This window comes from Amblyomma americanum, chromosome 4 (genome assembly GCF_052857255.1).
Source record: "Amblyomma americanum isolate KBUSLIRL-KWMA chromosome 4, ASM5285725v1, whole genome shotgun sequence".
Classification (NCBI taxonomy): Eukaryota; Metazoa; Arthropoda; class Arachnida; order Ixodida; family Ixodidae; genus Amblyomma; species Amblyomma americanum.
Genome location: NC_135500.1, coordinates 55,361,260 through 55,649,617, shown reverse-complemented (window position 1 = coordinate 55,649,617; position 288,358 = coordinate 55,361,260). Strand labels below are relative to the sequence as shown.

Sequence of the window (288,358 nt, the reverse complement as noted above, 5' to 3'; positions counted from 1 at the left end):
CCAGGTGTTTACGCAAACTTCGAATGTAAACGCTCACAACCGTGAAACAATAATGCGAGTTGCATCCGAATTGTGTATTAAATTAAATAAAATCAAGTAGTTCGTAGAACGAAAAGGGCAGAGTGGTTAAACAAGGTTTTCCAGGTCTGCTTGTTTACGGACACGAACAAGAGACGCTGTTTCGTTCTTTTTCACGAAGATTTTCTCTCCCTTTGGGAGAGCGGACGCACTTCACATGCGCTCTGCAGTTTTCGGGACTTTTGACCCGGTTAACTCGACTGGACTGCCAAAATTTTGGTGGGAGGCGACGCCGAAAGCGAAGTGGCCCATGAGGACACCTCTTTCAAACCGGTGGGTCCAATATTATTGGATTTATACGGTTTTGAAGATTTCCCACGTGGCCGACCGAAGCTAGGCCTATTAGGCCTAACACAGTAGCGGGGCTCTGCGGCCCTCCCGGCCTCGGCCAGCGGTAGAGGCGATGGAGCGATGACCCATGCACTAAATCTCAGCGTAGAACGCGCACCGCTAAAAGACCAGACGAATTTTATGGCGAAAACCCCGAAAAATATGGACGAAGACTATCAAGACGCTACCGGGGAGACCCTCGCCCACGGACCAGCGACAGCCTTTCAAGCCCTAAAAAGCAGCACCCCAGCGACAACAACGCTACAGGCAAGTCAGAACAAGGTGTTGGACGCGGACTGGGAGATAGCCATGTCCAAGCGGCAAAAGAAACGCCAACGTGGAAGCCAAGCAGGAGATTTGGCGGGAAAAGCGCTAGGGAATGATAATTCCCTAGGCGTGGCGAAGAGCACAGGTGGCACGCCAGCTGCACCTAAACAAGGAGAGGGGGAAGGAGCGCCGAGGAGAAGGCTGCCTCCGCTTCCCAGGGATGATTTAAAAGTAGTCCTTCGGCCGAAAGGACTGACAGTGAAGAACCTGCAGACGCACCAAATGGCGCGGGCGGTGGTCGCGGCTACCGGACACGGATGCAAGGCAGAATATCTCATCATCCGACTGCGCACCGGTTCGAATATCATAATAATCAGTACCGATAACGAAAGCGCTGCTCAACAAATCAGGCGCATCACGCAACTAAGTTTGGAGAGCATAGCTACGGAATCAACGCACACGTGGCGGCGCCGGAGGGAACGCTGCGCGGGATCATCCACGGAGTGGACCCGGGGACCCCGGCCGAGGAACTCAAGGAGAATTTACGAACCCGCACACAAGGGGTGAAGATCTTGGCGGCAAGGATGCTAGGCCGATCGAGCACAGCCGTCATCTCCTTTGATGGCCCCATCCTCCCCAAGCAAGTCATGTACTACGGGGGAGAGATGTGGTGCTACCCCTATAGGCCGACGTGGCAAATATGCTACGTTTGTTGCCAACACGGACATCGATCGGACGTCTGTCCGAACCTGGGAATCAAGGCATGCAGACAATGCGGCCAGAAAGATCCGGAAGAACGACATCAATGTACACCCAAGTGCCTGCTATGCGGGGGCTCCCACGCGGCGGGCACGAAGGACTGTGCACAACGACTGAAGCCAATCAACGAACTGCGATGGGGACCCCAGAGCCAGCAGCGACGCGGCCGCAGCCGAAGCAGAGGCGGGGCACGGAGACCGCGCTGGTTCCGGAACGAGGACCAGGAGCGGCAAGGTTACTAACGGAGCGAATCCAGGAGTCGCAGCCGGGGGCGCAGCAGCAGCCAGGGCCAGGGCCGGAGCCGGGAGCGGGACGAGTCCTACCCACCCCTGGGCGGCCAGCGGTCCTGGGTGAAGCCGAAGCAGCAACAGAAGAAGAGCGGCGGAGTCAAGGTGAGCTGGGGAGCCGGCCCTCCCAAGACGTTTTTTGCTCCGCACAACAACAACACAAACACAGAAACAGAAAATGAAAAAAAGGCTTACTGCCGAAATTAATAAAATTAGGAAGGAACAAGAGCAGACCCGAGAGGAAAACAGACAGCTTAAGAAACAAATAAGCGAATTAATAGCGGAAATGCAAGAGATGCGAAAGGCAGGCTGCTCGCCTGTCAGGGCACCCTCACCCCCACAACAGAGTGTAGAAAGTTTACAAACTAATGAAGGAGGAAACTCAACAATAGACGATCTAAAGACATTCATGCAGCAGCAAATGCAGCAGATGCAGCAGCAGATACAGCAACTAAATCAAAAGATAGCCCTGCAAGATCAGAGCTTCCGCAACTATGTAGAGTCAAAACACACAGAAGACAGTAAATGACGCTAGGGACCGCCTGTACAATGAACGCAGGTTTGGATCAGAATCCCAGGGAACAAACAACAGTACGAATACGATAACATGGCAGGACAACAACAACTAAAGATATGGCAGTGGAATTCCCGGAGCTACAGGCGTAAGCAAGGGCTCTTACAGCAATTCATTAACACTAGAGGAAAGCCACCAGATCTGATACTTCTACAAGAGACAAATTGCACCCCAACCCTAAAAGGATACTCATGTCAGGAGAACAGAAGAACAGCAACTCTCATTAGCAACAAAATCACAACCATAGCTCATAAGGAGTTTCAAGACACACAGCTAGAACTCATAATAACTGAAGTGATTCCCAAGAGAAAAAGAAAAGCTAAAAGCACTTTAATACTAAATTTGTACAGCCCACCTAAAAATAAAGAAGACTTCATTTTGCTTTTTGCGGAAGCAAAGAAGCTTGCAAGGCAGAATACCCTAATAATAGCAGGGGATTTTAATGCGAAAAGCCCACAATGGGGCAGCAGGATCGAAGATAAAAAGGGGCGCGGCATCTGCACAGCAGCGGAAAACAGGCTGCGAGTTACTCACAGATGAAAGTCAGCCTACTAGAGAGGGTAATAGCGTAAGCGTGGACACATGTCCCGACCTAACCTTTGTCAGGGGCGCTAAGCAAGTCGAATGGGAGAACCTGCAAGAAAATCTCGGCAGCGACCACTACATCATTAGGGTCAGCACAGAGGCAGAAAGCATCAAAAGTAAGATCGGCAAGGCAAACCTAACTGACTGGGATGCCTTCCGCACCCACTGCAAACAACTTAAGGACGACATAACTTCGGCAGAAGATTGGAGCCAACAGCTTAGACAAATCAGGGATCTCTACACTAAAGAAGTGGATCGAACAGAACAAGCACCAGAAGTGGACAAGCGACTCCTCAGGCTCTGGGAGGCAAGACGAGGCTTGACCAAGCGGTGGAAGCGCCAAAAGCTAAACAGAAAGCTAAAGAAGAAGATTCCCGAAATCACCAGGCAAGCAAAGGCAGTTGCTGCTGCTAGACTTTCGCAACCATAGCGTCGTTGCGAGTTTTGCAGTGGAACTGTCGCTCTATTCTTTCCGCTTCCACAGATTTACACTGCCTTTCTACTCAGCTTAATCCGGATGTCATAATTCTGCAAGAAACATGGCTTTCAACCGACAAACATTTTCATATAAAAAATTACCGGTCATTTCGCCTAGACCGCCAGTCAAGAGGCGGGGGTTTACTAACTTTAGTCTCTTCAAAATCTTGCCACAGGGCTATGGTATCTTTTCAACAGATGTCTCCTGACTGTGAGATTTTGGCATTAGACTTTGTACTTCCTGGGTGCTCTCCATTTTCAATAGCAAATTGTTATTTCCCCAATGGAGTCCAGGATGTTAGACCTCTGGATTTTTTACTCGTAAACTGTAAAAACCCCAGTTCTCGTGGCTGGGGACTTAATTCTCACCATGTGTCTTGGGGTTTTAGGACTAATACATGCGGCAAGCGCCTTTGGAACTAGGTTTCTGATCACAACCTGATGTGCTTAAATTCAGGATCGGTCACTTATCTTCGCTCACACACTCAATCTGTTTTAGATCTCACGTTCATTAGTCCTGGAATTGGCGTAACGAATTGGTCGACAGTTGATAGAGGCACCTCAAGTGATCATATACCTATTCATTTTGATATCATATGTCGTGTTACTCCGGCGTCTTCTCAGTTGCGGTCACATGTAAATTATGACAGATTTCAGACGGCGTTGCGCTCTGCCCTTGCTCCAGTGTCTAACATCGCCGAGGTCCACCAGTCAGCAAGCATATGTCTGGCTATTGAGGAAAGCCGTAAAAAGTCGGAGTTCCTGGTGAGGCCAACAAAAGGGAATTCTTCTAACTGGTGGAATGCGGACTGTACAAGAGATTACAGGCGGAGGAAGGCAGCATGAAAAAAGCTTCTTCATAACCAATGTCCGAATAACTGGAGTGATTATAAATTTATTGCAGCCACCTTTAAACGCACAGTTTCTCGCGAAAAGGAAAAATATGACTCAGAACACTTCGATTATCTTTCAAAGGCGGGCAACCGACGTGCACTATTCGGTTTTCTACGGTCTAGGAAACAGCTCATGTCCTCTCATAATTATCAGTCATTAGTTATGTCGCCTGTAGAAGCTATCCAGGCGGTTGAAGTATTAACCACAGGCCTGCAAAAGCGGTTCTCGTCTTTACTACCTTTGCGACCATTGTTGTTTGCACCAGTCGTGCCAAATGATAATGCCTCACAAGTAAATCTATCAGAGCTTTCACAAGTTGTCCAGAGATTGCCAGCTGCTGCTCCTGGCCCTGATGGTGTTACCACAAAGATGCTCAAGATTCTATTTGAAGAGTCTCCCAACTCCTTATTGCACCTAATAAACTACTCTCTCAAACACGCTTGGATACCTTCTGAGTGGAAGCAGTCCAAGGTGATCCCTTTACTTAAAAATCAGGGTGGAGGCTATGAATTGGATAATATTAGGCCAATTTCTTTAACATCAAACGTGGTAAAGTTGGTAGAAAGGTTGCTACTAATTCGGGTGTCAGCCATTGTGGACCGCAAAAGTATACTCAGCCCGTGCCAACTCGGTTTCCGGCCACGGTGTTCGATATGGAATGTACATGCTGATCTTGAGAGCAGAATTCTCCTTGCTCGTCGTCAACGCCTGGTCGCGGCTTTGGTTACGTTAGATGTCGCCAAAGCTTACGACAGTGTAGAACACTCCATCCTGATACATAGGCTACAGTCTCTTCAATTTCCAGATTATATAGTTGCATGGATATCTGCATTTCTTCATAACAGGGAATTCTTTTGCGTCCATAATGGTGTTCATTCAGAGAGGTATAGACAAACGCGAGGTGTACCGCAAGGAGCTGTTCTTTTTCCTGTGCTCTTTAATATTCTGTTAAGCTCAATTCCTCTCCACCACCATGTACGCACTTACCTCTATGCGGACGACATTGCGTTTTTTGCTGCTGCGCCGGATATACATTCTCTGTATGGTCTGTTGCAGTCATATTTGAATACACTTGAGCACTGGTTGAGCGCATTACACTTGAAGTTAAATGTTGGCAAGTGCGCTACTCTTGTTTTCCCTCTATTCACTCCTGTAGTGGTCTCTCTCACTTGCCAGTTAAAAATAATACCGCAGGTTCAATCCCTAAAATACCTAGGGGTCATTTATGACAACAAACTCACCTGGCGACCTCACATTGACCATGTCGCGGCGAAAGGGGCTCGTGCCGTGGGCATGTTACGGAGATTGTCATCACCGGTACGGCATGCGCAGAGATGCGCTATTAATGATCTACATAATGTATGTCAGGCCAATTTTAGAATTTGGGTCAGTGTTGTTTTCAGGCTCGGCTACATATAAACTTCGCCCTCTCGTCCTTTTAGAGAGGGAAGCACTTCGCATGTGCCTCGGCCTTCCAAAATTTGTGGCTATCAATGTGCTGTACCTTCAAGCCCGCATTCCGTCTCTCTTATCACGACTTCAATTTTTAACTGTGCAAACTCACCTCAGGATCTATGAATCCCATTTCCACCGTTCCCAAAGCATTTTCTATTCTCAGCCGACCTCCTTTTTTGGTGTCCCCTGGTCTCGTTTCCATTCCCCTCAGGTAGTGTTTGTGCAAAGATTACTTCAGCCTTTAGATGTAAACATTTATGATATCCTTCCTGCACTTCAGAATGGGCCCACTATCCACATTGTTTTCGACGACATATTCCCAAAAAATGCAAAACTTTTGCCACCGAGTATTCTAAATGGTCTTCTAGAAGATCATCTGAGGACCCTACCTACAGATATAGCAATAGCCACTGATGCATCGCAATGCAATGAAAAAGCAGGTGTGGGAATATTTTGCTCGCATTTAGACTGGTCCTTTTCTCTGCGCCTTCCAGATTTCACCCCTATTTTTCAAGCAGAGTTTCTAGCAGTTGTACTTGCTCTACGCAAGCTAGACCCCTCTATTACAGCAGTTGCAGTAATTACTGATTCTTTATCTTTGTGTTCGTCCCTCGCTGCACAGGTTGACGGTCCCATTTTATCAACTTTCTTATCCCTACTTCCTCCGCATTTGAGCCTTGTTCATTTAGTATGGTTTCCCGGCCACAGCATGTGACAGTAAATGAGATTGCTGATAATCTCGCAAAGGCTTCCCTCAGCGGCCCCGTGTTGCCAACCATCCCGGCTACAGCCTACATTACAGCATCTAGATTTCGGCGACGTGCGTTTTTTAGCACGCAAGACACATCACTTTTAACGTCGGCGGATTATGAGCACCTTAAATATTATTGGAACAGGAAAATTTGTTGCTCTCGGCAGCTTGAAGTATCACTGACGAGGCTGCGCTGCCCCTCCCCCGGCAGGCAGCAGAGTACGCGGCCCAACTCGCTGACTCCAACTGGGTGGAACGCTGCAACACGGCGGCTAGGCAAATGTCGAGCCGCAACACATGGCGGCTCTTCCGAGCCCTCATCAACCCAACGCAGACCCGCACAGAAACGCACAAGCAACTACACAAAGCCATGCACTCATTCCAAGGAAACACAACGCAGTTGGCACAGGCACTCCGGGATCGCTACCTGTGCACAACTCAGGACGGCCGCACATCGGCCTTTTCCTACGCGGGCAGGGAAAACTCGGAGTTGGACAAGCCTTTCCAGCTTCACGATCTGCGGGCCAGTCTGGCCATAATGAAGAGGGGCACCGCGCCGGGCCGGGACAAGGTTACCGTCAAACTTTTGGCGAACCTTCCTGATTCCGCGTACCAGTGCCTTCTAGAATACATTAATGCGATCTGGACGGGGGAAACCTCCCTCCCCATTGACTGGAAGACGGCCCTTGTCACCTTCATCCCGAAGGCCGGGAAACCAATCGACACGGACAACCTCCGCCCCATCTCTCTCACCTCGTGTGGGGGCAAATTGATGGAGACGATGGTACGGGATCGGCTGTCCGAATACCTCGAACAACACAACACTTTCGCGGACACCATGTTTGGATTTCGCCCACACAGATCCGCACAGGATGTCCTGCTCCAACTCGACCGCGAAATCTTGAACCCCATCACATATCCCCAAAACGACAAAATTGTCCTCGCGCTCGACCTGAAAGGAGCGTTCGACAATGTAACTCACGAGGTCATACTCACACACTTGAGTCAAACTCACTGCGGCATCAATACCTTCAATTACGTGAAGCAATTTCTCACGGACAGACTATCATACATCAAAATACAGGACCAAGAGCATGGACCTTTCCTGCTCGGCACGAGGGGGACTCCACAAGGCGCGGTGCTGTCCCCTCTTCTATTCAACATAGCCATGATGCGCCTACCTGCCCTGCTGGGTGCCGTCGAAGGGGTCCAGCACGCGCTGTACGCCGACGACATCACCCTCTGGGCTACGCAAAGATGCCTAGGGGACATGGAGACCAGCCTGCAAACGGCCGCCAGCATAGTGGACCGCTATGCCCGGGACTGTGGTCTGCAATGCTCCCCGCAGAAATCGGAATTCGTGCATCTGCGCCCCTCGCGCACATGCTCGACACAAATCAATCTCTCCCTGCAAAGCGGCCCCATTAACGAATCCAAGGAAATCAGAGTCCTCGGACTCTTCATACACAACCAGCGACGTTGCGACACAACACTCGCCAAGCTCCGGCAGGTGGGGGACCAGGTGGGCCGCATGGTCCACCGGGTTTCCAACAAGCGCGGTGGGTTACGATGCAAAGACGCCTTACGGCTGGCGAACGCATTCGTGACCAGTCGAATCTTGTATTCGACTCCCTACCTCCACCTGCGGAAACAGGAAGAGGATGCTCTCGAGGTCATCCTCCGCAAAATCATGAAACGCGCGCTGGACCTCCCGGTCTCTACCTCTACCAGCCACCTCATGGGACTGGGGATGGTGAACACTTTCAGGGAGCTTCGGGAGGCCCAGCTCACCAACCAATACACTCGTCTCACAAAGACAGGGTCGGGTCGCCGCCTTCTAGCCCGACTTCACATCCAGCACACCCAATTCACAGAGGAGAGATGCCGCCTTCCCGTACACTGGAGACGCGCCCTCCAAGTGCGGCCTCTCCCCACCAACATGTCCAAAGAGGACCATAATGGCAGGCGCCAGGCGCGGGCGGAAGCCTTGGACCGCCATTTTGGGAATAAACCAGGAGTCTTCTACGTGGACGCCTCCGGCCCGGACCCCAAGGGATGGTACACGGCCGCGGTCGTCCACGAGGGCAAAACAGTAGACGCCCTTACTTTCAAGGCCCAGTCAGCAATTCACGCAGAAGAGGTCGCCATCGCCCTGGCAGCCTCCGACTCCTCCTCCAAATACATAATCACCGACTCGCGAGGGGCTTGTCGAAACGTCGAGCAAGGGTGGGCTACTCCCCTGGCTTATCGCATCTATCAAAATTGTAGCAGAGACTCCGATCCTGCGCACCGATCTATTATTTGGGCTCCAGGTCACCAAGGCCTCCACGGAAACGAAGTAGCCGACGCCGCCGCCCGCGCGCTCTCTCTCCGGGCGTTTCCCTCGGGACCCGACGATGACCAGGACTCCGATTTCAATCCGGTTTACACTTTTAAGGAAATATGCGATTACTACAAATCCACCCACCAAATTCTTCCCACTCCTTGCAAAGGGCTGGGGAAGGCCAACGAGCCGGTACTCCTGCGCCTGCTCACTAACACGATGCTGTGCCCGGCAACTCTAAAGCATTTCAATCCTCAATTCGACGGGCGGTGCTCACACTGTGGGGAGGTGTCGGACACCTACCACATGGTGTGGGCCTGCCAGCAGACCCCATCCCTACCCCCTATCCCAAACCCCACCCGAGAGGACTGGGAGGCGACCCTGTCCGGCTGCTGCACCCTCCAGGCCCAAAGGGCCTTAACGCAGCGTGCCCGGGCTGCGGCAACCGCCAATGGGGTGCCTGACTAGGCATCCCCACCTAGTGTTTGTAAGGGCGTGACCCTTCAGGTGACGGACCCCAACACCTCTCTCTATAATTAATAAATGTTTTTACCACCACCACCACCACCATCCCCCCTCTAAATTTCTATTTACACAAGTTGGGTTTGGCGATCTCTCCCCTTTGTGCATTTTGCCGTGAGCCAGAATATATTAAACATTTTTGGCTGTATTGTCGTCGATTCAACTCTCTGAGAAAAAGGTTGCTGGAGGAGCCCTTGCAGCATCTTGGCCGTAGTTTGAGCAGCCCGCTCTTGCTATCATTTGGCGCCACCACATTTGGGTTCAGCCACAGATCTGTTTGCACCGCTGTTCAAAATTTCCTGATAGAATCTCACCGACTGCCTTGCTAAGTGTTCCAACCTTTTCTTTCCTATCAATTATTACATTTTGACTAAATCATTAATATTTATTCTCTCTCTTTATTATTATTCTTAAAATTTTAAAATCAAAACACTCATCCCTTTCCTGTTCATGACGAAACTTTCACCGGTGTTGCGTCCCCACGTGCTTTTCCTTTTTGTTAACTGCGTTCAGGTGAATAGCCACCCGATTCTTGACCGATCCCCCAGTGTGGGTATGTGACATCTTTGGATAGGCTAACAGCAACAACAACAACAACAAAGGAATATGCAACGCAGCTGGCAAGACAAGGGTGGCAGCAGTTTAGTACCTCGCTGAATGGCACCCTCAGCACGGCTAGAATGTGGCAGATCCTCAGAACACTCATGGATCCGAGCAAAAGCAAGGCGGAAAGCAGCAAATCCATCCAAAGGCTAATTCATCAGTACGAAGGTACAGAAGAACAGCTGCTCCAGGCAGTACGAGAGAAATGTTACGGGAAGGACCAGGTAGACGGCTACCAAGGCGACTACCAGGGCGAAGAAAACCCAACCACGGACAGACCCATCACTTTAGAAGAGGTCGTCGAGGCCATAAGGGCAACAACGAAAAATACGGCAGCAGGGGCTGACAAAATTCATAACTCGTTAATCCGAAATTTAATCGACGAAGCAATCAGCCAACTCACCCTATGCCTAAACAAACAATGGGAAGAAGGGACGGTCCCAACGGAGTGGAAACACGCCGTAGTCGTCATGATCCCCAAGCCCGGCAAGAAACTCCAAATTGAAAACCTCAGACCAATCTCGCTAACATCATGCCTAGGCAAGCTGTACGAGAGAATAGTTACCCGACGAATACAAACGCATCTAGAAGACGGAGAATGGTACCCCAACACCATGTTCGGATTCAGGGCAAATTTATCAACCCAAGACATCTTGTTACAACTAAAAGAAGAGGTACTCGAAACAATGCCAAAGAACGGGGAGAACGTTGTCATGGCCATCGATATTAAAGGGGCCTTTGACAACGTATCTTATGCCGCCATTATGGAAGGACTTAACACAACCAACTGCGGGAAGAAGGTCCATGACTACGTTAGAAGCTTCCTCAAGGACAGAACAGCGACGGTAGGCCTAGGAGACACCTTTCAAACGCTATGCAAGGGCACTCCGCAAGGCTCAGTAATCTCGCGAATACTCTTTAACATAGCGATGGTCAACCTCGCCAAGAAACTCAGCCAAGTCCAGGGGATTAGTCATGCAATTTACGCAGACGATATCACCATCTGGACCACCCAAGGCTCACTGGGGGATAAGCAGGAGGCGCTACAAGAGGCTGCCACCTGCATTGAAGAATACACAAAACAAAGAGGACTTAAATGCTCCACGGAAAAATCTGAGCTCCTCAGAGTGGGTAGGCACACTACGGATGCTCCACTCGAAACAAAACTAGAGGGCCAGAACATCCCGGAACAAAAGATGATCAGAATCCTCGGCATGTGGCTGCAAGGAAGCCGGAAGTGCAGTCATGCACTCAGCCTGCTAAGCAAAGTGGCAGGACAAGTAGGATGGATGATCAGCAGAGTAGCGCACAAGAGGTATGGCATGAAAGAGGAGGACACACTCAGGCAAGTCCACAGCCTAGTGGTCATCCGGGTAACATATTCAATACCGTACCATGCGACTATCAAAGCAGAGAAGGAGCAAGCGGAGACAATACTCCGGAAGGCATACAAAACAGCTCTTCATCTCCCAAGAAATACATCCAACGACAAGCTCATGCAACTCGGAATCAGCCACACCTTCGAAGAATTAAGAGAATGCCAGCTCAAGGCACAAATACGAAGTCTTAGCAACACAACGACTGGAAGGGCGCTCCTGACAAAGCTAGGTCGGGAAATAGAAAAGCCACAAAATAGCAGGGCCGCAATACCAGACCCGCTAAGAAAGAAGCTATGCATACAACCTATCCCCCGAAACATGGATCCAAACCTCCATGCTAACAGGTGACAGGTTAGGGCAGAATTTTATGAGAGGAACATGGGGCATCGGGACAACAGAGTCTACACTGATGCCTCCCTATACCCCCCACACACAAAAATAGCGCGGTAGCAGTAGTTGTAAATTACCACGGAGAACACATCACAAGCCTCACAGCTGAAGTATCTAACATAACGGAGGCAGAGGATATTGCTGTCGCCCTGGCAGCGAATGAAGGATATAGGACAGGGAGATCCCTTAACATCTTAACGGATTTACAAGAGGCGTGCCGGAACTATACTAGAGGCAGAATTAGCAGCACGGCACTCAAGATCCTCAGTATAGCTCTGCTTCCTGAGGGACGACCAATACACAACATAATCTGGATACCGAGTCACGCAGGGATCAGGGGCAACGAAGGGGCAGACAACCTAGCTCGAGGAATGACCAGCCGAGCAGGAACTTCATTAACCCCGGAGGGGCCCCAGATTAATTGCGGGGACAGCTATTCGGAATTATTAAACCTATATAAGGGGCTAAGATTCCAATACTCCCACCACATAAAGCATTATCCAAGGAGGAAGCCACAGGATGGCGAAGACTGCAAACAGGCTCCTTCCCAAACTTATACATATTAAACAAGATGTTCCCCACACAGTATAGCGCCAACTGTCCGTGGTGCGCAGCAAAACCAACACTATATCATGTCACATGGGAGTGCGGTAGAAATCAAGCATTCCACAAACACAAAACACCAAGTGCGGAGCAATGGGAGAGCCGGCTCACCAGCTGCGAGCTAGGGGTCCAAAGGGCCCTCATAGCACACGCAAGCGAGGTGGCCCGACTCAGTGGAGCCCTGGACTAGGGGCACACCCACGGCCAAGGAGGACCCAAGCTTCAAGACGAAGACTTCGTCCTCTACGGCTACGACTTCCTAAAGGAACCAATAAAGTTTTTCATTCATTCATTCTCTCCCTTCACCCAACAAAACTGATGACCCTCCACCTTTGTCTTGGTCCTTGCTTTCCAAAAAAGGTCGCGGTTAGCTGCTTCAGTTTACCACGAGCGCCAAACAATTTTTTCTTCCAGGCTGCTGAAGTGAAGTGCACAAGGACCACTGGTGTACCAACAATTTTGGCTTTCAAGCGATGGGCAGCTGCGATGTCATCAGATACGAAAGCGCAGCCAATTCAAGTTTATACGCCTGTTGCATAAGTGTTTGTGTCAAGTATTCACTGTTGTTCTCAGGCAAACCATGAATCTCAAGATTAATTTATCTGGTGTATTGTTCGATTTCATTTTGACTTTGTAGCGAGAGCTACACTACGTTATCCAGTCGAGCATTTCGCCGTGAGCCTGGGAGGCCGATAGTACGCATGCGCGAAACCAGAGGGGAGCAATAGGCGCGGCGCATGACATCAGAGTTCGACGCCGCCGCAGCGCGAGGAGCCGCGCCAGCCCGACTACGCCCGCCGGTGCCGCGCGGGAATGTGCATGCGCGGCAACAGGAGAACGCAGCTGGTGCGCGGCGCATGACGTCAGATTTCGGCCGCCGCCGCGTGTGGGGTCGTTTAGATAAACTGCGTATGTGCGGCTGTGTATATAAAACCTGAGGTGATACGCCTCAGTGTGGTGATTTCAGTAGGGAACAAGACTCTCTTAGTCGATACATGAAAGAGAAGTTTGATCTCAATTTAGCTAGCGACCCTCGCATTCAGACTACACAGCGGGGAACTACCACTGACCTTGTGTATCTGAGAGAAACCGACCAGTCTAAATACTGTGCACGCAGCATTCAGACATCTGCGTGTTACTTTACCGATCATCGGGCAGTGCTTATCTCCGTCAAAACAATTGAATAAATACTGTGTTTCATCGAATACTTTCTCAATGCTTAACATTATAGTCACAACAACAAGCTCTACAATATGCGTAACCACGCGGGAACTGCAGCTGTCGCTACGCATATTCTGGCACAGCTGAGCTAAGCCACTGCCAATTTTTCCAAGATTTTGTATTAAAGCTGTCTGTAGCAGCACAGTTGCTTTCAAAGCTTCCAGTTCAGCATCTTGAGACAGTTTAAGTTCTTCACTATCCTGCTGCTGTTTCAAAATGGAAAAGTATTTCTAGGATAGAAACGACGCAGATCCTCCGAGCTTCCGAACTGATTTATAGACCGCCGTGTATTCTTCCTGCATTAGTAGGAGAGAATCAACTTTCTTATAAAGAACCGACAGTGATTAGAGACTTTTCCTGATGTCTCCAAGCTCATCCAAGAGTGAGGACTCTCACCCAGAGTTTTCATCAGTAGTCTCAATACCGCTATTGAGTCTCTTTTTGTTAGTTCGGCATGTTTTGCATACCCAAACTTCTCCCTTGGCTTGACCCACGTGTTAGCGGATATTGCACAGCATGACTGTCCGAGATGATACGAAAATTGGCAGCCCACACATGACATGACTCTGCCATCAGCAGGAAGAGGCTTTTGACAAGCAGCGAAAAATTATCGTGATACACATGAAATGACTCTGCCATCAGCAGGAAGAGGCTTTTGACAAGCAGCGAAAAATTATCGTGATACACATGACATGACTCTGCCATCAGCAGGAAGAGGCTTTTCACAAGCAGTGAAAAATTATCGTGATACACATGACATGACTCTGCCATCAGCAGGAAGAGGCTTTTGACAAGCAGCGAAAAATTATCGGGATACACATGACATGACTCTGCCATCAGCAGGTAGAGGCTTTTGACAATCAGCGAAAAATTATCGTGATACACATGACATGACTGCCATCAGCAGGAAGAGGCTTTTGACAAGCAGCGAAAAATTATCGTGATACACATGACATGACTCTGCCATCAGCAGGAAGAGGGTTTTGACAAGCAGCGAAAAATTATCGTGATACACATGACATGACTCTGCCATCAGCAGGAAGAGGCTTTTGACAAGCAGTGAAAAATTATCGTGATACACATGACATGACTCTGCCATCAGCAGGAAGAGGCTTTTCACAAGCAGTGAAAAATTATCGTGATACACATGACATGACTCTGCCATCAGCAGGAAGAGGCTTTTGACAAGCAGCGAAAAATTATCGTGATACACATGAAATGACTCTGCCATCAGCAGGAAGAGGCTTTTGACAAGCAGCGAAAAATTATCGTGATACACATGACATGACTCTGCCATCAGCAGGAAGAGGCTTTTCACAAGCAGTGAAAAATTATCGTGATACACATGACATGACTCTGCCATCAGCAGGAAGAGGCTTTTGACAAGCAGCGAAAAATTATCGGGATACACATGACATGACTCTGCCATCAGCAGGAAGAGGCTTTTGACAATCAGCGAAAAATTATCGTGATACACATGACATGACTGCCATCAGCAGGAAGAGGCTTTTGACAAGCAGCGAAAAATTATCGTGATACACATGACATGACTCTGCCATCAGCAGGAAGAGGGTTTTGACAAGCAGCGAAAAATTATCGTGATACACATGACATGACTCTGCCATCAGCAGGAAGAGGCTTTTGACAAGCAGTGAAAAATTATCGTGATACACATGACATGACTCTGCCATCAGCAGGAAGAGGCTTTTGACAATCAGCGAAAAATTATCGTGATACACATGACATGACTGCCATCAGCAGGAAGAGGCTTTTGACAAGCAGCGAAAAATTATCGTGATACACATGACATGACTCTGCCATCAGCAGGAAGAGGCTTTTGACAAGCAGTGAAAAATTATCGTGATACACATGACATGACTCTGCCATCAGCAGGAAGAGGCTTTTGACAAGCAGCGAAAAATTATTGTGATACACATGAAATGACTCTGCCATCAGCAGGAAGAGGCTTTTGACAAGCAGCGAAAAATTATCGTGATACACATGACATGACTCTGCCATCAGCAGGAAGAGGCTTTTGACAAGCAGTGAAAAATTATCGTGATAAACATGACTCTGCAATCAGCAGGAAGAGGCTTTTGACGAGCAGTGAAAAATTATCGTGATACACATGAAATGACTCTGCCATCAGCAGGAAGAGGCTTTTGACAAGCAGCGAAAAATTATCGTGATACACATGACATGACTCTGCCATCAGCAGGAAGAGGCTTTTGACAAGCAGCGAAAAATTATCGTGATACACATGACATGACTCTGCCATCAGGAGGAAGAGGCTTTTGACAAGCAGTGAAAAATTATCGTGATACACATGACATGACTCTGTCATCAGCAGGAAGAGGCTTTTGACAAGCAGTGAAAAATTATCGTGATACACATGAAATGACTCTGCCATCAGCAGGAAGAGGCTTTTGACAAGCAGCGAAAAATTATCGTGATACTCATGACATGACTCTGCCATCAGCAGGAAGAGGCTTTTGACAAGCAGCGAAAAATTATCGTGATACACATGACATGACTCTGCCATCAGCAGGAAGAGGCTTTTGACAAGCAGTGAAAAATTATCGTGATACACATGACATGACTCTGCCATCAGCAGGAAGAGGCTTTTGACAAGCAGCGAAAAATTATCGTGATACACATTACATGACTCTGCCATCAGCAGGAAGAGGCTTTTGACAAGCAGCGAAAAATTATCGTGATACACATGACATGACTCTGCCATCAGCAGGAAGAGGCTTTTGACAAGAAGTGAAAAATTATCGTGATACACATTACATGACTCTGCCATCAGCAGGAAGAGGCTTTTGACAAGCAGCGAAAAATTATCGTGATACACATGACATGACTCTGCCATCAGCAGGAAGAGGCTTTTGACAAGCAGCGAAAAATTATCGTGATACACATGACATGACTCTGCCATCAGCAGGAAGAGGCTTTTGACAAGGAGTGAAAAATTATCGTGATACACATTACATGACTCTGCCATCAGCAGGAAGAGGCTTTTGACAAGCAGTGAAAAATTATCGTGATACACATTACATGACTCTGCCATCAGCAGGAAGAGGCTTTTGACAAGCAGCGAAAAATTATCGTGATACACATTACATGACTCTGCCATCAGCAGGAAGAGGCTTTTGACAAGCAGTGAAAAATTATCGTGATACACATGACATGACTCTGCCATCAGCAGGAAGAGGCTTTTGACAAGCAGCGAAAAATTATCGTGATACACATGAAATGACTCTGCCATCAGCAGGAAGAGGCTTTTGACAAGCAGCGAAAAATTATCGTGATACACATTACATGACTCTGCCATCAGCAGGAAGAGGCTTTTGACAAGCAGTGAAAAATTATCGTGATGCACATGACATGACTCTGCCATCAGCAGGAAGAGGCTTTTGACAAGCAGTGAAAAATTATCGTGATACACATGACATGACTCTGCCATCAGCAGGAAGAGGCTGTTGGCAAGCAGTGAAATATTATCGTGATGCACATGACATGACTCTGCCATCAGCAGGAAGAGGCTTTTGACAAGCAGCGAAAAAGTATTGTGATTTGCCATTTTGGACAGGAGAAACGAGAACAACCTCTAAAAAAAATTAGAAAACTAGCGCAGAAACATGCCAACAAAACTAACAGCAGTCCGGGAAACTGTTCTTCATCAAATGTAGCCTTGCTAAAACAAACACATACCAGCGTCGCTCGCCGGAAGAATAGCAGGGATGTTCTGGACACCCGCCTCAACCGTCGTTGAAGCCGCAAACATGTGTTCACGCCTCGCAGAAAGCAGCCAGTAGAGACTACTATGACGAGCAGACAGGCGAGGCAGGCACTTTTCCGTTGAGCGGCAATAATAACACTATTTCCATCAGAGGTGGGGGACCTGTACGTAAAAGCTGCCCGAAGGAACGGCAGCTCGTCCAAAGCCCCTCTTGCTAGGCGACAGTAAAGGGCGGTTCACATGCAAGCGATTGAGCGAACTGAGCGACCAGTGGCGCGGCGCAGCGATGCTCTTCGCAAGGTTCCGTTTCACATGCGTCGCTCCAGAGCGTTTACTGATGATGATGATGATGATGATGATGATGATGATGCTGGCTATCCCTTTGTGTCAAGAGATCAACGGTACTAAAAACCGGATCAAGCCAACTGCCGCGGCGAATCCCAGTGTTGATGTCAAAGAATACGAGCTCGCGGTTGGTTTCGGTCGTTTGGAAACATCAACATGGATAACGTTCACGCATTATTTTGCCAAGATTACTCAAATTTTGTTAAAAAATAAAAAACTATTGTTTTTAAATATCAACTACTTCCAAGTTTGATGCCAATAATATCACTTCTTTAAGTTCGTACGTGCGGTGTAACCGGCGGCGTTGCGAAATTCTGAAGGCATTTGTAAACATGGACGCTCGTGCAATCGGAGGGGCAGAATAACGGCCTGAGGAGCGAGTTGGTGCATGATGAAATGAGCGGCTGCGCAAATCAGGACACAGACAAGAAAGAGACACCACATGCGCACCTTGAGCATAGGAAGGACTTGAACACATAACAGGGCCCTATGTACAGTACTCACGGATTGAAATAGGACATTCGGAGCGCTAGCCTTGCAGTGCCACGCAGGCATGTGGTAAACCACAGGCCGGCTGATTGGCTACTGGAAGGAACAATTCTGCTTTGTAGATGTTCTCCCTCTCACGCCATACCACAATGCACCACCTTGGTTCCATGAGCGTCTACGGGCGGCGCTCCATGAAGCGACGGCCACGCGCTCCGAATGTCCTATTTCAATCCGTGAGTACTGTACAAGAAAGGTACTTCAGAATAACGGCCTGAGGGGCGAGTTGGTGCATGATGAAATGAACGGCTGTGCAAATCAGGACACAGACAAGAAAGAGACACCACATGCGCACCTTGAGCATAGGAAGGACTTGAACCCATAACAGGGCCCTATGTACAAGAAAGGTACTTCAGAATAACGGCCTGAGGGGCGAGTTTGTGCATGATGAAATGAACGGCTGTGCAAATCAGGACACAGACAAGAAAGAGACACCACATGCGCACCTTGAGCATAGGGAGGACTTGAACACATAACAAGGCCCTATGTACAAGAAAGGTACTTCAGAATAACGGCCTGAGGGGCGAGTTGGTGCATGATGAAATGAGCGGCTGCGCAAATCAGGACACAGACAAGAAAGAGACACCACATGCGCACCTTGAGCATAGGAAGGACTTGAAAACATAACAGGGCCCTATGTACAAGAAAGGTACTTCAGAATAACGGCCTGAGGGGCGAGTTGGTGCATGATGAAATGAACGGCTGTGCAAATCAGGACACAGACAAGAAAGAGACACCACATGCGCACCTTGAGCATAGGGAGGACTTGAACACATAACAGGGCCTTATGTACAAGAAAGGTACTTCAGAATAACGGCCTGAGGGGCGAGATGGTGCATGATGAAATGAACGGCTGTGCAAATCAGGACACAGACAAGAAAGAGACACCACATGCGCACCTTGACCATGGGGAGGACTTGAACACATAACAGGGCCCTATGTACAAGAAAGGTACTTCAGAATAACGGCCTGAGGGGCGAGTTGGTGCATGATGAAATGAACGGCTGTGCAAATAAGGACACAGACAAGAAAGAGACACCACATGCGCACTGTGTAGCAGACGTGGAGTCGTTCGAAATGGATGTATGCGAGACATTTTACTTGTTGTACGCCCATCTCCTCTTGCTATAGGAATACAGTCTGCTAAAAAAAAGGCGTTGCTGGGGCTCCCAATGCCGCGGCGCTGGTGGGTCTTTGCCGCACGAATCCTCTTCTTGTCACTTGGCTTTTCTGCTGTGCAGTCATTGGTCAGAGGGCTGAGCTATCGCGCTGTCGCTGCGAAAAATTTCCAACTAGTTGGAAGCCCTTCGCTCTGGCCGGCCGATCCGCCGCGACGGGTCGAAACGGGTTTTTACGACGCGGCGACAGGAATCGCAAGCATTTTCGCTGGTATATGAATCAGCTTAAGCGCACAAGGAAACCCACAAAATACAATATTTGTAGCTTCTGATTTACGCACACAAATTTTCGATATTTCCAACATCTGGACTGAAAATATAACCTAGGAGTATAACGATAATAAATATGAAAACCTTCTTAAGAAATGTACACATGCCATGAAAGCAAAAAGTTATTGGCATCGTTGTGGCACGAGTGCGTAGTACTGGCGTACTTCTTGTCTAGTTTTTTGAACAGGTCAATACTGGTTTTACTGTTATGACTAAGGAGTGTTGGCAAGGTGAATGACAATACTTGCTTAATGTATTTAGTGCGAGGTGTTACAATATTTCATTCTTCCTTTTGGCTTGTACTGTACACTGCAAGGCTCTCTTCTAACAACAATAATTTTCGTAAGATTCACCATCGTTTCTGATGAGTGCTAACAACATTTTGATGTTAGAAAGCTGACGAATGATTTCCAGGCTGCGGTTTCTGTATCTGCTCAACAATCACCAACTTGGGATATCAATCCACAATTGATCATTCATCCACGTGTGAGTCGTCAAACTCGGCCCTCCCACCATCACAACCTGGAACCAGTCTTTGCACGTACGAACAGATTTAAGAATTTTTTTCCCACGCATGACTTTCCCTTCGGCAACAAGGGCACCCCGCAGGGATCGGTCCTATCACCATTTCTCTTCAACGTTGCAATGTTGAAACTTCCACACCTATTAGCGCAGGTTCCGCAACTCCACCACAGCCTCTATGCTGACGATATCACCTTGTGGACCGCCGAGGGCAATGATGCCGAAATCGAGGAGAGACTACAGCATGCAATAGATATCGTGGGGAACTATGTAGACCCTAGGGGGCTGCGGTGCTCTCCAGCCAAATCTGAATTTCTCATATTCCGCAACATCAGATCCCTTGCGCAAACCCCACCGGCCATCGAACTCAGTATTCGCGGAGTCCCCATTCCTCGAGTGCCCAAAATTAAAATCTTGGGCCTAATTCTACAAGAACACGGCTTCAATGGTGACGTAATTCGGAAGCTTCAGGGAACCTCGCAGCAAATTATGCGACTCATTCGCCGCATTAGTAACCGCCACTCGGGCTTGAAGGAAAGCAATACTCTCCGTTTAGTACAAGCCTTTGTGATAAGCCGCATAGCTTACGTATGCCCTTACCTACATCTCAAATCAGCTGAAAAAGAAAAAGTGGAGGCCATAATCAGAAAATGCGTCAAACAGGCAGTTGGGCTACCCATGCACACAGCGACTGAGAAAGTGTTAGGTCTCGGTCTTCATAACACCCTAAGCGAGATTATTGAAGCGGTAACCGTCTCGCAGTACGAACGACTATCGGCCACACCAACTGGCAGACACATTCTGTCCACACTCGGCATAACATACGAACGACAAGGCGGACCCACAACTGACCTTCCCAAACATATACGCCAGCTTCTGGTCATTCCTCCACTACCTCGAAACATGCACCCAGATTTCCACGCTGAACGTCGTACAGAGAGAGCGAAATCATTAGGCAAACGCTTTCTTAATGATACCTCTGTGGTATATGTAGATGCGGCAGATTCTTCGCCTGACAAGATGGTAGCTGTGGTCACCACGGAACGTGGTACACTCATAACTGGGGGCACTATACGCACTCAGCACACACATGTTGGAGAAGAAACAGCCATTGCTCTAGCCATTGTGGGATCCTCGGCAGAAACCATTGTCAGCGACTCAAAATTGGCTATACGTAACTACACGTTTGGAAGAATCTCCCCACAAGCAGCACGGATTCTGCTAAATTATCAGCCCACGCGGCGCATTCGCCTAATCTGGACGCCTGCTCATGCTTCCCTTGCTGGTAATGAGGCGGCTCATAACCTAGCTCGAGAACTGTCCCGCCGAGCTGGGTCGTGCAGCCCACCCGCCCTATACTCTGGCAAGGACAGGTTGTTTTCTTACAGAGAAATCCTGCAGCACTACAGGCTTGCAAGACTCAGATTCCCCCCAGCAGATAAAACGCTCTCCAAGCAACAGGCCAAAGCCTGGCGTAAACTTCAAACTAACACCTATCCAAATCCCCAATTGTGTAGCTTCTATTCGGAAGGACTCTACTCGAACAAATGCAAAAACTGTGATGCGAAAGCCGATCTAAATCATATGATCTGGAACTGCCCGCAGTCCCTACCCGCGAGTCACTTCATTACCGACTCTGCTCATTGGGAGGCTCTATTGCTCAGCCCCGACCCGGGGATACAGATCAAGCTCCTCCAGCTGGCTGAAGACGCCGCCGCTGCCCAAGGGATAGCGGCCGCCGTTTAAGCGGGGGGCGACTTCGTGTCGCTCCTCTATATCCGCTGGAAATAAAGTTTCACAACCAACCAACCCACGCACTGCCACCCAGTGGAATTCACTTTGAAGAGATGTTTTTTGCGATGATAATGTAACAGTTTTTGAAGCAAGTGTACGAAAAACCCTGGGTTGATTTTTTGCTTCACTGATTGCTGATTCATTTTTTCCCCTTTCTACTGCATACCAAGTGTTTGCACTGCACCCTGTTCGTTTTATATTTTGTGGATGCTTGCCAATGGTGGCGCTGAAATGCATTTTTCTTGTGACCTGTATTGCCCTCTCTGCTTGGTCTTCAATGACTGCAGTATGTTTTCAATAAAATAAATAATCGAAACATTCGATTTTGCGTTATTTCTCGTTTGAGTGCAGCAGCTAACTTATAATTATAAATATTTTGCACTGGTGTTATTCTGCGTTCTTAATAATAATTGGTTTTTTGGGGAAAGGAAATGGCGCAGTATCTGTCTCATATATCGTTGGACACCTGAACCGCGCCGTATGGAAAGGGATAAGAGAGGGAGTGAAAGAAGAAAGGAAGAATTAGGTGTCGTAGTGGAGGGCTCCGGAATAATTTCGACCACCTGGGGATCTTTAACGTGCACTGACATCGCACAGCACACGGGCGCCTTAACGTTTTTCCTCCATAAAAACGCAGCCGCCGCCGGGTTGGTTCGAAGTTCTGCGTTCTTGGAAAAAGCTTTTTTTGTGTGGCTGTTATATAGCAAGTCATAAAGGGTCCTGAGAAACTTTTTTTGAGGAATAAATATTTTTTTTACAAATTCGTATGCGTAGTTGTCTCCCGAACCAGAGAACAAGAACTCAGATAGGAGGAAAAATGACAATTATAAAGCAGAATTTTTACCTGAAAAGGCAAATATGTTTCAAGCCGTGATACAATTCCAACTAAACGAGACTACCGTTTTAAAGCAGAGTGAACATGGTTATTCCCCAAACATATTTTGAAAAAAAAAGTTACTCAAACGATTTTAATCTTATCGACTATATATAGTTATTCTCCGTGCTTTAAACTTACAGAAGTGCTTATTTGTTTTGATTTTGGCTTAAATAGAATAGTTGTTGTTTTATTGACGATAATTCTTATCTGGTTTGCTACTGTCCACTTTCGAAGGTTTGTAAGGAAAGAGTTTGCTTTATTTACTAGTGCATTACAATCAGGAGCGTCTAAAACGATACTAGTGTCATCCGCATATAGAACATATTTGGCATGATAGAAATGTTCGTACGGTCAATAATATAACTATTCAGCAGTAGTGGACCCAGTATTGCCCAGGGGATTGGTCTTAATTCAGATTGACAGGATTCAATTTTAACAAATTGCTGTCTGTAATTAAGATATGATTGAGGTAAGTTCCAAAATGTGTTCCTGGATTCCATAGATTCCAAGCTTTTTCATTGTGTACCATGATGAATGCAGTCAAAAGCTTTAGTAAAATCTAGATATATTCCAAGAATGCACATTCTTTTCAAACTGGGGTAAAATAAATTCTTTTTGCTTAAGCAAGTCCAATTGCGTAAGTTTATTGTCCTAGCTTTCCTAAACCAAAATGTGCAGGCTAGATTACATTATATTTGTCGAAGAAACTGAAGACATATATGAAGGAGTTTTTCTAACCATTTGGAAAATATAGGCAGTACAGAGATAGGTCGATAATGATTGATATTTTCACGAAGTGGTGACTGTAGTCCGGAGAACAGACAGAATGCGAAAATGGTGTCTAAACAAAACTATTTATTTCGGCTGACTTGCTCCCACTACGAACTGAATCACTCGGCGGTGGCGTATCAGCAAGCGTGCTCGGCGATCGTCGAACAGAATGCCCTGCCGCATTGTGCTGTGCTCAATTTAAAGCTGATAGCGAACGTTCGCGATAAAGCGTGCAAATTTACCGCAACATTCTGGAACAACGTAGAATCCGCTCGGCCTGGATGCGATCAATCGAAATCAATCTGGTTGCGTCTTGCATCGCAAACAAAGCCATAAAGCGGCGTGGCGGCAGATTTGAAGAATGAACAAACGATGCAAAGATTCGTGGCAATATTATTCAAGTCAGCCTTTGTGAACAGGACAGCTACTTTGGCAATTTGCATTCGTTTCGAAAATGAGGCGCTCGATAAACACAAGTTAAAAATGAAGTGACATAAAGACACAGGATAGCCAGAAAATATTCAGAGGGTCGTATTAGGATACATTAAGCGTCATAACTGGCACTGTTTTTAAGGGAAGAAAAAACTGACATCAGTTCAGTCTCGTTTACGGGTATAGGAAATGCGGAAGAAGGGTTGCGGATGGGCAGAAAGTCGACGAACTCTTTACTTACACCACGATCAAAGTATTTAAGGAAATAGTTGTTAAAGGAATTTGCAAATCCATTGCCGGATATTTCCATGCAATTTACTGAGACTTTCCTTATTACTGGTTGCAAATTTATAGCAGATCAGTTTTGTATAGACAACTCTCGAACTCGGAGTAAGGTTAACAAGGCCTGCTTCTCTTAACTTGTGTACAGCTTATTCCGGTACTGTTTATATATATTTTAAGAAGATTTGGCGGATCTCTCGTTTTTACAAAATGACGATAGAGCATGATTTTATAGCTCGTTTTCCTATGTAGCTCGGGCGTTATCCCAAAGCGACCTGTCATCGAACTGCCTTGTGCCCGTTCCCGTGGTTAGGCGTGGTGGCGCCTTAACTTGTATGCTCGCTGTGGCTGCTCTCTGCTTTCTGCAATAAAGCTTCACATTAGGCGTGCATTCTTAGCTGGGTGTAGGCATTTTTGTGCTCAGCCGCAGAAGTAAATAGTATGCCGGCTGGACGTTTGAAAGGCGTTTTCAAGCTATGTAAACTACAGCCGATTTTTTGCAAGCACTAGCGCTTTGAGAGCGATGACGCGTGTTACATTTACGTCACACGCTGTGTGCTAAATGTCTTCATACTTGCGTTACTCTGCTCAAACAAACATGCAAGTCAACTCCGGTGACTTAAATCCCGGGTACTTCGGACCACTAAGTTGGGCACAATTTATAGGCTAATAAACGGCCCGCAAGGGCACATTATTTTAGAAGCCGGTGCCACACGCATGGACCGTGTTTCAATAAGCGTCGTCATCATAACGGCGATAAACCAATTGAGTGGCTTTATCAAAGGTCATGAAAACTGTTCCAGCAAGACTATTGTTTGAGCTATGGGGTGCAGAAACATAGCTAAAGGAATACAGCGTACGTGCTATGCGTGTTCTCCTGCTTGTTTTCTGGCGCGTCGTTGTATTCATTTGGCTGTGTCATGAAATTCATAATAGAGACAAGTTTCGCAGCGTGAATAAAACGCACACAAATGACAAGGAACAAACAAGACAGGACTGTGCTGCCTCGCATGCGGGAGGTGCGGGGTTCGATCCCCAGTGCCGCCGGGTACCCACCGGTGATACAATGGGTACAACCTTTCCCCTGGTCTGGTGCTCGGCTTATTTATGGTGAAATTCTTGGGAAATAGGTCTTTGACCCCACTTTATTCATGCTGCGAAACTTGTCTCCATTATGAACTGCAACCAACTAGCCCAAACCACCGTGTTATGTCATGAAAACGTTGCCCAATAAATGTAAATAGTTCACGAAAGCACATAAAATGCATTTGGCGGCTTATAACGTATACTATAAGCAAGAAAGCAACTCGAGGTTGTTTACTATTTGAAGTCCCGGATTGAGAATATGTTCGTAGTATAAAAACGAAATATTTGTTTTAAGTAAGTCGAATGATTCTTAACCTGGTCGATAGTTATTTCGAGTAGATGTTAGGTGTAGTATGTCTTTATGTCTAATGGAAAATATTTGAAAAATAAAAAAGGTATTACATGTAAACTGACTACACTATCACGCAAGAGCGCTGCTGGCGAGAGTAAGCTCATTGCAGTCGTGTACTTTGGGACCTCTTGCTGCAATACATACTATGTACCTTAGTTGTGTGTTGCATTTCTTTGAACAAAGGAAACAAAATGAAAGCTAGCACCCTTAAATTTGTATGCACAGCCCCGCGCGAACTTCAAGCACGAAGCACTTAAAGGCAATAAACGCGCCCGTGTAGCGCGGGTTCGGGCTAGTGGGTAGTCAACATGAGGATCCATAGCGCACAATATTCAAGGGACACAAAATGATGCTAAACTTCCACTAAACGATCTTTATTTGACGCTGACAGTTATAAAGATCGCGTATGGTACAGGTATACACGACTAAAAACGATTATCTTGTCAAGGTCATAATGTGTCAAGGAATGAGAACAAAAAGCACAATAAAAAATACCACCAATCAATGAGCAAATTTTATACTATCACCCACTGCCTTGACTCTAAGAAAGCTAAGTTTTTTCTTGATAGTGACACCGAAAGATCACTAACACAATTTTCCAATCCCTCTTTTTCCATCGCCGCAGCTTCAATTATCTCCTTCGTGTTTTGAACGCTATTTCTTCCTAACACTTAACACTCCTCGAACATAGACGCTCACTTGTGATCACGGCAGTGACGAGCCAAATTACCTGGCCCCTCATCTCTAACATTTCTGTGGTGCTCGCTGAGTACCGACCGGTCTGCCCGATATACATCTTGCCACATGAAAGCGGCATCCTGTATATAACGTTATCGATGTAAGTTAAAAAGGGGTTCTGATGCCTTACAGAGCAGGCCTTCCTATCCTGTTAGAGATGAGGGGCCAGGTAATTTGGCTCGTCGCTGCCGTGGTCACAAGTGCGCGCCTAAGTTCGATGAGTGTTCAGCGTTAGGAAAATATAGCGATCACAAAACGAGGGAGATAATTGAAGCCGCGGCGAAGGAAAAAGAGGGATTGGAAAATTGTGTCACTGGTCGTTCGGTGTCATTATCAAGAAAAGACTTTGCTTTCTTAGATTCCAGGTAGTGAACGGTAGTGTAAAACTTGCTCACTGATTGGTGGTTTTTTATTGTGATTTTTGTTCTCATTCCTTGAAACATCAGTATCTTAACAAGATAATCTTTGTTAGTCGTCTATACATGTACCATACGTGTTTTTTATAAGGCTATCAGCGCCAAATAAAGACCTTTTAGTGGAAGTTTAGCGCTCGTGTTTTGTCCCTTGAATATTGTTCGCTATGGATCCTCACGGGTATTAATCTTGAACTGAACGACTGTTCAAACATTGACATTGAGCTTCCTCGGGACAATCAGAGCATGCCTGGTACGCAGTGCGCGTGTGTTGTGCGTACGCTCTAGACACCGATAATCTCTTGTCAGTGTCTTAGTGCGGTATATCAGGCTGCGGCCGTTACTTCTTAAAATACTTTTTATTATTAATTCATTGATCATGCGGCGGCACGAATAGACCGGTTCCGCAGGGATCCGCTTCTAAACGGACCGCAAGAACAAATCAAAATTGGGCGGCATTTGTGCTGTGCGATGTCAGTGCACGTTAAAGATCCCCAGGTGGTCGAAATTATTCCGGAGCCCTCCACTACGGCACCTCATTCTTCCTTTCTTCTTTCACTCCCTCCATATCCCTTCCCTTACGGCGCGGTTCAGGTGTCCAACGATATATGAGACAGATATTTCCTTTCCCCCCAAAACAATAATAATAATAATAATAATAATAATAATAATAATAATAATAATAATAATAATAATAATAATAATAATAATAATAATAATAATAATAATAATAATAATAATAATAATAATAATAATAATAATTATCATTATTATTATCATTTGGCCTCACTTTTCCTCCTAAAACTGGCTGAGCTGCGGTCGCAGTCGGCCAACGTGTACGCCTCGTGTCGCCAGCCGTGGCGCGAATTCAGACGTCAGCGCAAGTGGAGGGCGGCGCATGCAGGGAGAGCCCGACGTCGCCGCTCTCCGTTTTCCTGCTGCGGCTGGACTCGTGCCGCGGCTGCACGTAGGGGAAGGAACTCGCCCGGAGCGAAGCAGTGGCAGTCGGCGGCCTTTTAGCTGGCTCCCGCGATGACGGGAGGAAATATTCCCGGTGTCGCATCTGAATAGCGGTTGCTTGGATGAAGGAAGCAGTGCATGAGACACAGGCCGAGCCTATACGCCAGAGAGGATACCGTCGGTGGGCAACCGACTCCGCCCTCCCTCTCTCAGTATTTACAAGCGAACAAGAATGGCGCACTATTAAAAGTGGCCGCGCGTGTTGAACCAAAAAATTGAGGGGTGATCAACTGTATTCATGCAGAAGAAATGCGGCAGCACGTTTCTTTCACACGCCAAGCTCCTCCAATTCTATGGCAGTCTTGATTTTATTCTGAAACTGATTGTTTAATCTATTCCAATTCTGATTGTTCCTTTTATGGATTTTTGCTGCGTCACTTACTTATTGTCATATGAGCAGAGTCATTCCTAATCTTGAGTCTTCCTCCTCTTCCGTACAAGTGGAGAGGGTGCGGTGGAGAGGAGAACGGTTTGAAGGTGGCACGTAGAAGGTGTGGCCACCTGCCAGGTGTAACGATGGCGGTCGCTGATTTTACGCTCGAACGAGGCGTCTATGCTATCCTATAATATTACCTTTAGACCTTGTGTAGACGTACAAGAGGAGGAGAAAAACATTTATTGAAACCTTAAGTGAAAATCGCTCTTGAGCAGGGCAGGTAGCTGCCTAAATCCAGGACTCCACTGGCCTTGGCCATCCGGCGAACTTGCTGAATAAGTGCTTGTTGACTTGCCAGGGTATCGCCGGTCAGCTGTACCTTCCACCGCTCAAAGGACGTACACTGCGTCTTTAAGTTTTTTCGCTTGCTCCCGCACCCCACGTAATATGAAATAGTGTGGAACGGCCCCCGAAACAGGGAAAGGTGCGCTGCTAAGTTGTTGTGTACGTCATACTATATCTGTAGAGATTTTGGGAGCGAATGTCTAAAGTAGTCTAAATGCTACCACATCTTCTGTGCTGAGCTTCCTATGAGGTGCTGGACAGGCCCTGCGGTTCAGCAGGGATGCCTCGAGGCGTTCGCTGTTGTTGGGCGACAGGGGTACGATAGCTGGAGGATCTGGTTGCCTCGCTCGGTTGGGCAGAGTACGTGCAAAGGCAACCGCCCTCTAGTTCTCCTCTTGTCCCGCGTGGCCCGGAGTCCACGTGTTATGATGGCACTTTTATCTCGTCGGCCTTAGCATCTAAGCCGCCAGACGCTGGGTTCTTCTCTTCCTGAAATTTCGATAGGCCTGCTGTGAATCCGTAATGACGTGCGTTTCCCTGCCGACTCTATACTGCTGCTTGATGACCAACGGTGCCGCTATGGTTTCTGCCGCAGCTGAGGTCTCCACCCTGACGGATGCCACAAGGGCAAACCAATGTTCGTGGTCCACGGCAGCTACCGAGAATGTGCCCCTATCTGGGTGCGCCGACACATCCACGTACATGAATTAAAGGAATAAACTTGCGCAAAGGGGTTGAAGAAGAAAGAGACGTGAGGACAGGACAGAGCGCAATGCTCCGTCCTTTCCTTACGTTTCTCTTCTTCAATCCCCTTTCGCAAGTTCATTCCTTTAATTGCTCTTATGAAACAACTCGCCCATACAAAAGTGCTTATTGAACGTACAGGAAGTACAGGTCCCTTTGAAATTGATTCCTCAGCCTTGCAACTCTCACCTGCCGTCTTCCTTCGTGAAGCTCGTGACTCATGCGATTCGGAATGGGTCTTACCTTGATGTGCCCGCTGAATTCCGCAGGAAGCGAACGTTGGCCCGCCAGGAGCCGCTGCTCCTCTACCATGCCTCCTTTGGAGAATGGCTTTGCCTGCCACTGTGTTCTGCAACCTGGCATTCTGCACTGCCAGAACCGCGTCCGACAGCTCGGCGAAAGTATTGTGAAGTCCTAGAGCTGCTAACCGCTCGTTCGAGCTGGTGACTGGGAGATCGAGCGCTGTCTTGTCATGATCGTAATCATCAGCCTGACTACACCCACTGCAGTGCAAAGGCCTCTCCCATGTATCTCCAGTTTATTCTAACCTTTGCCAGTAGCGCCAAACGTATGCCCGCAAACTTCTTAATCTCATCCTCCCACCTAACCTTCTGCCGCCCCCTGCTGCACTTGCCTTCTCTTGGAATCCACTCCGTTACCCTTAAGGACCAGCGGTTATCTTGCCTTCGCAGTACATGCCCTGCTCAAGGCCATTTCTTCCTCTTGATTTCGACTAGGATGCCATTAACCAGCGTTTTTCCCCTCACCCAGTCTGCCCGCTCCGGTCTCTTAACGTTACACCCTTCATTTTCCTTTCCAAAGATTGCTGCGTTGTCCTTAACTTAACTGAATCCTTTTCGTTAGCCTCCACGTTTTCTGTCCCATACGTGAGTACCCGTAATATACAAATTCTGTATATTTTCTCTTGAGGGTTATCGGTAAATTGCCATTCATGATCTGAGAGAACCTGTCATATGAGCTTCACCCCATTTTTATTCTTCTAGTTATTTACCTCTGATGATCTGGATCAGCAGTCACTGCCTGCCCCAAGTATACGGATTCCTTCACCCCTACAAGCACCTCGCTACCAATTGTGAACTGCTGTTCCCTTGCTAGACTGTTGAACATTACTTTGGTTTTCTGCACGTTAATTTGTAGACCAACCGTTCTGCTCTACCTAACTCGTTGATCATGCTTTGCAGTTCATCTCCTGCGTGACTCAGCAGGACAATGTCATCAGCGAATCGAAGATTATTTAGGTATTCTCCATTAACTCTTCTCCGCTATTGTTCCCAATTCAGGCCTCAGAATACCTGCTGTAAACAGGCTGTGAATAGCATTGGCGAGATCGTGTCTCCCTGCCGACGCCCTTCCTTATTAGAATTTTATTGGTGACTTTACGGAATACTATGGTAGCTGTTCCGTTGCTAAAGATATCCTCCAGTATTTTCACATAAGGCTCTTCTACATCCTGGTTCCGCAATGACTTCATGACTGCTGAAGTTTCCACTGAGTCAAAGGCTTTCTCGTAATAAATGAAGGCTATATATAGGGTTGGTTATACTCCGCGCATTTCGATATCACCTGATTGATAGTGTGAATATGATCTATTGTGGAATATCCTTTACGAAAGCCTGCCTGATCATTTGGTTGATAAAATCAAAGGTTGCCCTGACTCTATTAGCAATTTCCTTAGTAAACACCTTTTAGGCGACAGACAATTAGCTGATTGGTCTGTAATTTTTCAGGTTCTTGGCGTCTCCTTACTTATGAATCAAGATTATGCTAGCGTTCTTCCAAGCTCATGGTACGCTCGAGTTCGTAAGGCATTGCGTATACAGGGTGGCTAGTTTTTCTATCACAATATCTCCAGCACAATCAATTGGCTTGGTGGACGGATGTATAACTGGCTGTGTGATTATCTGCACGATAGATCGATTTTCATGTCAACAAGTGAAGGTGACACAGCTCTGCATCAAATATCTCGCGGAGTCCCTCAGGGGGGGGGGGGGGGGAGGGGGTGGATCTTAAGTCCCACCCTTTTCAAGATCTCACTTGTTGGCTTAGAAAAATGCTTGCCTCCTACAGTTGAAATCTCCCTTTACGCCGATGACATCAGAGGGCAATAGGCTGCATCGAATCGTTTTCAAGTAAACGCGGTCTCGTCATGTCGCCAGATAATACCTCAGCAATTGCATGTTCGACGCGCGATCTTTCACGCTACGTCCTGAAAGTTGCCGGTACCCCAATGCCATACGTGACAAGCCATAAATTCGTAGGGTGACATTCGACAGGTCACTGTCATGGTCCCCACATGTACAACAGCTTAAAATCAAACTCTGCTCTTACGCCTCTATCTATCGTATGCTCTTCACCACCACAAAAAGGCTGCTCTACATCTTCATTACTACAGCTGTATGTTGCGCTCTGTAAAGACCTCCTACGCGGCAGTCTCCCAGCTATTCAGGGTATCTCCCAAACAAATATCAAATATCAAAAAGGGAAAACAGACCTAGGGATTTAAGCTTGATCAATATGCAAACAAGACCGTCGAATTTGAACACCTTCTATTGCAGTACAATCCAGATGTCGTTGTCGTGACGGAAACTTGGCTACGCCCCGAAATAAAGGACTTTGAACTAATCCCTCCGGGATACATCATGATCCGCAAGGATCGCGACAAACGTGGCGGAGGCGTAGCAATTGTTTTTAGAGAAAACATTGAGCTGATTGCTTTGGATGACTGTCCTAACACTGAAAGTATATGGAGGAGAACAGTATTTCAAGGCATTCCTTTTGTTATTGGAGCTGTCTATCGACCTCCAGACGCTCCTCTTTCATTCTTGCAGCGTCTGCAGGATTATATGTGCAACAATGTTCCTCTTAACACCCGTTTCATTATTGCAGGAGATTTCAATTTAGCGGGAATAGATTGGGCTGATCTCTCAGTGGGCACAACTGACGTTACACATTGTGAAGCTTTGTTAAACATCGCTTTCAGTCACGATCTCACGCAACCAGTTCGCGAAAATACTAGAATCACACCGACCTCGGAATCTCTTACTTGACCTTGTACTCATATCAAACAATGTAGCATAATGGAGTGTTTCGGTCAAATACGAACTCTCCGATCATAAACTAGTGTCGCTTTGTGTAAAGGAAGTCCTACCGACGAAGATTTCTAAGAGGCCAACAATCTGCATAAGAGATTATAGTAACGCGGATGATATTAGCATTTTGGACTACCTTGATATGTCATTGTACTCGTTGGGTGGGGCGACTGACGTCAACATATTGTGGAATAAATTTAAAGATACGGTAGGGTACTGCCTGAAAAAATTCGTGCCACAGCGAATCAAGGCAGTAAAAAACCGTAATCCTTGGATTGCCCTCAAAATAATTCAGCTGGAATGGAAAATAAGACGCAGGAGTAAGAATAAAGTGAGGAACGAAACGGAGATTTCTCAGCTTTCCCAAACCCTTAAACATATGCTTGTGACTGCAAAAGAACATTTTTACTCGCAGACATTATCTAATTTCCTCAGAGATTCACCACAACGTTTTTGGCGTCATCTTGCCCCGTCGGATGAACAAATACAATATATCAGTCTTGATGGTAATAAAATTAATGACTGTGCAGGAATTGCTGAAAGATATAATGAATATTTTCATTCTGTGTTTGCCCCACCAGAGCCAACTTCGACTGCCCTTGACGAGAATCGTACCGAGGGAATTCCGCTTATGCCAGAAATCGTTTTCACTGAGGAGGGAATAGTTGCACTACTGCTTAACATAGACACAAAAAAATCGGCTGGTCCTGATGGTATCCCAAATGAATTTTTAAAACGATATGCGGAATGGGTATCTAAGTATCTCTATATCGTTTTTAAGGTGTCCCTAGAGCAGCGTAAATTGTCACCTGATTGGCTGACTGCCAGAGTTATTCCTATCCATAAATCCGCTGATAGGCACAGTACAGAAAATTATAGGCCTATTTCAATTATGTCCACATGTTGTAAGCTTATAGAACATGTAATATTAAAAAGTTTGTTTAATTACTTCGAAAATGCTGATGTCTTCTTTCCTAACCAACATGCTTTTAGACAAAAGCTGTCAACAGTTACCCAACTCACTGAAGCCATTCATGATTTTTATAGCGTACTAAATGAGAAAGGTTAGATAGATGCTGTCTGTCTTGATTTCTCTAAGGCGTTTGACCGTGTTCCACACCCAGAACTTCTTGATAAGCTCCTTAGGCTCGGCGTTAACATTGATATTACTAGATGGAATAGATCATATTTAGCAAGAACACAGTTTGTGGAAGTAAATGGCGCAAAATCCGGAGTGTTACCTGTAACGTTAGGAGTCCCCCAGGGATCGGTACTAGGCCCGGTCCTTTTTCTCAGTTATATAAATGACATCACAGCCAAGATTAACTCTAACATCAAAATAAGACTTTTTGCAGACGACTGCCTAATTTATACTACCGTAGCCAGCCGCAATGACTAGATCGCCTTAAATTTCGCGTTAAAAATATTAGTGACTGGTGTAGTAAGTGGAAGATGAAAATAAATTACAGTAAGACTATGTATATAAGGATAACGAATAAGAATAAAAATATACTCTCTTTCGATTACGAGATAGATGGTAAGGCCATAATTAAGCCAAGTGAATCACCTTAAATGCCTCGGAATTACCATATCGAATTACCTGAACTGGAAAACGCACATAAAAAACATATGCTCCTCAGCTGACAAAAAGCTCTGGTATTTGAGGTGAAAGTTAAAATTCGCTCCTGAACAAACTAAATTAGCCGCATATTTAACGCTTATTCGTCCCACATTAGAGTACGCGAGCGTCGTATGGGACCCTTTTAGGAAAAATATGATAGATAAAATTGAAAAAATTCAAAGAGCAGCAAGGTTCATCTTGTCGAAATATCATTCAACCGACTCCGTAACTGAGATGCTCAGAAAACTGAACCTTCCTCCACTTTCGCAACGTAGAAAGATAGCTAGATTAAGATTTCTCTATCTCATTCGCCGTAACTGGTTTAACCTCGATACAAAACAGCACATGAAACAGCGTATCTCTCGAACAGTCAGAAGCAGCCACCAAGAGCAAATGCAGCCCATTTCAGCACGAATAGATGTACATAAGTACCCGTTTTTCCCCAGAACAATAGAGGAATGGAACTCGTTGCCACATGAATTAGTAACAGTAGACAGCGTAAATAAATTCGAAACTAGACTAACAAAACTGTTTACTTCGGCTGGGAATACGTAGCTACTACGTTATTGATGGTAATTTGTCCAACTAAGATCCTATATTCCTGGTCGTAATTCACCTGTCTCATCTAGCGGCTGCGGCAAAATCTGATGACACCCTGATGTATTCTGTCTTTTGTTTCTTCTTGCTTTATGCCTTTTGTTGTGTATGTGTTTCTTTTGGTCTGTTCTTGACTGCACCACCATTCCTATCTTGTATATCTTGTCTTGCAACCACCCTGTAACGGCCTCCGGCAAACAGTATCGACAAATAAATAAATAAATAAATAAATAAATAAATAAATAAAACTCCTTGAAGCTATGCAAGCTAAGGCCTTGAGAATTTGCCTTGGCCTTCCCAAGAACGCCTCCACAGTGGGTACTTTAGCAGAGAGCGGATGTCAATCTGCATCAGTACAGCTAACCCAGCAGTTGCTTCGTGCCCAGATGCGGCTTGTGGCTTGTGTACCTCTCCATCCACTGGAAGCGCACTGCATGGAGGAAGTTTCTGACCTTCTCCCACCGCACTACCAGCGCCCTGTCACGACATCCTCCCCACCTTGGATGTACACAGAATGGCAAATCAAGACAACAGTTCCTGGCATCGAAAGAAAAACAAACACCCCCGGTCCTGCACTTAAATATTTTCCTCTTGAACACATTCATGGATGCTACAGTGCGCACTGTCAGATCTACACTGATGGCTCTGTCACATCCGTCTCATCAGCGATTGGCGTCTGGGTTCCGTCCACGCGCAGCCCAATTTCGGCGTTACTCAGTCACCTCACATCGACTACTGCTATCGAGCTGGCTGCTCTCCGAGTAGCATTTACTTACATTCTCCAACAACCGCCAACAGCGTGGGCTATTTTCAGTGACTCTCGGGCTGCATTACAATCCATAAAGTCATCAGGAAACCTTCAGGAGCCGATCATCGATGACTTAAACAGATTCCACTTCGAGGCTTGTGAGCTTGGCCACCGTGTTGTGTTGCAGTGGTTACCCGCTCACTATAGCCTTGCAGGCAACGATCGCGCTGACGGTGCAGCGAGGTCGGCGCATTGCGACACCACCTTGCTCCTTCCTATACCGTTTTCTCGCAGTCATGGCGCGAGGATTCTAACTACAAATGCTGGCAGACGCAACGCTCTTTGAGGTGTTATCCGCAGCATCAATATAGACCCCTTCTACTTATCGACCCCACTTGTGACTTCAGCACGCCACGCAATATGGCTAGACGTGATCAAAATTGTCTCCACCGAGTTCGCCTGGACGTGGCCTTCACTAAATCCTTTTTACATAAAATTGGTGCATCAAGTATTCCTCTGTGCCCCACATGTAATGTGCCCGATTTGATATCCCACTGCTAACTCGTCAACAATCATCGCAAGGCACATTTAAGTGCTTTAGGACTCCGACAGGATGGCCCCGTGCACCTGGATCATGTCCTTGGACCCTGGAGGCACGCGGCTTCGTAGTGCGCGGGACAAAATCAATTTTAGTGCTTTTAAGAGACACCGGTTTGGTGGACGTTCTTTGACAATTCTGTGTGTGTGTGCGTTTGTGAGCGTGCTTCATTTCACCATTAACCCTTTGTTTTTTTCCGTTTTTTTTATTTTAACCGTAGTTGAGATCCTGTGTCGACTGCGCCAGTTGCGATCCTGTGTCGACTGTGCCAGTTGAATTTCCGCCTTCAGGTAGCGATGAGAGGAAACTACTTGATGATGAAATAGGGGTTTCTTGATGACCCGGTGGTTCTACTCGCAAACATTCACATTACTCAAGGAAAGGAGAAGGTTAACTATTTATATACAACATAGGTAAAAAAAACGAGAAGAAACAAAGCAAGGAGAAAACTATTTACATGACTAAATCGTGGATCAGACGAATTCAGCCCCCGCTCAACCCAGAGCGCTTGGTTTTAAACCCTCTGTCTCCGCCATTAGCGGGGACAGCAACCAATAAGATAACCATCGACCCATCTCGCCAATCAGTGGTCAGGGAAAGGAAAATAAGGATTTCCGCCAACTAATCACAGATTGGGGAAAGAGTGCTGATTAAACATTTGGGAAAGGAGAGGTTGCAATCAAATAGACAAACAACACAAATGCGACTTCCGTTCCCCACGCCACCCACGGCACCACAGACGCTAGAAACATGTGCCGACGAGGCGATGACTCAGGTTGTTGACAGCAACAAAGAGAAGACAGTCGTTAAGGGAAGTAGACAGTCATTACAGGAATAGTGGGTTTCCGGTCACCCGGCTAATACTCAGCCGTATCTCGTGCGCCCCCGAAACCTCGTCAGCCCCTTAACAACCACATGTCGACAGCTGTACTTGTTTAGCGTTTTTCCCGGCGGGTCATCCCCGTGACGGCGCGGCGTAAACGAGGACCTCCGCTGCACGAAGGGGAGGCAGGGACAGGACGGGCCCCTTTGTTGGGGACTTCCGACCCCGCTGGAGTGGCCTTCCTTGCGAACACAAGGCCAACGAGTTCGCAGAAAGGTCAGCGAACTCCACACCTCCTAACCAAGAATGTCACGCGGACACTTGCTGTCAGTGTGACATTAAAGTCCGGTCACAAGGTTCCAAGCAGCACTGCGCACACACATACAGAGCCTCAATTCGTTCCGTGCACACAAGGTTAGCACACCAATCTGCACATTCCATAATCCACCATGTCAGATCGGTGCACCAAATTGGCAGAATGATTTCTAGCCACCTACATCCCGAAACAGAACATTATGTTTCTGTTGAGCGTTATACACAAGATTGGACCAAAATTCCGATTTATCCGGAACGGCGCCGGTCGTAAAGGCTGCCGCCGCTATCGGATCTCCCTTGTCGCTTTTCTCAAAATTAATAGAGCTTACAGACTCCCCACGGGCCACGAAGGCTGCTGTTGGTATTGCGTCTGCATTCGCCCTTACTTTGCATTTTACCGTCGGGTTAGGCCTGTCATCGGCAACTTGGCCTACAGTTTGACATCGTGTTTCAGACAGTGCTAGCTGTTCACAGCGTTGGCGGCCGGTGTTCTCCTCAGAGAAGAGCCTGCCCTCACACATTATCGTTTTCCGATCACCTTCGCCGCCGAGCTTGCACACTTCTGCTAATGGGGCAGGTTGCTCTATGTGGAAACCTACAGGAATGGAGGCATGGCCCGCATCCACCAGTTTCCTATGTGCTGCGAAACTCTTTGCAGCTGCCCCTGTCAGCTCCCAATCTGATGCAGAAACATTTGTAGCTTCCGGATTTGCCTGAAGCTCCACTGAAGCCTCGAGTCTGTCTCGAACAGATTCGTGCGAGATTCTGAAACGCTCATCGAAATCTGAGCTCTGATGTTCTTCATCTGGCTGGTCCCTCTCTGGCTGCTCTAGTAGCGAGTGTGTTTCCAATGTTACTAGCTGCCCTACACCTTCAGCTAGATCTGTCAGCGCGCACAGTGTCAGCACCGGCTGGGAAAACAACTCATCTTTGGCGGCTAGATTACTATCGACTGCAAAGAGCGTTCTCACAATCAGGTCCGCCTTCTCCCCGTCCTCGACCCTTGATGCTGCGTCAGAGTTAACGCACACTGGCTGGGGCGCGATGCTGAACTCTTGTTCGCGAGCAATACACTGAAGTGTCTCCTGGGTCTGATCTATATTGGGTTGATCTGACAGCATGTTCGTCACAGGAGTGACTAACACTCCTATGCCTATCTCTTCTGGCACGACACACAAGGTTAGGCCCTGCTGTCTAACCGCTGCAGCTGTTAAAGCTGTAGTCATCGGCACACACGTCAGAATAGCGTCCGCCACCTGGAGAACCGCACCTTCCTGTTTTGTTTCTTCAGAGCACTCACCCCTAGAAAGTGACTGAATTTGTTCTCCTGGTAACGTTATTTCAGTCCCTGAATCCACACAGGTTTCAGAACTCTGACCTTCGGTGTGCAAGCCTCCGCATGCCAGATCCTCTGTCCCATCTGGTTGACTGACCTTATTAACAGTCATCTCCGACTGGGAATGTAGCTTATCAGGCGCCAGTATCTCTACCTGAGCTACTAGTTTGCACACATCTGTCCTCACCGCGGGAACATCTTGTTTTTGCTTTGAATTCGGGCAGTCAATCATCGAGTGTCCAAATTTCATGCAGGTATAACATTGAACTGCTGCGAATAAGACCTCGATATCGACTTTCGCCCCCTGCCTTATCTTCAATTGCATCTGTGCAAGTTTTTCTTTTCTAGTTCAATTTGGAGTTTCAAATTTTCAATTTCACTCAGCTGTTCAGCCTCCTGCTGCTCAACACGTCGCATCCTGCCCTCCTGATCATACCGTACGGCAGCCATCTCCGTTTTCCGTGCTATCGTTTCTAGCACTAAACACTACACCGACATGGTGAATTCGGAGAAAGCAGAAGGGTCTCCTACCTTACTGGTTGCTCTCTGCCCCGGTGATCTAGTCGTCCTCAGTGATGACGACAGGCTCCTCGATGCGGACGACTTGAGCTCTGGATCTCTCAGCAGCTCGCTGACTTCTGCCTCGTTTGACTGGCCTGAGTTGGTCGCCTGGTTACTTTTCAGCAGCTCGCTGACTCGAACCCGTTCGATGTGGACGCCTGGTTCTTTTCAGCTGCTCGCTGACTCGAACCCTCGATGGCTTGTTGTTGCCCGGCTCCTTCAGCTGCTAGCTGACTTGAGCCTCCGACGTCCTCTCGAACTCGACCCGTGATCCTGAAGCTTTCGACGTCAGTCTTGCGACGCAGCTTCACGTTTTCTCCTTTAGGACAAACAGCTTGTCCACCGACTTGTTCTTCTCACCTTCCGTCCAATGCCTTGAGTAGAAAGAAGTTGCGATCCTGTGTCGACTGCGCCAGTTGAGATCCTGTGTCGACTGCGCCAGTTGCGATCCTGTGTCGACTGTGCCAGTTGAATTTCCGCCTTCAGGTAGCGATGAGAGGAAACTACTTGATGATGAAATAGGGGTTTCTTGATGACCCGGTGGTTCTACTCGCAAACATTCACATTACTCAAGGAAAGGAGAAGGTTAACTATTTATTTACAACATAGGTAAAAAAAACGAGAAGAAACAAAGCAAGGAGAAAACTATTTACATGACTAAATCGTGGATCAGACGAATTCAGCCCCCGCTCAACCCAGAGCGCTTGGTTTTAAACCCTCTGTCTCCGCCATTAGCGGGGACAGCAACCAATAAGATAACCATCGACCCATCTCGCCAATCAGTGGTCAGGGAAAGGAAAATAAGGATTTCCGCCAACTAATCACAGATTGGGGAAAGAGTGCTGATTAAACATTTGGGAAAGGAGAGGTTGCAATCAAATAGACAAACAACACAAATGCGACTTCCGTTCCCCACGCCACCCACGGCACCACAGACGCTAGAAACATGTGCCGACGAGGCGATGACTCAGGTTGTTGACAGCAACAAAGAGAAGACAGTCGTTAAGGGAAGTAGACAGTCGTTACAGGAATAGTGGGTTTCCGGTCACCCGGCTAATACTCAGCCGTATCTCGTGCGCCCCCGAAACCTCGTCAGCCCCTTAACAACCACATGTCGACAGCTGTACTTGTTTAGCGTTTTTCCCGGCGGGTCATCCCCGTGACGGCGCGGCGTAAACGAGGACCTCCGCTGCACGAAGGGGAGGCAGGGACAGGACGGGCCCCTTTGTTGGGGACTTCCGACCCCGCTGGAGTGGCCTTCCTTGCGAACACAAGGCCAACGAGTTCGCAGAAAGGTCAGCGAACTCCACAACCGTCCTCTTCTCTACTCTTCTCTTTCACTTCACCATCCCCTGGAATAGCATGCCAGGCCGACAACCAGGCAGACCTCTCCTGTTCCATTTAAGTTCTTCTCGTCCTCCTCTTCCTCTCCCGCGTCCTTCAACAGATCTGCTGTTACCTAATCCTCACCAGCTGCTTTCCCCCTTTACATTGTCGCTAAGGCTTTCTTTACTTCCTCTTTCGTTACAGGCTTGATGTCCCACTGCACTGCGCTACTGTCTGTCTCATTAACATACTGATTACGTTGGTTGCTGTATAGATTTGTGGAGAACTCTCCGGCTACTTTAACTATTTTATCCATATTGCTAATGACATTGTCCTCCTTGTCTCTTAACGCATACATCTGGTTTTTACCTATGCCTAGTTCCCCCTTCACCGTTTTGTAGCCATAGCTACATTACGGTAGCATTTCGAGCCTTCAGCATGGCGCCGCCATCCTGTGGCTGCGCCACCACCCTATGGCTGCACCGCCACACTGTGGCTGCACCACCACCCAGTGGCTGCGTCGCCACTCCGTGGCTACGCTGGCACGCTGTCACGTGGTTGGTCACGTGGTGCGGTGCACCTGCCGGCGGCACTTTGAAATTCAACTGAGCAAGTTCCACTCTGCCAGCTGTAGCTTTCGCGTCACTCCAGGCTTAACCAGACCTAAAACACCACCAATTTTTTAAGGCTACCTCCGTTCTTTAGAGCATGCTCGATTCTCTCCATAATAAAATTCCTTATGTCGGCTAACTTGCGCTTACCTATTAACTTCGATAGCTCTGCTAGTTCTGTTCTGTCTGTAGGGTTAGACGCCTTCATTCTTTGGAGTTTCTTAATCTGATCTTTTGTCGCCTGAAATAGGTTGCCGGTATGCTAGTGAGACATCCTGCCGCCTACTTCTACGGAGCACTCCGTAATGATAGCAGTGAGATTATCGTTTATTGTTTGAGGATTACGATCGTCTTCCTCAGTTGAAGCCGAATATCTGTTCTGTAGCGAAATGCTGAATTCCTCTACTTTACATTTTACTGCTTAGTTGTTAATGGGCTTCCGCTTCACTAGTTTCTTCCATTCCCTCTTCAAATATATGCTAATTCGAGACATACCATTCTGTGGTCGCTACAACGTACCTTTTCGACGACTTCCACATCCGTGCACAATGCCAGGGTGAGCCATATTGTGAAGTCGATTTCATTTTTAGTCTCCGCATTAGGGCTCTTCCACGCCCACTTCCTGTTCTCTCGTTTGCAGAAGAAGGTATTTATGATCCCATAAATTATTTTTATCTGCGGACTCTACTCATAACTCTCCCCTACTAGTCCTGGAGCCTATCCCATATTCGCCTACCCCCTGAACACCAGCCTGCTTCTTGCCTACGTTCATCGCATTGAAGTCGCCCACCACTATAGTGTACTATGATTTTACTTTGTTCATTGCCCATTCTACGTCTTCATAGAAGCTTTCAACGATCTGGTCATCATGGCTGGATGTAGGCGCATAGGCCTGCACCTCCTTCAGCTTGTACCTTCGCCACCTTCGGCCGTCCTGTACGCGCCTCAAATTATGGCCTCGACCTGGCTTTCTTTTTTCTCGTTGATCAAGTGATACGGCAGGCCTTATGTCACCCTTTTGGTCACCAGGGCCTGGACAAAACGCAGAGTGTACTCCTCTCTCATGTCCATGTGATGCCTCGTTATTCGAATGATCATCCTCGAGGTCTGGTTCTTAGCGGGCGGTAGTGTTTTTATCGTGTGCGGTGCCTTCGGGCTGCTTCGCATCTGGAAACCCACCACTGTGACCCTATCCGCCTCCTTGATCTTCTGCCTCTCTATGTGGAGGACGATAGACCCTGGTGACTTGTATTTTCCGCCGTGCACGCAGATCACTTCCAATTTTCCCGGTGCGCAATGCAATCCACTCCTTGCCGCGAAGCTCTCCACTGCCGTCGTCGCCTCCTCAAGGCTGGCCTCTTTCTGCGCGAGGGAGCCCTTGGTGGCCCAGAGCGTGATGTCATCCACGTACAGGGCAAACCGCACATCTGGAAGTTTCTGCAGCTCTTTAATTAGCCCTAACTTCACGACGTGGAATAGTATAGGGGCGAAGATGGCCCTCTGTGGTGTTCTCTTCATCTGCACATTGATCTACTCCGACCGTGTGTGATCTATCCCGATAGTTTCGGTACGACCCGTCAAGAATGCCGTCATGTATGTGAAAGTGCGCTCTCCGCAGCTTATGTCGTTCAGCCCCAGGAGGATAACTTCGTGAGAGATGTTACCAAAGGCCCACCTGCAAGTCGAGTGCCAGAATAAGATTGTAGCACCCTCTCTTGGGCGGCGCCGACAACCCGGCTAGCGCGCGCCATCCTGCGAAGAGAATAAAGACGGCACCTGGTCGTGGTTCGTGCAGCCACGGCTGGCAGTTCTGTTCTGGTGTCGGCTCGTAGCAGTGGTCTCGTTTCCTTCACTCCTGAGGCGTTAAGCCTACATTGGTGACCAAGGATGAGCAATGACCGATCCCGCAACATCCATGCAGCAGGATTCGCGTCCGCAGGACGTCTCGTCGCTGCAGGTTCGCCTTCCACCTTTCTGGCCCCGGAACCCGCAAGTTTTGTTCCACCAGGTTGAGGCGTAATTTTGCCTAGCCCGCATCACGTCGGAGACGACGCGCTACTACCATGTTGCCTCAAGCCTGCCTCCTGACGTTGCCGGTGAGCTCTCCGACGTTCTCTCCGCACCCATGGGTGCTACACCATATCAGCACCTGAAAACCAAGGTGCTGGAGAGATTTATGCCGTCGGACCGCACCCGCCTCCAGCAGCTCCTTACCGGGGAAGACCTTGGCGACCGGCGCCCCTCCAAGCTTCTGCGCCGCATGCAACAGCTTCTCGGGGAGCGCGACATCCCCAACCACTCAGCGTTGCTTCGAGAGCTTTTTCTCCAACGCCTTCCCCAGCCCATCCGCCTCGTCCTTGCGGCGGCGGGTGACGTCACCCTCGACCGCCTGGCTGAGCTCGCAGGTAACGTGCATGAGGTCACCTCCCCCTCCGTCACTGCTGTTTTGCCGCCTAGAGACCCAGCGGTTTCGCGCCTTGAGGCCCGTCTCGAGGAGCTTGCCGCCTCAGTCTCCGCACTCCGGAGCCGACCTCTGGAGACCCGTCCGTCTCGTCTTGATCATCGCGCTCTTTCGCGCTCACGTCAAGCTCAGAGTCCCAGTCCTACATCTCTCTGCTGGTACCTCAGGCGTTTTCGCCACCGGGCCACGAAGTGTACACCGCCCTGTTCGTGGCCGGGAAACGCCCGTCGGGATCACTAACGGCGGCGTGTGGTTCCCCCAGTCATTCGAGCCGCCTGTTCATGGTCACTGACAAGTTCTCCGGCACCCGGTTTCTTATCGACACGGGCACGGAAATCAGCGTGGTTCCACCGACTAAGGCAGATCATTCCAAGCCATCAGGACTGTCGCTCCGTGCTGCCAACGCCTCGTCTATACCCACGTATGGGCTACAATCTCTCACCCTCGACTTCGGCCTACGCCGCACTTTTCGATGGGTCTTCGTCATCGCAGACGTGGTTCGCCCGATCATCGGCTCAGACTTCCCCTCCTACTTCGACTTAGACGTCAGCGTGCGGCATCGTCGCCTTACCGACGGTCTGACTCATCTCTCCATCTCGAGAGTCTCGTCCAGATGCCTTTTGGACTACGCAATTCGGCTCAAACCTTCCAGCGGTTCATGGCTGAGGTCACGCGGGGCCTACCGAGTGTATTCGCGTATCTTGACGATGTCCTCATCGCCAGTACTACACCTCATGATCATGAGCAAGACCTACGTGTTTTGTTCAAGCGTCTACAGCACTACGGCCTGGTTGTGAATGCCTCCAAGTGTGTTTTCGGTGCTTCTGAGCTCGAGTTTTTGGGTCATCACATATCCTCAGTGGGTATCCGCCCTTTCGCGTTCCACGTCCAGACAATCGAGAATTTTCCCCTGCCCACAACCCTGCGCCTCCTGCGACAATTCCTGGGGCTGGTGAATTTCTCCCGCCGCTTTATCCCGCACTGTGCAGAGGTACTTCGCCCGCTGACCGACCTCCTCCGGTCAACCGCTGGCCCGTCCTCCGCAATCTCTTGGTCATCAGAAGCCCAGGCCGCCTTTACTGCCGCGAAGCAAGCAGTCGCTAACGCCGTGCTTCTAGTCCATCCGCGCAACGATGCCCCTACGAGATTGATGGTGGATGCCTCCAGCGTGGCCATCGGAGCCGTCTTACAGCAGTACATTAACTCCGAGTGGAGACCATTGTCTTTTTACTCTCGGAAGTTACTTCCTGCTGAGACCCGCTACAGCGTCTTCGGTCGAGAGCTCCTAGTCATCTACTCCGCTATTCAGCACTTTCGGCATTTTGTAGAAGGATGCAAGTTTCACGTGCTAACCGATCATAAACCGCTGGCATATGTGTTCCGGACCAACTCATCGAAGTACGTGTCACGTGAACTCTGTCAGCTCGCTTATATCTCGGAGTTTACTAACGACATCCGGCATGTGAAGGGTGCAGCCAACACCGCCACTGACGCCCTCTCTCGTATAGTCGCGGTAGACGCTCCATCTTCCACCGTCGACGGGGCTGCATTCCCTTCTGCCCAGCAGAATGACGATGAGCTCGCCGCTTTTCGAGTGAACCCTCGTTCTCTCCGATTACGGCTTGTGCCCCATCCTTGCTCGCCTGAGCCCTTGTGGTGCGATGTTTCAACGGACTTTCCTCGCCCTTTTGTTCCGGCTTCACTACGTCGCCCTATCTTCCATTCTCTCCATGACATCTGCAATCCAGGCATTCGGGCTACTCAGCGCCTTCTCACCTAGCGCTATGTTTGGCCCGGAATCAACGCTGATGTGCGTGCTTGGAAGCGCCGGTGCCTACCCTGTCAGTCGACCAAGATCTGTCGACATACCAAGACACCTTCCCAAGCCTTTCTACCCATGGCCGTCGTTTCGACCATGTTCATCTCGACATCGTGGGCCCTCTGCCCATCTCTCGAGGCTACCGCTATATCTTGACCATAGTCGACCACTCGCTGGCCGGAGGCAGTCCCCATTCCTGACATCACCGCAGAGACTGTTTCGCGCGCCTTCATTTCTTAGTGGGTATCTCGATTTGGTTGTCCCGGCACTGTGACAACCGACCGTGGACGCCAGTTTGAGTCCTCCCTGTTTGCTTCCCTTAATAATATTCTCGGTGCAAGGCATTGCCATACCACTGCATATCACCCGTGTGCTAACGGCATGGTGGAACGCCTTCACCGCCAATTGAAGGCCGCCCTCACTGCCCGCCTCAATTGCGCCTCCTCGGTCGACTCCTTGCCCTTTGTGCTGCTTGGTCTAAGGGCCGTCATCCCAGAAGACTTACAGTGCTCGGCTGCAGAGCTCGTGCATGGAAGTGCTTTGCGTCTTCCAGGCGACTTCTTTACATCCCAACAGCTTCCATCCCAGCCCCAAGAATTCCTCCAACGCCTGCTGGACTGCGTTAAAGACCTCCGGCCTACTGCCCCAAGTCCGTCCCGCCACCATACCATTTTCGTACACTCCGAACTGGCCACTTCGACCCACGTTTTTGTGCGCCGCGACGCTGTCCGAGCTCCACTCACACCGGCTTAAGACGGACCTTTCCGCGTTCTCCGCCGCACCCCGAAAACCGCCACCATCCTCCAAAACGGCCGCGAAGAGACCGTCAGTCTAGACCGCCTTAAACCGGCTTAAATGGAGACCGCATTGGAACGACTCTCAGCGCCGCCTGACCTATTGCTCGAGTGCCATCGCCGGCCCTCCGTCCGTTTCGACTTCCAGTCTAGGCGGGGGAACCTGTAGCACCCTCTCCCTGGCGGCGCCGACAACCCGGCTAGCGCGCGCCACCCTGCGAAGAGAATAAAGACGGCACCTGGTCGTGGCTCGTGCAGCCACGGCTGGCAGTTCTGTTCTGGTGTCGGCTCGTAGCAGTTGTCTCGTTTCCTTCGCACCTTAGGCGTTAAGCCTACAAGATGTTCTCCGCCCTTCGGGATGCCCTTCCTCTTTAAGGATCAGGAACGCGTCCTGCGCAGACAGTCCCTGCTTAACCCCAATATGGTGGGAGGTAAGAGGTCGTTGTCTTTTCTGTTATCTTAGACTCGAGCTTGAATGACCCTTTCATAAAGCTTCTGAGGCACGAAGTCAGCAAAATCAGCCGCAGAGTGCCAACCGCTGGTTTCTTTCCTGCCTTAGGAATAGTGACGATGTCCGCGTGTCTCCACTCCTTCGGAACTTGGCCCTTTTGTCATAGTTCTTCATTTAGATGCTTGATCACTCTGATATGAATCCAACTAAGATTTCTAAGCGTGGCATTCGTGATTTTGTCCGCTCCGGGGTCGTTGTAACGCTGCGAAGCTGGCGCCACCGCGTACACCTCCTCATGCGTTATCGGAGCGTCCAGTGACGGATTGGGTTCCCCTACGTACGCCAAGCAGAAAGGGGAGTGGGGCGGGATGGAGTCCTCTCCAACAAACGGTTCTTAAAGGCCTCAATTATATGCTCATCGTCTCCCGGAAATTTGTGAGCGATCTCTTTTAGCGTTGTGCTGGTCACTGACTTCGCTTTGTCAGGATGTATCAGACAGTGCAATATGGTTCATGTCTGCACCGTTCTCAAGGTACCCGTCAGCGAAGTACAGAACTGGATCCAATTTTGCTTGGCCAGCTCCGTGGTGTAAGCCCAGGCCTCTTCTGTGGTCTTGTATGTCCGAAGTTTTAGCTTCTGTCCAGACGCGTTGCCTCCTCCAGCGTCTAAGGAGCCCCTCGCGAGCCTCCCAGAGGCAAATATGCCGCTAAACCTCCGGAATGTCCACCGCATGCTGAATCGTCTCAGTTGTCTGAATATGCGCCTCACAGAGGTGCTGCATCCAGTATGCGATGTCTGTTGCATCATTTTTCGTCTCGGGGATACGCCTCCTATTTCGTGATCGTGATTCATCCGACGGTTATCTCAGGTTTTGGTGACAAAACGGACGTGCAAAGAGAGTGATGGTCGCTACCCAGCGCCTCGTCCAGATGCGTCCAGGTGGCACCCCTTATCTTTTTATAAAGAGCAGGTTCGGAAATGTGTCTATCGCGGCGCGCTGCAGCAAGCAACAACCTCGAGACCAGCCTATCGGGTGCATCAAGGAGTGACGTTCCCCTCACCGTGTCCCGCTGGTAGCCCCAAGCCGTATGAGATGCCTTAATGTTGCCCACTACTACCAACTGATTACTACCGGCAACCTTGCCGCTTTCGTGAATAATGGGACCAAAGTTTTCTTTCTGCGCTTTCGGTGCACTGTACAGATTCAACATGAAAGTGCTGCGATTCACCCTCTTCTGCGGAAGTACTTCCAAGAATACATCGAATGTCATGCTGTTGAAAATATTGGCCCACTGCCGTCATCGATTTGGAAACCAAAACCGCCACCCTGGGTGACGCTGAGTGCCGAATGACGTAATAGCCTTTCATCTTGACCGGCTCATTCCCGAACTCCTGAAGGCAGATGATGACAGGAAGATACAGCTGCAAAGAACTCGTCTTCTTGTTGAAAGAGAGAGAATTTTACTGCCAGATGCCGAGACGTTCTTGCACGTATCTGCTGGATTTAGAAATTTTTGACATATTGACTCCCTGCTTCACTGACGTGGCCTGTGTTTGTGCGCCGATATACTTTAGCACGCGTATCGCTTTCGGGGACCAAACTCCAATCTGTGCTGGTTTTTCTGCACTTCCTCCAATGCGAGCCCTTGGTTTTGGAACTGCATGTGCAGCTGCTGTATCTGAGCTTCCACTCGGCGTTGTTGCGCGATAAGTTGTTGAACCATCGCTTGGAGACACTCGAGGCTAGCGGACGCCAGGACCGGGGTAGGGGGTAGCCTGTTCTCTTAATTGAGGACATGCAGCCCGTTTTGCGAACAACCGTTGCAATGCTCGAGTAGCTCTAACCCATCGTCTCCGTTATGTTATTTGTGTGGTGTGTGCGGGGATATCGAACATTATTTTATGTACTGCCCAGAGTACAGCACGGAAAGGCATGCGATGTTCGCTTGCTTCAAGAAGACAGGAGCCCTTCACAGCACAGATCAGGACATTGTCTACCCGAGTGGAAACCAGACATGCAGAAGAAAGACTGCATGCCTTCTTTTAACATTTCTGCAGTACACTGATCTTGTTTCTAAATGGTGACCGCAGGAACGGACCATCTGTGATTTAATGTGTGCGTAGATGGTGTCTTCTGGAATGGACTATGTTACACTGTGAGTGAATGTGTTTATAGATTGTGGCACAACAATGGCCTATGTTGTACTGTGACTGAATATGTGCATAGATGGTGACTTCTGGAGTGGACTGTGGTGTGGACTGTGTGGAGTGAATGTGTGCATAGATGGTGAGTGCGGGAGTGTAATATGTGCTATTATAAGTAACGGTGCTCATAGCGGGTACATCCGACATGTTTTAGGACATTGTTAACATAGAAGTGACGCTACGGCGGAGCGATTGCCGGCAGAATAAGCAAGGCTAATCCTACCTGTAGCATTCAACACCTCAACTCAGCTCAACTCTTACCCACTTACAGACTACGCTTATCAAATGCAAGATGAGCGAAGCTAGCCTCTAGAAAACGTGTTAGTCGGCACCAAACTTGAAGCATCCGAAGTGGCTGGGTTCTGCTTTCGTTGGCCAAAGCCTGTACATTGGAACTTAAATCTGCACTTTTCGGTTCCCTGACATGCACGTACACCCATATCGGCTTCAGTTGCTTCCCCCGTGCTCAAATTCAATAGTGTGTTGGTTCAAGTCCAGAACAGACGCTAAACCTCGGGGTACACGCATGCCTCAGCCATAACTACACAGTGCCAGCTTAATCCTCATGAACTTGCCTTTATGCTTCTAGACAAGGAAATGAAAGAACAGCACGCAGACGAGAGGAAGAACCGCTAAAGCGGCACGGGCCTCAGCGCAGCCTCATGCATAATAACTGAGAGGAATTAGCGTTCAGTGGCGAAGGATCCGACATGCACCTGAGCGGCAACAGGAAAGTCGGCTGGTCGCCGTCAGAGCAAAGCGCCGCGCCCGCCTTGCAGCACGAAGGGACCCTAACGCACTGGTCAATGCAATTTAAGCGGTATATCGGAACCAGCGACGTATACTGACGAAAAAAATCAATGTGTGTGTTTTAAGCGAAGAAAAGTTTCCGATCAAACACGCCGTTAGGATACTTTGCTAACATTCGTTCAAATCAGCGTCCAAGCACTGCACAGTAAGCGTGGAGGAAAAGCAGCAGAAATGAAGACATCGGTTTGGATCCTCTTCGTGGCGTCCTATTGTTCTACGGTCACTCCTCTGGCGTCGTCGTTGGTCTACGATGGCAATCCATCTGTGGACGGAGGTGTCCCCAGCTCAACCGCGGCTGCCACGTCGACGTCTGCGAACATAGCGACAAGGCTTCGCCAGTTAGCGGGAGACCTCGCACAGCACGTGCCTCCGTGGGTCAAGCAGAGATTCCTCCAGGCGCCTGTGTCAACCGAGTGCTCCCTGGGCTTGCTCAGGATGATGCGAGGATTCTCCAATTTCGATGCGTGGGCCATGCGCAGTGAGTGCGATTTAGGAAGTCGGGAAAGTTGTTGAAGCGCGCAATCGCAGGGACACCATACACTCTAAGCACGAAGGGAGTAAAAAGGAAGCATGCGTGTGAGTACTCTCGAGTACTCTCTTTAAGGGGTAGTGTATGCTGCCCAAGCCCTGGGTAGACTTCCATAACTAAGAATACGAAACACTTGCTGATGACAAAGGGAATAAAAATTCCCTCTTGAAAAGGTGCGAAGTTCTAGCAGTGAGGACATTTTTCACCGAGGTTTCGATTTACTACTATACTGCTAGCCTCAGGACCTCCGATGACGCATTTAGAATCCTCTTCCCGATGCTAACTGCATGAAGTTATTATTCTTTGCAGTGGGAATGTACCTTTGTTGCCAAGAGTAAGCGTTCTGTATACCTAGGGAGGGAGTAAGCAATCTGTGTACGTAGTGAGCGAAATCTACTCCAAAACGTGGGAAGCATATACACTGCCCTTAAAGGGGCGTGTGCTAGAGTACAGCTCACTCCCTTTCTGCTCCCGTATGGGCTTGTCCTGTTTAGAGCGGGCCGTGTGAAATGCTGCTCTCCGTCGAGTACAAATCACGCATAGCATTAAGGACGGAATCATACACCTGAATTGCGTTGTTGGGGAATGAATAAATATCGCACTGAGTCTACTTGCAATTTAATTATATAGAATAAATATTTGGCTACGCCTAATGTGGAATATATGTATGTTATGCTAACTAGGCCCACTAAGCATGACATAATTGAAGCAGAATATTTTAGTAATAATGTTGGTTTGAAAGAAAGTTAAAAACACAGATGCAATAAATGTATGTGAAAATTAAAGCAGGCAGCAAAGCGCCGATGAAGACAGCTACTGAAAGGTTTGGTTCAAACACGTACTGAAGGTTCAAGAACGGTTTTGTGTCTCAACATGATAGCGAAAGATGCCATCGTCCAGTCCAATTATTATCTAGTTTGCAAGGAACATTGCGCCCAGTTAATGAAAAAAAATGAAGCATTGTCAGCATTCGACTCTGCGTCACCCGACTGTCCGTTTCGCTGTTAAAAGGCGAAAAACTTGAAAAGACGATGACGAGGTTTTGGTCAAAGAATAGCGAGGGTGGCGCTTGGCTTGCGAGTGTCGTGTCGCAAACTACATGTTTTTTTCTTTTAATACTCTTGAGTGGGAACGCTGCCACAAACACACCTGAATAATGTAAAGCTATCAGGGTTTTGCGTTGCGTGTAGGAAGTTTTCTAAACTTTAAAACAGCCAGTTTCAAAGACGAGAGAAATATTTTTTGAGATAGCATATTCTAGACAAGTTTCCCATTTGTACAGAAAACTTATATGGTCTTGAAAACGGCGAACGTAATTTGGCGAGCCGTAATGTGCACATATTGGTAACTGAATTGTATCATCTTTATTGTACCATCTAGTGCAGTTAATGCAGCTGTTGATCAACGTACAATTTTAGACATATGAGAATGGGCGCAAATGCAGTGTCGTGTTTTTCTGCGACTAACAGTTTTCTACTTCTTAATTGCGTAGATTTGTTCGTTAGCGAAATGTCTGTGGAGCCATTTAATTTATAGTCATGAGCCAGTTGGAGAGAAAAATTAATGTGACTTCAGAATGCGGCCTAACCTTTATTTTGTGCAGTCTTCCTAAATGTAGCGCAAGGAAAACACATCTAGCAGTCCACCTTAATATTAGCAGAGAGGAAGAACTACGACTGAAATTTATGAATATTTACAATATACACATACGCGCCCAAAAGGTGTGGGCACATAAGAGAGTGAAGTGTGAACGAAGCTTTGAACGAGACGCCAATAGAAGACGTGAAGTTCATTGCATAACAAAAAATTAGGAAGACGAAGTAAAGACGTGGCTGACGGCTGCTGCCTCTGAGCTCCGGCACACGTTCTCAATCATCTCGAGGTCCTCGTTCGACCCAGTGGCGTTCGTCCTGTTCATCGCTGCCCCGACGGCTCTGCTCTGGTGGGAACGATCGGCTAAGTTTCGGGTGGCTGATTGTGGCATTTTCTCTCTGCGTCTTTGCGCGGTAAGGCAGTAAGCCCGGGCTATGTCCACCCAGTCTCCCGGCCAGGGGAGTTCCCTCTGGTCGGCTTCTCTGTCCACTGATCTCCTACCGTTGGAAGCTTTTTTGCGCAGTGGTGTCGGCAGTATCCCTGTCGCGCTGGTGCCTAAGGATGGTGGTGCTACCAAGATGAACAACCCTGGTGCTGTTCGGGCTGCTCTCCAGTCGGCGACTTCTCATTATCAGTCAATCTCAGAGGTTCGCCAGTTTGGACGCGGCGGGATTCTGTGCAGATCGCCAGACCTCGCCTGTGTAAGAGATTTACTAAACTCCTCATCCTTTGCCTCCCTTCGGGTAAGTTCCTTCATCCCTTCACATCTGGCGTGCACGAAAGGTATTGTACGAGGCGTAGACTGTTCCCTGTCTCCGGCAGAGACTCGAGCTTCTGTCGGCTGCAGGTGTTGTTGCTGTGCACCGCTGTAGCCGGGATGTAAACAACGTGCAGATGCCCACTGAATGAGTGATTGCTACCTTTGCCGGCACTTCCTGCCCCTCTGAAATCAAGGCATGGCCTCTAATTTTTCGGGTAGACCCATTATCATCTCGGCCTCTGCAGTGTAACAACTGCTGGCGCTATGGACATAGCGCTGGTGGTTGCAAATCCAACTTGAGGTGTTGCAACTGTGGGGATGGTCATTCAACGAGCACCTACACTGTGAAGAATGAGAAGTGTTGCCTTTGCGGTGGGGCTCACTCTGCAAACTACTCAAATTGTCCCTCTCGAGCTCAAGAAATTCAAATTCTGGAAATAATTGACAGGAAACCCTGTTCGCGCCGTGACGCTATTTCAGAGGTCAAAGAACGTGCCCACGGTTATGCCGGTGTGACCGCTCGGCAAGGTGTCATGTTAGACTCAACGCTGCCCCAGGCAATTGCGGCTGCTGTGGAGGCTTCGATGTCTAAAATGGTAGAAAAGATTGTCGCAAGTGTGTCGGAGTGCCTTACAAATGTTCTAGCGACTGAGATTACACATGCCGTGCAGGCTAGTTTGGCACCTCTTTCGACAGCAATTCCCTCTCCTCTTATCCGCTCTCCAATTCCTGTAGCATCACAACCCCAGGAACAAACTTCTGTCCCTTCCGCTGTACCTACCTCGGGTACTTCGAGGGATGTTGATATAATGTATGATTCCGAGATGGTGGAGCCTGATGCGCGGCTTCTTAAGCGCAGTGGGTCCCCCCTGTCTCATTCGTTGTCTTCTCTGGGCACCCAGCCCAAATCAAAGAAGAAGCAGCTTGGCACTAAACCCAAAGATACCATTTTGGAGCAGGCAGTTGCTGCTGCTAGACTTTCGCAACCATAGCGTCGTTGCGAGTTCTGCAGTGGAACTGTCGCTCTATTCTTTCCGCTTCCACAGATTTACACTGCCTTTCTAATCAGCTTAATCCGGATGTCATAATTCTGCAAGAAACGTGGCTTTCAACCGACAAACATTTTCATATCAAAAATTACCGTTCATTTCGCCTAGACCGCCAGTCAAGAGGCGGGGGTTTACTAACTTTAGTCTCTTCAACATTTTGCCACAGGGCTGTGGTATCTTTTCAACAAATGTCTCCTGACTGTGAGATTTTGGCAATAGACTTTGTACTTCCTGGGTGCTTTCCATTTTCAATAGCAAATTGTTATTTCCCCAATGGAGTCTAGGATGTTAGACCTCTGGACTTTTTACTCGTAAACTGTAAAAACCCAGTTCTCGTGGCTGGGGACTTAATTCTCACCATGTGTCTTGGGGTTTTAGGACTAATACATGCGGCAAGCGCCTTTGGAACTAGGTTTCTGATCACAACCTGATGTGCTTAAATTCAGGATCGGTCACTTATCTTCGCTCACACACTCAATCTGTTTTAGATCTCACGTTCATTAGTCCTGGAATTGGCGTAACGAATTGGTCGACAGTTGATAGAGGCACCTCAAGTGATCATATACCTATTCATTTTGATATCATATGTCGTGTTACTCCAGCGTCTTCTTAGTTGCGGTCACATGTAAATTATGACAGATTTCAGAGGGCGTTGCGCTCTGCCCTTGCTCCAGTGTCTAACATCGCCGAGGTCCACCAGTCAGCAAGCATATGTCTGGCTATTGAGGAAAGCCGTAAAAAGTCGGAGTTCCTGGCGAGGCCAACAAAAGGGAATTCTTCTAACTGGTGGAATGCGGACTGTACAAGAGATTACAGGCGGAGGAAGGCAGCATGGAAAAAGCTTCTTCATAACCAATGTCCGAATAACTGGAGTGATTATAAATTTATTGCAGCCACCTTTAAACGCACAGTTTCTCGCGCAAAGGAAAAATATGACTCAGAACACTTCGATAATCTTTCAAAGGCGGGCAACCGACGTGCATTATTCGGTTTTCTACGGTCTAGGAAACAGCTCATGTCCTCTCATAATTTTCAGCCATTAGTTATGTCACCTGTAGAAGCTATCCAGGCGGTTGAATTAATAGCCAAAGGCCTGCAAAAGCGGTTCTCGTCTTTACTACCTTTGCGACCATTGTTGTTTGCACCAGTCGTGCCAAATGATAATGCCTCACAAGTAAATCTATCAGAGCTTTCACAAGTTGTCCAGAGATTGCCAGCTGCTGCTCCTGGTCCTGATGGTGTTACCACAAAGATGCTCAAGATTCTATTTGAAGAGTCTCCCAACTCCTTATTGCACCTAATAAACTACTCTCTCAAACATGCTTGGATACCTTCTGAGTGGAAGCTGTCCAAGGTGATCCCTTTACTTAAAAATCAGGGTGGAGGCTATGAATTGGATAATATTAGGCCAATTTCTTTAACATCAAACGTGGTAAAGTTGATAGAGAGGGTGTTACTAATTCGGGTGTCAGCCATTGTGGACCGCAAAAGTATACTCAGTCCGTGCCAACTCGGTTTCCGGCCATGGTGTTTGATATGGAATGTACATGCTGATCTTGAGAGCAGAATTCTCCTTGCTCGTCGTCAACGCCTGGTCGCGGCTTTGGTTACGTTAGATGTCGCCAAAGCTTACGACAGTGTAGAAAACTCCATCCTGATACATAGGCTACAGGCTCTTCAATTTACAGATTATATAGTTGCATGGATATCTGCATTTCTTCATAACAGAGAATTCTTTTGCGTCCATAAGGGTGTTCATTCAGAGAGGTATAGACAAACGCGAGGTGTACCGCAAGGAGCTGTTCTTTCTCCTGTGCTCTTTAATATTCTGTTAAGCTCAATTCCTCTCCACCGCCATGTACGCAATTACGTCTATGCGGACGACATTGCGTTTTTTGCTGCTGCGCCGGATATACATTCTCTGTATGGTCTGTTGCAGTCATATTTGAATACACTTGAGCACTGGTTGAGCGGATTACACCTGAAGTTAAATGTTGGCAAGTGCGCCACTCTTGTTTTCCCTCTATTCACTCCTGTAGTGGTCTCTCTCACTTGTCAGTTAAAAATAATACCGCAGGTTCAATCCCTAAAATACCTAGGGGTCATTTATGACAACAAACTCACCTGGCAACCTCACATTGACCATGTCGCGGCGAAAGGGGCTCGTGCCGTGGGCATGTTAAGGAGATTATGTTATCACCGGTACGGCATGCGCAGAGATGCGCTATTAATGATCTACATAATGTATGTCAGGCCAATTTTAGAATTTGGATCAGTGTTGTTTTTAGGCTCGGCTACATATAAACTTCGCCCTCTCGTCCTTTTAGAGAGGGAAGCACTTCGCATGTGCCTCGGCCTTCCAAAATTTGTGGCTATCAATGTGCTGTACCTTGAAGCCCGCATTCCGTCTCTCTTATCACGACTTCAATTTTGAACTGTGCAAACTTACCTCAGGATCTATGAATCCCATTTCCACCGTTCCCAAAGCATTTTCTGTTCTCAGCCGACCTCCTTTTTTGGTGTCCCCTGGTCTCGTTTCAATTCCCCTCAGGTAGTGTTTGTGCAAAGATTACTTCAGCCCTTAGATGTAAACATTTATGATATCCTTCCTGCGCTTCGCAATGGGCCCGCTATCCACATTGTTTTCGACGACATATTCCTTAAAAATGCAAAACTTTTGCCACCGAGTATTCTAAATGGTCTTCTAGAAGATCATCTGAGGACCCTACCTACAGATATAGCAATAGCCACTGATGCATCGCAATGCAATGAAAAAGCAGGTGTGGGAATATTTTGCTCGCATTTAGACTGGTCCTTTTCTCTGCGCCTTCCAGATTTCACCCCTATTTTTCAAGCAGAGTTTCTAGCAGTTGTACTTGCTCTACGCAAGCTAGACCCCTCTATTACAGCAGTTGCAGTAATTACTGATTCTTTATCTTTGTGTTCGTCCCTCGCTGCACATGTTGACGGTCCCCTTTTATCAACTTTCTTATCCCTACTTCCTCCGCATTTGAGCCTTGTTCATTTAGTATGGTTTCCCGGTCACAGCAGTGTGACAGTAAATGAGATTGCTGATATTCTCGCAAAGGCTTCCCTCAGCGGCTCCGTGTTGCCAATCATCCCGGCTACAGCCTATATTACAGCATCTAGATTTCGGCGACGTGCGTTTTTAAGCACGCAAGACACATCACTTTTAACATCGGCGGGTTATGAGCACCTTAAATATTATTGGAACAGGAAAATTTGTTGCTCTCGGCAGCATGAAGTATCACTGACGAGGCTGCGCTGCCGCATCCCCCCTCTAAATTTCTATTTACACAAGTCGGGTTTGGCGCTCTCTCCCCTTTGTGCATTTTGCCGTGAGCCTGAATCTATTGAACCTTTTTGGCTGTATTGTCGCCGATTCAACTCACTGAGAAAAAGGTTGCTGGAGGAGCCCTTGCAGCATCTTGGCCTTAGTTTGAGCAGCCTGCTCTTGCTATCATTTGGCGGCACCACATTTGGGTTCAGCCACAGATCTGTTTGTACCGCTGTTCTAAATTTCCTGATAGAATCTCACCGACTGCCTTGCTAAGTGTTCCAACCTTTTCTTTTCTATCAATTATTACATTTTGACTAAATCATTAATATTTATTCCCTCTCTTTATTATTATTCTTAAAATTTTAAAATCAAAACACTAATCCCTTTTCTGTTCATGACGAAAAATTCACCGGTGTTGCGCTCCCACCTGCTTTTCCTTTTTGTTAACTGCGTTCAGGTGAAAAGCCACCCGATTCTTGGCCGATCCCCCAGTGTCGGCATGTGCCATCTTTTGATAGGATAATAATAATAATAATAATAATAATAATAATAATAATAATAATAATAATAATAATAATAATAATAATAATAATAATAATAATAATAATAATAATAATAATAATAATAATAATAATAATAATAATAATAATAATAATAGGTGCGGTTCAATCACTCTTGAACCTGGCTAGAGAGCGAAAGCTGTGGTGTATAGGGTGAGCAGACGCGGCTAGGCCTCTAACGTTGAGTGCGTTCCGCACACTGGATAGGAAACGCCGCCCTGCCAGGTGGCGGTTAAATTAATGGTTGATCGCGAGAGGTTGGTCGCCCATTGAACGCTGCGGCTTACTGCTACACTGGCACGTGTCTGCCACAACGTTTTCAGCGCTAATGCATGCAGCCCACATCTCTCTCTCCCTACCGCCACGTACCTCAAATCGCGATTGAGGCGTCCACTGCCACAGGGAGCCAGTTATGCGCCTTTCTTTCCTCAAAATCATCGAAGTGTAGTGCATTGTCAACGCTAACGCCAATGAACACAAAGAACGCCAACGGTCTATAGCTTCAGTGCCGCGTTTCAGCTACAGAGTTGTGGATGCCAACGCATGCAGCGCGCATCTGTGACTACCGACACGTAGTTTGAAGCGCGACTGAGGTATTCACTGTACCAGGGGAGGGGGGGGGGGGGGAGTTGTGCGCCTTTTCTTTGCTTTCGCAGAAAATTGAAGAATGGCTTTTAAAATTGGTTTTTAATAAAGGAAATGGCGCAATAACTATCACACATATATCAGTGGACACCCGAACCTGTTTTGATGAAATAAATATTTCACATGTACCGGTGGACACCCGAACCGCGCCGTAAGGGGATTGACCTCTCGATCACTGGAAGGTCAAAACCGCAAGCACCGCGAAATCGTTACGAGGTAGCGTAGCGGAGCTTTCGCTTCAAAAACAACATTAATCGATATGTCGTAATGTAGGCCACAGCAAACAGAATTTGGTTCAGCCTGTGCCTTTCCTTCAGACATTGTAATGTCCATACTCCATCTCACAAGACATCTGCAGTGCTGTGAAGGCTGTGGGGACCTGAGCCAATCAGAACTGCATGCTCTGAAAAACGTGTTCCTCCTATAGCTTCTCACCCCGCGACTGGTGGATCCATCCCTGGGAACGAAAGGGCACCAGTGACGGGTTGTTTCTACGGACCATGGTCTCCTGCTCTGTGAATGACCTGCTCAAAGGTGGCTACTCTAGAGCAGGAGACTCGGAGGATTCCATGTGTACGAACTGCGGCGTACCACTATGCAATCGGTCTTCACAGTTCTGTGTCTGTTCGGTCATTCTCTGCTATTTTCTCCAGTGAATAAAACGTGCGCTGTACTTTAACACTATCCTGAAGCACCATTTCAATTGCTGCAGCAATTGTTTGAAAAATAGCCACACCACTGCTCAGATGTTTGAGGGACTATTTGTTGTCTTCGTTGGCTCTGATTGGACGAGAGAGCAAGACCATCATCATCATCATCATCACCACCAGGAGCAGCAACAGCCTGACTACGCCCGCTGCAGGAAAAAGGGTTCTCCGATATCCCTCCAATTAACACTGGCCTGTGCCAGCTGCGGCCGCCGTATTCCAGCGTTTATTTTTAGTACATCGGGCCCTTTTTCGTGTTCGAGTGTCAATCCTTACAGCGCCGTGTCTGTGCACTTGTCTCGTACCTTTGTCTCTTGCGCTGCTGAAAAACAATGTCACACCAACTTGCACAACCTTCTACAGTATCACCTTCTTAATCTCACCTGCCCACCTAGCTTTCGGCCGCACCCTGCTACGCTTTCCTTCCATTGGAATCCAGTCTGTTACCCTTAAGGACCGTCTGTAAACATTATATGCAAGTGAGGTCACTGACTATCTCCAAGGAATCAACACAGTGCGCTTCCTGACTGGACGCTACAGCCAAACCAAGTCGTCAGTGAGGTAGTCGACTTGGCGATGGTAGCCGGCGTAGAGGGATTTGGAGCGCTGCTGTGAGGTGAGAGTACAAGGCGTACTGTATACGGCAGGTTCAGTTGCACTATCCTGCGGTCGTCGCCGGTGAAGAAAGGGTGGATGGTATCGAGTGTGTGTCGAGGACAGACATGGAGGAGGTCGAAAGGACTGTAGCCTGCTGTTTCCTGTCTAGAACTGTCGTATGCGTGTGTGATGAAATGTGGAACGGAGTCTCAGTCTTTGTGGTCGGAGGCTACGTACATGGAAAGCGTATTGGTGAGTATCCGGTTGGTTCGCTCTGTCAAACCATTAATTTGGCGATGATAAGGGGTAGAATGTCTGAAATTGGATGTCCAAAAACGAAAGCGTTCTTCGGCAACATCGACCGCTGATCAAAACTCGCAGGGGCGCATGGCCGAGGGCAGATCAGCCGTCTCACAGTAACGAGTATGGCAGTCAGAGTTGACGCTGCCGCGGTCGCAGGTATGATGCTTGGGAAAAGGAACCAAGAGGTCTACTCCGACCTTCTAAAAATCAGATCTTGGAGGCGTCACAGGACGGAGGAGAACACGAGTGGTACCGGTGGGTCGTTTCTGGCTCGCACACTGGGCAGAGCTATAGGCACATTCTTTTCAGTCACACCACGCATACGCGGCCAGTAGAAATGCCCTTGAGTGAGGAAGAGCGTCCGCGCAGATTCCTGGTGTCCCGAAGTATGGTTGTCATGTATGACGCGCTAAAGAGAGGAACGTAGGCCGTCAGGTACCACCTGGATCGAACTGATACCAGTGGCAGAATAGACCAAAGACCACCTCCTACACAAAATGTACTGGAAGCTGTAGGTTCCTGCGCAGCGGTAAAGAATGGCTTGAGATGCTGGTCTTTCTGTGTTTCGGCGTGGAATGTACGGGCATCAAGAAGCTGGGGTAACACAAAAGTTATGTAGTGGTCAAAGTTCTCGGCGTCACAATCTGTCGTGGCAAGCGGCAGCCAAAGGCGACAGTCCGCATCAGCGTGCCGGCGTCCAGTTTTGCACGAAACCGTGTAATCAAACTCTTGAAAACGATGTGCCCAATGTGCAACATGGCAAGATGGATCTCGGAGGCTGATCAGCCAACACAGGGAATGGTGATCGGGAAACAGTGTGAAAGTCGCCCGTATAGGTAGCAGCGAAAGCGCCGAAGGGCAAAAACTACCACAAAGTACTCCTGTTCAGTAATGGTGAAACTGCGTGCGGCAGCGAGAGGCAGATATAAGCCGGCTGCCAGAGAATTCAATATCCAGCAGTCCGACAACAGCGTGACGATGCCGCCCGTTAGGATTGGCATTTATTTTTCTTTTATAAGCAGAACAAATTTTTCAGCCCATCGGCATAACACAAAATCATTTCTTAGCAGTTGTATTAGATTGAAGTACCATATTTCTGGGCTTAATATTCATTATCGTATGCCGGCCAGCGCATGCAGTTGCGCATTGCCTCTGTGTAGTCGCTATTTATTGATCATTTTCTTAAGTGCCTCTACCGCTGCTACAACCCTTATAAAAATGGTCTATAGATTGTCTATAGACTTTTTATAGACTCTATAAACGCCCTTTAGACTGATTTTTTTCAATAAACAGTCTATAGAGAATCTATAGCCTAAAGTCTATAACCGCCCTAATTTCCTTTTGTCTACAGATGGTCCATTGACTACCTATAGACTGAAGTCTACAACCGCATCATTTCCTTCTGTATATAGATGGTCCATAGACTATCTATAGACTAAAGTCTATAACAGACATAATTTTCCTTTGTCTAATGTTCAGTCAATAGATTATCTATAGACTAAAGTCTAAAGCAGCCTTAATTTCCTTCCGTCTATAGGTGGTCCATAGACTATCTATATACTAAAGTCTATAACCGCCTTAATTTTCTTCTGTCTATAGATGGTCCATAGAATATCTGTAGACTAGTCTGTAACAGACCAACGCTTTCTTTGTCTCTAGACAGCCCATAGATTATCTATAGACTGAAGTCTATAACTGCCTCATTTCCTTTGCGCATAAAGTCTATAGACCATCTATAGACCAAAGTCTATAGTAGACATAATTTTTCTTTGCCTATAGGCGGTCAATAGATGTCCTATAGACTAAAGTCGATACCTGCCTTATTTCCTTTTGTCCATAAACAATCTATAGACAATCTATAGACTAAAGTCTATAACCGCCATAATTTCCTTTTCTCTATAGACAATCTATAAACCATCAATAGACTAGTCTATAACCGGCTTAGCAGCCATTTGTCTATAGACGACCTATAGACAATTTATAGACAAAAATCTCTAACCGCCTTAATTTCCTATCGTCTATAGACAATCTTTAGACTGCATATAGACTATTGTCTATAGACCTATTTTCTATTGTTTATAACAATCCTAATTTTATCTAACCATGTATACACTGGCTTTCGACTAAGTCCATAAAATATCCATTTCTTTTCGCACTGCATGCTGAGTAGAACTGCATCGGGCCGCCGCGGTGGTAAGTGGTTATGGCGCTCGGCTGCTGACCCGAAACACGCGGATTCGTTGCCAGCCGCGGCGGTCGAATTTCGATGAGGGCGAAATTCTTGAGGCCCGTGCAGTGTGCGATGTCAGTGCACGTTAAAGAACCCCAGGTGGTCGAAATTTCCGGAGCCCTTCACTACGGCGTCCCTCATTTCCTGAGTTGACTTGGGACGTTAAACCCCCCCGAACCAAACTGCATCGGGTGACCGCAACTATTGTCAGAGTCCTCCGCTTCCTTTGCTATTTCAGGAATAAAAAAATATTGTGCAACGGTAATGCAATACCTTCCTGTATATTGTTTTTAGAAGCTTTGAAGAGCTAATTTTCCTTAAACCGCGACGCATATTGAGAATATAATTCAATAATCTTTAATGCTGACAGGTAGAGCGAGGAAAGGCACCCATTTCTGAAGCAAGAGTGCTGCAAACTCTACTACATCAAACGAACACGCTCTCCCTTAAAGGAATCGCTCGAGAATATACCATTCTATTGTTACTGTCCAACGCGCTTAATTAAGATGCATTTCAGCAGTGACTACATTTATTTCTCCTTAAAACCTCCTGTAAAATAAGGGGGAATAACGGGGCTGAGAATTCAAGGATGTGCCCATCTCTCAGAAACATAATTAGAAGAGTCTCAAAGATCATGGTTCTCTGCGGAATTAAGAGCCCCGCCGCGGTGGCTCAGTGGTTAGGGCGCTCGACTACTGATCCGGAGTTCCCGGGTTCGAACCCGACCGCGGCGGCTGCGTTTTTATGGAGGAAAAACGCTAAGGCACCCGTGTGCTGTGCGATGTCAGTGCACGCTAAAGATCCCCACGTGGTCGAAATTATTCCGGAGCCCTCCACTACGGCACCTATTCTTCCTTTCTTCTTTCACTCCCTCCTTTATCCCTTCCCTTACGGCGCGGTTCAGGTGTCCAAAGATATATGAGACAGATACTTCGCCATTTCCTTTCTCCAAAAAACCAATTATTATTATGCGGAGTTAAGATATGTCATCTATGCCTTTGCAGTTTGCATTCACGTGAAAAAGTGCTGCGACTCAACAATCAGAAACCCGGTATATTTTCGTTCTTCGCCGCGCACCTGCTGCATCGGAGGCGATAACACGCTGTAGGTTTTTGTTTTTTTTTGGGGGGGGGGGAAGGAAATGGCGCAGTATCTGTCTCATATATCGTTGGACACCTGAACCGCGCCGTAAGGGAAGGGATAAAGGAGGGAGTGAAAGAAGAAAGGAAGAAGAGGTGCCCGTAGTGGAGGGCTCCGGAATAATTTCGACCACCTGGGGATCTTTAACGTGCACTGACATCGCACAGCACACGGGCGCCTTAGCGTTTTTCCTCCATAAAAACGCAGCCGCCGCGGTCGGGTTCGAACCCGGGAACTCCGGATCAGTAGTCGAGCCCCCTAACCACTGAGCCACCGCGGCGGGGCTAACACGCTGTAGTCCATACCGGTTTTCCAAACACGAGCACACGCCAAAAAGACGTTATGCTATGCAGCATTATAATTATTTGAAAAGGGCGCCACATACTACTTGAAGAGGGATGCGGCGCCCATGAACAAAGTAGTAAGATTTCTGTTTTGGTTTTCGTGAAATTAATAAGGTTTTTATAACGCGTGTGTAGGATTTATGCTTTGAACTAATGGCCCTTTGTGTTCTTGGATGCTAGAGCAAGCAACACCTGGCAAGAGTGCAACCAATACAGACATGACCGTGAAATTGGTTTTTGTTTTACTTTTTACCCATTTTGCCCGGAGGCGGCGGAAAATCATCCGGGCAGCAAACAACTGTGTGTGCCGGTGTTTCGGCGTGTGCGGCGTTTTCTCTCGTGGATTACGTTTTGATTGAAATTCAAATTAATCATCCACTTACGGTAAGTCTACACGATTATTTTTATTCATTTGGTCTCCTTAGCCACTCTAAGTAGTGCTGTGTGTGCAGAGCAGATTATGTGCGCAGCGACAAACTTCCTATCCACGTTTGTAAGCACGTTTGTGTGAGCAGCGGCAGCCGCCATGTTCTCGAATAATGCGCTTATGTCTGTGCCGCTGTCTTTCCAAACGCGCGGAAAGGCTATCGGTGCGAAACCCGGGACGGTAAGCCCCCTCGCGAGCTCTCTGCTGGCTTTTCCGTGTTGACAGGTAGGTGCACAGCCAGAAATATCGCTTAGCCCGTGAGTGAAGGCCAAAATGAAACTATGCGTTGGAGCCGTGTGAGCACGATTTACTTGGCATCTGCGGAAACGCACAGCCAAGTTCTGAGGTGGATTACATTTATTTTTTATTTTTTTTATTATCGCCTGTCGGGACCATGGAGTGCTGTTCATTGAGAGGTGTGCATTAATTGCTTTTTTGTTGTAGCCGCTTACTCGGTGCGCGTCGAGGGCAGCGGCGTTTCACCAAATATGTTTTGTAACGCTATTGACTAGAGCCGGAGGCGTTTGTCAAAGTTGTAGTGAAGCGGCGGTGGAGGAATGCTAATAGAGTGACGGTGGAAAAAAAAGTTGTTGCCGGCGCAAATGGCGAGCGTGTACAAACACCAAGAAGAACCTACGAGCTGCATACCGTCTCCCCTTTCGTTGCACACGTATGGATTCGTCTATCCCTGTTATCCGAGCCGTTGGACGCCGCTGCTGGCCTGCGGGCAATTGATTTCGAAAGCTGAGTAAAGGACGCCTCGATAAGAGATGGCTTACATTTCGTTCCCAGAGGCTCGTTCATGAATCCCGCTTACGCGTGCACAAATTTCTCCACTACCAATTTTGCCGGAGGCAGAGTATGCGTTTGTGATCTCAGACTGCTACTTTACAAAAACGCCAATGTAATTTGGCGCTTATTTGCGCCGCGAATGCAATTCTGCTCGCGCTGTTTTATTATGGCTGCGCCTTTTGATGAACACGTTAATTGTTTCAATGAAATAATTCTTATTTTGAGCGTGTTCGTTGCTTTCGTTGATTTTTCTATCCGCGTTAGTTTAGGGTACCTGCATGCAAGTGTCTCCTTTTTACTGCTCTGTCCGGGCTGCACTTGAAGTAAAAACTTAACTGAATTTGAGATGGTATTTCATCCTTACAATAATGAGCTTGTTGTCTGAAGCTCACGTATGGTTCTGAAATGGCGCTACTGCAGCCACTATGTGCTGTTTGAGTTTTTCTGGATAATGAGCACAGCATGGAAGTGCTGTAACTCGCTTGTTCCAAAGAGCGCACGCTGGTGTATGAGTATGCTGTTTCGTCTTAGTGTTTCAAGTTGTGGGTGCAGAACCGTGGTGAACTGGTTCGCAGTCTGCCTGGTAGGTTTTGCATGGCTTGTGCCCGTTTGAGTACCGGCACATGTACCAGGATTCATGTAGGGTACTTTGAAGCGCTTGTTCAATAGCGGGTATAAGAATAAATGCTTGAGTATTCTCCATTTGGGATCCTTTTGCAAGGAGCACTGAATGTACTTTTTATGGGGCAGCATTCTCAACAGCTCATAGCGAGTCAATGATGATAAGTGGCACAAGTTTTCTAAGTATTCTATTCAAATTAATGTAAAGGGAATGCATACAGAGGTCAGTATTCGCAGTAGGTATTTAGTGTAGACGTAGAGTGCTGCACGGAATGTGGGTATTAGTTACAATGTTTTATGACAGCCACTTATAATTTGTCGTGCATATTTACAGAAATGATGAATCCGGCACGATGGCTCAGTGGTTATCGTGTTCTTCAGGCGCTCATGTTATGTCAAGTCATCAGTTATGTTATGTAAAGCTACGTCAAGTTATCGTCACCACTGCAAAGTAGCGACGATAACTGCGAGCATCACATAACCGTCTCTGCCTTTGTGCAGATTACCCACTGTGCAGCCGTACATCTCACTGGTCATCGCACGTGCCCTGAAGACGGACGGTAGTCTCGAGCAGCGGACCAGGAAGGCGTGGTCGTTGGTGTCACCCGGAAATCCGGCACAGCATCAACGGTTCACTGTGGGCTATAAAAGAAGATTCCTTTGACTGGGACCTCACTTGGCAGTGGTGACCGTAACGGCGAGCATCATGTAACCGTCTCTGCCTTTGTGCAGGTTTGTGCATAATTATGGTTCACTCAATGTGACTTTGTTTTCCTTTTATGTCGTCGCTGCTGCTAAGTGGATGAGTTTTTTGTAAAAGTTCTGAGCCTACTATAGCTCGTTGTTGTGCTTGCCGTCTTCCACTCACTGAGAGTATATTTGCAACAAGCTCAGAGTGCAAATTTAATTTTCATCGTGGTGCATGCGTGGGAATAACAGAAGAATCTTTCAATGCTAAGCGCGAAGCCAAAAAGAAAGCATGGAAATGTGACTCTTGTCGGGGCAACCACAAGGACACAAGCACCACAAAAAATCCGCAGCATGATTCCAACGTGATATTCAGATTACTGCAGACTGAAATGAAGCTCTCTTTTGCCTTTGTCAAAAAAGTTTGATTCATTTGAGTCGCAAATGCAGTTGCTTTCTGATAAGTTTGACGACTTTCAGAACCACCTGACTGTTCAAGAAAAAACTACGAAACAACTAACGAAGCGAGTTGAAGGGCTGAAATCTAACAATGTAGGTAGTGATATAACTCAGCTGAAGCAGGACCTAGATGATTTGGAGTGGCGTAGTCACTTTCTAACCCTAGAGCTTCATATATTGACTGAAAAACCCAGGATGAGGACTTGCTAAGCAAAGTAAATGAGATTGAAGAAAAGCTGCAAGTTAAGGCTATTACACAAGACATTACCGCTGTGCATTACCTACACAGGGCTGAACTGACGAAAACATTGCAAACCTTTTCAACATGCAATTTGTAGAAGTTGGTGCCTCAAATAATATTCATGGTACATTATCGTGTGAACAGTACATGAATATTCAATGTCCTCAAGCAGTATTTCTCACTCCAACTTGCGCCGAAGAAGTCCTCAACATAATCATGATGCTGAAGGACAACTGTGCATCAGCTTACGATGATGTGAAAGTTTCCCCTGTGAAAGCTGTAGCCGCACTAATAACTCCAGCCCTTACGCATATATGCAACTGCATACTTCAAGTAGGGATATTTCCAAACCAAATGAAGCTTGCGCGTGTTTCAGCTATTCATAAAGGTGGTGCTTTTGAAGACTTGAACAGCTATAGACCAATGTCAGTGCTTTCAGTCTTTTCAAAAGTTGCTGAACACAGAATGAACAAAAGAATTGTCAATTTCCTCACTGCATAACTTGATAGTAAACAAGCAGTTTGGATTCAGGAAGAATAAAGCAACTGAAACTGCTTTACTTTATATTAAAGAGAAAATTCTTGACAACATTTAGAAATGAAAGCTTACTTTGGGTTTATTTCTTGATTTCAGGAAAGCCTTTGATTCTGTCCATCTTGATATATTATTAATAAAGCTACCATTCTATGGAATCCAAGGTACAGCACATGCCCTGATGGAAAACTGTTTAATTTGCAGGGAGCAATACACCGCAATAAAGAGCACCGAATCTGATCAAGGCACTATTAAATACGGAGTTCCATACGGGTGCATTCTAGGCCCCATATTATTCTTGATATATATGAGTGATATTATAAACACCCCAGGCTGCTTTGAAACGGTATTATATACAGATGACACTAATGTATTTTTTTTCAGGTTACAATGAAAGCTTCGTTTACAGGGAAGCAAATGAATGGCTTCACTATTTAGATTTTTGGTTAGCCTTTAATAAACTAGACCTAAAGATAAACAAGACGGAATACCTGATTTTCAAGCTTAAAGGTAGCAAAAAAGATAGTGAGTTCAAATTTAAGTTCCGGAATAACATTATCAACCAGTCTAAGAGGATTTGCTTTCTAGGTGTTATCTTTCATGAAATGTTTCTCTGGAATTCGCACACAAAAGCTCTCCGAATTGAACTTACACGTGTTTTTGGCATATTAACCAGGTTGCCAGTGAAGCAACAAACTTACTATGCTCTCTTTCATTCACGTTTAACATATTGCTCCCTGGTATCGTGAGACACAACACAAAGAAACCTTGATTAGCTTCACCCTCTGCAAACGCGCTCAATATGTGGTATTCGAAAATTCCAAAAATAGAATATTGCTTGCCATACTTTAAGATCTATGACATACTAGAGATCAGTAAGCTATTCAAATATGTTATTTCTGGAAATGTGCACCGGTATATGTTACACCGTTCAAATTTGAGGTTCAATACAAAAAGAAACACACTCCACATCTCCTTAGGGAAGATAAAATACAGGTGCCCCGACCTCGCACCAACTATGGTGATGTGAGATTATGTATGCAAATAGCAAATTTATTTAATCAATATCCAGCCATCTTTGAATTATTACCAATCTACCCATCACTGCCTAAAGAAAACACTAAGACATATGTACCTAATGGAATACAGTAAAATCTCGTTACTACGATCATCAGATTAACGAAATTTTCAGATTTACGAATTTTTTTCAAATCCCCGCCAAAATGCCTATACTTTCAATGTAAAAAACTTTCAGTACTACGAATTTCAAATTACCGAATATTTCAGAATAACGTATGTCATTTAATCTCGCATTCGTTGCAAGACGCTTCGTTATTTCCGTCGAAGTTCCGTACAGAATCCCTGAAGCTGACGCCTGTCATCATCATCCGAAGCATCAGCTATGCGCTGGGGAACTCGTTGCAACGGATACAGCCCCAGCGGTTTCGCCATCACGCGAGTGTCGCGTTGAATGAATATAGGCTAGGCGGTGCAAGCTGCCGCCCGATACAAAGGGTAAGGCCATTATCATCCATCCAGCGTGTGGTCACATACTGCGCAGTAGTCTTAAGCCTATTCAGCGCAGTGTCACCACGTTGACAGCGAATGTTAGGATCTGCAAAGTTATCGGCGCTGTGATTGTGTTGTGCATTGGCTTTGCTGACAATGAGTTCTCCTGGCCCCCGCGTTAAAAAGAAGCGACGCCAGTTTTCGCTTAAAGAAAAAGCGGACATTCTGTCGCAGCGGCTGGAAAAAAGCAAGCGGACTTGTGCAGGGAGCTTGACATTACACCGTCAACAATGGCAACGATGCTCAAAGATCGGGACAAGATCATAAAACTACATCGAGAGTCGCAGCTGGCTCCCTCAAGAAAACGTCTGCGGCTGGGCAACTTCCGTGGACAGCGACTTATGTGGACAGCGACTTTCGAATTATGTGGATAGCGACAGCGCGGCGGCCACATCCGCGGAGCTCACCACCGAAGACATCGTGAATCAAGTGCGTGAGCAAGAGGAATGTAGTAGCGACGAAGACGATGCCGACACTGGATCAGCGCACGAAGAGGAAGAGATTGTTTCCGGCTCGGATGTCCTAGTCTTTCTAGAGAAGACCCGATCATTCCTCGGGCGCTGCAAAGATGTCCCTGATGACGTGCACAGGAAGCTCGAGGATGTGGAGGCGTTCGTCCTGCAGCGCTTGTCGTCTACTCGCCAGAAGAAAATAAGACTTCTTCAAGCAATAAATTGTAGTTAAACTGTGCCCAGTGTTATCGTTTATTATTTACTTACCAACACGTAAATCTGCTGCAAAGGTACGTAATTTTAGTTCTTGTGATGCATTACTGACATGAAAATAATGGTTTTTCAGTACTACGATTTTTCAAAATAACGATTTAAATTCGGTGGTCCCTTGAAGTTCGTTGTAACGAGGTTCTACTGTAATAAGTCGAAGAATTTCTTTTGTCATGGATGATATTTTGGTATGTTGTACATGTAAATAGTATTTGGGAATCTGTAAACCTTTTTTTTTCATATGCAGAAGCATGCACACAGTCCTTAGGGTTGTCCATTTGTTTTGTTTTGTGTGTTTGCAAACATATTGGTTGTTGTACGATGTACTGTACTGCAAATGTGTTCGAATATGCCTATAGTGGTTGCCACTGCTATCAGGGGTGGGATGGCCTCATCAGGCAAAAATGCCATAAGCCTTCTCACCCAGGACAAATTTTGTATATTTTTGTCCCAAATAAACTGTATTACTACTACAACCTGAATGATGCAGGTTCGATCCTGGTCTAGCCGGTCGCATTTCGATAGAGGCGAAATGCTAGAGGCCTGTGTTCTATGCAATGTCAGTGCACGGTAAGAAACCGCAGGTGGCCGAAATTACTACGCAACCTTTCACTACGGCACCTCTCATAGCCTGAGTCACCTTGTGTTTTTGGACCACATAAAACCAAACCAAAACATTGACTAGCTTTCTTGAATGGGATAGCCAGGGTATATATGCCTTGTGTTGTAAGCACATTTGTAGAGATGGTGTGGGAATTTTTTTTTCAGTTCCTCTTATTTTTTTCCTTCCACTGTACAGGTCAACATGCCTGGATGACTGACTGCAGACAACAGGTCGCAAGATTGCTTCTGAGGAAACTATAGTCGGACCATTACTTTCAACATTTATTTTTATGTGGTGCATTCTTATGGTGCATGTATTGCATATTCCTTGCCTGCATAGCTTGGAAATAAACTAAATTGTAAGTATATTGATCGTCATGTCATTTGTGAAGACCGTGTGGTGACCTTTTTCAACAGTTGTAGACGACTGTCTATAGGCAGTCTACAGACAATGGTCTATTAAGGCTTTTTAGACAGAGCTCTATAGACTGTCTATAGACAAATGTCTACAGCATTGCCAGGCCACATAACTGAAATATCTATGGACACTCTATAGACCTGTCTACTGGACCAGTAGACTTTTGTCTATAGACAGAACCTGGAAGTGCATGGCCTAAGTCTATAGATCATCTATAGACTGCCTATAGACCTGTGTCTATTATCAGTAGACATTCGTCTATAGACGGTCTATGGACAGAAGTCTATAGAAAGTCTATGGCCATAAATCTATAAATCTTCTATAGACTGTCTATGGACCTGTGTCTTTAGACTGTCTATGGAGCTATCTACTTTCAGTAGACTTCTGTCTGTGGACTGTTTATAGACAAGTCTACTAAATGTGTATGGCCATAAATCTATAGACTGTCTATAGACTGCTCTAAAGGATTTGTCTATAGACAGTCTATAGACTTCTTAGACTAAAGTTCATAGACAGTCTATGGACTGTCTAAAGAAATTTTTGTAAGGGAAGTCCGCCTTTCCTTGCTTATTTCTGTCGCGTGCATTTGGATTGTGAAAGAAAAAACTGCACCGATTGATACTTCCTTTATTTGGTAATAAGAGCAATGTCTGGGGTTTAAGGTGTCGAAGCGACACGGGGGCTATCAGGGACGCTGTAGTGGAGGACTCCAGATTAACGCAGGCTAACTGGGGTTGACCAACGTGCGCTGGCATCGTACAGCACACGCGTGTTTTCGCGTTTCTCCGCCATGCGGCCTTGGGATCAGCAGCTGAGTGCCATAGCCACTGAGTCATCGTGAAGGAGTTTTATTTAATACCTTTCTCTCTGAGACAACGAGTGCCTCAGAAAGGAAATGTTGTGCAAGGTGGTTGGCTCGTTGCGTCTGTGTTTCACATATTTACCGTAAATGACAAAAAAAGGAAGCCGTTCTCACTCGGTGCTTTGTTAGAGAGCACTGCCAACAATTCTATTAACTGTACGCAAATGTATGAAAGGTGGGAGGTCTAATAAACTATATTTCACATAAATATGGACTCAATGCTTGAGAATTGGGGAAAGCACATTACAGAAGCGCCAATTAGGAATCTGCTTAGACACCACGCTCCCTTCAATTTTGCTGTCACATAGACTCAATGCCATTTTCGCACTGCCTAGGGCAGGCAGCTTTCGGTGGATAAATCTAGGCGCTAGCACATTTAATTTCGTCTGGAAAAAAATAAGGAAAAATGTGTTGGGTTGCGAAAAAAGTAGTACTGAACCGAGTCCCGAACAGGTTACGTTGAATTGTATCGGTTTGGGTTCAGTTCCAAGGTGTTGAAAAAAAATACGGGTTCGGTTCGGTTACGGGAAAAATTCGGGTTTGGTTCCGGTTCAACACCCTTATTCCACGCCCCTGCAAGAAAAAAATTACTTCAGACCTATGAAAACATGTCAGTAATGTTGGCATACCACAACCACATTGTGCTATATTTTTAAACATGATTGTTGGCTCAATTACCGTCCCATCTCTCTAGCTAGCATGTTGCAAAATGTTTGAACACGCAATATTTACAAATCTTGTTAATTTTTTTGTATCAAACACTTTCTTCTCATTGGCACAACACGGTTTTCGAAAATTTTACTAATGCGAAACTCAACTAATATGTTTTACACATGCATTACACCGTATCCTTCACAAATCATCTCTAGGTGACTGTATATTCCTAGGTTTTAGTAATGCTTTCGATAAGGTATGTCACAGACTCCTCTTATTGAAACTAAATCATCTTAATAATGATCCGAATCTACCGAAATGGATTGAGTGTTTTCTCCTTAATCCCTCACAGTTTCTTACCGCTAATGGTTTTAATTCCGGTTTTACTGAAGTGCATTCAGGCGTTCCTCAAGGCTCAGTCCTTGGGCCTCTTTCGTTCTTAATCTACATCAATGATCTTTGGTCTCTTCTTAACTCTCATATCTTTTTTTTGCGCACGATTCTGTCATTTTTAGAGAAATAACCGATACCAATGACAGCTGTCTACTTCAGTCTGACCTTACCGCTGTAGCTAACTGGTGCAAGGAATGGTCAATGCAACTAAATAAGAAATTCAAAGCCATGCGTGTTTTATGAAAATCTACCGCCCGGTCTTCGTATTACATTGATAAAGTTTCTTTAGAGTCTAACATCATATAAATACCTTAGCGTTAACATCACTGATAACCTAAGCTGGTCCCTTCACATCGGACACGCAATCAACAATGCTAATCGCATGCTAGGTTGCTTACGTCGCAATTTTTCAGCGTTCCTTCTTTGAAACTTTTGCTATATAAAACACTGCTTCGCTCCAAACTGGAGTATGCAACTTCAGTCTGCGATCCTACTTATGACATTTATATTAATGGTCTTGAGATGATACAAAATAACTGTGCGTTTCATTTTCAGTAATTACAACCGCAATACAAGCATAAATACAATGAAATCTAGTAATTATCTTCCATTGCCGTCACTTCGTCGCAAAGTGTCTCGTGTCGCTCGTTGAGGAAATTGTACCATTACCCCATACTGCGCGGTCGCCTTATCCCACAGCCATTTTATGTAACCCATTGCACTGATCAACCTCATAAAGTCGCTTTTGATACTTTTAATACCAAATATTTTTCTCATTCATTTTTTCCCGCATACCTCATGCGACTGGAATCACCTTCCCGCAGATATTGCTGACCTTAATAACTACGAGATGTTCCGCAAACCCATAGCTAGCATTGTTTACTCAGCTAGGTATTTAAATTTGTCTCACTGCTGTATAGTTTAACTTTATTCTTGTTTTTTCCACTCCCGCTCTGTAATGCCTCTTGCCCTGTGGGGGTACAATAAATAAATAAATAAATAAATAAATAAATAAATAAATAAATAAATAAATAAATAAATATAGTTTAATCAACATATTGCTTGCGTTGTTAATAAAATTGGTTTTGGAATAAGGGCTGTCATCAGAACACCACCATTTTTCAGTTTAGATGCGTCGCTTTTCGTTTAATACGCATTTACACACTCCCATATTAACTACTGTATACTTAATGAGGTAGCACATACAGAACCCATCTATATAGAGTTATTTATATGCAAAAACACGCGCACAGAATCATCACTTTCTCTTTGTTTACTGAACTATCTGCACCTTTGTCCCATTCATTGTATAACCTGCCCCTTGAGCAAGTACACAAGTTTCAGGTCCTCGTTTTCCTTTTAGAGCGCTAGCAATTATAGTGGCCGGACACTAGGAAGATTGACAGATTGAGAGCTCTTTCTTGATTCGGTTCCCAGCACCCTACAACCTTCATAGAGGGACAAGCGGCTCATAGCTGCACGAAATAGCGCAATAACAGGTCTGTGATGCCCTTAGATGTCCGGGGCCGCACTCGCGCTACACTGAAGGAAGCAGCGTGTCGTTATCCCTTTCTGAAAAGACAGAGTAACCCGTGGAACATCTTTCGTGATTGGGATAGGGGCTTGCAATTGTTCCCCTTGAACGAGGAATCCCCAGTAAGCGCGAGCCATAAGCTCGCGTTGATTACGTCCCTGCCCTTTGTACACATCGCCCGTCGCTACTACCGATTGAATTATTTAGTGAGGTCTTCTGACCGATATCCGGCGCGGTCTTTCGGCTGCGCCGGTCTCTTGGAAAGATAACCAAACATGATTATTTAGAGGAAGTGAAAGTCGTAACAAGGTTTCCGTAGGTGAACCTGTGGAAGGATTATTAAAACTTCGTGCTTGGGCCAAGCAGGGGCCTGCAGTATTCTGAAATAAATAAATTACCCGCATTTGTGCAGTCTGTCTGTCTGTCCGTCCGTCCGTCCTTCCGTCCGCTTGTCTGAAGCCGGTTTTGTGTCAGGTAACCTGCCCACCGTGTCAGCCGGCAGCCCATTTAATCGTGAGACGCTGCTCGGGAAGAGCAACCCATGTCGCAACGCGACCCAAGCAACCCAAGTCCCACCGATCGCAACACCTACCATAGCACCTGCCTTTTGCCACTCCGCCAATGCTCACCTACCCACTGGGTGGCTTACTTACGAAGGAGTAGACGGTGGTAACCACGCGAGAGCCTGGGGCGCTAATTAGGCGGCACCGCCCATAAGCGCACAGACCTAAGCGGAATGAGCACGAGCGGTTAGGAGGAGAACGTGATTCGAATGTTGTCCTCAAGAGGATTATGACGCATACCCGCTGAGGGGGATTGGCTATAAGACAGAGGCGGCGACTGACAGGTGCTGAAAACGTTAAAATAAAAACAATAAAAACAAAGACAAGAATGCAGATTTGTTGTTCGAATTAAAAAAAAAATTACTGTCAGATTAATGACTGAAGAAGTGAACGGGGCTAACCGTGTCGTGTTTAGCAAGAGAGAGAGAGAGAGAGAAAATCGTTTGATGCATAGAATATTTGGGTGGGCCCTCATTCCAGGAGTCCATTGGCTTTCCGCCGGTATTTCCCATCTCACCAGCGAAAGCTGGTCCTCTGAATGTGAGGTGGACTGCGCCGCCTCCCAGTCCTCAGTTGTTGGGCTACTGATTCTTGGTATATCTAGGCTTTTCTGGCATTCCCATATTATATGGTATAAGTCAGCCACTTCACAGCAGAAGGCGCAGCGCGGATCGTACGAATTTGGGAACATATAGATTAATTTGAAATATAGATGAATATAGATGAATTGAAAAGCAGCGGTGGTGTAGCGGTAGAGCATCCGCCTCACCTGCAAGAGGACCGGAGCTCGAATCCCAGTGCCGCGAAATTCTCCACAGGATTAAAAAAAAAACCCTGCGTGTCGATCGAATTACACAACAACGCCTGGGGTGCAGCCTGAGCTCGGTGACCAGAACGGACAAACGCACTCCCTCACCAGAACAGATTTGGCCACTGTGGTGTAGTACTTGCCAGAACCTTCAATGATCTACCCAATTAATCCTCCGCCCTCAGTCCCCAGCGGCTGCGAAGCAACTGGCCAAGGTGGCGGTCAGACCTGCGACGCAGCGGAGGGTGCTAAGAATCTGTCTCCGGACAGGCCGCCACTGGAATCTTAACCTGGAAACGTTCAATGCTAAAACCCTATCTAGTAAGGCTAGCCTAGCACTGCTGTTCGAGGAACTAGCGGGAATTAAATGGGATGTCATAGGGCTCAGGGAAGTTAGGAAGACATGTGAGGCGTATACAGTACTAAAGGACGGGCACATACTGTGCTATCGCGGATTAGCGGATAGACGAGAACTTGGTGTGGGACTCTGCATTTATCAGGATATAGCTGGCAACGTTAAGGAGCTCTATAGTATTAACGAGAGACTGGCAGCTATCGTAATTAGTTTCAATAGGAGGTACAAGCTGAAGGTGGTGCAGGCCTATGCGGCTACATCCAGCCATGATGACCAGACCGTTGAAAGTTTCTATGAGCACGTGGTATCGGCAATGAACAAAGCAAAATCACAACACACTGTACTGATGGGCGACTTCAAAGCGAAGGTGGGCAAGAATCAGAATGGCGACCAGGCGGTAGGCGACTAAGGGATAGGCTCTAGGAATAGCAGGGGAGAGTTAATAGTAGAGTTTGCAGATAGAAATAATTTACGGATCTTGAATACCTTCTTCTGAAAATGAGATAATAGGAAGTGGACCTGGAAGAGCCCCAATGGTCAGACTAAAAATGAAATCGATTTCATACTATGCGCTAAACCTGACATTGTTTAGGATGTAGACGTCCACGGAAATGTGCGTTGTAGCGACCACAGACCACAGAAGTCTCGAATTAGCTTAGACTTGAGGAGGAAACGGAAGACGCTAGTGAAGAAGTCCATTAACGAGTTAGCGGTAAGAGAGAAAGCACAGGAATTCAGGATATCACTGCAAAACAGATATTCGGCCTTAACTGAGGAAGACGATCTTAATGTTCATACAATGAGCGATAAGTTGACAGCTATCATTACGGAGTGCGCAGTAGAAGTAGGCGGTAGGACGGTTCGACATGATACCGGCAAGCTATCTCAGGAGACGAAAGATCGGATCAACGGCAAAGAATGAGGGCGTTTAACCCTACAGACAGAACAGGCCTAGCAGAGCTGTCGAAGTTGATAGATAAGCCCAAGGTAGCCGACATAAGGAAGCTTAATATGGAGAGAATCAAGCGTGCTTTAATGAACGGAGGTATCAAAAAAGCGGTGAAGAAGAAACTGGGCATTGGTAAAAATCAGGTGTATGTGTAAAGAGACAAGGAGTGCAATGTTATTAGGAATATGGGTAAGATAGTTAAAGAAGCGAAAGAGTTCTACACAAATCTATACCGTAATGAATGTAATCAGGGCGTTAATGAGAGAGAAAGTAGCGTACAGCAATGCGTCATCCCGTCAGTAAAAAAAAGATCAACTAAAGAAAGCGTTAGGAGCAGATCCCCCCCCCCCCCCCCCCCCTGAGGGGCTCCGCGAGATATTTGACGCAGAGCTGTGTCACCTTCACTTGTTGACATGAAAATCGATCTATCGTGCAGATAATCACACAGCCAATTATACATCCGTCCACCAAGCCAATTGATTGTGCTGGGGATATTTGATAGAAAAACTAGCCACCCTGTATACGCAATGCCTTACGAACTCGAGCGTGCCAGAAGCTTGGAAGAACGCTAGCATAATCTTGATGCATAAGTAAGGAGACGCCAAGGACCTGAAAAAATTACAGACCAATCAGCTTACTGTCCGTTGCCTACAAGGTATTTACTAAGGTAATCGCTAATAGAGTCAGGGCAACCTTCGACTTTAATCATCCAAATGATCAGGCAGGCTTTCGTAAAGGTTACTCAACAATAGATCATATTCACAGTATCAATCAGGTGATAGAGAAATGCGCTGAATATAGCCAACCCCTATATATAGCCTTCATTCATTACGAGAAAGCATTCGACTCAGTGCAAACCTCAGCTGTCGTACAGGCAATGCGGAATCAGGATGTAGGAAAGCCTTATGTGAAAATACTGGAAGATACCTATAGGAACTGTAGTAGTATGGACTACCACAGTCCTCCATAAAGTCAGCAAATAAAATTCCAATAAGGAAGGGCTTCAGCCAAGGAGATACGATATCGCCAATGCTATTCACCGCCTGTTTACAGGAGGTATTCAGAGGCCTGAATTGGAAACAGTTGGAGATAAGAGTTAATGGAGAATACTTAAACAAATTGCAATTCGCTGATGACATTGGCTTGCTGAGTCACGCAGGAGATGAACTGCAAAGCATGATCAATGAGTTAGGTAGAGCAGAATGGTGGGTCTAAAAATTAACGTGCAGAAGATCAAAGTAATGTTCAACAGTCTGGCAAGGGAACAGCAGTTCACAATTGGTAGCGAGGTGCTGGTAGGGGTAACGGAATACGTATACTTAGGGAAGGTAGCGAAAGCTGATCCGGATCATGAGAGGGAAATAACTAGAAGGATAAGAATTGGGAGGAGCGCATATGGCTGGTTCTCTCAGATCATGAATATCAGTTTACCAATATTCCTCAAGCGAAATGTGTGCAACAGCTGTATCTTGCCGGTACTCACCTACGGGGCACAAAGGTGGAGGCTAACGAAAAGGGTTCAGCTTAAGTTAAGGACAACGCAGCGAGCCATGGAAAGAAAAATAATGGGCGTAACGTTAGGAGACCGGAAGCGGGCAGAGTGGGTGAGGGAACAAACGCGATTAATGACATCCTAGTCGAAATCTAGAGGATGAAATGGGCTTGGGCAGATCATGTGATGCGAAGGCAAGACAACCGCTGGTCCTTAAGGGTAACGGAGTGTATTCCAAGAGAAGGCAAGCGTAGCAGGGGGCGGCAGAAGGTTTGGTGGGCGGATGAGATTAAGAACACGATGGCAAGACAGGCGAGTTGGTGATATAGACTTAAGTCTAAATAGCGCAAAAGACGGAGACAACAAGGAAAGAAAACAACAGGACCATAGTTAACTCACAACTGAAGGTTTATTCACAGAAAGCATGGAATATAAAGAGGGCAAACAAACAAGACAGCAAAGCAAACAGACGTGCACCTACGTGGAATCGAGGAAACGAATCTCGCTGTCATGGAGGCAAACCGACGGGCTGCTAACGCACAATCTAGTTTTTGTCTTCATGTAAGAAGACTCCATAATCTCCCTGGTCGACTGTGTTGGGTGACTACAATACATCACTGTGATGAAAAGTAGGGAAGCAAGATTTGCAGTCTCTATCATGATCGACTAGATTAGTAGATTTCTTAGCCTCCAAGGTACTAGCATGCTCAGTTAGACGCGTGTTAATACAACGACACGTCTGGCCAATGTATACTTGTCCGCAGGAAAAAGGAATTTTATAAACTCCTTCAGAGCATGAAACATACTTAGTTTTATGTTGAATTCCACAGTTACTTTGGGATTCATTTTGTTCTTCAGCCTTTCTTTCCATCAAAGCACACATCCTTTTAAGTCATGAGCTGAAAGGACCGCTCCTATTTTATAGGCCTGTTCGCCACCTTTTTCAGGTTATGCGAAAGGCGGTGTACGTACGGGAGAAATGCAACCTTATTCCTCTCCTTCACTCTTTCTGACCCTGGCACAGCAGCCGAAGTCTTAAGTTTTTTGGCTATCTTGTTGCAGCCCAACAAGATGGCATCATCCGGGTAACCTACTTCTCTTAATCTTTTAGACTGTTCGTTGAGGCTCTTATTAATAAAATGGTCACAAGATTTAGACAAAACACAAAACAACGATGAAACAACAATCTGGTGTTCACTGTTTTAGAATGATGTGACTTGTAGTTCAACAACGGCTTGCCAGCCCTTGGCAAGTATTCCCAACAAATATGTCCCGTATGAACTTCCAGGCTCGAATCTAAAAACTGCAGCTTTTTATCGGCCGTGACCTCGGTGGTGAATTGCAGACCTTGAGCATTTTCTTTAAACACTTTCAGAACATCTGGTGATATGTCTAGAAAAGTTAGTTTTATCGACAAAGAAATAAGAACTCGTCAATGTAGCGGAAAATCCGCGACGCTATCCCGGACGAGTTTGCTTGAATGTCTCGATCTACGAAGGATAAAAAGATGTCACTTAACACCGGTGCCACCCTGGAACCAATGAAAATACCCGCTTTTTGCGTGAAAACTTTACCTTCCAATTCAATGAATGTAGCCTTTACATAAAATGGCACTAATTCAAGGAAGCTAGCTACCGAAATGCCACAAACCCTTATAAACTCTTCTTCATCGTTGTCTGCTGTGATACATTTTTCCACGGCACTCATTATTTCATCAGGAGAAAGAGAGTGAAACAAATCAACCGCGTCAATACTAAATACATTATAGCAGACAACGAGGTGACGTGTGGTGACGTGTGGTGATGGCTCGCGCGAAGCTCGGACCCACGGAGGTTGATGGCCTGCACCCGCCGTGGTGATCACAGCACCAACCCTGTGAAACCCTGTGCCAGTGCTGCTGTTCGACTACACAAGAACGACACACAAGTAGGACAAGTGCTGGGTGAAGCTACAGCGTTGTTTTTCTGTGTTTACACGTTAGAGGCATCGATTTATGTGGTCGTTCTGAAACAGCGCGGTGCCTAGCAGTATGACCGATAGAAGACAATTCGGTCGAGTAGGGCGATCCGCCATTTTGGTCATGTGTCACAAAATTTGGCGCATATGCGAAAAAAAAAAAAAACGGCGCAACGCGGAAGCAATCGCGCCCAGCGCGCGCTCCGTAAAAACAAACTGCGGAGAAGGAACCCCGGAGAGCGCGTAACTTTGCGTATGCTGCTGGCCTTTCCACTCTGCTCGCCGGAGCGGCCCCAAAGGAGTCATGGCCGCGCACGCCGTAGATTGTTGCAGAATGTCTCAGTAATTTTCATTAAATGTCGACGGAGAGGGCGTAAACTTGACCGCGCTATGTGATGCCCTCTCCCCTTTCCTCGCGTCGACGATGGCGCAACGCCAGAAGGGTCTGGAACGTTTTTGCGCTTGATCAATGGACCCGCCGCGGTGGCTCAGTGGTTAGGGCGCTCGACTACTGATCCGGAGTTCCCGGCTTGGAACCCGACAGCGGCGCCTGCGTTTTTATGGAGGAAAAACGCTAAGGTTCCCGTGTGCTGCGCGATGTCAGTGCACGTTAAAGATCCCCAGGTGGTCGAAATTATTCCGGAGCCCTCCACTACGGCACCTCTTCCTTTCTTCTTTCACTCCCTCCGTTATTCCTTCCCTTACGGCGCGGTTCAGGTGTCCAACGATATATGAGACAGATACTGCGCCATTTCCTTTCCCCAAAAACCAATTATTATTATTATTATTGACCAATGGGGTCGCGCGCCCCGGCGCGAGAAGGAGAAGGAAATTGTACAGTTGATACTGCGTGTATGTGAGCGCCTGCCTTGGCGCTAAAAACGAACAGACGCGGTCCACGCCTATAATGAGTGGCGTTGACCGCTGTCTGTCAGCCCAAGCCGCCGTTTAAGCTTCAGAAGAGCGCGCTCGCTCGGCTGACAGGACACCACTCTACCAGTCACGGACCAGCGAGGCAACTTGCGCCAAACTGCGCGACGGCTCCATCGTGTTCCTCAGGTCGTGGGACTGACGCAGTGCCCGGTGAACAAATTGTTTTGTTTATTTGTTTCTCTTGTATTAATGCACCTTAGGTGCATTGCTTGTCTTGTATTGCAATTTCTGTCAACTTTTACTTTGCACGAGTTGCATTGTGTTGTAAATCACTTTTTATGTACTCGTACCAGTGATTATGAAATCCCCTTTATCGTCTCTTCGCCCTATAAACATTGTTTTGCTTTGTAAACCTTTGGCTCCGATCCATTCTCTTGCTTGCGACCGGCGAAAGCTGGGCACCAAACGACCACCACCCTTGTCACTTTGTAGTTGGTCTCCGGCTCAGCTTGCCACACTGAGTCGAGGGCAGCTTCTTTGTGACCGAGACCGCTACCCCCCACGCTCTAAGGATGTCTGGGAGCGCACGCTAAAGTGCGCGAAGAGGTGACATCATGTTTCATGAACAGCGCAAGAGACGAGGACGTGGACAGATGAGGACAGACACAGCGCCGATTGATTATTCGCACAAATTGACATGCGTTACAAGTGGACACACGTTCAATGCGATGCACATGTCAATTTCTGCGAATAGATTACTTCAAGTTGTCAATAAGCGCGGTGTCTATACTCTTCTATTCACGTCCTCGTCTCTTGCGCTTGCTCCGTCAAAAGAAATAACTAATTCTATTATAGATGATGGATGCGCGCTTAGCGATTCCCGTGTAAAGCTCACAAGTGTAATACATTTATCCGCTCTTTGTTCGAGCTGCCGCGTGCACTGACTGCAAACTTGAATGAACTTTATATTGACGGGCTTTCGGATATGGAAGACGTTATTATATGCGAAGAGAGAATTCTTTCCCTTTTGCTGAATTTACACACAAAAATCTCGGCTGGTCCACATGGCGTTCCTAGTGAATTTTAAAGCGCTATGCTGAATGGATTGCGGAGTATCTTTTCATGATCTTTCACGTGTCTCTATAAAACCGCAACTTGCTTGCTGACTGGTTACGGGCGCGAGTGGTCCTTTTCTGCCAATCTGGGAGTGAACATAATGTTGGAAATTATTGGCTAATGTCAGTAACTTAAAAACCTGGAGCATATCTTATAAAAAAGCATGTTTTGCTACTTCGAGAATTCTGATAATTTAACTACATATCAGCATGGCTTCAGACAACGCTTATCAACGGTAACACAGCTTACTTAAGCCATTCATCATTTTTTATCCGCTATAGACAACAGGAGCCAGATTGACGCTGTATGCTTAGACTTGTCAAAAGCATTTGAGCGGGTTGCGAATTCTGAACTGCCCACAAAATTGGCTTATCTTGATGTTAAGAAGAAAATTGCAATATGGATACAGTCTTACCTGGCAGACAGAATGCAGTTTGTTGAAGTGCGTGGCTGAAATGTCAGTAACTTCAGGAGCTCCCAAAGGATCCATACTGGGTCCAGCCCTATTTTTAAGTTACATTAATGACATTGCTGAAAGTCTCAACACATAAATTGCGTTTCGTCTGTTTCAAAATGACTGTCCCATTTATTCAATAGTTTCATGTGAAGATTAGGTCTTGTTCATTGGGCCCGGCCTAAAACACTATTCAACAAAGTGTTCCAGATGAAAAATCAAATTAAATCATGCTGAAACAGTTTTTGCAAGGATTACGAGGAACACTAAAAATATTTTACCATTAGATTACAAACTAGACCACAAGCCTAAAGCATGCGTCAGACATTTAAAAAATTTAGGCGTTACCATATGAGAGGATTTGAATTGGAAACTGCATGTAAATAATACTTACGCATCAGCTGCCCACCTTTCACTGCGACGACAAAAACCAACATTGAAATTTATTTATTTAATGAACAAAGGCCAATTCATATTCGACAGAGAACGGTATCTCCAAAATCAACATCGCGTCCTATACGCGGTAGTCACTCTGGACAGTTCCTTCGTGCACGGGCAAGAGAAGACACGTTTTAAGTTTCCTTTTTTTCTACAAAACACTGAACACTAGAACTCCTTACAGCGCGACGTAACAGATATTAATTCCTTGGACTAATTTGAGCAGTCCATCCTCTACAACAACGCCCTTAAATACGCTTGACAACAATATAGCAATCTGGGAGGCATGTGTTTCTTTTTTCTTTTATTCTCTTTGTGAAGTGAGTGATAATCGGTCGTGCGGTATCGTTGGTACACTGTAGCCCATTTTTGTTGTTTTTTCCTTTCAGTTGAGTTCTTGTGTAGAAAGTGGGCTGGAAACAATTATTCTTGAAGCTAATTGTGTTAATACAATGCCTGGAGTTTGCCTGTATTCTGCAATTATGTCGTTTTCGTTGCACTGTGTCGTGCAGCTACAAAAACGCCAGTTAACTCCCACTCTGTATCGGCTCAAAAAGGGCTAACGATATGAATGAATATATAAACACGATCAACCAACTAGCCCACACCTCCACTTTGTAAGCTCTATTTTGGTCTTTGGAACCGCCTCGCTAGCATTTGTAGTTCAGAAGCTTTGCATTTTGGCGAGTTGGTATTTCATGCTTTTGGAAACAAACAAGCAAGCTCGACTGCTGAAGTGCTATATAAGTGGGTAATGCTTTGCCTGGGTTCTCCGAATCATCATACAGTATACCCTGTATTTCTTAATATCGCGGTTACGCGCGTTCGCAATTCGTGGCTCGCAACAAGTGTCAGCCTCGGACGGTTTGAGATAGTGGCTTGACAAAACCGTGTCATATTTGCTATCCGCACACGTATTGTCGCATTATCGCGCAAAGGGCAGGCATGCGGATGTTTGCAACAGTGCTCGCTGCATTAGTGAAGCCTGCTGTATCGTTTCGTGGACACGTGGTTTGAGCAAATCGCATGCGATGTTCTTGCACTCACCGGGGGCATTTACCTTGGTGGCGGACAAGGATGCTGCAAAAACCATCGTCAGTTGACACGACGGTCTCGCTGAGAGTATTCCTGCAATCACTGCAAAGTATTCCGGAAGAGGGCAAATACGGGCTGGCTGGTACATGTTTTACGAATTGGAACAACAGCGCAATCAAAGACGAGACACAAGAGAAGCACAAAACAGCAGCGCTGACTAACAACCAAATGGTTTATTGCTACAGGTGAGGCAGCATATAAATGAAATGGTACGAGTAACAACACAAAATAAGCATGAGAGAAAGATACCGCACAACCACACAACTTGACTAAAAAAAAGGGGGGGGGGACGTCACTGATTAAGATACGCAAGTTCCTTTGATAGTAGATTTATCGATGGGCTGCTGATACAGGTGTTACCGAGCTTTCTGATATGGCAAGCCTCCGAAATGAGCCTTGTGGTCTCATCTTTAAAACGGGCATTGATAGAGGTCCTATTGAGGTGCGCTTCGCAATCTTCACACTCAGCACAGTGCACAGCAAGATGGTTTCTGCGAGACTTGTTCTCTATATCTTTTGCATGTTCACGCAGTCTGTCATTGATGCATCGTCCCGTCTCACCGATGTAGAAACTGCCACAAGAGGTCGGGATCTTGTAAACGACACCAACACGACACTGAACGAACTTCCGCTTATGCTTCTTCCGGCAGCCTTTTCTGCTTCTATCCTCATTAACACGCTTGCACAATCCGCTAAGTTTATTCCTGGCTGAAAAAACCAGCCTAATGCCTCCTTTGCTCACCATCTTCTTTAGATTGTGCGAAACTTTGTGCACATACGGGATGCACACTGTTCTTTTTCTTTCTGCCAGACCCGCATCGGTGCCCTTGATCTCGAACTTCCGCTTATGCTTCTTCTGGCAGCCTTTTCTGCTTCTATCCTCATTAACACGCTTGCACAATCCGCTAAGTTTATTCCTGGCTGAAAAAAACCAGCCTAATGCCTCCTTTGCTCACCATCTTCTTTAGATTGTGCGAAACTTTGTGCACATACGGGATGCACACTGTTCTTTTTCTTTCTGCCAGACCCGCATCGGTGCCCTTGATCTTTCGCAGACTACATTCTGCAAGCAGGGACTCAGCAACATTTGACACCATCTTCGTGTGGTATCCTGCTGCAGATAGCCTGTTCACCTGTGCGTGGAAACTGCCTTTTGTCTGATGCAGACATGATCTTTGCAGTGCGGCTCTTAGGCATGCCTTAGCGATACCGCGCTTAACAATCTTCGAGTGAGCTGACCGGAAAGGGCGAAGGCTCTTCCTGGACCGCGGCGAGTATGCCCAACAAATATGGTTGTTAGAAATTGTCAGTTCCATGTCTAAAAACCTGAGCCTATTATTAGAGGGGAGCTCTGAAGTCAATTGGAGGTCATTAAGTTCATAACAAAACACGTCAAAAATCTCTGCAACCATTTGCTGTGCGTCATTAGTGCGATATAAAATTAGAAAGTCATCAACATATCGCATTATCTTAACAATGGGCGCGTCATCGAGCTTAGTTCGAAGACGCCTGTCATAACTTGCTAGAAGTAAATCGCTTAGTACAGGAGCGATGCTCGAGCCAATGCAGACTCCTTGTTTTTGGATAAAAAACTTGCTGTCTATAGTGACAAAGGTTGATCTCATGTAAAAACTTAGCAATTCTAAAAACCTGCTAACGTCCATTCCACATGCGTTTTGGAATTTTGTTACGCCAAAGCGGTCGATGCAAAGGCTGACTTCCGCGGTCACAGAGCGCTGAGGCAAGGAATAGTAAAGGTCCTTCACGTCAATCGAGAAAGCGCTTACATGTGGTGGGCACTACTCCCGAAGGAAGTCTGAAACAGTCTCGGGCTTCCTGATGAGGAATGGGTCGTTTTTTTGACGTGTTCTGTTATGATCTTAATGACCTCCAATTGACTTCAGAGCTCCCCTCTAATAATAGGCTCAGGTTTTTAGACATGGAACTGACAATTTCTAACAACCATATTTGTTGGGCATACTCGCCGCGGTCCAGGAAGAGCCTTCTCCCTTTCCGGTCAGCTCACTCGAAGATTGTTAAGCGCGGTATCGCTAAGGCATGCCTAAGAGCCGCACTGCAAAGATCATGTCTGCATCAGACAAAATGCAGTTTCCACGCACAGGTGAACAGGCTATCTGCAGCAGGATACCACACGAAGATGGTGTCAAATGTTGCTGAGTCCCTGCTTGCAGAATGTAGTCTGCGAAAGATCAAGGGCACCGATGCGGGTCTGGCAGAAAGAAAAAGAACAGTGTGCATCCCGTATGTGCACAAAGTTTCGCACAATCTAAAGAAGATGGTGAGCAAAGGAGGCATTAGGCTGGTTTTTTCAGCCAGGAATAAATTTAGCGGATTGTGCAAGCGTGTTAATGAGGATAGAAGCAGAAAAGGCTGCCAGAAGAAGCATAAGCGGAAGTTCGTTCAGTGTCGTGTTGGTGTCGTTTACAAGATCCCGACCTCTTGTGGCAGTTTATACATCGGTGAGACGGGACGATGCATCAATGACAGACTGCGTGAACATGCAAAAGATATAGAGAACAAGTCTCGCAGAAACCATCTTGCTGCGCACTGTGCTGAGTGTGAAGATTGCGAAGCGCACCTCAATAGGACCTCTATCAATGCCCGTTTTAAAGATGAGACCACAAGGCTCATTTCGGAGGCTTGCCAAATCAGAAAGCTCGGTAACACCTGTATCAGCAGCCCATCGATAAATCTACTATCAAAGGAACTTGCGTATTTTAATCAGTGACGGTTCCCCCCCCCCCCTTTTTTTTTGTCAAGTTGTGTGGTTGTGCGGTATCCTTCTCTCATGCTTATTTTGTGTTGTTAATCGTGCCATTTCATTTATATGCTGGCTCACCTGTAGCAATAAACCATTTGGTTGTTAGTCAGCGCTGGTGTTTTGTGCTTCTCTTGTGTCTCGTCTTTGATTGCGCTGTTGTTCCAATTCGTAAAACTGCAAAGCATGTCTTTAATTTCTGTGTCGCTCAGCGTTTACAAAGCCCCGTTTAGCCGCTGCTACCGTTTGCGCCCTGTGTCGTGTCGCCTCGTGTGGCAGTCCGAAAGCTGCTTTTTTCCGCGTTCAAAAGATGGAGCCACGGCGCTTTGAAAATGGTGGCAGCGAACTGTTTTTTCTAGATCTGGTTGATACCGGCTCCTCCGCTGGTAGTGGGTCAAGCGCTCATCGACGTTTTCGGCTGCTGTTCCTGCGAAATTTTAAGGCCCTCGATAGTGCCGCCGAGAATCGTTCACTGGGCCCTCAGGCCGGTTTGCAGCCTCGATCGCAGCGTCAAGTCATGCTGCGACGGCTCATCGGCCGGTGCATTGTGCCGGTCCCAGGCCAGGAAGGCCACGACTCCCGCGAGGCTCCAGTTGCTGCTGCGCCGTTTGTAGTACATTTGGACCGTCACCCAGCACCTCCACGACGACGTCACGTCCTGTTCACCAGGTCAGGGGCACACGGCCAGCCTGACGCAGGTTCTGCAAGTTGACGATGATAGTGATGTGACCTCGGGCATAATGCTTCAGTACAGGGTCCAACATGCTTCATCTTCCTCCTTCTTGCTCTACTTTTAACGTCATGATCGTAAGGGCATGTTTTCGATCTTTTGATGCAGTGCTTGACTCTACTGGCAAAGTGCATGGAAACGTCTTCATGGGTTCGACGACAGAGCTGGGCTCCTTCGACGAGTGCCTAGCTACCGTGGCCAAGGACGAATCAGGCATTGAGTTGGTCAGGGCACAGTACTGCAGTTTCTACCTCCGCACCAAGAACGATACTTCGGTCCTTGAACTGCTGACGCCGGCCCTGCTAATGACGCATCCAAAGGTGCGTCATTGTTTTCGGAGGTTTTCAAGTATTGTTTGAGATCTAAATAAGAATAGAAATGTATTGGCTTAAGGCTTCAGCTTCAAAGCTTGTGCCTGCCGCAAAGAGAACACCTTGTGGTGATCCCGACCAATACCGGACATTAAACGCCATTACTTGCTCTCGACAAGAGCAGTGAGCAGTGTTCGCATCATATCAGAATAGATATAAAGCTACAAGGCGGGTATTGTGTTGCGTGAAAAACTGCAGGCAGGCCGGACATTGCCGGTCACGCCAATGGCTGGTTGCCGTGTTTTCGTGCGTACATTTACTTAATGATAATAATAGTATTTATAAAGAAGAAGGGCATACTAGCACACCGCATGGCCATCGGGGTTTTCGGACAGCCGGACAGCCGAAGACATCTGAAAAGATTGTTTTGAAAACGGACCATGATGCAATGGCAACCTCGTGCTTCCGATACCACAGATGTGCTACACCTGACAGATAGAAAATCACATTGTTCAGTTTGGTTTCCGCATCCCATTTGTTGTCTGAGCTCACCCGCTCATAGCATGTTTGAGGTTTGAGGTTTATTGAGGTAATACATAGTTCTTGCCCTTGAGGCAGGGCAAAAGGAGGGAACACATCCTTCTGACTAGGCCTTGGCCTCAGAGGGCACCGACGGTGGTTGGTTCGAAACCCACCGCCGGACACCCACCGGTAAAAATGGGTACAAGCCACCCCCGGCCCGGCGCCCGGCTTCTTCAGGGGTGTGTGCTTGGAGGAGGCTCCGCAAACCCCGCTGTGCCCCTTCGGGGACAAACCCAGTTTCGAACAACTCAACCTGCAAAGGTGGTTCGTGTTTCACTTCCCAGTGAAGAGTTCGACTCAAGACTCGTACGCTCTAACCAGCGTCAGGTTCAAACACTATGGTCCTTCGTCAGAAGCGATTCAGAGTATCACTACGGTCATGGGCTAGTCCGGCTTTTCGGCTGTCCGACTTTGTGAGAACACTTTGTGACATTGACGCGTCAGCAGTCGCTCCCCACAGCAACAGTTATACAAGAACAAGCAACATTATCCAGAATATTGTAGTGTGTCAAAATGTACACATGAAAAACATAATGTAACAGTACTGTGCAAAAAGCAAAATGAAAAACAAAACAAAAAGTTGGTTGGTAAATTTAAAGGCAATCAGTGAAATGAATGCTCTGTTCAGGGTGGGAGTAAGAAGTAAAAAGAAACAAGAAAGAAGATCACAAGACCGCGCATTACAAAAATCATGCAGACAGTAATATGAAATTCCAGCATTCACGCTTAAATTTGCGAGCTGTTTTACATTTCTTTGCAATATCGATCAATTTAGGGTGAGAATTACAGGTTAGCATGATTTGATATACCACAGTTTCCTTTCTATAACTGGTACGAGGACGCTCTGCTACAACTGAGGTTTGTCGAAAAGGTAACTCTTATCTCTACTATGATATTGATTATAGAAGCTGTTGTAATCCTGTGTTATTTTTGTGTATACAAGAAGGCACAACCTGATAGTGTAGGAGATTGTAACAGGTGGCATAGCAAGCTGCTTCATTAGCTCACCTTCGTTGATGTAGGTTCTGGAGGGCATCAATAATCGTACCGCTTTACGTTGGAGCGCTAACAATTTTTCCATTACAGTTCGGCCACAGGTGCCCCAAGCAAATAAACAGTAGTTAAAATATGAATTAATAAGTGAAAAGTACATTTTTTGCTTGAACCAAGTGGGTAGAAGATAACAAAGTCTATATATCATGCCTATAGACCGTGCTGCTTTTACACGAACCTTGTTTATGTGATCAGACCAGCTTAAATTTCTGTGAAAAGTGACGCCAAGAAATGAATGGCTGTCCACTTGTTCTAGTGTAGTCGACGCGTAGCACAGTGTGATATCATAACCAATCGGCTTATTTTTGGCACGGAAAAGAATAAATTTTGTTTTCTTTGTATTCAGTTGAAGTTTGTTTAAGTACAGCCAGGTATTTTTAGTTCTTGTAGCCAAGCGTTTGACTTTACTTATGTAGGGGTGTGTTTATTCGGTGAACCCAGATGATTCCAGCCGCTCAGGGGAGACTCGCAGCGAAGCGTCAGGCGTGGCGAAAGAGCAAGGCAGCGAACAACTTCTTCGTCCTTGAGAGCGGCAGCACGCGACGCATGTCAGTGGTTATATCGATGAAGATTACCACACTACAGTTTCCCCCCGGGCAGAGAAGGAGCCATCCTGGCGACTCATGGTGCCGAAAGGACAGACGGATCGTAGTAGGGCTTGATTCGGTCCACATGAACTATTTCGCGTCCACGGCGACGCAAGTCCGCAGATGGCGTAACGGGCTCAACTACGTAGTTCACAGGAGATGTTTTTTGAAGCACTCGGTATGGACCGTGATACCGAGCAAGAAGCTTCTTTGACAGGCCGGCGGTTGTGGCAGGAACCCAGAGCCACACCAGGGAGTTGGGCGCATATGAAGGCGCCTCACCAGTGTCACGATGGTGTTTTTGTTGCCATTGATTTTCCTTTGTGAGCGAACGAGCGAGCTGACGGCATTCTTCTGCATACTGGGCGGCGTCCGAGAGTGGCGTCGATTCAGAAACATCAGGGCGGTAGGGAAAAAGCGCGTCCATTGTGCAGGTTGGCTCGCGCCCGTAAAGAAGAAAAAAGGGAGAGAATCCAGTGGTGGTCTGTATCGCAGTGTTGTACGCGTAGGTTACGAAGGGAAGAACGTCAGCGATGTGATCTTGAACGGCACGCCGTATGGTAGGGGCCAAAGACGGAGCCATGTCAGGAACAAGGCGGCCACTATCCTGTAACTGAGGGACCAGCGATAGCTGGCGGGCGACCTCTTCTCGAACGAAGGCTTTGATTTGCTGAAGTAAAGGGCTGTCCTCTGATGGGGTAGAACCGCCCAGCGCAAGTGTAGAGATGGCGTCGTCTCTAACACCGGACCGCCGGGTAGAAGCGCGCTTCTTACGAAGCACGTCGTAGCTCTGGCAAAGCTTGATCACGTCACTCACCGTGGCAGGATTTTTTACCCAGAGCATTTGGCACGCGTCGTCAGAGATGCCTTTCATGATGTTCTCGATCTTATCCGCTTCAGTCATTAGCGGATCGACACGCTTGCATAGGTCCACGATGTCCTCTATATAACTAGTGAACGACTCATCGACTTGCTGAGTGCGCTCACGCAAGCGTTGTTCTGCCCGGAGCTTGCGAACTGCAGGGCGGCCGAACACTTCTGCAAAATTCTTTTTAAATGCAGACCAAGATGGCAGGTCTGCCTCATGGTTGCGAAACCAGAGGTTCGCCACGTCAGTCAGATAAAAGATTACATTGCTTAGCTTGATAGCGTCGTCCCATCTGTTGTAGCTACTGACGCGCTCATATGCCGCCAACCAATCGTCGACGTCCTGGTCGGCTGTGCCACTGAAGAAGCACGGATCACGCTGCCGTAGAGCTCCAGAACACAGCACGGTGGTTGGGAGGGGCGACGATGTCGTGGCAGTGTCATCCGGCATGCTGGAAGCAGAGGGTAACGTGCGGCTTCTTAGTTCCAGGGTGGACGGGAACGTACCCAGCAGCACCTGCACCAATTGTAGGGGTGTGTTTATTCGGTGAACCCAGATGATTCCAGCCGCTCAGGGGAGACTCGCAGCGAAGCGTCAGGCGTGGCGAAAGAGCAAGGCAGCGAACAACTTCTTCGTCCTTGAGAGCGGCAGCACGCGACGCATGTCAGTGGTTATATCGATGAAGATTACCACACTACACTTATATTTCTTTATGATTAGCGCCAGAGAAAAAAAAACATTAGTGCCATCGGCATATAACACAATCTGTTGAGTCATTGGAATGTTAACAATGTAATTTATGTATAGTATAAATAACAAGGGTCCTACTATTGATCCTTGTGGCACGCCGTATTTAATAAGTTGCATGTCAGATTGAGAACCATGTAATACACAGAATTGAAATCTTGAGATGAGGTAGTTACAAATAAGGGCTAGGGCTATTCGCCTAATACCATATACATCAAGCTTCTTAACCAATATGTGATGCTTAATAGAGTCGAACGCTTTGCGGAAGTCTAAGAAAATCCCAACTGTATAAAGTTTATCTTCGATATTTTTGACAATTTTATCTTTTGTTAGTAGTAGCGCCTTTTCCGTCGATTTTGCTTTCTGAAAACCGTACTGCTGCTCTGAAATTACATGATTAAAAAGAAGGAAGTCATTTAAACGCTTGTGTATGATTCGCTCCACTACTTTATAGAAAACCGGCAGGACCGAAATGGGCATGTAGTTATTTAGGTCATTATACGTACCTCCCTTATGAATTAGAACAAAGCGAGCTATTTTCGTCTTGTCAAGAAATATACCAGATTCAAGCATGCGGTTACAGATATACGTCAGTGGCTCAGATGAGATATGCGAAGCGGCCTTCACCGGCGCGGCTTTTATTCCATCATAGCCTGCTGCTGATCTATTGTCGAGTAAGCATAGTATAGCATTTACTTCTTCGGGAGAGGTAGGGGCAAGACAAATTGAATCAGGAATATGCATGCTCATATACTCTTCTAAAGTATACTACCGAGACACGAAGGAGGTGCAGAGTTTCCTGCGCCTGCTTCCACAAAATGACTGTTGAATATATCAGCTAACGGTTTACCGCAATAGCGTGTGCCGTCTATTTCTAAATCAGGTGGTATGGCAGTAGCGTTAGTTCCCGTCAGCTCACGAAACGTTTTCCAAGCTCTCTGAGGGTTACACAGAGTTGTAAAATTTGCGTTGGTTATATTAAGATTTTGCCTTCTTTAGGTTCCGACTCAATCTATTTCAAAGTTTCTTGAATTCTTGTAATATCTGAATGTCTCTTGTTCGTAGGAACTGGTTTAACAACCAATCCTTGTATTTTATACGCTTGTAGAGCTCAGCTGTAACCATGGCTTCCTCGCCTTTTTATGCCTAGTGATAGGGATCTCTGGAAACGCGGCATTATAATTGGCTTGTACCTTGGCAATAACCTTATCATAAGAACAAGAAGGATTTGGTTCTGCATAAACATCGGTCCGCTGGACATTTTCGAGTAATGAAAGAAACAAACTTATGCCTTTTCTGTTTATGAGTTGTTTGGTATAGGCTGGTGTTTCGGCATTTCTGTGGGTTGGAAATACAGCAAATATTGGCAAATGATCACTAACATCTAAACCGAGTACGCCAGAGGCCGTATTAAACTTCGGAAAATCGGTAAAACAAAGGTCAATAATAGTCCTTCAATTTAAAGATATTCTTGTAGGCTCTTCAATAAGATTTTCGCAGCCATTTGCAAGCATGACTTCCAATAATCGAACACTTGCATTGTTATTGGAGAGACAATCGATGTTAAAATCCCCTGATATTACTATATGCTCTCTGTGGATGTTTACAAACTGTAGGACATATTAAATGCAATTAAAAAAGCTTGTAAGGGTGCCCTGGTGGGTCTGTATACAGCAACAATTACAATGTTTTTATGTATGAGTGCTAAAGACTCAAAATCATCACACATGCATGTAAGGTCAGTTTGACATTCAAAGGAAGAACCATCCGGGATGTAGACAGATACGCCTTTACCACGCTTATGTGCGCGATAAATAGATTTATGCGTGTACCCTGCTAAATAGTGAACATCTGCACAGTTGGTGAACCAGGTTTCCGTAGACGCTAGAAAATCAAAGTGATTGTTCAGCTTGGAAAGAAGGCATTCTACCTGTTCTAGTTTATTATTTAGACTTCTTGCGTTCATATGAAGTATAGAAACTCCTTTTGCTAAAAACAATTTTTTCAGTGTAAACTAAATTAGTGAAAGACTGTATGGTAAGATAAGACATTTTGCTTGGGGAACCAACCCATACTCACTCCAGGAAAGTGCACAAATTTATACAATCTTGTCCAGATCGCTTTCTGTTGCAATGCGAATGGCGCGTGCGCGAGGCTGCTTACGAGCAAAGATCTTGCCACCAGAGCTCCACACAAACGGGTAGCAGTTTTCTTTGGCCCTTTCTCCTTCTGTTCATCGGCGTCAAGTTCTCATAAAATCGAACTGACAGCTCTGCATCTTCAAGTTGCTTTCGCGCCTTGAACCATTGTGCCTGTAGGTTCTGTGTAGCAAATCTAACATTGATAACAGGTGTGTAGCCATCGTTCTCAGGCAAGCGGTGTAGTTTTTCCACCGAGTCAGCATTTAACTCAGACAGGCTCCCCTGTTTGACAATGTTATTTAGTTCGGTCATTAAGTTCTCATTTTCAGGAACAGAAAGCCCATGAATTTCAAGATTCTGCAGTCGGCTGTACTGTTCTAGTTCATTTATGTCCTTTCTAAGTTTTTGGACATTTGCCTCTTCACAGTACTGTTCGACAGCTTCTACACGACGGCGCAGGTCGCCAATTTCCTTGTCTCGTCTGGTTAAGGTGTTCTTAAGCTCATCGTGATCATCAGACAAATGCTGAACAGATTTTTCAATGCTGAGCATGGTTTCTTGCAAGTACATCAGATTCTCTAGTTTGGCATCCAAGACAAGAATGTCAGACAATTTTTTGTTTATCTGTTCCATTTCAGTCTTTAAGTTTTCAGTCATGGCCGGCGAGCCTGATGCATCTAAAGAAAGCGTAGCCAGCTTGCAGTCCACACATTTCAACAACTTTTTAGTAGTCTCTTTCGTTTTTCCGAATGATCGTGTGCTGACGCCACTGCATTTTCCAATATGAAATTTGCAGCCATACTAAGAACATGTCATGGGGGTGTCTTTGTTTGCAATATCTTCACCGTATGACGAACATTTTTCAGTAGGAGCCATTTCAAGATAGTACCAAGCAATAGGAACACAACATAAAAAATGGAAATACCAATAGCAGCAAAGTGGCGACAAAAATGTATGCATAAACTGCGAATAAATTGTAAGCACTACCCTGCAAAAGTTTGAGGGCCAATTTTAGGCGAAAGGCGACAGAAAAGTCGCCGCCACTGGTGCTGCACAAAGAATGAAGTCAGGAGCCGTCTGTCGCTTCTTTAGTAGTACGGGATACGCAGGGGGGTGGGTCACGGGACAATCTAGGTGATAGCTGCGGAGACTTGTGGAAGCGCGTGGCGATAATAACCAGTTTCGGTGACGACGGCGTTCTGCAAAAGTTTGAGGGTCAATTTTAGGCGAAAGGCGACAGAGAAGTTGCCGCCATTGCTGCACGTGCTGCACGTGAGCATTTGAGCCAGTACTCAACGTCATGGTCATCGGTGCCGCTGAAGATGGCATGGTCTTGCTGGCGGAGAGAACCGTCACCGACGACGGCCGAGCCCACTTGTATGGCTTGGTGGCTGGCGTCCGCAGGCATCGCGCGAGGGAGTAGCGTGCGGCTGCGGAGTTCCAGAGCGAAGGGATGTCACCCTGCACCTCCACCAAATGTGAGGTGTGCTTTATTTGGATGAGCTTCGGAACGGGAGCAGGGTCAACCCAGTCCAACCCAGCCAGTCCAACCCAGAGCGTGCACTAGGCGATGGTCATGCGGCTCGCGCGTATGCCCATCTTCTTTGCAGTACTGTTTATTTCCTGCGCAGAAATACAAATGCGGGCCTGCCGAAGCCTCAAAAGGTTTGAGTGGCAGCGCTCGACAGCACGCAACACAACAGACACCGCAACAAAAACGATAAAAAACCACTTCATAAAAACAAAGAAAAAGAGGAAAATATACAAGCTTTCAAACAGAATACCAAAATTAACAGCGTAGCCTAACAAGGAACGATTCCATTTTATTTCAAGTGTAAAATGAAAATATATGTTTAGGTTTTTGGTTAAGAACGAGCGGAACATAATACTTGCGAAGGAGCTTGTAATATCTAGTACGCTCTCCAGGCGTTCTAGTTGTTCCAGACCAGAACGCTCTGTCTCTGCATCTGAAGTTTTTTTAACTGTTTCGCATAATCAGGGAGGCGCCGCTCCCTCTTCGTGACGGCGATGGAAGTGGAGGACATCAGGCCTCCTCTGAAGCCCGGTTGGTCGGCGGCAGCAGCCCAGAGGAAGCGCTTCCACCAATCGAGCGAGGCACGCAGCCAGGCCACCGTGCTGTACTCAGCTACAAGCGAAGACACCTCGGCGCACGACGGGTTCATCCCAGTGATGGGACGAACCAAGAAGAGACTACGTAGCCAAGAAGAGACTACGTAAGAATGAGGACTCGTCCTCATCAAGTTCATCTACCGTCATCACGACGCGTGGTGCATAAGCACACACGGTCCTGTTTGCACCTGAAACGACCACCGACAACCTCAACCTGCTGAACAGGCGAACTAAATCGATGTTATTCGAGGCTCGCGTCCCAAGATTGATCAAGGATGTCAGGATTAATAGCCGAAGGGAGCTCCTTGCCATCGATGTAACGGAGCGGAACTCCTTGGAGAGTCTAGCCACCATCAAGAAGATCGGTCACATCCCCGTCCGCTCTCTTGTTCTTGAAATCAATGACACAACCGCTGGTATCATTTACGACGTCGACGCGACCATCTCTGACTCAGACCTGCCTATACTCATTAAACCAGCGACGAACATCATCGAAATAAGCAAAGTACAGCACCCTAGGCAAATGAGGGTGCGTCAAGTTCACTTTTAAGGGCGGCTGTGTTCCATCGCATGTGAAGGTCGGCCACTTTCGACATGCAGTTCGCCCATTCATCCCGAAACCGCTTCAGTGTCGAAAGTGTATCAAAATTTCGTATGTCAGTGGTCTTGTTAATCACACCATAGCGCGCCCGCGCTGCACTGAGCCACATAGCAGTGACATATTCTGCGCTACTGTTTTGAAGTGCGCCAACTGCCGTGCTCTTCATGACGCTACTTCGAAAGTCTTTCCCCGCCTGAAGGAAGAACGGGCGGTGTTGAAGCAAACGGTGCGAGACCAACGCACAGAGTGGCCGCTGCTACAGCGCGTCGGCGTCCTTTTCGTCGTCGACGATCTGCTAGACGAAAGGCCGACAGCGGAAGGGAAGCCCCCATCGCTCCTGCTACTTGTCCACCCCCTCCACAGAGTAATGTAAGCCCGGTGACTGGCGAAGCCGCAACGAGTGCTTCAGAGGCCAAATGGCCACCATTGCCGAAGCCAAGCTCGACCTTGGTGTCTGAAGAGGCGCCACGCTCCCACTGTCATATGCCTTCACAGCTGAGCGAGCCCAAGGCCGAGATCCAGCCCCAGGTGAGGAGGTGAAGGTGATCGCTATCTTGAAGTTCCTTATGAACGCCATGCGTGGGATGCTGTGTAGCCTTCACTCGCCAGCAGCACGGAATGCCTTGCAGGTACTGAACGCACTAAATTCAGTCGTTGCAGCTTTACAGTAGCCGACACAATGACTCTCCTAGCATTACCATTTCAAAGCCAAGTAAGAGAAGCATCGATTTTCTAGTAAAATGCCTGTTGACTCAATTCCCGCATTTCGGACATTCGAGAATAAGTCTATAAATACAGATTTCCATTCCTTGCAATTTGTGAACCCAGTCTACAAAAGCGCAACCGTATTTCTGGCTATGAAGATTTTGCATTCTCCACGCACAGGGTAAACAGCAAGGTCATCGTCTAGATTCAAAGGAAGCTAACTTATGTGCACCGTACGGTTCACCCTCACAATGAAAACCAGTACGTCTGTCTAACGGTGAAAAGGCGCACCCTTACGTTTACGCTTGTGGGTGCGTACTTATCTCCGACAACGCGGTTTGACGCTGACAGACTGACGGACTTGCTGGCTGTAACACCTGGGCCTTGGATCGTCATAGGAACTTTAGTGCGCATCACGCCATGTGGGGAGGCATCCGGATGAATTCGAAAAGAAGAAGTCTTGTCTGTTTCGCCTCTGACCACGACCTACAATGCCTTAACGACGGTTCTTCAACGTACAATCGAGGGTTGTCTTAGAACAGCTGTCTGGACCTGGCGTTTGTGTCTCAGTGCCTTGTGAGACACGTCAGTTGGTTTTACGATGTAGAAACGCATGGAAGTGACCACATCTCCGCATATATTATCGTTCCTGGTCCCACTGGATGCACATCTGCCAAACTTTTGCAACGCATAGATTAGTCGATGATTAAGACCCTTATGGGAGATGCCTGCAGAGAAGAAATTACAAAAAGTATTGACGAGCGCATCAAGGATGCTACGAAAAACGCGAGATGCTTCTTTACTGCAATGCTAAATTCACAGGCTTCGATGTGGAGCTGCAGCGCCTCCGATGATTTCGACGAAGAGCAGAACGAAGATACAGGCGCACAAAGTCGCTGCTGCACCTAAGCAACGCAAGGCGCACGCAGAATTAAAATCTTGCAGGGCGACTATTGGAAGACATTCTGTGAATCGCTGGATCCTCGAAAGCCTCTCTCACGCATTTGAAGTGTGGTGCGTGGTCCACGAACATCTCAGCAGCTCCAACCTTTCAAGTCGCTCGCACTTCACCACGGGCGTAGCGAAGCGGATATTGGTGAAGACTTCTGCGCAAGAATAGCAGGCCCCAAGAACCCATCCACAACTATGAATTGCTACGAAGTGCCTAGGTCTAGGGATTCGCGAATGGACCTTCTTTCATAAATGGAAGAAATAGACGCTGCCATAGCTGGTTGCAGACTGTCTTCATCGCCGGGGCCCAATACAGTAACATAATCTGCACTCGCGAACCTTGGTCAGGAGGCTCGACGTACTCTTTTTTAGAACACTTCAACTTATCGTGACACGCAGGCACAGTTCTGAACGCGTGGAAATGAAGTCTGGTTTCAGTCGTTATACCCGGAAAATCGCCGCTTGATTTAGCATCGTAGCGTCCAATCGCATTGGCTAGTTGCGTGGGCAAACTCATGAAAATGATGGTACTTACACGAATTGAGTGGTATCTGGAGCGCTAACAAATGTACCCAGATGTAACGTCCGGGTTTCAGCGTGGACGTTCGTCTATTGACAGCATGATTGACCTGGTGTCACCAGCTCGACATCAGAAGCATTTGAAGCGTTTGATCACGGCGTTTCTGGATGTTAAAGCGGCATATGATAACGTCATTCATCAAGCTATTTTGGACTGTCTGGAATCTACAGAACTGGGTGGTCGCATGTTCTGCTGGCTACGCAGTTATTTATCCAGCAGATCTCTATTTTTGCAGACTAAGGACAGACGAACATCTTCCCGTGGGGTCCCATAGGGGGGAGTACTTGGCCCGACGCTTTTCAATCTTGCGCTTGTCGGGCTTATCGACGTACTACCGCGGTCGGCGAAACTCTCAGTCCACGCGGACAATATCTGTATCTGGGCATCAGGAGTTACGCGACAAGTTTGAGCAAGGCTTCAAAAGGCGGCAAGCACTCTTACGGCCTACCTCCGCCAGCAAAGCCTGGAGATTTCTGCTGAAAAATGTTCCCTTGTTGCCTTTGCATGGAAGAGCATGTCCTATTACCCCATATGCATAAATCGCTCAAAAATACCCAACGAAAGAAGCCATCGCTTCCTCGGAGTCGTAATCTAACATGGAGCTCACATGTCTCGTACATGAAAAGGCGACTGACATCGATCTTTCACGTTCTATCTTTTCTCGTAGGGAAGTCGTGGGGAGCATCAGTGCAGTCAATGCTCCAGCTGTACACCGCATTATTCATGGGATTCCTTCGGTACAGTATTGCGCTAGGAAACTTGAGGAAAACTAATATACGGTGTCTACAAGGCGTGCAAGCTCAAGCTACAGCAGCCAGCAACAGTACTCATCGCCCAGGAGAATCCAATGACTACCTATATAGCAATCGACGTCTTGAGAGCGTATATTCGTCACCTCTCTCGGATTACCGCTCACCATCTTGCCAGTCTTCTTGCTAACCGGGCGCGTACATCCTTTGCGAAAATTACTGACGCCCATCGCGACTTTATGCAATCTCTATTTACACCAGCCTATAGACCGTCCTCCCCAATATGGAGTCTGCACCAACCTCCTGTGATTTTTTCCGTATCAGACATAAAAAAGAAGGCTGATTTATCGCCGACAGCATAATACCAGACCACACTTGAATATTTGCATGAGAAACAAGGACTCCGACTGCACGTATACACCGATGGTTCAGTGTCCCCCTCCAGTTCCTCGGGGTCCGTGGTCATATCCCCGTAAGGACAACAGTTAAGAAAGTGAAAACACACCAGACTTCATCCGCTATTCGTGCCGCCATTAAGCATATCAGTGAAGAAACATACCGCATATCTCAAACTCAATGTAACCGAAGCACAATTTATAATACGAAAAGCTACCGCAATGGTCTGCTCTCGCTGATTACAAAGTAGCGCTCCAAGCCTTACAATCTGCTTTTCGCCTTCGGTCCCATGAACAACTGTTCCCCGAAATCTAAGAGCTGCACCACACCGCCACCAATAAAGGGGCACGATATTGTCTACCAATGGCGGCCAGGGCACACCGGCATCGCAAACAACCACCGCGCGGACGAGGCCGCGCGAACAGCTTACCACGAGGGCGATGTTGTGTCCATTCCCATCTGAAGAGCCGACGCAGCGTGTAGGCTTCGTACACTGGCGCGGGAGATCACACTTGCCTTGTGGAATTTGAAGTTTTCGAACCCGCGTATATTACCCCTGTATCCTGACCTGCAGCTACGGCTTCCATCCGGTCTACAACGACGTGAGGCAACTTTGCTGTGTCGCCTGTGGTTTGGTGTCGCATTCACGAACTATTAGTCTACGGTGATCGGCATGGCTGATAACCTTGAACGTGAAATCTTTGAGACCATATCTCATGTTCTTTGTCAATGCCCCGCGAGCAGTTCTGACATTCTCTACGCCGTGCGCTGGAACACATCGATTCACGCCCGCTAACGGAGTTCAATATTCTTGGAGGCTGGCCGCGGTTATCATCGACGGTGAGGGCCTGCCAGGCCCTCCTGCGATTCTTAAGAGACTGCACGACAGGCTGTGACTTTGCCGAAGCCTTTTCGCCTTCTGCTATTTCTTACCGCGCACTTTTCTGCCTCTTTATATCCGCTCATCCCTTTCCCCAGTGCAGGGTAGCAAGATGGTTTCATCTAGCGGATGCACTTCCCGCCTTTCCTCCTCCTCTTCTTCCTCCTCCTCCTCCTCCTCCTCCTCCTCCTCCCCAGGCAATACTGTAACAGTTGTTACACTGAAAAGGAACTGCAGCGGCTGAACGAGGGCACCAGAGAAACGGATCTACCCTTCAGCGTCGTCTACTTCTAGAGGCTGCGATCTCTTTCTTCTTCTACTTCCAATCCTCGTGTCACTGCCCCCTCTTCAGGAGCACCGCCCCGATGCGGTGTTACCGTCAGACCGAACAGCGGGCAGAAAAAGTGTTCAAGAGGTACACCACGAGTCTGACATCACGGAATATGACTACATGCAGCCGGAAAGTCACTCGGGGGTCGCTCGTAGTACGGCTTCATTCGCACCACATGCACAACGTCGCTGCGCTTGCCGTTGTGCGATGAACGAGCTGGCGAGGCTGGTCCAACTTCGTACGTTACGTCGCTGAGGCGGCAGACAACAAGGTAAGGGCCGAAGTAGCGGCGCAGTAACTTTTCGGACAGCCCGCGACGACGAACGGGCGTCCAAACCCACACATAGTCGCCTGGGTGGTAGGTAACGTAGCGGCGTCCAAGGTTGTAGCGGTCAGCATCGATCTGCTGCTGACGGTGAATGCGGTGTCTGGCCAGTTGCCGTGCTTCTTCCGCGCGCTGAACATAGGTTGCGACGTCGACAACAAGTTCACTCTCACTGTCAGGGGGGTCCACGGGTAGCATAGCATCGAGGGGGGTGGTAACCTGTCGACCGAAGACTAATTCGAACGGAGTGAACTGCGTCGTCTCTTGCTGCGCGGTATTATACGCGAATGTTGCGTATGGGAGAATTTCGTCCCATGTCTTGTGCTCGATATCAATATACATGGAAAGCATGTCGGTCAAGGTCCTGTTGAGGCGTTCTACCAAGCCATTTGTCTGCGGGTGGTAGGCTGTTGTACGTCTATGGCTGGTGTGCGTGAGCTTGAGTACAGCCTGAGTGAAGCGGGCCGTAAATGCAGCTCCACGGTCAGTAATGATAGCTGCAGGAGCGCCATGACGCAGGACGATGTTGTGGACGAAGAAGTCGGCGACTTCGGGAGCAGTACCGTTTGCAAGTGACGTGGTCTCAGCGTATCGGGTCAAATAATCTGTCGCGACCGCAATCCACCGGTTTCCTCTTGTCGAATTCGGAAAAGGGCCGAGGAGGTCTATGCCAATTTGCTGAAAAGGGGTCTTTGGTGGTGCTATGGGCTGCAGAAAGCCGGCTGGCTTCAGAGGAGGAGATTTGCGCTGTTGGCAATCCCGGCATGTTGTTACGTATCTACGCACGGATTGGAATAAATTGGGCCAGTAATACTTAAGCCGAATCTTTACCAGTGTGCGACTAACCCCCAAGTGGCCGGCGGATGGTTCATCATGACAAGCGCTTAAGATTTCGGAGCGTAACTGGTATGACACAACAAGCAGAAACGTCTCTTTGTTGCTGTCAAAGTTACGCTTGTAGAGGACTCCACGCCGCAGAATGAAGGTCTGTAGTCCACGGCGAAACACACGAGGTACATGAGAATTCAAACCCTCGAGATACTTAACGAGTGGCGCCAACTCAGAATCTGCTCGTTGAAGCTGCGCCATACGGGAGATGCTAATGGCACAAAGAACAGGGCAATCTTCGGGAATGTCTTGCGTAGCCGGTTCCACGGGCGCTCGTGATAAACAGTCAGCGTCCTGGTGCTGCCGACCCGATTTATAGACGACCGTAACGTCGTACTCCTGTAAACGGAGGCTCCATCTGGCCAACCGGCCAGAAGGGTCTTGAATGCTGGCCAGCCAGCATAGCGAGTGATGATCGCTGACAACACGAAACGGTCGGCCGTAGATGTAAGGTCGAAACTTACTCAGAGCCCAGATGACGGCAAGGCACTCTTTTTCGGTCGTCGAATAGTTCCGTTCCGATCGAGAAAGTGTGGGGCTCGCGTAGGCGATTACTCGCTCTGCGCCGCCCTGCCACTGTACGAGGATCGCTCCGAGGCCGACATTGCTGGCGTCAGTGTGGACATCAGTCTCTGCATTCTCGTCAAAATGAGCTAGTATTGGTGAACTTTGAAGGCGGCAGCGGAGTTCCTCGAAGGCTGCGTCTTGGGCACTTCCCCATACGAAGGGTGTGTCATCTCGAGTCAAGGCAGTCAATGGCTCAGCTAGGCGAGAAAAATCTTTAACAAAGCGGCGGTAATACGAGCAGAGGCCCAAAAAACGTCGGAGGGCCTTCTTGTCGGTTGGACGTGGGAAACGAGACGGCGGAAGTCTTGTCGGGGTCTGGAAGAACACCTTGTGTGCTGACAACATGTCCTAAGAAACGGAGCTCCTCGAAGGCGAAATGACATTTCTCTGGCTTGATCGTTAGTTGTGCAGACTGAAGAGCTTGAAGGACAATGCGCAATCGCTGCAAGTGTTGTTCGAAGCTAGACGAAAAGATGACCACGTCGTCCAGGTACACAAGGCACGTCTGCCACTTCAAACCAGCTAAAAGAGTGTCCATCATGCGTTGAAATGTGGCCGGAGCGGAGCAAAGTCCAAACGGGAGCACCTTAAATTCGTACAGACCGTCGGGTGTCACGAAAGCCGTTTTCTCGCGGTCTCGCTCGTCCACCTCGATCTGCCAATATCCGCTTTTCAGATCTGAGGAAGAGAAGAACCTGGCGTCCCGGAGTCGGTCAAGGGCATCATCGATCCTCGGGAGTGGGTATACGTCCTTTTTGGTAACATTATTCAGTTTCCTGTAATCGACACAGAATCGCAACGTGTTGTCTTTCTTTTTCACCAGGACCACCGACGACGCCCACGGACTTGACGGCTGTATAACGTCGTCTGCAAGCATTTCATCGACTTGCGTCCTAATAGCTTCGCGCTCTTTAGGCGAAACGCGGTATGGACGCTGACAAACTGGTGGCGTGGCCGAATCGGTGACAATGCGATCCTTGGCTACCGGCGTACGTCGCTCGCCGCGAAGCAATCTTTAAAATCAAGTAGCAGCGACGACAGAAGGTTCTTCTGATGAGGTGACAACTCCGGGTTGATTTTAACCTTCTGAAGGACGTTACTTGGTGCGGCATCGTCGTGAAGATTCACCTGTACGGGGCACAGATTCGGCAACCTATCCACGTCGTCGAGGAAGGCGACGGCCGTTCCCTTGGCGAGGTGCTGAATTTCGTTCGTGAAATTCGTCAGAAAAAGTGTCGCACAGCCGTCATTCAGTTCAACAAGACCGCGCGCGATAGCCACACCCTTCTCGAGCAACAGCGAAGGGTGACTGTCCGCAATACCTTCGTAGTCGTGAAACGAGTCGTTCCTAACACCAGCACACTGGACCGTGGTGGCAGCATTACGTCGTCTTCGACTATACGCAGAGCGTTGACTCCTGGGCCTTCTGTGTTACTGTGCGCCACGGCTTGCTTCGTCGAAAATGTGACTCGCGCCTCGTGTAGATCGATCACAGCACCGTTTGCCTGTAGAAAGTCGAGGCCCAGGACCAAATCTCTCGAACACTCGCTCAACACGACGAATTCACCCTCGTAGACGAAACCGCGGATGCCGACTCGGGCTGTGCACCTTCCGGCCGGGCTAATGAGGTGACCTCCAGCCGTGCGAATGCTAGGGCCCAACCATGGTGTCAAAACTTTGCTCAATTCCTGGGCGAGGGTGTGGCTCATCACGGAATAGTCAGCCCCAGTATCAAGTAAAGCGATGGTGTCAGTTCCGTCAATCGTCACACGCAAATCAGAAGTAGCGCGTCGGATGCTGTCGCTACCCTGCCCCGGTGAGGAATCAACGTATCGGTATATCGGCGGCGGAGGATCTTCAGTTTTCCCGACAGCAGCGGGCTTGCCTCCGGAGACCGCTGGAATTAGGTTTCCCGGCGTGGACTGGGAGATCGCCGCTGAGGGTAGCCGGCATCTCGGCGAGGGCTTCGGGAACGGTAACGCAGCGGAGATGACGACCTAGGATCGTAGCGACCGTATGTCCCAGGCCTCTGACGGGCCGACAGATGAGCTTCAATTTCGAATGGTCGTTCGCCATTCCGGGGGCAAGGGTCGTCGGGCGCGAAACCACGCAGACCCACTCGGCGGTACGGGCAGGCCCTGTAAAGATGTCCCGCCTCACCACAGTGGTAGCAAAGGGGCCGCCGGTCCGGTGCACGCCACACTTCACACTTCCGTGGCCGCTGATAAGCTGGTCGAGCAGGCACACGGGAAAGACCAGACTGCTGCGCTGCGTGAGTCGCGGTATTCACGTCGTAGCCTGGCGTTGGGGCCCGGCAAAGGACAGATGCATAGGTTGGTCTGACCTCAGTCTGTCTTGGGATCTCAGGCAGTTGTTGCTGCTGTGCTGCTAGGCGCACCTCGTCCCGGACGACTTCAGACAGCGATGTAACAGACGGCGCGCTGGGAGGCAGCTGGAGGGCTTGTAATTCCTCCCTTGACGATCGACCTGATTAGGTCCCGTAAAACGGCCGCATCACTCCCTAGCGGCATCGAAGAAACAGCGGGCCCAAGCGTGCTTACATCCCGATTGTATTGCCGGGCTCGTTGCAGGAGCGTCGTCTCCATGGTAGTCGCTTCCGTGAGGAATTCGGCAACAGTACGCGGTGGACTGCGCACAAGACCGGCGAAAAGTTCCTGCTTGACCCCGCGCATGAGGTGGCGAAGCTTCGTCTCCTCCGCCATGGATGGGTCAGCACGCTTGAAGAGGCGCGTCATGTCCTCTACATACATGCGGACGCTTTCGTTAGTCCGCTGGTTACGGGAGCGAAGCGCAGCTTCAGCTTTCTCCCGGCGGTCTGCGTTGGGGAATGCAGCTATGAGATTTTGGCGAAATGTCTCCCAGGTGGACAGGTTGCTCTCGTGGTTCTCGTACCATGTCCTAGCGGAGTCCTCGAGCGCAAAATACACATTATGGAGCTTACGGTCGTCGCTCCAACCGTTGTAGCGGGCGACCCGCTCGAAGGTGTCCAGCCAGTCTTCCGCATCTTCGTACACGTCGCCGTGAAAAGATGGCGGTGTTCGCGGCGTGTGGTAGAGGATGGGCGCCGGGAACCTACTGTCTGTGGCCATTTCCGGTGGGACCGTCGGTCGAGACTGCGTCTTCCTCGTCGGGTTGTCAAGAGGCCCGAACTCAGGTGTCTCACCGCGGAGGCGGCGGCTTGGGCGCTGATGGACCGGTGTGAGTGCCGTCTTTATCTCGTAGGCGTACGCAGGTCGGGAAGCGTACCCAGCACTGCTCCACCAGATGTGTAACAGTTGTTACACTGAAAAGGAACTGCAGCGGCTGAACGAGGGCACCAGAGAAACGGATCTACCCTTCAGCGTCGTCTACTTCTAGAGGCTGCGATCTCTTTCTTCTTCTACTTCCAATCCTCGTGTCAATACAAAGCGATCATGAGTGAGATGATAACGAACATGAGTATTTGGAGTACAAAAATCTTTTGTCCAGATATATTTAAATACCAGAGTTCCGTTGAAGAGATAGGAAAGTCATACATAAGTAAAAATAAAAAAAAACGCCGCATTATTGATCTGGTGCCAAACCGTGCATTACCAATTCAAGGGCGGATTTCAATATAGAGTTGACCTTCTTTTTTTCAAAAGGCTGAGCACAAGAAAAACATGATATGCCATAGTGTAACACGCACTGTAGGCTAGGGCGTACAAAATTTGCTTACGAACATGCAAAGGCAAGGGGTCTTAACATAATACAGCAAACGCGCGCCTTTACGGGGCTGAGAACACACGAAAGACCCATGGCTATTCCAAAACATGTCTGAGTCACGTAATGCACCCAAATATTTGGCCGTTGAGTTAGACATGACTGGAGAACATTTATAAAGTACAGAATTTGGTCTATGGAGGAAAAAAAGTAAAAAGTAAGTTAAAGCTACGCAATCTAACTGTTGAACTACAGGAAGGACGTCCAGCGACATTTTGGGTGCTGCATTGAGTGCGCCCACCTACGGAAAATGTATGGCCTTCCGTGTGACCTTCCCCTCCCTTCTTTAGTAGGCCATAGCCTCTTGAGGAATGGATGAATTTACTTTTTTTTTATTTGGGAGTATAGGACGTACCTAACATTTCGCTTCTATTTCTGACGCTTTCTTGGAGATGAAAGCCTTTGGACGATTGTTGTCGGTTGTAAGAGCCTCTTGCCGCCTATTCTTTAGTGGCGGATCCTGCAATCTGGATCACAGCAGCTGCTCTCAGTTAAGCCACAGTCCTTGTCTCCTACTTTCGTCCGCATGCTGTGTGCAGGCCCGGACCCTGGTGAAGCACGTGGACGACCCTCGAGTTCCGGGCTTTCGCTGGGGGATCTGCGTCGTCTCTGATTGCAGCGAAGAGGATCTGGAAGCCCTCGGTCGCGCATGTTCGTTTCATTCTCATATTTTATTAACGTTCACAGCGACATACGTGCCTGCAGTTATCTGCAACGCTGGCTACGCCGTGGAAATACATCGTTGGGGTTCTAATGCATGTGTGTTTAAGACCTATTAACCGGAGGAAAGTACACGTGGTAGAAATGCTAGAGTACGTGGCGTTTTTTTTTTGTGCTCTATTGGTGGCGTCGGCGTGAACGCGCAGGTGGGGACGTTAGCCACACATCGTCGCAAAGGGAAGTGGGTAAATTGTTGCAATCGCTATCGTCATCAGCGGTCCTTCATGTCTGGTAAGACCGTTCTGCGCGTCCGCGGGCCCGGAGGCATAGTCGATTGACGGCGCTTGAATGATACCACAGCCAACGAGCGTCTTTAAGCCTTGGACGCAAAACGGCCTGGACGCCTAAGCAGAGAAGCGCCCGACCGATTGGCGACGACATCTAGGCGCATGCTAAGGGAAGGAGGTGGCCAAGCGCGTCGCTAAGTCTAAAGAAGCAAGGCAGTGAATGCAGCCCTAGCAACCTGTGTGACCTGGTCCGAAATTTTTTGGAGCCTGTCAAGGGGTAGTGACAGCTGCTCACGCTAGCAACGTTGAAGAATTACTAAATAAACGCAAAGGACACAAAGCAGCACTAAACAACGAACGCGGTACCTCGTGCGGCGCCGTGGCCTACGAGACTGGCCAGGCTGACGGCGCCCCCGACGGAAGCGCCGTATCCCCCCCCCCCCCTCCCGCTGGTAGGAACGCACAGCGGAGCCTCGCCAGTCAATGGTGGCGGCGCCACGGCCTTCACAGCTGCCCATTCTGGCCACCCTAGTAGGATGAACAGGATTGGTAACGCGAGAAAAACGTCTGCCCGGGTTGGTATTGGCTGCAACGTTTTCTGGAAGGGGGCCGATTCGAAGGTTATCTGGGAGCGGAGAAGGAGGGGTAGGGATAGGAAGGTCAGTAGGTTTGAAAGCAGGTTGTTGTCGTATCCAGACGCGCATAACTGACTCACACTGTCTGATTCTATTTTTGGCTGCAACATGGGAAGTTCACTTATTACGAACCTTGGATACAACGAACGCAATCCGCACGACCGTCAGTTTCGTTATAACTGGGCTCGACTGTATTCCGGAATTTTTCACGGGTTATTACAAATCATAAAAGCTAGCAATAAATACTAACGAGGCAAAAATTGGGGTTAGTTGTTTGTGTATTGTGCAGAGAACCATATTAACTAAACTGGTTGCAGGACGAGATACGAAAAACACACGAACAAACGATTATGCACACGAAGCGCGCATTCGTAGCTTATGAGTGCGCGTTTGTTCTCTGTAATCGCCCCTTCGTGTGTTTTTCGTCTTTCGTCTCATAACTCGCGATTCTTTGTATAATGCATAATTAATTCCTAATTTTCAACAGTGGATTTAAATATAGCTTGGGTATAACGATACTCATTCCAAGCGCTTGTGCTGATAGACCGTTTTGGCTGCGTCGTATGGTCTCTCCATTTATTATTTCTCAAAGAAACAAAGACGCATCACCTTTTGCTTATATCACAAGGCTCAGTTTAACTTGATTGTGAATGAAACAAAGCCGCATTTCTTGTATTATACTCATTGAGGAGCATTGAAGAGTATCTTTATTGCTCGACGTGATTTATAGTTAGCCGCACTGTAGGAGCCGAGCGAGCCACACCGACACAAGTCCGAGCAGGATAAGGCAAGCATTTATTCAGTGCAACGCGCTATTTACTCTATGAGAGCAGTGGCTATCCGAGCGCTTCCGATATCAGTAACGTGATCACGGGGCAGGTCACTTTTCTCTTAGCATTTTCCAGGCTACTTGGCCTTCGACTTCAATCTTGTCGGCACGTCTGTGAATGTAGTTAGTTCTTCGCTTCTCTCAAGTGCTTTAGATCCGAATTATTTCCGCCGGAACCGGCGACAACCTAGGTTGATGCTGCTAGAAAACTTCTCGTGTCTCCTTCTCGCCTCGGTTAGCGGTACCTTGCGATTGCTCCTTATGGCATCTTCTCGCCTAGAATGCTTGCATGTTTTACCAGGGCGCTTTCCTGTTGCGTTCACTGTTTCTCTGTTCTGTTCGTCTCGTAGTGGTCGGTGACGCGGGCACGGTGAGCGTTAAGTACTGCACCACGGGAGTCTCGCCTGTGCCTACCACTTCTCAGATCGCCGTCGCGTAAGTACAGTGCACGCAGCTCTAGCTGCGTTGCTGGGTTTTTGCAAACTATTCAAGGGGCATGGTTTACAAAAAATTCATGCGGGATTTTGTCACACAGTCGCTCACAGTAGTAAAAATTAGATTTGGCAGCACTAGCACTGCGCGCTTTTGGGCGATTTCAGAAACAAGAATGTTACGAGTCTAGTTTCGTGCACCTAATGTTATGTGCATATGTAAAGTGTCTAGTCGAGTGAGTTCGGTGCCGAAACGTGATCATTTTTCTTCAAAAGAGGAACTTAGCCATGGTGTAGGCAATAAGCCCGGAAGTGTGCTAAAGCTACTGCACACTAAACACGAATTACACGAGATGGGAGGTTTATCCGTGTTCGTCCGCTTTAAAACACCGCATCGCCAGACGAGAACACCGGTAAAACGGTGCACATGATATAACTCTGGTTTGCGAATGGCGGTATGGCGCCGTTGTGAGCGAATTGAGACAAGCGCTGGCTTTGCCGCGCCCTTGGCCAGCGGGAGAGAAATTTCTACCTCGACACTGCTGCCCGGAAGGATATTCTTGAATCCCTGCCGTCTCACATCTGTCTCGCCGTCATGGTAAGTGATTTCGCGTCTTAAATATCGTTGTACGATAAAGACGTGAGCAGGCTTGTGTGGAGCGCTGAAGCACTGTGCTGCGGAATGGAGCAAAACATTAGCGCAGTTTTCTTAACGACGCGCTGCCAGTGTATGGGTTGTTTTATATGACTATGCGCCAGCGCTTGAGCACCTGCATTGTCAGTCAATCCCACTGCCTGCGTTATAAGTTCGCCTTCATTCCGCAAAGCACCGCACGAGCGCTCTGTAGTACAAGTCTGCTTGCGTCGGCAGTGAAGTACACCTTGCAAGCGGCTGTATGTTTTCGGCATTGTTATTTTAGTGCCCTCCGAAGCATTTGTGTCATTTTAGTTTGGATATGTGCAGCATTTTTGGCCACTCTTAATTTCATGCATGTTTGCAGAAGGAGGTATGCGGCATCGCTGTTAACATAAAAAAAAAATCAGGTTGCTTTTTCTAAAATGCCATGGTTACCCACAAAAAACATAATTTTGCTTATCGTCCGCGTCGCAGCAAATTTATGAATGTGCTCAAAGATTCTGAAGTGCATACTTGTATTCTGCCGTCATAGATTCGGCCGCCACATTTAGAATTCCAATCTGATTATTTGTTGCTTTCAGTCAATGGCGAGTCTCTTTGTCACTGGAACACGAGTGAAAGCGATAAAGCAACGGCTGTCAGTTCTTGCCTTATGTTCTGCGGTTCGTTGCGGCATAACTTCGATAGGTGCAGTATAAACGTGCAGTCACTATTTGTGAAAATATAACAGCTGCTTTAATTTCAAAGCATCACATACTTCATTGCCTTGCTCACCTATCATTATTGGAGTCAGTAATTCGAACGACATACATTTTATTCGTAATGATTTGTTTGGTATCAAACCTGACTGGACATTGTTCTATACAAGTTCTAATCAATGAAGAACTCCAAGGTTGCATCAGTTTAATATACAAGCAGTACCAAACAGTTCAGAGTTAAGTCGCAAATAAAGATGCCCCCTGCAACACTTGTAGGTATTTTTGTGCAAATTATTGGTGGACATAGGCAGGAGCTGAAAATTTTGTACGAAAATAGCAGCTCAGTATTTATCTGAGCATCTGATGACTACCTTTTAGGCACAGAATTTACTCAAATTTAGTCATTGATGTCACAAGCCTTAGCAAAGCTTGGGTTTTGTGATTATTTCTTTTTAGAATGGGGCTGGCACAAAGCCCTGGTGTTTCGTTATCTTGCAAAGAGGTGGGATGCAAACAGTGACAGTGAGGAGCTGCTGACCCCCAAGGGATTTTCGTTAAAATTCAGGCATAGTTGCTTGTGCAATTAAAGAAAAGACAATAGTAGGAATAAGGAGCCAGTGTAACTGCTGCAACTATGCTCAGTTCTGAAAATAGAGTAATTTCATGACTAAACCAGATACAGCGTACTGACACACTGCTATTTTGGGATTTGCATTGCTACTGTCTCATTTTCACGTGTGTCCACTACCACTCTTTTCAACTAACCAATAATCCAATGTTGAGACGGTTGTGGTTTCTTTAGACTTGCACGAAATTATGGAGAGGCGATCACCATTATTTGCTTTTGCGACTGTGTTTTTTTCATTTTATTGACAAATGGTAATGAGGCCTGGATACGGTGCAGCTATTTTTTATTTTCAGTTGAATAAGAGTGTTTTGTGTTGTAGTCTTTGAAGGCATCCAATCATTGTGGAGTGCTACTTCACAAGCTGTGTATAATGGCGATATACAGTTTGAACAACACCATACCAGTTTTGTGTTTTTAGGTCTTCATTATACACACGCAGATATGATTCATGGGGAGTACTAATTGTTGCTTCCCGGGCTGTTATAGGTGCTCAGAATGTGATTCTCTAGAGAACATTTGCTTCTTCGATGCTCAGCAAAAATTCCTGTAGTCGCCATAGGTATCAAATGTCACGGATAAAGCAAGAGTGGTGGATTTCGTGTGCAGCTGTTCCTTTCGAATACGCATTTTGTATCACGCTCCCTTACGAGCAGTGGCTCACCAATGCTTCTTTAGCCTCTAGTTCGATTACAGTTAGGCTGTTGCTGCACTGGTTGCAATTAAATGAGATTGAGCAGCTCAGTTGTCTTATAGCTAGAATATGGTTTTCAAATCTTTGGCAGGGAGGCCATTGCAGTATTTTTTAAAACTTTTGCATAGTTGTGGTGGCCCAACAAATGTGATCATGGCTCCAATGGACAAATCATATGTTAAGTTGCACCTCTGTAATATGGTCACTTTGGTTTCTGAGCAAAATTCTCGCAAAGTGATTCATCCATACTAACGAATCATGAATGAAAAAGTTTTGATACAAAACTTGTCACCAAGGTCTCCTGCACATAGTGGTGGGCAATGAAGTGGAAGCTAGACAGTGTTGATAGCTCCAAGTACATTAGCCTGGTTATCATTATCTTTAAAAATCGGTCTGAACCTCGCATTTCTTTGACTTTATTCTTGAAAAAATTGGGTTGAGCATGGTTTTTCTATGTAAAATTTCTCACTTTGAGGAGGGGAGACCACCCCCTCATGAATTCATCCCTAGGATAGTGTAGTCATAATGTTCATTATACTGAAATGCGACAGTATTTTTTTGCTCTTCTACAAGTGTTAGAAATGTCAGTGATATTTCGTTTTTAATTTTGCAGGACCAAGCACTTACAGCATGCCTCTTCACCTATCAAGGCGCAGTTTTCCTGTTCATTGGGCATCACCCTGTAGTGAAAACCTCATCGCTTCTGTGGGGATTCTGCTGTTTGTAGCCTTCTGGGTGTTCTATTTGGAAAATCTAAAGAAGGCACTCTGTCTGCTGACCTTTCTTGAGAGTGCTTTTAGATATTTGGCTTAAAATAAACCACGCTTCGATGGTTTTGTGCTCATCAGTTTTTAAAAACCACTTCGTCTTTCCTTCACAGCTGCCTCTTCTGTACATGTACATGTTTTATATGTCTAGGTTTTTAGTGCTGTTTGGAATAATGGTAGTGGAACACAAACTGTGCTGCTATAACTTATCAATGTTAACATGATACAGTTGGCCAGAGCGAAGAAACTGGAAAACAATATCAGCATGAATCTGTGAGAAAACTGATGTATAGCCTTTGTCAAAAAGTACAGAGCCAAAGGGTTTGGCTTTTAAGCCGTCTAATAAGGCCTCTGAGCATCCATGGATGTCCAACATTCACGGTGGTCAGGGCAAGATTTTCTGTACCTTCAAGAGATCTGGAATGGTAGCGATGCACAACAAGGCTCAGAAGCGAATTCCTTGGGCTTTAAGCTTCGACAAATGCTGTACTCGCATTATGTGACAGCATGGAAAGACATGACAAACAGGAACAGCGACGTTTCGTTGAACCTAAGAATCATCATCCCACTGGTTTCTTGTCCCTGCACGGTTTTTATCTTTTTGCATCTAGCTCCGACAGCTTCCTGAGAGCACTGTCAGCATTTCTTACTTTTTTTTGTTTTTAAAAGACTTCCCGTTCTGCCACATGACACATTTGCTAGGATTTATACATATCCTTTAAATAGAAAAAATAATGGTGATAATCGATTTGGTAAACAATTAAGTTTTTAAGCAAATATGTGCTTAGACAAAGGTCTTCAGAAACTCAATTACTTATTTAATATCAAAGTTACTAGTCCTTAGTCTGATAAGTTGCCATGGGAACTTTTCTGGAATTTTTCTTCACTTCGTCCTAAAGTGAAGGTGATGAATGCCTTTCTCGCGATCAAAGAGAATGCCTGTGTCCTGAGCGCTTTGACCTTTGCCCATGTGTTTTTGCTTTGCTTGTAGTGCGCACAGTCACGTAATACCAGGTTGACTAATTCCTTGTGCTTTCAGCATTAGTCATTACTTGTTAGATAAATTGAAAAGAATGTGTGCATGTGTTTCTGTATTCTAATTTTTTCATATAAGTTATGAGTGCTGCATTTTATTTCCGACAGGCTCCTTCAAATGGGTGGCTAACATATCTTTCGGGGCACATAAATTTTCTCTACAGCATAGGCCTCCATATATTGAGTGTAAAGTTTTGTTTTGTGTTGTTTTTATGTGATTGCGTTAAATTGAATGTATTGTATACGTTTTCTAAGGTTATGTTCATCCTATGTGTTTCTCAAGAACAAACATTAGAGGTTGGGTGCCTGTGATATTTTACTGTAGATTTAGTGGGCTGCTTTAGGATGTCTGTTTAGTATTTCTTTTACTGTTGTTTGTAATCTGCATCTTGAAGGTAGCCACTTGAAATTAGCCACTGGGAATTGTCTGGTGCATAAATTTTTTTTAGCTAATATCTGACAGCACCAGTTAACCTGAAGTGTAGCGAAGAAGTATTCAAGTCAACTCTGCATTGTTTTCCAAGATTTGCTATTGTATTGTTTTGTTTACTTCTAGGTGCTGATTTCAAGTTAGTCCCTATCTCTAATACCTGTCCAAGAATTGTGGTTTCAAATGTTGTTTATTGTCCTCCATTTAAAAAAATGAAATTGTAATCTACAAGTCTTTGTGACCTTTACTTTACGCAGGCTCTTCAATTTATTTTCAATTGAATAAGCTTAACATGTTAAGCAGCCTTTTAATGCTGCTGGTGTTAATATTTCAGATATGTGTGTAGGTTAGTAACTGACATTTGCGATAATCAAGTGCTATTTGTAGCGGTGGTCTGTGTAGTTCAGAATTTTCGAACATCGAATGGAATGAATGTAAGTCGCATGCACAAGTTAAATTGCGAAGTGTTTTGAGGACGTGCTAGTAACAATGTTCTGTAAAGTGCTTAAAACTGCAGTATCGAAAAAAATGTCTAACAAACTTACACAGCTACCTTCCACTATGAAGGTAAAATCCAAGAACTATATTGTTCGAAAATAAAACCACGGAGCACAAGCTATATGCAATGTTTTTGTGTAATCCTTACTGCGAATCCTGCTTATATCGACTTGAGGACTTATAGACTGGATGAAAATAGTGCTCGAAAAATATTTTCAATGCGCGAGTGGAGCACGGAGTTCAAAATTTTCTTTAAAAAGGTTCATTATGGACTGCAAAAATAAGTAACAGTAATGAACGAATTTTAAGGATACAATATACAAATGCATTCTTTTTAAAAACTTCTAAAGGCAGAGAGATGGCAAACATTATTTGTCCAATGTGGAGCTGCCCACAAGTGGCTTGTGCACCATTCAGGTTCTTTAACTTCAGGGATTCGGTTTTTGGCCCACAGTGAAGAGATGGTATACTTTTACGAGAAGAAAAATGTGTTGCAGGAATTTGGCGCGTAGAATCGTTACCACGGTCTTGTTTTCAGTTTCATTGCCTGTCGTCTCCCCAAATCTGCTTTTCATGCCCATTGCGAACCACCCCATCAGGATACTTTCGGCTAGCGCCGGAGCCATGGTTTATGTATTTTTTTACAGAAGTGCCGTATACTCAGCGGAGTCAGGTTAAAGACGTTTACTTGCCGCCACCGCTGGTCTCGTTGTTTTCGCGATGTGCGGCAGTACTCTGCGACGTGACTGCGACGTCGTGTGTATGCATGGCGCCACGATCGTGCAACGCAGGCATCCAGGAGGAGGTGAAGACAGTGGCCCGATGCACTTTTTATCCAGCGTTCTTGCCCTGTTTTACAGTACTGCTTCGTAACGGCATGGACGGAACGGGGCTGGTTGTTATATCTCAACATTGAATTTCGATTGGGCTTTGTTCATGATTACAAAGCGCATTCGAACCTGATTATTGTGATTAACGAACTAACACCGTTCCGCCTATATAGTTAGCAGTTCTAGTAGCCTTGTAAGAAAGAGCAAAAATGCAATATAGAAAAACGAAGCGCTGTCATCACTTTCTAGATGTCGGCGTTGCAAAATCGGCGCCTGCATAAACACGACACCGCAGCCACCGCTCAGCGTATCGCCGCGGTTGAAACCTCCCATTGAAAACCGGAAGTGCATCGTATTTTTTGGTGTAAAAATCTACACCAAATATACTTTCATTGGCAACCGCAAGTGCCTGGTATTTTTTGGTGTAAAAATTTACACCCAATCTGCTCCCTTCGTCAACTGTAAGTCCTCCGTATTTTTTGGTGCTGAAATCTACCCCAAGCCTGACGGTGTATATCGAACCTCGATTTGGGAGGACGCTAGAGGACAAGCCAAAAATACCCATCTGGGTTGATTTGTGTTTAATGTGTGCTCTCAATGAAGACCTGCAGGACATCTGGAGTGCCCAGGCGGCGCTGCAGGCGCTTATTTATTACTATCGCCATTCACAGTTTGTATGATAAAAATGGAAAGAAAGCTGCAAGGAAGTAAGATAGCATCATCACCATCGTCATCATCAGATTGACTATGCCCACTGCAGGACAAAGGCCTCTCCGATTATCTCTCCAATTAACCCTCTCCTTTGCCACCTGTGGCACCGTGTCCCCACAAACTTCTTAATCTCGGCCGCCCACCTAACTATCTGCCACCCCTTGCTACGCTTTCATTCCCTTGAAATCCACTCCGTTACCCTTAAGGACTAGCGGTTATTTTGACTTCGCATTAAATGCCCTGCCCAAGCCCATTTCTTCCTCGTGATTTAGACTAGGATTTCATTAACCCGTGCTTGTTCCCTGACCCTCTTCCTGTTTCTTAACGGATAATTTTTCTTTACATAGCTCGCTGCGTTGTTCTCAATTTATGTTGAACATTTTTTGTAAGCATCTACGTTTCTGCACCGTATCTGAGTACCGGTAAGACACAGCTGTTGTATACTTTTCTCTTAAGGGACATTGGTACACTGCCAGTCATGATCGGAGAGAACCTACCAAATGTGCAAAGTTAGAATACAGTCTCTCCTATGAACTAGGCGCAACGGGCATGAAGCAGCAACATGCAGGCGATATTGTACTTTTAGCTGATAGGCAGTGTGATGTGCAGTTTTTCGTGCATATTTGTGGAAACGAAGGTGACGTATTAGTTTTTATATTAAGCGCAAATAAAGTAGGTTCTCTGGTATTCAAATATACCCCAGAAGGAGGAGTGTATGCAAAAAGGAGAATAGGAGTCTAGGAGAGTATGCAAAAAGGAGCCTGGGTAAAAGAGGCCAAGATTTCCTTTTAAAATCTCGAAGAGACTAGTAAGAAAAAAGGGAAGAGAAATGCCGCTGTCATGAAGCCATACAACACTAAAGCCCGGAATACATGGAGCGTTTTCGAGGCGATTTTCGCCCGACGGCGCAGATTTGACGCCCGGCGTCAAGAAAAACGCCCGCCGCCGCCGATCAGGAACGGCTAGATTTTGACGCGGCGTGCGCGCGTCAGACGCTACCGGAAGTGCCTGCCGGACTCACTTCCGTCTGTATTCGGCGGCAGCGGCCAGCGGTCTCAGCGTCCCTTGAGCACTTCGCGCGCTTTATTCACCCTCCTCCTTTCTTACTTGCCAGGTGGGGTGCACCTAGAATTTCCTCTTTATTTTCTGCTTGTCTTCTATGTCCCTCATCTTCATGAGCAATAATCTTTTCTTTAACAACAGAAGACGCCGATGTGCCCCCATGCACACTGGCCTTGGTCACAAGAATAGAAGCGGCGTGTTCTCCCTCGCAGTTATCTCCCTGCTTGCCGTCCGCTCGAAGTAAATGAAAACTCTTTTCAAAACTGGTTTTCAGCAACGAAAGCCACAAGCAATGCACAGAACGAAGCTCACATATAGTGTCTGCCCAATCCGCACCGCCATTTCAGCCGCACAGGGTCGCCAGACGAAACAGTTCTGGCCAACTCTCTCCGCTGAACTTCCACAAAAATATCGAGACAATACTAAACATACCTGAAAATGTGTATAGACATTACTGTAGGATATTTATTGCCTAATTTAATCATTATAACACAAGCAAACAACATATAAGCATTGATCGTTCATTTAGTGGTGGCCAAAACATCCTTGCCTTGTCTGGCCACACTGCGGCGGCGTTCGCCGCTTGTACGCCTCATGTAGCCTGGCCAGCGTCCCTCCGGCGCGTTTTTTTGTCTACGCGCGATAATCGCAGGAGAAAAACGCCCCATGTAGCCCCCGCTTAAGGGGGCATTATAGGTATGATGGGCTGAGAGGCATTTAGAAGGAGTAACGGTGCCAAGGCTTACTTTTGGAATACGATAGTGTGCCTAAGGTCATATGGTAAAAACAAAACATCACAATTAGCTCCTCACAGAAAAACCGTAAATATGGCAGTGATGGACATCGTCTGGGAAACGCAAGGTAAAATCTTTTACGAGCAACAGCTATCGAAGGTAAGTAAAAATCGATGGAAAGCTGAGGTATTTGGGTATTATTTCACAGGAAGATCGTTGACCAAGAATGGAATAAGACGAATAGAAACTAAGTCGTAAGCACGCATGATATCAGGACAGGGTAGGAAAGCCCAAAGAGGCATTAGGTATGAACTGGATGAATTCGACGGAAAAGAAGGTGGCTATGTATCTGTGCACAAGGCAAAAAATTGAAATCAGAAAGGTAGCTCTTAATCATGATTCAGGTGATAGTACCCTGTCATTTGAAGCGAGATTACGCTGCATTAGACAGCGTATGCAGGTATAAGAAATGACCAGGATGCTGATTTATGTAGAGTGTGAGGTAAGAGTGAAGAGAAAGATTTTAATGCGACTGCATTACAGTTATTGCACCAAAGCCCGCCCATGTCCGAGAATAAATTCGCTGATTGGTCTACGAAGGCTACGTGCCGTTGAGAAATCATCACAACCTGCCCTGATGGCAAACCCTTGTTGGTCGAGATAGGATATGTGGCCTTGTGACGCCATCGCAAACCGTCCACAGGGTTGTAGCAACATACTTACTAGACAGCAACCTAGATATAGAATGGAAATAAGAAAATGAGAAATAATTAATGTAATGTGTGGAAATGTCGGCATGGTCACAGCAAAGCGGATAGCTGCTACTCCTGCTAGCAGTCCGGATATGGCGGTTGATGGACCAAAAATTGCAAAGAAACGATTGTGTAAAGAAAGAAATAGGAGACGCCTTTATGTCGCAATTTTTGAAGCTGGACGGAAAGTCTCCCCCCCCAATATTTGGCCGCCGTCTCAGCGCGCTTGTGCATGCGCAGCAGACGAAGCAGCACACGACGCCGCTGCGACCAGCGTTACCATTGGCTGCGCCATCGGTCAAAGAATCCCACTAGTCTGTGGCAAAACACGTGACTTCTGGCGTACTTGTCATGCAGCTCGGATAGCGAGTGCCTCTCTTGAGCTTTCCTTCTTTCATGAAGCCAACTGCAACAGAAGGTGTGCCAAAAGCGAAATGCAATGCTTCGCCTTCCGCTCTCAATGTCGCTTAAGCATCCCCATAGTTGTCTTTCGTCAGAATGTCGTATCATCCATTCGTAGGTTCATGCCTGCAAGGTCATCTCTGATGCACTAGGGTTCAGGAAAGAAAAAAATGTTTGGAGGTTTGTGGCTTCAAAGCAGGGCACAGGCCCAAGTAAACCTTTTTAGGAGTCAACATTCTGTACCTGAACAAATGTACCAGTACACGCATTGGCTGAATTTCATGACAGTACTTGTGAAGACCAAATGAAAGGTTTAAAAAAGAAGAGAAATTTTTGGTGGGGCTCACAACCACCTCATTTCAAAAGGGGACCCTCTACTCATCTATCCATCCCTCTTGTGCTCAAAACTTTCGCCACAACCGATTTGGCCGGTGATGGAAACTAGCCGGTATTCTGCAGCGTAAAAACTAAGCGCTTGATTTATAGCGTTCCGTGTCAGGAGCGCTCAGCGTGGCCAAGTCAAGTTGACGAACGCTGCGAGTGGCTTCGGCAGATCGCGGACGCTGTACCTCAAACTACGCTGTGAAGTGCGTTTGCAAAACAGTTATATAATGCGTTGTGCTCACAGCTGCTTCGTCCCCTCGCTATGCGGCGCCACTGTCGGCACTGAAAACTATATTGCGGGGCACCTATCGTCCTCTAGTCGTTTACTGATACCGGCATGCGATTTACCACAGTAATCAGCACCTCGTATTTCGCCTCCTCTTGGCATGAGGCAAAGTTTAACCTATGGTGGATGCCACAGGAAGCACGATCAAGGTGACCTAGGTTGCCTGGTCATTGGAAATACCGCACTGCATATAACTTATTCCGCGCATAAATGGTAGCACACGAAATTTAAGAAAGTGTTCGGCAAGGTTCGGGATCTGCATTGTGTTTCCGGCGAGGAATGCGCCAAGCTAGACACGCTCATCAGCATGTGCAAAAACGTCAATTGGTTGGTGCACAGGATATTCCAGCTAACATGAACCAAGGAAGAATGATCGTTCTGTACAGATATAAGGCCATATTCTGAGAAATGGAAATATTTTTCTGGTATTTCAATTTTTGCGCGTGGCATGTATCTGCACTCGCAAGCAAGAAGTTATACCAGCATGCGATGCATACTTTTCAGCTACACTAATGCTTCATTCAAAAGCCCTAACGTTGCAGGCTGATGTCAATCGCTACAACCTGTACCTCATTATATATCCGAGAAAAGGTAAAATATATTTGTAAGATGTTTTCGTGAATCCACTTAAGAGGGGAGAAAAAAAAGAACCTTATTAACACACAGGTGCGCATGCGCGCGCGCGCACACGCGCACACACACACACACACACACACACACACACACACACACACACACACACACACACACACACACACACACACACACACACACACACACACACACACACACACACACGCGCACACACACACACACACACACACACACACACACACACACACACACACACACACACACACACACACACACACACACACACACACACACACGCGCACGCGCACGCGCACACGCACACGCACACACACCATGGAGCTCATAAAGGAGCGAAAGGAACGCCAGGTTCGACCTTTAAATAAAGTGAAAAATCCTAATTATTTTCCTGCACCTCGTGCAGTAAATGAATTTAGACTGAAACACATATTTTCAGGAATTGCACACAGGAAGCTACTCTCTCAGTGCAATAACAGTTATTAATGATTTGAGCAAGAATATCGATGCAACAGTACGCATGTTCGCGGATGACTGCGTCATCTACAAAAAAATCAATAGCCCTGCCGACATCAACTCACTGCACTCTGTATCGAAATGGTGTGACAACTGGCAAATGGCCCTCAACCTGGAAAAAACTGTCTGCATGACAGTCACTAGAAAGAAACAGCCATTAAATTACAATTATGAAATCGAACAGAAGACACAAAGGTAGAGCAGTTCAAGTATCTTGGCGTTATTATTGCCTCGGACCTACGAAGGAACGAGCACGTGACACACATTACCACAAAGGAGCATTCTGCTCTTTACATCATGATAAGACGTTCCCTTCGACTTGCTTCACCGGAAACGAAACTTTTGGCATACATTTCACTTGTTCGTTCTGTGCTAGAATACAGTATTATTTGGCTGCCCTACACTAAACAATATATTGATAGATTAGAAAGTGTCCAGAGAAAAGCTGTCTGATTTATTTTCAACAAATACAGTGGTCATGAATCCCCCACACTGCTTCTGCAAAAAGCCGGCCTTTCTACAATCCACACACGAGCCAGACTGCTGCGGCTTAAGTTTCTGTTCCTCCTTTTGAATGACCGCACAAAACTAGAAAAGACTAGATATCTGCTTGAGCCTAACACACTTGTCACAAAAACAAAACATGAAAAACACCTATCCGAATACAGATACCGTAGTGATACATTCAAATTTTCATTTCTCCCACATGTGATTCATGAGTGGAATATGTTGCCTCCAGAAATTGCGAACCAGATGTCCCCTGAGGCATTTGTATCGAAGCTAACAAACCATCTTGAAAATTATTAACAACAGTGTCACCATGTGCGTTTACGTGTACCTTTGTGTAAAGTGATAAAGTTCCTTCTCTGCTGTTTCTTTCTTTTTTTTCGCACTTTTTCATATATATGTAAGCCCGATCCTGTTACGGCCTCAAAGTGAGGCCAACTGCATGTATTAAATAAATAAATAAATTTCTTACGACGGTTATTCTCAAGTTGAACCGAAAAGCGGGATAGACGTGTCGTGTGATCCATCACTGGTTAAATGCCAGAAATTTCTGCCCATGCCAATGCCTGTTTTTCTTTTCCTTTAGTCCGTGACGATCTTTTCTAAAAATCGTTTTGTTTAAATTTTTTATTTCAATGCTGCATTTACGCATTTCGGGTTTTAATGGGTACACGATTTCCCCAGGGCTCGGCTCTTCTGGGTGAGATGCTTGGGGAAAGTGTCTTTGTTGGAGTTTTGTTGTTGCGTACGTGATGGCCGTCATTTTGGGATGTTGCAAGGGATGAGTGATATTTTGCTGGCTCATGTGCTCATTGTGGTGCCTGGCGGTAGGTTTGCGTGGACTGCTTTATTTGCGTGTGCTTAGTTAAGTTGGGGACAGCGGAGCGAGCTATGGAAACGAAAATGATGGGGGCTACGTTAAGAGACCAGAAGCGGGCAGAGTTGGCCAGGGAACAAGCGCGGTTAATGACATCCTCTTTGAAATAAAAAAAATGGGCTTGGGCAGGGCATTTCATACGAATACAAGATGACCGATGGTCCTTAACGGTAACGGACTGGATTCCAAGAGAAGGCAAGCGTAGCAGGAGGAGGCAGAAAGTTAGGCGGGCGGATGAGATTAAGAAGTTTGCGGGGACACGGTAACCGCAGCTGGCAGAGGACAAGGTTAATTGGAGATACATGGGAGAGGACTTTGCCCTGCAGTGGGTGTACTAAGGCTGATGATGATGATGACGACAACGTCATGTTGAGTAAACCTATTTCTATTACATTGTCATGGATCAAGCTTTTCTCGGCTGCAGTGCTTAACCGTGACTGTTAGTGCGAAAACACTCATACGATCGTCAGGGCAGAGCAAAAATCGACGTGTGCACCGTTCGTTGCGATAGCAACTGTGATGCCAAGCGGGAAGAATTTGGCCCGGGCCAACCCGAAATTTGACCTTGCCGATTTCGGCCAAAGTCGACGTCCAAAATAATTGGCCACGCCTGACACGACGGCCAACTCTAAATTGGACACGGATTATTTTTAAAAATATGATCCGGGCCACCTCCGAAAAAGTAGTTCATAGCTTTGAGATTTACGCCATCTCGTTGCTATGGTGTTCCTTGTGGTGTCACCATTTGCGTCACGAAGGTTTCCCACGTCACACATTGCTTTTAGTGGAGTTAAACTCCGGCTTATTTTTAATCGGATACATCTCATGAAAGAAGCAGTAAATGCGCCTCAAAGAGCCAGCCCACCGGCCAGTGGCGTCGACCTGTTGTCGTGACGTCACGGTCAACCCCATTTCATTCAATGGTGTGCCATGCAAGACGGCAGATGCAAGGCGGTTGACTGCGACGTGACGACAAAAGGTCGACGCCACTGGTTCGCGGGCTGCCTCTGAGGCGCATTGGTTGCCTTGTTCTGTATCCGACGATAGCGGTGCCACATCTGCAGCGGGATTAATTTTGCGAAACCCAATAGAATTTGTGATAAATGATCACCGGACACAATCTTGAGCAATGTTTGCATGCCCCTAGATGTCACAGATAATTGTTTACGGTTAAGGCCCACGCATACTTTACGATTAGAAGGTTGCCATGCCTTCCCTGAAAATTTTGAAAGCGCAATGCGAACGTTCTGCTCTTTGTTTAACACAGGCTAGGCTGACTTCTTGTGCGTTCAGGGCTTTTTTAGCCGGCCAATGTTGGGCTACGATTCGTGTTGTCTCTCTACCAATGCCACAACAACCTTTTAATCACCTTAAATTGCAGATTTCTTATCCTCACGAACAAGAAACAACGGCATTGATCTACATGCTAAGGAATGCAGTGTGTTTCAACTCACAATCCCCATGTCTGTGGCAGAGAAAGCCTTCTTAATCTCTGGCATACCACTGCCGCGCAAACGCTTGTCCACTACTATCAGCGCCGTGCGCGGTCTTCTTGCAGTGCGGTCCTGGGAGCCATCGGCTTGCTCATGGCGGCAGGTACCATCGCCGATATCTGCTTCCCGAAGGAGGGCAAGTCAAACGGTGAGCCGACATGGCAGTGTTCACTGCATCACACGCACTAAATGAGACGTAATCTGACTGCGTTGTCTTAGCGATTCTGTTCTTGACTGGCGAGTGCAAGAGTGCGTGGGAGAGGCAATCTTCGTCTGTGGTCTTGTGTGAGGCGAAATGGCGTGCTTTCTTGGGTGGTGCCATTTAAGAATGGATATGCAAGGATGAATGATGTTAGGTGACGCCTAGTCTTGACAGGACAGCCACACATGTGCAGGACCGGAGTGTGTGCAATGCCGCCTTGATTGGCCTTGGGAAGCAGAGAATATGCTTTAGGTTTATAATAACGGAGGCACTATTTTAATATAACTTCTGTCACTATCTTATTTCTTCACCTCGAGGGAAAGCAGCAATAGCAGTTGTAACGGACCTCACTATCGCCCCCTGACATCCGCGAATTCCAGGACCACTGATGGCTGTCTCAGAAGGGCGCCCATGCACTTTCCGGCCCAGTTGGCCCTCATGGCTCAGACCAATCTGTACAAGTCCTAGTTGGATGAACGAGGGATGCCACATAATAGCACTCCGATGGTGACTGCGTTCATCCCAGAGAAAACCTCAAATAGAGCTCTCACTGTCAAAGCAAAAACGGCGGTGCGGTAACCGCGTTTCTGGGGATGGATTTCGTACCGCTATAGCGACATCTGTCACCGTTACCGGACATGTTATGTATATCAGTTCAGTAAGAGCTAGGCGGTGAGAACAGTGCGAAGCGGGAAGTATGCCTTGGCTATGACGTAAACGTTGCACGGCCCACGGAACTTATCCCCGTCAAGGGTTAAAGCAAATGTCAGTCGATTTGGGTAATTAGGCCAAATGCGGATATGTGCGCTAGCATGACGTCAGTTGTCGGTTGGAGCTACGACCTAATACGTGGTACTAGGCTGCCACCTAATTACCGCCGTAATTGCTTTCTTTTAGCTACTGTGCAAGCAATAATTCGAATCACGTTCTGCTCCTAACCTCTGCTGCTCATTTCATTTATCTCGGTGCGCTTAGGGGTGGTGCCGCATAATTAGCGCCCCAGGTTCTTGCTTGGCTATCATCGGGCACACATTGGCAAGTAAGCCACCCGGTCGGCTGGTGAGCAGCGCCGCAGTGGAACAAGGCAGGTGCTATGGCAGGTATTGCCATCGGGGGCCTTGGGTTGCTTGGTTTGGGTTGCGACCCAGGTTGCTCTTCCCGAGCAGCCTCCCACGATAAATGGGCTGTTGCCTGACACGGCGGGCAGGTTGCCCGCCAACCGGTGGGCAGCTAAGCACCCTGCCACAAAACGGGATTCAGAAGAACAAACGTATAAACAAAGAACGCCCAAACGCAGGGAATGGCCACTATAAGCAGTAAAAAGAACCCCTGCATGTGGAGCGAGCGAATGGAACCTAAATAGTCTTGTTAGCAAGCAAGAATAGTTTGCAAACCTCTTTACAGTAGAGGGAGAAAATGATGAAGGGAAAGGCAGAGAGGTTACCTAGGCGACGCCCAGTATGCTACCCCATACGTCTTCAGATGAACATACATATAAACACAGAACGCCCAAACGCGTGGAATGGGCACTATAAGCACTTAAAAGAACCCCTGCATGTGGAGCGAGCGAATGGAACCTAAATAGTCTTGTTAGCAAGCAAGAATAATTTGCAAACCGCTTTACAGAAGAGGGAGAGAATGATGAAGGGAAAGACAGGGAGGTTACCTAGGCGACGCCCAGTATGCTACCCTACACGGCTTCATATGAGCAGACATATAAACACGGAACGCACAAACGCGTCGAATGGCCACTATAAGCACTAAAAAGAACTCCTGCATGTGGAGCGAGAGAATGGAACCTAAATAGTAGGGGTGTGCGAATATCGAAATTTTCGAATACGAATCGAATACGAATATGAAGAAAAAATGGCTTCGAATATCGAATTGAATATCCGGTCAGCACAAAAAATAAATTCAGAAAAGATAAACAAGCAAAAATTGTTGCTCATTTTTTTTTTCAAAATAGTGTATGGCCTTTGCAACTGAAATAAACAAACTAGACTGCCTGAGCATCGTATAAAAAACATGATGTGCGCAAAAATGAATACTACTTAACTGAACTGCATAACAGTATCCAACCTGTAATGTGGTCAGGCAAAATGCAATCCATAACATGACAAGATTGGAAACAAAAATTACATGATGGCTAGTAAAACCTCACTCAGTCTGTATTTAAAGGGCCTACAGAAATGTCCACGTTATTTGAAGGCCGATTTATAAAATGCCTGGGGCCCCGAAAAAAAAATACCGAAAATGCGGTAGTCTTATGAGGCGGCTCTATCGTGAAAACACCTGTAATCCCGTGACGAGCACAGAGTTTCGGCGTGCTGGAAGACATCGGGAACGTAAGCGAGATTGGAACGCGCATTCTTTCACTCCCTCCTTTATCCCTTCCCTTACGGCGCGGTTCAGGTGTCCAACGATATATGAGACAGATACTGCGCCATTTCCTTTCCCCAAAAAACCAATTATTATTATTATTAACGCGCATTGACGTCGGAATGGCGAGACTGTTTCTATAAAAAGGAAAAGAAATGACGCGCGATGTGTCAGTCAGCGTCTGAAAGCGGCACGCTGCTGAGATTGGACTACTGGTGAATGCGCGGGCCGACAGTTGCCATTGCAACGGGCGTGTGACCAAGCTCAGAAACCAAAACTACGCGGCTACGCTATTTTTTTGACCTGGTCACAACCCTCCGAACATTGTCACGCCTGCCGTTAGGCACACTTATGTGGTGCATGGGATACAGTGCAACATGCAATATGCGGGACTTTTACACGATGGCTTGCCCTGTTGTGACACCTCGACTTGCCCCTTCGGGAGCCTCACGCGAAATTCCGCTTGTAGGCTTTTCCGGATAGCGTAGTTGACCAAAACAAGATGGCGGTGGTCACGCTCAGAGACTTAAGGTGACAGGACGAATGCCATGGGTGTGGGCATTAATTAGATAACATATTACGGAAGGATAAAAAAATAAACGCGCTTTCGCGTTGCAATTGTTAGAAGCGGGTCGTCCCCCATGTTGTTTGCCGCGCGTGTGGTATGTGGGAAAGCCCACTTGCAGAATTGCGTACAAGGTCAAGCCTAGCGGTATCGGAATGCGATTGGTCCACGCGATAAACAATGGAGAAGAAAGAGAACAGGGCCTTTATATTGTTTTCCTGGAACTTTAAACTCTATTTTCAGACAATTTGCCGAGATATTGCGCTTTTGCAACAATCAGATTTACGAAAGTCGGCGCGGTAAACGATCGCTGCCGAATATTCGGGAATTTTAGAATATACGGAAATTCACGAATATAATTTTCTCGAATACGAATACGAACCGAATATGAAACATATTCGATTCGTATTCGAAATTTCGAATATTCGCACACCCCTGCTAAATAGTCTTGTTAGCAAGCAAGGATAGTTTGCAAACCTCTTTACAGAAGAGGGAGAGAATGATGAGAAAGCAGGGAGGTTACCTAGGCGATGCCCAGTATGCTACTCTACTAGGCTTCAGATGAACAGACATATAAACACAGAACGCCCAAACGCGTGGAATGGCCACTATAAGCACTAAAAAGAACCCCTGCATGTGGAGCGAGAGAATGGAACCTAAATAGTCTTGTTAGCAAGCAAGGATAGTTTTCAAACCTCTTTAGAGAAGAGGGAGAGAATGATGAAGGGAAAGGCAGGGATGTTACCTAGGCGACGCACGTGGGAAGCTTGGAGAATGGAGGGAGAGATAGAAAAGGGAGAGAGGAAAGGGAGGCCACTTTTCTACGTGTCCGTTGGCCATCACTTACCGGGTACACAGGGGACACACTAAAAGTTCACAACCTGGCACTCAGTCCCGAGTCCTTCAAGAACTTGAAGAGGGCCGTCAAAGCTGTTCCCTGAGATGAAGGTTTAGTCCAAGGACCCAGAATCTTAGGGGCCGAGCATCTTAGCGGCGCAGCATTGCAGCTCACGCTCAAACCGAGGGCAATTAAGTGCTTAACTTTCTAATCGCACGCGCAGTTCTCACATGCACCATGGTCTGCCATTGGGATTAAGTTAGAGTAGGCATTTGTAAACGCCGCTACCAGCCACAGGCGACACAGGCGTATAGCAGCGGGAGTGGCTGGATGTAGGATTGAGTTTGAAGTAAAGGGTCGAGGCGGTGTAAACGCCATGCTGAGTTTCCAGGGGTTAGACCATGACGCTGAACTCTCGTTTCGGCCAAGCACTCGCAGATGTCTTCCTGCGTCGGCTCTTTTCAGCGGTATCCGGGCAATGTTGGCACTGCAGAGGCCTTATCAATCTGCATCGCCAGCTTTGGCGTTTCCAACAATGTCACTGCGTCCTGGTAGCCACTGGGAGATCATGTCATGACCCTCTTTCAGTGCCTGGTGCTGTAGATGTATCGCCACTAGGAGTCGCTCGTGGTCACAATGACGTAAAGCATAATTCAGACATTGTAGGACAGCTTTTGAATCGCTGGCCACAGCCCATTTAGGGGTGTTTGTGCACCGATGTACTGCACAGCCGCACAAATGGTGGCCGATTCTTACCCGGTGAAGGTTGTTCAATGCCAAATTAGCTGATTAATACTGGCCTGTATTGCAGGAATGACCATGGTGCAAGCTGAACTAGTACATGAGAGCGAGCCATTTGTATATGCTTGAGTGCAGTCACTATATTCGGCGTGGAGCAGGGAGAGGGTCGACCGCTGTAGGGCCGGCGTCGAAAGGGTTGATTTCTTCGATATCCCCAGGATTGTAAGGCGTGCACATGGCTCCCGCAGACACCAATGAAGACTCTCTACAGACGACTGTTTACAGGCTCTGCACAGAAGGCTGTACACAGGGACAGCGGTGTCGCCATCGATGCAGTGTGTCAGGACCGAAAACTTCCACTGCTGGTCCGAGACATTATAGCGGCGATGGGCTGGGAAGTGTTGCTTGTGTGACCACAAAGAAGGCGCGATTACAAGCACAGAACCTGGACTCCGGAATTTCGTGAGCGTGTCCTACCAGCGTCAGCTGCTGGTCAAGCTGTTCCGAGATGAGCTGAGTGCTAGAGAGAGGGTGCTCTGAACCAAAAGCTAACATGCCGAGCTTTGCGCCCATGGGTCCCTTGTGGCTCTTAGATATAACACATTTATGTAAGATGAGGGATGTGGGGCTAGCGTGCAGATATTGCGTCCTCTGTGGTGTTCATGTGATCGCGGTGAACTTTGAATCGGAATCGGCTGTGCGAGGGGCCGTGCAGCTGTATTGGTCATTTATTGGCTTGTCACTTTTCTCACCCCCCCCCCCCCCCCCCCCGTCATACTCCACTGCTGAGGAGCGGCTAAATATATTTGAATGCGTCACTTGATGTTAGCGTTAATCATTAGTTAGACTCAACAAATTTGTTTTGAAGGCGCGGGAAAACGCGACAAAATTTGAGTTCGGAACCTGCTGCTATAAAAGGAAGAAAAAAAAACCCCTTCGTATCTTCCTACCCAGCGTCGAAGGCAACAGGGAAGCCGGAATAATGTCGACCACCTGGAGATCTTTCAAGTGCGCTAGTACTGCTCAGCATAAGGGCATCTTTTGTGTTTCGCCTCCATCGAAACGCGGCCGCCACGGTCGGTTTCGTACCCGGCTACTCCGGGTCATTAGCATAGCGCACTAACCACTGAGCCACCGCTGCTGGTCACCGTGCGAATACCACAGTATTGTACATATTTACTGTGAGGGCACTTTAAAATTTTCGCGCTTCAACCGCACGCTCGTTCGCGGCGAAACTTTGCACAAAGCCTGGGTATCGCGATAACTTTTGTCTCGTTTTGAGTTTGAGAGCTGCACTTCTTTTTTATTTCGCACGCTTGCCGTAAATGCATAATTTGGGTTCGCTGTATACTATAGCAAATCATGTAAGGTATTTTTGTGAAAGAACCGGAGAAGGCTCCTGCTTTATTGATGTCGGTCAGCCACTTGAAGAAATCCTCCTCTTGCCTTGATCAGCCGCGCATGATGCAAACCCGCGATCCTCAGCGCCGAGATTGAGGAACCAGTATTCGCGACGTCTAATTTTCACTGAAAGGTAGAGGTGCGCGCCGTGTCGGTTTGGAACGGCGGCGGCGTGGCGGTCGTTTCTTGTCGGCGGCGGCGCGGCGTCTGGTATTCATCGGCGGCGGCGCAGGGCCATTTTTCGACTGCGGCGGCGGCGCCGGCGGCGTGGAAAGCTAAACCACGTATTAAAAAAAAACTATTTAGCTACAGCCTTCTTTGCTAAACCGATTGAAATTTTAGGGATTTTCGTACTAAGGGCTCAGAACACAGAAAACAGAAAGGTTGAAGGGTGAGAGAAATGCAAAAAGATCTGTAAATCCTATGCATTTTACGCGTCATAATAAAAAAAGAAAATAGGCACTCATTACAAGCGCATAAGTTGATTTCTTTTATAGATTTCTTGCTCACGAACGCGCTGAACCTTTCTTGTTTTCTGCGTCGCAGTCGCAATTGCTTTCTTTTTTTTTTCTATTCTAGCCTACAGGTATCTTTCCATTGCGCGGAGTCATTGAATTCGTCTAGAATTGTTAAGCCGGTACTGACGCACGTGATATTCGATATGTTAATCATACTTCCACTTCCAAATGAGATTGTGGTTATACATTATTCTTTAAGTAAAAAGAAACAGACCTCTTCTATGACCAACTTTTGCTTGGTTCCGCCCTTTACCTAACAACCTGTCAGTAGATGTTATAACACAAACATTTCGTCTGGACAGTTTGTGAAATCACTTGTCCTGGATATTAATCACTATTTGCTTAAAGTAACTGTTCTTATAAGGGCCTTTCCGCGGAATAAAAAGAAATTAATACTTTTTTGCAACAGGTGAAGATTTTTCTAGCTGAGATATGTTACGTTGCGTTGATGCAGTTTGGGACACATCGCTGATTCCACCCGCAGCCACAGTGCCCGCGACCCTCAAATCGTGAGATCGACATTCCGAAACCGTTCTGGCTTCTTGTTGCGCCATGTTGTGCTTTTGAAGAAGTTTCGGAATGCCACATTGCGTTGTTTGGTGACGATACGCATGCGCAGACGTGCGGAGAGCAGGGTTGCTTTTGTTTTTTGTGTTCATTCATTGCAACACGTATACTTGACGTGTTGACCCCTTGACTTGATCATATGCCTCAGACAGGGAAAAGAATTAAACAAGACAAAACCAAATCTCAAACGCAGCTAAATTTGCGGGAAAAATATATTCATATTTAGAGGGTGCGCCATCGCGCCAGCCGCCGTTGTGGCAGAGTGGTTACGGCGCTCGGCTGCTGGCCCAAAACACGCGGGTTCGATCCTCGCCGCGGCGGTCGAAATTCGATGGAGGCGAAATTCTAGAGGCCCGTGTACTGTGCGATGTCAGTGCACGTTAAAGAACCCCAGGTGGTCGAAATTTCCGGAGCCCTTCACTGCGGCGTCTCATAGCCTGAGTCGCTTTGGGACGTTAAACCCGCCGATCCCTCGGCGCACACCTCTACTGAAAGTAGGGTGCCTGGATGCCCGCTCTCCTCCGCTTTCAGGGTGGGGACACCCTTTGTACTGCCCCGCGCCGCCGTTTCCCCCCTCGCAGCGGCATGTTGGGTCCCACGCGTCAGTAGCGTGTGCGCCTTGCATCTGGCACTGTTTCTGTGTGGTCGCGTGGCGACTGTAATAAAGCTACTGATCTGGAAATAGACAGTACATACTTGTTTCACTCTTGGCAGTACAGTATTTGCAGTTTTTAGCACATCTTATGCATGATGCACTCGCTCCGACTACACGATAATCGAAAAGTTATGATGGGCTGCTGTGTTTTCCAGTCAACGGCTGCAGTTTAAAAGGACAGCAGTTATTTGCGTTCCTTCATATTGATATTATTGACTATATTAAGGTCAACGAATTCCATAGAATTATGCTGTTTTTGTTGTTTTGGAAGTAAAGACTGTTCACAAGGCCTCAAGTTTCTCTTCCAAGTAATCTGTCGCCTCACTGCTCTGGAGTGAAAAGCTGAGGAGACGTCAGAAACAGAATGGTCATATTTTCTGAACTGTTTCCCTTAGTGGCTTGTTCCCCAACAAAATAATTCAGTCGTTTTCGTTTCCTTTTGAATGCTGTTGACTACACTTAGACTGATGATGCGATGCGACGACGTCCGCCTAATTCGTAGTGAATTAGGCGCTGTCTTCGAGGACAAATTTAATTTAATAATTTATTTTTCCTTTGAAAACATGAAGAAAGATCATAAAAAGCGACTGACCCACAAAGAGACCTCACGAAATCAGCCCCTGATAACTACATATTTTCAATCCCATTGTCCCTACTGGGGTAAACTAAAAGAGAGGAGCCGGAGCTACACAGGAAAAAATTGAAAATTGGTATTTGAGGAAAGCAAATAGCTCAGTAAATGTCTCGCATGTCTCGATGGGCACCCGAACAGTGGTAAGTGAAAGGGGAAAGGTTGGAGTAAAAGCTGAATGGGAGAAAGAGGTGCCGTGGTGGAGGGCTCCGGAATAATTTCGACCACCTTGGGATCTTTAACGGGCATTGATGTCGCATAGCACACGGGCGCCTTTGCGTTTCGCCTCCATCGAAACGCGGCCACCGCGGTCGGCATCGAATCCCGTACTCGCTTCTGCGGAACCGTCTGCTTGTCTAATGCCTTCGTGGCATTAAGAAAAAAACAAATAATAAACTGAACCGAGTGCTGGGACAGGAGCTTCTCATACTCGTTTACCCGCAAGAGCGCCCAAATAATACGGCTGTCTTATTGGCAAACGCCTTTGTAATCAGGTTGTGAAGAAGCCGCTCGGGAAATTTTGATGTAGCCTGGCAGGATTTAATACTCGCCTTTCTTGGCCTAGCTTGGCTTTCTTGGCCTTGGCCTAGTGCATGTGCTTGTGGTCTGGTGGACAAAACAGGCGACTTCTGACAGCGCGGTACAGAATGTTCGATGTGTACTGAGGCAGCTGTAATCAGGAGAACGACAGCAACGAGTAACGACAACGATGCGCCTCTGGTCGGAAGAAGAAATGCGGCGGAGAACGCACAAAACTTGCAAAACCGAGGAGAAAACGGGCCACGCCCCTTTCCTTGAAGTGAGCTCGTAATATGTGTGATGCAGCAGTCAGAGACCAAGTTATGAGGAACTGTTGTGTTTATGGGTGTTCTGCCTACAGTATTAAAGTGCAGCGGCTGTTTGTTTTGCTCGTGACAGCGCGCGCCGACAAAATTGCCAATCCAAGTCAAACCAGACTTCCTGACCAAGAGTTAACCTCAAAGTATGAGAGGTAAGGCATGCGCAACGCTTGTTTTCCAGAGCAATTTTTTCTGGGGACGGACGTATAATGCACAACTTATCTTTGCATCCTCGTAATTATTTAAATTAGAAGCCATAAATCGCACCTTTTCGCACTGATTTCATGGCTCGAAATAAGTAATCCTGATTGTTGGAAAAGTAATTGAAATATAGAGCATCCGGATTCAGAGATTGCAGTGGAATATGCTACGCAAGTTGTAAGAATGCTGTTATGAAGGAACACAGCGCAAAATGAACGCTACAGAAGAGAACCAACGCGCATGAGTGCCCTGACTGTTCATTAGGGGCCGACTTTCTCGGCAGATTAGCTGCGAAATATAGCACACTTTAGAGTAACCGCCTCTGATTCACTGTTCAAACAATCTCTGAATCCACTCTGGCTCGGTAGAACACCAAATTTCCTGAATTCCAAGCGGCAGCTGCAGTTTTCTCTTCGAAACGGCGCGCCGCCGCATTCCGCTCAATGTAGCCGAACGGGAGAGTGGGACCCAATATGTGCCCGCCGAGAGCGGTGTCTTCACCCTGATGCGTGCTCCCCTATGAGATACCCTACTGAAAGGGTGTAGTGGCGCCATCTTTTGTCTGCAGAAAAAAGCGGCGCGACGCGAAAGGCGCTGTGTGCACGCGTTCTTTGATGGCGCCACTGGCGCCCTTCGGCAGGAACCCGGCGCTGGTATAGTGCTCGTGCGCTGGCAGCTCTCAGTTTGTCGATCTCAGCGCTGACGATTACGGGACTGCATTATTCGAGGCTGAACCAGGTAAGTACCGCTGTCAAACATAACTCGGGACAAAAGTTACCTCAACGCCCATTCTCTGTGCGCAGTTTGACCGCAAATGAGGCTGTTGTTCAGGCGAGAAAAATTGTGAATGTCCATGATAACGGTGCACATTACTGTTTGACGCGGGAAGGAATGCTGCTCTTGACGACGATAGACTGCAATTTTTTTTTTTTGGTAGAGGCTGTACTATGCAGAAAATTTTCCTTGTCTGCGCCATTGTTAATAGGTTCGGCTTCACCAAAAACTGGCGTGCGTTCTCAGAAAATGGTATAGTGCTTAAAGTTTGAAGGGCTCTTTTCTGTAACGTGTAAAATAATCTTTTGGTGTGAATAAGGTCCTGTGTCCACCGTTACAGTTGTCCTTTTTCTTAGTGTGTAGTGCGTTATTCACACAATTGGTAATTGTGGTAGCCACCCTGCACCAAAATACAGTTAGGCCGATCAGGGTGCATAATAAGCAAAAAAACTTCCTTCTTTTTAATACCATTGGTAACAGGGCTCTAAGTACATTGAAAACACCCACACGAGAAACTTTTCTGCGAACATATTCCACACGCAGCGTCCAAAGCTGATGCCCTTGAAAATTTGTGGTAAGAAATTTCAGAAAAGTTTTTCTAAATATCATATGGCTATTCAAAAATGAGGTGGAAGTTTCTATCACCGGCCTTATCTTTAGCTAAAAATAATACGTACTTAGTTTTGCTAGCATTTGGAAGAAGCTGGAGTTTACTAGTTAAATAGCTGTGAGTGTATTTTTCAGAAAAGCCCCATTTTCCGCAGTTTGGGTCAAGAGATTGTGTAATGTAGCTGGCGGGCGTAGAATTGTTATGTCAGGTAGAAATTTGGAAGCTTTTTATTCCCATGCAAGACATTTACGCCGTCCTTCGTGGATCACAATGGGGCCTGTACCTGTGTTCGCTACACTAAACAGGTGCACTTACATGTCCCCTGCGACAGTGGGCGTGCTGCGGTCCTTTTCGGTGCCTGCTAACCTGCGGATGCTGGGAACCCGGAACAACAAGGCGTCGCCCTCGCACAGGCTCCTCTTCATGGACGGCATGCGCGCCGTCAGCATCTACAACGTGGTGCTAGGCCATGCAGCGTTCGACTTCGCCTTCACCACCAGTGAGCAGTGCATGGGAAGACAGCGTCATGCCGCTGTCCACCATGTTCTTAGGAGACACTAACTGGGCAGAACCCCCCAAATTTTAACGCCGATGTTTGTCGTGTAGATAATTTCCGTTTATACAATCACTAATCGTCAATCACGACACAAAAACCTCCGGCATGCAACTTTTCCACCTTGCCACTTCGCTTACGTTGGAGAAAACATTGTCTGGCACACACTTAATTACGCTAGTACGCCTGCGCTGTGCTAAAATTTACACTTAACCTTACACTTCTCAGAGTTGCTAGCACTCTGACCAGCATCTGCATTACGCACCAGACCAGTTGTCACTGAAATTTGTATTGCCACAAAGGCAAAGCACCAGGGATTTTTTTTCCAATTGTCGGTATATAGTGAAATCCACATCGACGTGACGTCACAGCACGAATGCAGGAGCGAAAAATACGCCTCCGCGACGTGCGACGTATTGGCTCGAAAATGTGGTGGCTTACGTAGGGAGGAGAAACGTGCATTGTGTATTCTGCTGGACAAGGCAATTAACTACAGACGCGTCTCCGCTCGCTTGCAACGTTGCACTGAACGCGTTGGGCCAATCTAAACCGGGATGCTGGAGTTGCAAAAAGAAGAATGTAAAGCTATACTATATGGCCTGTTTTATCGAAGTTCCCGTCATGTTCTCTGTCGCACTCTCCAGAAATGGGATCCGGCGGAGTTGTAACCCGCGCGACTGCGACGACGAAAGGACTCGTAATAGACGTTTTCGACATACCGGAGACACACTACCGTAGACGTACCGGTTTTTTGGACGCCGCCTGCGCACGCGCAGTGGCCGCGCCTGGCCACCACTGCGCCCTAGTCACTGCGCGTTCGCGGGAGGCGTCCGGTAAACCAGTAAGCGTCTACGCTAGTCTGCCTCCGGTATGCCGAAAACGCCCAGTAGATGCTTATAGCATAGCGGCTACCGCCACAGCTGCCGCGTACAGCGCGTCGGCAGCTGGCGGGAAGTTGGCACCACCTGGCGTCCGTAGAACATAAAATTCGCCAAAAAAGAAAACTGCACTCTGAATTAAACGCTAAAGGTAGTGTGACAAATTTAAAAAAAAATAAAAACCAAAAAAGTCTGATCTCTAGCCATTAGTAGTAGCAATGTCACTACGTGCTATGCAATACTTTTGTATGGTTCCTCATGCGCGCTCGTATCTTTCACATTGGTCCTTCTTCGTCTCTGAAAGGCTTACTGTGATGGAGGACTCAACTTATTGTCTCATCATCGGTAAACGCATTGGTGTAATTTAAGAAAAAAAGCAAAACGTAATGTTCGGATTTGCTTATTTCTGACTGGTGTAACCGCTATTATGGAGCCAGAAGAATGGATTATCCTCCACCCTACTTGGCAATTGAATGTCATGGCGATAACCGGGCTGACGGGTTTCGACATCGTGCTCATTACGGTATGGCTACTGCAGAAAGATAGTGGTGAGAAAGAAAATCCCCAGCGTTTAGGGACCAACTCAGTTCTTAGAAATCCCTAGCAGAAGTGAAAGGGACTCGATTCTGAAACGTTTGTTTTCTTTAATGTTTTTATTCCCTTGACTTGTTCTAGTTTCCTTGTACATTATCAGCAGCGTCATCATCATGTATCAAATCCTTAAGTACCCTTTAGGGAAGGGGAGGGATTTTAGCGCCCTAATATATGAAGAGTGCCCCCATTGGAAGTTACGCTATTCCCAAACGTGCAATAACGATTTCAGAACGAGGTCGCGGTGCGTATCTCGAATTCTCGGAGCCAAAGACACGGGACTTGAGCAAGCTAGGTTAGCAGTTCATAGTGAATCGTTTGTAATAACAACCGGGAAATTCGCATTGATTTCTCAAATAGCTAAGATCAGGCACAGGTTAAATCATTAGTTATTCTAACTAGGTCACTGCAATCTTTTGTAGTTTTTTATTAATCAATGCACAGTAGCTGTCATCTATAAACGCTGGCTATCATTGTAATGTAAAAAGGCCTCCTTGCTGTCTCCCCACTTAACAGTTATCGCAAAAGTCACTTATTTATTCATTGACATAAGAAGCATACGCGTAATTTATGCATATTGTAAGTACAGTGCACGACCTTCGTCTTCATCTGCAAACATTCATCATAATCACGCATCTTCGTCTTCGGCGAAGTGCATCCGCCATACTTGGGAGTGGCAATAACAGCTCGCTTCGTCCACACTCTCACAAGGGGTGGAGGGAGGCTGCTCTCGATCCTGCGTCCTCTCCGCTGCAACGCTGCAGCTACGTTCCGGTCGTCACCTGGTCGGACCATCCCCCACGATGAAAATCGTCGATCAACATCGCAGTGAGGCTTGCGCTGGCCTTGCCGGTGCCTCAGCCGGTGTCCTTCCCCTTCATACTGATCCCTCCGCCCGCAGTCCTGACTCCAACGCACCTGCTGCCCCTCCGTCACCTGGACACCCGACATAGACCATCGCCACTCTTCAGAGCGAGCGTCCTGCATTTGCAGGTCTCCGTGGTGATGACGTCGAGGACTGGCTCGACCAGTACAACCAAGTGCCTACAATTGCTGGGACTTTGCCATGAAGCTCATCAACGTCTCATTCTATGTAACTGCCGTGGCAAAGACTTGGTGGGCCCACTTTACCTCGCAGCTTCGGCAAACTTTTGGAAATGTTGGTGCAAGCCCGGCCATCTACAAAAAAAAGTTAGATACGCGTGTCCAGCTGCCCGGCGAGTCATACACGTCTTACATATAAGATGTATTAGGCCTGTGTCGACGTGCTAATAGTGCAATGTCTGAGTATGATCGGGTCCGTCACATTCTTAAAGGCATCGGCTCGTTTGGTTTTACCACGCTTGCTAGCCAAAATCCTAGCTCAGTCCACGATATCCGCACCACATGTCACCGTCTTGACGACCTCCAATCGCTCCGCTTGCAAGACGCCTGAGACCCCCGCCTTTCAACAGATGCGGACTTGCGCTCTCTCATTCGCTCTATCATCCGGTAGGAGCGGCACGGCTCCACCTTACCGCCGGTGGAATCCCATCAGCGCCGGCCTTCGACCTCGCCAGTGCGTGGTCTCATCAAGGACGAGCTCACTTCCTTCACTCGCCCCGCGGCACCCGAACCATCTGTACCTCTTTGTGTGGCCACATATGCCCAGGTTTCTTCGTCTCCTGCTGCTCCCGTTTATCCTTCACATTCGCCGCCCGTCCAGCAGACTGTCGCGTCCTTATCCCAGCCACCCGAAATGTATCCAGCGGTTTGGCGCCCGCCTGCGCCTCGTCCTATCTGCTGCTACTGTGAAACTCGTGGACATGTTGCCCGCCTTTGTCGTCGGCGTCAGCGCGACAAGCGTAACCAGTTTGTTCACTTCCACAAACGCGAAACCTACTCATCGTATGGTTAGCGCCCTACTAGTGCCGCTCATGCTCCTCATCACGACGACATGTACTCATCGTATCCTTACCGGTCAACGTTTCTCCCCAACAATCCTCCATGGTTCTCCTTTCCATCGCCCTCTCCCGACCACTCGTGGAACGTCCGGTCGTCGCGCCGCCTCTCCCCGTCACCGTTTCGCCGCTCCTCATCGCCTCTACGTCTAGCTTCTCAGACCCCTGGTCGCCATACGAAAAACTGAATTGTGCAGTTTCCGGAGGTCAAGCTGCACCACCCGTCCACCCTTCACTTCCTCCTCCCCCGCCGTCGGACATGTTAACCGTTGATGTTGAAGGCAGTATTGTAGAAGCCTTGATTGATACCGGCGCTGCTGTTTCCGTCATCCGTTCTGCTTTGTGTTCTCATCTTCGGAAAGTGCGCACTCCTTACCGCGGTCCTTCTCTCCGTGCTGTTAATGAAGAATCAATGCATCCGTCCGGTCTGCGTACAGCACGCGTCAATATCCACGGCATCCTGCACCACATCCATTTTGCTGTACTTTCCTCCTGTGCTCACCCCCTCACCCTCGGCTGGGATTTCCTTCACTCCGCGCAAGCTGTCATCACATGTTACCCTCCTACTCTGCAAGTTGTTGAATCCGACCCTTCTGACGCTCCTGCAGTGCCTTCTCATCACTTGATGAACACCGCAGACTACGTACTTTATCCCGGCTTAAAAGATGTCCGCTCTGTTGTTTCTACTCATGTAAACGCTGGGGACATTTTCGCCACACCCAATCCCCGTCTTTTCTCGAGGGGCATTTTTCTCGTCGCATCCCTTCTTCGCTTCGTCAATGGGACTGCCCTTCTGACTGCGTTCAATAATCCGTCGGAGCCCATTCTTCCGCGCGGAAGCACTAAAGTCGCTTCTGTGTCTACCACTCAACCTGTCACCGTTCTTTCCTCGCCCCCATCAAGCTTAGCCATTTCGTCCCATGTTTCTTCTCCTGCACCTATTTCCGCTACTATCAGCAACGATCTCACGCCTGCTCAAAAAGCAGAATTGCTTGCCATCTTGAACAAGCATGCCGCTTGTTTTGATACCCAGTCAAAAGTTTTGGGCCAAACCTCGGCGTCTACGAATCACATCCACACTGACAAGTCGCGCATCATTCGCCGCCCCGCATATCGCGTGTCTTCAAGTGAGCGCAAAATTTTTCAAGATAATGTAACCGACATGCTCTAGTGCCTCATCATATGCCCTTCTTCAAGTCCTTGGTCCTCACCAGTTACGCTGGTATTAAAAGAAGGATGGTTCAGTACGCTTTTGTGTCGACTATCGTGCCCTCAATAAGATCCCTCGAAAGTATGTTTATCCACTTCCTCGGATTGACGACGCCCGCTACTGTCTGCAAGGTGCTCAATTTTTTTTTAGTCTCGACCTAAGATCCAGCTACTGGCAAGTCCGCATGCATGAAGAGGACAAAGAGAACACAGCCAGGCAATAAAGAAAAAAGAGAACACAGATTTCGCCACACCAGATGGCTTATATGAATTTAACGTTATGTTATTCGGCTTGTGCAATGCTCCGGCCACGTTCGAACGTATGATGGACGCGGTACTCCGCGGGCTGAAATGGAAAACTTGTTTCTGCTACCTGAGCGACATCGTAATTTTCTCTTCGACTTTTTGTGAGCACCTCGCTCGCCTCGATGAAGTTTTAAGTGCTCTTTCCGCGGCCGGACATCAGTTAAACACAAAGAAATGTTGCTTTGCTTTCACTTCTATCAATGTTCTCGGGCACGTCGCTAGTCGGAGGGGCATAAAACCTGATCCCGATAAAGTTGCTGCAGTTCTGCATTACCCCGCCCATCACGGATTAAAGACCTGGTCAGTTCTTTAGGACTGGCCTCATACTTTCGTCCCTTCGTACGAAGTTTCGCCTTCAGCGCTGCCCCTTTGCATAAGCTGTTCGGGGCCAGCACGCCCTTCGTTTGGTCTGAAGCCTGTGAAGCCGTCTTTACGACCCTAAAGCAGGCTCTCACATCTGATCCGATACTGGCCCCTTCTGATGACAACGCCCCGACGATTTTACACACTGTCGCCAGTGGACACGGCATTGGTGCCGTTCTTTTGCAGCGCCGGCACTCTTCGACCGAGTGCGTGATTGCATACGCAAGTCGTACCATGACTGCAGCGGAGAACTACACGATCACTGAACAAGAGTGTCTTGCCGTTGCCTGGGCCGTTCAAAAATTTCGACTCTATATGTACGGCCGCCAGTTCACCATCGTCACTGGCCATCATGCACTGTGCTTGTTGTCGTCACAGAAGAACTTATCCGGCCGCCTCGGCCGCTGGACTCTCCGCCTCCAGGAGTATGATCACAGTCACCTACAAATCGGGGAAAAAACACAAAGACGCCGATGCGCTCTCTCGTTGCGCTCTCGCCTCGACACACCCTCCGTGCTGTCCTCCTGCTGGTCCATCGCGACAGACTGCTAATTCGATGGCTACCCAAGCCTTGACAGCCGCAGCCAGTGATCTGATGCCTGCTCCCGCGGGCCGACCCTTACTGCCGGACTCTCATCGATCGCCTGAGTGATGCTATGAGGCCTCCAACTGCCCGCCTCCGTCGCCAACTTAGCTGTTTCAAGCTGGCCGACGGCACCCTTTTTTTGCACAATCATAGCCCCTTGGATCATGTCTGGGTACCTGTCATTCCCCGTTCTCTTCGCCGTGAAGTTTTGCAGGCGCTTCATGACGACCCCATGACCGGCCACTTACGATTCGCGAAAATGTATGACCGTATAAAGCGCCGTTTCTTTTGGCCTGGCCTCTCATCTTCTGTCGCCAAATATACTGCATCTTGCATCCCTTTCCAACGCCGCAAACGCTCCACGTCTCCACCAGCGGGTATTCTACAACCTCTTCCCTGTCCTTTCTCACCCTTCGAGGTGTTTCGGATTGACCTCCACGGTCCTTTACCACTAACGCCATCGGGCAATCGTTGGATCGTCACAGCCATGGACCACTTAACCCGGTACGCTGAAACGGCCCCCGTTCCGTTCGGCTCTGCCTCCGAGATCGCCCGTTTCTTCCTCAACGCCATACTCCTGCGCCATGGAGCCCCACGTGTCCTTACCAGTTACCGCGGCAAGTCATTCCTCTGCAGCTTCCTTGCCGAAGTTCTTAACGCTTCGTGAACCCTCCATAAAACAACTTCAGCCTATCACCCCCAGACCAATGGACTCACCGAACGGTTTGATCGCACCCTGTCAGATATGCTGTCCACGTACATCCACCCAGACCACACAAATTGGGACGTCATGCTCCGCTTGGTCACCTTTGCCTACAATACTGCCGTGCAACGAACAACCAGTTTCTCCCCATTTTTTATCGTGTATGGTCGCACCTCTACCTTCACTCTCGAAGCATCTTTCTGCTCTGCCCCCACAACATCTTCCAGACTCTCCTATGACGAATTTACTTCCCGTCTTGCCTACTGTCGCACCGTTGCCTGCCTGAACACGCACGCCTGCCAAGCCTTCCGGAAAAGCACCTATGACTTCAAACACCATGCGGTGTGTTTCTTCCCTGGTGATTAAGTGTTGCTGCGGACTCCAGTGAGCACCCCCGGCTTGTGCAAAATATTCCTCAGCCGCTTTATTGGTCCGTACACTGTACTCGAACAAACGTCTCTCGTGAGTTATCGTGTTGTCCCTGCCCATCCTGCCAATGACCGACGTTGTCGCGGTGTAGAGATTGTTCACGTGTCGCGCTTAAAGCCCTTCACCGTCGCCCTAAATCGCTCTAACGTGCGCCCGGGCCAGTCGCTTTCGCCCTTAGGGGGAGAAAGTGTAAGCACAGTGCGCGACCTTCGTCTTCATCTGTAAATATTCATAACCATCATCATCATCATCATCATCATCATCATCATCATCATCATCATCATCATCATCATCACGCAACTTCGTCTTCGGAGGAGTGGCGGCCATACTTGCGAGCAGCCGCCGCGGTGGCTGAGCGGTTATGGCGCTCGGCTCGTGGCCCGAAAGACGCGGGTTCGATCCGGGCCGCGGCGGTCGAATTTCGATGGAGGCGGAATTCTTGAGGCCCGTGTACTGTGCGATGTCCTGCACGTTAACGAACCCCAGGTGGTCGAAATTTCCGGAGCCCTTCACTACGGCGTCTCTCATAGCCTGAGTCGCTTTGGGACGTTAAACCCCCTTAAAACAAACCAAACCATACTTGCGAGTGGCAATAAGAGCTCGTTTCGAGGACATTGAAGCCGACGTACATCACTTACTGTGGGACTGCCCAGCTCTCAAGCCTACAAGGATCCGGCATCTGATGGTAGCAGGTCTTTCACCAAGCAACATTGCTTCATACATTGCCTGGACGCAGGGACCGCACCATCGTTCTCTACTGGACTTCATCAAATCACCTAACCTTTTTGCATTCATTTAATCTCTACTACATCATTCATCATAACTTTACCCATCATTGATGCCCTGGGGAAATAATTTTCGCTTAAAAAAGCTCGCTTCGTCCACACTCTCACATTATTAAAAAATACACATTTTAGCACATTGCTGTCAAATACGAATCCAAATACACAAGAATATTACGAAATTCTCGATAATGTCGAATGTTTATGATCAGTTGTGACCGCAGCAGTTCTGCATTTCACAGAAGAGTGACCCTACAACGGTACTGATTTTGTTCTTCCACGTGTTTCAATCCATTAGAAATGCCAAAATAGAAATAGTAGTGTGGTGACAATAAAAGGCTGCCACCGTCTAGAAGACATTGAAGTAGCGAACGTTAGCTTTTTGGTTTACTAGACGAAGAAAGCGAAGAAGAAAGCGCCGACCGTCTCGAGAAACTGAAACGGGGTGGATTGCCACCATGCTCGGATGGATGGATGGAAGGTAGGAGCGTCCCCTTTGAAACGGGGCAGTAGTTGTTGCCACTATGCTCAGTTTTTTTCCCTTTATTTTTGTTTACTCTGCTGTAAGTTGTTAATACAATTCGCCATTTCCTTTAAAAAAAAAACAAACGTCTTCCTACACTTTAAAACTTATGTCACCTCTCTGCTTTTGTGCCACCAATCCTCCAATCGCTTTTTGCTAATTTCCACCGCAGATTTATTTACATGACTATTGTTATCTCTAAACCCTAAGGCCTCAGGAAGAGTGACTGTGCCTGCATCGATATCGGGATGGATACCATCGCATTTTAGGATGAGGTGTTCTATTGTTTCTTCAGATTTACCACACACAGCACATGTGTCATCTTCTTCGTTAAATATTTTTTCTGTAGCTGCTCGTTCTAAGACACCCTGACCTATCTTCAAAGAGGAGGGCACTGCCTCTTGAGTTACTATAAAACGTTTCCTTCCTGATCTGCCTTTTCCAGCATCGATATAGTTCTACACTACGCTTCTTTTCCATTGATTCTATCCAATTTTTACCTTCGGCGTTTTTAACCTGTCGTTTAATGCTCTTTCTTTCTCCTTCCTCGTCTCTGGCAAACTTACTGGCCAGCTTTCTAGTTCGTTTGCGCCACTGTGTGTCAACGCTCTTTCTCTACAGGTATTTAAATACCTTAGCTGCCCACCTGTTATCATCCAATTTCCTCAGGCGTTCTTCGTATAGTACTTTACTCTGAGCTTCCCGTGCTTCGAACGTTGCCCAGCCCATATCCCCCTGTACTGCCTCGTTTGTGGTTTTCCCATGGGCACCTAGTGCTATCTTCCGACAGTTCTCTGATTTACTTCTAATCGCCACTGAACTGCAGCCCTTAAGCATAGAACCGCATTCCCGAAAGTAAGGCCCATCACCATTATTTCTTTCCAAATACCTCTGAGGACTTCATACCTGTTGTACCCCCACAATGCCCTATGTTTCAATATCCCGGCATCTCTTCGCCCTTTTGCTACGTGAGACTGTTCGTGCTTTTCCGTGTACATATGCCCGTTGTTTACCCATACCCCGAGATATTTGTATTCGGCCACTCGGGGTATTTCATGGCCTTGTATTGTAAGCTCCTGATCAGTTGTGCCGTTGAAAACCTTCACACCTGACTTAGTTGCGCTAAAACTGAAACCTAGCCTGTCTCCTTCGTCTCCAGAGCAATTCACCAAAGTTTGCAAATCTTCCTGGCTTTCTGCTAGCAGTACAATATCGTCCGCATACATTAAACCCGGTAGTCGTTGCTCAACAACATTTCCGCCTAATGTGTATGACAGATCATAACCTAGATTGCTTCCTTGTAGCCTTCTTTCCATACTTATCATATAAAACATGAACAGCAGCGGTGATAGAGGACAACCTTGCATTAATCCTTTGTGTATCTGGATAGTTGTTTTACTCTTAATTCTTTCCCATGTTTTTTCTACTTCATTTTCTCGATATATTTCCTGTAGAAAATTAATTACCTCATGACTGACACCTTCACCTTTTAATATGTTCCACAGGGGTTCCCAGTTCACATTGTCGTATGCACTGCTTATGTCCAAGAAGGCTAAATACAGAGGTCTGTTTTCCGCCTGAACTATTTCTATGCACTGGGTAAGCACGAACAAGCAATCATCTAAGCGCCTACGACTTCTGAATCCGTTCTGAAGTTCTCCGAGTATTCTATTACTTTCTACCCATGACTGCATTTTTATTTTCACTGCCTGCATCGCCAGCCTGTATCTAACTGATGTTATCGTAATCGGTCGCAAGGATTTTATGTTCGTCTTATTGCCTTTTTCTTTATAAATCTAATTCATTTTACTCTCCAGCTGTGCGGAATTTGCTGATTCGTTATGACTGCCTCCAATACTTTTATCAGCGTTTCCTTGCCCCTTGGGCCAAGTTCATTAATTAGCTTGATTGGAATTTCTTCGATACCTGCTGACGTACATTTTGGAATATTTGCTTCCGCCTTTTTCCAGTTAGGATTCGTCAGTTCCACGCTGTTTTCTATTGTGAGTTCCTGTGTTGCTCTCTCATTTGGGGTGATTACTCTATCGTCTTTCTTAAATGACCCAGCTATAAGTGATGAAATGTAGTTCACAGCGTCATCTCCCTCTAAACATTTTCCTTCGGCATCGTGAACCTGTTCCTGCTTTCTGTGATTCGCTTTGCCGAGCCAGCTTATATGATTCCAGAATTTTCTTGGCCCCCCTTTAGTTGCATCGCGAACTTCAGCCAGCCAGCAATCAGAGGACTCAGCTACGCGTGCACGCACGCCGCCTAGCGGAGCGATCGTCGCGTAGCGCTATCTATCAGAGAAATTACGATGCACGTCTACCCGTTGTCGAGTTACGCCTCCTCAAGATACGTCCCAAACGGAACTTTCTTTGTTTGGGGGGTCAAGGTGGGCCTGGAATTCGGCTTGCGGTGCAATAACGTAACGCTTCAATTAATAATTGCATGTATACAATCCATGGTAAAACAGCGCGGAAAAACACGAGGACGGAACAAACGCGACGACCCGCCGCGGTGGCTCAGTGGTTAGGGCGCTCGACTACTGATCCGGAGTTCCCGAGTTCGAACCCGACCGCGGCGGCTGCGTTTTTATGGAGGAAAAACGCTAAGGCGCCCGTGTGCTGTGCGATGTTAGTGCACGTTAAAGATCCCCAGGTGGTCGAAATTATTCCGGAGCCCTCCACTACGGCACCTCCTTCTTCTTTCGCTCCCTTCCTTGTCCCTTCTCTTACGGCGCGGTTCAGGTGTCCAACGATATACGAGACAGATACTGCGCCATTTCCTTTCCCAAAAAACCAATTATTATTATTATTAACAAACACGACGACACGAGCGCTGTGTAGTCGTGCTTGTTCCGTCTTCGTGTTTTTCCGCGCTGTTTTACCATAGATAGTTTTAACCAACTTGCCCAGATTTCCGTACTTCTAAATGTATACAATATTTACCTATTTTTTATTGGTGGTTTTATTTTTGTACCACAACCCACAGGGTTTTATTTGCCTACCAAATTCGGTACACAAAAGTCCTTGGTGCGTACTCCTTCTTGTCGGAGTGTATATAGCGGAACGGTTGTATACATATATAGCGGTCCCGCAACGGGACAGTTTTCCTACCCGTTATCAGATATTATTTTGGAGAGGAAGGAAAGAAATGGGAGGGTACAACCAATTTTAATGGCCGCCATCTTGGATTCGAGGAACCGAAGCTACGCCGCCATTTCGTCCCCTGACGTCGTACTGACATAGCTCCACCTTTATCCACCACATTGAACCTTGACGTCATTATTGGAACGCGGCAATGGTTGTTTCTGCAATGCTATTGTAGATGGCGCCACAAGTCTGAGTGCGAAATGTGCTGCTTTCTAGTCGCTGCCACAGATGGCGCTGTGATCTTAGGGTTGTAGCAGACCCCACGAAATCTCGAAACGTGATGGGTAAGAGCTAACCCTATTAAAAGGGGCCAAAGCATGTATAACTGTACTGAAATGCAACGCTTTGTTTTTTGCACAGTTACAGCGGGCCACCAGTTTTAGATTAGCAGCCATTCCAGAGCTCATATTGCAATGACGGAAGTATAAACAAGCCTGGAGAGTTGTGCTGAGAGTCTTTCAATGTTGACACATGCAGAAACAAGCTGGCATATTGTCGGTGCAACTCTAAAAAAATTCTAAATGTCCTCATGTGAATGGAAAACAAAGCGTCTCGCCTCCGTGAGCTCTTTTATTATTCTACCGTCGACAGGTGTTGGTGGAGCTGCGGCGAAACCATCTTTTTTTGGTCCGGTATGGTCGCATGCGTGCAGACTTTCGGTTAAGTGTCACTTATTCAAGCAAGTACCAATCCATACGTAGCATAAAAAATGTTGCCACTAAAAACCACCTGTGTGAGAAATGTGTGAGACGGGAGAATTTTTTTCCATTTGTTTCTGTGCGACGCAACAGTCACTAACCTCTTCAATGCACTTTATGCTATAAGCCCATTTTTTACGTCGAATACTAAAATGGCGACTGACTTTACCGCTACCAACGAAGCCCACATAAATGGCTATATTAGCAACAGAACAGCTGACATGGCTACGGGGCTTGGCCAAGTTTAGGTGGCTGTAAGCCTGCTTTCCGGAGGGCCGGATTCACCGGTTAACGCTCTCGAGGGCTGTGCTCACTCATCGAGCCGAAACTAGAGCAGCAGAGTTTATCACCGCTGGTGTGCTAGAGCTTTAGAGCTGCTATCGAGCAACGGCAGAAGATCAAAGGCAGTGATACATTGGGACGCTTGCTAGTACGAAATGTGGCTGAAGGATGCAAGTGACACAGGCCCCTGTCCCGGAGCAAGTGACACAGGCCCCTGTCCCGGAGTGAACTTTAGTTATAGAGTAGTGACGCGGCGACGCGTTGCGGAAGCTTGTCTGGCGTTCGCATTGCTTGCGTTCCCCGCTTGTGCACAGGTGAGGAGACAAGCCAGCACTCATCTATACGCTCGGCACCTCTAAAGCGCTTAGTTTTTAATGCGGAAGCGTTACATGGCTCACCGGCAACGGAACCCGGCGTTGTTGCCCAGACGAAACGGTCCGAAAACTAATGACGCTGCCTCATAATGCCAACAGCGCAGCTGTCATAGCAACCATAAGAGAGTTAACAGAGAACCCAGTGTACACATAAACATGCCTGGGTGATTAAAAGCGCGAAACAACACGACGAGCGCTATCTCTCGAATGAAAGTTTATTATACCGAGAACGGCATCGAAGGAAAGAACTACGTTACACTGCACATATCTAGCCGTCACTGAAAAACGAGAAAATGAGCTCATGGCATAAAACAACACTCAAAGGATATGCCGGCAAAAACACGTGAATTATTTATTTCTCATGCAGTGCAATCGCAGGCAGCCTTTGTGTCAAATGTGTATCGGGTAAAGAACTTTACGTTCACGGCCTTTAAGGCGGGAACAAAACATTGAGGGTAAACGCCTTTGACATGAAGGACTTCAAGCTAAATACCTTTTTCCTAAAGATCTTTAACCTAAAAGCCTTTGAGACGTTACTACTGGTTGCGAACTATAAATTACTAATAAACAAATAAACGATGAGACACACTGCTTTCGCATCCACAACACGTCAGTAGCCCTAGGTGCCCTCCGTAATTTTTCTTTTGACCGCAGGCGACACGGCGTTCCTGCTGTCTTACTTGGACCGATACGACTCGCCCCTGGCTGCGGCAGCCTTCATGGCCGTGGACACTTTCTTCTTCCTCAGGTTCGTGGCGTACGCCGAAAGGGCGTGCTCTTTGAAGGGTCGGTTGAATGTTCCGAATAGTTGAATGTTCGAACGCAACACCAGGAACCGGCAACATCAACACCCGCACTTCCAACTCTGGAAAGCACAAAAAACATTCATAGTTACGTTCATAGTCAGATTATTATTCAAATGAAACAGGCAATGACGCAAAAAATCTCAACAACTCAAAGCCGAAAAGACAGCCATGATGGCTCAGTTTACGGCAGTCCAAGAACAATTCAAATCGAAGTTTCAAATATTAACCGACGGGATGCGAAAGCGCACGGGTATCGCCGATAACCCACGCCTAAAATCTCAACGAAGATCCGCTGGCGAGACAGATCTCAGCGACTTCGAATCGTCGACAAGCAACGCTGATGGCCACCTCCCCTATTTGGCAGCAAGACCATCTAGAAGTCTAGCAGTGGAACTGTCGCTCCCTAACAAAGAATGGGAGCTCCCTGCAAATGTTTACTGAAAATCACCCAAAGCCCCCCCCCCCCCCCCCCCCCCCACGTCATTTGCCTGCAAGAAATAGGAAACGCACTGTACGCCAAAGGATTCCTCACATACACCCGCCATACGGCACCTATAGAGTAGCTACACTAGTGGCACCCACACTAATACCCCTGTCACACGGGCGCTTTCGATCCTCATTCAGCTGGATCTGCATCGAGATTTTCGAGCACGCTCGATACATCCGGTGCTACACGGGCATTTTCAATGCTCATTGAGAAGTTTCCCTCGTGTGTGTTAGGTGGCGCCAAATGTTCCGCCGACAGCCATAACATGGCGATGTCCGGCAACACTGTGCAGTCGGGGGCAGCGGCAGCCAAATCCGTAGCCATATCAGTACATTGCGTATCTGCGCCAGGTTTTTGTGGCGCACCTCTGCTGCCGAGGGCCCGCAACGCCTCCGCGATTTCTGCATAGACTGCGGCGTTTCTCTTCTGGCGCCGCAAATTATTTAGGCGGTCCTGCCAGCAGTCGATGAGAGTGACTGTCTCGCGCTCGCTCCACAGTTTCCGCGCCGACGAGCAGGAGGACGCCATCTTTGTTTACACTGACGGCGAAGCTTGGAGCGTGGTGTAGAGATTATTTTCAAATGTTCGCATATAAGCAGGCATAGCACCTGAAAAATGTTCTGTATTACATTTTAATCAATTACAACGACAACAATTGTGGTTTGGTTTTGTTAACTAGTGTTTATTTTTATAGCTTCATGAGAGCGAGTGTTTTCGATTGTGCTTGGAACCTCAAGCACTCTTGAGGAATCGGCATCGAGTCAAGCAGGATCGAGCTCGATTGCGCTTGAAAGTGGCCGTGTGACAACCGTCGATCTGCATTGAGTTCGATGAGCATTGACTCAATGAGGATCGAAAGTGCCCGTGTGACAGGGGTATAACACTTATTTCGCACGATCTCCACTTCCGTGAAATAGATCAAGTCCTCATTGAGATTGCCTATCAAAAAAGATGGAAACAGTGCGTGCGCATCCTAAACTTCTACAGTCCTCCAAGAAGCAGGTAAGATTTAAAACCAATTTTACTCGATTGCAGACGTATAGCAGCAAAGAACCCCTTGATTATTGTGGGGGACTTAAACGCTCTACACACCACATGGGGCTATCACAAGAATACCACGTAGGGAGCCAATCTTTTGGAAGTGTCTGAGCGCCTGGACCTTTGCCTAATGACGGACTTCATGTCCCACACTAGAATAAGGAACAGTGTTAGGAGAGACACCTGCTCCGACCTAACTTTCACGAAAAGCATAAGCCACTGCACATGGAGCAATTTTCAAGGAACCCTGGGCAGGGATCACAAAATTCTTAGCTTATCTTTAATGACAGCCTGTGTGAGGCTGACTATTAGCTGTAAAAAATTAACGGACGTGGATAAATTGAAGAATATTAACACACAAGAAGGCGGCATCACAACAATTGAAGATTGAGTTAAAACATATAAGATGGTCATGCAAAGACGCCTGAAATCATCCAAACGACAACAGAGGCACCTGAGGTAGATGGACATCATCTCCATTTGTGAGAGGCCCGAGAAGGTCTAGTAAAACTGTGGAAAAGCAAACATTAAATAGAAAACTACAATTAAAAATAGCGAAGGTTACGGAAGAAGTCCAGAAGTATGCTGTAATTCTCAGCAAGTAAAACTGGGTAGAGTTTTGTGACTCGCTGAAAGGTACCCTATGTATGGCCAAAGCATGTTCTACCTTACACTGCCTTACGGACCCGTCCAAAGTAAAATCGGACTCAGACAGAACACCCCACTCCATAGGACATAAATATCCGTGCACGGATGCAGATTTACTAAAACAATGCAGGAAAAATATTCAGGGGACCCGTCACTGGCTTGCAAAACTTCATATGAGTGCCAAACAAACTCGATCTCGACCGCCGCCCCCCTCACTCCTTCATAACAGTGGCAGAGGCCTACGCAGCAGCCCGTACGTCCACAAGAAACACTGCATCGGTAGGTGGCAGGGTTGCAAACGATATAATCAGGAAGCTGAGCACCGACCACCTGATGGACCTGACCAAGTACATCAACGAACAACTGTGGGAGAAGGGCCAGCTGCCGTCGGCTTGGAAATACGCGGACGTCATCACTATTACTAAGGCAGGAAAGCCCGCGGCTATAGAGAGTCTCCGTTCAATCTCCCTCACTTCTTGCCTGGGAAAGCTCTATGAACGAATAATTGACCTCACGCTTCAAAATTACATAGACGAAAACAACTCATTGCCGTTAGCAAGAAGACGCCAAAGATGACGAATGGGTCTACGAGCGCGAGGCTTGAACAGGAAGAAGCTGAAACGCACGGGGACTCTTGCTGGTTGACCAGTAAACCGTTTTATCTGTAAGCTCTCCTGAGAGTTCTACCGAGTCGTGAGACTGGTGGAGAGTGCTGGGTATGCACAGGACTCCTTCCGACAAGTCCACAGTGGGTCCCGGACATCGACACGCCTGTCCATCGCGCTAGCCGCCGCCGTCTAGGCCTTGCCCGCAGTAAAACCATCTACCGGGCGACTCTTCAAACGTCAGAGTTCGCCAGGTTTCCCAAGCAATGGCACCTTCCATCCCTACGCTGGTGACTCTTCACAACCCCATGGTGCCAGAGGGCTTCCGCGGGAACGCGTTTGAAGATGTGGAAGACAGGCTCGGCCAGTTTAAATGAGTGGCCAAGTTCAACCAGTGGAATGTGGACCAGAAGGTTTGCAACGTTTATTTTGCCCTTCAAGATAGTGCTAGAACTTGGTTTGGAAACCACGAGGCCAGCTTGTCCACATAGAATAACTTCCACCGCCAGTTGGTGGACACTTTTTCCAGTACTTATCGAAGAGAGAATGCTCTGCGCTTGCTTGAAGTGCGCGTCCAGAAGCCGAATGAAAGCGTAGCTATGGTTCCGGAAGACATGGCTCTCCTTTTTCACTGTGCCGACCCCGACATGAGTGAGCAAAGGAAGCTACGGCATGTCATGCGTGGTATCATGGAGCAGGTGTTTGGCGGCTTGGTCCGCAACCCACCTCAAACCGTCAGTGAGTTCGTCAAGGACGCTACAGCTATAGAGCGAGCCCCCCAAGAACGGTGCCGCCAGTACGACCGACCCTTAATTGGTGTTCTGACGACTGCGGCGGCTCTCACTGCAACCGATAGGACCTCTCTTCGAGAACTCATTCGGGAGATTGTCCTGGAGGAGCTGCAGCGAAGTACTCCTACGAGCGTTCAGTCACCCGAGGCCGTCGCAGCAGTTGTTAGAAGGGAGCTGCTGTAGGCCCTGTCACCGTCTGCATCATACCACGAGTCTCACAACACGGCAGCCATTTGCGAACCATACCACGTGTTAACCCGACAGCAAAATGGCCGTCATTATTACACCTTACTACGAGCCGCATCCTGCGAGCTATGCGGGAATCCTTCGTCGCCCGCCGCCAGACCACGCCCCACCGTGCTCACCGGGCCGTCAGCAGACGCGATTCTTTCAGGGGCCTCAGGGGCGCCTCTCGGCCGCTCTCAACCACGCCGAACTGACCTGTCGCACTCTTATGACAGCCGACCACTCTGCTTCTTCTGCGGACAACCGGGCCACGTGTATTGGTACAGCCGCTACCGCCAAGGGGGGCAGGCCTTTCCGCCTGCTTCTGCCCGCCGTCATTTCGACGCTGGCCGTGCCCGAATCGAGGACCCGCCGCTCAGCAGGGAAGGCGACTCACCGTGCTTCCGCCACCGCTCCCCATATGCACAGCGCTATTCTTCGCCGACGCGTCGTAGCGATGCTGACGTTAGCGGACGGCGGACCCCTCGCCCTCGCCCGGGTAACTAACAGCTGCAACCTCGCGAGGGGAGGTTGCAACGAGTCGAAAAGTTTCAAAGCCCTCACTACCGCCGCAACTACCGACCACAACCCGTGATTCTGACGCCGCTGTTCACATTGAGACTGCCGCACTACCACCGAAAATGCCGCCTACATTACCGCCAAAAATACCGCACCAGATGAGCAGCCCCGACGACGATACTGACAGCGCCGACCTTACCGCACTTCCGCCGCAAATGCCGAAAGAGCCGAGCAACCCAGACGACGTTGTTAGCGCTGACCGCGCTGTTTGCATTGATGGACTGGAGATGCACGCTTTGGTGGATACCGGGGCGCATTTGTAAATTATTTGCCAAAAAGTGGCTGACACGCTGCGGAAAGTAACAACCGAATGGACTGGGCCAGTAATAAGAAGTGCTGGGGGTCAGCTACTGGCACCGACTCGGAAGTGCGCTGCCCGGATAGGAATAGGAAACTCAGTGTTCGTTGGCAGATTCGTTATTCTCTCTGACTGTTGCAAAGACCTTATCTTGGGCATGGAAATTCTGCGCCTTCATGGGGCTGTAATAAGATTTAGGGACAACGTCGTTGCCTTCACTAAAAATCATGAAGACCTGAGTTATGCGGAGGTACCACTGTTGCCCTTCGCGTCGCCAATGAGACGGTGACATTACCTCCGCGATCATGCTCTCTTGTTGAAGTGAAGTGCGACGTGGCGCATACCGGCGATGGCGTCGCCGAACGGGCAGTCACCCTTATATTCAGCCGAGGTGTTTCTATAGCTCGAGGACTAGTCAGTTTGGCCAATGGGCACGCCGAAGTGCTGCTGACAAACTTCAGCGACGAGCGTCAGCAAATTCCGAAAGGCACAACTGTGGCATTTTTCGACAGCCTCCTAAGTGCGCAAGACTGTTTTGTGCTGCGAAAGGAAGGATCAGTGAGCAAGGCGTTTGCAGCCATCGTCTATGTGAGCCCAAATTTGTCGCCTTCAGAACGGGAACGCCTTTTGGATCTCATAGATCACTTTCGAGACTATTTTGCTTCAGAATCGCGGATCGGCCAAATGCCTTTGACCAAACATCGAATTATCACGGATGACGCGATTCGCCCGATTCGACAAAATCCTTAACCGTGTGGCTCCGAAGGAGCGCGAAGTCATTCAGCGTCAGGTGGCCGAAATGCTTAGAGATGACGTTATCCAGCCGTCACAGAGTCCCTGGGCTTCCCCCGTGGTACTTGTTAAAAAATATGCTGGTAATTAGCTCTGATTAACCCTGGTCGAAAGCGAAAAGCTGCATCTCACTGGCCACGTTTGAGGTCGAGCGACTGGCGGTTTCCATAGATAGCCATACTGAGATATGGGAGGCAGGCGTAATTTCCTTTCCTTAAAACCAACTTTCATAATCCACTTTCCTTCCCTTACGGCGCGGAACGGGTGTCCACCAAGTATGTGAGACAGGCGTGATTTCGTTTCCTTAAAACCAACTTTATTTCATTTTCCTTCCCTTACGGGGGCATTTCGGGTGTCCAGCGAGACATGTGAGACAGGCGTAAATTGCTTTCCATAAAATCAATCATTTCATTTTCCTTCCTTTATAAGGGCGTGGTTCGGGTGTCGGTCTCCACGGCAGGCGCCTGCCGTATCGATCACACCTAGCAAATTTCTCGTTGTTCAGGCGTTTTGGCTCACGTTTAGCTTTGGCTTTATCATTTTTTTCGCTGTTTTGCAGCCAACTATCAAGCGAGTACTTCTGGATTAGGCGAATTTAGTTTCTCAGCTTTTCTGCGTAGTCTGCCAGCAGCCGCACTCTATTTCCCTTCCATGTCGAGTGCGCTCGCCTATTCTCTGGCAAGCGCATTATATATCCTCCTTGCGCATGCACATGACGCACATGTGCAGTAGCGCGTGGCTGTGCCGAAAGGTCAGGCGACGGAGTAGGCGGCGGTGACGGTGCGGCAGCGGCGAGGAGCGACCACCTGCGCGGCGATAGACGTCACTCGTTTTCGTGCATGCGCATAACTCACCAGTTCGGCTCACGCGAAGCTCGGCTCTGACCCGCGCAGTGAAGCTTTTCGCTTCAAAAGGACGGCAGCTTACGATTTTGTATTCACTACCGCAAGCTCAATCAAGTGACAAAAACGACGTTTATCCTCTCCCTCGCATTGATTCCCTTGACCAGCTACGAAATGCACGTTACTTCTCTTCAATGAATTTGAAGAGTGGATATTGGCAAATCGAAGTAGATGAGAGGGATGCGGAGAAGACAGCATTCGTCACTGGCGACGGATTGTATGAGTTTAAGGTTCTTCCATTCGGTTTATGCTCGGCACAAGCAACATTTCAGAGGCTGATGGACACTGTGCACTCGGGACTCAAGTGGCAGACATGCCTGGTGTATCTTGACGAATGTGATTGTGTTTTCGGCCACCTTCTTTCTTTCTTTATAATACCTCAAAGGCCCCATTGAAGGGGTATTACATAAGGGGGTGGAATTTCAGCAGTACATTTCTTCTATTGACGATCTGAATGACGATGAGTCGATCTGATCAAAGATGGCGTTTGGCAGGTCATTCCAGTCCCTTGCTGTATGAACGAAAGATGATGACAGATGCGCAGAAGTGCGGGCAGGGGGAGGGTAGACTGCCTTCCCGTGGTTTGTGCTATTGGAGATGCGATGTGCGGGACTGATAACAGAGTTGAGATGTGGATGATAGAATTTATGAAACAGACACAACCTGGAAGTTTTTCGGCCGTTCGCTAAAGTTGTGAGATGAGCATTGCGTTTTAGTTGATTTACACTTACATGATAAGAATAGGCTGAGAAAATGAAACGAGCTGAGCGATTCTGTACAGATTCGAGAGTAATGGAAAGGTTATTTTGATGAGGGTCCCAGATCGCGCATGCATATTGTGATTTGGGACGGATAAGAGCTAAGTAAGCAAGGGATTTCACTGATAGGGGTGCTAGCCGCAGGGTTCGTCGAAAGTAACCAAGGACGCGATTTGCCTCGTTAGTAATCTGAGATACATGAAAAGACCAATTTAGATCAGGTTTCAAATGGATGCCTTAATACTTGAAAAATAATACTGAAGCGATCTCAACATTCCCGATTAGATATCTTGAAGATGGCTGTGAATGACGTTGGTGGAATGATAGCAGAGATGGTTTCTTTTCACATTTAAGGACATTAGCCATGTATTGCACCAGGTTAGTACGTGCTGAATGTCAGACTGAAGAAGCAAAATGTCATCGCTGTTAGTAATAGGCCGGTAGATAACACAATCATCAGCGAATATGCGAATGTTAGAGCATATGTTAGCAGGAAAATCGTTAATATATATGAGGAGCATCTACGCCGTTTGCTAGCTGTCTTTCAGGCCATACGATCTGCGGGCCTCACACTAAAACCCGAGAACTTCCACTTCGGTTACGAGGAGCTGCAATTCTTACGACACGTCGTTAGCCATGAAGCTGACCGGCCTTATCCCGAAAAGCTCGCCGCAGTCGCGAAGTTCCCAACACCTACGGACAAAAATACGTTTCGGCGCTTCCTGGGGTTTTGCGCCTATTGCCGTCAATTTATTGCTGGCTTCTCACGAATTGCCTGTCCATTAACTTCACTGACACGCGACAACGCTGTGTTTCGCTGGGGTGAAGAACAGCCCCAAGCTTTTAATGAGCTCCAGAGACGTCTATAGACGCCACCTGTCCTGGCGCACTTTGATGACGACGCCCCTACCCTGCTTCATACCGATGCGATCAATGTGGATTTAGGTGCTGTATTGCTGCAGCGCCAGGATGGTGTGGAGAAAGTGATTGCTTATGCCAGCAGGACTCTGTCTAAAGCAGAAGTGAACTACTCGGGAACAGAAAAGGAATGCGTTGCAGTGGTATGGGCGGTTCTGAAATTCCGCCCTTACATGTACGCTCACCCCTTTCAAGTCTTTAGCGACCATCACTCTCACTGTTGGCTGACGAACTTAAAGGACCCTTCAGGGAGACTCGCGCGTTGGTGCCATCGGTTACAAGAGGTCGACATGACGGTTATTTGCAAATCCGGAAAGAAGCATGCGGATGCTGACTGCCTTTCGCGTGCACCGGGCGAACCCTCCACCATGACCAATGAAGACACTGCTTTTTTAGGAGTCATAGATGATGTAACTCTTTCCCAACACCAGAGAGAGGACCAGGAATTGCTCCCTCTTATTGATTTCTTGGAGAAGCGAACTATGGCTGTGCCTAATATTTTCGCACGCAGCCTCTCTTCATTATTTCTTCGCAACGACGTAATTTACAAGAACTTCCTTCCGGGGGGGGGGGGGGGGGACAGTCATCTGCTCGTCGTCCCAACGGCTCTTCGCACGGAACTCTTGCAAGCATGTCACGACGAGCCAACCGCCAGCCACCCGGGCTACACCCGCACGTTGGCTAAGTACAGCGCGGATACTACAGTGAAGCACTATGTACGGACGTCCGTAGATTGCCAACCTCGTAAATCACCCCCCCCCCAGCCCCCCAACCCCCCGAAAAACCAGCCGGCGTACTCCACCCTCCTCAAGTGCCAAAGACACCTTTCAAGCAAATTTGCATGGACCTCCTGGGACCATTTCTGACGTCTACTGCCGGGAATAAATGGATAATTGTCGCCACCGATTATCTAACTCGCTACGCGGAGACAAAGGCTCTGCCCAGGAATACCGCCGCCGAAACAGCTCGGTTCTTCGTTGAGAACATCGTACCCAGGCATGGCGCTCCGGCGCTCATTAAAACTTACCGAGGAACTGCCTTTATGGCCGAGCTTTTGGAAACCGTTCTCCATCTCAGCGGCACCAGTCATCGTAAAACGACAGCCTATTACCCCCAAATCAATGGATTGACGGAACGCTTGAATAAAACAATCGCAGACATGTTCTGTATGTACGTCGACGTGGACCGCAAGAATTGGGACGAAATGCTTCCCAACGTCACGTTCGCCTGCCATACGGCACTACAAGACACCACTCGCATAACGCCTTTCAGACTTCTTCATGGGCGACCAATGACAACTATACTGGATGGCATGTTGCTCCCTAATGCCGACGGCAACGGTGTCGATCAGGACGCCGAAGAATTCGCAAAGCGCGCAGAGGAAGCTTGCCAACTCGCGCGTGTGCGCATCAGAACTCAGCAGGAGGCTGATGCACGACGCTACAATATTCACCACAGACATGTCATGTATGAACCTGGTGACAAAGTGTGGGTCTGGACGGCTATTCGCCGCCGTGGGCTCTCCGAAAAACTATTACGGCGATACTTAGGGCCCTATGTTGTGCTGAGACGTTTAACCGGCGTAAAGCATGAGGTGGTGCCAGACGGGTTATCCACATCCAAGCGATGCCAGCAACAAGTCGATGTCGTCCATGTTGTACTTATGAAGCCGTACTACTCGGACCGCTCTTGACCTCCTACTTCCTTATGTGAGCATCGAGACGATGCTTCCTGAAGGGGGGGCAAATACCGCATGCAAGAAGACGCGAAAGATGACGAATGGGTCAACGAGCGCGAGGCTGGAAGAGGAAGAAGCTGAAACGCGCGGGGACTCCTGCTGGTTGACCAGTAAACCGTTTTATCTCTAAGCTCTCCTCGGGGTTCTACCGAGTCGTGACACTATTTCCTTCGTGCATTCTGGGCTCCCGCAAGGGACTCTGCACCCAAGATGCCTTCCTCTGTATTAAAGAAGTCATAAATACTATCCCCAAACACGGCGAATACCTTCTACTCGCACTGGACTTGAAAGGAGCATTCGACAATATTGGTCACCGCACCATATTACAATAATTAAACAATATCAACTGCGGACAGAAAATTTTCAACTACGTGAAGGCATTCCTCACGGATAACACAGTCGCCATAGGAATTGGAAAGATCCGCTCACCCATGTTACCTAAGCCCAACAAAGCCATGCCGTTCTGCTCTGTAGTCTCTGCAATGCTGTTCAACATAGGAATGCTCAAATGAGCCAAAAAGCTCTTAACGAAGTATCGGCTTCACCTTCTACGTGGACATCACCATATGGGCTACACAGGCACCCTTGGCTCAGAAGGAAGAAGCCCTACAAGCAGCTATAGGTATGGTCGAAGAATTTGCCGAAGAGTGCGGTCTTCATTGCTCCCCGGAGAAATCCGAACTTATCAGGCTACACTGGAAAAATTACAAGTCCCCGAGAGAAATTGAACTCTACCTAGGAAATTGAAAATTCAGGAAAAAGAGAAGATCAGAGTTTTGGGGCTGTGGTTACAAAGCAGTCTGAGAGCAGATTATACAAAAAGACTCTCAAGCCCACGGTCAACCAAATATAGAGAATGATTAGAAGCCCTAGTTGCAAGCAGGATCACCTACGCACTCCCATATCAAGAGATTCGAATCGTTGATAGAAGGGTCATTAATACCATCATAAGGGGTGCCTATAAAACTGCCTTAAACACCCCACCAACGACATCAACGGAACGTCTTTTGGCACTCGTAGTACACAACACCTTCGAGGAGCTCATGGAGGTGGTTCTGGAGGGTTAAAAAACAGCTTAACCACAACACAAGCGGGTAGGGATATTCTGACAAGGCTGAGGCTATGCAAAGCACTACGGACTGGTGAAAGTCCCAAATTTTGACACCTGCAAGAGAGATGATCTATGTAAACCCGATACCTAGACACATCCACCATAAACTAGAAAAGGGTAGGAGGAGAGCCAGAGTCAAAACGCTGGCAAGGAGGAGGAGGAGGAGGGAATGCAGGGAGAATAGAAGAATAGCCGGTTTGCTACCCTGCCCGGAGGAAAGGGGGGAGGGGAGAAAAAGATGGAGAAAAGGCAGTTGCAGGAAATTAAAATCACTATGCAGTCACAGCGTTCAGTAAAGTCACAGCCTATCGTGCAGGCCACAAGTCCTTAGAAAGCGGAACAGTGCCTTGGAGGCCTTCACCGCCGACGATCGCCGCGGCCAGTGGCCGAGAATCTTCGTTTCCGTCAGTGGGCGCAGGTCGAGATGCTCCAGTGCACGGCAGAGAGACTTTCATTCGAGACTGTACGCAGGGCATTCATAAAGAATGCGGGCTATAGTCTCATCACACCGGCAGATGGGACATGCAGGGCTGTCAGCCATACCTATTAAGAAGGAGTAGTGCTTGGTGAAAGCTACACCCAGCCACAGGTGACACAAGTTGCTTCACGTAGTGGTAGGCCTGATGGAAGCCGAAGGTTCAGATCTGGGTCCAAGGTTTTTAAACGAGTATGTGAGAATAGGCCGGAATTCCACGCGGCAAGCATGATGTCCCGCGACAGTGGTCTAAGCCTACCCGCTGCGTCGGCTCTCGAGATGGGGATGGACACACAATCGCCCTCATGGTGAACAGTTCGTACGGCGTCGTCCACGCGGTGGTTACCTGCGATGCTGCTGTGTCCCGGCAGCCACTGGTAAACAATATCGTGCCCTTTGTTGATGGCTGTGTGGTGGAGCTCTCGGATTTCCGCGAAAAGTTGTTCATGGGACCCATAGCGAAGAGCAGATTGTAACGCTTGGAGGGCTGCCTTTGAATCAGGGAAAACAGGCCATTGCTGGGGTGTTTCTTCACTGATATGCTCAATGGCGACACGCATAGCAGTAAGTTAGGCACCAGTCGATGAAGTCCGGAAAGCACTGGAAAGAAAACTATCAAGACCCAGAAGCAGTATACGTATACATTGGGGTCTATGTCAAAACACGTAGGTTCGCGATTGCTGCGATCGACTACGAGAAGAGGCCAATCATTAGGACTTCAATCTTTGCAGAGAACCCTGCGGAAGCAGAATCACTGGCCATAGCCATCCCCATCAGGGCTCATGACCGACAGAAGTCATCGCACGTCGTGACAGACTCATCGGCTCAGCAAGAGATATGAGTCGAAGGCCTCTTGGCACTTAATACTCTTAGTTCGGTAGGATTAATGTTCTAAGGGAACGGAAACGGTCAAAACCACCCTGGTCTTTTCCGACCCTCGTCTGTAAGCTCACAATTCCCCATGTGAGCGCAAAACGCAGCTCTCTTTTGGTGCAACGCATTCGCACGCACTTGAACATTTGGATAACGAGTATGTCCGCCATCTTCAAATTTTCACAGGTGGTTCTCTGGACAAGGTCAAACAAGCTTGCGCCGCGGTTTTTTACATTCCTCCTTTGTACTGCAGTGGTCTGTACGCTTTACTGCTGTCGTATCCTCCACTACGGCCGAAAGTGTTGCTATTGAGGCGGCTTTACGGAAGTTAGTGTCTTGTCCGGCTCAACCTGCTGTCAACCTGACTCAAAATCTGCCCTTCAGATATTAGAGCGCGGGTTCCCTACTGATGCGTTGTCTATAAGCTCTCTACGCTTGGTTCAGAATCTCTACAGCAGAAGCTTTACTCTCTATTTCCAATGGGTGCCCTCACACACAGGAGTCAGAGGCATTGAGGTGGCAGACAATCTCGCCCATAAAGCTTTGTCAAGAAATACGTCAAGGAAAGTACCTAACGAGGAAAAAGACTCTTCAGAGAAACCGTGCTCGACCATTTTTGTACCCTGTGGAGTGCGCCCCACAAGCCATGTGTGACCAAGGGACTGGGAAGATCCCAGGCTACTCTATTACATCAAATTCGCACGGGCTCTGCTCGTTCTCCTGCCTAGATACATAAGACGGGCATGGCATCGTCTGCGCTATGTTCTATATGTAGCGTGTGCGGGGATATAGAGCATTATATTATGTACTGCCCAGAGTACAACGCGGAAAGGTTTGTGGTGTTCGCTTCCTTCAGGAAGACAGGAGACCTTCACAGTATAGTGCAGGACATTGTCTACCCGAGTGGAAAGCGGACATGCAGAAGGGAGGCTTCACGCCTTCTTTTAACATTTCAGCAGAACACTGATCTTGTCTCTGAATGGTGACAACAGGAACGGACTATTTTTTACAGTGATTGAATGTGGGGTGGACTATGTCTTCTGCGGTGGACTATGTCATACTGTGAGTGAATGTGTGCATGGATGGTGGCACTGTAATGAACTATGTTCTGCAGTGACCGAATATGTGCATAGATGATGACTTCTGGAGTGGTCTATGTTTCTGCTGTGAGTGAATGTGTGCATAGATGGTGACTACGGAAGTGTAATATGTATGCTATTATAAGTGAATGTGCGCATAGCGGGCAGATTCGACCGGTTTTAGGACATCCTTAACATATGAGTGACGCTACGGTGGAGCAATTGCCGGCAGAATAAGCAAGGCTAATCCCACCTGTAGCATTCAACACCTCAACTCAACTCAACTCAGCTTGCTGGAAAACCTCACCGAAGGGCGAACACACTATTAAGTGCACTCTCATACTCACATAAAATAACCTTTTTACACCTGGTCACGAAGGCCTAGCCGGAAACGAGGTAGCGAGTGTTGTAGCCCGAGCTCTCACGACGCGGGCGGATCGTCATCCCTACCCCGCCTCTCTCCTAAGGCCGAATAGTGACAAGCTGGAACACCTTAGGCTAGACAGACGACATTTTTCACCGCCACACAAACTGTCCTCCTCAGATGCCGTTGACTGGAGGAGAATACACATATCTAAATGTTCACATTTTACGCAAGATCAAACCCACACAAAGCCCAAGTAACTGTGCTTGGTGCTCTACCATACATCTTGGGAGTGCCAGGACAAACCAGACAAGAAAGTAAAAGTGCCACGCCCGACACACGTGCAGTGCGAGGAGGCCCTGACCAGCGACAACATCGACCAGCAAGCCTGGACGATCTAGCTAGTCCGCAAGTCAGCTGCCGGCAGTGGAGCCCTGGACTAGGGGCCTCCGACCACCCGCGTCCTGCGAATTAATCTCCTAAACAAAAGTTCTTTCTCTTTATCTCTCCGAATAGTGCGCTTTTTCTGGCTTGCTCTGAAGGTAACGAAAGAGAAATCCATTGACGATGTTCGCGAAATCGACGCCACACCGCGGTGGTTCCGCGAATTAGTACAAGAAGGATAGGCGACCGTGGTCCGAGTGGTTTGTTCCGTTGTGTGAGTATCTCGCCGACACAATAAAACGTTGTTACTGTATAGTTTTCTTGTGTCCTAACTACATAGAATATCAGCTAAATTTCCTTTCGGTTGCCGGCAATATACAGAGCATGGTAACTAGCATTTCAACGCGAGAGCACTATGGGCACCGTGTCGCAGAAAAGCCGGCATCAACGTTGTTGGCCGTGGGCGAAAAATCCACGAAAAGTCCATAGAGGAGAAACCCAGGTGGCAGGGAGGCCACGTAGGTCACATTGCCAGGTAAGGTCATCACAACCAGTCCACCGGATTGCGAGCAAAGTTCCCACCGTGGCAGGTGGCAGTTAAATTATGGACTGGTCAAGAGACGTTGCTCGGGAACAGCAACTTGGGTCGCACAAGGCCCACCGCAGGGATCACCTGACATTGCAGGGCAGTGGCGCATCGTTTAACCGCTGCACGACTGCGCCAGGAGTGGTATGGGGACACCGAGCGACCTAAGAATGTAGAGTAGGAGATGAGCAATTCCGCATATATGGGTATTAACCAATTAACGCTACGCGTCATACCCTTAAGGCGGAGCTTAAGTGTCTCATACAAGTCTTGCATGATGTAGTGGCACGCTTACAGGACCACGACAGCGCAGTTCTTGTCAAGCGCCCAGCTTATATTTCTAATATGAAATTGGCTATATTGTGTGAGAATCCGTTTTTTCCTCGCCCGCCGGACGCCGCTGTCTCGTGCGTCGTGGTACACCGCGGCAGCAGCCCCCCCCCTCCCCTCCCCCCCCCCCCTCATCTTCCCTCCGAGCGAGCCAGCGGAGAACGCGGGGGAGGGGCGGATCTCCTCTCCCCCACCTCTTTGCTTCGGTGGCAGTGAGTTAATTGGAGATAGGGGAGAAGACGGAGCGACGGCGATGCGGGTGGACTGGTCTGGACCACGCTGGGAGCGGCAGCTGTCAAGGTGACGCCGCTCCGTTTGCGTTGCTTGCCCGCCTGCCGCCAGCATTGCTGTACCGAGGAGGCCACCAGTTGGGGAGTTCCCCAATAAAAAGCTTTGCCTGTTAGCTACTACTCGGTGTGGTATTCTTCGTGGCCGCGGCTGTGGTCCGAGCTGGCGGAGCGGTCCTGCCTAATACCGCGCTACAGACCCCACAAATGGTGTAGGTAAATACGAGTTGATATGTTAAGAAACATCGTTGAGCACACGCGGATAACGGGCACACTTCGAACGCTAAGAGTTTTGTGTTTCGATGTCTCACAATGACGGGCCTTACTACTGCATGCGAGCATGGTAATATAGTGCTTTCTGGTTCACGGAAAGGGATAATGCTATTCAAATGATTTCACTCGAATTCCATTCGATCATAATATTTTTGTTATTGTGGACAATATCAGCCTAGCCACGCCCTCTCGAGAACAAAAGCCTCTGCCATGTCTCTGCAATTAACCCTGTCCTCTGCGAGCAGTGATCACCTCTTAATCTCATCCGCCCACCTAACTTTCTGCCGCCCCCTGCTACGCTTGCCTTCTCTTGGAATCCGCTCCGTTACGCTTAAGGACCAGCGGTTTTCTTCCTTTGGCATTACATGCCCTGGCCAAGCCCATTTCTTCCTCTTGATTTCGACTAGGATGTCATTAAGACGAGTTTGTTACCTCACCCACTCTTCCCGCTTCCGGTCCCTTAACGTTACACCTGTCATTTTTCTTTCCATGGCTCGCTGCGTTGTCCTTAGCTTAAGCTGAACCCTTTTCAGCTTTTTATTAAAAAATGAGATAGCCCCCAGAACAAAGTAAAAGCTTGACCACTTAGCGTCGCCTTAAAAGTAGGATTTAAAATCTGCTCAAAAACGTTACTTTCGCTAATGTTCTATGGCAACTTTTATATTTAATTTACATTACTGATGTCTTTAAAGGCTTTACCAGTATAACTGCATTTTGTATGCTGATGGTGCTTACTTATTTTCTTGTAATGATAAGTGACCTAACATCGAAAGAAATGCTGACCTTAAAATGTAATGGACTGGTGCCGGAAAAACCTTTTAAAAATAAGCTCAATTAATGCTAGTCTAATGAAAATTTACTTCCTACACAAGTGACTTGTCACCGTTCGTGATGTGCACCTAGATAACCATGTCATTCTTCTATCTGGTTCTGCATTATTTCTTGGTTTGACACTTGATACACTAGTAAAATTTAACCTCAGCACTGAATCTATTCGCAATAAGCACGTTGTTATCTTCAAGAACATATTCTCCGGTCACTTTATTATTCATACATTGATAGTCACCTGAACTACTTTTCATCATCTTGGGGTAATACATTTCTAGCCATCTCTCAATATTATGTTGTCTTCAAAAGGAAGCTGTTCGAATAACTACCTTGAGCTCGTACACCACGTCAGCATTTGCGTCGTACAGAATATTTTTCGTATACTGTGTATACTGCAACTGAAACCAGACTTACTGATTTCTTGCAGCTGGCATCAAGAACTACCATCCCTGTCTTTACTCGTACATATCGGTCTAATATTAACAATAATAGATTTTCAGAACACCATAATCTCTTCCTATCGGAAGTCAAAACTAATTGTAGCAAACAATCCACTTTCTTGTCGGCCATCGCTGTCTGTAATTCACTGCTTGCAATCATCTAATAATCCTGTCCCGGCAAATCATACTATAACATGAAGCAGCACGTATTTGTTAGTTATCCTCAATTACAGTGCTTCTGAGCCCTGTATTAAGTGTGTACTGCTTTTTCTGCTTGTGGATTATCGACATGCTTATTAAAAATGTCCTTTAATTTCATATTTTCCAGATACATCTTTTTCTACCTTTATGTATCCTGCCATACCTGTATCCACTATATAAACACAATAACTGGAGGTCGCGCTGATAATTTCTACTCTGGGTGCTCCTTCTGCACTAAATTATGCACCTTATACGTACACAATTCTTTCTCAATAAAACTATAATCTCAAGGTCACTGTTCAAAAAGCGGAGAGCGCGAACCCGCCGTACCTTGCCTGGTTTTTGTGTTTACCAAACCATTTTCTTTAAGTGTGGTTGCGATTTGAGCGCCTTTGCTGGCCACTTCTTTGCTTGTGTATCAGGAAGCTACTTGCACAGATGAGCAATTTACCTCTTGAGCTGCTGCTGGAACAGGCCAGGACCTGGCCGGGTCTCACGTCGAGCTTGGTGGCCCGAGTCAGCGCTCAGTAGGGCAATAATGTAGCAGCCCTGGGCAGGGCTTGGGATTTGAGTCTTGGCATCGGGCCTTACATGCGGCCGGTGCAGTACTCTGGTTCAGATGACCGGTGCCCGTGATGGCATACATTGCGCTGTATTAGTGAGGCGGAGACTGTCGCATGGAAGCTAATAGACCCGTATAAAAAACACCTATGTTAAAAACTTCAACAGATATTTAAAACTACACTTTTCAGAACTAAACATTCCGGAATTTCGGAAAAACGCGGGAAATGCTAACTTCGCGGCAGAAGGTCGGGTTATCAACATCCCCTTACATGCCTCCGAAATGGTGAAACCTGGTCCATGTGTGCTCAAGGCGGCGCAATCTTGCCCTCTTTAAACACCATGCAAAGAACTAGAAATGACGAAGCGCCTGCTTGTGTACCTCGTTTCACTTCCGCGTTTGTTGCGCTGTTCTGGTAATGTAGAACCAACTGGCCTTAGCTTCCACTTTGTCCAGTTATAAGCCTTCGTGAGAGCGACGGAGAGTTATTGAGTAGCTCCAAGGTATTTTATAATTCCAATGAAATTATATCTCTCTCCTTGCAGCGGGTACCTGCTGATCTACATGCTCCATGGCGTGAAGAACTCACGAGGTGTCAAAGCGACCGCAGTCATCATCCTTCGACGCTGGTACAGGTACGTGTATGCGACGGCACTGACCGTAGAAGCTGGTTGCATGTATGCACATCCCCTCATAAACGTGTGACGGCGGCTTATGGCTGGTCGGACATTCGAGAACCGACCTTCCAGCAATTTCACTGACTCCTTCCGTTTGTGTCCCAAAAGTGGGTTTGGAAATGATCAGTGGAACAGCGCGTGGGACGACGACTCCGACGTCCGTTTCCGGTAGGCGAAGAAGTCGGCGAATAAGAAAAGAAGAAAGGACCCGAGCTGAGGAGGAAGGCCGCGCAAGGATGGAAAATTGGACTTGAGGAAAGGAAATGGCGCAGTAACTGTATCACTTATCTCGGTGGACACCCTAATCGCGCCGTAAGGGATGGGAAAGAAGGAATTGAAAGAAGAAAGGAAGAAAGAGGTGCCGCAACGGAGGGCTCTTGAATAATTTCGACCACCTGGAGAACTTTATCGTGCACTGTCATCGCGCAGGACAAGGGCGCCATTTACGTTTCGCCTCCAAGAAAACGCGGCCGCCGCGGTAGGGTTCGAACACGGGCACTCCGGCTCAGTAGACGAGGGCCCTAACCACTGAGCCACCGATGTGGATGGTGTGGCAGAGGAGCGAGGGACATCGCCAGATGAGGCAGACCCAGCCTCGCCAACCGAGAGACGATCATTTACTGTGCGAATATCGTTCGCGGACTCTACCCGTCAACGTGCGCAACTCGCCGCGGGTCAACCGTCCCCATTGGCGCTGCCTCAGTGATGACGAACTCTAGGCACCGGACCACCGCAGTGGCATCCAGACACCTTCTGAACACCTCGGGGGCATCCAGTTCCGGATTAAATTTGTGCGGCCCCATTCCATGTGTTGTTCCTTCTCTGCATACCGGAAAGAGCCCCATAGCGGGGGCATCGCAAACGAAGCGGTCGCGGGTGCCAAGCCTGCCCCTTCATAGTTCTCTCGAATAATGTGAAGATTTTCTGTGCCTTGGCATGCACGTATAGATCAAGTAGTAACTAAATTAGCACGTGCTATTGGAGTTTTGTGCCGACTCCGGGATGATTTTATCGCCGCACTACACTCTTACGGTCCTTTATCATATCTGTCATGCTGCTTTCAAAATAAGATCACCATCAATGTCATCAGCCTGATTACGCCCACTGCAAGCCAAATTCCTGGCCCCATGTCTCTCCATTTAACCCTGTCTTATGCCAGTTGCGACCGGCGTATCCCCGCACAAACTTCTTAATCTCATCTGGCAACCTGAATTTCTGCCAGCCTCTGCTACGTTTGCCTTCTCTTGAAATCTACTCCGTTATCCTTACGGACCAGCGGTCATTTTGCCTTCGCATTACATGATCTACTCAAGCCCATTTTTTCATCTGGATTTAGAGTAGAAAGTCATTAATCCGCGTTTGTTCCCTCACCCACTCTGCCTTCCTTCCTGCCTCTTAACCTTAAACCTCTCATTTCTCTTTCCATAGCTCGCTACGTCGACCTTAACATAAGCTGAACACTTTTCGTTAGCCTCAATATTTCTGCCCCATAAGGGAGTACCGGTAAGATACAGCTCTTGTACGCGTTTCTCGGGAGGGTTATTGGTAAACTGCCATTGATCAACTGAGAGAACCTGCCAAATGCGCTTCCCTCGCCCATTATTATTGTTGTAGGTATTTCACATTCGTGATCTTGATCTCCAATCAGTGCCTGCTCTAAGTAGACGTATTCTCTCACCTCTTCCAGCACCTACCAATTGTGAACTACAGTTGCCTTCCGAGACTATTGAACATTGCTTTCTTTTTATGGATATTAATTTTTAGACCCATCTGCCTGCCTAACTCATGGATTATGCCATGCAGTTAATCTTCTTAGTGATTGAGCCAGCCAATGTCATCATCGAATTGCAGATTACTAAGGCATTCTTCATGTAAACAGGCGGTGAGTATATTTGGCGAGATCGTGACTCCCTGCCTGATGCCCTTCCTTATTGGAATTTTACTGCCGACCTTATGGAGGACTATGGTAGCTTTGCAGTTGCTGTAGACATCTTCCATTATTTTCACATAGCGCTCTTCTACACCCTGATTCCGCAATGCCTGTATGACTGCCGAGGTTTCCACTGAGTCAAATGCTATCTCGTAATCAATAAATGCTATGCAGGGTGTCCAGGCTAACTTTCGCCAAGGGGTAAAAAAGAAGATATTTGAGGTAGAATAGGAAAACCGCTTACATACACGTACCAGCCGGCTTGCGCATCATAGGAATTTTTTTGTTTTGCAGTTAATTAATAAACAATTAAGATAATTTTGCTAAATGCGTAAATATCGACCTAATACACGAAATGTGAATAGCAAAGTTGGAGAGCACCTTCAGAAACCCCCATTCCATTTATTTGCGATAACGAAAGCCTCTCGTGAATCTTTTTTCCGAGCTCCAAAGAAAGCGCGCGAATTAGAAAAAAAATCATGACGCGCATTCGCGCGCCACGATTGTGCTGCTCTCAATCCTGGTTTGAGTGAACGAAATCAGCTGCTGGCATGGCGCGACGACCCGGTTGCTTCGGCAGGCCGATATGTCAACGGTGGTTCCGACGCCCGCAAGCCAGTCTGGAAGCATGACTGTGCAACCACCGTCGACACATCGGCCTGCCGGAGCAACCGGGTCGTCGCGCCGTGACTTTAGTCGCGCCATGTCAGCAGCTGATTTCGTTCACTCAAGCCAGGATTGAGAGCAGCACAATCGTGGCGCGCGAATGCGCTAGTCATGATTTTTTTCTAATTCGCGGGCTTTCTTTGGAGCTCGGAAAAAAAGATTCACGAGAGGCTTTCGTTATCGCAAATAAATGGAAGGGGGGTTTCTGAAGGTGCTCTCCAACTTTGTTACTCACATCTGCTGTCTAAAGTCAATATTTACGCATTTAGAAAAACTATATTAATTACTACAAAAATAATAGCAATAGAAAAAATTGCCTAGATGCGCAAGCCGGCTGGAAGCTGTATGTAGGTGGGTTCTCTGGCCTACCTCAAATATCCTATTTTTTAACCCTTGGCTAATGTTAGCCTGGACACCCTGTATATAGGGGTTGGTTGTATTCTGAGCCTTTCTCTATCACCTGATTCATAGTGTGAATATTAATATCATAAAAGAAGTGCACTCGCCAGATGCAGAAAAAAGGAAAAAACTGACATTTCGGGGCTCGAATGGGTCCGTTGATCACAAGCTGTGGCCCGCGAGGTCCCCGAAACGTCATGTTTTTCCTTTTTTTGAAAATTTGGCGAGTGCTCTTATTTTCAGATGTTATGTTTTCAGTTCGCCAGACGAGATTCTGTCAAACACTCGGCTAGTGCGAATATCGTCTATTGTCCAGTATCTTTTGGCGGAGAGACATTTTTCTTGTTTCTTTTTTTAGTGCCAATGTAATTATGTCCAGCATGTTTACGAACGCCTGCCTGATCATTTGGTTGCCCTGCCTATATTATCGCTTACTTTAGTGAATACCTTGCAGGCAACGGACATTAAGGTGCTTGATCTGTAATTCTGCAAGTACTTGACGAGTCCTTTCTTTATTGAGATGATTTTAATGTTATTTCATGCTTCTGGTACTCTCGAGGTAACGAGGCATTGCATATAGAGGATGGCTAGTGTCTGTACTACATTATCCCCACCGTCTTTCAACAGACCTGCTGCTACGTGAACCTCACCGTCTACTTGCCCCCTTTTCATTGCGCCTGAAGCTTTCTTTGCTTCCTTTTTCGTTACTGGCGGGATGTCTCATTGCTGCGCATTATTACCTCTATCATTTACGTCCTGATTACGTCGGCGATTTTAGAGCTTTGTTTATAACTGCTCGGTTACTGCAACTATATTCTTCATATTGCTAATTGCCGTCTTCGTGCTTAACGCACATATCCGAATTTTTCCTGACCATAGTTTTCTCTTCACTGCTTCTGGCTACCTACATCCTTTAGAGCATGCTAAATTCTCTCCACTTTAAATTTCCTCATCTGGGTTACCGCGCGCTTATCGATTAACTCTGATTTTCTTAAACAGATCTTTCGCCTTCTGAGGAGAGCTTGCCGGTATACCGTCGGAAATCCTACAGCCCACTTCTACTGCGCACTCCGATATTATAGCGGTGATATTATCGTTCATCGTTTGAGACATTAAGGCTGGCGTGCTCAGTTATAGCTTGGACATCTGTTAATCAGCGATATCCTGAATTCTTCTACTTTACCTCATACCACTAACTCGTTAATGGGCTTCGGTTTCACTAGTTTTTGTTCCTCCGTCAATTCTAGCCTAAATCGACACCTTACCAACCATCGTGTAAGGATGGCAAGGTGTCGCGCGCACTTTTTCGAGGACCTCCACATCCTGCACGATGCTAGGGTGAACGCCACAGTATGAAGTATATTTCATTTTTAGTCTCATCATTTAGGCTTTTTCACGTCCACTTCCTGTTCTCTTGTTTGCAAAAGAAGGTATCAATGATCCGCAAATTATTTCTCTCTGCGAACTCTACTAATAAGTACCCCCTGCTATTCCTAGAGCCTATTCCATATTCGCCGGCTGCCTGGTCTCCAGCCTGCTTCTTGCCTACTTCGCATTGAAATAGTCCATCAGCACACTATACTCTGTTTTTACTTTGCTCATTGCTGATTCCGCGTCTGCATAGAAGATTTCGACGATCTGGTCATCATGGTGGGATGTAGGCGCGTAGGCCTGCACTACCGACAATTCGAGCTTGCTATTAAGACTAATTATGATAACTGCCACCATCTGATTAATGATATATTTATTTATTTATTTATTTATTAATTTTTACATACTGCAGCCCATATTATGGCTATTTCATGAGTGGGGTTAACAATTCATTTAAAATATGGCAACGTACAACAGACACACATGAAAAGATTACATCTAACATGTTTGAATACGTAGCCCGAAGAATGTGACAGGCTGTAACTAATAAATTGAAGCAATGCACAGTGAGCACCACACAAAAGAAAACATCGTGTTGCACCGATAGCTGTTAGAAATGAGTTTAATGCAAGAGACCGCCTGATGCCAGGAATTAAGTTCCAACGTTCATTTGTACGAGCACGAAAGCTCTCTTTGAAATTATAAGTACGGGTGAACTATGGCTTCACATTAGGGCTTTGATGACTCCTGGTTGATCGAAGAATATCAGGGGTAGGATAGACATTAGGTTTGACATGATAAAGTGAATTGACAATGCAGTGCAAGAAATTCAGTGAATCCACGTGACGGCGCACGAACAGGGGGGTTATATTCAAAGCGGTCAAGGCACAAGAAGGTGAAAAATGGCGATCATACGAACCTGATGGCTTTCCTTGGTATGCTCTCGATTGTATAAATTTCACATTGTTTATGAAGATTCCAGACGGGCGACGCGTGCTCACTTATGGTAAGAGTTAAGGATTTGTAAATTAATAGCTAAGTTTCTTTAGGTGCATTAGTTAATGTTCTGCTCAAATATCCAAGCGTGTTTAGTGCTTTGTTACAAATGAAATTAATAAGTTTCGCCCAGGACATGTTAGTGGTGAATATAACGCCGAGATACTTCTATTTGAACGTCCAATGCAATGGTCAGTCATTGAAGTCATAATTAAGCTGTAAAGGGGACGTGCAACTAGTGAAAGACATCACTATAGTTTTAATAAAAGTTATTTCCATTCTCCATGTATTTTACCAGGTGCAGAAACTAGTAAATGAGGTGTTTAGTTGCATTTGATCATCTGTTGTGTTAATTACTTGATATAATACGCAGTCATCCGCATAAAGGCGCATTTGTGATGTGACATGGTGAGGTAAGTCGTTTATGTATATTAGGAATAACAAAGGTTCAAGCACTGACCCTTGAGAAACGCCAGACAGAACAGGAGTTAGGAGAATTATGGGAAACAAACTGTGAACGGTGGGAACGAAAACTAGCAATCCAATTAACCAAGCAAGGATTTTTTAAAATGGTGTTCAGTTTGTACAGGAGATTAGAATGTAGTACAATGCCAAGAGCTTTAGAGAAATTTATAAATAAGCCGTCCACATGGACTCCAATATGGAGGGCGCAGGAAAGGGCGTGCGCAAATTCAATTAGTTTTGTTATGGTGATGAAACCTTGTTTAAATCCATGCTGAAAATTTAAGAGCACATTGTTAGATTCCAGAAATTCTACTACATGTTTGGGGATTATGTGTTTCAATATTTAACACGAATACGATGTTAATTAGATTGGTTTGTTATTATATAGAAGCTGTTTGTTCCCGAATTTGAGCAATGGAATCACCTTCGCTATCTTCCAGTACGATGGTACCGCTCCAAAGGTTAGCGACTCACGGATGGTGATGGTTAGATATCGAGCAGTCCATAATGAATAGCGAGCAAGAAATGAGTTTGGTGTACCATCAGGCCCAGTACATTTTTTTTATCCAATTCCAGTGTCAGGTTAAGCACACCCTCTTCGCTAAATGTAATATCACCAATTGAGTTGTTGTTGTTGCCTTGGTCACATGGCACATACCCACGACGGGGAGTTGGCCAGGGTTCAGTGGGGAGACGCCATAGAATAGGGTAAACTTGTTTCAAGCTAATGATTGTTGCCACGTCAGGAGGAATAAAGGCTGGAACTCTGTCGGTGTCAGACAAAAACAGATGCCGACTGTTTAGGCAAAACTGATTGCCAAAATTTGCTGGGATAGCTTTTAAGAAGACTACCAAGCTGGGAACTGAAAAAATGACCTTTCGCCCGATTAGTTATTCGTCGAAGTTCATTGTTTGCTCTGTTGAACCTGACAATGCTGGCAGGATCGTTTAAGCGTATTGTGCGCCTCAGGCGGCGGACACGGCGTGAGGCATGTAGAATGTCACGAGACATCCAAGGAGCCTCGCGATTTTTATTCTTTGTTTTGAAAGGAACAGAACGCGGTATGTAGTTTTTAACGATGTTTGCAAAGTAGCAGACTAAACTGTCGACGTCACCCCTGCCGGTAAGCATGAGAAACGGTTCGAAGGCATCAGCAAGACTGTCAGTGATAGCAACGTCGTTAGCACGATTGAAGTCAGGAAATGTAGTGGAAGTGTAACGTGGTACAGAAACGGAACAGTGTAACGAAGCAACTACCACCGTATGGTCTGAAATGCTCTCGATGACTTCGCATTCGCAACCCGTTCCAAAAAAACTGGATCCTACAAAAATCGTCGAGAAGCGAATCATCCCTTGTAGCTTCGTCAACTATTTAAGGCCGAAGAACAAAGAAATATTTATCTGCTCGCGGCATATACAGGCTTCCCGAGCAGAGAACAAAAGTGTGGGCCAATGGACACCTGAAGCGTTGAAATGACCCATCAAAATCAGACTAGGCAAGTTGAACTTTGAGTGTTTAAATAATCGTTTAGGGTGTGCAAAATTTGGACAGAAGAGCCAGGAGGAAGGTAAATAATTCCAGCAACAATCGACTGCTTGCAAAGAAATAATTTGCACCAAATGAATTCGACTTCTGAAGGGACAGGTAAGACTGCGAACTTCAGTTCAGAACGAAAGAGAAGCGCAGCACTACCTCCTTTGCCCCATTGCCTGTCCGCTCGCACCGCCACGTAGCCAGAAGGCGTTAATTTGAAATCATGAATGTCGTCGCGCATCCACGTTTCCGTGATGCCCACAACATGAAGGGAATAAAGAATGGTAAGATACAGAAAATCTGCATATTTCTTTGTTATACTTCTAGCGTTAATGTTCATAACAGACAACTTTTCATGTGCGCATTTGGGCAGTCGAGGGGCGATGACGGTGCTGATGGCGGTAGTCGTGCGGCAGACGATGAGCCAATGGGTATAGTGAAGAAACTGCGGGCATTTTCAAGGGTATCCGAAGAAGTGTTGCAAACGTAATGAACTTTGTCGATGAAAACGTGATCGAAGCGCAGCTTCACTACGGAACTGCAGTCACGAAATGGCTTTGACGCGTCCCAAAGTTTTTTGCGAAGTAACCGAACATTAAGAGAATAATTTTCGATTACCTGATAATCAGTGTTTTTAAAGTGGTAATCTTTTTTAGTATACTGATTTTCTCGGAGTAATCCATGATTCTCATGATGTTCGGGCGCGCACGGTCATCACGTAGCCTACTGATCTATGACGCCGCTCAATTCTCGGGCATTCAATCTCGGAAATCAAATTTATAAAATTATAACTTGGCCTAAAAGGCCATCGGCGCCTTCATCTTATTCTTCAGGGAGGATATGCAGGAATATATTATTTCGCCGAGATCGGTTTTCGAAATCATCGTTCTTCTTTCTCAGCTCTCCACGGCATCATTTGAAGAATCAGCCTCAGAACGTAGTTGGTCGCACAGTTGGGCCGGTGAGGGCTCAAGCGCAGCCACATAAGATTCAATACCTTCGAAACAATCATCTACAGATTTCTTAAATGTTACGTCTGCAACATCGCGTGCTAACCGTTTCTGACCTTCTAGTAGTTCGGAGAGCATTTCAACAATTCTACCGTTCTCGGCAGTATAAGCTCCAGGAGCGGCTGTCTGAGCGCATAACGACAGACAACCCGGGCTTTGTTGAGTTTTGAATGGTGACGTACAGTCGTCAGCACGTCTGTCTAGAGCGCTCGAAAGGGCCGCTTTTTCTGCAAGCGCGACGCCTACCGATAACACTCGGTTCGAGATACCTGCATCTGAGCATGCGCTGTTTACATTGATTACACTGCCTGCTGCTTTATCGCCGTTTCATTTCACAGCCGCGATCGCCAACGATCACCGGTGAAGGCGCTGCAAGCCACAATAGCGAGGTCGAGATAACACGCCTCGAAATATTTTTTCATGCTCGAACTTTGACACACACCATTTTCTTTGTCAATACATGCGCACTTTGCGGTGCGCAAACGCATTACTGTGCACTTGCAGTACCTAGCAATGCATTTAAATGCCATGTACATTTAAAAGCCAGTCCATATTTAAACATTATAGAAAATGTATGGGGGTTAATGAAAAAAAGGCTTTCGCGACAGTCCGGCCTCACTACAGCGAACTCTGATCAGCTATGGGAGGCTATTCAAGGAGAGTGGGAACGTCTTCAGAGAGGTCCGACGGTAGTAGAACCTCATTATTACTCGCTTTCAAAAAGAATTTTAAGTGTGAAGCAGTCTGGAGGAGCCGCAACTCTCTACTAGGAGCCACGGACTTTTTCTTCCAGGGTAACAAGTGATACCTGTTACTTTCTTAGGAAAGTGTCCTACGAGATGTTGTATTCGTTTTTTGTTTTTCGAGCATGTTCACGCATGTGTATAGCTTTAATAAAACGATCTGAATATTTGCACGTTCTGTGCGATGGCATCTCTGAGCGTGAAAGTCAATCGGAGTGCTCACAGTGTCTAATTTCTATAGCTGTTCGGCTTATTTAATGATCATGCTGAAAGCACAGTCTGCAACATCCACAATATCCAACCACTTGCGACGACAAATTGCCAACCTCTGTTTGAAAGTGAACTCGCGAACAACAAAGATAAATATGGAACGAAATTGTTGCGCGTCAAAGTTCCAGCACGAAAAAAATTTTCCCTGACGTGTTATCTTGACCTTGCTTCTGGCCAGCAGCGGCTTCACCGGGGATCGTTGGCGATCGCGACTGTGAACCGGCATGGCGATAAAGCAGCAGGCAGTGTAATCAGTGTAAACAGCGCATGCTCAGATGCAGGCTATCTCGAACGGGGTGTTATCGGTAGGCGTCGCGCGTGCAGAAAAGGCGCTCTAGACAGACGTGCTGGTGACTGTACGTGCCGCAACTTCCTTGGGTGGACCGTGGTTCAGTTCCACGTCACCGCTTAGAAGAAACCGACTTAGCAGTACGCGAAGCGCGATGAACAACAAGCAACAATATGTGGGCACGAGAGCAACAGTAAAAACCGATCATCTGGTCTAATACAGCGAGTACCATTTCGGTAATATACATGCACAAAGAAGAATGGACAGGTAAGCATCCGGCCAGTACTGCTGTTCTCAAGCCCGATGAAGAAGAGTGCCGGGGACAGTGCTTTTCTATCCTTGGTAGATGACGTCACGGAGCAGGCGCAATCAGTGATCCGTAGATCCAATGAAGCGTTGCCATAGTCAGTAGTATGGTGGTCAGAAGCGTGCAGTGGGATGGACAGGCGCACCATCGAACAAACCAAAGCCATCACACAAGGTGATAGGGCAGTCCAGGCACGCTCTGTCCATGCGATGCACGTGCCGACATTGTAGACTGACGCCAGAGGGCCCCATAGAAGCGTTGTAACCAGGCTGAGCAGCACAGCACGTAACCGGTACAGCCATGCACCCGATAAACTGCACAAAAAAGAATGGACAGGTAAGCATCCTGCCCGTACTGCTGCTCTCAAGCCCGATGAAGAAGAGTTTCGAAGACGGCGCTTTTATATCCTTGGTAGATGACGTCACGGGTCAGGCGCAATCAGTGATTCGTTGATTCAATGGAGCGTTGCCATACTCAGAGGTATGGTGGTCAGAAGCGCGCAGTGGGATGACAGGCGCACCATCGAACACACCAAAGCGATCACACAAGGTGGTCGGGCAGTCCAGACACGCTCTGTCCATGCGATGCACGTGCCGACATTTAGACTGGCGCCAGATGGTCTTAAACAAGCGTTGTAATCAGGCGGAGCAGCGCAGCACGTAGCCGGTACAGCCAGGCAGCCGAGAAACTGCGAAAGAAGAATGGACAGGTAAGCATTCTGCCCGTACTGCTGCTCTCAAGCCCGATGAAGAAGAGTTTCGACGACAGCGCTTTTCTATTCTTGGTGACGTCACAGATTCGTTCTAATGAAGCGTTGGCGCAGTCAGGAGTATGGAGTAAAAGTGTATAGAACTCCTCCATGTTGCCAGCTATATCTTTAATGATGAGGAATCCCACACCTAGTTTTCGTCTGTCCGCTAATTAACGAGAGCACAATACATGTGCACCCTTTAGTACCGCACCCCTTACTACACCTCATCTATCCTCCTAACCTCGCTAAGCCCTATAATATCCCATCTTATACGTGCTAATTCCGCGAACACTGCTAGAATAGCCTCACTAGATAAGGCTCTAAGCGTTCAACGTTGCTAAGTTCAGTTTCCAATGGTGGCATATGCGGAGCCAGTGATTTTCAGCATTCTACACAGCGCCACGGGTCCGACCGCCGCTTCAGACAGTTGCACCGTCACCGGTGGGTACTAAGGTCGTAGGGTTAATTGGTTTGTGCATTGTTCAAATAAAACATTGGTACAAAACAGGGCGATAGATCATCCTTCGAATCTTCTAATGAGAACATTTGGTTTAATTAGTATATATCTAATCTCTAAAGTTACAGACTTTGCAAAGCATCGGTAAATGAAAGAAGACATGACCATAATTTAAACAACTTAAGCTCAAATACAGCTTAGCAGAGGCACCAATCATACATGACATCCCTAACATTGGAAATTTAGTTGAAGCCGAAATAATAACGTTGACTGAATGCTGCGATATTTGGCTCCAAGAATACTTCGAGGATCCCAAAGATAGGCTTGACCCGTTTGATCGTGTCGCCGTTTCAAAAGCCAGGATGTCCAGACGAAAGTGAGGCAAGTTTTCTTCGCTCTGAAAAAGCTCAGCCTGGATTTCGTACGAAAACCACACAGCTTGCCTGGTGACGTGGGAATCGTTCAAACGGGAGTTCCCTAATAGTTTCACAAGCATAGTCCGGAAAAAAACGTGAAGCTGTTTCTGCAGTCCTCTGTCAAACAGCCAAATGAGACCGTCATTGCGTACGCAAAAGGGATGTGCCTTCTGTTCCGGCGCGCACGCTCTAACCTTACCAAGGAGAAGGTGCACTTTTTGATGAGCGGTATCAGAAAACTTTTCCCCGGGCTAGCCCAAAACGCGCCTCAGAGCGTTGCTGAGTTCACAACCAAGCCGCATACAATCCAGGAGCCTCTCAACATCTGGCCTGGACAATACGACCGGACGCAACCCATATATCCGTCGTTCTTGACGAACATTTTCAGTACTGGAAAATTGAAGGTGCTCTTATCGTACTGGCCCATTCTTCCAATGTGTAGCAAAATATTTCTTTTAAAATATTAGTCGCTTGCATGGAGCAGTTAAGACTGCCTAGAAAACCTGTGGGGAACGATTTTGAGGATCGCAGATACGGTTATTGCAAGAAAATAGAAGCTTGTTGCGGGAGATCTGCGGATATGTTGATTGCTATAGTGAAATCTTACAATATATGAAAAAAATGCATTCAGAAACTCTTTACCGTTCAAAAGGGCCTTTGTCCAGAATTGTTGTGTATGAGCCTTCTCCACGAGCTAAGCCCATACTTTAACGACCACCAGTGACACGTTACGGGAAATTATCCGTGTGATCTTCCGGGAGGCATCAGAATCATGTTTATTTAACATCATGTCGATGCTGGGTGCGTCGACAAAAAGCCAGTGAAAGGCTTGAAGGGGCCGACGCACTCCACAGAGGCATGGCAGTGGTAGACAACATGATATCATTTAAAAAAACAAAAACATATTTGGCATTAGTTGCACATCAATTCGGGCTCCTTATTTAATTGATGCGGGAGGGTGTAGCTCAACATTTGATAGCCCTAGTTTGTTCGCATCCTAGGCACCTGCCATTTGGGTGTCGCTCATGTAGAGTACTTTGGCTCTTTGCATTGTAAACTTGACAGCTTTACCACAGGGCAGTTTTTTTTTAACGCTGGATTTGTAACGCTGTCGAATTAAATTTTTTACAGCTGCTGTAAGCGGGCGGTTCGAAGTTCACTGAAGATCGGTTCAGTGTGCCCTAGCCGAGGAGCATTTAAAACATTTCGTACAGCTTTCTTTTGAAGGAGGTGCAAGTGGTTAATATTTGTAAAAGACGTGGTATCCCACACAAGAAAGCAATAATTTACAACAGAAGAAAACAGCGCACTATACATCTCCTTAATACACTTTGGCATGAAGTATCTCAATCGACACAAAATACCGACAACCTTTGACATCTTGTTCATCACTTGGCGACGTGATCATTCCAGCTCAAATGCTCATCATTAAAGCTGCCGTGGTGGCTCAGTGGTTATGGCGCTCGGCTGCCGGCCCGAAAGACGCGGGTTCGATCCCGGCCGCGGCGGTCGAATTTCGATGGAGGCGAAATTCTAGAGACCCGTGTGCTGTGCGATGTCAGTACTCGTTAAAGAACCCCGGTTGGTCGAAATTTCCGGAGCCCTTCACTACGGCGTCTCTCATAGCCTGAGTCGCTTTGGGACGTTAAACCCCCATAAACCAAACCATCAAATGCTCATTAAATATTACACCTAAACTTTTAACCGCTGGCACCGTTTCGATAAGTGATTTACCAGTCCTTAAACTGAATGTTGGCTTATTTGTCAACTTGTTACGAGGCCTGAAAACCACAGCTTTCGTTTATGAAGTGTGCACGTTTATAGAATAATTTTGAGACCATTCTAGGAGTGACTGTATACATTTTGTGGCTTGTTTCTCAAGATGTGGCAGCTGTGCAGCTCTAAAGAACCAAGTGTTGTCGTCAGCGTTATTGACAAACGTTGGAAGATTACTAATACAGACGTTGTCGTTAACATGAAGAAATACCAATGGCCCCATAATACTACCATGCGGAAAATCTGAAACGATGCCCCTGATATCAGATAAATCATTATGTATTTTTACTTGTTGCGATCATGAACCTAGATAAGACTGAATTATGTCAACAAACTGTCCGCGGAAACCGTAGTACTCGAGCCTAGTCAACATTATTTTGCGGCTTATGCGGTCAAATGCTTTTGGAAAAGTTGGCGGTGGTTCAGCTCTGGTTAAACCAGGAGTGACGCGATAGCTACAGCTGGCCGAGTGGAACTCTTTCAGTCGAACTGCAAAGTCAGTCTTGCGTTCCTTCTTCATCTTCGTCCCACTTGACAAGGCGCATGCGCACAGCAGTTGAAGCTAGGTTTCGCCGGCGCGCCGCGCCGCTGGCAGCAGTAGCTTCCCCGGTGGCGGCTCCGCCATGTGGCTGCACCGCCACCGTCACGTGCCACCGCCACGCTGAAGACTCAAAATGCTACCGTAATGTAGCTGTCGCTACGAAATCGCTGAATATACCAAGAGTAAGAAACTTCTGCTCGAATGACTCAAATATTAGCACTTTTTGTGTTAGCAGCGCGGTTTCCATCGAACAGTTCTTCCTAAAGCCATGCTGACTGGGCGTTATTATGTTATATTTGTCACAAAAACTAGATATCTGCTTAGAAAAAATCGTTTCAAAACACGTCCAAAAACAGTTAGAACAGATATCAGACGATAATTTGACACACAGTTTTTGTCTCCACCTCTATGCATAACTGTGACTTTAGCAAACTGCATTCTGTTAGCGAACACTGCGTGTTCAATGCAGCTATTGAAAATAAATTCTAACACTGGAATAAGTACATCAGTGATGTGTTCTACTGGTAAAATATTGAGGCCATCAATGACAGACGACTTGCTCTTACGCAAAGCTATGAGACACTTTTTGATTTGATTAGTATCAGCACAAGAAAGCACTGGAAACAACCCGTGAGTGAAGACACTTAATATTAAAAAAAATGTAACTCGTACTTGCCTGAGACGCAAAATAATTATTTAAATCGTCCGCCAGTTGTTTTCCACTCAGTGTTTCACTGTTGAATATTTCAAGCGCACTAGTAGCAGTTTTACCTGTATTTAAATTTCGGTTAACATTTTTCCACACAAGGTCGCTCCTTTTAATAAGTCTTGGTTGAACACCATTTCCATGTACTCTTTTTTTTTCGCCTGGCGAAGGAAAGATATAACGGTGTTTCGGTATGTTTTAAATTATTTAAGGTCATCTAGTGACCTGGTTCCGATGAAATGAATGTAAAGGTCTGTTTTTGTTTTTATCATTTTGAGGCATTCGGCGGTTATCCATGGTTTGCGGGCTTTCTTGGAAGGTACAAGAGGAAAGCTTTGTTCATATATTGATTTAAATATGGTAATAAAGGCACTGTAAGCATCTCCTGGGTCCCTTACGTTTTGCAGAGCACTCCAGCCAAATTTTGATAGGGCTGCCCTAAAGTGATTCAGTGTGTCATCATTAATGCGCCGGTATGCAATGCTTGGAAATACACTATTTTTAGCAGAGAAGGCTCTTTCAGCAATCAAGTATATTGGTAGATGGTCACTTATGTGGCCATTATTGCTCCAGAATTCAGATGATTTGCAGGGCAGTTAGTAAAAAAGACATCAATTGCTGTCGCAGCTTGTAATCGTGTGGGGACATTTATAACGTTCATAAATCCATTGCATTGCAATATCGCCTGATCTTGTAGTTTATTAGCTGAAATTGAAAGAAAATCTATGTTTATGTCACCCCCTAAAACAAGTTTTAGGTTGTTCTTTGTGATTCATTGGGGGTATTCTTCATGCAAGCAGGCACAATTCTAGTAAATGCTTTTCGGTGGTCAGATATTTCTACTACTTGGTAAGAAGAGTATTTCATAGTCATCATGAGTTCGAGTAAAATAGGCAAGAAGGCTGCAAGTAAATTTGTTTTCTGTCGCTATCATCACGCTCCCACCTCTTTTATCAATACGATTTTGAACATAGTGTTGTAAATTGACAACTGCAAGGCTTCGCCACTGTTTTGGTACCAAGTTTCAGTAACCGTTATTACGGTGAAATGAAAGATAAGCGCTGAAAGGAAGCATTCGAACTCGGCACCTTTGTTGCGCAGGGACTGTGCGTTCACGTGAAAAAAAGAAGACATGCTGCTCTTTTTCTGAGCAGGCGTGGTATTTAAAGAAGATGGCAGGAAGAACTGCGACTTTGTTTGGCGTAAAAAGGGGAAGGCATGTCTATTATGAATGTGAAAGGTGCATTTCCTAGCAAGGGCCTAGCCCCTAGAGCATTGCACCAAGTGCGCTTTCCTTTGAAATGACTATCGCTGACATCCAATCAGTTTTCCTCACCAACACTTTCCCATTTGCATGCCAGACATTTCAAGTCGTGTTGCTTCGCCCAATTCTTTCGTTTTTATCAGCAGCTCGCACTTCTTTTTGGTCAGGTTCTCAAGCACGTGGACATAGCTATCATCATTTGCTATCTTTTTCCTGTTTGCCTACCACAGGTCCCGGGTTTATGTCTCGTGAACCAGCAAATAATACCAGGAATCTTATTGGTTTCGAGGGCAGTCGATATATGGCGTCCACGTCATCGCAGGACAATGGCGGAAGCTGAACCTTAGCAGCGATGGCAATTTTTTCCAGTAAGTCTTCTTTTTCGGAAAACGGTATTTCATGTAGGTTTGCTCGCCTATTCCGCCATTCCAATTCGTCTAGCTGAGCTACCAGGGATTCAGTGCATCCACTTCCTTTTAGTTTTTCAACTCTCTTTGTGATTTCTACTATTTCTTGCTCATTTTTTGGGCACGTTCGACTAAACCAGTCAATTGATCAGACATAAATTGCACAGCTGCTTCCATATCATCAACAGTACGTTTCAGTGGCATCAAGACTACCAGTTTTTTTGTCAATGGCTTGCAGCATACGCCACATGTCATGTAAGTTCGAATGGCTTGCAGCATACGCCACATGTCATGTAAGTTCGGTTCTGTTGCTGATTTCTCAAGCGGGTTGGATTTTGATCCTCTGCATTTAGGACATTTCCAGGTTTTCCGATAGTCTTTTTTGGATTTTAGTGTCCTTTCAGACACGCCAGCACATTTGCCCACGTGGAACACAGAGTGGGATACGCTGCAAGAGACGCCATTTTGATCTCCTACCATTGACTCACACTCGGGACATTCTTTATCATCACCAGACATTGAAACACACATGGCAGCAGCAGCGGTCAGTCAACTGACTAAGAAGAGGCATTCGAGTAAAAATAGCACCAACCTGCGATAGTACAGGGAGTAAAAATGTATGTATTATCGTGAGTACCAACTCGCCCAGCAAATGGTATTGGCACAGGGATGTCGCCGTGATCACCTCTGCCACTGCTGTGTCCCGAGATGCCACATCGCCGCTTTTTATCCCAGGTCTGCCGATGGGAGCGCCGCCAAATGGATCACTGATTGCTGGTCGTGATGAACAAGTTAGGGCGCAACGAAGCACACGTGCACCAGCTCTTTTTCGCGGCAGACGGTGTTGTAGTTTGCGTCGGTGGAGCTTGGCGTGACATTGGCACACACCGGCTCTTTCCTTTCGTAGACAGTACTGTAACTTGCTTCGGCGGAAATCTGTGATAGTACAGGGAGAAAAAAAATGTATCGCAGGGATGTCACCGTGACCACCGCTGTCGCCATTGTTCGCTGCCGTCAATGGAGCTTCGCCGACTCCTGCCATCCCAGGTTGTGCCGCTTACGGATGCGGTTAGTGAAGAATTTCGCAAGGCCTGACACGTCCCCATATCGACGAGTGCAAACGAAGACCCTCAGGACTTGACCTACGCCGCCGCGCTACACACCCACTTCACACCCAAAGACGACCACGGCCAAACACCCGCCCGCCCACAACTCCACCGACCACATTAGGCAAAGCTGACATTTGGAGAACACCTGACAAGTGCCGCCCCTCTGTTTCCACTGCGACGAATCCGGCACCTCCGACGTCAATGCCTGTACGAAAGAATGAGCCTTCGAGGCTTGTAATTCGACGCACCGCGACCTCGCCCTGTCCAACGACCGGGCAGGGACATTTCCTTTTTCGTTCTTTTTATCATCCCACAATAAGTTTTGTCCAACGACCACAAAATATTGACAACTACCTGCGTCAAAAAGAGTGCATATCCAGTCGTCCTTGGTCATCATCGCTGTCAGGTGCACGGTTTGCATCGCCACGCCACAGCTGCACACAAACACCCGCGGAAGGTTTCCGAGCCCCCTTCGTGTAAAATAAACAAAGCAGCCTGTGGAGGTCAAGTTGCTTGCCCACGAAACGACAATCCTCCAACGACGCCGCCGCATGAATACGCCGCACAGACTACACCGACGCCACTCAAGCACGAGCTCTACCACGATTTGATCCGACTTCAGAGTGACGCCGCCACTCAGAAAAGCCCTGACGACGTGCACTACCCATGATCCACATACCTGACGCCGTGGACTACGGCAATGCAGGAGCCAGGACATCCGACTTCGTGCTTTCGACAGCCGTAAAATTACCGCTCTAGTCGGCACAGCGGGCTATAATTCGGTGATGAGGGGAGCATTCTCCGCGTAGCTGAAAAAAGTCACGAACGCTTGGGACTGCCCACAAATCCTCACCGCAGGACGCCACCTTACAACATAATCAAGGCGTTGCCCAGAGCGAGTGACCATCAATGGACATACCTACCCTGCGACCTTCGTAGGGCTACAGTAACGTTTCCGCGAAGTGATACCGGGCTTGGATTTTCCTAGTGAGCATCAGATGATCATCGACCATCGATCCAAGCTCATCACGTTTTCTACAGACGAAAACATCTCTTCGATGACAACCCTGAAGCATCACGTTGGCCTGAGTACCATAGATGAACAAGTGAGCGTCACTGCTCCAGCATCATGGTCAGCGTAGGTCTCACGGAAGCCAAAAACATCGATATCATTATAGAGGGGAACATGGAGTTGCTTCTGGACTCAGGAATTGGTATTGAAAGAAGCATCGCCCATTTATGGGAGTACCAAGCTGAAGTGCTGATGACAAAGTTTGGCGAAGAATACCGACACCTGAACAAACGCACGACGATTCATTCCTCGACGAAACCAACGACATACGAGGTGCCTTCGTTATCTCCAAGTAATCCGAAAAAGAGTCGGTCTCTCAATGCCACATGCATACCTTGGACATCAACCAAATGGGGACTGGGGCCAGACAACACTATGTTGGCAGTCTTCTTCAAAGTTATAGTGACTGTTTTACTGCCTCGAAAAAGGTCCGACGAATACCTGTTGCAATGAATCTCATTATAACCAGTAAGACCCCCGCCCTCCACGTTAAAGCCCCTACCGTATCTAGACGCGCGAACGCGAAACCATTCGGAATGATATCGAGGAAATGCTTCGCGACAATGTCAGCAGTCGTCGAAGAGGCCCTGGGCAGCCCTGGTCATCCTCCTGTAAAAGGACGGTAACCTCCGGTATTTCGTTCATTACCGCCGACTGAAGAATGTAGCAAAGAAAGATATCTGCCCCTTTCCCTGAATGTACAATACCCTGGACCGCCTCTGTGACGCTACGTACTTTTCTTCCATGGACATAAAATGCGGGTATTGTTAAATTGAGGTCGAAAGGAGCGTCTGAAGACCGCCTTCATCATGCTCGACGGCCTCTGTGAAATCAAGGTAATGACATTTGGACTTTGTTCTGCACCAGCAACATTCCAGCGGTAAAGAACACAGTACTGCCTGGCCTCAAGTGGCAGATTGGAAGTGGAAGACGACACCAGTAGCGTCATGCCCCAAGTTCACTTCCATCGTTTCTCATGCTCTTCACAACCCAACTTGGTGCACGCTGCTGGTGCCGTCGTCGTGCCGAGCAGGGCCTTTCCCGCCTTCACGAGGGCATAGACTGCGCCTGTGCCGCATCTTGCATTGCGATCATGGCGGCAGGTTCGCCTTCTACACGCAGCATGCTCGGAAGCCTGCCCACTGGGACGCTACCCCCGAAAGTTTCACCCGGAACAAGAAACTGCAAACCAAGACACCGAGTTCACTTGGCGAACCTTGCTAACCACGCTCCCAAAAAAGCTCCATACTGCCCCTGCTCTTCAGGAAGTTCACACTGACTTCAGATATGAAGAGAACGCTTTAGTGTGGATCAAAATTTTGCATCCAACCAAAACTCGACAAAACGGAGTTGCTTGCCTTGGTTCTGAACACCGCCTTGAAGTCAAAAACTAAGGAAGAGACTGACCGGTGCATCCAGGAAGGTGCTGACTATCGGCAGCAGAGAACCCCGCATAAACATCCTGCAGGACAGTGTCATCGCTCAAAGAAGCCGGCATAAAACTTGTACAGACCGATAAAGAAGGGGGATTCGCCTTTCTTTCCTTCGAGGCGTACGAATTCAAGGCGGAAAAAGGCATCACGAGCAACTTTCGCTTGATAGCGACATGGAAGCTGAAGAGAGAAGGTGAAAGAAGATACACAGAGGCGGACCTGCCAAGACTGGCAGCTTTGCTCAAGATCAGCACGGGGATTTGCCTCGAAGCTTTTTTTGTTCCGAATTAGCTTATCAAAGCGGATTTTGAATGAGTTAGAACTCTGCTGACCATATGAAAAAAGTTTTTTCCTTGCCAAGCGTACACGTGCAGAGTAGTCTTCTCGGACTCTGAACGACGTGTCTTTAAGCACCGAGCTGGTGGAAAGGATTCGCGCTTTTTCTTTAAACCTCGTGAATTTGACTATGATAGGGCGGTTCTTTCCCGACTGGAAATGACCAAGTCTTTGAGTGCGCTCAATATCTTGCCTATCAATTTCGATATCAAGTTTCTGGGAGGAGAATGAAATGATGCGTGATTCAGATTGTGACCACGTTTCCTCTTGTTCATCTTCTATTCCGAAGAACAGCAAGGTTGACCGGCGGAGACGATTCTCGGTGTCGTCACATTTGTCCGAAAGTAGCTTAATATCTGAGGAAAGTTTAGCCACATCTGAATCGGCTACAGAGCCTGAGCCGCCTAACTGATTTTTTTCAGCGACTTTTTCTAGGACATCAACTCGGGAAGAAAGGCTGGAAATCGAATCCTCAACTTTCGACTGAGCGGCGCGAATCAGCGCTAGTTCACTTAACATAGTATTTTGAGAAAGTTCAATGCGGGATATGACCAGAGCAATTGATTCGAGTGACGGTTGAGGGTTACTATCCACTGTGGGTCCGGGGTTCAGTTCGACGTCCCCAGCCAACACTAGCAGAAGGCAAGTGACATATGCGTTGATACACTGGTAACATGATATGCACAGGATTCTTCGAAAGCAATGCGTAGGGTCGATGGGGCACGACACCGCTAGCAAAAATGCATTATCAGAGCGGATGCAAGTTGAAACGGGTAAGTAACCAACCTGCATGAAAAAGGGCATTCTCGTGACCTGCATCGTTGCGGTGGCGTGCCCCGAATGACTCCAGTAAGAAGATGGTATTTGTAGTCCTTTCGAAGTTGCCATGCTGAGCGTAGCACTCGGTTGCCAGATGTGGAAGCAGTCCGGGGTTGAAGGCGGCGGTAAGGCACGTCGTTGGTTTCGTTGGGCGTGTTGACGGTATCCCGCCAAACGTCAGAATAGTGATCCAGACTGCAACGGCTGCCTTGATAGCAAAACGGCGTTGACGAGGTGATCCATATCAGTGCGGCCTGCATGAAAAAGGGCATTCTCGTGACCTGCATCGTTGCGGTGGCGTGCCCCCAACCTGAAATCGCTACCTGAAATCATAAGGAGACTGTGTCCAATCGGCAATTCATGTAATGTGCGTAATAGCGGCCGATGGTCCTCAAAGGTAACGGAGTAGATAAGTTTAGAAGTTGCGGGGATTGAATGATGGTACACGACGCAGGAGAGGGTTAATTGATGACAAATTTGAGAAGCCTTTGTTCCTAAAGGAACTTCAGTAAGCTGCTGATGCTCATGACAATCCATAACAGTTACCTTCGTTTTCCGAGAAATGGTTCGCACAGTGCCTTTACTGCGTAGAGTTCGGAACGATTGAAGAACGAGAGGTCTCCAGGAAGTGCCTGTGTGTGTGTGTGTGTGTGTGTGTGTGTGTGTGTGTGTGTGTGTGTGTGTGTGTGTGTGTGTGTGTGTGTGTGTGTGTGTGTGTGTGTGTGTGTGTGTGTGTGTGTGTGTGTGTGTGTGTGTGTGTGTGTGTGTGTGTGTGTGTGTGTGTGTGTGTGTGTGTGTGTGTGTGTGTGTGTGTGTGTGTGTGTGTGTGTGTGTGTGTGTGTGTGTGTGTGTGTGTGTGTGTGTGTGTGTGTGTGTGTGTGTGTGTGTGTGTGTGTGTGTGTGTGTGTGTGTGTGTGTGTGTGTGTGTGTGTGTGTGTGTGTGTGTGTGTGTGTGTGTGTGTGTGTGTGTGTGTGTGTGTGTGTGTGTGTGTGTGTGTGTGTGTGTGTGTGTGTGTGTGTGTGTGTGTGTGTGTGTGTGTGTGTGTGTGTGTGTGTGTGTGTGTGTGTGTGTGTGTGTGTGTGTGTGTGTGTGTGTGTGTGTGTGTGTGTGTGTGTGTGTGTGTGTGTGTGTGTGTGTGTGTGTGTGTGTGTGTGTGTGTGTGTGTGTGTGTGTGTGTGTGTGTGTGTGTGTGTGTGTGTGTGTGTGTGTGTGTGTGTGTGTGTGTGTGTGTGTGTGTGTGTGTGTGTGTGTGTGTGTGTGTGTGTGTGTGTGTGTGTGTGTGTGTGTGTGTGTGTGTGTGTGTGTGTGTGTGTGTGTGTGTGTGTGTGTGTGTGTGTGTGTGTGTGTGTGTGTGTGTGTGTGTGTGTGTGTGTGTGTGTGTGTGTGTGTGTGTGTGTGTGTGTGTGTGTGTGTGTGTGTGTGTGTGTGTGTGTGTGTGTGTGTGTGTGTGTGTGTGTGTGTGTGTGTGTGTGTGTGTGTGTGTGTGTGTGTGTGTGTGTGTGTGTGTGTGTGTGTGTGTGTGTGTGTGTGTGTGTGTGTGTGTGTGTGTGTGTGTGTGTGTGTGTGTGTGTGTGTGTGTGTGTGTGCGTGCGTGCGTGCGTGCGTGCGTGCGTGCGTGCGCGTTCGGCAATGAAATAATGGCGACTTCACGGTGAACTCGGCTCGATCGAGAGTACCAAAATAGGTTTTCCTGCTTCAGATCCGGAGTTCCCGGGTTCGAACCCGACCGCGACGGCTGCGTTTTTATGGAGGAAAAACGCTAAGGCGCCCGTGTGCTGTGCGATGTCAGTGCACGTTAAAGATCCCCAGGTGGTCGAAATTATTCCGGAGCCCTCCACTACGGTACCTATTCTTCCTTTCTTCTTTCACTCCCTTCTTTATCCCTTCCCTTACGGCGCGGTTCAGGTGTCCAACGATATATGAGACAGATACTGCGCCATTTCCTTTCCCCAAAAAACCAATTATTATTATTATTCAGAAAGAAACCTTCCATTTCCCTTGCTGCAGGCTCCTGCTGCCCCTGGTGGTAGTGGCGTGTGGTTTCTCGCTGCTGCCGCTTCTGGTCACGGGGCCTACTACCGCCATGGTGTACGACAAATTCTACAACGACATGCAGAACCGCTGGTGGACCTTCGTGTTGAAGATACGAAACCTGTACCGGGACCTGACATACGTATGTGCTTGCTTGTTTGGCACTTTTTGACCTTTGGCACGGGTGAAACGACTACAGACAGGGTCAGAGGCGGGGCGCACAGAGGATTAGGTAGACCCCGTTGTTTTCTCCTCCGTCTTTTCGGTTGGCTTAACTTATTTTAAATGCATGCTCTTTGTCGCATCCACGCCTCCTTTGGCGCGATAACTTTATAGCTGCTCTATTCAGCGCTATCGTGTGACCGGGTCTCTGAAAAGCGTCGCCTGGGGTTTGGCTAGGGGGGGCTGAACTTTCATCGTCGCGCTTTTATCGTATGAATGAATTTACCTTTTCCATAAAGTGCAGGCGCCCATGTGGCGCCGAATGAAGACAGGTGTGCACGACGAAGATACAGGGGCGACGTAAAGAAACGCGAACAGAGCTGAGCGTAAACGCTCCGATGTTGGAATTTCTTTTCCTCACGCTATTACTACGGTGGTAGCAAAAAATTGGGTCTGGTTTAGCTCTGGTTTTATCTGGTAGGTAGCAAGAGCTACAGGCCATGACTACGTTTAGTCTTCGTTGTGGTTAAGCGATGCAATGCTACTGATGACTTACTTGGCTAACCTTTGTCTACGCTTGTTTCGTTCCAACGATCAAGTCTGGCTTCCTTCAGAGACGCTGAACTCGGCATGTCGTCTTCTCACTTCTCTTATTCTCTGACTCAATGTCAGAGACTAAGCGAGCTCGTCTAGCCGGGTCGTCATTAAGACTCTTATCGAGACGTTCGACCCGCTCTTGTTCGGTCTTTTCGGCACGCTGTCTCCTCCTCGTTTTGTTCCGACGCCGGTCTGGCTTCTTTCATCCTAGCCGACTCATTGTTCTCCATAACGGCCGAAGCACAAGGCAGAGTTTCTTCGGCGTCGCGTGAGCGCGTCGGCTACTGGCGTCGCCGGAGGCGCAAATTCGGCGCTTGGAGCGAGGCGAAGATCTCAGCGTCGGCGCCCGAAATACCTCGTAGGTGCGGATTGATGGGGCCAAAAGCCGCGGCCCATTTCTGCGAAGGCAGAAGCGCCCCTTCTGTAACCTTGCTATTGTGCCCCTTGCCCCTGCATAAGGTTCCCGTCGCCGCTGAATGGGACGATTAGCTACGGACAGGGGATAATTGAGGGGTTTTACCGACGATGTCTCGCCACGCCCGTCTGGAGACGCCAGTTCGTATGCCCTTATGTGTTTGGTTGCCCTCTACTGCGGGCTCCGAGCGACGACGCCGGTAGATGAGACGCTGACGCGACGCCGAACAAACGCTGCGGCTCGCCTCCCGCTACGCCGAATCGTATGTATATACGCACTGCGAAAGCTCCTCTCCCTCTACTACGCATGCGCACAACTGGCGAGGCGAGCGGCGTCTGCTCCACGGCGAGCGCAACGGCGGAGTGACGTCATGCCAGATGGCGCGCGTAGCGGTGCGACCACGGCCGAGGTGCAACCACGGCGAAAATGAGACCATGCTCAAGAGGCGAAGCGGCTGCAGTAATGTAGCTATCGCTACAACAGACGCTTGAGTCGACCGTGATGCATTCTTGGACAATCCTAACGTCGCTTTCTGAACACCGAGTTAAAATCGCTGTGAAAAGAAATTCGAACGGCGGAATGTGTGGGCACCGCGTTGTTCGCGATTATTTCCATCGCGATAGTACTAGTATACAACTGCTCTTTGTTGGGAATCTTTAAACTACCTTCCCTCAATTTTCTAGGCCTTTTGCAGAATACCGTGTACCTATCACTGAGATTACCACGCAGCGAGAAAGCAAAAAACGAGGATACCTTTAGAATAGTTACTTTCGAACTTCTCACCCTCGGTTGAGAGGAAGAGATGGCAGCGCGATATTAATATTGCTTTTTAACGTGCACGTTAAGTGTATTTACAATTATACTATCTATATTCTTACGCCTTCGACACTAGTCCGCTGCTTGGCTCTTCATTGCAGACGGAAGTATTGACCTTTCCATCGGGCGAGGAGCATGTCGAAACGGCCCCTCTCTGGGCTGTTGTTGCAAACCGGTTTTGCAGTCTTTTCCGCTGAGTTAGCGCGGGGTACACACAACAGCCCATCGAGCAATGTGGCGACGCTCGGAAAGCCCGTAGTCGAATGGTCTGTACTTTCGTTTTTATTTAGTATGAATCTTTAGCAAAAATGTGCACATTCCAATTTTCCAACGTTGCCCAAGAAAAACCTTTCACTTTGCAGGGTGTGGCATCCCACACGTGGTTCATCTCGGCGGATTTCCAGCTGTTCCTAGTGGCTCTGCTAGTCTACCAGATCACGCAACGGTAAGGCGGTTACATCTTTGTTACGCGGGAAGATGAACGGTCATATGCTGCTCGATCGTATATCGCAATCTATCCGCGTTTATTTACAGGCCCGCAAATGTCTTCGGCTTTGCTTCGGAAGCCAGGTTCAGGAAAGTAGATATTAACAGAGGAGGGCACAACTTCGGGCTAGTTGATGACACATGTTGAAGGAAAGCAAGCGGGGCTTCGGATGGGCCTGTTAGCGAATGTGAACTTTGTTCGCAATTAGACGGCACAGCTACAAAGGGCGAACTTCCACGATTAAAGAAAATTAGCGTTAGAAAATGGAACGTGCCGCGTTAGAAAAATTATGACGGCAAAGCTGTTGCTTAAAGACCTACTAAAGCGGCGCGCAGAAGGAGTAAGCGGCAGAATGGTTTGACAGGATCCCGGCAAGCTACCTCAGGAAATGAAAGATCTGATTAAGAGACACCCAAGCATGAAACCTTTCTAACCCTAAGGACAGAATAGAACTGGCAGAGCTATCAAAGTTAATAAATGAGCGCAAGTTAGATAACATAACGAAGTTCAATATGCAGAGAATCGAGCATGCTCTAGCGAATGGAGGTAGCCTAAAAGCAGTGAAGAGTAAACTAGGATTAGGCAAAATTCAGATGTATGCGTCAAGCGACAAAGACGGCCATTAGCAATAGCCCTGTCTACATGAACCCGACAGGACCGGGTAGAGTCAGCGTTGGGCTAGGTGACTCGCCTCTGACTCGCCCCGATTGGTGTCTACATGAACTCTGTTCAAGCGCGTAAGTATCGCAGCGGCACCTATCGTCGAGGTTCGCAGTTATCGTGCAAGTTTCCGGTTCCTGTTTTTGGCCCGCGGGTACCCGCAGCGCGCTCATGTGGTCATACTACTTCCAAGCCGACGGTGCAGCTCTACTTCTCTCTTGCTCCAATAGTTCCTGTCACACAAGACAGAATTGTGCTGCAACGTCGTATCATTCCGTATTGGTGTCAAAATTCTGGTGAGGGAATGTTTATACTCACGGCCGTGAATCGCTTCTTCAAATTCTTCCAGCAGTTCCGCAACTGCTGCCACGTCCAGTGGTAGCCGAGATTGGCCATTTTGGCCTGCAGATCTTTGAACACATCTTGGTTGCGTTGCCGTCTGCTGTCCAGCGCCTCGCTCAATTTTTTTTTTCATTTATTAGCCCCAGAAAACATTCCACTTCCCGGTCGGTCCAAGAAGCTCGGGTGAAAACAGCGCGGGGACAGACGGTGGCTGCCATTTTGGTCGACTGATCACATGACCGAAATATTTCCCAGAGTTCCCTGTTACCCGACTCCCTGATCCGAATGTGTATACATGGTTTTTGGAAAGGCGGGTCAGGCGAGCTAACCTACCCCTGCAGGCGAGTTAACTCGACTCGCTCTGCCGCTTATTTTACTCGATCCGACAGCGTCTACATGAACCCGGCAACTGGTTTTTTACCCGACAAGCAACCTCTACTCGACTCTATCGGGTTCATGTAGACTGGGCTAATGTGAAGAAGATAGTTACAGTAACCGAAGAGTGGAACACGTCTATATAATAGTCAATGTAATAAAGCTGTAAATGAGAGAGGTACTAACGCACTGCAGTGGACCTCCCGCTAGTTACGAAAAAGGAAGTAAAGAAAGCTCTAGGAGCAATGAAAAGGGGAAAAGCAGATGGTGAGGACGGAGGGGATATTAGACTAAAAAACTAGCGCCCCTCTATATGCAATGCCTCATTACTTTGAGCGAACCAGAAGCATGGAAGAACACCAACATCATCTTAATATTCATAAGAAAGGAGACACCAAGGAATTGAAAAATTACAGACCAGTCAGCCTACTGTCCATTGCCTGTAAGGTACTTACTAAGGTAATCGCAAATAGAATCAGGACAACCTTATACTTCAATCAACCAAATGATCAGGCAGGCTTTTCTCAAAGATACTCGACAATAAACCATGTTCACACCAACAGTCACGTCGTAGAGAAATGTGCGGAATATAATCAACCCCAATATATAGCTTTCGTTGATTACGAAAAAATATTTGACTCAGCCGAAACCTCAGCAGTCATGCAGGCATTGCGGATTGAGAGTGTAGAAGAAGGTCATGCGAAAATACTGGAAGATATATATAACGACTGCACAGCTACCATAGTCCCTCATAAAGTCGGCAGCAAAATTCCAACAAGGGAGGTTGTCAGGAAGGGAGACACGATCTCGCCAATGCCATTCACCGCCTGTTTACAGGAGGTGTTCCGAGGCCTGGATTGGGAACAGTTGGGGTGAAGAATTAATTGAGAGTACCTAAGTAATGTGCGATTCGCTTATGACATCATCATCATCACCAGCCTGAATACGCCCACTGCAGTGCAAAGGCCTCTGCCATGTCTCTCAAATTAACCCTGTCGATTGCCAGCTGCGCCTACCGTATGCTCGCAAACTTCTTGATCTCATCCGCCCATTTAATTTCCTGCGCCCCTGCTACGCTTGCCTTCTCTTCAAATCCATTCCGTTACCCTTAAGGGGCCGCGGTTAACTTGCCTTCACATTACATTCTGCAAAGCATGATCAATGAGTTAGACAGACAGAGCAGAACGGTAGGTCTTGAAAGTAACATGTATAGAACCAAAGTAATTTTTAAGTCTCGCAAGGGAACAGCAGTTCACACTTGGCAGCGAGGTGCGAGCATTTATTTCGAAGATATAATATAGGTGCTGATAATTATCAGAATCTGTCATTTGGTTCCAAGTCCCGACGTGGTTTTGCGTTTGGAAACAGATGAATGTGTAAGATGACAACGACTGCGAAAGCACAGCGCGAGAAGCACGAATGGAAGTTGATGAAGACAACGCTATCCAAAGCACAACGTGATAGGCTGGCAGTATGACATGCGGTGCCAAAGGTTATGCTGACGGCTGTGTGGTCTGAAGCAGTGGCCTCTCAATCAGGATGAAGCCAGTCCATGTTCCCCGCAATCGTACTGCATCGAGAGCAAGAAAAAAGCAGGCTCTGAACTCTTTGTGTACATACTACTGCATCATGCGCATGCTCTTTTCACTGTAATCAATAGCAATATGTGTACAAGGCGTTAGTGACACGTACGGCTCAACGCTGCATCCTGCAACAACAAACGATTAAGAGCAAAACATATATGTAATTCTGCAAAGACTAGCTTTCGCTATGCATAGTCACCTCCTCCCTGCGGCTAGGACAAATCAAGTTTGTCGGGGAACTGCTGGCCACTAAGGGATCTGTAGATGCGCCCAGTGTCGTTGGGCGATTCGTCCTGTTTTCTTTCGCAGTGCTTCACCGCTGCGGTCTCCTCGCGGAAGCGGGGTGTATCTACACGAATTATCTATTGCACCGATGGAGCCGCCGCACGGCGACAGTCCGCTCGTCTTAATGGACACCATATGTGGCGCAACCTGTCAACGAACGTCTGGTTCGGAATATCTTTTGAAGAGCACCGTCATCGGGCGAAACTGGGGCAGGCGCTCGCTCTTGACGGGGTACCAGTAAAAGTGACTGATTGGCGGCGACGGTGCGGCTAGCTGGGGTCCTGTAATGGCGCCAAAGCCCGAAGGCACTGATCGTCAACAGTTCTCGGGAAACGGGCGTGCGTAGAGACACGCCGCCGTACAGAGCAAATGCGGCCACTTGTTCAAAGACAGTAACGGTCCCTTTGAGTTGTACCACTGACCGGATTCTGGGAGATGCTTAGCTGGGTGAACAATCTTTGAAAAACGGACTGGCATGTGGAAGCAATTCAACGCTTCCGTTTGCTGGCGACGATAGAGCCTGGTTTGAGTCCGATAACTGCCCCGATTCCGGGAGACGTCAAGACCACGGGTCCTCGGGAAACCGGCGCACACGTAGAAGTGACTGTATTTGTCCTCATGTCTTTTCCTTTTTCTTTCATAGGGAAGGGAGTTTGTGTTATTCGGCGGAAGTGTTGGGGGCGGCATGCAACCCAGTGTGCCAATCATTCTTTGGCTCATTTACAGAATGCCGGATTTCTGAAGCGAATTTGATGTCCTTTTTGCACCGTGTATTTTGCGGAGAGGGTTATGATTGGGTGATCAAAAATGTGGACTGGGCTCCCAGCTCTTGAAAACCGGGCTGCGGAGCCTATAAAATTGTTCTGAGCTACATTTAGGTGCCTTGAATCTTCGGCGATGTCAAGGAGGGAAGATTTTCCTTGCAGCCAGTTACATGTTCTGTTCGCTGCTTAACCTGTTGTAAATATGTAAACTCCTGTATGTAAAAACTTCAGTTTACCTCCCCTAAAGTCCAGCTCTAGCCATGCATCGTCTCTATACAGCGTCTCAGACGGTGGAGCACATTTGGCGGTGTAGAAGACCACAACGTACCTTTAAGAAACCAGAAATTAAACCTCTTATACACGCACACATGTACACAAGAGATCAAGAATGCATGATAGATAAATACCACAGGAAAATGCGCGCGAATGAATGGGCAACATGAAGAGATTATATTTCAGCATCAGACGAAACACAGAGCCTGATGCAGGGACACAAGCTAAAGGCTCGTGGTGACTGACGAGGCCTCTGGCCACAGTGGTCCACGAGTCCACAGCGGTGCAGATACAGTACAAATCTTAGAACAATATAATAAAGTGTGGCTCCTGTACTCACAAAAGATAAATAAAACGCAACATTAGACACTTGTACAGAAACGCATTGCACATACTGTGGCACTCAAATGACACATAACAAATCAGACATAATGGGACGCTACGCAAATTACATGAATAAATCAGCACAAATAGCGGCTGTACAAACACATGCACAAAAGATACAATTGTCAGTGAAACTGAATAATATTGCTTGAAATGACACAAAAACCAGATAAGCGCAATTTATAGAGTAATTTTGTGTTATACAGAGTTTTATGGTTCTTTTGTGAGACAACAGTAAAACTTGAAAAAAAAAACTGTTCAATTATGGCTATACTTAATTTGACAAGATAACAATAGCTCCCAAAGTTGGCGTTTAAATGCTTTTAATTTGAATTAATGTTTAGCTTACCTTAAAATTTGTTTAAGATCGCAGGTATTTGATACTCCATTGTTTTCCTTCCTTAATTTGTTCAGATTTTTGGTGTTCGGTGTTTTCGGCGCCTCGAAAGGCATTCAGCGTTTTCGGAGCCAATAATTCCGTACAGTTTCTTCTGATGTATTACTTGCAGTGCTTTTAAATAATATAACTGGTCTGCCTTTGGGATGCCGTGTTTTTTAAACAGAGGAGCGATTCTTAAATCCTGTACATTGCCACGATAAGATTCCAAGCAGCGCAGGCTTTTCTTCCGCAAAGTAATAAGCTTAGTAAAATTCCATTGTGTAGTAGTGCCCTAAACCATTAAGCCGTAGGTTAATTTAGAATAAAAAGTGAACAATAAATGTTTTTTTAGCCCGAGAGGTACGAGCGCAGATATTCTGTGAAGACATCAAAGTGTGCGGGCAAGTTCTACACTTAAGTTTCTTACCTGTACAGACCAGCTGAATTCTTCCTGAAACCAAACGCCGAAAATTTTTTGGGTCTGAACTTGTCTTATAAAGGTGTTCTCAAATTTCACGTTAAGTTTGCGGTGTAGCGGTTTGTTGGCAGGACGAAATATGACATATGTTGTTTTGAGGCGTTTAATCTTGACTTGTTTCTGGTTAACCAGTTAGAGAAATGCTCAAGGTAGTTATTTACAGAAGATTCTAGTACCAGTAGGTTATGCGAAGAGAAGAAGACATTGGTATCATCAGCATACGTTATGGTTTGAGCAGAACTATCTGTTTTATAATGTCATTGATATAGACAAGAAACAGTACTTCCCATGCACGCACATGACTTATCCTTTGCTGCCACCTGTCACGCTTGATCTTTACCAGCTATAGAGGATCCGTCTTTTGGTTTCTTTGTGCATTCGGAACATCTTCCAGCCGTTCCGCGAGCGATTCGTGCTTTGGGGCACCCAGCTCCCGGCATTTTGCCCCCTCCCCCCTCACACACACACACAAAAAGTAAAAGAACAAAAACCTCGCCGTGCACTTGTCCATCCCTACCAGCAGCAGTGACGGCCGCCGCTCGGGAGGCAGCAATGACCACTTCATTGCGAATACCATTCCCTTTTCTGCCCGAGCCCACTGACGTCAATAATTGCAGCGTAAATAAATCGGACGACCTGCTATCCTCAACATCACGCTAGGGGAAGCGAAGATTACTGATAGTGAATTTCTGTCGCCGTATAGCTTATTAGTGACTCCAGCGATGAACTCCGGTAGTTCCTATGAGCTTATTCATCGACACCCTGCGCAGTGTTTTCCTTTCTGTGAACAGCCACACCTTGCTCCTTTCTCACCAGGAGACGAGTGATCGTGGCCGCTTTCTCGGTGCTGTCCGCGGCCAGCTGCTGCTTCACAGCGTGGCAGGTCTACGGGACCAAGTACACGCCGATCCTGGTCATACTTACGGAGACTTTCGGGTGAGCTTTTTTTCTTGCTCTCGTTATCGCTGCCGATCGGCTTGTCGGAGGGTGAAAACGCAACGTCTTATGTTGTGTTCCAATGTGCAAGGAGGCACGTGGTGTATCTAACAAAAGTAATCGTAAATAACATGTTACAATGCATCATTTAACAAGGTAAAGCACTGCGATATTGAGCTTAATAGCTACAAAGTGCAGTGTTTTTGTTAGAAGTTATATGTATATATTTTTTAGTTTCCTTGCAACCGTCTTTTCGCTACCTCTTTAAGTTACTGCCAGCGCAAGTTTTCAGTTCTCGTTCCAGTCGCAAAAGCATCACAGTCCCTTTAAATACAACAGTTCGCCCACTATTCGACATGTGCAACCACTAGAACCGCCGCCAAATGTCGCCTCCTCAGCCGTAGTTCACAGTATTTGTACGAGCTGTGAACCACTGCTCAGTTGCTTGCGTAAAATTGTAAAGTGTGTTCTTTTTTCTTTAAGGCATCTCTGAATGAAGATGTGGAAATTGTTGATTTTGCCGCTTGGTTGGTAGCAAGTCGGGCGGGGCTGCTGACGTACGGGGCACAGACGCAGGCTGTCGCCTTCTGAGGACACTCATGCATGGATTGGTTTTTCTTGGCAGAGGTAAAGTATAGAGAAGATAAGCTTCTGAAAACAATAGATTAGCAGGCTTCGTAGGGAAGCCTCAGTCAGCTGCCTAGCGTTTGCATCATAGGAGTTTCTTTCGTCAAAGCAAGTACTTTTGTCAAAAGTTGGCTGGAGGGTGAGGCTTCCATACCTGCGTTGTTCACTTTTTTTTTGGCTGGGGTTTTTAAAGGCAGAAAATTGTGGTATTAAAACAAGAGAAATAATATATAAACAACATCGTCGACTTCATTCAGTGCGGGCAGTATCTACGGGGACTAATGAGCAGGTAATCTACAGATCACTGTAAAATTACTGTTTCCGCCGCAGTTGTTTCGCGCAGTTTCGTTTTAAGTATTTGCAGCAGTAGTCGTTAATGCGAACTCATTCATAACAAAGCACATCATAGTGCGCATGCCTTAAACGTTGGCCATTGTCCTGCTCATCGAGCCACTACATCGAACAACTGATTTTTCTAGATCGACGCAAGTGCATCAGACAGCGGTAAAACTAAGCATGATATTACATTTTATATCTCAGCTCATTCCAGCTGACTATGAGTCTTCAGCCACCCGAACTGCAGCACAAAGGTTTCAGGCTTTCTTCTGCCACAGCCTATAGCTGAACGCCTAACAGCCACAGCCTTTGAGCTACGTGCGTAGTTTTCCTTCGGAAGCCTGGATGTGAGCATCATCAAAAGTTTCATTCGGGCCATAAGTCTGTCATTACGTAGGCGTACGTGTACAAATGATATATGTTGTCCTGTATTAAGTGGAAACAATATTCATAGATGGCCTGCTCGCATTTCTCTATGATGCCCAAAATAGCGACTCTCGGAAAGCAAGCTCTTGTACTGTGGTGTGCTCTTTTAGAAACGTCACTGAAGACTGAAATTTTATTTTCAACAGTAAGAAAAAAAAAACGTTGTTCACAGCTGTGTGTTCAACATAAAAAAAAGATGTAAAAAAGTAAAGCTGCCGCTCGTGCAAAAAGAAAACCCACAAGGTTCGAAGCCAGTAGCCATTAATCAACGGGCTATAAGATTGATATCAGATTGATAAGAGATTCCAAGCCCATCGCGAGAGTTATAATTTCCACTGAGGTAAAAGAAAGCGCGTAGCAGGCAGGGATTTTCCTGGCTTCTAATGAAGAACAACTTGCAAGTAAGCTTAAAGTCATTTGCAACTTTCACTTTAATAGGCACTCTTAAAAACTTTTGTGCCGGAAAATTGAACTAAGCGTTCCCTGTATACATTACGACAGACAGGCAGGTTGAAATTTTCATCTGATTCATGCCTTGTGTTAAGGGATGGCAACAAATAAGTCAATGGTAGGGGAGTACTTGTAAAATAATACTATTTACCAATAAGTATATTTTGCAATAAATAACTCAAATGACAGTACTCGATTTTCATGGTATAGATTATTTTTGATATAATGCCCTATACTAATGGCCTATTAATCGCAGGGCTCTATCCTCTAGTCTCTGTATGCGAGCTAAATAAGTTCTTTACGCTTGGCTCCACAATTCGCAGGAGTAGCTAATGTGACAGTGAAATAGCGGAAAATACAGACAACGTAGTATACTTAATACAAAATACTGTTTTGCTTTCAGTAGCGCGTAGCATCTGAACGCTAGCTTTTTACAGACCTTTTCTTTCTTTTCTTGCCAGTGCAGGTGTTGATCAAAGACGAGGTCAAGGTATTTCAAACAAGAAATTCATCCTCCATCCTACTAGTGTTCAGTAATAAGCTAATCTTATTTGGGTCAATGCTTCTCTTAGAGTGTGATACTACGTATTTAGTCTTACCCACATTTATTGATCATTTATTTGCCAAAACCATATCAAAATATTACACACTTGAGAAAATATCTTTTGCAGGCCCGAGAATGATTCAGCTGTGCACAAAAGAGCAGTGCCAGGCGCGTACATTCGTCATAAGCAGCTTGACTACGTCCACTGCAGGGAAAATGCTTCTCTCATGTCTCTCCAATTATCTCTGTCCTTTGCAGCTGTGCCCACCGTACGCCCGCAAACTTCTTAATTTCATTGATCCACCTAACTTTCTGCCGTCCCTGCTACGCTTGCCTTCTCTTGGAATCCACTCTGTTACCCTTAAGGACCAGCGGTTATCTTGCCTTATCATTACATGCACTGCGTAGCCCCATTTCTTCCTACTGATTTATACTAGGATGTCATTAACCCGCGTTTGTTCCCTCACCCTCTGTACCCGCTCCCGGTCTCTTAACGCTACACCTATCATTTTTCTTTCCATATTGCGCTGCGTTGCCCTTAACTTGAGCTGACCCCTTTTCGATAGTATCAACATTTCTGCAACATAAATTCAGCAATAAAATTCCAATAAGGAAGGGCGTCAGGCAGGGAGACACGATCTCGCCATTGCTATTCACTGCCGGTTTACAGGGGGTATTTCGAGGCCTGAATTGGGAACAGTTGGGGATGAGAGTCAGTGCAGAATACCTAAATAATCTGCGATTCGCTGACGACATTGCCTTGCACACTAAACAAAAATCAACCGAGGAGGGTGTAAAATGGCTTGTCCTCTTGCGGCCTCTCTAATCGAGTTCTGAAGTACACCGTTAGATTTTGTGTCGATTTCCAGACCAAAAAATACGGAGCGTTTGCGGTTACCAATGGGAGCAGATGTGGTTTAGATTTTAGCACGAAAAACACGAAGCACTTGCGGTTGACAATGAGAGCAGATTTGGTGTAGATTTTCACACTAAAAATACGGAGCACTTGCGGTTAGCAATGGAAGATTTCAACCGCGGCGATACGCTTAGCGGTGGCTGCAGCGTCGTGTCCATGCGGGCGCCAATATTTCGCAATGCCGGCATGAAAGGGGCTGTGCAGGGGGCTCTAATAAAGTTTCGGCATGCCCGAGATATTGAAGCACGCCGCTTCACGAATAGTGTCCAGCAAGGATTTTTTAAATGCGCTTTGTAGAAGCTGAGTTATCTGTAGTTAAAATTTCACTTTCAGCCTCTTCGCGCCTTTCCCTCTCCTCTTGCCACTTTTTTCACGCTGGAAGGCAGGCGCTCATTCTCCGACCCCGTCTGGGAGCGGAGCTTCCCGACCCGCTGGAGATAAGCGGCTTATTGGCCGCGGCCACGATAGCAGCCTGATGTCTGAAAGAATCTAATCAATGGCCACCTCTCACCTTGTCTGCGCAGATGCGGGGGACGGAGGGGGGTGCGAGCATGAAAAAGTCGCCGGGAAGGGCTCGCCAACTTTGGCGCGTGATTGTGGGTCGTCTGCTGCGTGTAGAAGAGTATTATTTGGCTCCGGTTTTCATGGAAACACAGTGCAGTGATTAAGTGAGTTTATGTTCTCTTCTCGGAAAGCGTTTCAGAGCCCCTTTAACGAGGAGGAGGTGATGACAGCGGCCCGCTTTTCTATACGGCACTTTCACTCTTTCTTACAACGCTACTAGAAATGCTAAAGACATAGGCTGGTTTGGTTTATGGGGGTTTATCGTCCCAAAGCGACTCAGGCTAAGAAGGACGCCGTAATAGAGGGCCCCGGAAATTTCGACCACCTGGGGTTCTTTACCTTGCCGCCAGGCAAGGTAAAGGACAGGCCAGGCCGCCATTGGAATCTGAACCTGGCAACGTTTAACGCTAGAACTTTAGCTAGTGAGGCTAGCCTAGCAGTGCTGTTTTAGGAACTAGCGGGAATTAAATGGGATGTGATAGGGCTTAGCGAAGTTAGGAGGACAGGTGAGGCGTATACAGTACTAAAGGACGGACACATACTGTGCTATCGCGGGTTAGAGGATAGACAAGAACTTGGTGTGGGATTCCTTATTAATAAGGATATAGCTGGCAACGTAGAGGAGTTCTACAGTATTACCGAGAGGGTAGCAGCTATAGTAATTAGGCTGAATAGGAGGTACAAGCTGAAAGTGGTGCAGGCCTACGCACCCACATCCAGCCATGATGACCCGACCGTTGAAAGTTTCTATGAGGACGTAGAATCGGCAATGAATAAAGTAAAATCGCAGTACACTGTACTGATGGGCGACTTCAATGCGAAGGTGGGCAAGAAGCAGGCTGACGACCACGTGGTAGGTGAATATGGGATAGGCTCTAGAAATAGAAGGGGAGAATTATTAGTCGGATTCGCGGATAGAAATAATTTACGGATCATGAATACCTTCTTCCGCAAACGAGAAAACAGGAAGTGGACCTGGAAGAGCCCCAATGGTGAGATTAAAAATGAAATCGACTTCATACTATGCGCTAAACCTGGCATCATTCAGGATGTGACCGTCCTCGGAAAGGTGCTTTGTAGCGACCACAGAATGGTAAGGTCTAGAATTAGCTTAGACTTGAAGAGGGATCGGAAGAAGCTAGTGAAGAAGAAGACCATTAACGAGTTAGCCGTAAGAGGGAAAGCACAGGAGTTTAGGATAGCGCTGCAAAACAGATATTCGGCTTTAACTGAGGAAGATGATCTTGATGTTCATTCAATGCACGATAATCTGACATCAATAATTACGGAGTGCGCAGTAGATGTTGGCGGTAGGACAGTTCTAAAGGATACCGGGAAGCTATCTCAGATGACGAAAGATCTGATTAAGAAGCACCAAAACATGAGGGTATCTAACCCTACCGATAGAATAGAACTAACGGAGCTATCAAAGTTAATAAATAAGCGCAAGGTAGCCGACATAAGGAAGTTGAATATGGAGAAAATCGAGCATGCTATAAAGAACGGAGGTAGCCTAAAAACAGTGAAGAGGAAACTAGGCATAGGTAAAAACTAGATGTATGCATAAAGAGACAAGCAGAGCAATGTCATTAGCAATATGGATAAGATAGTTAACGTAGCCGAAGAGTTCTACACAGACCTGTACAGTAGCCAATGTAATCAGAGCGTTAATGAGAAAGACCGCAGTGCACAGCAATGCGTCATCCCGCCAGTAACGAAAGATGAAGTAAAGAAAGCCTTAGAAGCAATGAAAAGGGGAAAAAGCAGCTGGGGAGGATCAGGTAACAGCAGATCTGTTGAAGGATGGAGGGGACACCGTGCTAGAAAAACTACCCACCCTGTATACCAATGCCTTATGACCTCGACTGTACCAGAAGCTTGGAAGAATGCAAACTTTATCTTAATTCATAAGAAGAGAGACGCCAAGGACTTGAAAAATTACAGGCCGATCAGCTTACTATCCGTTGCCTACAGAGTATTTAATAAGGTAATCGCTAATAGAGTGAGGGCCACGTTAGACTTTAATCAACCAAATGATCAGGCAGGCTTTCGTAAAGGATATTCCACAATAGATCATATTCACACTATCAATCAGGTGATAGAGAAATGCGCAGAATATAATCAACCTCTGTATATAGCTTTCATTGATTACGAGAAAGCATTCGACTCAGTGGAAACCTCAGCAGTCATACAGGCATTGCGTAATCAGGGGGTAGAAGAGCCTTATGTCAAAATACTGGAAGATATATATAGCAACTGCACAGCTACTATAGTCCGCCATAACGTCAGCAATAAAATTCCAATAAGGAAGGGCGTCAGGCAAGGAGACACGATCTTGCCAATGCTGTTCATCGCATGTTTACAGGAGGTATTTCGAGGCCTGAATTGGGAACAGTTGGGAATAAGAATAAATGGTGAATACCTATATAATTGCGATTTGCTGATGACATTGCCTTGCTGAGTCACTCAGGAGGTGAACTGCAAATCATGATCAATCAGTTAGACAGGCAGAGCAGACCGATGGGTCTAAAAATTAACATGCAGAAAACCAAGGTAATGTTCAACAGCCTAGCAAGGGAACAACAGTTCACAATCGGCAGCGAGAGCCTAGAAATTGTGACGGAATACGTCTACTTAGGGCAGGTAGTGACAGCTGATCCGGATCATGAGAGGGAGATAACTAGAAGGATAAGAATGGGGTGGAGCGCATATGGCAAATTCTCGCAGATCATGAGTGGCAGTTTACCAATTTCCCTCAAGAGGAAAGTGTACAACAGCATAATCTTACCGGTACTCACCTACGGGGCAGAAACGTGGAGGCTAACGAAAAGAGTTCAGCTTAAGTTAAGGACAACGCAGCGAGCCATGGAAAGAAAAATGATAGGTGTAACGTTAAGAGATCGGAAGCGGGCAGAGTGGGTGAGGGAACTAACACGGGTTAATGACATCCTAGTCGAAACCAAGAGCAAGAAATGGGCTTGGGCAGGGCATGTAATGCGAAGGCAAGATAACCGCTGGTCCTTAAGGGTAACGGAGTGGATTCCAAGAGAAAGTAAGTGGAGCAGGGGGCGGCAGAAGGTTAGGTGGGCGGATGAGATTAAGAAGTTTGCAGGCAAAGGGTGGATGCAGCTGGCAAAGGATAAGGTTAATTGGCGAGACATCTGAGAGGTCTTTGCCCTGCAGGGGGTGTAGTAAGGCTGATGATGATGATGATAATGATGATGACCTTGCACTGACATCGCACAGTACACGGGCCTCTAGAATTCCCCCTCCATCGAGATTCGACCGCCGCGGTCGGGATCGAACCCGGGTCTTTCGGGCCAGGAGCCGAGCGCCATAACCACTCAGCCACCGCGGCGATTCTGAAGATATAGGCGAAACTGTGCTAGGTCGTTATGTCACGCCAATTAGGTTCTAATGCGCTTTCTAATCAAGAACATAGGTCACTCGAACCTCAAGAGTGAGATATACCAACCAGCACCGTTGCGTCCATATCGTTACGCAGTAGTACTGTAACGAACAGGGCAAGAACGCTGGATTAAAAAGTGCATCGGACCGCTGTCTTCACCTCCTTATCCTGGATGCCTGCGTGGCAAGATCGTGGCGCCATGTATACACACGACGTCGCAGCCACGCTGCAGCGTATCGCCGTACTCCGCGGAAACAAAACGAAACCAGCGGCGGCAAGGAAACATGTTTGGTCTGACTCCGCTGTGTATACGGCACTTCCGTAAAAAATACAGGAACCACGGCTCCGGCGTTAGCCGAACGAATCTTGATGGAGTGGTCCGAAATGGGCAAGAAAAGTGGAGTTGGGGAGATGGCGGGCAAAGAAAGCGAGAACAAGACCATCGTAACGGATCTACGTACCCCATTCTTGCAACACATTCTTTTTCTTCTTATGGTGAATGTTTACTATCTCTTCACTGTGGTCCAAAGACTGAATTCCTGAAGTTAAAGATCCTGAACAGGGCACAAAGAAGCCACCTGTGCGCAGCTCTGCATTGGACAAATAATGTTTGCTATCTCTCTACCTTTAGGAGTTTCTAAAAATAATACTTTTGTTGATTGTATTGTTGCGGGAAAGAATATATTTACAGTTATTTACAAAAACGAATGAACAGCTACGGGCGGCACTCAGAACACAGCCAGAGATGAGTTCTCGTCTTCTTCCTCGTCCACTCGTTCACTCGCTCAATGTCGTCGTCGTCGTCTACCCGCTGCAATATGCTTAAAATCTGGCCATTACTGTTACTTATTTTTACAGTCTTTAATAGAGCTTTTTAACGAAAATTTTGAATGCCGTGCTCCACTCGCGCGTTTAAAATATTATTCAAATACCATTTTCATTCAGTCTATAAGTCATTAAAGTCGCAATATAAGAGGAAAAGGATTCGCAGTAAAAGAAATACAAAAACATGATATATAGTTTGTGCACAGTGCCTTTATTTTCAAATAAAATAGAGTTCTTGGATTTTACCTACACAGTGCAAGGCAGTTGTATATGTCTGTTAGCCATTTTTTCTTTGAAACAGCGCGTTTAAACACTATACAAAAACATTGCTGCTAGCACGTCCTCAAAACACTGTGTTCACAATTTCACTTGCGAAGTACGCGCATTCCATTAGACGTTTGATAACACGTAATTACCGAGACAACTGCTACAAATAGCACCGAATTATCACAAATGTCAGTTACTACGCTACACACGTAACTGCAGTATTAACACCAGCAGCATGAAAAAGGCTGCTTAAGTATGACATGCCAAGCTTATTCAATTGAAAAGAAATTGAGGAGTCTACGTAAAGTAATAAACAAAAGGTGACGAAGACCTGTAGATTACAAGTCACATTTCTCTAAAACAGAGAACAATAAAACTGCATTTGCACCCGCAATTTTTGGACAGGTATTAGAGATAGAGACGAACTTGAAATGAGCACCTAAAATAATGAAAACGATATAATAGCAAATCGTGAAAAATCACGCAAAGATGACTTCAGCACTTGTTCCGCACACTTCAGGCTAACTGATGTACTCAGATAAGATTAGCTAAAAAAATGTTAGGTGCGAGACAATACAATTTTCCTAAACTCAGCGACTAAAACCGTGTGGCTGACTTCAAGATGTAGATCTACAAACAGTAAAAAAATATGAAACAGACTTTCTTTCCCTATAAATCTATAGTAAACTATCATAGGTATCCAACTTCTAACTTATGTGTTTGTTCCTAGAAACACATAGGACAAACATAACCTTAGAAAACGTATCAAATACATTCACTTTAACACACATTCAGATAAAAAATCATAAAACAAAACTTTACACTCAATATTTGGAGGCCTACGCTCTAGAGAAAGTTTCTGAGCACAGAAATACTTATAACCACCTATTTCAAGAAAAATGTTGCTAATAGAAAGTGCAGCACTCATGATTTATCTAAAAAAGAATACAGAAGCAGGAATAAAAATTACACTGAAAATAGATGAAAATATGCACACTTCCGTTTCCATCTAACGAACAAATAATGAATAATGTTCAAACACAAGGAACAATTCAACCTGGTAATATCTTGACTGGGGGCACTACAAGCAAAAAAAAAAAAGACGCGGCCAAAGGACAAAGCAGTAAGGATACAGGCATTCTGTTTGATCGATAGAAAGGCATTCATCACCTTCGCTTTATGACTAAGTGAAGTAAAATTCCAGAAAAGGTCCCATGGCAACTGATCAGGCTAAAGAACTGGTAATTTGATGAATAAATAGGTAATTGAATTTTTGAAGACCTGCGTCTAAGCGCATTTTCGTTTGAAAACTTCACTGTTCACCAAATCTGTAATCACTTTGAATTTTTTTCTTACTACATTATCTGTTTAATTACTAGCAAATTTATCATGTGGCAGAACGGAAAAACTATTACAAAACAGAAAAAAATGGGACAGTGCTGCCAGGAAGCTGTCCGAGCTAGATGAAAAAATTAAGAATATGACTAGCCCAGGTGGGGACGAGAAAAACGGTAGGGTGATGACTCCTCGGGGGAATGCCATGTTGCTGTTCCTATTAGTCATTGGTCTTTCTACGCTGCCACATAATGCAAGTACAGAATTTGTCAAAAGCTTAGGGCCCAAGTAATACATTTCTGCAGCTTGTGCATCGCTAGCACTCCAGATCCCTTGAAGGTACAGAAACTCTTGCCCTGACCACCGCGAATGTTAGGGCGTCCATGGATGCGACAAAAGCCCTATTACATGGCATAGAAGCCGAACCATTTGGCTTTTGTTATATTGTTTTCTTTTTGCTGCACTTCGGCTAACTGCATCATATAACATGTCAACATTGGCAAGATATAGCAGCAAAGGTTGTGTTCCACTAGCAGCGTTCTAAACAATACTAAATAACTAGATGTGTACAACATCTACTGGCGGATAGAAGAGGCAGCTGTGAAGGAAAGATGAACTTGTTTTTAAAAAGTGATGAGAACAAGACCATGGAAGAATGGCTTGTTTTAAGCCAAGATTATAAATCACGCTCACGAAAGCTGAGGAGACAGTGTGCCTTCTATACATTTTCCACAAGAAACACTCAGAATGCTGCAAACAGCGGAGACCCCACAGAAGCGATGAAGTTTTCTCTACAATGTGCTAGTCAATGAAGAAAAAATGTGCCTTGATAGGTGAGTAGGCGTGGTGTAAGTACGTGGTCATGTGAAATTAGAAACAAATTGTGATGATGATTATGGATTTTTATGGCGCAAGGGCAGCTATGGCCAAAGAGCGCCATGTCACAAGGTATTTTTCCTTTTTCTCAAGGTGGGGTCAAAGACCCATTTCCCAAGCATTTCACCCTAAATAAGCCGAGCACCAGACCAGGGGAAAGCTTGTACCCATTGTATCACCGGTGGGTACCCGGCGGCACTGGGGATCGAACCCCGCACCTCCCGCATGCGAGGCGGATGCTCAACCACTCGGCCACCGCTGCGGTCTGAAACAAATTGTCACTGACATTACTAACACTTGTAGACGATCAAACACACTGTCACGTTTCAGTCTCAGGCACATTATGACTACACTATTCGAAAGGTGAATTCATGTGGGGGTGGTTTCCCCTCCCCAAGCGAGAAATTTTACATATAAAAACCATGCTCAATCCAATTTCTTTAATGAATAAAGTCAAATATATGCAAGGATCAAACAAGTCGATAAATGACTGATTTTTAAAGATAACGGCGACCAGGCTAATGCACTTGGATCTACCAACACTTTCTCTTGTTCCTATTTCACTGCCCTGCACTATGTGCAGAAGCAGGCTCTAGCTACAAGCTTTGCATCATTTTTTTTTCTTTATGATTCGTTACTATGAACGAATCATTTCACGGCAATTATGCTTGGAAACCAACGAGTTCATATTAAAGAGGCACGACTGTGCATATGATTTGCCCATCACAGACACTATCACATTTAGTGGGCCACCACAAGTATCCAAATGATAAACAAAATGAGTGGCCTCCCTACCAAAGATTTGAAAGCCGCACTAGCTGTAAGGACGCAACATGTTCCAACAATATGTTTTTAAGCGCAAATGTCACTAAACATGGTAAAGGTGCCCTCATGCTGTGTCAATAAATGAGCTTAAAGTAACAAAATACCAAGACGCATTGAGGCCAATTTGATAAGGTAGAGTGAAAGCAAATCAGAGGCCCAAAAATATATAATAAAAAATTGAGCCCTCCCTCAAATACCTCTTGCTTTTTGCTCATATGAAGGTTCATAGCAACATTTTCAAGCAAACTGAGAATTTTTATGCAGTGTAAACACTGATTTTAGATGCAAACAGGCAGCTCAACTCGAGTGACCTGCCTAGCAGTAATGCACACATCAGCTGTAATAAAAGAAACTACGAACAGGCTACAATCTGCATGAAGTATAAGGCTTCAGATTTAGTCCTTAATTACTCACAGACTATGCGCCAGCGCTTTAGTGCTGGCGCACAGTCATATAATGAGACCCATATCCTAGCAACACGTCCCTAAAGGGGCCTTGAAATGCCTTCCGAGGAGAGCACATTAACTCACTTAATCACTGCACTGTGTTGCCATGAAAACCAGAGCGAAATAATACTCTTCTACACGCAGCAGACGACCCACAATCACGCGCAAAAGTTGGTGAGCCCTTCCCGGCGACTTTTTCATGCTCGCACCCTCCTCCGTACCCCGCATCTGCGTAGATATGGTGAGAGGTGGCCATTGGTTAGATTCTTTCAGACGTCAGGCAGCTACCGTGGCCGCGGCCAATAAGCCGCTTACCTCCGGGGGGTCGGGAAGCTCCGCTCCTACAGGGGGTCGGGAGGGAGGGGGGGGGGGGGGGTCGGCGAAGGAGCGCCTACCTTCCAGCGTGGAAAAAGCTACGAGAGGAGAGGGAGAGGCGCGAAGAGGCTGAAAGTGAAATTTTAACTACAGATAACTCAGCTTCTACAAAGCGCATTAAAAAAATTCTTGCTGGACACTATTCGTGAAGCGGCGTGCTTCAATATCCCAGGCATGCCACAACTTTATTAGAGCCTCCTCACAGCCCCTTTAATATAACTGCGCTAATATTTTGCTCTATTCCGCAGCACAACGCTCATGCGCTCTAAAAAAGCCTGTCACGTCTTCGTCGTACGACGCTATTTAAGACGCAAAACCACTTACCATGGCACCGAGACGGATGTGAAACGTCAGGGCTTCAAGGATATTCTTCAGGGAAGCCGTGTCGAGATGGAAACTTCTCTCCTGCTGGTGACGGGCGCGGGAAAGCGAGCGCTTGTCTTGATTCGCCCAGAACGGCGCCAAACCGTCATGCGCAAACCAAGCGAGGCGCAAGTTGCGCAAGGTAGGTAGGCAGGTAAAAACTTCATTGGAGAACCAAGTAAAGGAAGGCGTTAGGGCAGGTTTGGTTGGTTGACTTGGTTCTTCTTCTCGGTTGGCGGCTATCAGTCAACGGCTTCTGGCGACCTTCTCCGCCCATTCTATCAGCCTCTTCTGTGAGGCCGGCTCTGACCTAGATACCGCGATCTCCCAACCTGCTACGTCTGTGAGGTTCCAGCGAGATGGTGGTTGGAGTTCTCGGCATATTAAGAGTATGTTTTCGAAGTTCGCTATGGGATGCCCACAAAGAGAACATTCGGGCTTGTATTGACTCGGGTGTATTAGTGCCAGATAGGCTAGTGAAGGAAACGTTCTGGGCTGGAGTCGCCTCTATATAGTGTGTTGTTCCTTCTTGATGGTGTGGTGTGCTGGCGGATATGGTAGTCTTTCCTCTTTATAGTGTAGCGTGATTTAATTGTAGGTGATTTGTCTGTCCCGCGCGCAATCCCTCTCGACTGTCTGGCCTGCTCGGTTGACGTGCGATCGAGCAATAAAGTGCACCTCCTCGTTTCAGGGGTTGCCTGCGCGGGCTGGCACCCAAACTAGTTGAATTGGTCGGGTCGTGTGGGCTTGATCGGAGAATTTCGTGGTAGGTGGCAGAATGGATCTTTCCCTGTGCAAAATTCCTGATTGCGGCTTGGAGTCGCCTCTTCCACTTCGAAGGAGGTGGTTGCCCTTATCGAGCCCGAAGCCTTATGTTTGAGGTCGTGTGACACCACGCTTAGGGCGTATGCTGGGTTGCATGGATATTCTTCCGCGTCTACGTAGACTGCGTCTTCGTTGTCTGCGGGTTTTTTATCCAGGACTTTTGCGCGTTCTTCGCGTCTTTGCCGGTTGTGGGTTGGGTGTACGTTCTTGGTTATTGGGTGGACAATTGGCTTTTCCTTTATTTGTTTAGGAATGCTGTGGGTGTTGTCCGGAGGGGGACCTGGTGGTTTCATCTTTCATCATCATCATCATCATCATCAGCCTTACTAGACCCACTGCAGGGCAAAAGCCTCTCCCATGTCTCGCCAATTAACCCTATCCTTTGGCAGCTGCATCCACCCTTTGCCTGCAAACTTCTTAACCTCATCCGCCCACCTAACCTTCTGCCGCCCCCTGCTCCGCTTACTTTCTCTTGGAATCCACTCCGTTACCATTAAGGACCAGCGGTTATCTTGCCTTCGCATTACATGCCCTGCCCAAGCCCATTTCTTGCTCTTGATTTCGGCTAGTATGTCATTAACCCATGTTTGTTCCCTCACCCACTCTGCCCGCTTCCGGTCTCTTAACGTTACACCTATCATTTTTCTTTCCATGGCTCGCTGCGTTGTCCTTAACTTAAGCTGAACTCTTTTCGTTAGCCTCCACGTTTCTGCCCCGTAGGTGAGTACCGGTAAGATTATGCTGTTGTACACTGTCCCCTTGAGGGAAATTGGTAAACTGCCACTCATGATCTGCGAGAATTTGCCATATGCGCTCCACCCCATTCTTATCCTTCTAGTTATCTCCCTCTCATGATCCGGATCAGCTGTCACTACCTGCCCGAAGTAGACGTATTCCGTCACAATTTCTAGGCTCTCGCTACCGATTGTGAACTGTTGCTCCCTTGCTAGGCTGTTGAACATTACCTTGGTTTTCTGCATGTTAATTTTTAGACCCATCGGTCTGCTCTGCCTGTCTAACTCATTGATCATGATTTGCAGTTCACCTCCTGAGTGACTCAGCAAGGCAATGTCATCAGCAAATTGTAGATTATTTAGGTATTCACCATTTATTCTTATTCCCAACTGTTCCCAATTCAGGCCTCGAAATACCTCCTGTAAACATGCGGTGAACAGCATTGGCGAGATCGTGTCTCCTTGCCTGACGCCCTTCCTTATTGGAATTTTATTGCTGACTTTATGGAGGACTATAGTAGCTGTGCAGTTGCTATATATATCTTCCAGTATTTTGACATAAGGCTCTTCTACCCCCTGATTACGCAATGCCTGTATGACTGCTGAGGTTTCCACTGAGTCGAATGCTTTCACGTAATCAATGAAAGCTATATACAGAGGTTGATTATATTCTGCGCATTTATTTATCACCTGATTGATAGTGTGAATATGATATATTGTGGTATATCCTTTACGAAAGCCTGCCTGATCGTTTGGTTGATTAAAGTCTAACGCGGCCCTCACTCTATTAGCGATTACCTTAGTAAATACTTTGTAGGCAACGGATAGTAAGCTGATCGGCCTGTAATTTTTCAAGTCCTTCGCGTCTCCCTTCTTATGAATTAAGATAATGTTTGCATTCTTTCAAGCTTCTGGTACAGTCGAGGTCATAAGGCATTGCGTACACAGGGTGGCTAGTTTTTCTAGCACGATGTCCCCTCCATCCTTCAACAGATCTGCTGTTACCTGATCCTCCCCAGCTGCTTTTCCCCTTTTCATTGCTTCTAAGGCTTTCTTTACTTCATCTTTCGTTACTGGCGGGATGACGCATTGCTGTGCACTGCTGTCTTGCTCATTAACGCTCTGATTATATTGGCTACTTTACAGGTCTGTGTAGAACTCTTCGGCTACGTTAACTATCTCATCCATATTGCTAATGACATTGCCCTGCTTGTCTCTTAATGCATACATCTGGTTTTTACCTATGCCTAGTTTCCTCTTCACTGTTTTTAGGCTACCTCCGTTTTTTATAGCTTGCTCGATTTTCTCCATATTAAACTTCCTTATTTCGGCTACCTTGCGCTTATTTATTAACTTTGATAGCTCCGTTAGTTGTATTCTATCGGTAGGGTTAGATGCCCTCATGTTTTGGCGCTTCTTAATCAGATCTTTCGTCATCTGAGATAGCTTCCCGGTATCCTTTCGAACTGTCCTACCGCGTACTTCTACTGCGCACTCCGTAATTATTGATGTCAGATTATTGTGCATTGAATGAACATCAAGATCATCTTCCTCTGTTAAAGCCGAATATCTGTTTTGCAGCGCTATCCTAAACTCCTGTGCTTTCCCTTTTACGGCTAACTCGTTAATGGTCTTCTTCTTCACTAGCTTCTTCCGATCCCTCTTCATGTCTAAGCTAATTATAGACCTTACCATTCTGTGGTCGCTACAACGCACCTTTCCGAGGACGGTCACATCCTGAATGATGCCAAGTTTAGCGCATAGTATGAAGTCGATTTCATTTTTAATCTCACCATTGGGGCTCTTTCAGGTCCACTTCCTGTTTTCTCGTTTGCGGAAGAAGGTATTCATGATCCGTAAATTATTTCTATCCGCGAATTCGACTAATAACTTTCCCCTTCTATTTCTAGAGCCTATCCCATAGTCACCTACCGCGTGGTCGTCAGCCTGCTTCTTGCCCACCTTCGCATTGAAGTCTGCCATCTGTACAGTGTACTGCGATTTTAATTTATTCATTGCCGATTATACGTCCTCGTAGAAACTTTCAACGGCCAGGTCATCATGGCTGGATGTGGGTGCGTAGGCCTGCACCACTTTCAGCTTGTACCTCCTATTCAGCCTAATTACTATAGCTGCTACCCTCTCGGTAATACTGTAGAACTCCTCTACGTTGCCAGCTATATCCTTAATAATGAGGAATCCCACACCAAGTTCTCGTCTACCCTCTAACCCGCGATAGCACAGTATGTGTCCGTCCTTTAGTACTGTATACGCCTCACCTGTCCTCCTAGCTTCGCTAAGCCCTATCACATCCCATTTAATTCCCACTAGTTCCTCAAACAGCACTGCTAGGCTAGCTTCACTAGCTAAAGTTCTAGCGTTAAACGTTGCCAGATTCAGATTCGAATGGCGGCCTGTCCGGAGCCAGAGATTCTTAGCATCCTCCGCTGCGTCACAGGTCTGACCGCCGCCGTGGTCAGTTGCTCTGCAGCCGCTGGGGACTGAGGGTCGAGGGTTAATTGGTTTGATCATAGAAGGTTGTCGTCATGTCTTTTTGTTGTTTTATATTTCATTCATTTTGTACTTGCTGTGTCATGCCTTGTTGTATTGCTTTTTTTTCCTCTTTTTTTTCTGGCCTATTCTTCTGTTATGTATCCTCATCCCCCCTGCAATAATGCCTTCGGGCGCTGCAGGTATTTCCAAAAATAAATAAATAAATAAGTACTACACCAGGGTGGCCAAATCCTGCTCTGGTGAGAGAGTGCGTTATCGGTTCTGGTCACCGAGATCAGGCCGCACTCCAGGCCTGGTTATGCAATTCCATCGACACGCGGATTTTTTTTTAAACCCTGTGGAGAATTGCGCGGCACCAGGATTTGAACCCCGGCCCTCTTGCACGCGAGGCGGATGTTCTACCTCTACGCCATCGCTGCATCTTTATTGAGGCTAGTATGTGTCTGCCCGTGCTTGGGGAGGATAGTCTGTCCAACCTTGCTTTGCGGTGGGCTTCAGTCAGTTCTTGTAGAGTGTTGTGGACTCCCATGCGGAGGAGTCTGTTGTTTGAGGTCCCATGTGGGAGATTTAGGGCCGATTTGTAGGCCTGTCTTATTAACGAGTTTGCTCTCTCCGTTTCTGTCTTTATGAGGTGAAGATAGGGGAGTGATTATATCATTCTGCTAATCACGAATGCTCGCACTAACCGCCTGAGGTCGTGTTTTCGAATGAGTCGGTGCTTGTTTGCTATTCTTCTGATTAGCCTGATGGTTTGATGTGTAATGACCGCGAGTTTGTAGATGGTCTCTGTATTGAGGCCGTGGTATTCAGGCGCATGCTCAGCCGTCGTTTACAATATCCACTCCAATAAACTCTGTTAAGCAGGCGTCTTTCCTTTCTACGTCGCACATCAAAAAGCAGCAGAGGCAAGCGCGCAGTCGCCGCTCACGATAAGTGTTCCAAGAGAGGGTCCAGAAAACCCGCCGTGCTCCATTCTGCGACGCAACTCAAGATGGCTCCGTTGGCGCTGCTAGGCCTAGCGCCTACGCCGCCTACGTTCGTAGCGTGCGGCCTCGAGTCACGACTGTCTCGCTGTCTTCTGACTGTTGGCGCTGTCTGCTGTCGATTGCATCTCCACCTAACCCAAAACTTGGTGCTTCGTTTGGGAACTAAGCGAAACAGATAAAAGAAAAGTACACAGCTCCACTAGTGGCCTTCTTTTGAACAGCAGCAGCAATTCGACTTCGCTCCGTCTCAATTGCCATGCGGTTTTTTTTTTCTACGCTGTTTGGAATGCCCGATAGTCACTCCGTTAGAGAGGCTTGATGAACGATTGCGGACATCGTTAGCACACCGCCATTCGGTACCTGGTCTGACTTTGGTGTGTATAATATACTGTGCTCCGTTTTACCGGTGTTCACGTCTGGCGGTGCGTACTTTTATGGCAGAGGAAGGCCGATAAACCTCCCATCTCATGTAATTCGTGTTTAGTCTAATTTGCGATTCGCTGATGGCATTGCCTTGCTGAATCACTTGGGATATGAATTGCAAAACATGATCAATGAGTTGGACAGGCAGAGCAGAAAGGTGGGCCTAAAAATTAACATGCAGAAAACCGAAGTAATGTTCAACAGTCTAGCAAGGGAACAGCTGGTCACAATTGGTAGCGAGGTGCTGGACGTTGTAAAGGAATATGTCTAAGTAGGGCAGGTATAGTGACCGGTGATCCGGATCATGAGATGGAAGTAACAATAAAAATCAGAATGGGGTGCAGCGCATATGCCAGCTTCTCTTAGATCATGAATGGCAGTTTACCAATAACCCTCGAGAGAAAAGTATACAACAGCTGTATCTTATCGGTACTCGCCTACGGGGGGCGTACAATAGGACCTTTGAAAACTGAACGGCTCGGCGGGGATCGTTTACGCAGACAGAAAAGAAAACCGGTCTCTGTTCTTCTGCGCTCCGTGAAGTTTTTGTTTGCATTTTGTGCCTGACCGCTGTTTCGTGAGCCCACTGGTCCTCGTGTGGCCCGCAAGAGTTTCAGCGAGATTCCGGTGCGTCGAGTGCAAGGTACGGAGTGCGCTCTTTTTGATTTCGCGCGTCCGCAGCCATCGCGGTGGTTGGGGACCAACCCCCAACCCCGCCCTCCCCCCCCCCCCCCCGTCTCCTCAGTCTCATATTTCAAGGGTTATTCTGGGCATAATGAGTGCAATTCCGGGGTGCAGTCAAGGGCCGGCTGGCCATCATGTGGTGAATATCATCCTCAAACCACCATCACTGATGACTGACGGAGCGGGAGCTATGACAATGCATCCTCCAGCAGGATGATGAAGAAGAGGAAGTGGAGGAGAAAAAAACCTCGCCTCCTGGAAAGTGTCATTTATAGTGAGAGCACCTTACAGGATGTGCAGAGCGAGTCGGAGGATATAGAGTGGGATGAAGCCCCGTTTTGAGCTTGTCTCTTACAAAAAAAAGCGACCGGAAAGGACTCCTGTAGTGTTCTGTCCGACTCAAGACAGCCGAAGCTTTTGGCAAGTGAACACAAGCAGAATTTCGTCAGAAATTGTTTCTGCCCCAAAGGAGACAGAGACTTCAGTCAGTGTAAATAGAGGGGGCAGCTTCTCTGTATGTGTTGATTCCTTAGCACCAGGTAAGCGTCTGTAGTTGCTATCTGAAGTGGCTGAATTAGCTAGGTGTCAATCCTTCTATTCCGGAGTCATACACAAGAAACTGTTAAAATCCGCCACGCTCCTCTCCAGTACAACTATGAGCACCTTCTAGAATTTATGAGGGATGCCGGTGTGATCTAGGCACGCCGACAGACTATGTATCGGCGTCAAGAGGATGGAGCGGTGGAATCCAGTCCCCTGCACTCAGTGACTCTCACATTCAAGGAAGACCGCCCAATGCCAGAGACGGCGTTCCTGGGCTTCACTAGTCATCCCGTGCAAAAGTACCTTAGACCAGCACTCCGCTGCTCACAACCGTCAGAGATTCAGCCACATGGCAAAGAACTGCCGCGCTTCGCGCCGAAGCAAGATTTGTTCGGAGAGCCATGAGTACATACATTGCAAATCGCTTCTGTAACCGAAGTGCGCGAAATGTTGTGGTAATCATGCCGCATATTTCTAAGGTTGTCCCCAAAACATAGCTGCATCAAACGTCTGACGTCACTAAATGATTCATGGCAGGTCGCCTCGCAAAAATTCACCTCCTCCAAACCTGGAAGCAGTGAATCCAGTGCAGCATGACAAACACAAAGCTTTGAAATCTGCATGGTATGCGTCCGCGCTGAAGAAGTCTGCTCGACAAAATTCAAGCCATCAAGTGCAGACATCTACCTCCAGTTCAGTTGTGCCGCCCGCTTCCACACTGAAGAGGCCTACTCTGGAGTGTTCTGACTGCCAGGTGCAAGGTACTATTTCGGGTCTCTCAACTGCCTCAGTACAGAGTTCTTCTGCTCTTCGAGCGCAAGTGGTATCCGAACCAGACTCAGTTGCTGGAGTCAAGGTTGAGGTTGAGGTGTTGAATGCTATAGGTGGGGTTAGCCTTGCTTTATCTGCCGGCAATTGCTCCTCCGCAGCGTCCCTTCGATATTAACAATGCCGCATCTACCCCGCTAAGCGCACAGTCTCTAATAATAGCACAAATTCTCTCCCGCAGTCAACATCTCGGCACACAATCAATCCCCACAGTTCACATCGCAGTCCACTCCAGAAGTCACCATCTATGCACATATTCAGTCACAGTAGAACATAGGTCATTGTTGTGCCACACTCCATACACACATTCACTCACAGTATAAAGTTGTCCACTCCGGAAGACACCATCTACGCACACATTCAATCACAGTAGGCCATAGTCCGTTCCTGCTGTCACCATTTAAAAACAAGATCCGTGTTCTGCAGAAATGTTAAAAGAAGGCGTGCAGCCTCCCTTCTGCATGTCTGGTTTCCACTCGGGTAGACAATGTCCTGCACTTTGCTGTGACGGGTTCCTGTCTTCTGGAAGGAAGCGAACATCACATGCCTTTCCGCGTTGTGCTCTGGGCAGTACATAATATAATGTTCGATATCACCGCACACACCACATAAAGAGCAGAGCGGAGACTATGCTATGCCGGTCTTATGCATCCATGCAGGAGTGCGAGCAGAGGCCGTGCGAATTCAATGTAGAAGGGTCGCCTGAGATCTTCTCAGTTTATTGGTCACACATGGCTTGTGGGACGCACTCCACAGGATACGAAGTGATCGAGCACCGTTTTCCTGCAGACTTTTCCCCTCTTGAGGTAATTTTTTGATGTAATCCTTGAGAGAGCTTTATGGGCGAGACTGTCTGCCACCTCATTACCGTTGACTCCTATGTGAGAGGGCACCCATTGAAAATGTAGAGTAAACCCTCTGCTGTGCAGATTCTGTACCAAGCGCAGAAAGCTTAGAGACAAGGCGTCAGTAGGGAACCCGCGCTCTAACCTCTGAAGGGCAGATTTTGAATCAGTTAGGATGACAACAGGTTGAGCCGGACAAGACCCTAACTTCCGTAAAGCCGCCTCAATAGCAACACTTTTAGCCGTTGTGGAGGATACGACAGCCGTACAGCGCACGGACCACTTACAGCCCAAAGAAGGAATTTAAAAAGCCGCTGCGCTAGCTTGTTTGACCTTGTCCACAGAACCATCCGTGAAAATTTGAAGATGGCAGGCATACTCTGTTTCCAAGTATTCCAGTACAAGCGAACGCGTTGCTGCCAAAGGAGAGCTGCGCTTTGCGCTCACATGGGGAATTGTGACCTTACAGTCGAGGGTCGGAAAAGACCAGGGGGGTTTCAATCGTTTCCTTTGCCTTCGGACATTAATACCTAAAGAACTAAGCGTATTGAGTGCCAAGTAAGCCTTCGACTCATATCTCTTGCAGAGCCGCTGGAGAAGGGATCGCCCAGCTACCGTCTCTCCTAAGCGGTCAAGATGCATTAATAGTCTCTGAGAAGCGATAAGGCTAAGAGGTTTCGATAGGGACTCATGAAGTACTGCCTTATTCGCAGCCGCCTGGGGAACTCCAAGGGCTCTTCTTAGGCCCTTTCTGTGGACAACTTCGAGACCTTGAAGTTGTGATGCCGAGGGTGAAATTAAAGGTAATTGATACATTATCCGGCTGACCACCAGCGCTTCGTGAAGTTTGACCATTGAAGAAGGATGGTTACCCCATTGCTCACGTGCAATTCTACGGATCACATTGAGACGAGAAGATACAGATGAAACAATCGCGTCTACAGCTTTTCGCCACTGTAGACGGGAGTCAATAATGACGCCCAGGAAACGCGCGTGGTTGAATTGACGGATGCAAGAGGGACCGAGGTCTATCTTCAACCGCGCTTTACACCAGGAAACAGAATAAAGCCGGATTTGTCCACTGACAGATACAACTCCACACCTTGAAGGTAAGCTTGTGCCGAAAGTATAGCCTGTCGAGCTATCAGGGCTAATCGCTTCTGTTGGTAGCCAGTAATCCAAATACAGATGTCGTCAGCATAAAGTGACATACGCACTTGCCTGAAACTTTTTTTCAACGAATCGGGTAGGCCAGCCATTAAGGCGTTAAAGAGCGGGGGGGGGGGGAAAGAACACTTCCTTGAGGCACACCTCGTGATAGAACCCTTTCGGTGCTTAACGTACTCCCTAACCGTACACGAACCGCGCGATCACTTATAAACTTGTAAATGAATCTTAACATATGGCCCTGTATGTCCATGCCTTGCAAACTGTTTAGAATTGAGCTCTGAAGCACGCTGTCGTAAGCTTTCGCTACATCAAGAAAAATGGCTAAGGTGGAAAGGCCGAAAGCTCTCTGGTGTTCAATGTGACTGATCAATTCTAAGACGCTATCTTGGGCACTAAGACCTCGGCGGAATCCTGTCATACATGATGGCAGTGCCTTGCTGTCCTCAAGCCACCATGATAAGCGTTCGTTTACCAGCTTCATCAACTTAGCTACACAGGAGGTCAATGACACAGGGCGATATGAGGCAAGGTCTGTCATGTCTTTGCCAGGCTTCAGTACCGGAACTACATGTGCCACCTTCCATGACGGAGGAACATCGCCAGTCTCTCAAACTCGATTGATGAAGTTTGGGAGCTCCTTTCTGAGTGGCAAGGGCAGATTATTCAGCATTTGATAGGTGATGCCGTCGGGACCTGGTGAACACCGGCGCCGCAGGCCACTGAGAGCAGTCTGAAGCTCACGAAGCGTGAACGGGACGTCCATGATAGACCTGGAGAAAGCAGGTGGTGAATATATATCTATTCCAGAATCAGCGCGTACGAGTGCGTCTGCAAATTCCTTTGCCAAGCACGCAATAGGTTTTCCCTTGCGTATTGCAAGAGCTTCAAAAGGCTTCGAAGGGCGAGATTCTCCAGCAATGCTGCCGATAACTCGCCATATTCTTGTCATCGATGAGAACACAGTCAAACTGGCACAGAATGAGGCCCATTGCGACCTGTACAGCTTGTTCGTGTGCCGTCTAATAGCAGAATTCAGCCTATTGAAGGTCGTCTTCAGTTGCCTGTCGTCCTTCCGCACGAGTTGTCGCTCCGCCCTTCTCGCTGCGCAAAGAATCCTGAGTTTTAAATCCGGGGCCGGAAAATGATCAGGTAACTTGACCGCCGTAGTTGCTGCTTGCTTACTAGCAATCATTTTGTCAACAACATCACCAGAAACACGTTCTAGGTGCTTTCTGTATTTGTCCCAGTTGACCACGTTGCTTATTTTAGGACATGCATGCATACGAAAGTCGGCAGCAAACACAAAAATCGGATAGTGATCACTTCCCATGAGGTCAGGCGCTGTTGACCAACTCACGCGGACGTCAGGTGAATGCAGTGTCAGGTCTATAGCTGTCGCTGAGGCTGGAGGCCGGAAAAAAGTTGGGATTCCGTCATTGGCAACACAGCTCCAAACTGTCAATAACCTCTACAAGTTTGCGTCCACGGGAATCCGCGTTCCTGTCACTCCAAACTGCATGGTGGGCATTGAAATCACCGCAGATGATTCTAGGTGCTGGGCAGCGGTCGCAGAGCCGCTGTAGAAACAAATCTAATGCTACCTTCTTCCGCGGAGACACGTACACGGAAGCAATAGAAAGGGTTCGAGAGCCGAGCTGTATTCTCGCAGCCGCTACCTCAATGTCAGCCGTGCAAAGATCGGCAACGCTTAGAGAAACATGTGGAATTTCTCTTCTTATGTAAAGCGCAGCACTTCCTGCAGGAACTGACTTTATGCTGCAGTTTTTATGGGTGACATATCCAGTCAAACATCTCCCGCTTGGAAGGCCAGCTTCTGACAGGGCCAATACTGGAACACAAGTCTCTTTCAAGAATAGTTTTAGTTCAGCTAACCGACTTAAAATCCCAGCTCAGTTCCACTGCAATATAAACGACACTTTACGGTGCATATGAGATCCACGAGGTTTAGCCCCATCCATTTTAGTTTGTAAGGAAGTTTGCTGCGAAGGTGGAAATTAGGGACTCAAAAGAAAGCCCCAGCTGTAGAAAGTTCTTCAGGTTACCAGGCGCCATCGCTGGAACATGTGAACGCTGGGCCCCAAACAAAAAATGAAGAAAGTCAGACATACCTTGATTTTTGAGCTCCTTATTTTGCGCAACGCACTCACAACATCGACAAAAGATGCCGACGGGGACACTCTTGGCCGCGGTAGCTGGTTTTTTGTCACTTGTGCATATGAGGGTCCCCCTTGCCGTGGAGTCTGTCTGTGATCCGGCCGCTCAGGAACATGGACACTTTTTGCTGGAGGTCGAACAGTCGACTCGCGCGCACTGGGCCTTGGCGTCCTGCTGGACTCAGGTCTCTTAGGGACATAGTTGGGCAACGCAACTACATCAGACTCCAATACTGAGAACACGTCTAATCCTGGGACAGGCGTTTCAGTCGGTGGGGGTTTTGGACCATCAATAACGGACATCCGACGGTGCAGAGCGCTCACACGGAAGGGGCAGCCTCCGAAACTCGCTGGATGATCGGCACCGCAATTGGCGCAAGCAAAATCTGCCCTGCAAGTTTTACTGTCGTGGTCGCCTCCGCACCGCTTACAGCGTCGATCCTTTGTGCAAACTTTGGCCACGTGCCCAAACCGTTGGCATCTAAAACACCGTGGAGGAGCTTCAGTGAAATCTGCAACTGCGTGTTTTGTGAATCCCAGATCAATTTTTTTCGCGGCGCTCTGAGTTGGGAGCGAATGTCAACACGATAGAGTTGGTAGGTTTCGCAGCCCATTCTTTTCCTGGAGTCTCCACACGACGCACAAGTCGTTTCACGTGTAGCACACCTTGTGGTTTCAGATAATCAAGTAGGTCGCGTTCTGAATACCACTTTGGTACACCCTTAATAACACAGGTGTTCTTCACGTAGGAATGGGGCAACCGCACATTAACTTTGATGCCAAAAATCTGAGAGCTCTGCAGGAGCTTGTCAACCTGCTTTTCCGTCGAGACATCCAGCTGAAGAGCCCCGTGCATGGTGAACCGACTTCGAATCGGAGCTGATCCCAGCAGTGATTGAATTGCCGCGAAAAGTAAGATGGGATTCTTCTCTCTTAAATCAACCCCCTTTTCTGTGGGCTCAACCACTACCGGGATCCCTACCGTTCGTTGCTTGCGATGACTCACCAACTTGAAGCCCTCGTTGTCCACGTCAGCCATATCGGCCACTGACTCGTCACCGTCCACGATCGTTGACTCAGCCCCACTAAGCGATGAGGTCTCGCTGGACGGGTGGTCGAGTCCATGTTCTGGTCGCTCCACAGCCTGGGAAGCCATGGCCGCCTCTTCCGAGCCAGCTTCCTTTGAATGGCGTGGTGCCTTTAGGCTTGCCGGCGCCGGAGCAGCCGTAGTCTTCCCGTAGGGACAGTACCGCTTTGAAGATGCTGCCGTCCTCGAATATTCAAATAAAACTAGGTAAATTAGGAAAAATTAGCTAAATAAACAGAGCTGAGGCGACAGGCGATCGAACAACGTCTTCGTCATGCTGGAGTCAAGTCTTCAGTCTCAGTGGTGCAGCTCATTCTACCTATGCTGTTTACTGCAGTTTGTGCTATTATGACAGCCATTCCGCAAACAAACAACCTCCCAGAGGTGAAGGCTTTGCTGTCGGTGGAGCCTCTACTGGCTGAGCTTCCTAGATCCTCCACTGGGCAAACTTTTCATGAATAACCATTATCAAAATGTCGCCGTTTTTCAGGGGAAGGGAAAGAGCTTGAGGCAAAAAGTGCAGACTTTCGCAGACTTATCGAGGAAAACTGTTTTCCTGTGTTGTGCATACAAGAACCCGGTGTGGGTGATGATTTCCGTCTCTGGAACTATATGTCATAGAAATCATCTAGTTCATCTGGTTTGAGTAGGGCGATGGTGTGTGTGCGGAAGGACCTGCAGTACTACCTGATCCAGTCCAGTGGTTCTGACGTTTCGGAGTTCGGGTTTTGCAAAGTGTCCTTTGGTAAGGTCTGCGTTACTGTTATTAGTATTTACTCTAAAACATCTTGTCGCATCTCGATTGATGCTCTATTGAATATCTTTAAAATAGCGGGCTATTGTTTACTCATTTGCGGTGATTTTAACGCTCATAATACTGCTTGGAATAGTGACCACAGTGACGCCCGTGGAAAGGTCGATGAGTGCGCCGCAGAGAAATGTAACTTATGTGTTCTGAACGGCGGTTTTCCGGCCTTTCTACGCGGTTTTCTTTATCCAAGCTGTTTAGATCTGACTCTGTGCACTCAAGATCTGGTATCTGACATGGGGTGGGCCACATACATTGAGGCTCGCGGAAGTTATCACTATCCGGTACTGGCAAATCATCCTAGCTTACGATGTCAGGGCGCCCGACGTAAATCCAAACTTACCAGTTGGGAAGCTTTTTGTCACAACATGTCTCAAAAAGTGTCCATGGATATTAGTATTGACGACTTCGCTGGTGCAAGATAGCTTGAGCCGTTGTACCAAGAAAGTACCCATACCGGATGGGTTCACTAGTATTGATGGAGAGTAAGAGCGACTGAGGGCACTACGACGAAAAATGGAAAAGGCTTACCGTCAATCCGGGTCTTTCGAATCGTATCATGAGGCTCAAAAGATTCATTCGTCAATACGTAAACGTCTGCAACAATTAGGACGGAAAAAATGGCGTGACTTCTGCTGTACATTGACCCCTCACACTAGGATATGGATTATGGACCGGTCCTTAAGCGGGCCCGTTCCTCAAAATAACCCTTTCAGAGCTCTTGCAATGACACGGGAAAATGTAGAGACAGACCTGGCTGAGAAGTTTTGTCGACTTATTTCTCGTCCTGGCGTTTCATAGCACTGCGATGAATTTAAAAACTCAGCTACATATGCGCAGCCAAAAGGTAGTGCTTGATTGAATGCGCAGCAAGCCTATTTCGATTCTCTATTTACAATCGGTGAACTTAAAAGTGCTCTTGCGTTGTGCCGTTCAAGGACTGCTGCTGGGCGTGATGCCATTTCTTATGGAATGCCTCAAAATCTTGGACCCATGACCACTGAAGTACTTTTGGGTATTTTTAACAATGTATGGGTCAATGAATTTGTTCCCCAGTCATGGTCGACTTCTCGCGTCATTTCTGTTTGAAAGCCCTATAAATCCCCTTTGCTTCACGACTCCTTTCGTGCAGTGAGCCTGACGAGTTGCTTATGCAAAGTTATGGAGAAGGTGATAGACGCCAGGCTTCTCTGGTGGTGTAATAAAACAGGTGCGTTTTTTGAGTTCATGACTAGATTTAGTAGCCATAAGTCACGAATATTGATTTTCCCTCTCTCTCTTACGCGATGTTGTTGCATCCAGTTGTTAACGTGGAGTGGTAGAGGGCGGGTCTCGTGAGTGACCCGGGGGACGTACTTCGCGACTGGTGAGTTTGAGACAGGCGTGCAGGTCTTCCGACGTTGGCACTTGGAAAGGCTTTCCTCAAAATTACTTATTTATTACAATATTTACCACTTATTTACAGATGCCGACAGATTTCGGCCTCTCCACTTCAACTAAAAAAAAGACAAAACTCCAACACTCTCGCGACTCCGGACCACCGTCGGCCACCACACGGCCAACCCGCCCGGCCGCCGCTCAAGAAACTCGCTTCTCCAACTCAGCGACCCCGGGACCACCACCGGCCGCACACGACCGATCTGTCCGGCTGCCACCAACCAACCTCCCGCGCTCCCCTTAGCGCGCACCCATCTCCTTGTCCTCCCGCCAAAACTACACCCTCAGCCAATAGGTGACTTTCCCGCCCCATTTCGGACGCAACATATCACAACACAAAAGAAAAGCACACAATATAAAACACACGCCTTGCAACACAAAAGAAAAGCACAAAATATCGAACACACGGCTCGCTGCAAGCTGCCGTGGCTAACTAGAAAAATGCCACAACGAGCGGAGAGAAACCATTTACGACACATGCGTCCTGTTAGCCGCTCTGGCCTAGGGTGCCCGGGTGCCCGCTCGCCTCCGGCGCTGGCCCATCGAGCAAGCTGCTGTGGCCAACTAGAAACATGCCACAACGAGCGGAGAGAAACCCATTACGACACATGCGTCTGATCCGACCATTCCCCCTCGCTTAGGCCGAGGCTCCCGACACTCGCGCGCGACGCCGCCCTGAGAGCCTCTCCCTTTTGTCGGCGCGTTCCCCTGCTCCCCTTCGGCGGCCCTCCTCCCGCCTTACCACGACGTACACCAGCTGCGTCGTGACACCATAGATGCACTACGGATGCAGTTGTGGACCTAGTAACATGGGTAGAGCATGAGCGTAGCAAAGGCAATATCACCGTTCCAATATTTTTGGATATAAAGCGTGTTTTCGATACTGTAAGTCATATTCATGTCCTCTCAAGTTTGCTACACCTCGGTGTGAGTGGAAGACCGCTACGTTGGATTCCCCACTTTTTAGATTGCAGGGAGATATTCATGAAGACAAGTGAAGGAAAAAGCGCGGAACATAGCGTAATGAAAGGAGCGCCGCAGGGCAGTGTGCTAAGCCCTTTTCTAACTGCGTGATGGCGGTGATGTCTGCATTTGGGTTTCTGGCAAAACTGAAGGCCTCATCCAGTCTGCCTTGCAAGAAGGCCTTAATACCATTGACTGCTTTTTAAAGGAGAGAGGAACGATGCTCTCTCATGCAAGAACAGCCGTTCTGCCTTTTACTCGTAAGAATATGAAGGATTTCTGTCTTTGCCTCAACGGTCAACCTTTAGCGTCTGTGGAGCAGCGCCGTTTTCTGGGTGTAGTTCTTGACAGACAACTGTCTTGGGCTCCTCATAAGATAGCTATCAAAGACCAGGTGAACACTGTTGTGAACTTGCTTCGCAGGCTTGCAGCTACGTCTTGGGGCTGTTCTTCGTCATCTCTGCTCATAGTTCACAATGCACTCATTTATCAAAAAATTGCGTACTTCTTTCTCACCGCTTCTTCATGGTCTGTCGCGAACCTCGGAGTAGCGCCTGCAAAGACTGTTAGCTATGGGTCTCCGTGTGTGTTTGGGAGTTCCTCATGCGACTTCCGGCGATTTGGTAATTGCTGAGGCACGGCAGCCTCCGTTTGAAGTGTTGTGAACAACAGAAACCAGCAGGCACATTTTCCGCCTGATAACTCAGCATGACAGGCACCCATTAGCTTCCGCGCTTCATGAACGGGATGGAAGTCATATATATATGAAGTGTCTCAACTCCACCGCAAGCTTCTTCCAAGCTATGAATTTTCGAACGGAGACACAGAAAATCTCCCATGGCTTTTAGATACATCTACCACACAGTTGTCTGTCGAAGGGGTAATTAGGAAACGTGACATGATGATATTCGTTGCTGAGCAGTTAGCACTTTACCATATACACATGCGGTATCCGGGTTACATTCATGTGTGTACTGACGGTTCCTGTTTTCAAAATTCATCAGCGTCCGCATTTTTGATTCCGCACATGAATGAGCGACAGGCATGTAAACTGGCTCACGCGCCAGAATCAACGACTGCTGAGATTTACGCTATTTGTTTGGCTTTCCAGTTCATCTCCTCGGCGCGAGATACACGTATGTGGGTAATCTTTACCGATTCCTAATTCGCACTAAAATTTCTTGATAGCGCTAGTTCCATACCTCGAAAATCTAGACTGGTACACGAAGTTCTTAAAGAATTTTTCAGGGCTACCAAAAAGCAGAATATTATAGTTTTCCTGTGGATACTAGGACATTGCTTTATTCCTGGAAACACTGAGGCGGGTGCAGCTGCTAGGCAAGCACACTCCAATGTCCTCAAATCTGGTCTTCCGTTACCGAGAGGTGCATTGCGCCGTTTCTTGAACACCATATGCGTAATGAAATGAACGAAAAGGTGTGGCTTGAGCTCAACCATTCAGGTTCTGACATGCATTTCATCGGTCCGTTGCTGCGGTTTAATATTCTGTTATCTATCAGCAGAAGTTTAGAAAAGTTCCTTCACCGCTTGCGTTTAGGAACGGCTTACACGAAGCACTTTCTTCATAGAACTGGCCGTGCAGACAGCCTACGGTGTGCGTGTGAAAAAAAAAAAGATGTGGGCTGAAGAGATTGAAGAGAGACTTGAGCGCTCTTGACAAAAGAGCCTTAAGTCTACATAAGCTCTTAGACCCGAGGCCGACATGTGAAGTGCAAAAGCGAGCACATGTGGCATTGAGAGCATTCCTTAAGGACAGCGGTATTCTTGAAAAATGCTAGCTCAGTAGAATTGGAGTCAATGCTAGAGATCTTACCTCCCTGTGCGTGAGTGGTTCGATATTGTTATTTGCTTTTCGTGTTTTTCCCGCAAACCAATGTTTTTTTTGTGAGTGCTTTAACAGCTTTGTTATTTAATTTTGCTGTGTGTACTGCAAATAAGCATATTTCTGGTTCTTCAGTCCTTGTTTTGTCCCTAGCTCTTATGTATATTGTATTGTGCACTGTTCTCTTAACTTCAAGGCGTTTTTTTTTCGCTCGTTGATGTTGCTTCTCCTGACGTGTGTGCTTTATTTTATACGTCGTGTACTCTTTGTGTTTGTGTTATGTTGAACTGCACATAGTCGGACCAGGTGGTTGCTATGAATTAGTGAAAAGGAATAGCTGGAGCCACTATGCAGCACCAACCTCTCTTTTATTGTTCATGTAAATAAAAAATAAAACCGCATCCAATACTGTTCCTTACAGAAGTAATCGGTCGGAATATGGAATGCATGCCATTCACTTTCAGGTTTAGTTTTCTGGCGTACTAGCAAACAACCGAAGAGAATTGTTATTACTGCCACTGGTAAACTGCCATACTGGTAAACTGGCATTCATGAAACGTGATATATGCGCTCCACACTATTCTTATTCTTCTACTTATTTCCATCTCATGATCCGGATCAGCTGTCACTTTACAACTTCCAGCACCTCGCTACCAATTGTGAACTGTTGTTCCCTTGCTAGACTGTCGAACATTACTTCGGTATTCTGCAAGTTAATTTTTAGACCCACCGTTCTGCTCTGCCTGTCGAACTGATTGATCATGATTTGCAGTTCATCTCCTGAGTGACTCAGCAAGGCAACGTCATCAGCGAATTGCAGACTATTTAGGTATTCCCAACTGTTCCCAATTCAGGCCTCGGAATACATCCTGTAAATAGGCGGTGAATAGCATTGGCGAAATTCTGTCTCCCTGACTGACGCCCTTCCTTATTGAAATTATATAGCTGAGTTCATGGAGGACTATGATAGTTGTGCAGTTGCTATAGACATCTTCCAATATTTTCACGTATGGCTCTTCTACACCCTGATTCCGCAATGCCTGCATGACTCTTTGGGTTTTTTTTTTTCAAGCGATGTTTATTGCCTCAGGGCATAAATGTTATAAAATGAGAGATGAGTAAGATGCTTAAATAAATGAAAAGGGTGGCTGATCTAATGAAATCAAGTAGCCAACGATGATATCGACACTGTGTCCAGGCAATATAGGAATCCGGATTGTCCGGTGGGAGACCCACTGCCGCCAGATGCCGAATTCTCGTCGGCTTCAGCGCCGGGCAGACCCACAACAGGTGGTGGATGTTCGCCTCACAGTCTCTGATCATACAGACTGGACGTCCGGGGAGGGGATATAAATCTTTCAAATGCGGCCACTTGCGTGTCACAGCTGGTGTTAGGGCAACCCCGACCCGTATCCTCTGAAGCGCAACATCCTCTTCATGGGTAAGACCACGGGGGAGGGTTACCGCACACGGAGGGATTAGAGCACGTGTGCGGCGCTGGAAATGTTCCTTTCTTGTTAAAAGGAGGGTGGTGTCATCCAGATTGAGGACTCGAGGCAAAGACGAGGTTGGGGTTGGAAGGCGGGTCGCATAATCTGCGCTATTTAGTGCGCTCAGGAGGTCACACGGGACCCACTCATTACGGATTTGCTGCGGCATGCGTGCCGCTAGACGATGGATGTCCTGGCAGATTCCTAGGGTGCGACTGACGCGTCGTAGGAGGCGTGTGACGTGAAGGGCGTCGGTGCGAATGACAATGCGGGCCGTAGGTAGCAGGGGAACGGCGGCCACAGAGCAAAATGCCTCTTGAACAGCAAGCATCTCCGTGGTGCGGGGCAACCCCCACGCTTTACCATATAACCTGGGAGTGTAAGCGAAACTACATGTACCACCAACACAAAACCCCGAGTGCGGAGCAGTGGGAGAGCCGGCTCACCAGCTGCGAGCTCGCCGCCCAAAGTGCAATGCTGCAGCACGCAAGCGAAGCAGCGCGACTCAGTGGAGCCCTGGACTAGAGGCCCAACCCTGCTATGAAGGTCAAGAGTCTGCAGCGATGCAGACGAAGACGGAACGCTGAACACTTAATGGCCCAAATAAAGTTTCTCTCTCTCTGAGAGGCGAAACCTTGACTTTTTGTTCAGGGCAGGCTTGCAAGAACTGTAAACTGCCGTTTTTGTTTTGCAGGCCTGGATGCTTGCGTCAATGTACATAACGACGGAGCCACGCGGCAGATTGGCGTCTTGCTCTGTAATGCGGTCGCGAAACGACGATGCCGCGCGGGTAGATGATGGCCGACATGGATCATTTGGTTTGTTGTCGCTTAGCTGCAGAAAACGCGAGCGAGAAAGAACTGGCAGGGGCGGCTGTAGAATGGAGTGCGGTGAAACATATGCCCTGAGTGCACGCGTTGTGTGTGTAAGGTTTGACTTTAGGCGGCGTGCATCTCGTCGTTGCTGCACCAGCTCTTCTAGTGTATTCAGCTGCGCATGTTCTTAGAGCGCCACGATAGGGGCAATGCGGGGAAGGCAAGTGATGACCCTCATTTCCTATCGATTACCAGCTTCCAAGCGATACCATTGAGCCCTCGTCAAATGCTGAAATTCGGCTTGGTAAACGAGGCGCGGTTGCACAACCGCCCGCATCAACCGTCGTGCAAGATGAGAGCGGGCTCCGCCTGTTTTAGGAGCAATGCGTCTAATCAGACCCACCGCCTGAATTGCTTGCTTTTTAGCCCGAGAAAGCCAAGCAGTACCCGTTCCTTGCTCGTGTATTGCCAAGCCCAAGATTTTTACGGTCGAACTTTCTTGAATTAGAGTTTCGGATAGATGGAATCGAATTGGGGTTGCAGCGAGTTTATGGCGCCCCTAGCGGTTGGCGACTGACACGAACGTGGTTTCGCTCACTGAAAGCTGAAGACCAATTGAAGAACCAAAAGTCGACGTAATATCTGTGGCTGATTGTAGGGCTGCTGCTTGAGTCATCAGGTCGTTCTGAGTGCTCCACACCGTTATGTTATCAGCATACAATAAGAATTTTATCTCAGAGACATCATGTAAGCGCCATGGCAAGGTGATAAAAGCAATATTAATTAATGTTTGCGATTACACCAATCCCTGGAGAATTTGTCGAAGAGGCACAAATGATCCGACGGCCTCACCACTGAGGCGTATGGCAGAGTGTCGGCCGTCAAGGAAGGATTTAACAAGATTGCGCATTCAAAGGGTGAAATGCAGCATGTCAATCAATTTCAGTATGGCGGCAAGACTTGTATTATCATGCGCCTTTTCAACGTCCATGGCCAGTACAGTATGTACATTGTGGCTGCGAGTTGAGGCCAGAACCACTGACGCCAAGACAGCCAGTCCATCTTCTGTGCCTATGGACGTACTAAAGCCACATTGGGAAGATGGTAGAAACCATGGTGCTCAAGCAACCACAACAGTCGTGTGGCAAGCATTTCTCGGTAAGCTTGCATAAAGTTGGCGTAAGCGATACAGGCCGGAAATTTCCGAGGTATGTCGGCGACTTCCCCGGCTTTGGTATGGGGATCACAATAGCCAACTTCTAAGTTTCTGGTAGGACGGACGCCTTCTTTCCACACTTTCGGAACTTAAGTTCTTGTAAACCGCGTACGGTATGGAGTCCGGACCGAACGCAGACTTCCGACGGGCCTCATCTATTGCTGCAAGCAACTCGGGCACTGAAAATGGGCTTGCAATTCTCTTGGCATCGGCTGTAGATGGTAGCTTATCGACATCAGCTGGAATGGCAGCCAAGTATTATGAGTTGCCTCCAAGGGTCAAGAACTATGACCCTTGGAGGCAACGCATCATACTTTGTAAAAATATTCCGCACTGCCTCTCTGGCGAATTCATCTGGAGCTAAGTTAGCTGCGAAGCATGCTGCGGCCGCGGCGTCAGGACGACGGGAACCATGTTACATTGCACGAAACGTTCGCCAGAGAGGAGCATTCGACGGCTTTGTCGAGAACTGCTTACACCACGCATGCCACTGCCGTCGCGAGAGATCGCGTTGATATCTGCGAGCCTTGGCAGTAAGGTAATTCAGCCTTGTTCATGCTTGCGCAGAAGTCGGGTCGCAGGAAGCTGCCGTCTCCGCTTGTCGGCGAGCAGCCCACAGGTTAAGGAGACCGAGATCCGGCGCCGGTGTTGCATTTGGGTTGCAAGCCCCAAGGGTAGCGTTGGCCTGGCGGCCTGGGGCAAAGCTGGAAACATCCGAAGGTCCCGGCAAAGGATGAGTCGACTGGCAACAGAACAACTTGTTTATTCTGGCATCGCAAAAGAGCAGCCGGTCAGGGCGACCACGTTACTCGAAGGAAGGAATCGAAGTCTCCCTCGGCGTCCGGGGCAGCGGCTTTTTGTACCATCGGAGTCGAGGGCAAGAGGGAACGGCTTGGGAAGAGTCATCCGATACGGCGTCGCTTCGACATGTCCAGACGTGACGGGCGCGTCCGCCAGGCCGGCGCCGGTCAGACCTCCTCGCCTCCCAGTTGGGGAGCTCCTCTCCCCGGCTGCCGCGCTTTGACAAGCGTGGGCAAAACATGCACACACACACACACGCACGCACGACGACACGTGGCACTGAAACCTGCCTGGACGCGCTTGGCGGGAGGCGTTGCGGCCGCGATGAACGAAGCCGCGGCGTCCGTTGCATCCGCGCCGGCTATACCGCGCGTTGTAGGCGAGACGTAACAGACCGCCCCGCCGGGAGAAGGAGATCCCGATGGTCAGGGGACTGCATCCGCTGTCCAGAGGGATGTCGCTCGATGATGCTCGTAATCGAAACCGATCGTCCCTCGACGTTGCTTGAGCGCAGCGCACAGAGAAGGCCTCGTTCTCGGGTTCAGGATCACATAGGACACTGCAAAGTCACTTCGGGAGAGTTGCCATTTTTGTGCTCGTTCCCAGCAAGCGTTAGAACTACGCCGAAACGCAACCGCTCAGTCAGCAAGCACGAGACAACCCTCACTAAGCTCTGCCAGGCTCTTTCCCCTTTTATACTACTGCCTAGTTCCTTACAGTAGTCAAGCAGCACTCAGAACGCGTCCACAAATTGGAAAATTGCACTAGAAAGCACATAATCACTTTGAAACACTAAACAAAAGCAATATGTTAAAAATCCTGCCTCAGGAAGAAAACATCACTAACAAACAACTTTGAGGCGGATTCCCACGTTAGGGGCTTCGACTTAAGCCATCGGCGTTACCGTTGAGACTCCCCTTTTTGTAACGCACCTCAAAGGAACATTGTTGCAAAGCTAGGCTCCAGCGCAGGAGGCGGCCATTTTTGGGAGAGATGGTCTGCAGCCATTGGAGAGGGCAGTGATCCGTCTCAATGATAAACCTCGAGCCGGCTAGGTAGCATGACAATTTCTGAACGGCCCACACGAGACACGCACACTCTTTCTCGGTGGCGCTGTACGCCTGCTCACGACAGGTCAGCTTACGACTAGCATACAGGACGGGGTGTTCCACTTCTCCATTGTCCCTTTGGCACAGTACAACGCCCATGCCTCGCTCACTAGCATCGCACTGAACAACGAACCCTTTTGTGTAGTCTGGCGATCGTAGCACAGGCTGGCTTGTTAGGGCGCTCTTTAGGGCGCTAAAAGCTCTTTCCTTTGTCTCGCTCCAGACGACTGTTTGGGGCTCTGTTTTTCTTAGAGCATCCGTCAGGGGAGCCGCGATATCGGAGTACCTGGGGATGTACCTCTGATAGTAGCCGGCGACACCTAGGAACGACCGAATATCGGTCTTCGTGCGCGGTTGCGGGAAGTCTCGCACAGCGGCCACCTTTATTTCAGAGGGGCGGCGACGACCCTGTCCAATCACGTGACCGAGGTATACAACCTCGGCCTGTGCTAATTGGCACTTGGGAGCTTTGACTGTCAAGCCCGCTTCGCGCAGGCGGGTTAGCACTGCCCGCAAGTGTGCCATATGCTCAGACCAGGATGCGGAGAATATCGCTACGTCGTCTAAATACGGTAAAGCGAATTCTTCCTGTCCTCGCAACACTTTGTCCATGAGGCTTGAAAAGCAGTATGGCGCGTTCTTCAAACCAAAACTCAAAACTTTAGGACGGAATGTTCCCATTGGTGAAATGAACGCCGCATACCTACTAGCCTCTTCTGTAAGTGGAACCTGCCAATAACCCCTGACAAGATCTAGGGTGGAAATAAACTGAGCGCTACTAACTTTCTCAAGGCGCTCCTCGATGTTAGGGATCGGATAAATTTGATCCTTAGTGATGGAATTAAGCCTGCGGTAGTCGACGCAAGGACGAGGTTCCTTGCCCGGTACCTCAACTAAAATCAAAGGGGAGGTATAATCACTCTCACCCGCCTCAATAACACCGAGCTGTAGCATTTTCTTTACCTCAGCCTCCATAATATCGCGCTGGCGGGGTGACACCCGGTACGCCTTGGATCGTACTGGCTCTGGGGAGGTAAGTTCTATATCATGAGTAAGGACAGAAGTCCTACCAGGCCTCTCAGAGAACTGACCTTGAAACTCTTGTAACAGTTGGTGTAGTTCGGTCTTCTGCTCAGCCGACAGCGGTGCTTTAATGATTAAGTCACTAATGACCTGATCAGTGTCTTCCCTGTTCGTCACTGAGCCTAGTCCCGGAAGCTCGACCGGAAGCTCTTCTAACTTTCCCTTGTCGGGCATTTCCTCTCCAGTACCTGGTGCCTTCAATGCTACAGGCTCAATTTTATCCATTTCTGACGTGCTCGGAATATCAGCTTGCTGCGCCTCCGACCCTTTCTCATTGTTCGACAACGTCGGCCCCGCAACTACCGCCTTTGCAGCGAGCTCCCGAACTCTCGATCTGGTTAAGGCCTGAACGCTAGCCTCACCAAACAAAAGCCCCTTCTCGCGCAGGAGGTGATCGGACCTGTTCGAAAATAGGTACGGGTACTGGGGGGGCAGCCTAGATGACACTACGGCCTCCGTCTCAAGTGCTCCGAAAGGTCCTTCAATAAGCACTTTTGCTACGGGCAGACACACGCTGTGAGCTTCCACGGCTTGCTTGATCCATGCGCACTCGCCCGTGAACATATCGGGTTCTACGTAAGAGGGGTGTACTACATCCATTGTAGCTGCGGAATCACGAAGCACTCGGCACTCTTTCCCGTTCACGAGGAAGTCTCGCATGTAAGGCTCGAGAAGCTTCATGTTTTCGTCAGTGCTACATAATGACAAACACACGACTTCTCTTTTTGTTTCTGGACACTGCGCCGAAAAGTGACCCGGCTTCTGGCACGTATAACACACGCGCGCTTGCCTCCTCTCGAACCGCTTTCTGCGTTCGGCTTCGGCTGCCGCCGTCTCCTTACGTTCGGTCGGACTGCTTTCACTCGCATCCGCACTACGCGTGTCCCCCCTTGCTCTCATGGGTGTGAACTTCGGCCTCTCAGACTTGGAGCCAAATTCACCCGTTTGACCGTCCTTAGCTCCGCGAGCCCGACGCGTCACAAACTCCTCGGCTAGCTCGGCGGCTTTAGCCACTGTACTAACGTCTGGCCTATCCAAGACCCAGTACCGCACGTTCTCAGGTAACCGACTATAAAACTGTTCCAGCCCGAAACACTGCAGAATTTTCTCGTGGTCACCAAACGCTTTCTCTTCTTTGAGCCACTCCTGCATGTTTGACATAAGCCTGTAGGCAAACTCTGTATATGACTCATTTCTGCCTTTTTCATTTTCCCGAAACTTCTGACGGAACGCCTCCGCTGACAGCCTGTACTTTTTTAGCAGACTTGATTTCACTTGGTCGAAATCCTCTGCCTCCTCTCTCTTCAAGCGAGCGACTACGTCGGCCGCCTCGCCGGGTAACAAAGTGAGCAAGCGCTGTGGCCACGTTTCCCGAGAGAACCCCTGCTTCTCGCACGTTCGCTCAAAGTTAACCAGGAACAAACCAATGTCCTCTCCAAGCTTAAACGGCCGCATCAGGTCAGTCATTTTGAACGATACCCGTTCTCCTGCACCGTGTGCCTGACTTCCATTACGAGCGCGTTCCATCTCTACCTCGAGACGCTTCATTTCCAAAGCGTGTTGACGGTCGCGCTCTTCTTTCTCTTTATCTTTTTGCTCTTTACGTTCGCGCTCCTCTTTCTCTTTTTGTTCTTTACGTTCGCGCTCGTTTTTCTCTTTTTCTTTTTGTTCCCTCTCCTCAATCGTCTCAAGGCATTCCGACAGCTCGTCATCCTCAGCCTCCAACTCAAGAATAGCCCTTAGCAGTTCTGGTTTTCTGAGTTTGTCTGAGACATCCAGACCCAACTCTCTTGCAAGCTCCAGCAATTTCGGTTTGCGCAACGACTTCAAATCCATGGCTGCTCCGAATGCTGCTTTCTCTACTGCCTACTATTGTCTTGCCGCAAACTAACCCGGCAGCAACGACAACACAATTACCAGCTCTGTTTCTGACACTAACAAAAGCCTGGCAAAACTCAGAAGAAGAAAGTCCCGCACTCACCAAACCTCGCAGCCAAGAATTCAGCGCAGTCGTTCCGCTGCAGGCAACCAGTCATCACACAGGGCTCGTTGCACTGCTCCCGGATGGTCGTTGTGCTGCTCAGCATACAGTTGAACGCATATCTTCGCTGCTGGCCTCCGTTGTCGGGATCCCACCGCTGCCACCAGTTGTTGCATTTGGGTTGCAAGCCCCAAGGGTAGCGTTGGCCTGGCGGCCTGGGGCAAAGCTGGAAACATCAGAAGGTCCCGGCAAAGGATGAGTCGACTGGCAACAGAACAACTTGTTTATTCTGGCATCGCAAAAGAGCAGCCGGTCAGGGCGACCACGTTACTCGAAGGAAGGAATCGAAGTCTCCCTCGGCGTCCGGGGCAGCGGCGTTTTATACCATCGGAGTCGAGGGCAAGAGGGAACGGCTTGGGAAGAGTCATCCGATACGGCGTCGCTTCGACATGTCCAGACGTGACGGGCGCGTCCGCCAGGCCGGCGCCGGTCAGACCTCCTCGCCTCCCAGTTGGGGAGCTCCTCTCCCCGGCTGCCGCGCTTTGACAAGCGTGGGCAAAACATGCACACACACACACACGCACGCACGACGACACGTGGCACTGAAACCTGCCTGGACGCGCTTGGCGGGAGGCGTTGCGGCCGCGATGAACGAAGCCGCGGCGTCCGTTGCATCCGCGCCGGCTATACCGCGCGTTGTAGGCGAGACGTAACACCGGGTGATTCACGTCCGTCCAGGTGACAGCAGCAGCCTTATTCAGCGCAGTTTGTATGCAGTCCACAAGTAGTGTAGATGATTGCAGAGAGAGATCTTCGACGGTGGTGCGAAACGTGTCCCAATTGACCACAGAACACTTACGGCGTAATTGGCGGGCCCCTGATGGATGGAGACATACGATGATAGGATGGTGGTCACTACCCCAGCAGTCTGGCTCCAGGTGCCACAAGGGAGGGCCGGGTCCTGACCACCACATAAGGTCCGGAGCATATGTTGGACTGCGAGCATGGCGCACAGTCCGCGTTGCTGGATCTGGATGGTTGAGTAAAACAAACAGCATATCCGCGAATGCGTTCCGCACACACCTTCCACGGGGGCTTGAAGTGGGGTACCCTCAGTCCGGATGACGGGCGTTAGTCACCACCGTCTGAAATAGGCCACCCTGAGTATCGTCGTCGTGGAGTTAGTAACCACCCCAGATTAATCGGGGAGGGAGCTCCGCCGGCAGGTCTTGCATAGTATGACACGACCACAGCAGTTGCCTTGGGAAGCTTCACAGCCACTGCGACTATCTCTTGATATGAGGTGCACCAGTTTTCTAGAGAGAGGTGAACTTGAGGAAAACGCGCATCGACATACACTGCCACCTTTCCTGGAGGGGCAGCCGTGTGCACACGACGGTCGTTCATTGAAGGAGACATGTATCCATTGAAGCCCGGAATACATGGCAAGGCATTGGTCTCCTGCAGTAGCAGAGCCGACACCTGGAGCTTGTTCATGAGAATTCGAGTTTTGAGCTCTCCCAGCTTTGTGGAGAGGCCTCTGCAATTTTATTGGAGCACACCGCAACAACGTGTACTCGCCATTTTCGATTAGGCTTTCCAGTGTTGTAATAGAACTGATGTCAGGTTAGATAACTGGTTTACTATAAATCAAAGGAGGGATGTTGTTGAGTTATCCTGTAGTGCTGCGGTAGACCTGGTAGAGTCTGCGAAAAATGCATGAGGCTGGACGTAGTCGAAGGCGCTTCAGCATTGATTGGCGTGGAGACGGATTCCGCTGGTTATCTACGGCGAGCAAGCAGTTCACGGTGTTGCCGTAGCTTATGGACCTCGGCTAAAAGGCGTGCAATTTGGTCGTCAACTGCTGCCATGTCCTCACGCAGAGGTTCCAGTATGCTGTGCTTTTCTGTATCTTGAAGGCGGCGGCGATCTTTGCACTTTATCACTTGTACGACTGTTGGGCAGGGGCTGCAGGTGGATTGGGCTCAGAAAGCCCCGGCCAGTCGTCTTCATCCCACTGGAGAGCCGCAAACTTGATGGATCTCTGTATCGAGGCTCTATTTTCATTCGGAGGCAGTTGCTTACAGATCCCGCGCCGTACCTTCTCAGTTGCTTTCTGTTTTGTTGGGAAAGTTGGAGAGGTGATCTCGTGGTCGTCAGTCTTGCAAAGTCCGCACCTGTAAGACGGTGTGCCTTGTGGTCGAGCCTCATCTTGCGTTGTAAAAGGGCATGATCGGCGCATGTGGTGAGGTCTGAAACAGCTGTAGCAATAGACAGCACTCGGTTGGTAAGGGCGAGGCCGCAGAATACAGCCATAGTAGTAAATTTGTTGTGGAAGAGTTGGTGGGCCTTGTAGTGTGACAAAGCACGAGTGCCCATTTCCCATATACCGCGCTTGGATGACACGGTGGGTTGGACAGTACAACACACGCTGGAGGGTCGTCTGGTCTTCGGCAACGTCGACGTTACACAGTGTTGTAGGGCAGAGCCTTCTACTAGGTACACCTGGACCGCCACCGAGATCTCGCTTGTAATCGATATGCACGTGAGTGTTTGCAGACGCTCGACAGCAGCCAAAGTCGGGAGCCACACAGCGATGGTATTAGATTTCGTTCTAGACGTGAAGCCAAGAAAACCTTTGGTCCCAAGACACTCCTCCAGGTTCGCCTGTAGAATCCTTTCGGAATGTCTGTCAGGCTTTTGGCTGCCAGAGCTTTAATGGCCACTTTATACGAAACCGATCCCGACGTCGGCACAGCCACCTGGTTGGCATACGCTGGGCAGGAATGCTTACATTTTGAGCTGCAGTTGGCAGAAGACGAATCCTGTGCAGTGTCTCCTGATGGGCGCTTTTGAGAACTTCGAGAAGCCGGTGGCATGGATGGAGGTGCTGAAGACAGGTCCATTGGAGAGCTCTCCTCCTCACTCTGCACTGTTTAAGCCCCAACCAGCAGTGGAGGCTTGGCAGTCATTGCGTAGTTCCGCCCAGAGGGCAGATCGCTCACGGGCTGAGGTGCATTTTGAGAAGGCGGGATGTGCGCTGCGGCTGATGGACCAGCAGCAGGAGCCAGGAGCTGGGACCCAGGCTCAGTTGTCAAAAGATGTGTTGCTAAACCGTGGTGAACGACGCCGGCGAAGCCACCTCTGCCAGCGCGTCACCGGTGGCCCTTGGCCTAGCCTCGGAGCCCAGACCAGCTGCCGGGATGATTGAAGGACATTTGCTGACTGCCACCCAGTCAGACGGCTCATGAGCTTTGGGAGCTTCCTCAGATGGTGTGAAGTCAATTCTCTTGATATGAGGAACGTATTTTTGCGGATGGCGAGATTTTTCACTGGAGTGATGTGCAGCCACCTTAGCAGGGGCACTTCGTCTTCCGACTCTTCAGGAAAGCATTTGACTCAGTGGACTCTTCGGGTTTTCACTGAGTCAAACGCTTTCTCCTAATAAATGTAGGCTATATATAGAGGTTGGTTAAATTCTGCGCATTTCTTAATCACCTGATAGTGTGAATATGGTTTATTGTTGTATATCGTTAAAGAAAGCCTGCCTGATGATTTCGTTGACTGAAGTTTAATGTTTTCCTGACTCTATTAGCCATTACCTTAGTAAATACCTTGTAGGCAATGGACAGTAAGCTTATCGGCCTGTAGTTTTTCAAATCCTTAGCGTCTCCTTTCTTATGAATTAAAGAGCCACAGAAAGGGGCGTTTGAGCTTGGCTTTAAAATGCTTGCACTGTGTAGAGTATAAGCCACCGAGCGTCCATGCCGCGTACGAGGCCTTAGAAGCGGGCGGGAAATTTACAATACATTTTTAAAATTTCCCGCTTTTGCACTTCGCGGCGACGCGCGGTGCCGGGCTTTCGCACGAAAACCTGGCAGACGACGTCACGTCTTGCAAATGACGTCAGCAGCCGGGGTTTATCATTGGTTCACAGCGCCAAACTCTTTGAGACGTCACGCGCTACAGCGGCGGAGGTAGGGGAGGGACCGAGTGAGTGGGGCCGGCGGAGGAGCGCCGCCGTTTTGGTATGCGAGAGGAGAGGGAAAGCGCGAAGACCCGGAAGTTCAAATTTTGTCTGCATATAACGCAGTTTCCACAAAACGCATTAAAATAATTATTTTGGGGGGATAATTATGAACCGTCGTCTTTTAACATCTCAGACATAGAACACCTTTAGTGAGATACCCTTTCTGTTTCCCAACGTTAGCGTTCTTCCAATCTTTTGGTATGCTCTAGGTAATAAGGCATTGTGTATACAGGGTGGCTAATTTTTCTAGCACAATCACCCCTCCGTCTTTCAACAGATCTGCTGTTACCTGATCCTCACCTGCTGCTTTCCCCCTTTGCATTGCTCCCAAGGCTTACTTTACTTCCTCTTTCGTTACTGACGGCACGACGCATTGCTGTCCGCTACTCTCTCTCTCATTAATGTTCTCATTACATTGGCTAGTGCATAGATTTGTCTAGAGAACTTCGGCTGCTTTAACTATCTTATCCACAATGATAATGGGGTTGCCTTCCTTGCGCTTTAACGCATACATCTGGTTTTTACGTATGCCTAGAATTTCCTTTTCGTCACATTTAGACTACCTTCATTATCTGTAGCAAGCCTGATACTCTTCATATTAAACTTCCTTTTGTCGGCTACCTTGCGCCTATTTATTAACTTCGACAGCTCTGCTAGTTCTATTTTGTATCTAGGGCTAGAAGCCCTCATGCTTTGGCGTTTATTAATCAGATTTTTCGTCTTCTGAGATAGCTTGCCGGTATCCTGTCGAACCATCCTGCCAGCTACTTCTACGGCGCACTCCGTAATGATAGCAGTCAGATTAACATTCTTTGTTTGAACATTAAGGTCGTCTTCCTCTGTTAAAGCCAAATATCCGTTCTGGAGAGAAAGTCTGAATTCCTGTGCTTTCCCTCTTATCGCCAGCTTATTAATGAGCTTCCGCTTGTCTAGTTTCTTCTGTTTCCGCTTCAAATATACGCTAATTCAGACCTTACCATTCTGCGGTCGCTACACCGCACCTTTCCGACGGCCTTTCCATCCTGAACGATGCCAGGTTGAGCGCATAGTATGAAGACTATTTCATTTTTAGTGCCACCGCTGGGGCTCTTCCAGGTCCACTTCCTGTTTTCTCGTTTGCGGAAGAAGGTATTCATGATCCGTAAATTATTTCTATACGCGAATTCGACTAGTACCTCTCCCCTTCCATTTCTAGAGCCTATCCCATAGTCACCTACCGCGTGGTCGTCAGCCTGCTTCTTGCCCACCTTCGCATTGAAGTCGCCCATCAGTACAGTGTACTGCGATTTTACTTTATTCATTGCCGATTCTACGTCCTCATAGAAACTTTCAACGGTCTGGTCATCATGGCTGGATGTGGGTGCGTAGGCCTGCACCACTTTCAGCTTGTACCTCCTATTCAGCCTAATTGCTCTAGCTGCTACCCTCTCGGTAATACTGTAGAGCTCCTCTACGTTGCCAGCTATATCCTTATTAAGGAGGAATCCCACACCAAGTTCTCGTCTATCCTCTAACCCGCGATAGCACAGTATGTGTCCGTCCTTTAGTACTCTATACGCCTCACCTGTCCTCCTAACTTCGCTAAGCCCTATCACATCCAATTTAATTCCCGCTAGTTACTCAAACAGCACTGCTAGGCTAGCCTCACTAGCTAAAGTTCTAGCGTTAAACGTTGCCAGGTTCAGATTCCAATGGCGGCCTGTCCGGAGCCAGAGATAAGTAGCACCCTCCGCTGCGTCACAGGTCTGACCGCCGCCGTGGTCTGTTGCTCTGCAGCCGCTGGGGACTGAGGGCCGAGGGTTAATTGGTTTGATCATAGAAGGTTGTGGCCAAGTGCTACACCAGGGTGGCCAAATCCTGCTCTGGTGAGAGGGTGCGTTATCGGTTCTGATCACCGAGATTAGGCCGCACTCCAGGCCTGGTTATGCAATTCCATGGACACGCGGATTTTTTTTTAAAACCCGGTGGATAATTGCGCGGCACCAGGATTTGAACCCCGGTTCTCTTTCATGCGAGGCGGATGTTCTACCTCTACGCCATCGCTGCATTGAGGGTGGTAAGCTGTTGTTTTGCGGTGACTTGTGCCGCTCAGGCGCATAACTTCCTTCATAAGAGCCGAGGTGAATGCCTTTGCCTGTCATTTACAACGATGACGGGTGCACCGTGACGAAGTACAATATTTTGAACTAAGAAGTTCGCAATTTCGTCAGCGGTACCACGAGGGAGAGCTTTAGTTTCACAGTACCGGCTGAGGTAGTCGGTGGCGACCACAATGTAGCGGTTACCCAGCGAGGACTCCGGAAATGGGCCGAGTAAGTCCATGCCGGCTAGGTGGAATAGGACTTGTGGCGGATCAATAGGCTGCAGTAGTCCGGCTGGCTTAGTCGGCGGCATCTTGCGACGTTGGCACTCGCGGCAAGTTCTGACATAACGCTGGACAATTGCAGCAACCCTGGGCCAGTAGTACTTTTGGCGTATCCACGCCAAAGTGCGGGAAAAACCCAAGTGACCAGAAGATGAGTCATCATGGAACGCGTGCAGGACTTCGTCGCGCATGGCCGCACGTACGACGAGCAGATAGGCAGCTTCCGTGGGTTGTAGTTTTTCTTATACAGAACGCCATCGCGCAAACAGAATGATGACAGTCCACGTGAGAAGATTCGCAGGGACGACGCAGCGCTTCCTTCAAGATACTCAATGAGAGGCCGTAGTTCACTGTCGTCCCTTTGGTGTTGAGTGAGGACGGACGTGGAGATGGCACCGAGAAAAATGGAATCGTCGTCAGGATCAGCTCGGTTATCCTCGATAGGAGCACGAGACAGACAGTCAGCATCACTGTGCTTCCTACCGGACTTATAAACGATGGTGACATGGAACTCTTGAAGGCGAAGGCTCCAGCGTGCAAGCCGTCCCGAGGGATCTTTGAGGTTCGCCAGCCAACAAAGTGAATGGTGATCACTGATGACTCTAAAACGGCGGCCGTATAAATACGGGCGAAATTTGGTCACTGCCCACAGAATTGCCAGGCATTTTTTTTTCAGTAATGGAATAGTTCGCCACCGAGCGTGACAAGGTTCGGCTTGCGTATGCGATGACACGTTCGATACCATCATGCCACTGCACAAGAACCGCACCGAGGCCGATGTTGCTGGCGTCGGTGTGCAGTTCAGTGTCGGCTGACTCATCGAAGTGGCCAAGGATGGGCGTACTCTGGAGACGAGTGCGGAGGTCTTCGAAGGCCTGTTGTTGCTCTTGGCCCCAGAGGAACGGTTCGGCATCTTTCGTGAAGCGGGTGAGGGGCTCCGCGATCTGGGAGAAGTTCGGCACAAAACGCCGATAATAGGGGCAGAGACCCCGAAAGCAGCGCACACTGCGCTTATCGGTTGGCACGGGAAAAGCAGCGACGGCGGCTGTCTTATCGGGGTCAGGGCTGACTCCCTTAGAGCTCACGATGTGGCCGAGAAACTTCAACTCCTGGAAGGCGAAGTGACACTTTTTGGGCTTGAGGGAAAGACCGGCAGAACGAATTGCTGCGAACACAGCGCGCAGGGGCCTCAGGTGCTCTTCGAACGTGGCGGAGAAGATGACTACGCCATCTAGGTACACTAGGCAAGACTGCCATTTTAGATAGGCAAGCACGGTGTCCATCATCCGCTGAAATGTAGCAGGAGCCGAGCACAGGACGTAAGGAAGCACCCGGAATTCGTACAGACCATCCGGTGTAATAAAGGCGGTCTTTTCCCGGTCGCGTTCGTCCACCTCGATTTGCCAATAGCCACTGCGTAAATCTGTTGACGAGAAGTACATGGCGTGGCGTAACCGGTCCAGGGAGTCATCAATGCGTGGCAGAGGATAAACGTCTTTTTGGCGACTTTTTTTAGACGCCTGTAATCAACACACAACCGCAGGGTTCCATCTTTCTTCGCCACTAGAACAACAGGCGATGCCCACGGGATCGTCGACGGTTGTATCACGTCGTCTTGGAGCATGTCTTAAACTTGTCGGCGAATTGCATCCCGTTCCTTCGAAAAGATTCGATAAGGCGGCTAGCATAACGGTCGCTGGTTTGCGTCAACTATAATGCGGTGCTTTATGAGCGGAGTCTGCCCAACCTTGGAGGTGGAGGCAAAACAGTCGCGGAAAGTCTCGATAATGCTCTCGATGCAGCGTTTCTGATTAGACGGGAGGTTCAGGTTCACGTCGGTTTTTATGGGAGTGGTCGGTGCCTCCACTGATGCCGGGATTTCGGACAGCGAGTGCGGTCCCGCGGATTCGCTAAGTTCTTCGAAATATGCTATGGCTGTTTTGCCAAACACTGGGGTTCGGAACCAAAATTGGTCACTAAAAGTTCGGTTCGCCCACTGTTCACTGTTCAAGCTACACAGACTTGCCGACCCAGGATCAGTGAGATATTGGTTTCAGCGATACCACGAGTGCTGGGGCTGTTATCACACTCGATGGTAGCAAACAAGCTGGCTGGGAACGGGATCAGTACGTGGTTGTCACAGGCGCATAACGTAGCCATGCGTGGCTCGGTATTGTCGTCGACAGGGCCTTGAGTGGAAAACGACACTATTAGCTCCTGGAGGTATATAGCGGCACCGTACTCCTGAAGGAAATCCAAACCGAGTATGAGGTCATTGGAGCACGCGGGTAACACAGCAAGCAGCCATGGAAAGTAACACCGTGGATCTGGATTCTTGAAGTGCATACACCGATCGGAGTTACCACGTGGCCACCAGCTGTCCGGATTTGCGGCCCATACCAATGAGTCAGAACCTTCCTCAAGGCTGTGGTTAACCGTCTGCTCATTACAGAAAAATCCGCGCCGGTATCCACTAGTGCGGTAACGTCGTGGTTGTCGGCGGATACCGGTATTTCGGCGGAGACCAGTCGGTCGCAGCGCGTCGTCGAGGTCGTCGGTTCAGGTCGTCGTCGGTCGGAGCGTCGCGGCGAATCGTCGGGTGGAGGCTCTTGACTCGGCCTTGTAGCGGCAGCCCTACCCCCGGAGGACGCCGTCTTCAGTTTTCCCGACGTGAGGACGTGCATCTGAACTGGCCAGAGGATGACGGGCGGCCGGGCAAAGAGAACCGCCTTGGGGATGGCGATCGGGACTGGCGTCGCTGCGAGGTCGAAGATTGCACGTTATCAGCCAAATACTGTTCGATATCCCGTGGTCTTTCACCGTAGCGTGGTCGAGGTGCGTCAGGTGAAAAACCCCTTAAACCCATTCTGCGGTAGGGGCAGTGGCAGAGGGTGTGGCTGCGCTCCCCGCAGTGGTAACAGAGCGGCCGATTGTTTGGCGTACGCCAAACGTGCGCTTTGCTCACGGGTGGCCTGAACTCCTGCGGCACGGAGGGTGCAGTTGAGACTGGCTCCTGCAGGTAAGGCACAGGAGCGACGGGGGAAAAGGCTCGCATCGCTGGCCCGGGACTTCGTAGCGCCTCGTTGTACGTCATAACGGAGGGCGCCGGGTGTGGAGCTGGGGGTGGCTGCACAACTCGTTGTATTTCTTCGCGGACCACGTCCGTTACGGCAGCGACGCTGACGTGTGGAGCTTCAAAGCGAAGTTTCGCCATTTCCTCGCGCATAAGGCTTCTTAAAAGCTCCTGAAGATCATCGGCGGGTAGCGACGTAGGCGTGCACTTGGAAGCGGCTGCTACAGTAGCCTGACGTCCGTAGTGGGCGCTCCGTTCCTGCAGAGAGCGCTCGATACCCATTGCCTCCTTGGTGAAGTCGGACACTGTTCGTGGCGGGTCACGGACCAGTCCGGCAAATAGCTGCTCTTTTACGCCACGCATTAAGTGGCGTACCTTCTGGGCTTCGGGCATAGCAGGGTCGGCCCGATTGAACAGTCGCGTCTTATCCTCTATGAACATCGCGACGCTCTCATTCAGCTGCTGTGATCTTGAGCGCAGGGCTATTGCAGCCTTCTCTTTTCTTTCGCTTCTGGTATATGTCGCCAGCAGCTCTCCACGAAAAGCCTCCCAGGTGGTAAAGGAAGCTTCGTGGCTCTCAAACCACGTTTGGGCCGAGTTCTGCAGCGCAAAGTAGACTTTGCGCAGCTCGCGCTCGCCGTCCCACTCATTGAAACCCGCCACTCGGTCAAAGCTGGCCAACCAGTCTTCGACGTCCTCAAACCTCTCACCGTGGAATGACGGGGGCGACCGAGGCGTGTGAAGAACGAACGGTGGGGAATTCCCGGAATGCTGACTTGTCTGGCTGGCCGTAGCGGACGTAATGGCCCTTGCTGGTCTTGCGAGTTGGCCGAACTCTGGCTGTAGGCCTCGCAGGTGGCGGCTCGCCTTGTGGACTTGTGTTGTAGCCACGCGTTGAGAACTGACGTCAAGAGTGTTCTCGAGGTCAGCGTACAGGGCCCGTCACCCAGCACCTCCACCAAATATGTCACCGACAAACGGGCGAAGCACTCAAACCAGGTTTAATTAGACGCGCTGGAAGTGCAAGACAGCAGGGAGCTCGAGCGAGGAAGAAGACGAATCCCCTAGCCCATCGAGTGCGCATGGCATGGCAAGTCCCATCTAAAACAGTTCAGCCGCTGTATGGCGCCACTGGATTGCTTGGTACTGTTGCATTCACACCATATGAACGTAAGATACGCGCAAGTTCATCACTGATGCCTGGGACGTATGGAAGTGCCGTTCGCGTTTCCGAAGTTTTGGTTGGCCGCTTCTTAGGGCGGTCAAGTTTTCGCTGCATGGAGTCGATGATGTGCACCGGGTGATCACAGGTCGTCAAATCATGTCGTATGTGCTGCGATTCAGCCGCTTGGTCTTCCTGCCTGGAACATACTTGCATTCGTCGGAGGAGCGATGAGACAACAGAACGTTTTTGACAATCTGGGTGAATTGACCAATAACTGAGGTAACGGCCGGAGTGTTGGGGTTTCGGTAAACGCTGAAATTTAATCTTCAGGACTCTCTTGTGACAAGCAGGTACACAAAATGGGAGACGGCCATCGATTTCTTCTTCGACGGTGAACTGTATTGCTGGCTCTATGCTGTTCAGTTGTACAGTAAAATCTTTCGGTGCTTCTCTCTTCAGCACGCAAAAGCAGTCATCAACGTACCTTAGAAAACCATTGGGGGCGGGCGTGAATGCAGCGAGCGCGCGGCCTTCGATTTCTTCCATGGTCAGATTTGCGACCGTGACGTAGATGGAAGCTCCCATCGCAGCACCGTGAATCTGCTTTTAAGGGACGTTCTCTAACGTGAAATAGGTATTTGTCAGGCAGAAACGAAGAAGTCGAGTCACGTCTGGAACGTCGATAGGGGTCCTTTCAGGTAGCGTTGGGTCGGCTTCCAGGGCAGCGGTGCAGACTTTCACGGCAAGGTCTACTAGAACACTTGTGAAAAGGGATTTTACGTAGAAAGAAGCCATTATATCGCCGGTTTCTACTTGCAGGTGTCGAACTATCTCGACGAAGTCCTGGGTGTTGCTTGTGTGTGTAGGTCTTTTGCCTACGAGCGGGGAGATAACGCGGTGCAAAAATTTTGATAAATTCTGATGAGGCGAACGGGTGAAGTCTACAATAGCGCGCAACGGGACATCAGGCTTATGAAAAGCGGATGGCAAAGCGGAAAAGCGAACGGCACTCCCACACGTCGCAGGCATCAGTGATGCACTTGCGCGTATCTTACGTTCATATGGTGTGCACACTGCTTATGTACCATCTCTAAAACTGAGAAGCTAACTTATCAATGTCAAAGAGGGGCTTAAGAAAAAAAGATTCCCACGCGTTGTGTATAAAGTTCCATGTGCCGACTGCCCATCAGTATACATCGGCGAAACAGGACATTTTGCACGCAGATTACGTGAACATATGTATGATGTGAAAAACCGGCGCGCAGAACAAAATGCGCTTGGCGAGCACTCAGTATCTTCCAGCCGCAATATTAACTGGGCAGAGGCACGTGTGGTCGCCAAAGAGAAAGACAAAAAATGATGACTCTATCTATAATACTAATAGTAATGGGTTTGAGAACAGGAAATGGGGCAATATCTGTCCCATATATCGTTGGACACCTGCACCGCGCCGTAAGGGAAGGAATAAAGGATGGAGTGAAAGTGGGAAGGAAGAGAGGTGCCGTAGTGGAGGGCTCCGGGATAATTTCGACCACCTGGGGATCTTTAACGTGCACTGACATAGCACAGCACACGGGCGCCTTAGCGTTTTGCCTCCATAAAAACGCAGCCGCCGTGGTCGGGGTCGATCCCGGGAACTCCGGATCAGTAGCCGAGTGCCCTAACCACTGAGCCACCGCGGCGGGGTCGACTCTATACTGAGTCGCTGATTATTCATACCGCAGTGCATATTATCAATCGCAATGACGGGAATTTACCACCTATCTACACGAGATTCCTTGGATCGTATATAAAAGGCCCCACCACAACATTTTGCCTCATTGTGAACAAGGGTTCCGTGTGGGAGACGAAACGTCATTCCATCGTAATTTTTGGTCGTTGCGACTTACTAATATCATTTACCATCCCGACCATACGTGATTCCGTCAGACCCTTGACTAGAAGGTATAGCTTATAGCGTTGAAGGCAGAGTGTAGCTACTCGAGACAGAAGCTGGAAAATTTTGTTTTAACTCAGGCCATTTTTATGCATGCAATTCACAGTGAGCTCCTGGACAACATAACCGATGTCTACATGCTTCCTACCTACCACGCTGCCTGCTATTTCGGCGGATGCATCACTTTCTATGCCGTGGAACACTACAAGAACAAAAAGATATCAAAGGTAAGCCACCGAGCTTACAGAATTGGCTTGTAAAGAAACGCCCATGATGTTTGCTTCGTATGGCACAATGCGTACGTGTCTTCGGAAGAGGTTCAGCCCTCCTAGCTCTGGCGTCCTCACGCGTACCACGTGCTATGGCGTCTCAAATACTTGTACGTGGAAGTAAATCGGTGTGTCTGGAGAATGTGGTCTACTGTTTAAACTGCAGTCGCTGTGGCAGGCTACCAGAGCGCCTCCGCAAGCCCATGACGATGGCCAACGCTTCAGTAGAAATCCAGAGGGGTCGAGAAGTACTCTCCAGTTTGTGGAAAACAGTATTCGCTAAGGTAGGGAGGGCAAGCCTATAGGAATGTTCAGATCAAAGAAAATGGGAAAGTTCAGCAGCCACACGTGTTACATGTGGACGGGTGCGCGTTGTGTCTTTTCGGGACGGGACGCCGGCGGTTGGGCTGGAGGGGTGCCCCAACTGCTGCTGTCCGAGATGAGACTCCAGGACCGTGGCTCTCGCAACAACTCTTAGTGTCCCTAAACTGCGGTCTGTTCTTTATATGCTCCCCTCGTTTACCATGAGCGAGCTCAAATTTCCCGTGCGTCCGTGCATTTAACACTTCGAGTGCTTTTAATACGGTGAGCCTGGATTAATTACAGCGAGAGCTGTATATGGCACGTATGGTGAAAACATGACGTTATCGCCATCGGCGTCGTTTGCGCTCTTCCCCACTACATTCGTCTTTATCACTAATCTCCCTTTCTTCCTCTCGCTCATTTCACTCCATCCTTCGCTAGATCCACTCGCGGCGCCTCGCACGCAAGAATCGCGTTTTATGTAAATGGATAAGCGAGTTTGTGTGACGGTCTGTGACGGGAGGTCGCACGCAAGCGTGACGCACGCCCGCCCTGCACTTCTATCTCCGCCCCTTCACACCGCACCACTGGTTACTGCACTCGGCCACTCCACTTTCTCAGCAAAATGCAATCATTAGAGATTTCTCGTGGTGCTAGCGCAGGTCTGGCTGCGTAAGTGCAACAAATACCCTACAGCCCTATCCAGTTACTAAACGCTCCGAGTGGCATCAGTGATTAACGCACCGCAGCGGTGGCCAAGTGGTTGAGCATCCGCCTCGCATGCGGGAGGTGCGGGGTTCGACCCCAGTGCCGCCGGGTACCCGCCGGTGATACAATGGGTACAAGCTTTCCGCTGGTCTGGTGCTCGGCTTATTTAGGGTGAAATGCTTGGGAAATAGGTCTTCGACCCCACCTTGAGAATTTGAAAAATACATTGTGTCATGGCGCTCTTTGGCCATAGATGCCCTTGCGCCATAAAAATCCATCATCATCATCAGTGATTAACGCTACCCATCTCTCGCGAAGGTTCTCATTACCGCAACGGTAAAACTCGGATAATTTCTTTACATACATGATCCAGGGTGTTTCAAGGAAGCCCGCCACTGATTGAAAAATAGACTTCTTGAGGCACAGAGGTGGCTTCGTCAAATAACTATCAGTGTTGGCGGACATCAGAAGACAGGTCAACTACGCTGGTTTGCTGATTTCTGATCGTTAACTTTTAAGCTATTGCATTAGAGATTTGTAGCAAATTGTTAGTAAGAGCCATAGCAGGCTCTAGAATTTCGAAAACGCGATTACCATCGGTTCTGTGACTCAAAAAATTTGGCCATCTGGCGCCAAAAGATGCGCACGTTCGAAAAACGCGCCCCGTTCATGTCACTGCATGGCGCGGCGTCACGTGACCTGCTCTCTACTATGTGATCTGTAGCAGGGAGCAGCACATAGCAAGGAGAGGCGTGGATCCCAGCGCAGTCGCGACAATGCTGGTCATGTGGCACATGTGCTACAACGGGACCTGCCAGAGATGCGGGCTTTGAGAAAGCGTGCGTCTTTTGGTGCGAGATGGCTAAAACTTGTTGAGTAACAGCACCAAAGGCAATCTCGCTTTAGAAATCATAAAGGCTGGCTGATATCTCACTAAAGGCCTACTACAGATCATTAATTACAACTCAGCAGCTAAATATAATAACTGGAATGTTATTTTACATTTTAGTTAACCAGTTAACCAGTTAATATGATTCCCCCGTTTTTTTGATGCCCGTCAACTGTTACTATTGCTCTGCTACTGTCCACCCAAAACGATCAAGAAGCGTCAAGAACCTATTATAATATTACTGCCAGGCTTCCTTGAAACTGTATGCTTTTTTCTATATCATATATTTTGCGTCCTTCCTATCATCCTATTTTATTTGCGTGCATGTTAACTAATTGTTTATCGATGGTTCCTTTATAGGTGACTATACTCACAGCGTTTCACTGGCGAGTCCTAACACTAGAGTGAGATAAATAAGTTTTTGTTGTCGAATAAAGAAAAAAAATTGCATAATGGGATGGTCGTTCAGTATCGCTAAGCACGAAATAATCTGCGAAAACCCAGTTTTATTTGCAGGTGGGCACCAACGCCTCGCACCTGAAAGCGTGATTGAGATGTCCATTGACAGTTTTGCGGGTCTTCAACTTTTACATCATCAGTGCCAATTTACCCAATGTACGCCGGTGGCCCATGCTCCAGTGCCGCGTTTCCGCAGCAGTGTTGTCAACGCCAACGCGCATTGCTCTAGTACCATGTTTGTGCCACAACGTTTTCCACGCTAACCAATAGCACATCCTTCTGCGAATACGGCCACATAGGTTAAAGAGCGAATATTAGTTCGCTAGTAGTATAGTTGATGAAGACGACGTGCAGTGCACAGCGCCACAGTGTGCGAGTTTTACAGGATGCGTGATTGGCTGCGGCGACAGCCTAGTTCTCTCGAGCTGTGGCCAGCGAAGGTGATCTACTCGCGCCGCCACGGGTTCGAATCCCTGTCACGGCAATATTTTGTTTATCTATTTATGTATTTCTCAAGGTCACCCTCAAGGTAAAGCATCACAGAAACCGATGAGCCGGTTTGACCTCGTGAAGTAGTGCTCCCGCACTGAGAAATGTGGAACGAAAATAACACGCAGAGTTCGCAGTACCCAGGTACCGAGTGAGAGGCGAACAACCTGCCGAGTCAGGCACACGCCACCTTTTAGTGTCTGAAGATTTTTTGTTGTGCACGAGAAAAATTTTAGCAATAGGCAGACAGGAGAACCATTAGTGTTTAATATAGCGCCGAAGGCCAGCGCCCCGATCAAGGCAGCGCAGACATGTCCAAAACTCTAGCTCAAAAGTTGAAATTTGAAAAACTGTAAGGTACTCTCATTGAAATATTGAAGGTCATGCTCCATTCATCTGATATGTAGCAAAATTTATTCTTTTTAAGTGTTTCCATCAGTCTCAGCAAGCAGTTAAGACTGCCATAGGGAAACGCTTTTGACGATAACAAAAACGTCAATAGAAAACAAAACGCAAGACTGCAGTCGAGTGGTCTGCTCATATATTGATGGTTAGACTGAAATTTTACAATATACAAAAAATTGCTTCCATAAATGGTTTCCCGCTTAAAAGTATGCTTTTGTCCAGAATTGTTGGGTATTATAACAAATGTGAAATAGAGGCTGAATTCTTATGGACACGCTGAGGCGAGTAGAGCAATTTCTTCATAAGTGCAGGAACTGTGAGTGTTCTGGCGGTTCCTGACGAAAGTTGGGCAAGTACTCTTGCATTGCGCACAGAATGTGGCCCTCCTCATTTGACAAAACCACCCTGCAGAAAGTGTTTCATCAGGAAATCATTTTTCTCCCACTTGGGACTTTAAATTTCCTATTTTTTAGTTTACTAAGAATACTGTGGTCCGATACACGGCGTAAAATTGGATTTCATATGCATTCCTTTCTTTTAAGCTGTGGGAAAATTCTCCGCAGGAATTGCTCGAGTACTCGGAAATGCTGGGCGCCTACCCGCTACCGCCAAGTGGAGTCGCTCAGTGGTGTGGCGCCGCTTTGTGCAACTTTGTGCAGCATTTTATTACTTGTGTGACTCCTTCGCGTGCTATAATCCACTTTATTCTTTAAAAATGCATTGCCGGATCTAGCAGCTGGTGCCACCACGGTTAGCCGGCGGTTTTCAGGAGTAACAGAGTGGACACCAAATGAAGAGAAAGGTGGCAGGGAACCGGGCGCAGCGATGAGGTGGCGTCTGGAGTAAGGAAGATCGATCAAGGGAGCATTGGTCATGCACTACACAGGAGCCCTGCTCCATCAGCCAATTCCATGATACTAGCTGATTACGATGAAACTCAAGACAATGGGCAGCCTTCGATCTTTTCAGTACTGCGATGGGGATAAAAATTCAGGTTGTAGAGCTAGCACTGCTGGTGTGATCAAGTACCGAGCAGTCATTTTTTTTCTGTGTTGAAGAAGAAGGCTGCTTCTTCCCCAGTGCCTTCTCCCTAGAGCACACGCGTTGCAGGGCTTCTCCCGCAACGACCTTTGGAACTCGCAGGGCGTCGAGGCGGCACTGTGGGGGGCGGCTCTTGGCCTCGGCACCGCGTGCATCTTCTACAAGTACGAGTGGACCCGAGGCACCAGGCACGGAGATGTGGCCAAGGTGTTGATGGCCCTGGGCGACCGCGTCGTATGGGCCTCCGCGCTGGCGGCGCTCTGCTTCCTCTGCGTCACCGGAAGGGGCGGTGAGCACCACATCCGCTCGAAGGGAGTGTCATAGATGAAGCGCCCCCATCCCCCTTCCACACACAGGCACAAAAAAATGCACACTGTTTAGCATGGCTAAGCGACGAATATCGTGCAGTAGTTCCTGTTAAAATGGACACTTAAGGTCGTTACGAGCTAAAGGCATTTGACCCAAAGGCCTTTATCATAAGGGCATTTGGCCTAAATGCCTTTTACATAGAGGCGTTTAACCGGAAGGTATTTACTATGAAGGCCTCCGGCCTGAAGAAGTTTGCTCTCAGAACATTTGACGTAAAGGCCATTAGCACAGAGGGTTTGAAGCCTTTAACATGAAGGCGTTTCCCTTGAAGGCCTTCATCCAGGTGTACCCTTCACTCAGGCCTTCGCCGAAGGCCTGCCAAGTGTACACACCTGGCAGGTTGCCCACAACCCTGTGGTAGGTGCGCCGCCTGCGACAAAGCAGGCTTCAGATGCGCTCTTATGCCCGATATCGGAATGTACTCCTAGTAGTGCTACCTAAAAAAAATGCGAAAGATTTTGCATGGTTAGGCGAAATGCGAATTAGGTGCGCTAGCACTTCTGTTTTCACTTAGGTTTCGGTTCGAGGCTCAGTTTTCAGGGTCAGCATGCTTCAGACAAAGATCCGCGATATCGGACTTAAGCGTTAATGGGTTATTGCCAATATATGCTGAATGTTTCATCCTGTACATCCTGCCCGGTCCTCGTACCACTTCTTGGCGCAGTGGTGCCGATGTTAAGCGATGCGCCACTGCCCTGCAACGGCTGGTGCGGTTGCCGGTGGAGCTTGTGAGACCCAGGTTGCTCTTCCCGAGCAACCTCAAGGCTATGAAAAGAGGCTTCGAGGAAACGTCGCCGAAATCTGAGATTGAAGGTTTTAGTGCAAGCGCACTTAAAAAATAAAGAAGCTAGCAGTGGTTAAAAACATTGGTTGCCAATTCCGTATTTCTTGTCTGTAAATTGACTGACTGACTGGAAACTTTATTGGACGAAGTATTTGCAGGGATGTGTGGAGCGTTCCTTAAGGGGCTGTTCCTTACAAACACCATCAGGAGCTGGTAGGATCAAAGAAGTCGATTCTTCATAGAAGGATGTTGAGATTGCAATGAATGGCGTGCCTGCCTGTGAGCGGTAGGGAGGCCGGCTGGACGGTGGCGACGTTTCTCTTTCGAAAGAGGTACGGTGGTTTCATTGCGGAAGGGGTCGCTGCCAAGGTTTTATCAAGACGGTTCGTTGTGAGTGCTCTTGTCCCTGTGAGATCAGGATTTTTGTCTCGTGTAATGGAGCTACCGGTTCCTGTGCACTGTTTGATGTCATTGTCGTTGAGGAGGGAGTCATGAGACGCCTCCCCTCCCCGGGTATGATGAGGAATATTCCCAGGTGGCTTACATGGCGCCGCCAACCCTAAGAGCAGCATTCGGTAAGCGGTACGTGTTGAGCAGTAGAATGCTTTAATTCCGTTTACGCTGCACTTGACGTCGATTGAATCTGTGTCTGTGGTATTGAAATGTATGATGGCCACCTGAATGCCCGGCAGGGCTTTGGCGACCAGTGTAACATTCATGTAAGGTGCAAGACCGTGACGCCATGGGCATAAAGAGGCTAAGTACAGGGCACAGAGCCGTTAATTTTGAAAGTTTATAGTTCGTTTCCTGCTGAAAGAGAACGCTGGCTTGAGAGTGCGCCGCGGCAATGAAAAACTGTTGGGCAGCCCTAGTGTAACCAGGACAGTTCCACTGCCAAATACAGAGTAGGGAGGATGGATACTGTAGGCGATTACTTGAGCTGGCGCTAAAGAGAGCTGGTATCGTTATGAACTTCACTGCTGCACTACGTCGTTTCGGTCTTGGGGCGTTTGCGGAGGATCCGATGGAGCTTATCTACCGAACTGAGGAGTTGAGGGAGCAGATATTGCATTTTGAGTTGTGTGTATGTATACACAGGCTGATTTCTTGGAGAGGGCATTTGTCGCAGAGGCACTGGCTTGACATCGTGCTTTCAGGGTGGTTAGTAGACTCGTAACTTCAGTAAAAGTAGCCTCCCATTTCTGTTAGGGTTCGCTAATGAAGTTCATATGTGGCGTCGCGACAGATCTTGACATAGGATGATTAGAGTTCGGGGGCTTTATCTGTTGCATTATGTGTGTGTATATGTGTGTGTGTGTGAGAGAGGAGAGAGATAGAGGAGTGGCTTACGGACTTACAAGAGTCGATGAAGACGCCTGTCATGGAGTTGTCGCTGGGTGAGTGGAAGGGCCGGTCTGATGGTCTTGACCGGGGCTTGATGCCGGAACGAATAGCGGTGGTGTCTGATTCCAAGGGTGCAGTGCTAGAAGACGTCGGTGGCTCGTGTGTTGAGCAGAAGTGTCTTGTGATGCCGTAGGAGGAAGAGCTGCCGGCGTTTCCTGCAAAAGTGCGTCTCACTTTTTCCGCGCAAGCGAAAACAGTGGAGGACACACTCGTGCGGAGTAGCGGTCGAAGATTATCATGAAGGAAGTTGTTATCCACAGTAGTCACAATGCGCAAAAGCGTCAGTGTGTGGAGACACATCCCGCATGGTGGCCGATTACAAGGCAGTTTCTGCACATAATGGCTGTGGGTCGGCGGAGGCGGATACTGGTCACCACTCGGCCGGTGAAGGCACTTGGCGGGTGGGTGAGGGCTCTGAATAGAAGGATTGACACCTGAGCTAGTTGGTTATGATTCACAAAAAAGTTTAGCGCACTCACGACGAACGACAAGGTAGACAAGACAACAAAGGCGCTTTCTCGCCACTGAGCGTTTATTACAAAAAAACGCTGAATATAAAGAGAAAGATACAAAACCCCAACAAATCAAGCGTTCACGCAGGCCCATAGAAGGTAATCAAGCAGGTGCATCTAGATATAAAAACTCACTCATGCAAGACCACCATAGGGTCAGCCACACACGATTGCTCATTCTTGCGGATATGATATGCCTCAGCAATTTATCTAGTCAACTGGTCTGCATGGCGAAACAATATGGTAGTTTTATAACACAAAGGCTTGCAGCCTGTACATTTACTTTTACACTTTACATTAACACTTTACACACTTAAACACTTTACACTTTACATAAATACTTTTTACACTTTACATAAACAACTTACCCGATTGCCTAATAAATACCCGTGCCATTATGTACGCCGACGACACCTCATTGTTGGTGACCGCTAATTCCGTTGAAATAGCCAAGCATACTTTAAACTCAGAACTTCAGAGAGTCAATAAATGGTTTTTAACAAATAGACTCACTTTGAACATAGGTAAGACTAAATATATTATATTTGCATCCCCTTATAAAAAATACCAGAATACCTGCTCCGCAATAACGATATGAGATAAAGAAATTGAAGAAGTTAAGACTATTCAGTACTTGGGTGTAACCTTAGACGCTGCATTAAACTGGAAACCGCATATCGAAAAATTGCGTAGCAAACTATCTTATGCATGTTTCGTTCTGGCCAAAGCTCGGCGACATTTCGAAATACACACACTAAAAACAATATACTTTAGCTTCTTTCAGTCCCAATTAACTTACTGTATAGAATCATGGGGGTTCACTTACATCACTCACATTGAACCTGTTTTACGCCTGCAGAAGCGGGCACTGAGAATAATGACTTGCACAACACCATATACGCCTTCTCGCCCGTTGTTTTTTAGACTCCAAATAATGCCGGCATTGCAGCTTCGAGATTTTCGCGTTGCACTACTCGTACTAAGAGTCCTCTCCGGCACCTCCCCCTTTCCTTTGAACACATTCCATAGAGCCCCAACTTACAGCCGTTCAGCAGCACAGGGAAGATTTCTGGTTCCTACATCTCGCAATGACTATGGCCAGCGCCGCTTCGAGTATCAAGGGGTAAAAACTTGGAATAAAATCCCCTATGCAGTCTTTGCAACGTCGAATCCTTATATTTCACTAAAGACCTTTTTTCTGTCACAAATAATTACCTGATTTACAATGCAAATCGCTTAGTGATTGTCTCTTATTATTCTCTGTAGTGTCTATGTTGGGTTTGCCATTCATATGTCATTGAATAATCACTTCTAAGGCAACTGCGTTTATTTTGTATAAAAAATGCTGTTCCTGTCTTCATATGTTTTTTTGTCATGAGCCCTCTTGTATTTCTGTAATTTGAACCATCTTGCTTGTACGCTTTGCATGTTTCCACCATTCTTATGTGTATTATTTTGGCATGCAGTAGAAATCATTTGTCCTCACTAATCTCTTTGCTTTTATTGCATGGATCCATAACTAGCCTTTGGCTAAGGATCCAGACAGTGATGTTATGTACTGTACTGAAGAAATGATAATAAAAAAGAATTGAATTGAATTGAAATCAGTGCTTCGAAATATTGGACAAGGGCGGCTTTTTCAGGGACAAAAATTGCTCTTGAAGTCGCACATTTGGGCAACGGCCCGTTTGACAAATATAGGTCCGACCACGAGAGAAAGGAATGAGGTACACCACTCCATTCACACATTACACATAGCGGTTACCATTGTTCACAGTACATCCCTTCTTTTTGTCCCGCATGCCACTGCGCGCAGCAACCCGAGCACAAATACTGCGCACTTTTTGGGGGGAAGAAAAGAAAACATTCACGCCATATCGGTTACCTGCATTTTTAGTTGGTGCGAAAACCGATGCACATAAGGAACAGCCGCGATATTTTTCTTTTTCTTTGCCTCATCTGCACCTGGAGGAGAAGGTAGGTAGGTAGGCTTCAAACAGTGCTGGCACATACCCACTGCGGGGGAGTGGCCAAGACGCAGGCGGTTAATTGCTGGATACAGGAAAGGTTTGGCAGGGAAAGGAGTGGTAATAGCATGTAGGCTGATAGATTGGAAGTTGAATGGACAGGAGTCCTGTTAACTTGGAGCCCGATGACTGGACAATGGCTTAATGTGCATAATAATATACAATGCCTGTAATGTTTCAATGTCGTACTGACTGAGAGCGGGAAAAAGAAATTAGAATGCGAGTCGCTGCGTTTCTTGAAGGAAATTTTGCACAGCAGAGCGCACACTGCTGTCTTTTCGTCCAAGCAAAGAAGCGCCAATGGAAAGAACAACCGCGCGGGACACAGGCAAACCCAGTTGATGAAATGGAATTTTCAAAAGACGCTTCCTCAAATGAGAGAAGCGGCTGCAGAACCTATTTTCTCAGGTTCGGCACAAAAGGGACACAGTGGGGTACCGCCAGGCCAGATCTGTGAAGGTAGATATTTAGAAGGGGAACTCGGCAACGCAAACGCGTGAAAGAGACCTCTAGTCTGCGCGAGCGCTAGTCATTGCTACTCCATAAATGCAGAAGATGCTGATATTTGCGCGATGATGTAAGAGCAGAAGCAGCGAATTCCTGAAATATTGTGTAGCTGCGAAACCTCACCGCAGCTGTATATGCACAAGTTGGCAGGACAGCAATAATTGGGCCGCAGAGAGAGGCCGTCGCTAACGAATCTGCAACCTCATTTAAGTGAAAGCCCGTGTTACCTAGTACCCAAAGCAACCTTACCGAATTTAGGTGGAGCGGAATCAGGAACTTAAAGAGGCATAATCATTAAGACTCTGTGGGTGAGGATAAGGAAGAGCAAATGGACAGAGAGTCTGTCATAACCACAATCTAAGGAACGGTAGATTCTAATTTTCGTAAGGCTAAGATTACTGCTAATAATTGAGCCAGAAAAATTGGAGGGAAGTCAGGAAGACGGAGAGAAAAAGACCAACCCAGTGAAGGCGTAAAAATTCCCACACCTGCTTTTTGGCGATCCTGCGAGGCATCGCTAGCAATAAGAACATGAGAGGGAAATGACCTTAGGTGGTCTTGCAACAATCTGTGAAGAAGAGGAAAGGGCTGCAGTTTTGCATTCGATAGGAAAATGTCATCGAATTCAATCTGAACAGAAGATGAGTTGTTATACATTTGGTGGACATCTTTGAAATGAATGCTTATGGGATCAAGGAGGGACTGCGCGAAACATAACTGTAGTGTATGAAAACGAGACCAGGCGGCACTAAAAAAGGTGGAAGGTTGACTAAGAAATATTATACTTGAGGCGTGAAGAGGTGAGTCGTACAATTTAAAAAATGTTTGAACTGTTAAAAGGCGAAACCTAGCTGATAACGATTGGATTCGGGCCTCAAGGTGCAGAACAGCATTGGTGACATATTTTGGAAGCCCCAGACAAAGGCGCAACGCCTTACGCTTCAAGAGCACAAGAGGGCGAAGTTTATAGGCAAGAGCTCTTGAGAATAGAACACCGCCAAACTCCAAAATTGGGCGGACGTACATTTTATATATCATAAGAAATGTATGCCTTCTCATGCCTGACCTAGCACTACAAAGCCTGTCAGGATGCCAATGGCCCGAACTCCATTTGCAGAAACTTGCTCAATGTGTGGCCGCCAGGATAGAGTAGAGTCGTATATTACTCCGAGATACATCACCGTCAGGAATTATGTTATTTCTATATATCAGGCAGGTATTCACAGGAACAGAAACCGGAAATACTAACAATGCGCATTTCTTCATATTGATGGGCAGATGAATTCTTTTGTAACCAGTTGTCAAGAACATTGAGGTAATTTTGCAGGGTTCAATAAAGAGTGAATTTAACCTGCTGAAGAAAAAATGCAATATCGTCGGCGTACATATAAGTTCTCACATTTTGACTGCATGAAATTGAGCTTAGAAAAATGTTAGAAAGAATAGGTGGGAGAATTGATCCTCGCGGTACATCTCTTGTCTGTTGAAATCTCCTAGATGAAACACCATTTTGGCAGCAAAAAAATTCTCTATTTTGCAGAAAAGCAGAAATCCAGGCTACCAAATAGCTTGGGAAGTTGAGTTCCTGTAATCTGAGTAATGGAGTCGAGTGCTTAACGCTGTCGTATGCTTTACTGACATCCAAGGTGACAAGCGCAGCAAACTGTTTTCTATTGCGAGCTAATTAAAACGACTCTCTAGGTCAGTATGTGCACACCAAATTAAACAACCCGGCCTGAAACCAATTTTAGATGGATTCAAGAGAGCATTTTCTGAAATAATTGACATGACATGACTGAGAAGGACCCTTTCCACCAATTTCACTAGGTTTGATGTTAATGAAATAGGGCGTATGTTGTGTAAAGGCAAGCCTTCCCCTTGATTTTTAAGCAATACAACTATTTCAGCAAGACGCCACTCATGCGGTATCCAAGGACCTTTAATGGAATGGTTAACTAGAGCCAGCAGGTCTTTAGGAGATTCACTGAACAAAATTTTGATCATAGATGAAGTAAGCTTATCGGGGCCAGGAGCCGCTCGGGATAAGAGCAGAACAATTTGCGCCAGCTCAGGCATAGAGACCTCAGTGAAATCACTTGAGGTGCGTGTGAATATAGCTGGAGCAGGTAGAGCAGATGTAAAGCGAAGCTCTAGGCCACTCGCAATATCCTCTAAGGCCTTTGCGATGTCAGCAGGAGACTGAACGAGGGATTCAATGTTGACAGCTTGTGGAATTATGTTGTTGCGCCTCATGAAATTGAACAAAGCTCGTTTATTTCCGGATTTGGAAAGGAAATCATAATGATTTGTATTATACTCCTTTGCACGGGCGACAGTGCGTTTAAATGTTGCCGCAACATACTTATAATCCAAGAAATTTTTTGGGCATTCATTGATGAGAAGTTTCTTCCAAGCTGCTTTCCGTCGTCTATATGCACGCGTGCACTCAGCATTCCACCAATTGTTCGTGATTGCACCTTTAGTTCCCTTAACCAAAAATTCAGACTTTTGCCTTGCGTGGCCCAGTACTGAACATATATGTGTAGTCTTGCTTTCGGCACTTGTCTCAGCGCAAACGTCTGATGTGATCTGGAGAACTGATTTTAGCGTGTCTATAAGCAACTGTAATTTATTAATGTGCTCTGATGTCGCTCAGGAAAAGTTAATTTACACGCAAACTTGAAACTAATCGGTAGATGATCACTGTTCGTTGCACAGACAAAAGGCGCCCAAGATATAACAGGCTCCTGGGGAGGATCCCATGAAGAATGATCTTAACGCGGTTTAACGCGGTTTAACGCGAATTGAGTGGTATCTGGAGCGGTATCAAATATACCCAGATGTAATGTACGGGTTTCGGCGGGGACATTCTTCTATTGATAGCATGATTGACCTGGTTTCATCAGTTCAACATCAGAAGCATCTGAAGCTCTTGACCGCGGCGTTGTTTCTGGATGTTAAAGGGGCGTATGAAAGCGTCACTAATCAAGCTATTTTGGACTCTCTGGAAGCTGCAGAACTTGGTGATCGCATGTTCTGCTGAATACGCAGTTATCTATCCAACCGATCACTATTTATGCAGACTGAGGACAGACCAACATCTTCACATTACACTTCCCGTGGGGTCCCACAGGGTGGGGTACTCAGCCCAACGCTTTTCAATCTTTCGCTTGTCGGCCTTGTCGATGTACTACCACAGTCGGCGAGAGTTTCTGTCTATGCAGACGATATTTGTATTTTTGCATCAGGAGTTACGCGACCACAAGTTCGAGCAAGGCTTCAAAAGGCGGCAAGCATTCTTGCAGCCTACCTCCGCCTGCAAGGCCTGGAGATTTCTGTTAAAAAATGTTCGGTGTTCGGTTGCTGCCTTTACACGCAAGAGCATGTCCCGTTACCCCGTACGCATAAATGGGTCAACAATACCCTATGAAAGAAGCCATCGCTTCCTCGGAGTAATCATCGATCGTAATCTAACATGAGCCCACATGTCTCGTACATGAAAACGCGACTGACATCGATCGTTCACGTTCTATCCTTTCTCGGAGGGAAGTCGTGGGGAGCATCAGTGCAGTCGATGCTCCAGCTGTATACCGCATTATTCATGGGATTCCTTCGGTACAGTATCCATGCACTAGGAAACTTGAGGAGAACGAACATACGGTGTCTGCAAAGTGTTCAGGCTCAAGCTCTGCGGACGTGCCTAGGACTGCCAAAATGCTCGTCTACAGCCGCAACAATACCCATCGCTCAGGAGAATGCACTGACTGCCTATGTCACAATCAAAGCCTTGAGAGCGCATATTCGTCACCTCTCTCGGATTCCCGCGCATCATTTTGCCAGTGTTTCTGCTAACCGGCCGAGTACATCGTTTGCGGAAATTATTGATGCCCCTCGCGACTTCCTACCAACCCAATTTACACCAGCCTCTAGACCGTCTTCTCCATTATGGAGTCTGCACCAACCTCGTGTCCTTCTTTCCATACCGGGAATCAAAAAGAAGACTTATTTATCGACGGCAGCACTAAAACAGACAACTCTAGAATATTTGCATGAGAATCACGCACACTGACTGCACGTATGCACCGATGGCTCAGTGATCCCTTCCAGTTACTCGGCCTCCTCAGTCATCCCGTAAGGGCCATGTTAAGAAAGTGAAAACATCACACCGGACTTCATCGACTGGTGCAGAACTTACTGCTATTCGTGTCGCCATTGAGCATATCAGTGAAGAAACACCCCAGCAATGGTCTTTTTAGAGAGATTCAAAGGCAACCCTCCAAGCGTTACAATCTGCTCTTCGTCATTGGTCCCATAAGCAACTTGTCGCCGAAATCCTAGAGCTCCACCACACAGCCATCAACAAAGGGCACGATATTGTTTACCAGTGGCTGCCAGGACAGAGCGGCATCGCAGGCAACCACCGCGTGGACCAGGCCGTGCGAACTGCTCACCATGAGGGTGATTGTGTGTCCATCCCCATCTCGAGAGCCGACGCAGCGGGTGGGCTGAGACCACTGTCGCGGGACATCGCGCTTGCCGCGTGGAATTCAGGCCAATTCTCGCATTCGCGTTTAAAAACCTTAGACACAACTCTGAAGCTTCGTCTTCCATCCAGCCTACCACGACGTGAAGCAACTTTTTTGTGTCGCCTGTGGCTTGGTGTAGCTTTCACCAATCACTACTCCTTCTTAATAGGTATGGCTGAGAGCCCTGCATGTGCCATCTGCGGGTGTGATGAGACAATAGCCCGCATTCTTTGTGAATGCCCTGCCTACAGCGCCTAAAGACAGTATCTCTGCCGTGCACTGGAGCATCTCGACCTGCGACCACTGACGGAAACGAAGATACTCGGCCTCTGGCCGCGGCGGTCGTCGGCGGTGAAGGCCTCCAAGGCACTGCTCCACTTTTTGAAGGCTTGTGGCCTGCACGATAGGCTGTGACTTTACTGAATGCTGTGAGTTTACATAGTATATTTAATTTCCTGCAACTGTCTTTTCTCCTCCATCCTTTTCTCCCCTCACCCTTTTCCCCGAGTAGGGTAGCAAACCGGCTATTCGCCTGGGTAACCTCTCTGCCTTTCCTCCTCGTCCTCCTCCTGGGAAGGAAAAAGTTAAATCCAAGGCAGAGTGGCATTGACTCCAAACAAACATAGGCAATCCGGAATTGTTGCTCATCAAGTTGTTGTCAGAAGCCCAATCAAACAGCCTAGAACCAAAGCTGTCTGTTTTATGCCCCCACGTCACATGGCGCGAATTGAAGTCTCCAAGTAATAAAACCTGAGAACGGCTACTAAACATGAGTGAGTCTAGGGGCCGAGTGTCATGCGCACCAGAAGGGAAATATTCATTAGGTACCGTAAAGGGCTGTTTACCTGGGACACTGAGGTCAACCGCAAGGATTTGACATTCATTATCCGCATATTGGAAAGAAATGCATGCCCTGTGACAAAACTTTGTAGAGATGAACACTAACACCCCCCCCCCCCTCGTGATGAGCGGTCAAGCCGGAACGGACGGTAATTCCTGAGATGATAATTGAAATTTGTAGTTAGCCATGTTTCCTGTAATGTAATTAAATCTGGTAGAAGCTGATTCTATAGGCAATTTAAATCTGTTGACGCTGAGAATATAGATCGGCAATTCTACTGGAGTACACTTAAGAACTCTATCTTGGCAGGAGTGCCGCAGCCGCGACTGCCTTTTCTAGAATCCTGGTCTTAGGATTTTGACTAGCGTTACTTTTCTTTGTCTTCGACTGGGTACAAGATGGACCTTGAATATTCAAAGGCGACCCACTTCGTTTCTGGGCGCGGAGATCAGACTCCATATCCACACAGTCTATAGAGGATGCGGCCATTACGCTGTTCGGAGAGAGGCCTGAGAGGTCTTGTGCTGCTCATATTGTTTTTGGCCCTGTGGAGCGGAATTGATTACCACAGTAGGAGGAGCAGCTTCCGAAGCCAAAGAAGGCAAGAGCGGAGCGGTGGGCACCTGCAGCATATTGGTAATCTTGGTAGCTATTACCTGCGAAATGCACGTGCATAAGTTTCCATAATGCGATCAATTGCATTTGCCACAGCTTTCTCAACTGCCGCTGTAATAGTCTGGGACAAACTCGCATCCATTATGGGTGGACATTTGGCGGCCACACAAGAGTAGCCTGAGGCTCTCTCCTTGAGTGCGGCAAAAGCTTTTTTCTCCGCGTTCATCTGCGCTTGTCTATAAGCTCGAGCACCTGAACTTTTTATGCTCGTGCAGGACAGTCAGGCAAATCAGCAGGGTGAGCACCACTACACAAATAACATTTCTCTTGCTGTTTGGAACATTCCTCTCTGCCATGACTTTCTCCACAAGCACAGCAGCGTAAGGCCGATTTGCAGGCTTTGCTGGTGTGGCGAAATCGCCAGAGGTTTTGACACTGAAGGGGCCGAGAGTTAAAGTCATCTACACGAAATACCAATGGCCACACCTTAATCTCTGACGGGCAGAATATTCCTGCAAATGTGGCAATGACGGACTCCGTAGGAATTTTCCCTCTGTCGAACATCCTGCTGCATCGATGGACAGCAATCACTCCTGCAGGCGAGAGGTTCTCAAGCGTTTCCACAGGGCTCAATCGAGAGTAGACCCCTCGGACTAAGCCCTTGGAACACGCTAGATGAGGCGGAATGAATGCGCTCACCGGGTGGTTGGCGAAGGACGTACACTTCAGCGGGTCTTGTATACAGTCCTTATCCGGTGACCTGCACAAAATACCACCACTGCCGAACTTCCGGACATCAGTAATGCGCATGAAGGGCTGGATTGAAGAGCCGCCTGTACTGCCTCCGGGTTGTTCAGTCGGATAGCGCCTCCATTGCAAGGCACTATAGCGACCGGAATGCTAGAAACTCCACTGTGGAAAGAGATCAATTGGGAGCTGGCATTGAGGAAGAGATGCCGACGAAAGGGAAAACCCCTGGCCGGAAGAAGAAGTAGACATTAAGAGCTCGTCCCGCGCCTAATCAATCTAGAACAGGAGCAAGCAGCACAGACAAAAAGAAGGAGAAATTTAGCAAGCTAGCGCAACATCGCCAGGTACTTAGCGCTTTATAGAAGCCAGAGACAAGACATCCTCTGGGGACCCTGCCAACCTTAACCTATTCAATTGCTCCAAAAATCTTTCTTTCATAGAATGAAAACACGACTTCTGCAGTGACGAACCCAAGCCGGCGGCAGCAATTCCACATTTCACAATTTTAGAATGGCTAGAATTGAAATTTAAAAGTGGTTTCACTGATTGCGGTGAATACAACCAGCATCGTGGCCCTGCTTAGAACAAAGTTTCAGATTTAGAAACTGCAAACATTTATTGGTGAGCGTTTCAATTGTAAACTGCAGTCCACACCCATACTCTCTAAAAATCTTAAGCACATCCACTACCCGCCATGTAAAATCATGTCTGTGAACAAACACCAGCTAATCGTCGAGGTACCTAAAATTTTTATATGAAAGGCCACTCAAATTCTTTTCAATACAGGAATCAACTCTAGAAAGAAAGATATCATTGAGGACGGGAGCCATTTTAGACCCGATGCAGACGCCAGTCTTTTGAAGAAACAAACCCCCATTCCATTCAACAAAGGTCGAAAGCAGTTCTAAAAAAGAAGGGACCGAAATACCACAGTCGTTAACAAAGCGCTGTTCATCATTATCCTCAGTAATACCTTCTATGCGCCTGCGTGAATGCTTGTTTTGTTGTTGGTGTTTTGTATCTTTCTCTTTACATTCTGCGTTTTTGTTCTGAACGCCCAGTTGCGAGTAGGCTCTGAATAGTCGACAATATATATGGTAGATGATGTTCTGAGGCGGCCAGGTGGTAGTTTGACTTCGCATGCAGCGCAGCATCCGGACACCTCTCGGTGCATCAGCGTCCTGCCCAAAGTACTAAGCGCAGACAGAGTCATCGTCACCGGCGCATCGAATGTTCATTAATTTCTTAATGCCGATTCTCGCTTTCTTACAACGGCGACGAGATTTTTTCGCGCGTGAGTGCGAACGCTGACATCGCGTTCCTTGGTAGCAGCGTGGTATAGGACGTCGGCATTGTGGCATGGTCACTAGAACAATTTTGGTCCCAAGGCGGGGAACATTTGTACTCAGCCTCGCATCACACGACGGCATGTTCGTCGGTCTCCATGAGCGAAGCGCGGCGGGAGAGGGTGTCGCCGCAGCCCGGAACGCGTGGCTCGCCGTGCGAAGCGCCAGCCGGCTACAGTGACTGTAAGCCTCGGTGGCCGCCCGAGTGTTCCTCTGGCCGCGGCGCGGCGCTACGCTTCTTACACTCTAGTGCGGCGGATCCGTTTAGGCATTCTAGACTAATTTCAAAACCCCTTTTCTGATCTATGATTGGCTTCTCCAGGCGTCGACCGGGAGTAGCGCCACATATAGATAGACAAGACATGGAAAATTCTATCCTCCACGCGATTGATGTAGCAACGGCGGTCGGCGTCTTCGTTGCAGCTCGAGCGTGATCCCAGTTGCTAAAGATTATTTGCGCGGATGAGTACCGCGTGTCTTAGATGTGATAATTAACATCAGTCGCTGTTTTCTTTTTGACATGAGAAAGAATGCCGCCTTTTACTCTCATGGATATTCTCACGGCTCATAATAATAAAAAGAAAGGCAGTCACGCTTGTTTTTCCGCGACAAGCGGGAAAAGAATAGAGTCGCTTACTCACACAGACGTCTGTGACTCTCGCCGTCGATAAAAATGTTGTATGACACACATTTCTTGCCGGAACGCTGAAAAAAAACGGAGAGGCTCCGTAACTGCGAAAAATGTCAAGCCACAGCTGTCTGGCGATTTACCCTGAAGGCCTCAATATGAAATCTTTCTTGGCGGTCAAGCACTGCAGTAGCGCGCAGCAGCAAAGGACAAACAGTAAATGAAGCAACATAGCGCTGGCTTACAAATGACAGTTATTTAGGATTACTATCGCATAGCTGCACCAAGTATCTTCCAAAAAAAAGAAACAAGGAAACGGAAAGCACGAAAAACCGAGCACGAAGTATGCATACGCATTGGCTGTAGAAGACATCACCAACAAGACTAATATAAGCGGAAGTAAAAAAAGCACATTCTTGTTCCAGAATGGATACGCAGCTCTAACGCAATTGCGTGGATGAAAAATGCAAGGGCACCGCGTCCATTGCAATAAAATAAGGAATTTCCTTTTTTGGACGCAAGGGCGCACAAAGAAGAGAATCTAATAGGAAAACCCTGCAGCTTTTACAGTGCATGTTATGTTGTGCGTTAGGAGGCAAATTAGAATTAGTTCTTCAAAATTGCTTTCATGTCACTCTCAAGGCGCACATTAATGCGTTGTTCACATTTTCGCTCAAATAATTGACTGAAAGTAGTTTTGAAATACAGATATCTCGGTCTTACATTCACGTAGGACATGCCATGGCCTAACACGTCGTTCTGATTTCTATCAAAACTCTCCAAAGCCTCGGATACTTGCGCCACACTTTGCATGTTTCTCCACTAGGCAGCAAGTTACTTATATACAAAACCCTTATCCGCCCAATCCTAGAATACGGCTGCGACGTTTGGAAATCCCATATGATTGTAGATGTTAACAGGTGGGAATTGGTTGAAAAAAGGCTGTCCGCCTGACATTTCATGGACATCACAGACTTTCTGCTTTTTTTTCATCTGTCTCAACTGGTGCTCACTCCACTTTCTTCATCTCGTCGCATTTTCTTCTCTCATACGTTAACTCTCCGCTGTCTCAATCATTTGGTAGCTATTTAAGATATTCTGCACCTTACAGTCCTCGTACTAACTTGTTCAAATACAATTTTTCCCCGCGCAGCATAGCATTTTAGATCTTCTTTGTGGCCCTACTCGTAACCTGCCTTTGAAACAATTCTTAGATTCTGCGATTGAAACTGATATGTTTCTACTGTGCATTTCCTTGTGCTTTCTGAGTATCTTGTATGCTGTTTTTTATCATTTGTTTGTGCATGTTTTTATAATGTTACGAAGCGGTGACTGCAGTCCGGAGAGAACAAAGGGTGCGAAAATGGTGTCTAAACAAAACTCTTCATTTGCAATGACTTGCGCCCACAATGGACTGAATCACTCGGTGACGGCGAAGCGACAAGCGTGCTCGGGGGTGGTGGAACGAAATCCCCGCCGCCGTCGGCCGTGCTCAACTTAAAGCTGATAGCGAACTTTCGAGATAGAGCGTGTAAAGACACTAGAACATTCTGGAACAACATAGAATCAACTCTGCCAGGATGCGATCAATCGAGATATATTTAATCGCGTCTTGTATCGCAAACGAAGCGATAAAGCGGCGTGCCTGCCGCTTTGAACAATGAACAAACAAACACTGCAAAGATTCGCGGCAATATTATCCGGCCTTATCTTCACGTGATGCTGCAGTATGTGTTAAAAAAAATAAATGATGCGGAGGAAGCTACACAGTGAGCAGTGAAAGAAGATTTCCCTCTTCGTCACGCGTGCTGAATAACTTTTGTCAGTGTTGCGCATCCCTTGACCGAACTCACTGTGACGTACCGTGCCCTGCTCTCTCATGGTCCTTCTTCGCAGGTGTCGTGCAGAGGGCGCTGTCGGCCGCCCCACTTGCGGTGCTGAGCCGGCTCTCGTTCGGGGTGTACCTGATCCACTTTCCCTTCTACTTCCTCTCCAACAACGCCATGCGGGTGAAGAAGCACTTGAGCGTCTTCACCTGGGTGCGTGAAAGGGGAGGCAGCCGCCCAGCAGGAGGCGGAGAGTGCCGGTGCAGAGCCTGATGCTCCCCAGGGGCCGTATTCTAAGAGCTGTCAATTTTCCAATGTCTATTTCGCTTCCGTTTCGTCTTCTGTTATTGGTCGCTCAGATATCGCAGCCAATGGCAGCCAGTGGTGAGGCCCGGTCGCCAAGCATCAAAAACGCAAGAGGAAAACGCGCTACACCTACCTTTCGAGAAATCAAATCGACTCATGGCTATATTTTTCTATTTTTATTTACTTTTATAATCAGCTGTTCACCTACTGCTTTAGTGTTTCTCTATGCTTTCCCTCCACACTATACCGCCCACTTTCTTTTTTTTTCGTTTCATTTATTCTGGTATTCTTTGACATGAAACACGCTTTTCTATGGCGGTCAATGCTTCTCGTCAGGTGTCTCTCCGCTATTTTCTTCTTTTTACCTTCTCTGTATTTGGTACTGCTGTGCTGATGTATTTCTTTATCTCATATCTTCTAGGTGAACCCGACTTCCTCCACCATGCCAGCTCTCGTAGTCCCCCTTGCCCGGAGAGCATATTTCTCAAGTTCACGTTCACTGCCCTCTCGCCCTCCCTGCACAACTCTTGGGTTGTGCCTTTCTGTCGTACAGATTATGGTAGCCAGTCCATTTCTTATCACGCAGCTGTTCTTTTAAATAACCTTGCGGCCATCGTTGTCTGCCCGGAAAAGATGTCCAAACGAGCAGTATATGCACATTTTCTTGCAGCTAACGCCTGATAAATTTTGTATGCTTGTGTCTGTACTTTTTGATGTTTGTTACTTGTTGCTTTTTTATTGTATCCTGTGTTTTTGACTGCCAAGAAGTGCTCTGTACTGCTGCAGATTCTTTTTCTAAATGGTGTTGAAAGGTTGTTTTACAGGCATTGTGTTTAAGCTGAAGTGTATTTAACGAAATCTGTTTCTAACTAACTTTTTGAAGCTAAATGTGTTTTTTTTTTCAAACTGCTGCCGATTTGTACATGAGGGGGCCTCGAATCGTCAGGCCGCAATCATGCGGCTTTTACCCCCACCTCCTCTTTCTCCTTGAGAGAGAAAATAAAGATTCGATTTGATTTGATTTGACTGACGCTGGGGGGGGGGGGGGGGTGGCTGCAAGTAAAACAGCACATGGCTGTTCGTCCTGTCGTTCGGCAAGCAGTTTTTTATACCTGGGAACGATTTCTGAGCAATGCAGACTGCGAGTTTTGGTCGACGCAAGATTGAAAGCCCTACCGTTGCCTCTATAACTGAAATGAGTGAGCGTGATGCATGGGCGCTTGTTTTTCACTGCAAGATAAAGATGGCGTTTACATAAAATTTCCTTGTTTCATGTTACTGGTTTTTATTGTTTGCGATGAAATTGCGTATTTTTCAAGCGGGATGCTTGAAAATACGTGCGCTTTTTACAGCTTGATATATAGCACAGTACGCCATTGGTGAAAACGCACACGTGCCAAAACTAGCATGAAATAAAACCATTGGCGTTTCTCGACCCCCATACGGGTGCCTTGATCACAATGAAATAAAGGAACGGATTGATGCGGTTAAGAATTACCTGAATTGCGTTTTGCCTAAGCTCATTTCGTGTTCTGGTTGTTTTGTGCCTGCTGTAAAACGGGCTTACTTGAAAATCACTAAGAAATCGTGTGAGCGGCAGCAGCTGGCTCCTGAAAATCTAGCAATATCATATGCTACTGCACTCTCTTTTGTCACGTTTTCATCCTCAACAAGGATATACTATCAAAATTCTGTCCGTATCTGAATCCCCTTGTCTCTACCCGATCAGGTCACTCATCCGTATCCGACGCCAGTATGTGGCGCCTGCCTGCAGCTGAATGAATGTATGGCTTTTGACACTGCCGCCTTCCAACCCTTTTTTGCTGCGCAGTTCTCGGAGAGCGTGTCGACGTTCGTGTGGAGCTGCCTGCTGGCTCTGCTACTGTTCCTGGCGATCGACGCGCCGGTGAGTCGCCTGGACAAGATCATCTGGGGCACGCGTCAGAAGGCCACGAGGAGCGGACAGGCGCCGGTCGCCGGATTGGAAGACCAGGAGCGCCAAGCGGAAGCGGTCGAGCAGTCGCCAGGTGGCAGAAGAGAGCACTCCTAGTGAAGAGAAGACTGCAGTACGTCACTGTTACTGCATTTTCAAGTAGTTTATTGGCCTTATATAAGACATCGGGATTTCAATTTGTCACTTCCCGCCTCTAATAAAATGTATGTGCGATAAATTTGCTTCATTTTTTATTCTCAGGGACGATTCTGCCACTGCTAGGCATAAATAGGTGCGTCGGTTTGGGGACAACAATGGTTACCGTTCTAAATATCAGATGGCGCCACCAGGCTGAACTTATCGTTGCGTCCTGCATACGCTGAACCGAAAGTGCGGATGTACCGAAAAGCGTAAAGTCCTGCAAAATCCTTGCATTCACCGTACGCAAGCGTGCATACGTTATTCTAGAACCGCCTAGTAATATACTCGTCCACAAGATTGGCGTCACTAAAACGATGCCAGAGGCCGAGCTGCCGTTATTCTAAGTGCCATCTGTCTTCTTGTGTACACCGTATCGCCCAGAGTATCATGTAATGCGGGTAACCTGTAGCTGTAAATAAACCATCACAACTGGCGCTTAACGCCTACGAAAATTGCCTCTCCCTCCTAAAAAAAATATAGAACAAACACATATAGCCGGCCAGCAAATCCGTGAAGCAGTTTAGTCGGTATCTACAGTGAGAAGGGAAAGAAAAGACGCAGAACACGTTTCAATCAGAATTGTCAATCAGGTGTCGACGGAAACAAATAGAGGGCTTCCACTGTCCTTGTCAAAAATATTCGGCCCACAGTGTTCCAAAGAGCGTCGGCGGCGGCTACCGCCAATGGTGTCCCGGAATGAGGACTACCACCTCTCTACTCTCTCCTCTACTCTCCTCTAAAGCCCGCCGCAGTGCATCCAATAAAGGTTTACGACCACCACCCACAGTCCTCACACTCTGGCATTTACGGCTGCCGTGGCTATTACAAGAGCCCCACTGCACGACTTAGAAGCAACCCGAAAGGGCGGTATACTATTTTTGTAGCGGAAGCTAAACTAGGCTAGTCGGCGGCGCATTTCGGGTGAGCGTCCCTAGTCACAACTGCCCATGGGCCACTAGTTGCACGGAGCCGAAGGCGTTCCGCCACTGCATCGCGCCACGCCTTTGCTCAAAATCTAATTTCAAAATTTCACCATAAATACGCAGCCGCGCGGACGGTGGTGGTGGTGGAAACATTTATTGCCAAATACCGTGGGGGGAAAACCCCCTAACATGGCACGAGGCAACCCTTTTAGGGGGCTGTCCTTACAGGGCAAAAGACAGCCCTTGGAGGGCTACCCGCTTCAGGGCGTCGATAATTATCCGGCGCTGGTCAGCAGCAGTGGAGCTGGCCAGGAGAGTCTCCCAGTATGACTCCGCCGTGGTGGGGGATGGAGGGTGTGGGAAGGCAGGGCATGTGAGGAGGACATAAAGGAAGTCTCCCGGTTTCCCGCAGAGCTTATAAGAAGAAAGGAATTGATCGGGGTAGCCGGCATGAAGGAGAATAGGGTAGAGAGAAGTTCGGGTCTGTAGTCGGCGCCAGTGGGAGGCCTGGGTTAAGGTTAGGGAGGGAGCCGGCGGTGCGTAAACGCGCCGTGTGTCTCGGTAGTAGGCAAGAATATCTTTGCGCGTAAGCAGACGCTTCCGGGATGCCGGAGGAGGTCCCACTCCGGCCCGGAAAGTGAGACCTCGGGCGAGGGAGTGGACCTCCTCGTTACCCGGGAGGCCGGCGTGTGCGGGGTCCAGATAAGGGTTACGGGGTGGGTGGGGTGCCAGAGGCGTAGAAGCCGAGCCGCGGTGCGGGATATCAGGCCTTTAGCGAAATTGGATAGGGCAGATTTTGAGTCGGAGATAATTTTGGTGGCAGAGTAATAATAATAATAATTGGTTTTTGGGGAAAGGACATGGCGCAGTATCTGTCTCATATATCGTTGGACACCTGAATCGCGCCGTAAGGGAAGGGATAAAGGAGGGAGTGAAAGAAGGGAAGAAGGAGGTGCCGTAGTGGAGGGCTCCGGAATAATTTCGACCACCTGGGGATCTTTAACATGCACTGACATCGCACAGCACACGGGCGCCTTAGCGTTTTTCCTCCATAAAAACGCAGCCGCCGCGGTCGGGTTCGAACCCGGGAACTCCGGATCAGTAGTCGAGCGCCCTAACCACTGAGCCACCGCGGCGGGTAAAGGTGGAAGCAAGAGCGAGTACAATGGCTGCTTCCTCTGCAATTTTCGATGAGTCTGTGGTGACGGATCCTGATGCGATTAGTCGGGCCTGAGAATTAGCACCGGCGAGAACCATGTGGGAGCCCGACAAGTACGCTGCCGCATCCACGTAGGCTACCTCGGGACTGTTGCCGTAGAGCTTGTGCAGGGTTTTGGGGCGGGCTTTCCTGCGTTCTCCGTCGTGCTCGGGGTGCACGTTGATAGGGATTGGAAGGATGATGAGATGGGAGCGTAGGTCTGGAGGTAGGGGAACTCCCTTGGTAGGATGGGCGATCGGGGTGATGCCTAGCTGACAGACGGGTTCGAACCCGACCGCGGCGGCTGCGTTTTTATGGAGGCAAAACGCTAAGGCGTCCGTGTGCTGTGCGATGTCAGTGCACGTTAAAGATCTCCAGGTGGTCGAAATTAATCCGGAGCCCTACCCTACGGCACCTATTTCTTCGGAGAGCAGATAGTTTGGCTAGTTGGTTGATATGCATACTGAAGAAGTTGGCGCGGAACAACGAGGACAAGGGAGACAAACAAAGACGAGCGCTCGTCTTTGTCTCGCTTGTCCTCGTTGTTCCGCGCGAACTTCTTTAGTATGCATTACTTTCTTCCTTTCTTCTTTCACTCCCTCCTTTATCCCTTCCCTTACGGCGCGGTTCAGGTGTCCGCCGATATATGAGATAGATACTGCGCCATTTCCTTTCCCCAAAACCAATTATTGTAATTAAATTTCAACAACCTCTTCCTCTCTATCTTAATTCCTTCCCTCCTATACCCCTTTCCTTGCGGCGTGGTTCGGGTGTCCACCGACATGTGTGAGACTGTTACCGTCTCACAAATCTTTCCTCAAAAACAATACAAGTTAGCCGCCGGCGTACTTCGGGTTCATTGGCTTTGACAGCGGTGCAGAGGCCATCCATTTTCACGCAAGGAAATGCGCACAGCTGGCGCCGTGGGTCAATGTACACCTCAGTCTCGCTTTCATGTACGTGGCGTTGGTGTGCAACTTAAAAAAAAATATGGTGGTGGTGGTTATAATTTACTGCCACAAAATGGAAAGAATTAGTTGGGGCTGCAGCGAGTCCACGGTGGCCTCCAGTCGGGGGTGACCTCTTGAGCTCGCGTGATGACGGCTAGTTGCGCTGTTTTTCTTGAACTGGCCAAGAGCTTGTCCCATTCCTCCGCCTAGGGAGCTGGAAAGAGATTCGTCGCAGGGGGTTTGAAATCGCATTCCCATAAAATATGGTCTTGGGTGGCGTGCATCCCGTCACCGCAGTGCGGGCATGCAGGGTCATATTCACCGCTTGCGATTAAACATATTCGGTAGAGATAGGGTGTTTACCGTAGCGGAGGTCAGAGGTAATGAAGCACGTTGTTCTGAACAAGCTCCAATTGCACGCCGAAGGGGAAGACGCGTTTCCCTCTCCATGATTCGCTTACAAGAAATTATCAGATGACTGAAGCATCCGCATTGGAGGAATGCGTAAGCATTGAGCCTCCTCGCCCCTGAAAATGAAAATTGGTTCTTGGGGGAAGGAAATGGCGCAGTATCTGCCTCACATATCGGCGGACACTTGAACCGTGCCGTAAGAGAAGGATTAAAGAAGGGATTGAAAGAAGAAAAGAAGAAAACTGCCGTAGTGGAGGACTTCGGAATAATTTCCACCACCCGGAGATGTTTAGCGTGCACTTACATCGCGCAGCACACGGGCGCCTTAGCGTTTCGCTCCATTGAAACACAGAAAAGCTAATACCGGGGCCAGTTGGTTGATCATTATGCGAATGAATGCCCTAAAAGTGTGTCGTGTGTGTTTTCCTGTGTCGCTTTTAGCTAATTCGTTCGCAGAATCGAAACACAGCCCCCGCGGTCAGGTTCGAACCCGGGAACTCTGGGTCAGTAGCCGAGCGCTCTACCCCTCTTTACCTAAATTAATCAAGTTCCATCACTGGCCCTTTTGAGTTTTCAAACTTGGCGCTACGCTTCGCTCCGTCCACACTTCCTGTTTTTCAAATTTAGCGCTACGCTATAGCTCCGCTTACTTGAGGTTGTTTCAAATTTGGCGCCACTTATGCTCCGGCCCTGCCCACTATTTGAACATGTTTGGCTGTAATTAAATTACCACACATGCACATCATAATTTCCCCTGCGACATTTTTTGATGCTCTATCTAATATAAGCATTCGTTTTCTTATAGCTCATTTCGTTCGAGCGTTATCGTGATGACATGCTCGTGATGACACGAAACCGCAAACATAGCCATACGATGCTTACGCATTAAAAATTAGCAATGGCATAGCTCTGCTATGCCTATTGTACGTAGCGAAAGGAGCCAGTAACTGATGAAGGCGAACTGATGTCAGCCTGTGAGTCTGTCAATCGTGCCGAGCAGCCCGGACAACGACTTCGGGGACTGTCTTGTTCATTTCCCGAAGCCTACGTTGGTGCCGCAACGAGCAAGGTGGTGGTTGGTACTATGGCTTATTGAGGGGGGATACTGGTCCCCATGTACGTTGGCCAATTTGTGGCATCACTCTTGGGGACCAGGGGGGGGGAAGTGGATGTGGGGGGATGGGGGCTTCTATTGCATGGCTTGCAACTGACGGCCGAGCACATCGCCTCCCCTATTTATTCGATTCCACGCGCACGCGCAATAAGGCGCATAGCTAGTCGGGGCGTCAACGCGCAGTGGGGGAGGGGGCGAGGCAGCTGAGGTGGTCGCGGCGGCGGACAAGCTGTGTCGTCACGCGCCTCGCATCCGTGGCGAAACTCGCGCTTGCGCAGTAGTAGCAGATGGCCAAGACGGGCCAAATCGCTCCGGCTAGCGTAGTGTAGCTTTCGCTGCAAGATAAAAAAGCGTTGCCATATTTCATTGAAGAAGAAAGGATGCAAGCTGACCAGTTAGATATACGTTTATGTGATTTGAGACCGGGATAGGTGTCGTCCATTAGCGCGTGTAGGCGTTAGCTTTGAAAGAGACAGGAATTGGAAGTATAAGCATGAATTGTTTGATCAAAACTTAAGACTTTTCTTGTTGCAAAAAGCCTGTGAGTGCTTTGGGCATCATTTCCTGCATCTTGTTTATTTTCTTTCTGTGCACAAGCAGTTTTTATTTTGGTGAATCTTGCGGTAGCAATTACAAGCCGTTCCTAGATGCAGATGTGTGCATGCGAAGACAAGCAATTACAATTTTCACATTTGCAAAGTGCGCTGACTCGTCTTTATTCAAATATATTAGATTACTACCTTTTAACTCGGTAGAGATACTAAAAGTTTCAGTGTAATTCGTACTTTCGAACAAAAAATATAGACTGCCACTTGATAGAGCTCCTTCTAAAAACAAGAAGCCATAGCTTATTCATCCTCAACACGTACAGCGCCCCAAAGAGCAGCGGAGCCACCCTCCTCGCGGTCATTAGGAAAGCGCTAAAGATCAGCGCGAAAAGCCCCCTACTAATCCTAGGAGATTTTAATGCGAGGCAATAAGCTGGGGCTACTAGCACAACTGCAGCAAGGGATCACAACTCTGGACATTAATGCAGAACGAAGGCCTAACCGTCGTTAACGATACGCACACGTGCATTGGAAACAGTGTGCAGCTAAACAGCACCCCCTATCTCACGATCACCAAAAACACCGCACAATGTCAGTGGACCAACACGCAGATCTCCCTAGGCAGCGACGACTACATCATTCAAACAACCTTCGCACTGAAGTCGATCACCCCTCTGTAAAACGAAAACTAACAATCACAGGCAGGGAGAAATTCAGAAATCAAATCAAATCATATTTTATTCTCCAGCAAGTATCTGGATGGTTACCTAGGCTAAGAGCTGTACGAACAGCTTGACGAAGGCCCAGGAAATCATTACATGGCAGCGCAGACAGAAGAAATAACAATTAATGAACAATACAGAAGTGGTCATCAATAAATAATTAGAAAAGAAATTGCACAGGGTATGCATGAGAGAAACACAACATGAATAAGCTAAAAGAATGTTTATCAATATTGAACTGAATGCAAAAGAAGAGTAAAGCAATAACACGGAAGTTTTCCTAAACGACATATGAATAAATAACTATTACATTTGTACAAAGTATGTTCGCAGTTGTATTGGACTAAATCCAGCACTATCTTGATATTTATTGAGAAAAAAATGGCAGATTGTGAGCCAAGGATTGCAGCTTCTAATCAGTTGTAAACTGTGGTAAGGCCCAAGTGTCAGTACAACGAGTGATAACTATTTGTGTACGATATTCAAGGGAAGCGAGTTGTGTCAAGAAATTACTCATCTGTGGAAGAAAGGTATGTTATTTGTAACAACCGAAATTCATGTTTATTATCTACACGGATCATATTCAATGATGCTATTTTGGGAATAACACTCGATGTTGGTGTAATGTTTACGATAAGACGAATAATTTTACTCTGCAATACGAGAAGCTTGTTGATATTTCTTTTAGTTGTAAGCCAATACCAGTGTACAGTAGTGAATGTGAGAAAGAAATAGAGCGTAATATATTTGTAGTTTAGCGCTTGTGGGAAGAAATGTGCGGCAGCGTGAGATTACACCTGTAACAGCAGACAGTTTTCTAGAGATGTAAACAACATGAGCGTCCCATTTAAAATGGGCAGAAAAATACACACCGAGAACCTTATGCTCGGTGACTATTTCTATATGCTGGTCTTGAAAAATGAATGAATTCACCGGAGCAACTGCTTTCTTCTGAGTACGAAAAATAACTGCTTTGGATCTCGTTTGGTTTACTTTGATTTTATTTACTCTAGTCCAAGCCGTTAGTTGAGTGAGGATATTATTGCATTTTAAATCCATTGTGCTAATATTACTCCCAGAAATAAGTAATGTGCTATCATCACCATAGATTTCGAATTTTACTGAAAGGTCGATATTTACGATATCATTGATAAAAGTATTAAATAAAAGGGGCCCCAGTATACTTCCTTGTGGCACACCACATGCTATTGGTAAGAATGATAACCTTTAGTTGTTAATACACACGCAATGGTACCTATTTTCTAAGTAGGATTTAACTAAAGCCAAAGCTGTACCACGAATTCTGTATACGATGAAAGCTTACTAATGAGAATACTGTGCCCTCATAGCCTGAGTCGCTTTTGGACGTAAAACCCCCCTTAAACCGGAATACTGTGATCAACAGAGTCCAACGCTTTACTAAAATCGAGGAAAATTCCGGCTGTCAATAAATTACGATTAATGTTTTCCAAAATTATTTCCTTCAGGGCTAACAAGGCGGCTTCAGTCGACCGCCCCTTCTTAAAACCATACTGCGAGTTTGTCAAAATACTGTGCTTATGATAAAAGTTTTCAATGCGAGAAAGAATAATTTTTTCCAATCCCTTCGAAAATACTGGGAGGACGGAAATGGGACGCTAGTTGCACACAAGGTCGTGATCACCGCCTTGTAATCTCCGGAAGGAGTTCTTTGGTGAGATAGAACATCTTTCAAAATGGGTGCGTACGCTCACGAAGTACGTCGGAAGAGCCACATCCTAAGTCCCGAGCAATCGGGAAACGGAAATGGTGGACAGCAGACTTCTCTACATGTGCGAAGCACACTCCAGATGGCTCAGGTGGCACAGTATCTGCTTCACATATTGGCGGACACCTGAACCGCGCAGTAAGGGAAGGTTTAAAGGAAGGAGTGAAAGAAGAACGGAAGAAAGTGATGCCGTAGTGATGGGCTCCGGAATAATTTCGACCACCTGGGGGTCTTTAACGTGCACTGACATCCCACCGCACACGGGCGCCTTAGCGTCTCGCCTCCATCGAAACGCAGCCGCCGCGGTTGGGTTCGAGTCCGGGAACTCCGGACCACTAGCCGAGTGCCCTAATCACTGAGCCACCGCGGCAGGTGTAACTTACATTAATTTTTTTGACGAAGGCTGTACCTACGCACAGGTGGGTAACAAATTAGATGCGGTTCAACTACTGCTAAACCTGGTTAGCGAGCGAAAGTTGAGGTGTATCGGGCAACTAGACGCGGCTTGGCGCCTGCAACATTCAGAGCGTTCCACACAATGAATAAATAGGCAGCCCCTCCCCTCCCCCTTAAAAAAAAACCGTACCTCAGCGCAAGGTATTCGCATTTACTTTCATCTCTACAACATAGATGGCGCTGCTTTTCCACAGGTAATGGCAGTCAATTGAAATGCTTTATAGAGTAGAACACGATTGTTATCGGGTCCCGTTGCAAAATTCTCATACTCATAATTACTTACGTACGCATCAGTACACAAGGAGACTGGACGATGTCAAAGACCACAACGAATTCACTAGGGCCTATTTTATTGAGTTCGAACTAAAGAGCCTTCATTGGCAAATGTGGATTACAAAAGTTGTGCTAAATTTTTTTCGAATCGCCTACCATTCGCATTGTCGGCTTTCATTTGCCCTCACCAAACATGCAGTTTGAGAGGTCAATCAATTCAAAGTAATGTACACGTCGCGCGTACAATTCTCGAAACATGCTCATGGTCTCGTGATCATCTTGCTTTGCTGCAGATCGATCTTGCGAAGGCGTTTGACTGCGTTTGCTATTCATTCCTGTTTTCCCTTTCAGAGCGAGAAAATGTTGGGTCTACGGTACTTAAAGGGGTGCGACTTAACTACAGCACTTGTTCGACTCGCTTAATTACAAATGACCACTTGTAAAACCATGTGCCAATCCGCTCTTCAGTGAGACGACGCTGTACGATGTCCCCTCTGCTTTTTGCCCTTTATCTGGAGCCGCTTTGTTTAAGTGTTTTGTGTAGCAGTAATATTCAGGATTTCCCTGTTTTGGGTAACGAAGTCAAAGTGCTTGCATACGCTGACGACCTTGCTTTTTGTGCATTGGCAAATACAGCAGTGAAGTCCCCTTTGTGTACATACGTAAGTTCCTGTTGTCAATACCACACGAAAAAAAGGAGCCTTCGTAGCAGTTAAGAAGGACATCACATCACACCCTACAGTATCCGTTTTTTGCCTGTAGAGAAAAACTGTTTTGTGCCATATGATCTCTTTATGTTGCTGGCACTATTTAGTCCTTGGAAGAGCCGCTTGGTGGACCGCTAGACCGAATCACCACGGTCGTCGAAATCTTTGTTTCGTGAACAAAGCGCTTTGGTGCGGGGACCATAGAGTTTCTTACTAATAACTAGAGGGAAAGCTGGCGGCGCTGCATATCAGCCACCATGGACGCTCAATGCATCATGAGGCGATCAGATACTTGGTGCGAGAAAGTCGGGTTTTTTCAGGATCAAAGAATGGCGTTACTAATTCCATTCCGTCCACTGCGCGCCCCGTGCGCAGAAGACCTTAGCGCGAACGTAGTGTGCAAAAGCCGTAGTAGCGAAAACGCAAGAGCAGACGACGGCAATAAAATGTGTTTGGTTTCGGAAATGCCAAGAAAAAACCTCTTAAACTGCTGAAGCGACAACACTTTTTTGAGAGCATACTTCATTTTAAAAGTGCGCCTGCTAAGCACAAAATATTGGCTCTTGGCTCTTGTGGTCTGTAACACTTGACCAATAGGAGAGCAAGCCATCGTTTAATTTGGGTAAACTATACATTTACATGCTTTTCTGCTCTTTTGTTGCAATTTATATACGTAATATGTATTGTTAGGACATTATTTATTATCGAACAACGTTTGTTTTTTCGTTATTTATGGCCAAAAGTTGTGCTTCTGCAGTCGGTAGCTCTGCGCCTCATGATGCTTACAGCGCCCATAGTGGCTGCGTGGTCTCAAGGAAGCGCCATGCAAACTCCCATAGGCGGGGCGCCAGCTTTCCCTCTAGTTAACAGGAAGAAACTCTATGGCGGGGAGTACCTGCTGCCCTGAAAGAGCTGCCTAGCTGGCTCCCCTATCTGGATTCATGTTTGTGCCTCCCGGACTTTTGATTTTTAGAAGGAGGGGTCATGTGGGGTATGGTGGCCTGGTGTTTTGTACCGTAAGTATGCTTAGACTTTTCTTTTCAGCACTATTTCCTTCCAATAAAACCAAAAAAAACCTTGGTAGAGTGTTCTGTGCGTGCTCGCCTCGCACTCTGAAAGACATCGGTGCGATTCCCCCTACCTGCACAAGACCTTTTTATATGGAGATTCGAAAGTTTCATCGTCTCTTCGCAGTTTTTGTTCGGCAGTCCTCATGGGAGAGAACTAAACGAGATAATTTATTCCTGCGTTTGAGAAAAGGGGGTCTTCCCTTACCATACTTGTGCCTGAGGCAGGTGGCGTCAAAATTTATGCTTTTTTCGTATCAGCGCGACACTTTCTTGCGGACTTATTCAAGTGAGGCTTTCTTCGGCTTTGTCAAACCGTTATTTCAGCTGTATACGGGATTTTTGAAAGTGATTTTTGCTTTCAGGTTTCTAAATGCTCGGTTCAGTTTCGAATACCTTTCCAATGTTACGCGTAAGAAATTGCTAAAAGATCTCCTTGACTGTGTGTTCCCCGAACCAATATATCGATCTCTGTAAAGTGGAGGCCAAGGAGGAAATGTTTTGAAAAGGGTAAGGGAAATGATGGTTCCAGCGGGTGTGAAGACGTTTTTTTTTCAAATTGCACACTGGTACGTTGCCGGTTAAGACGTGGATGGAGGAGAAGGGATTGTTTTAAGCATGGTGTGCTGAGTGCTTGTTTTGTCACAAACCAGAGTGAATAGAACCCGTCTTTATTGATTGCTGGGATGCGCTGCTCTTTTTGGACGTCCTCCAGCGTACAATAAAGAAAGATTTACCCTTGACGCCGTATGGGATACGATTCGTGGACGTTGAGGCGGATATTTGTAAATACGATGTAATTTTCCTTCTTGGCCTGCACAGCATTTGGCGAAGCAGGATGGCTGTACGACACTGCGATGAAGATGCGCGGTCTGTCCGAGATTACTTCAAAGAAAACATATTCAAGATGCGGGAAGTGTACAAGGAGCTAGGTTTTGAAGATGAAGTTATCGAGTTGGTGGGATAGCTGTGTTCCTTGAAACAGTTTTGATTTTCTCCCGTGACTGAAGCACATGTCCGCTCTTGATGTTTGAGAGTGCAGCGCAGAAAATAATGTGTTTGTGACGTATTGTAAGCTGTCTAAACAAGCAGTAAAGAGAAAAAAAGAAATTCTCATGTTACTACGCCACCAACGCCAAAAAAGCCGACACCGGCTTATCTGCGACACGGGGCCCTTGACGCTATTCGCCGCGAGATCGACCTATAGGTGGAGGCATCATCGCTCCACTAGTGTGGATCGGCAGCCGGCGGCGCCCCATGAAACGTACGCACGGATGTTCGCTTCCAACTTTAAGGTGGGTTTTCAGCCGAAGAAGACGTGCCGTCTGCAATGGATGGCTGATGTATTTATTTATTCAGCATACCCCTAAAGGCCCTTCTTCGATGTTATTACATGGGGGGTGGGGGGTCAGTGTAAAAAAAAACATGCACAAGGAACATCACTAACAACCGAAGGAACAATAAAAGGCTATGTATAACGTGCGAAAATAATTAAGCACCAGAGAGTAATAAAGAAACAGGCGATAAAAAATATAATACAAATTATATGTGTAAAGAGAACGATTAGGCATAACGGAAATAAAAACACTAGTGTGCAAATTAGGCACGAAAAAAACAGAAGTATTTGCAAAAGTACAGCAACTGAAAAAAAAACATTAAAAAATTTCGAACATTTCAAATATTTCAAATGCTAACGTCGCTCCGGATGAGAGCAAGAATTGTGCAAGCGTTAGATTCAATGGGTATGCGTGCTGATAAATTGTTCCACTATGATTGTGCATGGTATGAATGCCTCCGCAAATGCAGATGAACGACACGCGATGCGTTTAACTTTGTGCGGATGGTCGATCCGCGGGTAGAAGGCCGATGGTGATTGAAAAAAAATCGTGGTGAAGCAGAAGATAGTGATCGTTTTTATGGAAAAGTGCTAGTCGTGGTAGTTTACGGCGGTAAGACACGTCTTCTAATTCGGCGAGATTTTTAAAGGCAGTGACGTTGGTTGTATGTGAGTAGTCCGAAAAAATAAAACGCGCAGCACGGTTTCCAGATGGTTGATGCACATTCGATCTTCGGGCGAATGAGTGTGATGAATGCGAGTTTCTTCTGGTGCGGGGGAGCAAGTCTGAGGTTATTCTTTAGTAGGCCGAGTGAGCGGTTGGCGGATGCTAAAGTTAGATTAATGTGGTTAAACCATGTTGTCTGATTGCAGGTGAACTCCGAGGTACTTTAGTCTCAGTACTTTTAAGTAGTTTTAAGTTCGACAGAATCGTTATTTAGAAAATAAGTTGTGGGAATGCAAGAACTACGAGCGAAAGACATCATCATCATCATCATCATCATCAGCCTTACTACACCCACTGCAGGGCAAAGGCCTCTCCCATGTCTCTCCAATTAACCCTATCCTTTGCCAGCTGCATCCACCCTTTGCCTGCAAACTTCTTAATCTCATCCGCCCACCTAACGTTCTGCCACCCCCTGCTACGCTTACTTTCTCTTGGAACCCACTCCGTTACCCTTAAAGACCAGCGGTTATCCTGCCTTCGCATTACATGCCCTGCCCAAGCCCATTTCTTTCTCTTGATTTCGACTAGGATGTCATTAACCCGTGTTTGTTCCCTCACCCACTCTGCCCGCTTCCGATCTCTTAACGTTACACCTATCATTTTTCTTTCCATGGCTCGCTGCGTTGTCCTTAACTTAAGCTGAACTCTTTTCGTTAGCCTCCACGTTTCTGCCCCGTAGGTGAGTACCGGTAAGATCATGCTGTTGTACACTTTCCTCTTGAGGGAAATTGGTAAACTGCCTCTCATGATCTGCGAGAATTTGCCATATGCGCTCCACCCCATTCTTATCCTTCTAGTTATCTCCCTCTCATGATCAGGATCAGCTGTCACTACCTGCCCTAAGTAGACGTATTCCGGCATAATTTCTAGGCTCTCGCTGCCAATTGTGAACTGTTGTTCCCTTGCTAGGCTGTTGAACATTATCTTGGTTTTCTGCATGTTAATTTTTAGACCCATCGATCTGCTCTGCCTGTCTAACTCGTTGATCATGATTTGCAGTTCACCTCCTGAGTGACTCAGCAAGGCATTGTCATCAGCAAATCGCAGATTATTTAGGTATTCTCCATTTATTCTTATTCCCAACTGTTCCCAATTCAGGCCTCGAAATACCTCCTGCAAACATGCGGTGAACAGCATTGGCGAGATCGTGTCTCCTTGCCTGACGCCCTTTCTTATTGGAATTTTATTGCTGACTTTATGGAGGACTATAGTAGCTGTGCAGTTGCTATATATATCTTCCAGTATTTTGACATAAGGCTCTTCTACCCCCTGATTACGCAATGCCTGTATGACTGCTGAGGTTTCCACTGAGTCGAATGCTTTCTCGTAATCAATGAAAGCTATATATAGAGGTTGGTTATATTCTGCGCATTTCTCTATCACCTGATTGATAGCGTGAATATGATCTATTGTGGAATATCCTTTACGAAAGCCTGCCTGATCATTTGGTTGATTAAAGTCTAACGTTGCCCTGACTCTATTAGCGATTACCTTAGTAAGTACTTTGTAGGCAACGGATAGTAAGCTGATCGGCCTGTAATTTTTCAAGTCCTTGGCGTCTCCCTTCTTATGAATTAAGATAATGTTTGCATTCTTCCAAGCTTCTGGTACAGTCGAGGTCATACGAAAGACATAAGCTTAGTTTTAGAAGTATTAAGTGGCACAAGACAAGATGTGCACCATGTGGTTACTGCATCTACGCCAGTTTGCAAACATAATTGGTCAGTGATGGGAACAATATTACTGTATATTACGCAGTCATCGGCAAAGCGCCTAACTTGACGAGACTCATCTTTTGGTAAATCATTATTATATATTAAAAGGAGAAGAGGATCAAGAACGTTCCCCTATGGTAACTGAGAAGTGACTTTAAAGTAAGTGGAGTTGTAGCTAGTAAAGGAGGTAAACTGAAGTCTAGCGTCGATGAACGAGCTGCTTTAATGAAAAATCAAGACAGGAGTGGAGAAAAGCCTGAGCTTCAGTGTGTCACGGATCTCTCCGGAGAACACTCGGACCGAAAGAATGGACTAGGCGACGGGTGTATCGACACAAACGCATATTTAATACACCCTACGCGGCAAACACACTTGAACACAAAACTAACAAAACACAAAGCACAAATACTATAAATACACTCGACCCGGGCACACTGCTACTAGAGTCTACTGCTAGTGTTCTACTATTAGTGGTCGGCGTTCGTGCT

At 47.5% G+C, this 288,358-nt stretch overlaps 1 protein-coding gene and 1 long non-coding RNA gene across 2 annotated transcripts; both read left to right on the top strand.

The window, feature by feature from the left end:
• Positions 1–49,688: 49,688 nt before the first annotated feature.
• Positions 49,689–273,896, top strand: LOC144129507 (nose resistant to fluoxetine protein 6-like). Its single transcript, XM_077663668.1, has 15 exons — positions 49,689–49,995; positions 87,508–87,719; positions 107,093–107,204; positions 109,315–109,399; positions 124,008–124,090; positions 135,195–135,362; positions 148,890–148,983; positions 167,159–167,248; positions 190,367–190,532; positions 192,743–192,825; positions 199,207–199,326; positions 250,945–251,065; positions 255,504–255,690; positions 271,607–271,749; positions 273,674–273,896. Exons 1-15 carry the CDS (start codon positions 49,689–49,691, stop codon positions 273,890–273,892), a joined length of 2,190 nt encoding a protein of 729 aa, XP_077519794.1. The 3' UTR covers positions 273,893–273,896.
• LOC144130122 (uncharacterized) lies at positions 65,529–70,296 on the top strand. The gene is made up of 2 exons (XR_013313977.1): positions 65,529–65,847; positions 70,127–70,296. It is a non-coding gene; the product is annotated as an uncharacterized LOC144130122 (long non-coding RNA).
• Positions 273,897–288,358: the final 14,462 nt, after the last annotated feature.

Bases quoted from the DNA above. Each gene is read 5' to 3' on its own strand.
- LOC144129507 (XM_077663668.1), top strand. From the start codon at position 49,689: ATGAAGACATCGGTTTGGATCCTCTTCGTGGCGTCCTATTGTTCTACG. The intron at 148,984-167,158 runs GTTCGTGGCGTA...CTCTCCTTGCAG, and splicing joins GACACTTTCTTCTTCCTCAG to CGGGTACCTGCTGATCTACA. The intron at 190,533-192,742 runs GTATGTGCTTGC...TTCACTTTGCAG, and splicing joins TGTACCGGGACCTGACATAC to GGTGTGGCATCCCACACGTG.